Source organism: Silurus meridionalis, chromosome 29 (genome assembly GCF_014805685.1).
Source record: "Silurus meridionalis isolate SWU-2019-XX chromosome 29, ASM1480568v1, whole genome shotgun sequence".
NCBI classification, from domain to species: Eukaryota; Metazoa; Chordata; class Actinopteri; order Siluriformes; family Siluridae; genus Silurus; species Silurus meridionalis.
This window is the reverse complement of record NC_060912.1, coordinates 2,172,946-2,376,477: the sequence shown is the minus strand read 5'-3', so window position 1 is coordinate 2,376,477 and position 203,532 is coordinate 2,172,946. Positions and strand designations below refer to the sequence as shown.

The window sequence follows — 203,532 nt, the reverse complement described above, 5'->3', positions numbered from 1 at the left end:
CACTCCAACCCATACAACGCATATCTTGAAGGAGCTGGCCTTGCTGAAACAACTCTAAGTGAAGGGAACATTTCATACTACCAAAGATCCAAAGCTATCCTATACAATGTACCTCCCTTCCAAGATTGCGGTAACAAGGTGGAGAAATCAGGTGTCCCAATACTTTTGTTAATATATATGTATACATAACCTAAGTGAATGTCAAAACTGTGTCCAAAGTGTGAATATTTGTGAATACATGTCCTCAATAGGGTTCAGGTCTGGAGACATACTTGGCCACTCCATCATCTTCACCTTCAGCTTCCTCAGCAAGGCAGTTGTCATCCTGGTGGTGTGTTTGGGGTCGTTATTATGTTGGAAAAAAACACCGTTCAGCCCAGTTTCTCAAGGGAGGGCATCATGTTCTGCTTCAGAATGTCATAGCACATGTTGGAATCTATGTTTCCCTCAATGAACCACAGCTCCTCAGTACCAGCAGGATTTGTGCAGCCCCAGACCATGATGCTACCACCACCATGCTTGACTGTAGGCAAGACACAATTTTCTCGGTGCTCCTCCCCAGGGCATCACCACACATGCTGAGCCAAACAAGTTTAGTCTCATCTGACCACAGGACATGATTCTATTAATTCATGCTCTTGGACAGGTCGTCTTCAGCAAACTGTCTGCAGGCTTCCTTGTGACCAGCTTCAGAAGTGGCTTCTTCTGGGACAACGTTGATGCAAGCGGCATACGGTCTGAGCACTGACGAGCGAACCTTCCACTTCTGCAACTTCTAAAGTAATGCTGCAGCACTCACGCTTCTTCTGCCAGCTTCTGCACCTGACTCACAGCACGAGCATTCAACTGCTTTGATGGACCCTTGCGAGGTCTGTTCCGAGTGGAACCCGTCTTGGAAAACCTCTGTATGACCCTGACCACTGTACTGTAACTCAGTTTCAGGGTGATACTGATCTTCTTACAGCCTCGGCATCTTTGTGGAGAGCAACAATTCTAATTCTCACATCCTCAGTAGAGTCAGGAGATTCGGAGAGTCTTTACCACGAGGTGCCATGTTGAACATCCAGTGATCAGTATGAGAGAATTGTACAAAGATACACAAATTTGTATGAATCTGTGAAACATACAAAAACATGAACATGAAAAGGACATGTGGCTTTAGGGTTTAGCTAGTTAGCTACTAGCTTTCAAACAGAAATGGAGGAAAACCGTCCTGATTGGTCAGTCTTGCTTCTCACTATAGCGTTCAGACAGTCATCAAATATAAAGATTGTAAAAAAAATTACAAAAACCCAAGAAATTCATAAGTATAGTGTTCTTTTATCATCCAAATGCTGATTTCCTGTCAGATTTGAACGCTCCACCATATTCCCCTGAGTAGATATCCAAATATATTAACGATCAGTCAAAAAGAAAAAAAAAGTTGTTCAAATGTTTTATTGCACTTTTTACTCCAACGCCCGTCTGAACTCCAAATGCCAGTGGTTCAAAAATACCATTTCGGCGGCGTGACGCAGCGATCGCTGGGGTTCGTTTAGATGCCCTTTGTCAGCTTACATTAAAGCTAAGAGCCAGTTAATGTTGTGCTAAGATGCTATCATGCTGTGCTCACAACAATGTTGCAAATGCCAGAGTTTAATGCATTCAATATCTGTTCAACATCCCTCTCTCCCTCTCTCTCTCTCTCTCTCTCTCTCTCTCTCTCTCATTTCCTGTAACTAATGTACAGTCAACTTGTGCACACAGTAAACTTCTTTCATTAGTTGACGTAAATGGAAAAGGCAGCTTTATTCTGACAAAAAAACGAATTGATTTGGTCAATATGCAAATATATACATTAACATATACATACTGAGGCCGATGCGATTGGATTTTCGATTCATAGCAACTATACGCTACATTAAAGATGCAAATGAATCAAATACTGATGCGATGTGATGCGATTCACCCCAATACGATGCAGTGCGATCCCCTTTCACAAACAAAGAAAAAAGAAAACCAGACGTTCTTTTCTTGTTCTGGCTTTAGGAAGATGCAGCTCTACCTCTGCCATGTTAATCTGTATTAAGCAGATCTTTTCTGGTATCTGCAGTTACTTCTTGTTACTTCTCAGCTCGTTTGCAGCCCATCAGTCTGGATACATTTATTAGAGAACAAAATCGAAATTCTTTTGTATTAATATATTAATATAATGTGAGGCAGAGGTGGGAAGTAACGAGTACAAATACTCGTTACTGTACTTAAGTAGATTTTTCTGGTATCAGTATTTTACTCCACTATTTATTTTTCAGACAACTTTTTACTTTTACTCATTACATTTTTACACAAATATCTGTACTTTTTACTTCTTACATTTTCAAAACAGACTCGTTACTTTAGTTTTAATCCATTGATTTGGTGAAATATATTTTTTATTTTCACTGCGTGCCATTTTCAGCCGAACAACTGATTTCCTGTCATTGCGCATATGAATACGTGTGACAGGGAAAACACAGACAAACATGTACCAAACACCTTCACATACCAACAATAACCGACAAGGAGTGTGGATGAATGAGGGGTTTATATAGGAGCTGGGGATGAGTGAATAATGAGCCCCAGGTGTGCATTGTTGAACCCGGGGCTTCAGGGAAAGCGGAGGTTTTGACAGACGTGGCAGGTGGATTTCTGACAATAATACAGTAAAAAGTATAAATTAAAAAAATTTGCTCCACGTGGATCGGAGTGAAAAAAGGTCGATAAGCGGGCATTTGGTCGTTCAGCGGGCGCAAATTTCGGTCGAAAAACTGTTCGCTAAGCGAAAAGGTAAATGTCCGAGCCGGTCGATTAACGGGGTACCACTGTATTATGTATTGGCTAACAAAATTGTAAAAATTTTATTAACGTGCTATCAATTCAGCGCGCATTTCTGTTTCACCATTTTTCTAAAAAATGTAAATACATTAATAAATAACTAAATAAAAAAAAGGCGAAATTTAAACCTTTGGCAAAAAATACATTTATCTACGACGTCTAAACTTTTGTTTTATTTCTGCGCCAAGTCTCAAATCAAACACCAAAATCCGCCATGATTCACACCATTAACCCTCTCGGTGGCTTTTTGTGGGGTTTTCCCTCATAATGGCAACACAAAGTTAAATTACTGTCTTTATTGATCGTACAGATAGAAACAATACATCATTCAAATCTGTAAAATGTCTATAATTTTATATATATATAAGCTTCCTGACTTGACTTGAAGAGGGGCAGTCTCTCCGGTGTCACCTCATTAACTGTCCGTGTGGAAACATAGCAAAGGCTCTTAATGATGTCCACACGTCTCTGGACTGATATAGCCTTTATATATAATCACTGTACATATGCTTACATACATATCACATGCTGTAAATATGATACATGTTTAACACCTCCAAGCTGCCAGTTTTGGGCACCTGAGCAAGCACTTAACTCACTACTGCTCATTTAGTAAATGAAATCATTAAGAGTCGCTCGGGAGAAACACTTCCAACAGGAAGTGGCTATATCTCGCTATCTTTGTCTCTCTATTTTCTCTATCTAATTGTCTCTGTGTCTCTTTTAGTAAATGTCTCTGTCTCACTGTATATGTCTCTCTCTTGCTGTCTCTTTATTTGTTTCTCACTCTTTCTAAAGCTGTGTCTGTGTCTGTGTCTCTTTGTCTTTGTCTCTGTCTTTCTTGCTTATTTACATGTCTAACAAAGTTTTGAGTTTTGAAGTAATGCCATTAGCGATCTATGATGAAAGACTTCCCTGGTTCGATTCTTACCTCTAGTTTCATATTTAACATTATAAGAAGTTTTTAAAAACAGAATAATGAAAGGTCATTAAAATTGGTTGCTGGTAAATCATTGTATATCAGCGGTGCAGGTGTTGGAGATGTAGTTCTTGTACCTGAGTCACTTCTCATAGACTTCCGGTTACTGAGAGAATGTACAGGAAGGAGAAGTTTTGACCCTCTACCATCATGATCTAAGAGAAAACGCTGGTCTCCTAACTATAGAAAAGCCAAGAGTCCAATAAGCAAAGGTTTGTCTGCCTCTCCTGTGTTGGTGTAATGGTAAGTGAAGCGGTCGTTGCTATCTGACTCACCCGGTTCGATTCCTACTGCTTAGCTTTCCTTTAAATTGTTTAAAAAGTTTTAAAAAACAACCAAAAAAGGTCCTAAAAATCAGGTTCTTGTAGGAGATCCTGTGGCTCAATGGGAAGAGCTTTGCCTCTGGGTTGAGAGGTTGCCGGTTCAAACCCCGGCCAGGGCTCAAAGTTAAGAGTGTGGAAGGTTCCGGTGGCTGTAGTAAGGAAGGTGTCAGGAATGGCTGTGTGGAAGGTTGGATGTGGATGGTTTCGTAGGGCGTATCCTAAAGCAGGGGGGCAATATCCGGGCATCTGCCCCCCCAGTGTCTGAGAAGCTGAAAACAGGAGGTTATGAAGCAAAAACGTCCAAAAAAGTATCGACTTAGTTTTGCATATATAGGGAAAAATTCTGCCAAAAACCTATCACCCTCACTTTTTCTGAGACTGTGAAGCAGCAAGTCTGCACAGCTTCTGTTCACAGTCAACCACTCCATTGCTCACCACACACTACTTTCCACACATCTTACCCAGTGTGGGGACAAGCCAGATTCGAACCAGAAACCTCTGAGCTCAGAGGCAAGGCTTTTATCACAAAGCCATCAAGTCCCACAACACACCTTCTTTTTTTGGGGGGTTTATCCTTTGTTTCATGCTTCAAAGCAAGAAATTCAGACCAGCCAGAAACACAGAAAGCAGGATTCGAACCCGGAACCCCACCAACAGCGAAATACCAGTCTTAACCCACTGAACCATCCGGAAGGACCGGCTGCGATAACTGTTTAGAGCAGGTCTATCTTTTCTTTCAAACCATCAACACAAGAATATAATGCTAAAGACAGACGTAGGAAGCAAAGCCATATCGTGACTAGTGGGGACAAAGCAGGATTCGAACCCTGATTCACACCATTAGCGAGGCACCAGCATTAACCCACTGAACCATCAGGAAGGACAAGCTAGAAAGCTTGTTTAGAGCAGATCTTTTTTTTTGACCCATCAAAACAAGAATATGAAGATGTAGGAATCAGGAATTTAACCTACCTCATGACTAGCAGACAGAAAGCCAGGTTTGAACCCTGACCACCAACATTAGCAAAGTACCAGCCTTAACCCACTAAGCCATCAGAAAAAAGCAGGATGGGAAGCTTGATTAGAGCAGGTCTATCATTCTTTTTAAACCATCAACACAAGAATTTAACGATAAAGAAAGATGTAGGAAGCGAATACAGATGTAAGTAGCACAAGTTGAACCCACATTGTAAATAGCATGAAGAAAGCAGGATTCGAACCCTGATCCCCACCACCAGCGAGACACCAACGTCAACCCATTGAACCATCAGTGAGGACAGGTGCCAAAGCTTGTTTAGAGCAGGTCTATCTTTCTTTTCAACCCATTAAAAACTAAAATATATCGCTAAAGAAAGATGTAGGAAGTGAATCCTGATCGTGACTGGCAGGCAGAAAGTGGGATTCGAACCCTGATCCCCACCACCAGCGAGACACCAACGTTAACCCATTGAACCATCACAGAAGACAGGCCAGGAAGTTTGTTTAAAGCAGGTCTATCTACCTTTAAACCATCAACACAAGAATATAAATCTAAAGAAAGATTTAGGAAGCAGGAACATAACCTACATCGCAACTAGCAGGCTTCAAACCCTGATCCACAATATCAAGTCAAGTCAAGAGGCTTTTATTGTCATTTCTACTATACACAGTAGTACACAGTACACAGTAAAAACGAGACAGCGTTCCTCCGGAACCCTGGTGCTACACTAAACAACAACAAGCTACATAAAGTGCATCGAGTGCAACCTAGTGCAAACAGTGCAGACAAAAAACAATACAGACAGACAGTGCAGACAGAAAACACAAGACAACACAAGACAAGACACAAAACCTGAGATAGCGCCAACTAGTAAACCTACTGTATACTCTGAATATACAGTACCGGATGAGGAGAACTGTAAAAACTATACCCGGGACTGAATATAAACAGACACAATGTGGTGCAAAAGACAGCATGTAAACAGTGTAGTACAGTAGAGTATAAATAATAATAAATAAATGATGGTGGAATGGGCTGAGATGAGTAATGAGTTTGTGTCGAGTGTTAAGTCTAGAACTTCAGTGAGGCACCAGCCTTAACCCACTAAACCATGGAAGAGATCAGATTGGGAAGCATGTTTAGATGAGGCACAAGCCTTAAACCACTGAGCGACCACTGCTGAAAAGCATGTCTGCTTTTTTGGAGGGTTCATACTTTGTTTCATGCCAGCGCAGTAAGAAAGAAGGCATGTAGGACTGGCTTTGAAACCTTATCACCAACATGGACTATATTAGAGGGGACAAGGTCCAGAAGTTTTGTTTACCAACACAGAAACCACCAGCTCGACCAGGAATCAAACTCTCAAACTCATTCTCGTGGGGACCCTGACATTAACCCACTAGGCTATCTATCTATCTATCTATCTATCTATCTATCTATCTATCTATCTATCTATCTATCTATCTATCTATCTATCTATCTATCTATCTATCTATCTATCTATCTATCATCTATCTATCTATCTATCTATCTATCTATCTATCTATCTATCTATCTATCTATCTATCTATCTATCTTATATGATGTGGGGTCCAGTCAACAGCTAAAACAGGTGGAAGTAATAACTAATTTTTACTTAAGTACATGTCAGAGCCAAGACTTCTTTACTTTCACTTGAGTAAAAAAGTATAATCAGTACTTCAACTTTTACCCGAGTATTTTAAAACATGAGTATCTGTACTTCTACTTAAGTAAAGGATGTGTGTACTTTTGCCACCTCTGATGTGAGGTCCAGTTACCAGCGTGACACTAAAACAGGTAGCAGGAGTATCTGCACTTCTACTTAAGTGAAGGATGTGTGCACTTTGCCAATCTCTGAATGCTCGTAACAAATGATTGCTCACTTTCTAATTAATAAAAGTATAACGCATCTACTGATTATTAAATATATAAACAAATACATTTGTACCAGTGCAAATATGTTCAAAATGATGCCAAATGTGACACTTTTTAAATCGATGCATCACGTCGTTAACTTTGATAGCACCCTCGCATAACCTCAATCCATTACTACACTAACTCTATTTCTTCTGCTTTGTGCAACATCATACCTTCACCCAACCGTCACTGTGCTAAAATCTCACTTCCTGTCATCGTGTACACTTTTCCAGTCCAGCACTGCTATGCATTGCCTGTTAAATGCACAACAAATTTAGATTGCAGAAACCAGACACAAATTCCTTGTTCTTATCATTTTCTAAAAGCTGACTGTACACAGGAGGTGTTGATCTGACTCAGGAAAATGTGCACATCTCCCCAGCGCATTCAAAGTACCAATTGAACCGGAATGGTCTGGTATTAAATGGCTGCGGTGTTCTAGCGCTCCCCATGACCTGCCAAGGGTAAAAAATCTGTTTACTGTAAACTGCACCTTGTTCCCCTCTAACAACCATCTGCTGCCTTGAGGGCTGTTGTGGAGCTCCCACTAAAAATAGAGATTTGGATTGACTCCTGAGGAGAGTGTTTCCCAACATCAACAACTCACCTAAGGATAGAGAAAAAGGAGGGTTTAAAAAATTTGTCTGGTTTTGGCCAGGATGTGTCTCAAACATAAAACGAGTTGATGTGAATTCATTAAACAATGATGTAGTTCATTTCCGATACATCAGGGGTCTCCAACTTTTTGGACACGCACAGGCATGTCTGTAGACATTTCCCCCAGACTGTTTTAATATTTAAACTATTTTGGCCAGACACTCTTATCCAGAGATATTTGCAATTATCCCATTCATACAATTGAGGAGTTAAGGGTTAAGCGCATTGCTTAGGAGCCCAGCAGTGGCAGCTTAGCGGTGGTGACCAGGTGCAGGTCGAGACATGGCCTAGCCTCCCCAGGAGTCTTAAAAGATGGTGATCAGTATGGGGTAGTAGACTGTAATTTGTTCATAACTGAACAAATCACAGTACATCATTTAGCAAAACAGTGCACTTTATTGTAGCATAGTGTATAAACTTATACAGTATATATGTGGCAGCAAGCACTTGGCTGAGCTCCAGTTCGTGAGTAGAAGGCGGAGAAGGGTGCGCTCATGCTGACACCGATAAAAAGGAGAGAAACAAGAGCTAAAATTGGGCATTGAATCACCGAAAACTGAAGAAATACATGCTCTAACCACAGAGACAACTGAACTCTGTCGACCTCTGTCGAGATTAGGGCATCTCACGAGGCAGGAAATGTGTACATCCTGGCAGCATCCCTACATATCGTAACTTTTTACAATTTTGTCGTATCGCTATCATCATCGCAAGATCGGAAAATCGTCAGTCGAACCACCGTAACTTGGGGACTTCTCCAAGGTACCACTATAAACACATTCGGTCCTGTAACATTTGCCATTTTCCTCCCTCATGTCCTCAAAAAGCTGTGCCATCCAAATTTCTTGATCACAAGAAAAAGAAAATCGGCTTCTTCTTATGCAAAGATTTTGTGATCTTAACTTATGAGGCCACATTAAATCTTTAAACAAAAGAAGAAGAAGCATTCGAATGCCCTTCATGGCCGTAAAAGTTTTTGGGCTTCAGCTATTCTTGCTAGTTACAGTGTAAATGAACAATGTCTAGCTAGCGATTTTGCTAATTCTGCAAACTGATCCCAATATAAAACAATCTCTCAATATAAAATGAAAAGCTTTCTGTTAGTGCATGATGGGAAAAATGTTGCCTATTGTTGTTAAAATTAATGTCTATTAAGCAATTTTGTAAGGACGAAAACATTTCCGTACAAGACTAAAGAAATACAAGCTAGCGACTGGAAGGTGAATGCGGTGCCAATCAACAGTGAATTGGTTTTCCAACACACATACACACACTCATGATGACTGACAGCTGCCAGTCAGACGCAGGTCCCATTCTGCGAAATTACTCTGAACTGTTACCACCTTTACAGGCACCGCAATAAAGAAATTGTTCCTGGGTTGCCAGATTGACAGGTATTCCATTTATTTATTTATTTATTTTACACTCATACTGGGTTTAAATGACTTCAAACTGAAAAGAAAGATGGACGCCTATTGGATGGATGGTTGTGATTAAATCAGCGGTGTGAAATCTGATGTGTTCCGTGTTGTTGGGCTTTGTGTCAAAGGACAAATTCGACAAGACGTCAAATATTTTAATAGTGTTAAATGCTCTGTAGCTGTTGCATTTATGGGATTTTCGAGACGTCCTTATTCAGACCGACATACAAAAATGCCTTGAAATCTCCATCACTATATATAATAGGGATGTGCATCTCCATAGCCGAGGCCGACGAGATTTGCATCTCGGTGCATAGCCAACGTTAAAGAAACAGCTACCAATGTACGATTTTGTTCAGAAAAACTATTACGCTCTGCAATTCAATATGGTGCAGATAGTACATGTTAATTTCTTTGTTTGAGACAGACAGCAAATCGTAAATTTACTTAAGCGACTTCTAATGCAAACACGTCTTTGTTGTGCAAATAAAACCAGACGTTCTCTTCCTACTCTGTGTCCAGGAAGATGTTGCTCTACCTCTGCCATGTTAATCTGTATTGTATGTGACTCTCAGGACACACCTTTGTCCCCGTAGTGTTATGATACGCCGTATTCACGTAGCAGAGAGAGAATGCCTTCGAGAAGCAGTTTAGCGAATGATGGTCACAAACGATTGGTCATGTTCTAAATAGTAAAAATATAGCCGTCTATTAATAACTATATATAAATAAAATCGCGATCATAAATGCCAATTCGCACTTTTTAAAATCGTCAACATTTACGCCGATGCTAGGCTTTTCCCGGATATGGAACTTGATTTGAGGGACCAGGTGAGGTTCTCGGGTCTCCACAGGAGAGTCACTAATGAGAATCTCTGCATCTCCTCTACATTCCACAACCATCTCTTTTGTTCTCTCCACATTCAAAGACAGGTCTGCACTGGTCTGTTAGCAATTTAGTGTCTGGTTTTTAAGTTTGAAAAAAGGCCATTTTGGGACTGCTATCGTATTCTACGCCAATAAAGAAAATATTAAGGACAATGCGATAGTGTTTTTCTATGATTCACTAGATCTCTGTGTTCCACTAAAAGTGTCTACGAGACAGTTAGGTAGAAAAGGCAGCGTATAACTGTACCCATCCTTTACCCGTAAACAACCCACAGGACTAATACTGTTACCCTAAATGAGGTAGGCATGTGCATACTGACGAACCGGGAGCCAAAGAAAAAAACAGAGAGCCCCAAACTGGGCTGCCATAAGTCTTTCTGTGCTTTTCTCCCCCTGTCTCAGGCGGCTATGCGGACCAGCTGTGCATAATTGGCTCGCCATGCTCATTCACAGCTCTGTCAGTGTGATTTGCCAGTTTGCTGATGTGGAGAGACAGAGGTGCTGCTTCTGTGTCTCTTCGGGTTTGACTTTATGGGATCGGCAAAAGAGCTATACAAGGGCCGAGGTGCGGTGGAGGGAACGAAAAAAAAAAAAAAAGCTGGAGTCTGAGCGTGTCTCCTTTCACGTCCACAACCCGTTCAGGATTCATAGTCATCCTCGAGATTGTTGTATTCGCATCTGGCGTATTTATACCGTACGATATAAAACCCTTTTTTTTTCAAAATTGCCCATCACAAAGGTGCGAGAAGGTCGGCTGTAAAACCGAGCAAAGTGTGCATGAGGAAACGTTTAATGACGCCCGTTAGGACGAACAGGGAGACCGGCGCACAGCTATGTGAGACGTATCGATAGTATACGCATCGTAGATTGGGACGCCCCTCGTCCGTCTTCCACGTGACGCAAAACGAAATTTGTGTTAAGCGAGACGACAAGATAAAGCAGGGATGCGGGATTTGTCATCGTTTCCCACCCGGATGCCAGCCAGAGCTCCGGCATGCCACGTATTTAAAGGTCATCTGTGGTTTTACAAGAGCCGGTAATGGTGCGACTCGGTTTGGGCGAATTGGCTGATCTGTCACGGCAAGTGTTGTTTATGAGCGTACGCCGACTCTCTCTTGTCCAACCCGCGCACAGGGCTCATTCCAATGGCCGTAAAATCCACAATTGCTCCGATTCATCATGGAATTAGCAGCAAAGTGACAGCGGGAGGCTCTGAGAGGTTCGGTGCTGCTGCAGGTGCGGCGTCTGAAAGCCAGACGGAAGCAGATGGGGGAAAAAAAAGATGCTCGAATAAGCTGAAGGTGTCTGTGCAATTTTTTTTGTATACATTCAATTTACGACATTTGACACATTCATACAGAGTACGACATGTAGTCAAATAATTTTTCCGGCTGTCCAACATCTAGAATCTAAAGAAAATGTAAAAAATAAAAAAAAACAAGCGCCCAGAAGTGTCTGCTTGGTGTTTCCTGGGATTTGAACTCACAACCTCTCAATAAGAAGTCCAACATTTTAAACATGGAGATACAACTTCCCACTAAAACATGTTAAAGTCTAACAAGGATAGAAATATGACATATGGAAATGTGGGGACATTTGTTTGGTCCCCACAAGAAAAAAAAGAAGCGTACAGGTTTTACTACAATAGACAGTGGTAAAAAACTGTTACTACAAAATCAGAGTCGCACAATAGTATAGGACGGCTTTGGATGCACAAGCATTACATTTTTTTTCCTATAAACTAGGAGACCCAAACCTGCTCAAGCATGACAATGCTCCCATGCACAAAGCCAGATCCATGAAGATCTGGGATGGAATGGAAGATCTTCAGTGGCCTGTTGAACACATTTGGGATGAATTGAAACACTGACCTTATCAGTACCGGACATTACTATCTGCACAAGCACATTAAAATCTAGTGGAACATCTTCCCAGAAGGTTATTCTAACAGAAGATCTGGACTAGATGTAAAATGGGATGTTCAGAAAGCACATATATGGTCAGGTGTCTACAAATATTGTCTATACAGCGTCCGAAATCAAACAAAAAAAAAAAAAAAACGGTTGAATGCAGCTTAATGATCAGACCCTACATTCGAGTTGATCAAATGTTTCGTAGTTGTTTCTTCATTAGCAGCGTCTTGAAAGTCAGACTGTCTGATCTCTCACCAAAGGCTTTGACGTGGATCTGAAAGCTGAACCGATTGACTGCTTGGCATGCTGTTAAAGGCTGAGAAATGAAAGCCGTATCTTAGCACACACACACACACACACCCTATATACACCCTATATACACCCTATATACACCCTATATACACCCTACCTGCTCACATCTAATGTAAAAACTGATCTCCTACCATCCCCAGGCTGTGAAGTGTGTACCAGGAATTGGGGGGGTGGGGGGGTGGGGGGTTGGTGTGTGAAAGCGAGGAGTGAAGCCATGAGCATTAGGAGCCGCTGGAGTGCAATCAAACTGGCACCTGACCATAAGGGCAAAGCTGCTTGAGGCTGACTGGCATCACGCTCGCATCTGCACCGTCCACGATAACGCTTCATTACCATGCATTTATTTGCTCACATTGAAGAGGCCGATTGAAACAAAAGGGCGCGTGATGATTTCTCGGCTCGATCGCCGCAGCCGGCCTTGAAAAGAGCCCGCAGACAATAGGGAAGCCTGCCGACGTGCCAAGGCCGAGATGGCAGGCGTGCAGGCTCCTGGGACGGATGAAAGGATCCGGCGTGCCTGCTTAAATGCATTTCCATCCACCGGGCAGCTTCCTAATTATTTAACAATAACGGTTTTATCGATCGCCGGAACAATTGCCGGCGTTCCGGTGAAGATCCGCTTTCATTTCTGTCCGTCGGAGATGACGGGCCGAATTCTAAAACTGGCAGACCTCAAAACATATCAGTACCAAGATCCATCTCTCACTATCACTATCGTAAAACCACAGCATTTGTAGTCGTTACTCATCAGCGTGCCCTCGTGCCCTTCTGGAAAAAGACCACGCCCATCAGGATCAGACAGGAAGCCTTCTGATTCGCTGTGAATGGGAAATTTTTGTTTGGCGTCAACTTGCTGGCTCGGAAAATCGAGAATTCCAATTCCAGAATCACCAAGTTGTTACTGCAGGATCCCCGAATGTAACCCTGACCGGTAAAGAGATAATCATGAGTCGTTGTATTAAAAAAAAAAAACTTCCGCCAAATGTAAATCCAACAGATGAGCTCATGTAGCTCAAACTGCTGAAGAAGTTCATGCTGTTAATACTTAATAAGTGTTTTGTTGGTCATAATGTTCCGGTGTATTTGTCCATTATTTTAACTCGGATGATAATCCGACTACATGTTACAGTTTTTCCCAGTCGCTTTGGAGCGTTTCTCAGATCAGAAATGAAATTCTCAAAACGGCTTGTTCAACCTCCATCATTTTGTCACTTGTGCACATCATAAAAACTTTTCTTGTTGCTTTGAGCAAACTGCGAATGCGTGGGTACGTTCATTTTATCAATTTTGATTGTTGATGCAGAAGCGAACTATCCAATGTCCAATCAGTTACAGTAAAGGATGGATGGAAGGACTCGTATCACTGAGCGAAATCAGATACTATGATCATTAACCTCTCAAAGGAAACGATGTTTAATTTCATATGAACGATGTTGAAAGACAGGCTGCATGACTGATCTCAAAAAGAATAAGATGTTGTGAAGTTCACAGGAGAACATCCTCCCGAAAACAGAGTGGAATCTTGTGGTCAGGTGTCCACAAACTTTTGCTCATATAGCGTGTATATACAAATTCTTTTGTTTCTTTGCATAATTCGTCCAGATTATGCAATTTACCCAAGAAGAGTTTACACCCTCTAGTGGTCAAGGCAGGGATATTCAGTTATGTTTTCAATACCCAAAGAAGTGTTTGTTCTTTTCGAAATTCAATAAGTGCATGTAAATGTGAAATGTTGGCATTGAGAAAGGGTCTAGCTGTAGCCGACAAAATCAGCCAGGTAACTTGTTTCCTAAGTGGATTAACTGGTGTTGAATAGGACCCGGATGCGGGGGACAAAGCATGCAGGATTACACAAAGCTTTTTGCTCCTTAACATGAGGTTATTATTATTATTATTATTATTCATTATTTATTTATTTTTAAACCTTAGTGTCACCTTTTTTTATGTTTGCAGTTGTTAATCTGATTTATTAATGGTGAGGTTAAAATTAAAGCGTTGTGTGTATGATTTTTCTTCCCATCAAAACCGATTAAAGAATTAAAACACAGCCAAATGTGCATTAAATTAAAGTCATAAAAATGGTGGTTGTGTGGAGGAAACACAATTTTTACACAATGCCTATAGATCTGTGGTAGCATGAAATTGTGTGTGGAATGAGATGTTGAAAAAGCACAAAACTTACATTCGGGTGTCCACAAACTTTTGTCCATGTAGTGTGCTTTAAAATCGACATCGAATACCAGGATTTATATTATATATATTCTTCCATTTTTGTGTTCATATGAGTATCATTTAATGTCTTATGGATCTTGACTGCCATCTGGTGGACACAGTATTTTTTGTTGGGAAAAGAAATAAATATATATATTTTTAACATCAATTATAAAGGTTTATTCTTAAATATTAAATTAGTGTATCTAAACACACTTGTTTTGATTGGCCTAGACTTTTAATATTCACAATTAATTATTATAATATTATAATAGGTTATCCTTAAATCTTAAAGCTGCTGCTACGTGAAAATGACTCAGAATTCGAACAATCACTACCCCATAATGAAAACGTGAAAGAAGCGTGTTTGGAAAATGTATTAGTATTCAAAGCCTTTGCTCAAACCTTAGTTGAAGCATCATTGACATCAATTACAGCCTCAAGTCTTTATGAGTATGATGCTACAAGCTTGGCCACTTATTTTTCTACAGTTTCTCCAATTCTTCTTCATCAGAGATGTTCAATCGGGTTCCAGTCTGGGCCACTCAAGGACATTGACAGAGTCATACCATAGCCACCCCTTTGTTATCTTTTCTGTGTGCTGAGGGTCGTTGTCTTGTTAGAAGATGAAGCGTCGCCACAGTCTGAGCTCCAGAGCGCTCTGAAAAAGGTTTTCATCTTTCCCTCAATCCTGACCAATCTCAGGTCCTGCTGCTGAAAAACATCCCCACAGCATGATGCTGCCACCACCAGGCTTCACTGTCATGATGCTGCATTCAGGACAAAGAGTTCAATTTTTGTTTCTCATGGTGTGAGTCCACCTGGTACCTTTTGGTAAACTCCAGGTGGGCTGAAACGTGCCCTTAACTGAGGAGTGGCTTCCGTCTGGCCACTACCATACAGGCCTGATTGGAGGAGAGCTGCAGAGATGGTTGTTCTTCTGGAAGGTTCTCCCCTCTACACAGAGAAACGCTCGAGCTCTTTCAGAGTGACCATCGGGTTCTTGGTCAGCTACCTGACTAAGGTCCTCCTCCCCTGATCTGTGCCTCGGTACAATCCTGTCTCGGAGACAATTACTTTGACTTCATGGTTCGTGTTCTGGCATGCACTGTAACTGTGTAACCTCATATAGACAGGTGTGTGCCTTTCTAAATCATGTCCCAAAACATGTCCAATCAACTGATTTTACCACAGATGGACTCCAAGTTGTAAAAATACTTTAAGGATCATCTCAAGGATCAGTGGAAACTGAATGCACCTGAGCTCAATTTTTAATGTCATGACAAAGGCTGTGAATACTTATGAACATTTTTTTTTCTTTTTTCATTTTTTAAGATTTCAAACAAACGTTCACCTTGTCATTACTGGGTATCGTTTGTGGGCTGTAACATAAAATGTTCTATAAATCATTATTTGGTGTGACCACCCTCTTCACAATGCAGTTTGTAAATTGAATAAAAAAGAAACAATAAAAATATATATTTTTGAAAGCATTCTTACTTGACAGCATTTCTTTACACCTGGCTAAAGGATTTATATTGCACTGTTAATATTTTTATTTTTTATATCTTTATACACAAAGGAAAAAATAAATAAAACATTCAATATGAGCCATCAAAACATTTTAATTTGTCAAGACTAGATTAGCAATAGGGAAGAAAAATCGGAAATTAAACAATAATCATGAAAGTGGAATAAATAAGAAAATATCAAAATGATATAATAAATTATAAATAATCAATATAATATAGCGCCCTCTGTGCAACCTCTCATGTAAAAACAAACGTGGTGTCAGTGAGTCGCCTCTAGAGGGCGCTCTCTTAATGAGGATTTTTTTTCCGATAGCACTTCCAGCAATCGACTAGGAATCGGCTGACCTCTAGACAGAAGTGCGTCTCCTGAATGCTATACAGGACATCGAGCATGACAAGAAGTAATCACCTCAAAAAAAAAAAGAAAAAGAATAAAACAGGTGCAGTGAGGATAAAATACATTTCTTTATTATGTTTTTATTGAATCCAGCCATCGTAATATATAATTTTTCAATAAAAATAAAAAAAATCGGAAAAACAAAACAAAATGGAAGCAGACATTTAAGCGTGACATGTTCAGCTCCCCACATACGTGGATCATGATGATTAAATCTGAAGTGCAGCATTGGCTTTTGCTTCGCTCTGGTACTGAAAACTGACATGAATGTGGTCAGAAACTCCTCCATCATTAGTCACGTGGTCCAAACAGACATTAGCACCAGAAAACACTGAAGTTTTTTCCGCAGTGTCCGAGGAAAAGCGTGCGAGCTGTTGGCGTTTTAATGATATTCAGACTCGGACTCGCTGATGCAGGTGTACTCCATCTTCTGTTGTTAGTCCGGTTGTTTATATTGCTTTATGTATAAAAGATCAATGCAAGATCATTTTCATACGGAATCATTTTATGGATCAAGCTGCAGTTCTTCTTCTTGTTGGTCGAAATCCCGGATTATTCCTACTTCAACGAAAAAGTGCCTTAAAAGGGAAAACTTCGCCCTAAAACATTGACGATCACAGTATTTCTGAGAGTTTGGTGGTCACATTTTTCCATCGGAGACCTGATGTAAAAACAGTGGCTTTACAGTATACAGATTTACAGTGTGACTCTACGGATTTCTCCTTTAATGAATAGCGTAATGATGCTTATGTGAAAATCAAATATTCAAGATGTTCATGCACGAATTATCGCACGGAATGCGTAAACCCCCCCCCTCGCATTTAGACATAGAAATGAAACCAAGCCAAGCATCCAGTCCCATATAATGTGATCTTACAAGAGTGAAAGACATTGTATATACAGACGTAATGTCCTGTGTATAGTGGAAGCTAAAAACTGCCCCCAAAAAATAACAAATCCCTTATGAAGTGTGCGTTCCGGCAATAATCCGTGTTCACGATCGCGTTCATCGTCAACTTGAGGTTGTGTGTATGTTATTAAGGTCTGAGCGACCTTAAAAACCGACCACGTGAACACCACCGGCCGTCTGAAGCGCAGGATGCTGGCGAGAAACATTCATTTGGTCTCTGTACAGCCTGGAGCCGAGAGGTATGGTTTAAAACGAGAAGAACCCTGATGTCACAAAAAAATTTAAAAAATTATAACCAAAAAAAAAAAATATATCCTGCCCACTCTCAATCACTAAGAGAGCTCCTCATATACAGTAAAGAAAGAAAGAAAGAAAGAAAATAAGAAAGAAAGAAAGAAAGAAAGAGAGCGCGAGAGAAAGAAAAGTGCTCTGTTTGTACAATCAAATGTGGCATTGAGTGCTTCAAGGTGATACATACATACATCGGATATACATTTATTGATCGCGGGTACGGTCGAAAGCTCGTCACGAAATCAAAAACAATGATAGATCTGAACCCCGTTCTGCGTTCTTTGGTTATGGTTTCTCTATAGAACCCTTGTAGAACTTCTTACAATTCCCTGCTGAGTGAGAAGAAGGAGAGTAGCTGAAGCTACGGCTCAATCACAGTACCCTAAAATAACACGCCCTGCTGCTTAACATCCACAACAGCTGGAGAGAAAAAAAAAAAAAAAAGACAAAAACGCCTGAAACAGCAGCATTATCACATTAATTAAGGTACGTATGTCTTGACAGATTCTAAAGTCTCTCCTGGTCATTTTTATGCAGGTAGGTTAGTAAATCGGTGCATGCAAGTGGATTAAGTGCGTACGAGTAGGGAGCGTGTAACAGCTTGGCGATGGCGTGGAAATGAACGCACACGTGCAAGAACCTGCATGCAAACGAATTGTCGGCTATCAAGCATCTGAGGAAGAGAGGAACGCTGAGGAGTCGCTGTGTTTGATAGATAGATAGATAGATAGATAGATAGATAGATAGATAGATAGATAGATAGATAGATAGATAGATAGATAGATAGATAGATAGATAGATAGATAGATAGATAGAGATGATGCACTATTGGATCACATCATTTTAAAAAAAATGGCTATGTAAAACACAGGAGGTAGAAACTCTTCCTCTTGAGGTCGATCCTCTATTTCGTCTTCACTGCTGAAGGAATGTTCGATGAAGAGTATGGAAAAGTCTCCATTCTCTTTACAGTTATCACCGACCTACCCATTTTTCTTCATTTATTTTTAGCGCATGCTTTCACTTCCATGCATGAGAGCCGAGCGTCTGATTGGTCCCGGGAGCCGAGGCGCCACTCGTGGGCTGTCCGTGTCCCGGCGTGCGGTTCTGGCCGTAAAAGTTCATACCTGCCATGTGGTGAGACATCTGAAAACGCAAGTGCACAACACTGTAATGAGGAACGTATTCGACTAGAGATTGCTCCTAATCCCTTATGGATGATACGATCCTTTATACCGCGGTGCCGCTTAATTCTTGATTCTGATTGGTCAGATGGTGTTGATACATTAAAAATTTTAATCGTTAAGACGTAGCTGTGGTATACAAGGAATAAAACGAGCCTGCTTCGGGACATTATACACTGTATGTTTTAAATCATTACATTACTCGAATACTGGGGTTGCAAAATTCCAGAAAGACTGGTAACTTCCCAGGGGAATTAATAGAAAAGCCTAGAATAGGAAACTTAAATGTAGTTAATCAATTGTGCACCAAAATGATACTAACAATTTAATCAAAGTCAGAAATGTATTTTTTTTTTAATCTGTATTTGTTTGCATGCATGTCAGATTATGAGCAAACAAAATATTTATGTTTGTATGGTACAGTTTATATATTTCTAATTTATACGCATAAATTCTAATAAATTCCAACTTGGAATATTGACAATATTTCCCAGATGAGTTTCCACCCCTACTCAATACCAAGCTGCCTACGTCTGTCCGTTACACATACTGACCCTATAAAGCCCTCACCTGGTTGATGTTCCACTGAAGCTGCTGAGCCTGCTGCACTGTGTACGCATGCTGTGGCAGAACACCTCCCATCATGCCCCCCTGCACTCCCATCATGCCCCCTTGCACTCCCGCCATGTACGCAGATGGAGAGGCCATTCCTGCTGGAGCCATGACACCTGGCTGCCCAAGCATGTTCACCGGAGGGGCCATCATGGTTCCCATCATTGCTTGCTGTGTGGCCAGAGACTGGTAGTGCCCGTAGGCAGGTGCAGGGGCATATCCCATTTGAGCGGCCCCCATGTAAATGCCAGCTTCAAACAACACACAACAATTCCCAGAATAATGTATCATAGAGTTTGGTGTAAAGATCTTTACATCTCCTTTTGCGAATATGAATGAAATTATTTGCATATTAGTTCATTTCCATGAAATTCTTTTGAGCCACAAATGTCTTCTAAAAGAAACTATATGGACAAAACAATATTTGTGGACACCCAAGTGTCCATACTTTGAGTGAGGGGAATACATCGTGCTACCAAAGATCCAAAGACGTCCTATACGCCTGTGTCCCTCTGAATTTGGGGTAATAGTTTGGGAGGAAAACATATGGCTGAAACAGAAGTCAGGTGTCCCAATACTTTGGGCCATATAGTATATATAAGTTATACTTGCGTACGTTAACAAAATATATTGATAAGGAAATGTTTTACTGGATTTATAAAAGCACCGCCTGCAGTGGTGTTTTAAAAAAGAGAAAAAATCTTTTCATTACAATTAAAATTGTGTTTGGGCTTTAAGAGTAATTCTGAATCGTTTCCGTACCATTAGCAGCCATGTTGGTCTGAGGTGTTACACTGCTGTACAGTGACAGGATGGAGTCTTTGGACATCTTTTTGCTGCTTTCGTCGTTTTTGGTGGGCGGGTCCAGGAAGAGGCTCAGGTTCTCCGGGACTGATGCTGCGGCCCGGCCTTTAGGCATCGAGCCGGACACAGAACTGGAGCCGTGCTACAGTGGGACAAAAACCAAAGAAATCTCATCAGCTTGAGTTTATTTACTGACGCCGTCACAATCCTGTAATGCTGCTGTAAAGTGCTCCTTGATCGTGAACTCTCTCTCTCTCTCTCTCTCTCTCTCTCTCTCTCGTTAAAAATGCTCCTGTGTTCCCAGTAACCAGTGTTCCTGTCTCTTACACAGTTTCCATTAAAACAGTTCTCGTATCACTGAACAGTAAAACCCCAACAATAATGGATCTGTAATGAATGGACATTCAGTGCCACCCAGGTGAGGATGGGTTTCCTTTTGAGTCTGTTTTTTACCTCATACCATCTCAGGTTGAGTTTTCCATTTGACACAATCACCGCTGGCTCACTCAATAAGGATTATATAATTAATATAGGCATTAAACGTATACATTCCAACTTCATATTGAATTAAACTGAACTGAATTGTACGAATGCTGCACACGTTATTCTCCCAGGATACCATGCAGCAGCTTTAAAGATTATAAACATTCAAGACTCACATAAATAAGAGTTCTCTCTGGGCTTGAATTTCTTTTAGACCGAATGCTGACTGTCTAAAACGACGCACTGGTTATTAGGGCTGCAAAATTCCCTTTTTTTTTTAAGACTGGAAACTTTTTATGGGAATTAACAGGAATATATGCATATTAATGGTAATAAACTGGGAATTTACCAAATTGCCGGTTAGCCTATAACAGGGAACTGAAACGTGGTTAGAATATAAAAATCTTGCAAAATTACAAAAAAACCCCCACTGAGGTCACGCCCCCTAGTTTCCTTCAGAACGTAACAAATCAGTTCTGAAATCCTGCACACAAAATAAAGTAAAAAAAAAAAAAAAGGCTATTTGAGCAAGTATAAGTATTCCATACATTTATGTTTAAAACATACTTGTGCAGTTTTATAAATAATAAAAAAAAGTCCAGGTCGCCGTCATTTCCTGTTGTACTTGAAACCTCATCACATCTCCAAACTTGTATTCGAGATCTACGTTTACAAATAACGCAAAAATCAGCATTTTTGGAGTAACGCAGAAGTCTTACTGTGCTTCTGGCAGAATGCGAGGTGGCTGTAGGCAAGGAGCTGAACAGATCCTGTGCAAACCCTTTCTCGGGACTGGAGCTGCCGTTGGCTACAGGAGCTGCAGCGACAGGAGCGTCTGTAAAACATACAAAACACATACATGTAAGGATTTATTTATTTATTTATTTATTTTAGGTATTATACATATTAATTACGAATGCCAGGATGTTACCTAGTCCTAAAAGGTCATTTACTGACTGAGACTGCTTCTTTGGAGTACTGTTGTATTGCTGAGGCTCCTCCTTCTTCTGCAAGACAAAAGACAAATTATTCTCATTCTCATTCTCTCCAAAATGAAGAGCAACACACTGTTGAAATCAACAAACATGACTAACCGGCTTCATCTTTTCAAAAACAACAGGTGGCTCTTTTGTTACCGTCTCGCTCTTCTCTTTCTGTAAGAGACAAAAGGTTTAAATCATTAACGGGGCTAACTAGCTGGACGGACGTTTTCTAGTACGAATGATGAATCTGAGGCTTACTCGGAAGGTTTGGATGTCAATGCACTTGTCCAGGTATTTCTTTTTTTCGTACTTGTCCCGGATGAAGAGCTCTGCCGATCTAGATAAAGTGGGTTAAAGAAAACCGGATCGGTAAAAAAAAAAAAAAAAAAGTGTGATTCGATGCATGTGTATAATTATACACTGGAGGATTATTCAAGAAGGATACTGGTCTGTCTCTGGACGTTGGAAGATCTCAGGTAGGAAGGCTTCGTAGAGGCGGCGTGCTTTGGCATTCCCCATCTCCTGCATACACTAAATACAGACCAAAAAAATAAATAAAAAACGCTCACACACGATGCAAACCTTAAAACTAGTATGCTAGTCCTACGATTTTGCAAGACAAATCAAGACGCTTTATATGGCCATAAAGTTTATATCAATTTGTGACATAGAGATGAAACACAGACCAAAATCTGTTCCTGTGTCCATTGGTCCAGGTTAACAGATTTGACCCGGGATATATGAACACCGAGATTCCGGTGGATTCCTGCACAGCGAATACAGATGAAGATTCCCAAATTCCAGGAAGCCCATCTGGGACCTGTTTAAGGGATAAAAAAAAACAAGAAAAAGCAGGATGAATACTCCCACTTATGTGCTCTACATAACAATGACAGTCCATATACATTTATCCTGCAAAAAATATATATATTTATGTGTTTGAGGAAAGCAATTGGTCCTGACTAGGGTTGCAAAGGGGTGGAAAATTTCCGGTCTCCTTTCTATACACTCTCAGTTCTTGTAGGATCTCGGCTGAAGCTCAGCAAAACCGAACTGATTTATCTCCAGGCCAAGGCCTTGTGATCTCTATGGACAACTCTCAGATCTCACACCTCGTTTGCAAGTCGCACCTGAAAGACATTTAAACTCTGCAACTGATCCTGAATGCAGCCACGTGACTTGTTTCCAACCTTCCTAGGGTCCTCCACACCACTCCACTGACTTCCTGGTGCTGCACTCATCCACTCATCATGCTTGCCTACAAAGCCAAAATATGGACCAGCACCCCTTAACCTAACACCTCGATGCAGCATGCTCCCTCAGATCCTCAAACACTGGTCCCACCATCTCTCTGGGTACCAGGAAGACAGTAGCATCATGTGTTCAGTTTTATAATGCATCAGCCGAAACAAAATTAAATCTCACAGAAATCATTCCAGACAGCAGCATTGTGATGAATACGAGAACAACAGATACTTTCTTGCCTTCCTATATATATATATATATATATATATATATATATATATATATATATATATATATATAAAACTCTCCTTTTCATAAGCCACAGAGAAAAAAAGGCTTTAGAGAGAACTCTGAAGTTTATTGGGTAAGCTCCTCAAGAAAAAAAAAAGAAATAAAGAAGCCATTAGATGGCAGCACTGTGTTACAGAACGTACTACACTTGAGCGCTCTGCCTCATGATCGGTGATGTCATCAAGTCACAAACGAGTGCTGTGGCAACATTTATTCTTTGTCCATCTCTGTGGGTTGCAACAAGCATGTCACCACATGTGCCGCAGGTGTTTCACAATGTTTGGTAAATGTAGGAAATGCCTCATGGGTATGTTATTGGTCCCCAAGGTCCAATAAAGACTCCCTCCAGAGTTTTGCATTTACTCTCTAGTGGTTAGAGTAGCTGCTAACAATGGAGGCATTCAGCAAAATCTCTTTGATAATAAACAAGGATGTCCGTGTTGGCTTTGTTGCCATGCAAGATCTTAGATTACACTCATATAGGGCATGCTATCAACAAAGGACACAGACTGCTGGTATGGTCCAGCATGGGCTGTTGTGACATAGAGGAGGCTTGGTGCTATAGAATCACAGCCTTGTAGAATAATAGAAACACAGCACAGTAGTAAAATGTCAAATATGTCTTGGCCAAGTGATAGCCTTAGCATTGTTGTTGCTATGGAAACCACTGAGCGGATGGGAGAGATCAGTCATCTGATGTGTGAACATCAGTTAAATGTACGTCCATGTTTTCTGGCTTTTATGTCGTTCGTCTTAAAAGCCATTGAGAAGGATGAAATCCATCAGCACAAGCCTGGTCTGAAGTAATCTCATTGAGAAGCATTAACAAATAAAATTGGATGGACGCTAGTGGCATGAGAGCCAGTAGGAGTGTGTGTGTGTGTGTCTGCGTGAAGGATTACTTCGCCTGAAAGGAGATGTGTGGCCGTACATGTGCGCCTCGGATTTACTCCCACGTGGAGCAGACACCGGCGGATCAGATTCTTCTGAAACGCAGATCTGACTCAGATCTTCTGAAACAATACCCAGGACTCTGTTCTACTGAACACCGGAGCAGGAAGAAGCACGTTATCCTAATCGTTCACAAACGGATAGTAATCCAACACCACAAACACCGAATACAGATTGATCTTCTCTATCAATACCACAACATGGTATTTTATATTCAAGAATTAGTGGAAGACTGGGATATTTCCAGGCATAGGGACAGTCGGGCTTTTCAGGTTTTATCCAGGAACAGATGTGTTTGGCTGACTGTGCAATTCTCCAAAACATTGCTCAGGGTTCGCAGGTGTTGTGAAGTGTAGTATGAAATTGTTTTGCTTGTTTGCATATAAATTGTCATGTAGATCAGGGGGTCCTCACAGTACCGGACCGTACAGTAAGAATACCGATATTGGTGCTTGCAAATGACTGATTAATCAACCAATAGTGTTTAAAATGGATACTGGATTAAAAAACATTCAAATGTAAAATAATAGTGAACTTATTATAAGTATGATTATGGAAGACACGATTATGGAAGAAGTCAGGAAGTGCGTACAGTAACATCAACAACAGGTGAAAGAGATCAGACTGGATGATGGTTTCTTGAACATCCTGCAGGGACTTTCACAGCTGAGGAAACTCAGACAACTGGAGGTTTGGCAGATCACAAACAGATACACATTAGACTGAAGTGTAACATTTACATTGCGTTGTATTGGAACATTTAGAAAATATAAGCAAAGACTGCTGAATAAGCACTAATATTTGGCCAAAACATCCACGTTTACATGATATCAACAAAATCTTTAACACCTGATCCTCTTTTACTGAACATATACTTCTTAGATGCACAATAACACCAGAATTACATATCTACTTATTGCATTGTGTTCTTAAAACATTATTGAGCAATTTGTGGAGAAGATGGAACAGATTGTCGTTGTGCATTCAGCAAAAAAATACACCTAAAGGACACTTATTTACTGCAGCCTTGGGTTTGCTTCTGTAACAGTGGCTTGTACTAAAAAATATGCAGTCATGACGATTTTTTGCCTGTTTACAGCCTACGGGTAAATTCATTTACTATGTGGACAATGTGGTTCATATGTGGTTCTTCCCCAAGCTTGGAGATACACAATTGTAAAGAACGTCTTTGGGATGTGGGAGTATCACACTTTTCCTATAATTGAACTAGGAGACTCAAACGTGTGCATGACATTGCCCCTGTACATAAAGCCAGCTCAATGAAGATATGCTTTGCATAGGTTAGAGTGGAGGATCTCCTGCTCTAGAGTTTGGACCTCAACCCTACTGTAATAAACTGTAATCCTGAGTGCACCCCAGGCCTCCTCACCTTCTTACCTACATCAGCACCTGACCTCACCAACACCCTTGTACCTAAATGATCAAAAGTCTCCAAAAGCACACTCCAAAATATAGTGGAGCATCTTCGCAGAAGAGTGGAAATTATTGTAACAGCTAATGCGGACAATGTGTAGAATGGGATGTTCGAAAAGCACATACAAATCAGGTCAGGTGTCCACAAACTTTTGTCCATATACTGTAGTGTATATAGTTCCCATGTAGTCCGAGTGGTTTTCGAGGTGCGAAACATACCATACAAAAACACAAGCACATGAAAGAGGAGAGGGAAAGTGAATGAAAAAGAAAGCATACTAACACAACATGGACTTTAGTCATTTTTTCAGCCTTCACTTGCTGTGATTTGTGGAGAGGATGTGTACTGAACAAACAGTGACCGATACAGATATGCTCCCACACCAAAACACACACAGAACAGTGTTTATGGTCCTCTTAGCGAGTGACTCACTCACATAAGTGCAAAAAAAATTAAAATAACAAGACACGTGATCCAAAGGTTCATGAGGCCCCCCCAACAAACATACACACCTCCATGTCAATTAAATTAACCTACGTTATTAACACAGGCACGTGTAAAAGCCATGAGAGTGAAAATCCACATATTTCTACCGATCACCATACAAAGAATTCAAACCGAACACAACTGATTAAAACACAGCGTGCGTTTTATATATGAAGGAAAGTTTGTGGACACTTGAAAATAAGATTTGTATGTGATTTTTTTAACATCCCTTTCCACCATTAATCCCCCATTTGCTTCTTAAAATATCTGGGGAGATGTTCCACTAGATTATGGAGTGTGCTTGTGGAGATTTTGGCTCATTCAGCCACAAGTGTTAAAAAGGTCAGGACTGATGTAGTCCATTTCATCCCAAAGGTGTTTATTAGGGTTGGAGCTCTAAAGCAATAGATTTTCCACTTCAACTCATGTTTAACATATGTTCATGAAGCTGGCTTTGTGCACAAGGGCATAGTCATACTGAAAGTGGAAAATACAGGTGTCCCAATACCTTTGTAAATGACCGGTTATAAACGTTGTTTTCATTTGGATTTATTTGGAGTGGTTTTGATTAATCTGGCAACATCAAATAACACTTAAATTAATGACTTAATATGATGTAATATTTCAATCTGTTGCATTGCATCAGCAGTAATTTTGGCACTTATACCGTTTAAGGTGAACGTCACACCACTGACCGCACACCACTCATTACCTCGCTGACTCGTCCACGCCACCATGAATGGAGGTATCCATGACAACGGGAGAATGCAAATGAGCTGCTCGAGTTGTTTGTGGCAAGAAATGTCAACTGCGAAACTGTTTCCTTGTGTGGGTATCGTTTGTTTTCCTGATCAATGTTTCACTTCCATTTTTTTAATAATGGGCGTACACAGCCTTGAAGCTGAGAATCTGAGAAAGAGGAAGTTCATGCGTGAGAAATGCAAGGCGTTGAGGCAGGGAAAGGGTAATAATGCGGACACCTGACAATCATACCCATATTAAAAGATTTCAATTTCCATTCAACGCAACTAAAACAGCTGAACCTGAGCCAAGCTCCATGAAGACACGATGCATTACAGATGAGCCCTGAGTGAACCATGGACCCCCTCATCCAAAATCATTGATCAATTGATCTCACATTATGCTCTTGTAGCTGAATAAACACAAATCCCCATAGCCTCAACCGGAAAACAAGTATTGGATGAACAGAGCTTATTATAACAACAAAATCTAGAATAGGACATTTGGACATTCATTGCATGTGCTCTTGTGTGTCTAAAAGTCTGGCCTGACATTTCGCATTGCATCATCTCACATCTCTCTCTCTCTCACACAACCAACATGACACTTCTTACTAATGAGGTTAGGGGTGAGCAAAAAAAGAAGCACAGGAACAGAAATATATGAACCAAAACATGTTACTCTGCTTCTGCAGGAGCACAGCTGGGAACCAATCCTGAGATCCTACACTGAAGATCTTGTAAATCCAGATGCTGATTTCCATTCTACCATCTAACTTTGTTTTCCTTCTTCCCATATCATGCATAAACTATATGGACAAAAGTTTGTGGCACCTGAGCATAATTCCACATTTAGTCATCGCCATCTTCCTTATAATAACCTCCACTCTTCTGGGAAGATGTTCCAGCAGATTTTAGAATAAGGAGGCGAGGAGTGAGGAAGCGTAAGGAGAGGAAGAACAACTGATCGGTTCTTTTACAGTCCAATGTGTCGAGCACAATATACAAGTGTCTACAGAAAACTTGTAGACTGTGATATTGTATACGGCATCAATCCAGCGTGTCATCTCACTTTGCAACTTCGAAGGCATGTACACATTTCGGATTTTCTTACAGGACTGTTGCATTACGACGTGATGAAACGCGGCATTGCAAAAGAGTCCCCACACACACACACACACACACACACACACACACACACACACACTCCTCCAATCACCCCCTTTCCCCCAATACAAGACTAAGGTGACAAAAGGCAGTTGAGGGAACACAATGACATAATTAATGTAATTAAAGATGGTTAAAAAGCATGACATGTAGTCTATTTATTATGTAAGTAGTGAAATATTTAGCAAAAAAAATAAAACACTTGGATTGTTCAACGCACTGATGCTGCTGTGGATTATTTTCCTATAACCGCACACCCAATCGCACTTATTCACGTTTATGTCGAAAACTTTCTCCGAGTGAAGCTGAAGTGGTTAATATCTTGGACTTTTAATCCATGAGTCCAAATCCCAGCATCATTTAGATGCCACTGCTAGGTCCTTAGAAAACCCTTAACTCATGTAAGCAGTCAGTGTCAATGTAAAGTCTCACTCAGGTAGCAACAGTGTGAGAATTTTCAGGTTCCAGATAACTAGTCGAGCTCATGACAGAACCCAGATGAAAAACTTCTGATGCTGCACAGCAAAAGTACACACAACTCAAGTTATACAGCTGAGGCTTGTCAAAACTGTTTGCCTGACTGCAGCTGGCTGCCTGACTGTTCTCGGTGTAGCGTTTCTGTAGGACATATTCGCCTGGAACACTGTGTACAGCAGGAGCCGTGTGCTCAGCAGCTACTATTGTACAGGCGGTACTCTAGAGCGTAGTCAGCACGGGGGCACGGCTCTGCCGCAGGTCAGCAGAGGACTTTACCTGGGCTGGCTTTAGCAGATTACAGATATCAGCTCCTGAGTGTGTGAGGTGCTGCAGAACAATGCTTTTGAATGACAATAAACAGGATGCGGGCATGTGATGAGAAAGGGGGAAGCCAAAAAAAAAAAAACACCTAAAAACACTCACACATTTACTTTGTAAAGCACTTTAAATATTCAACTTCCTCGAGCATGAGATACGATCTGAAACTAAATGAACTTAATCTAATCTAATCTAATATAATATATATATATATATATATATATATATATATATATATATATATATATATATATATATATAAAATTTATTTATTTATTTATATTTAAATATATATAAAGAAATCCATATTAAGTCTATTCAGTATATAATATATACATTTTTTTTATATATACATATATTTTTTATATTGCTTGGTGCAAAAGAAATGTTTTTCAATGACAAACAGGATGTGGGCATGTGACCAAAACGGGGTTTTAAAAATAAAACAACTAAACACACGCACATTGACTTTGTAAAGCACTTTAAATATTCAACTCTCTTAAGCATTATATACGATCTGAAAATGAAAAAAAAAAAAGTATAATAAATATTATATATATATATATATATATATATATATTATAATAATAACAATAAAACAGAACTTTCGCTATGTTTCCACACGGACGGTTTTAATTGCCGGATGTGTGCGTCATGGAGGATTTTGTTGCTTTATTTGAGACTAAAATGTTTTTAAATATGAAAAAATAAAAATGATAAAAAAAAAAAAAAAAAACATTTTGGTGGAGTTTATTTAATTTTTGTAATCTGAGTAAAGAAAGGACGTCGTTAATATATACACACACACACTTCTCCCTAATTTTATTTAGTAAAACACCCTCTGAACCAAAACAAACTTTCCAAAAGTGGAGCTCACCATGTATACAGACAAACTCAGCATCTCGCCACTGAACCCTGGCAAAACCTTCCAAAATCACACAAATGATCAATTAATCCAACCAAGAAATGAAAGGATGAAGGAGTGTAAAGATGCACACTGCTGAGCTTCTACTGAAGACGGGACATGTGCATTTTACAGAGCATTTTGTTGGACAGACACAAAATAAGTAATTAGTCACCAGAATACGTTTTATTATTTTCTGGATAATATGTTGATAACGTTATTTGTGCAGTTTGTTCATAAAAGGTAAAATATGCCCAGATCTTGGACTTTAACATACTGGGTGCATTCGCATCTGTAAGCTAGCACGACAAGCTTCACAACGAATGACATCAGTAGGCTATAATCGATACCGAATCGCCCCATGGCCGTATCCTGATGCCTGGTAAAAACAATTAATTTCAACACCCCTACACTCCAAAGCCCAGCGCTACTAAGTTCCAGTCCGGTAAACACTGATCTACGAATTGGTATCATGGTTAGACGAGCGACTGTTTCATATATCAGGGTATGACCTTGTCAGATATTATGATATATACAAGAATACACACTAAAACCCGTCTGTATTGCAGCATTACTGCAGACACGAACTAAAGATTGTAACCGTGTCATATTCACAGCAGGGTTGAGAAAAAAAGACTCCTCCTGAAAGTCTATTGGGACGTGCAGCTCCATCCTGAGGATCAATACTAACATTATATCTAGAGGATCGATTCTCACCTTAAAATACCGACCTTACCTGGGAGGTCGATTTAATATCCACCGAACGTCAATAGGAACTATTTCATAAATCAATATCAATACTGATATGCGTATGATCCTGAAAGATCTGTATGATTCCCCCAAAAAATAAATATATCAATGTTATTGCTTCTTTCTGTAAGTCTAGTCTGAATGTAGCTGCTCCTGAAGCCCGCTTACGCGGTCTACGAAGCATCTGATTGGACAGACAGAAGTCCAGGATGAATCATCAAAGAAGGAAAGTTGATTATAAACATAAAATGTTTTGTCATATTGGAGGTCCAAACATGGATGGTTTAGTTAAATAACTTTTGGGGGTCAGCTTAGAAAATAAGGTGCCAGAAGTTGACCTTAAATGTGTCAAGTGAAGAGAGAGAGAGAGAGAGAGAGAGAGAGAGAGAGAGAGAGTGTGTGTGTGTGTGTGTGTGTGTGTGTGTGTGTGTGTGTGTGTGTGTGGGTTCATTCACCTTTAGCTCGACAGTCGGCGCAGAACTTGTTCTCCTCCAGGGCGAGCAGCGATGACAGGACCGCCTGATAACGGTCAACATCCTTCACCGATTTCCCCGTCATGTTCCTCACCTTTCCAGCCCTCTTTTTCTCCTCCTCACACTCGGTGTCTCTTGATTCCTAGACGCCCCAAAAAGCGACAGAAATGGACGAAAAAAAAAAAACGACAAAAATTTTACCTCAGAAAGAGACACCGCTTCTTCTGTAGACCGGCTAAGCGCGTGAACGCTAGCTGTGTGAACCTCCTCAACTTTCTCCTCAGTCGGTCTAAAAATATTGATTTATTATTCCGTCTCTTTCTCTCTTTCCTTTATTGTTCCTATTTATTTCTATCTTTTCTTTTCTCGCCACATTCACATCCCTGTTTATCCTCGGAGGCGCACCGTCAGCTACTCACTTCAGCGTTCCCTTCCTTCAACACCGACAAATCCCGCCTTCCGCGTTAAAGCTCCCTATTGGCCAACACGCCGTCGTCCTGCCCTGATTGATAGCCGTCCATCCAATCGGAGCGCAAGATATAAAACCTACTATCTAATACGAACAAAGACAAAGGGGTTTATCGGAAAGCAAATACAAAATATGGAGAAAAATCGAACCTGTTACTGCTCTGCTTCTCCTCTGTGCCCAAGAGCTGGACTTTACATTGTGTTTAACTTTTTAATGTCTTAGAAAATGTGTGAAATAATGAATAAAGTAAATTACAGTCGTCTTAGACTGTATTATAAAAAATGCGAAATTGCGACACCTAGTGGAATATTGTTGCGATGCAGATAGATAGATAGATAGATAGATAGATAGATAGATAGATAGATAGATAGATAGATAGATAGATAGATAGATAGATAGATAGATAGATCTGAATCTGTTGCAGTAGTACATTACGAATATATATATATATTTTAAAAAAAATCTTTTTTTTTTCAACTCAAATGCTGAAGGTTCAGCTTTAACCTTTAACCCTCTTTAAGGATTTATAAGAAATAAATCCTGGAAACAAGTCAAATGATCTGCCAGCGCAGTAAGATCATTACGCTTGTAAGATTTCTTGAAATAAGAAAACATATCTAAGTTTTAAAAAATAATTAATAAACACTTATTCCAAGCTGTTGGTTTAGTCGAATTAACTTAAAACTCACTTGTTACTTTTTTTGTTTGTTTGTTTTGTTTGCATTTCCTTATTTGTGTTAAATGCTCCCTTCTCCCATTAGAGGTCGCCACAGCTGATCATCTGTCTCAATACCCCACTGTCCTCTACATTTGCCTCTTTCCTCTTTCAAACCAACTACCTGCACTTCTTCCCTCATAACTTCCATAAATGTCCTCCTTGGCCTTCCTGGTGCCTCCATCCTCAGCATTCTCCTAGTGATATACCCCATGTCCCTCCTCTGCACATGTCCAAACCATCTCAATCTCACCTCCCTCACCTTGACATGCGCTGTCCCTCTAATAAACACTTTTCTAATCCTGTCCATCATCGTCACTCCCAACGAAAAACCTCAACATCTTCAGCTCTGCTACCTCCAGCTCCACCTCCTGTCTTTTACTCAATAAAACCAGAGCTACTAAACAAGAGAATTTAGGAATCATCGTTATATATTCTGTCTGGAATACTAAGCGTGTTTATTGTGCATTTTATTACTGGACAGTTTTTAAAGCTAAAATAAAGTCTCAAAAAATTCAAGGCCTCAAATGACGTCTCTGATGGTAATTAGGATAAATTTTTCCATGTAAAATAACTCACTTTATGCATTAAGGTAAGTAAGGAAAAAAAAACGTAAAACAATCATAATAATCGTACACAATCTGCGCTCGCATAGTGTTTTATTCTCAAAATAAGATTGATATCTATGGCTAGAAATACGATAAGTTTTGACCAGATGAGATCATCATGCTGGACCAAGTTTGTGAATTTTGTTTCAATTGCATGGAAAATCTCATGCTACCAAAAACACCCTCCACAATTGTGTTACCAACTTTGTGGCAACAGTTTAGGGAAGAACCACATATGTCTGGATTCCCAATACCTTCCATCTCACTCAATATTGCAACAGTTGCAGCTTGGTGGTGAAGAGAAACGTTCTCTTCTTTTACACACGTCCATCCAGCTTCCCTGGATCCCTCGAACTTATTTCATATTCATTAGAATGCTAATGAGGCAGAAGCTCCGCCCTCTGTGCTGAGTAAGATGACCCTGAGCTCTCACTTCTCACAGGGGCTGGCAGTACACTTCTTTTTTTTTTTTTTACATCCCCCCAACTCACTCTCACACACACACACACACACACACTCACGCACACACACACACACACACACAAACACACAGATCTTTCATGCACCTGGAACTTTACTTCTGGACTGAGCAGCCAGGAGAGGAAAGGAGAGGAGAGGAAAGGAGCGGCAGTCCTAGTGTTTCTGGAGGAGAGAGGCTCCTCTGAGACGATCTGAGATCTTTATCATGGCTCGGGACTTTAACATCCTCAGAATTGCCGTGCTCCTGCAGGTGCTGTGTCTGGCTCTGGCTCAAGTGGTGAGTGCATTTGTTCTTTAGGGGCTCTGAGATGCAAAAACAGGGGTCTTGATAAATCCTGGAAAGTTATTTATTTTGGGGGAAAATCATCTCATCTTTGAGATGTCCATGTCAAGATAGACATGCTGTAAGACTATCAACAACTCTGTACAATTCACAACTGACTCGATTTGAAGTTTGGATGTTGATGATGCACCTTCATGGGTCTTTTTTGGATATAAAAGCAAGATATTGTCTGAGACAGTGTAGAAATAATGATCAGAATGTCAGACTTGGGCCTGGACACAGAGGAATGTGGTGCTTGAGTGAGGAAAACACACACACACACACACACACACACACACACACACACACACACACACACACACACACACGCACACACCATGTACAAGGACTCCTTTCAGGCAGTGGTCCCAATTCAAGGTGCACTCAGCAGCTCCTGACACTTCCATGCTACATTTTCGAAAACCGAAATCGCACTGCACGACAAAAAGGTTTTTAAAACCTGAAGTATTTCCCTAAAACACACATTTATTTCTGTTTGACTGGAAGCAAAGACCCAGGACACATTTTCCTTACTCGTTGTGCATTTTCTTTAAGATTTCTCAATCCAGAGAATCTTAATCGAATTCCCAGCATTTGTCACACCAAAACAACAAAAAAGTCTCAAAAGATGCAAAACCGAAAAAGGTCATATTAGACCTAGGTTAATTTCAATTTTTTCCATAAAAATCATTAATTTTTTATCATTCACACAGTGACACAACACACTGTATAAGGATGTATTCATGCTCCCTATTTTTACGCTTTCTTCAAATCGCATTTCAGAGTGGTCCACCTGGATCTCAGGGCCCTCGCGGTCCCCCTGGACCTTCAGGAACCCCCGGGTCCGATGGCATCGATGTGAGTATCATGATCTCTAACTGGTGCCACAAGTCTAACCCTAGATCCAGTACAAAGATGTTCATTGTGTGCACAATTTTTTTTTCTTGCAGTTTCAAAGTTTTACCCATAGAGGGGGCATGAAATGTAAACAAGATGTCACACAATAACCTCCTGTTAATGCGGAGGACTGGGTAAATGTTCTCTCATCCTGTGAGAGAGGCCCCGGGTAATTTAATAGCGCTGAGACAGAGTGGCAGACGTTGTATAATCGGCTTTTAGCATGTAGAGGATCCAGTGCTGATGGGTATCTGCAGTGTGATCGTAATGTGGTTAGATTCCATTGTGTTCGGTTTAAGAATCTACTCAGATGTACTGTATAGTAAGGAAGATCTAATGAATCCATGATGATAATTATTAATATTATTAAAATCCATGCCCCACGTGTGAACTGTATACACCGTAACGCAGGGTATTGTAATTCATTTCAGATTAGACTTCGTACAATGGCAAATGGAACAAAAATGGATTAGTACAATCAGTTTAATGGTGTCAACGACATGTATTATGCGTTGGATTTAAACCTTAATTAACAACTTAACATTGGAGTTTTTCCCTCCAGGGTGTTGCATAATTATTCACCTCGTCCTTAAAGTTTCCTACATTCTGTAGTTACGATTTGGAATTGAAATGGGTTTAATCGGAAATATTTTAGCCTTGTCAAAAAAAATACGCATTTCTAGCTCAGTGGTTGAGGCTCTGGTTTAACGCTCAGAAGGTTGGGGTTTCGACAAACCAATATCGCCAAGCTGCCACCCTTGGGCCCTTAAACGAGGCCCTTAAGTCTCTGTCCTCCAGGGTTAGTGTATCGTGGCTGACCTAATCTATATTTCATACGAATTTCTTTAAAATCTAATTTTATATTTCACATACATGCAGAGTATGATAGTCATCAGAAGAAAGGATCTAAATTCTAAAATGAAAGAATAAAAATAAAAATGAAGGAATATTAGAGAAATGACAATTGAATCAAGTTGAATAGAATTGCGGTGAACTAAAATGATCATGTAGAATTTACAATAAAACTAGAATTATATAAAAAAATATGGATATGGAGCACTATTTTACATTCACATTCTGAGATTTTTTAATGATTATTACCTACAAAAGTGCAGTTAAATCCAGTATTTTAGTCCTTAGAGTTCTCCTAGTTAAAGGCTTAATTAAACTGCATACATATATATTAAATAAATAATGAATATATATATAAAATAAGTTGTGGCATGCTTTATGGGTCGTCATGTAGCACATAAAACGGTGTAATGTGTAGTGTTTGGAGGATAATAACTATAATTTCATTGCTTTGGGGATAAAAATTAAAAGTCGATTTGATATTGAACATAACAAGTAGACTATAAACACAGAAACTTTATCACCAAAGAACATGCAGAACTTCAATACAATTAAATTACGAAGTAACCACTACAAAATGTGCAAAATATTATATAAACAACAAAAAAACAAGTATGTGTGTGTGTGTGAGTGTATTTATACATATATAGAGTATCTTTACATACTTTACTTACTACTTACTTTACTAATTTATGTACATACACAGAATTTCATTTATATTAATTGTATTATTATAACAATTTTTTTTTATTAGATAGTATTTATGTAAGGAATAAAACACACACTTCCCTGATTGGATGGTGTAGCGCAAACATTTGCAATTTACCTAATATCTACAAAATCCATTGTTTTTAAGACATTCCTATTGTTGAAAATTGCTTAAATTTTTAGCATTAGCTCTGAAAGTTACCTGAATGTTGCTGATGAAAGCTGGAAGCTCCTTCCAAAAAAATTTCAAATTAATTAGTCCCTATATGTCCTGGAAAATTTCAATTAAATGTATGTCCTGGAATAAAAATCAAGCTTTCTAGTGTCTAGTGTCTAGTGGATAAGATGTTAAAATGGATCAGAAGGTTGAATTTCAGCACCATCAAGTTGTTGTTTGCTGGGCCCTTGAGCAAGGCCCTTAACCCTCAATAGCTCAGTAACTGACATTAATGTAAATGATTATAGATTGCACTATTGTTCGAACAGATATTATAGGGAATTAGGTCAGATTTGAAAATTCAGCAGTCTAGACGTATGTATCCTACCATATGTAAGTGTTTTATTTATAGTAGTTTTATATGTAGTAAAGAATAATAATCTTGTTATCTGTAGTCTGTATTATGATTAAAAAAATGTATGAAACCAACATATTAAATCTAAAATAATTATAATTATAATATAATGATCCATAATCAGATTAGATCTGATTAGTAGTATGACATTTTAATAACCACAATTCATCTCACCACTCAATGAAAATCATATTTTTCTGCATGACTTATCTATCTATGCAATCCAATATTTCTCAACTTTATCATTTCATTTTTTAGGGTGAAAAAGGACCTCCTGGGCCTCCTGGACCTCCTGTAAGTACTTCCAATGAGCAATGTCCTTGTGACCCATTGTGGCAGCTCTTGATAAAAGTCTTTTTGTATATAGACTTTATATAGACTTTATATATATATATTTTTTTTCAGAGTGTCCTTAATACAACCTTTTCAAACTGTAGGTTATTTCTGCACGATAGATTTAATTTTGTCTCTGTGATTCACTTTGCAGGGTCAGAAGGGAGAATCAGGCCAGCCGGGTCCAGCCGGTCCTCCTGGGGATGATGGAATTGATGTGAGTTTATCCGAAGCTCAGGGAAAGCCTGATCACATGTCTCATGAAATTTTTATCTTTGGGTTTTAATGAAAGAAAACAGCATTGGATTAAGTTTTGGGTGGTGATCAGGCTTGTGATGGTGAACTGCAGTGACACGATATAACAGATACAGGTGTAGGTCATCATTTAAATATTTATAGTTATATATAGTTAAATATAATCTAAATAAAGATTGTCTAGGTGTTTGGTTTTGTGAAAATTCTTCATCCATGGAACCTTTGCATTCCATTCTTTGTAAAAGAATTTAAAAATCTAAAATGCTGACCATTTATGATCTCATAAAGCAGTTCACTAAACGGGACTAAATACGATTGGATCAAAACTGATTGCAAAACAGATTAGTTAACACACATATAAGGTTCTTTGGGGAACCTAAAATGGTTTTCTGTAGCATTGCTGTGAACAAACCCTTATTGGTTCCCCCAGGCACCTTTATATAGTTTTATATATATATATATATATATATATATATATATATATATATATATATATATATATATACAGTCAAAGTTTGGAAACACCTAGTCCTTTATAGTTTTCAAGAGACGCATGTTCCTTTTGTTTCTATGCAACAAATTAGGCCATGTAACAGTATAAAGACTTTTCTCTAACTCTGGAACTTTGAATACTCGTGACCTTGATAGTTGGCGACTTTTTATTTGGAACCGGACGGAGAGTAACTCGAAAGATCTGATTGTAAGAAATTGTGAGTGGCTCAAAAGTTCGGAGTAACATTTCAAAACAGAGTTTGTACCGATAAATGACATACACATGTTTGAAAACCATTTTATTGTATTATTCATTTAAAGTAGTAATTCCCAATAATTGTTGAGTTTACAATACAGTGCATGTAAAATTCCCCTTGAAAAAGTAACCATTAAAACAGAGTCCAACATTCAGCTGAAATGTTTTTGCCTTGTTTTACCTCTTGCAACTTCTTGTGTTTTGATCCAGTTAATCCCAGTGTAGTTCAATAGGATTTAGGTGCAGTGACTGGGCAGACCTTTCCATGCTAGATATCACTCCAGACTAATGTTTTGTCTCTAAATAACATCGCTTGGGCGTACGCTTTGGCTCATTGTCTTGTTGTTCCACCGAGCTGCAGTCCAGGCGGATTTGCATGGTGTTGAAGGATGACAGAAGTTCCTACATAAGTTCTTCTGTTAAAGACAAAAATTTCCAATTTGTTCTCTTAATAACTTTCTTCCACTCATGTACTGCCCAATTCTTGTGTGTTTTTGCTTCTTAACTAGTTTGTCACATAGAAACAGAAGGAACATGTGTATGTCTTAAACATCATAAAAGTTATAGTCTTATACTAATATATACAAACTAATATATACTAATAAACTCACCTATAATATATGGGACCACATACTATTATAGCTGCACTGATAGCATTATATAGACATTTAATTTGATGTCTAGTGTCCAATTTCTTTAATGATAGCACATCATAGATGTTTTGGCACACATTCAAAGTACAGCTTAATAAAGATCCAAGGATTTGCTCAGATAATCCACATTGGAATGCTCGTTCCAAAAGTCTAAATTGTGCCTAAAGAAGCAAAAAAGTCTCGATACCATGTGGCCTGTATTTTCACTGTTTGGTTCATGAGTTTATTTTATTTTATATTATTAACAATTTAAACTAAAGATCAAGTTCTGTCATAGAGATGAATGTAGACAGATCATGACCAAACCGATGCTTATTAAAAATATTTCCTCTGCAGGGTTTGACTGGACCAAAAGGTGAAAGAGGTCCTGTTGGAAATCCTGGACCTAAGGTTAGTAAGATTTTATTCAGATTTTGTAAAAAAAAAAAAAAAAAATTAAAATTAAAAAATAAAAAGAAATCACCCCAAAGTCATTATTTCTCTAGGAGGATTATTTAAAATAATAATAATAATAATTCTTTCCCGCTGAATTGAATTGCAATTAAATATTCCTTTATGTTACATCATATTACATTTGTACATACTATAAATATATTGTGTAACAAATTTTAGAGCATTTTCTTTATATTTAGACTAGATTTTTATCACAATAACATCGTTTGTTTATTTCCACAGGGTCTACAAGGTCCTACTGGTCGAGCAGGACCACCTGTAAGTAAAATATGAATAACTTTCAGGAATCTATATCATTTTAAAAGATGTAAAACCTGCAAAAAAGAACAAAATAAGGAAAACAACAGTGCATTTATGTGTAGTAGCCAATGTTTTATTGATGCTCTTTTATTATTAGCCTTCATAGTTGCCTCCTTGTGCATCTTTTTGTGGCTGTAATTGTGTTACCTTTGACTTGCGTTCTGTAATATGAATAGGAATTTGCATTTTTATCCCAAAAAAGTGTAGACAAAATATCTTTGTTTGGAAATTTGTCCACATTTTAATCTTCACACTGCAATTCTGTAAGTTATCTAATAATAATAATAATAATAATAATAATAATAATAATAATAATAATAAATTCTAAACTAAATCACACATTTTTATTTGCATCTCTATCATTTATTTCTGCAGTTGTAGTTTTTCCCAGTCGCTTTGGAGTGTTTCTCAGATCAGAAATGAAATTCTCAAAACTACTTGTTCAACCTCCATCATTTAGTCACTTGTGCACATCATAAAAACATTTTCTCATTGCTTAGATCAAATTGCGAACGCTTTGGTGCATTTATTTTACTGATTCTGTACAAGTGTCTACTGTTTCCTACATTATCAGTTGTTTATGTTGATCAAAATATATCATACTGGTTTTACCTGAATAGCTTTAACACCCGAAACATCTGGGCATCGGTTCATTGCATCGGTTCATTGCACAAGTCAGGGTTCATTGCAAATGTCACCAATGAAGTCGAGTGCACGGCATCGGACCAACCAATAATTAATTAGTTAATACAGTAGAAATTTTCAATATTCTAATCCAAAATGTAGTTTATATCAGGTTTGCCAAAATGTTTAGTCAAACAAGCTCGTCAAAATGTTTAGTCATGTTGTTTTTGACAAAAGGACTTGTTATTTTGATGGCAGTGAGATGTTCATTGACGCAAATACTTACTTTTAAGAGATGAAGTAAGGATTTTGAGAACAGTACAGGCTTTGGCAATCAATTCAATGTGAAATTTAATTTTGAGAATGTACTTACTGGTTTGCGAATATTAAGGATGATTCGAGAAATGCTCCAAAGCAACTGAGAAAATCTGTAATGCTGTTAGATTTCATATCACCAAATTTCAGTCTCACACTGTATTGACAAAAGTTTCTGGAGACCTGAATACTTATTTAGAACCTCCAATCTTATGTAAAGATGTTCCACTAGATCTTATAATATAGTGTAGCTGTGGGGATTTGTGCTCATTCAGCCACAAAGGCATCAGTAAAGTCAAGTACTCCAAGTCACCTGGAAGAGGTTCAATAGGGTTTTAAAACTCGATAGCAGGCCACTTCAGATTCTCCACTTCAAACCATGCAAACCATATTTTCATAGAACTGCATAATATCATGCTGGAACAGGTCCTTCTTGTTCACGTGAAAGGTAAATTTTCATATGGCAGGAAAAGTCAGGTTTCCCAATACAATATCAATATCAAAATTGTATCTAAGTAGATAAACATCATTATCAGGCCAATTTGGCCAATTATTTAAACCTAGCTTCAACTCTTATTTGGAAATTATCTCATAAATTACTAAAATGTAACTTTTTTTGTGCTTTTGTGTAAGAATAATTGTAGCCATAAAAAAGTTTAAACTTTTTTAAAAATGTAAAAAAGTTTTAATTTAATTCTCATAATTATTCCAATTCAATTCTCATAATTCCAATTCAATTCTCATAATTCCAATTTAATTCTCATAATTACGCCAAATTCCAATTTAATTCTCATAATTACGCCAGTGAGTTCAAGTCTAAATTTGGATAACTACCTTTGTGTACAGTATCTATAGATATCTTCTGATCATTTAAAAAAATATATATATTCTTCTAGAAAGATGTTTTTTGTCTTATTGTTTGAGGCCAATAATCCAATTTTTCATCAGAAGAGCATCCATACAGCAAAATCTAGGTATCTACAAAAAATCTGGGCATTTTTTAACAATTGTTTTATCAATTTCTCTACTTGTTTTCTATTTTTCCGCAGGGACCCGGACTTCCTGGACTTCCTGTAAGTATAAACTAGTGCAGTCTGTTTCTATGAAAATCATCAGGTTGCTACTTAGCTGGGTTTAATTGACACGTTTTATATGAAACAGACAGACAGACAGACAGACAGACAGACAGACAGACAGACAGACAGACAGACAGATAGATAGATAGATAGATAGATAGATAGATAGATAGATAGATAGATAGATAGATAGATAGATAGATAGATAGATAGATCCCAGAGAAAAGTATTATTACAGCAAGGATAATAAAGTAATTTACATTAAAGGACAAAAACAGATATTGTGTGTAAAAGATGCACTGAGTGTGTGTGTGTGTGTGTGTGTGTGTGTGTGTGTGTGTGTGTGTGTGTGTGTGTGTGTGTGTGAACATTACTAATACACCAGCAGACTTGTGGTAATCTAAAGTGGACATTGTAAGCAGTGTAAGATAAAAGTGAATGGCACTATGTGTGGTTGTAAACAGTGGAGGTTAGTCAAGTTCAAATACTGCTCACACAGACATGTCTGTTTGTTCTTCAGGGACCAGCAGGTTCAATTGGGCTTCCTGGGGAAATTGGACTCACTGGACCCAAGGTTGGTCAATTTTTTTTTACATCCCACTGAATAGCAGATATCATATGTCACTGTACGGCTGAATCGACTAGGGTTTAAAAATATGAAACACATTTAGTTGGTCACATGACATTTATCTATAATCTATGATTTGTACAATTCTTTTCATTAAACATAATGAACATTGGATAGCCTACAGACAGGTGAAAAAATGAATGGGGAAAAAAAGCATTTTTTTCATCAAGGCTCTATACAGTAGGACTAAAATGGACTGAACACTATTTTGCCAGTTACAGGCTGTGTATTTCAACACCGAGGCCTCCAGTGGTGTCCTGCCTGAATCACTCCACCTCTTAATACCATCATTAAAAACCCTACAACTACAAAACCATCACTATTAAAGAGAAACGCAAAATAACAGAGCGCTGCATCAAAGACAGGAATCTCATACATGGAGAATAAATGCCATAAAGCAAGAAACCGAATGAACACAATTCAACAAGTCTATTTTCACTGTAGCAACAGCTGCCTGTGTACATCATCTCTATCAGAAGCATCGAAATTAAACCATGCATTTTTGTGCATTTTTATCTATGCATTACATGCATTTTCCTGGGAAATGTAAAGTGTAAGAAAACGCAAAAGTGTAAATTGTTCAGGAAAAAGCTCAACAACTACTGTGAACTGTTTTTGCTGACCTTTGCATATGATGTTCAGCTTTCAAATTTCTGCGTAAAAATGCCCTTCTTAGTGTTTTTGCAAATCCATTTCTTCTCCATCTTCTCAAAATGAGGAAAAAGCTATTAAATCCACATGAATGTATGCTTTGCTACAGATGCGGTTTGCGAGCTCTGACTAGTGCACTCTCTGATCCTGCTAGATGGCCCTGGTGTGGCCAAATCAAAATCTGATTGGTTAAAGCAACAGAATTGTTGCTTGTATTGTAGGCTACAGGAGACCACACTGCTAAATCCGCAGATTTCTTTGACTTTGGCAACACATGATGGCTAAAATATAAATAGATAGAACTGCTAATATGAACATACACTACAAGAAACAGCACAACTGAGAGAAAAGCTATAAAATGAACAGACTATTGGATGGATTAAGCCATCTTAGAGGCCACTTCTATCAGTAGGGAAATGGTGTATAGATCAGTCAGAGGAAGTTCCTATTAATTTTCCGTGACTCCTCTGTCTATGGGAACCTGACCTGGAAGTCTGATCACGTACCCCCACGGACATTTTCAGTCACCGGACCAACAGTTGCTCTTGTGTATTTCTTTACACATTATATGTGTATTGAAAAACAACCAGTCTTTTGTGAATAAACCCCTCACATCCACACTTATTAATAACGAATCCTGCTGTCGTCTTGATCCAAATTCAAGGACAACGGGCCTCTGCAGCTACTTCGTCGTTTTGCAGAGTGCAATACAACAACATGAAGCACAATACCACAAAATCATAATGTGTCCAAGTTCAGTAGGAACAAAATAAACTGTAAATTGACAAACAGAATACGAGGGCTCAATAAACTCGACTTGATGCATATTGTTGACGTTATATCTTGTGGCTTTTGTATTCTTACCCATTCACAGGGGGCTACTGGACTTCCCGGACCTCCAGGTTTACCAGGACCTTCAGGGAAACCTGTAAGTTTTTCATCTGGATCAAATTAAAATGTATTAAAGTGAATATACCGAAGCTGTTAGTGTATTCAAGTATTCCCAAGGGTATATGTGGAAACACATCATGATGATCTTGGATGGATAAATGGAGAGATGGATGGATGGATGGATGGATGGATGGATGGATGGATGGATGGATGGATGGATGGATGGATGAATGGATGGATAGACAGATATAGAAATTGGATGTGTGAAAGTCTGCAAAATATCCATTGTAACATTTATTTCATTCTGTAAATGTATTGTGTGCCTCAGTACCAACAACCATTATTATTTTATTATTCGTTCCATGAATCTTTTTTCCTTCTCTCACAATTTCATTATCTCTCCACCACGCTCAGGGGCCACCTGGGAAGTTCTTGGGTTTAGAAGAAGGCAGTGCTGATTTCCAGGTGAGATTATTCTAGATAAACTAAACTGCCAATGCTTTCCTGACTGTACAAATTTATCACAAAGCGTAATTATGTGCCAAGGGTATATAGGTTACATTTATTTATATGTCACTATGTGGTAAGCCTAACCCCTACAACAAATGCTTTTGTTACCTACACTTTTAGATTTTTTTTCAACAACGATGTTCAGAAAAACAAGCAAAGCACGTTAGGTCAGTAACATGGGCTAAAACAGAGCAGGTGAAAGGTCAATGATAAAAATAGACAGAATGAATAAGGCTCATTAATGCACATTAATACAATGGAACAGACGCCTCGCAGGAAATCTGGTGCACGGAGGTCAAGAACGTGACTGGCTGAAACAACCACCCGGCTGATATATCTATCTATCTAGCAAATACTTATTCTGTATTTTTATAGTGCTTTTGTGAGAGTCTTGAATGATTCTATAGAGTTTTTACAACTGACACATTTCATATGGCACTATATAAATCTTGGCCAACAAACTGTAGAGATGCTCAGACCATACAGAGATCCAGATATTTGATTTTTTTTATACCGCAGCTGTAATTTGCTAATTAATGACATGAATTTGAACTTTATAGCAGCATTTTATGCTCACGTCACTTCACCGTATCTGTCATGGGAAGAATGATAATCAAGAGTTACTCGGTTGACAGAGTAGATTAGAGCAACCGAGATCATAAACCAGTGAAGAAAGTGTTTAACTGTGTGGTTTTTCTGAATGAAGGTCCTTTAATATGTGTGAATGTTTGTGAGTCTGTGTGTGTGTCTAAATGTGTGTTATAGTGTGTTATAAAAGGGAGAGTCAGAATGAGAACGTGTTTTGGGAGTTGAAGTGCAGGGCGGCCATATTGGAAGGCTGTGGGATCTTGGGAAGGATCAAGTTCTAATCTATTAGTGATCTTAAAGTGTTACATGATACCACCTACAAACAATCATACCTTCACAAGCCTTCCGTTTTTTTTCTTGTCCTGACAATGACAATCAGTCCAAAGATGCTAAATGTTTTCGATTAAATAAAAATCATCCACACATTTCATAGTTGTTACTATATAATTGATAACTACATGTAATATAAGCAGACATCTTTATTATGTTAGATGCTGTTATAGAAAATTTTAATCCTCATCCTCTGCCCAATCAGAATCAAGTATTCTTTACTTATTAAAATGCAAAGCTGGGATTAAGTGCAAAGCTGGTTCAGGGTTACTGAAACTGGAAGGGTCTTTGAGCAAAGCCCTTTACCTTGTGTTTTAAAGGGGTGTTATATCAAGGCTGACCCTGAGCTCTGAATCCAGATTCCTAATATTGCTGGGATTTACAAGCAAAAAGCTTCTTTACCTAATCGGACTTTGTTTCGATTTAAATCACATGACCTCACAACAACTTGAAATTATCAATAGATATCATTAATATAAAACATCATTTTATATAGAAAGAATAGCCGAATCTTCTGACATTCTTCTGAGAGCTTTATGAAGCGTTAGTAAGCATGAAATTAAATGGTATTTCGGAACACTGGGAAAATCGTAACTGCCAAACAAACAAGTGTTGAAGATGAGTGTTTTCTGGGTATCTATTCAATTATACTGACACGGCTCTCACTGGGATGCTGCCGGGTTTTGCTGTGGCTGTTCATCCCAGGACGATGACACACTCCAGAATCGGATCTTGTAATAAATCTTGTTTTATATTTATTTGAAAGCATTGAAGGAGATTGAAGTTTCTTCCGAATTTGATTAAACTGATGCCTGTGTGACTTTTGTACAGCTTTAAATTCCACTAAAATAAAACCCTCATATATAAAACAGCTTCACAGAACAGACCTGAAAATGACTAGCTTGATATTTTGAATGAAAGCAACAATGCTTTCAGCTCCGTCTATTGTTTTCCACATACATGAGCTCACAGGTGCCTGTGATATTCCAGAAAATAATGGCATCCTTCCCATCCAGGAGAGCATATATGTTTGTGTAACAGCTCTGATATGTATTAAATGTCGATGAATGAGTGAGTGAACGTAACCATGAGCTGTAATGTAATCCTATTCTGGCTGCTATACGTCTTTTAATGATCTCAGATGCATTCAAATGCCTGCACTCATTAGCAACCCCTTGGATTATATTTTATGAAGGACAAAAAAATACTTGTTTGTATAAATGATTGGTGCAATTAATGCTCAACTTGTAAACCTGTATGTCTGAATTTCTCTTATAGTGTCCAACTAACTGTCCTCCTGGACCAAAAGGTCCTCAAGGCCTGCATGGCATGAAGGTGAGTCAGGGTGCACACTTTCATTAAAAATTGTTTTAGCCTATGATGATGTGGATAATGAGGTTTTCTTTAAATCGATTGATTGATTCGATTTTTCTTCGCTCATTTAGGGTCACAAAGGACATGCTGGAATGCTGGGAGCTCCAGGGAACATTGGAAAGATGGTAATAAATGTCTTTATTTTATATACTCCACTCTTCTGGGAAGATGTTCCACTATATTTTACAGTGTGGAAATTCAGGTACAGATGAAGGTGAGGTGAGAAGGTTTGGGGTGAAACATTACAATTCATCCCAAAGGTGTTCAATATGGTTAAGGTCAGAGCTCTATAGCAGGAGATCTTCCATTCTAATTGAATAATTAATAATTGAATGCTACATCATCCAGAGAAATCATATACAAATGTGTGCCTCCAACTTTGTGGTAACACTTTGGGAAGAATCACATATTCAGGTGTTTCAATACCTTGGTCCATAAAGTGTACGTCAATGCAGTGTGACTAAAATGCCACGAATTCCTCGCTCAGCAAATGCTACGCTTTGATCAGATTGTTGGATAGCTGCATGCTTTAGCAAAGTGGACATAAGCCAGAAAAGTTCAGTTTGTAATCAGATACCGGCTGTCCAAATGTCTGTAACGTTCCTGTGCTTCGGTCTGAATGGGATCATTATATGTACCCCCACAAGTCCACTTTTCGAAACTTTTAGAAACTTCACAGGTGATTCAGAGCCAAGTGAAATATTCCAGTTGAAGAAAAATTTCAAAATGTCCGCCATTTAAAAGGTTTTCTCCACCTGCCATGCAGTTCCTGTAACCATATGTTAAAGGCTAACAAAGTAGTTAATATAATAGACATATAATGACGATTTACACAAAAAGAGCACGCAGCCTTTTCACTCAGAGCGCTTTATCAAACCGATGTTATCTGTAATTATGTTTAGCCTGGCAGCCTCGTAAACTTGATTGGATTGGCAGTCAAGCAGGAACAGACAAACAGTTTGCAATTTGCTTGATGATGCAATGAAAGCAAAAAAACAAATCTATTTCTCTACTGAACACAGACATGCACTGACAGATGCATCCAAACACGATTAGGGTTGCCAAATCATAGCAAAAATATCCATCCCATCTACAATTATATTTGTGAAATTTGGTAGATGCTCTTATCAAAAGCGATTTACGATAAGCTAATAACCGATACAGCTGAGCAAATAAGGGCCTTGATCATGGCCCCAGCTTGGTTGTGTTAAGATTTGACCTCACAACCTTGTGATCAGATTTCTAATGGCTTAGCAAATGAGCTACCACCTCTAAAAATATAGGGCTTTATTTTTAAATATTAATACAACATTTAGAACTAGTCTTTTGCCTAAACCAGGCCTACAAAACTACAGACTAGTGCTAAAATGCACTCTTTTGAATACATCGGTGTCTGTTTGATGGATTGCTTGTTAAAGGTGTAGCCGAATCCATTTACATCAGACACCTTTGCATTTCCTTCAACAGAATATTTCAGGCAAATTTAATTAAACCGCCCTGTAGAGGAATTCCAGGAGTCTGCGTTTAGATAATATATGGATTGCATTCCAAGCAAACAAACAAATGGTTCTAACAAAATACCGTACACCCACTCATTCATTCAGTGGATTAGGCCTAATGAAGCCCTCAGAGGCACACTGGCAGCATTAATCTGTGTGGAGTGTAAGCAGTCAGGACTGACTCAGTCGAAAAAAGGCATGGGAGGATGTCAGGTATTACAGGAGGGAAGAGGAGCTCCAGCGTATTAATCGTATTTAATGAGCACCCCGCAGACAGCAGGGCCGCCTCAAGGGACGCGCCGGTTTTACTCTCGCATTGCACTACATAGCCATATCTGAAACCGAGCTTAAAATGAAAATATCCAGACTTTCCATTTTTTGGGGGAGAAAATTCATGCAACTGGAAGGAGATGAGCAATTTGTTGTGTATTTTTTCTTTTTTGTGTCACTGCAAAGCAATGACTAATAAGCAAATCAATATAGAGATTACAATGATAGGGGTCGGGTTCGCCAGAGCGTTGTAGCTCAAATTAAATGCAAATGAAGCTTGGGCTTTGAGTGAAGAATAAACATCGTTTTTAATCAAGCAGCGTTCCCCTTGTTCATTTTTTTCTGTATGTGTGGGGGCCAGGAACATTTCATTTGTCAATCGCTTTACTAACTAGAATAGTTAAAAAACCATGGCACATATACAGGAAGTAATTCATTTTCCTATCTGTTTCATAGGGCACAAAGGGAGACGTGGGGCTCTCCGGTGAGCAAGGAATACCAGGCCCTCCGGTAATGCATTCCTTTATGTTCGATTGTAATATAGAAATTAAAAACACATTGAATTTTGCAGTCTATGAAAATCATGTTGTTGTTCCTTGCTGTGTATTTCAGGGTCCACAGGGGCTGAGAGGCTATCCAGGCATGGTTGGGCGCAAAGGAGAGACGGTGAGTCATATACCACTTACAACTGCTGCTAAAGTGAAACACTGGGTTTTTCTGCATAATGAGCACACTGCTATGTGGGAGCTTGTTTTTCATTGATGTAAAATGTTGAACCTGAAAAGCAACGAATCGTATAAATAAAGAAAATTAAATCGGAGAAGAATGTACAGTATGGAAACACCTAGTCTTTTATGTTTTTTGAGACACACTTTATACCGTCTGTTTCCATGCAACAATCTTGGTCATGTTACAATAAGATTTCCTTTAACTATTTAAATATATAAATGTACAGACTTTATTTTCATTGAACAATGTGCTTTACACACTTTCAGCACCCGGACAGTTCCTTTCTCCAAACATTCAGCTCAAATACTTTTGAGATTTCTTTGTTGCGACCCAGTTGCTGTGACTGGGTAGGTGATAGATAACACTCCAGAAGAGAGTACGCTTAGACGTACTCGCTATTGTCTTGGTGTATGGTGAAGTCGGTTCTAATGAGCCGCAATCCAGACGGAAATGCATTGTGAGAGTTGAAGTATGGAATGGTAGCCATGTTGGATCAGGATTCCTTTCACCATTTAACCTACATGAATATAATGAGTTAGCATGGGTTGAGGTCAGCGCTCTATAGATTTTCCACTCCAACCAATGCAAAGCATTTCTTTATTGTGCTTTTTTTGGGTATAGAGACATTGCCATGGACCAGGTTTAGGTCTCCTAGTTCAAGTGAAGGGAAAATTTCAAAAAACATTATGCATCTCCAAATTTGTGTTAACAATTTTGGTGGAGAACAACATATGGCTGGAAAAGGCTAGTCATCTTCCATATAGTATATTAATAAAATCCTCCCTGACTATTTTATGCCCCACCAGCAAACCAACCGAGCATAATACAGTATGCTACTGTGTATTACCAAAATCGTAGTACGTCCATTGAGACTGCTTTTACAATTACAAACACCACTTCAATTTCCAAGCCATCTCTGAGGAAAGCTGTTTTAATTCAAATCCAACAGATTCATGTTGCATTTCGTCCCATGCTTTCATAAATCACCTTGTTTATAATGTCTCGCAGGGCCCTCAAGGTTACAAAGGTATTACTGGACCCATTGGACTCCCTGGAATCCCTGTAAGTTCAATGCTGTTAAATTCTTTCTCAATTCTCAATTGCACAAATCACATAAAGCATAAAATCTACTTTCTCTAATACAGGGGAAAGAGGGAGTTCGAGGTCCTCCAGGGGACGCTGGGGAGAAGGGTGATAAGGTAAGAACCGTTTATCTGAACTGACAAAAAGTTTTACATTTCAACATTTTAATTACTACTCATTTTTTTATAGGGTGACCAAGGCATTAGAGGACTACAGGGAGCAGTTGGGAAGAAGGGAGAAAATGTAAGAGACATTTCTGAAATCTACCCTGTGGTGGATTTTCTAATGCATTTCTTTGAAAAAGAATCCTTTTTGTTATTTAGGGTCTCCCAGGGATTGATGGGAAAGATGGTAACCCTGGCATCCCAGGAATAAAGGTATGGATATAAATAATGCAAAGTTTTTGTTATGCTTAAACAATTATCATCAAAACTACTCTCTCATGAAAATACGCTTGTTTTCTTGCATAGGGTGCTCAAGGCCAGAATGGAAGACCTGGTCCACCTGGCCACCAGGGGGCAGCAGTAAGTAGATTGTCAAAAAGTCTTTTTATACCCCAATTTTTTTTTTTCGTGTTCATGTTAAAAAAAAGATTTTAAATCTAGAATTAGGAGATAAACGGGATTTACGAGTGATATTTTGGAATAAAAAGTCAAAATTAATGAGAGTAAAGTAGTATCATTCACATCCATTGTATAGAAAACAGTGAAAGTTTCTCACAATTCTGTGATTTTTTTTTCCACAAAATATTCCCACTTTATTTTCACATTGCTACTATTTGATTTCCAAAATATTTTGACTTCTTCTATTGCTCCGACTTAGAATTAGAGGCATAATTTATTATTATTATTTTTTATTAAGTGACTCCCATATATGCTATGTAGGTGATTAAAGGATTAACGGAATGAAATTAACTAAATGACAAGTCTTTAATGTGACTCAGAAGAATGATTCGTCTCAAAGAGTGATTCATTCATTATTTAAAAGCATCATGAAATTTCTGTAGGTTATGTACAGGAAACAGAATTGAGCAGTTTACCTCTCGACCCCTTTTTGTCCGAGTCGTTTGTTCTTTTCTCACGTGTCTCCCTTAGACGCTATGAAGGTGCTTAAAGGATTAAAGGAACGAAATGAACTAAACGACTCACGAAAAAGATTCGTTCATTTTGATATACGAGATTCACTAAAAAGATACGAAATTCGAGTCTCCGAGGACAATCGATGCAGCTTACGGATAAAAAACGTCTCCGTGTTGTGACGCAGATTTGCAATTGTGCATCAGAGTTATAAATCAGCTCTATGTCCACATACCATCATCTCCTCCAACACTTACTCCTCTGCGACGGGGGCAGGATCGGTCAGCACATGCCCGAGGACAGGAATTTTTACTCAGCTCACGTCGTCGCAAAGTCATTGTGTTTTTTCCTTCCCCTCTTAGCAACAATAACAAAAGCCAAAAAAAAAAAAAAAAAGGAAATAATTACGCTAAAGTGAAGGCCTGTTTTCTGTACACTGATCCAGATTGACCCCAGTTGCCTGATTACTTTCGAATTTATACCACCTTGAAATTGCTTTCTCTCTCTTTCTGGGCAAACAATTCATCATCATCAAAAGTGACTCTTTTTTTCCTGTGACTGGGAGTAATGGAGCATGCTGGGTATTATCCAGACCATCACTGAGCTGAGCACCAGGCGTAATGGAGGAGCCTTCTGACGAAGCACAAGTTATCACTCTCTCTCTCTCTCTCTCTCTCTCTCTCTCTCTCTCTCTCTCTCTCTCTCTCAGGCAATTGCGTCATGTATAATCCTCACTGAATCTCAGCTCTCACCTCTCTGACCTTTCCTTTTTTGTATGATTTTTTTTTTAGGGTTTGCCTGGAAGCCCTGGCACCAAAGGCGGTCCGGGGGTTAAGGTGACACTTTGCTACTCAATTTGTTCATTGGAGCATTTCAGCCACAATTATTCTACACATACTGCTAATGAGAACTTTGTTTTTATCTCTAGGGTGAAGCAGGACCTAGAGGTTTAATGGGAACGGCCGGAGCTCCAGGGCCTCAGGTATACATTTGTGTTTATCTTCATCATTCTATTTGTCACTTATTGATTTCTCTCCTCCTGACCCATATATTTCTTTCCAAGGGTGAACCAGGGCCACCAGGTGAAGCTGGGATGGTCGGAGTTCCTGGGCCAAAGGTTACAAGTATCTCCAACCTGTTCAGACTCGAGCATAAATACTGTTTCAATAAAATGAAATGATGACCGACAAAATAGTACTAAAAATACTAATCAGTCTGATTCTACAATTTATCTTCTTCCTCAGGGTGACAGGGGTGAGAGAGGACCTGTTGGGCCTCAGGGAATTATTGGCAAGCCTGTGAGTATTTACTGAGTATTTACATTTTATACATATATTAGGTGATATCAAAAAGATTCGAAACTCGCTCTATTTACATGAAAGTTTTTTATGGATCTACATATCCACACCTTTAAGTGCCAGCGTTCCTGCCACTTCTGGATTTTTTTTCCTCGAAGTGAGTCTGGGATTCACGCTGGATCTCAGTAGTGGCAGCTACCTATGAGCTGGATCTTCATTTAAGGGTAGAGGGTAAAGTGCGCAAAATCCAAACCTAGCGAGTAGGGTGGGTGCAATGTAAAATCATGTTGTTTGCAGAGAGAAACTCAAGTGTAAAAAGAGCTCAAAGTGATAACGCACGTGGTCAAATTTATAGAGGTCGGTGCTCCTGGTGACTTTGCATGCAGCCTTGTGCTGCCATCTGCTGGCATGTTACAAAATAAGCTTTGAAACTTTTGATACGATCTCGTATATACAGTATATATACATATTAACTAAACATGGTCCTGGCAAAAAGACCTCAATTGTTTTTTTTTTTATCTTGTTTTTTTTTTCTATAAGGGAAATAAAGGAGAAAGAGGACCTAATGGTGTCCCAGGACCTCAAGGCCTTACTGGCACCAAAGGCGATAAGGTGAGTCGAGTGAGGTTGAATAAAATCTGATGTTGCAGTTAAATGTTATAGCCATGCAGTGGCACTATTAGCCCATGCACTCAAAAAAAGAGCCGTGCCCTGCCTATTTTTTCTTCCACTAGAAAATGGTTCCCTAGCTCCTGCGTTATTTATGTGCTGGTTCGTCAAATTATTTGCTTTCTCAAAGATGAAATATCTGCCTATGGACACTTTAATGCTTGTTGTCCTTTTATCTGTAATATACTGGCCATTTAATGCAAGCTATTGGGCATTGGCACTGATTATTTAGAGTGGTATCCGGTTAAACAAAGACATTGTGCACAATAAAAAGCTTCTCCCTGAGCCATTACAGCTTGTGATGGATGTCCATTTCTGTACTTCTTTCTGTAGGGATTCCAAGGCAAAGTGGGACCAAAGGGAGACTTTGTGAGTAAATGTTCAAATAAATAGATGATCCCGGTTATGCCATGTAATAACAATCCTGTGTTGTAAAATGCATTACAACACAAAGTGAATGGAATTCATCAGTTTTTTTGTTTTTGTGATATAGGGTGATCCAGGGGTGGAGGGACTGGCTGGAGAAAAAGGAGAAAAGGTAATAAAGCATTCTATAGATTTTAAATTGAGATTAAGACATTTATATATTAATTTGTAATACACCAATGATCGCCTTTCTTAACAGGGTCTGTCTGGTGAACCTGGTCCTAAAGGACAGGTAAGCAAAAATGCACCTTGAGAATCATCAGTAAATACTTATGACCTTTTAACTTCCTTTGTATTCATTTAGAAGTAATTTTTAAGTTTGATTCTTAGTATCTTAGTAATCTTTTTATCCTTTAGTAAACTTTTGTCCTTTATCTGGACAAAAGTTTGTGGACACCTGATCATAAGATTCATATGTCCTACGTCGAAGTTAGAGCCCATTTGATTTGAGGTTATAATAACCCGGATACTATATATACGCTTTTATTATATAATATTGAGCTTTCAAATTGAGTAAATGTTCTACTGGATTATTGAGATTTGTGGGTGTCAGCATTCGTATTCACCCCAAAGGTGTTCGATAGGGTTATAGAGCTTTATAGCAGGAGATCCCTTGTAAAGTATCTTCATGGATCTGAAGACTGGAAAAGTCAGGCGTCCCAATACTTTTGCCGTATAGTGTATGTCTACAGTGAGTTGTATAAAACCATATAAAAAGTTGTATCAAAGGTTTCAATCGAATTATAAGTACATGCACCACAAATCAATAAATTCCCACGACAAGTGCACTTAGGATACAATACATTACGGGCAACATCAAAGCAAATTGTACTTGTGTAATTGTACATAATTACATTAAAAGCAATATATGAGTGCTGGCGCAAATTGATTTGGGGATACAACACATGCAGTTATAAAGAAAATAATCAACCCTGAAGCGATGTGATCGCATTGTTACCACTTTAATCCCCAAATGTTTGTTCGCCTTCTACTATAATAATGTCTACTGTTATGTTACAGTTTGTAAGAGCACTTGTAAACAGTCAATCCATCACTTACTTGCTTCTTTGCGCCGCCTTGAAGGTAATTAGCTAACCAAATACAGCTTACTATAAAGCACTGAAACCAGAGACTCCTTCCAAGACTTCGCCCTCAAGTCACAAACCACGCCCCCCTCTGCCATATTCGGTTCTTTCGACAATTTACGTGAGACAGTTGCTACAAGTGCACAAAATTTAGATCCGAGAATTCGATTTGCGATTCATGCTATAGATCTGATATCAATCCCTAGAGATAGACAAGAACAATCTAGAAGATCTTTCCTTGCATGCAATCTTTCTCTTGTTCTTTCGCTGACAGCAAGGAGTGAGGGGTGATCAAGGACACAACGGGCCTACAGGCGATCCCGGAAAACCGGGAGACCAGGGTCCTCCAGGTCTTCCTGGACCTCGAGGCCTCCATGGAGTGAGAGGTGCGCCGGGTATGCCAGGAATACAGGGACCAGCTGTGAGTATCCGTCACCCATCACAGTGTAATTTGGCATCGCAGAGAGATTTGATTTCAGCCCGAGTAAATAGGACTGCACAATCACAATATGATGAGAAATACAATTTCCTTATATATACTGTGTGTCTATATATATATTTGCAGTTAGAATAACCGTGCTTTGAGAAGACAAACCGGTGTGTATTTTATGGTAAAAGAGCACAATATACATTGGCATTTTGACACCAAACATGGAGCTGAATATTACCCTTATATACCCTAGAATGCTAAATATATCCTTATCAAATTGTCAAAAAATTAAAAGGCAGACTGCAATTGCAGCAGGTAAGGTTTACTACAAAATGAGGATGGGTTCCCCTTTTGAGTCTGGTTCCTCTCAAGGTTTCTTCCTCATAACATCTAAGGGAGTTTTTCCTTGCCACAGTCACCATGGCTGCTCATCAGGGATAAATACACACCATTCACCTTAACTGTTGATTTCTGTAAAGCTGCTTTGAGACAATGTCTGTTATGTAAAGCGCTATAGAAATAAACTTGACTTGACTTGACTTGACTTGTCTTGACTACTACAGCTTCAGCCAAAAATGGTAAATCTTAATAAACAATTTGGCCCTCAACCCCTGACCTAAAGCAATGAAAAAAAAATTTATTTATATCATTATAAAGAATACAATAGCTGATTTCAGCCAAAGCAACATCATGCATGCTTTCCCAGACTGCCGGATGTATTTCGCAATACACAGTGTTAATTCCTGATCTCTAACACCAATATGGACTCAAACTGTAGAGTCCATTATATGCTATAATATGCAAACCAAAGTATTTGGACACACTGCTCCAGCACTGCCTTTTTGTCACTATGGGCCCTTGAGCAAGGCCCTTAAACCTCAACTGCTTAGTTATGAGTCACTCTGAATAAAGGCATATGTACAAAATTTAAATGATTTTCATATGTATTTAATACTCTGTGTGTTAATTTCATTTATTTTTTTTAATAACAATAATTCAGACTTTTGCATTCATTGCCATCATTGAATTCCATGAAAATTTCGACAGACCCAAGCAACTTCCTACATTAACTATACTTAGGCTCTGCATATATCCCTCTTAACCTCGCTTCCTCTTCCTAGGGTCGTGATACCTCTGATCAGCACATCATCGAAGTGGTCTTGAAGATGCTGCAGGGTGAGTACCATAGTTAAAAAAAAAAAAAAAAAAAACACGCCACATGTAACACCACTGCGATCTGGACGGATAAAAGACAACAGCTGGAACGTGTGTTGCTAAATCCATGCTTCGTATCCATAGAAATAAACTAACGCGAAAAACCCATCACTCCCGAGGGACATCTCGGCTGCCGAACAGCATGAATAGTGCCGACCGCAGCTATTTTTTTCCGCCTTTATTTAGGTTTGATGCCTTTTTCCCCCTGCTTCATTCCTCCCTTGTTCCCTCCTTCTCAGTTTACCCAGCATTTGTATGCTTGTCCTATTTTGTTCGAGATGACCATGGCTGACTCATGATAACTCTTGTGTTAGCCCTTATCATTTCAAAAGTAATCCTGCCTTTGGCTTGCCATCCCACACACACACACACAATTTTGAGGCAGAACAACAAACAGCTTGTGAAAAGGAGAAGATGCCATCTTTCCTGCAGTGAGGATGATTAGATTTGGCCACTGAGACCTTTTGGCAGAGTGTGTGTGCTGTAACACCTGGTCAGCTTAACATTATCTTAACACTACTGCATTGGCCAAAATAACCAATTTGCATTTATTTTTAAACAATAATAAAGAAAATACAAGATTATATTTATGCCCAATTTGCTTTTTTAATAGCCTTCACTCTTCTGGGAAGATGTTCTACTAGATTCTGGAGAATTATGCTCTTTCGGCTGTTAATACTCCATATATATTTATATACTACCCCAATTCTGAAGAAGTTGGCAGTGTAAAAACAGAATGCAATGATTTGCAAATCTCATTAACCCATATTTTATTACCAATAGAACATAGAAAACAAATCAAATGTTAAAAACATTAAATAAAAAAAAAGCTCATTTTGACTTTGATGGCTGCACCAAGTCTCAAAAAAGTTTGGACAATTAAAAATTGTATCCTAGCAGGGCAGAGTCTCTTTGATAGAAAAAATGGGTGGAGCTTCACCAATCTACAAAAGACTGTGAAAAAAAAAAAAAAAAAAAAATTTGCAAAAAAAAAAAAAAACCAACAGTTTAAAAAGCTTATCATTTACAGTAAATCTTCTTCTTCCAGCTGCTCCCTTCAGAGGGCACCACAGCAGATCATCCGTCTCCATACTACTCTGTGCTCTACATCTGTTTCTTTCAAACCAACCACCTCCAAGTCTTCCTCCACCACATCCATAAACCTCCTCTTTTGTCTTCCGCTTTTTCTCCATCATCCTCCTACTGATATACCCCATGTCCCTCCTCTGCACATGTCCAAACCATCTCAATCTCACCTCCCTCACCTTGTCTCCAAAACGTCCTACATGTGCTGTTCCTCTAATTAACTAATTTCTAATCCTGTCCATCGTCGTCACTCCCAACAAACATCTCAACATCTTCAGCTCTTCTACCTCCAGCTACACCTCCTGTCTTTTACTCAATGCCACTGTCATTAAACCATACAACATCTCAGGTCTCACCACAGTCCTATAAACTTTCTATCACAAATCACTCCTGCTATCACTCTTCTCCACCCACTCCACCCTGCCTGCACTCTTTTCTTCACTTCTCAAACATTTACAGTAAAAAATATCATCAAAACTTTAAAAGAATCTGGAGAAATCCAGATGGCGAAAGTCGTTATCATTGAATCAATTATGTCATGATTCTGTAATGAAAGTCATCACATGGGCTTTTTAACACCTCAAGAACACATTGTCTGTGAACACATTTTGCCATGTCATCTGCAAATGCAGGCTAAATCTCTAGCATGCAAAGATGAAGGTATGCGTGAACATGATCCAGAAACCTTTTCCACTTTGCCTTAGCAGATTTTAAACAAGCTTTTTCCCAGAGAGGATGGCGCCATTTCTGGATCATGTTCTGCAATTTGACAATCTAAACTAATCTAATCTAATCTTAAAATCAGACCATAGGACCATGAGGTGACTATACAGAGATCACATATACTATTATTACACAGTATTGTGAAAAGAGGCAAGGCAAAAGACCAGGGGTCGAATGTGGACGGGGCATTAATGAGCCCAAATCTCCACTAGCACACTCCCAAATCTAGAGGAACATCTTTCCAGAAGAGTGGAGGTGATGAGAAGAGCAAATGGGATTAAATGTGGAATAGAATGCTTGAAAAGCACTTTCCGATCTTATGGTTAGGTGTCCACAAGTGTTATTTATCAAGAAACCTATAATTATCTTGATAGTGATGATAAACGGATTATACAGTGATGGATTTCGCAGCAATTATTGCTCAGGAGTGCTTGTTAGTTTTATATACTGCAAGTCGTTGCACTAAATGCATGTATAAGCCACTGACCTCACTGTCCACTCTGTTATTCCTCCCAGAAAGGTTAGCTGCTCTGGCAGTGAGCGCTAAAAGGGGAGCGTTAGGAGGAGCCGGAGTAATGGGACCCCCAGGCCCTCCAGGACCTCCCGGACCTCCAGGTCCTCAGGGAGCCCATGGCATTACTGGTGCCCGAGGCATTCCTGGCATAATTGGAGCTGCAGGCCAAATTGGAAACACCGGCTTTAAAGGTAAAGACTTTTTTTAAGACTAATGTTGTGAGTAGCTTTTGGAAATCATGTTGAGGAACAACTGTAAGATTTATGAATTGGCGAACCATAAATTGGAATCGGATTATAATAAATATAAACAGTCCGCTACAGTAGCGCAGGACTAAATGCCACAAATTCTGCAGTTGAAGTGCTCAAGTGTTCATCGAACGAGTAATAAAATATTCTACTGTTACTTCAGTGAAATTTTACATGGGTTCCCAATGAGTGTGTTTCCTCTCAAGTTTTTTTTACCTCATACTATTTGCTGCTATACAAATAAAATGAATTTGAATGAATAGTATGTTTGTTATAAATGTATAAAGGAGGACATCCCAATGCTGAGATCATGGTGGAACACATTCTCATTCTCATGTATGTTCTGTATCTTTTAGGAAAGATAGGTGCAAAGGGAGAAAGAGGAGACCCTGGTCGCCCTCATCCTGGTCCAGCAGGGCCACCTGGCCTTCCAGGTACATTTTATGAAGGGAGAAAGATTCATTTTTTAAGCATTACTGGGGGAAATGGAGCCGCCAAACACCTTTATGTCACATATGCATGCTTTCTATTAGATCATTCCAAATTTCCATAATGCATGAAAAAGTGCTGTTTTCAGAACAAGGCTCAGGTTTATATATTAAGTCGACTGAATGTCCTGTTCTCCAACAGGTCCTCCTGGTTTGGATGGAATTGCACGTGATGGCAAGCCAGGAGAAAGAGGGCCACAGGGTGCAGCGGGTCAACCAGGCTATCCCGGAAAAGCAGGCCCTCCAGGCCTCCCTGGCTTCTGTGAAATGGCAGCATGCCTGGCAGCCTCGGCTTACACTTCCCCACGACTCCAGGAAGCCGGCACAGTCAAGGGACCGTCCACTTAACGCCTTCGAATCATCAGAGAGACACGCAGCCCTTCCTTTCATGGGACATCAGCATGTTGGAATGATCCTGATTGACTGACTTTGCAGTTTAGTCTGACATTTTGCCCAGTGTGTGTGTGTGTGTGTGTGCGATTGTGTGTGCATAAACGAGTGGTGACTAGGATCCATCAAAACAGTAATCTAGGCTCGGCGGCGTCCCACCACGAGTGCAACGAGATGTGAAAATGTCATCATTAGGGACATCCGGATGACGACTTCTTCTCAGTGACTGAAATCCAATCCAAAGCTGATGTTTGTTTTTGGTAGTAGAATTTAAAGATTTTTTCTGTGATTTGATAAAACAGAGCAAAGAATTTAAAAGGGTTGACCGATAATAATGATGATGATAATAATAATAATCATAAAACCCATAAGAATAGCATTTTGTAACTTATTGTTAATTACCTCATGGAAAAGCCTTCAAGCTCGTAGTTGCTATGTACATTACGCCCCCACTGTATTAGCCTAGAAATAAAACAACCTATTCCACACTTTACTCATCCAACCAGTACTGTAAATTCTTTGTAAATGATAATGCAATTGTTTTTTTTTCTTTTGTACTAATACCAAAAACGAGTGGGTTTGCAATATGGACAAATTATAATCTATAGACGAAGCATTCAGAAGATCTGGTTATTTATCTGTAAACTCTTTTTATGGTCCGTTTCGAAACAATAAAGAGGAACCTTTTGTAAGACTGAATGTTCTTCCGCATCTTGTGAAAGTCTGAACGCAGAAAGAACACAAAGGGCATGGCCTCAGCTGCATTTCTTTTCCCTTTGCGCTTCAAAAAAAAAAAAAAAAAGGAAATTCTTTCTGGAGAGAGAAAAAAAAATAAACAAAATGCATTCATTTAGACGTGCAGCCTTATTTCATGGTGGAAAACAACCGACTTTAATCGTATTAAAGTGCCTGGTGCTTCGGGGAGTGAATGTGTGTGTGTGTGTGGGGGTGATTGGGGGGGTATGGGGCTTGGGGGTTATGATGAGTCTTGGTGCATGCAGACAATCTAAATAAAAAAAAAAAAGCAAATGTGTGTGTATAATATATATAGTAAGTGGCTTTTGTGTCCTATTACTGATAATCAACGCACATGTCATGGACCAGTCCAGAGGCCATTAATCAAGATGGCAGACAACAGTTTTAGTGTGAGCATGGAACAGCCTGTGGTGCTGAAGTTTTTTCGCGAATGAAGGCATTGAACTTGTGGAGCTCCAAAGAAGACTCAAAGAGACGCTCAGCAGTAAAACATTCGAATGGTGTTTTGAAGATCCCGGTTGTGGTGGTGTGGTGGTTCCCTGGTGATGAACGAAGCTGGATGTTTAGGATGGTTCAGGTGTACTGAGAAAACTTTTTATGCCAAAGCTTTCCAGGATTGAGATGTATATATATATATATATATATATATATATATATATATATATATGAGATGTATATATATATCCACACCTGTGCACAAAGAGAGCTCCATGAATATAAGCTTTGCATGGGTTGGAGTGGAAGATCTTGAGTGGCCTGGTATTGAGCTTTGATCTCAACCCTATTTAAACACCTTATTGAATGAATTAGATGCTCACTCCAAAATCTTGTGGAACACCATTTTTTTAGAAGAATGCCGTTATTATAAGAGAAAACGAAGACTAAATGTAAAATTGGGTTGTCAAAAAGAAGCACATACCAATCTTAGGATCAAAGTTTTTCCATTGAGTGCACGTTTATATCTGGAATTCATTAGAAATTGATGTCAAATATAATAGATATTTATATATTATAAAGAATAATTCAACTATTAGTGAAAAAAAATTAATTTTTATGTGTCGGAAAGGGAAGCATCGTTTTCTCTTTTCCCTACCTTCTTAAGCGCTTCACCTTTCAAGCCGGAGAGGGAACTTCTCCAGAACTTTCTCCAAACCCCCCCCTGCACTGATCAATAAACATTACTGCTTGAATGGCGACTGTTGGCATTTCAATGAACAAATCCATAGCAATCTGCTTTAAAAAAAGAACTTTATTGCTTTTCCTAGTTTTCTTTAAAAAGAAAAAAAAGTTGCACACAAACACATGAACGACACAAATGGATCTATATGTAATGGTGGCAATTTTTTCCCATTAAATTGCTTCTTTTTTTTTATATTATAAAGCATATAACAAAAATAATAGGACAAACAGCCATTTACTGTCAATCAAAAGACGTACGGTCCTAATCATGTACTCCTGAATTTCTGTCAAATTCTCGTTTTTTTGACAGAATCGCGACGTCGCCGTTAGCACCGATGACGCAAAGGACGCGTTCATTAATGCACTGTGCGGGAATCTGTTTGGGAAGTTTGGAAGCGAACAACAAACAAAACGAACAAACAAAAAAAAGATTTGCTTTTTCGTTGAAGTTTGAAAGAAGCCGTAAAACTGTTCACACAAGCGGATTGTGTTTTGCATAAAGAGGAGGATGTGGTCGCTTAGTGGCTTCGAATCCCAGCCACACAAAGCTTACCACTTCTGGGCCCCTGAGCAAGGCCCTTAACCCCATAGCTGCTCAGCTGGATGGATGAGATAAATGTAAGTCGCTCTGGATAAGGGCGTCTCCCAAATGATGTAAATGTAGTGCATCTTTTAAGTCCCAGGTTTGAGAGAATCTGACAAACCATCCACAACACACACACACACACACACACACACATTCCAGAACCCTTGTATTTCTGTACTGACTCACACACGACATTTAGTTTTTTTTTAGTACTAAATCAAAAAACTAAACCGATTTTCTTTAGACATGTAACTACACACTTGATGACATCTGCCTATTCGATATACAGATTGAGAAACACACACACACACACACACACACACACACACACACACACACACACACACACACACACGTATTGCGAAGGTCTGACAGAAAGAATAAAGTGCTGATGGTGAAATTCTCTCATTGAAGCCTGGATGACACGTAAGTCATTAAGCAAACAAATCTTTATCCAGAAGAAAAAATTGACCTGGTTTTACCCCCAAAAAAGTGGTTGACTATGTCAAAAAAAAATTGATATATATATTTATTCAAGTTTGTAAAGAGTTCTAAAAAAGGCCGGAGGTCTGGAATGCCGATGTGCAAGGTCGTGGCGAGAGAGAGACATAAAACTCAAATAAATACGACCCTTTTTTTCTGCAATACGATCTTCAATTAATATAAATTCCACCAATTTACAAATAAACAAATTTTTTGCTAATTTTTGTGCAGTGCTATTAAAAAAAATAACACAATATCCGAGCTGTCAATCTGAGCGACCGGAATGCTGACGCCAATCTATTTAAAATGATCAATTAAAAAAACAAAAAACAGAAAAAAAAAAAAAAAATAAGCCATTACATATAAATATTAATATGTACAACACAAGGCCTCAAAGGAAACAGGAATAATTATATCTCAGGTTGTGCCTTTACATCAAGCTACATTATATAATCTTAGGAGAATGGAGGAACAAAAAAAAAAAAAACGATTCAAAACGATTCCTTTTTTTTAATTGTCGGAGGTGATGTAAAATTCAGCAGCTGCCATGAAAAACCCGACGGAAACCCGGCTTTACAAAAGGATTTTGCTATTGAAAAAAAAACTCGAGCTGGTTCCACATTGTGTGTTGGGTAAAATAGGTAATGGGTAGTGTTGCGACAAAACTGTTGGAAGCGAAAGCTCTCTGGAGAGAAGTAGAAAAGCTGTGAATTTTGTGTATTTTTTCCGGGCTGAACAGTGTGAAATCAGCTAAAAGGTTAAACCTACGGAGACAAACTCCATCATAACCAATGAACCGAGGGATCATGTGTTTAAAGAGGTAAAGTCCTGAAGTGAGAACTCTATTAGCTTAGTATTTTTTAGTCGTAAACTATCGGGTAAAGCGAAAGTTTGAAATCGGACACAGACACTTTTGCAAAGGGAAATCATTTTTGTGGGATTTAAAAACAGCTTAAAAACCAATCTGGTCCAGCCATGACTATATTAAACTCCATTAGAACTTTAGCTCAACTGGTTCCCCATAAACCATTTTCGATTTGGTTTTGTTGATCTTTGGCTCTTGTCTATTTGGTTATTTTTGTACCCTCCCCTTTTCCCTCCTCACTCACTTAAACTCTAGTACATGGGCCCTTTAAATTGCGGCCCCTTGGGGCTGTAATCAACAGGTCCACTCATGCAGTCGGATGGATGGCAACGCCCATCTTTGCCCTTTGCTCCACTGGGTCCTTGTGGTCCGGAATACCAGGGATGCCCTGTTGACCTACAGGGCCTGGTGCGCCAATTTTCCCATAACCAGGAGGTCCAGGAACACCTAAATCGAGAAAAACAAAGCGGGATTGAATCAAAGAGAAGCCCACAATTAAATAATTTGGCGGAAATTTGCTGAAATCAGCAGTTTCTTTGTAACATGACAAGCGTCAATAATTTTGTCTTATTAACAAAGTTCTGAACAGCTGTTACAAACTTATTGTTGAATAAGCAAAATTTTCATTATAAAAATTGGTCCTGACGTTTGCATACTGAAAATAAAAGATGATCAGGTTCTTACCTGGAGCACCAGGAGGTCCGACGTCTCCCATCTCTCCAACGCCTTTATCTCCTTTCTCTCCCTTGGTGCCCGGAGGACCTGCAGTTGCAACCAGAATGTCAATCAGGATTCAAACACATATGACAACTTCGAGAGAAGTCTGCTCAACCTGTAAAAAAAAAAAGTGTTGAATTTACCTTGAGGGCCTACAGGTCCTTGTCTCCCCTCTCGTCCAATCTGTCCCGGACGGCCTGGTAGCCCTGGGTTTCCAGCTCTTCCTGGAGTGCCGTCTTTGCCTGGGGGTCCAGGTCTGCCTGGAGGTGCTACCATTTCCACTGGCATCTGCATGCGTGACATGTAATAGGCCATTCGCTCTGGGGAGAACAGTGCAGATGAGTAAGCATTCGTCAACGACAAAATGACCTTAATGCACAAACGAAAGAAAATGCAAAACGCTGCAAGCCAAAGCGATGACATTGCCAGACTTACTACAGATCCCCCCCCCCATAACATTTTAACAGTCATTTCAAGGGGATCAGTATTACTGCCAATTTTTCGACAACAATTAAATTTGTATTTGTTAGAAATCTCTCATTTGACTGACAGTTTTGTTTCGAAGCGTTTCTCAGATCAGAAATGAAGTTCTCCAAAAAATCTCCAGCATCTACAAAGCTGCTGTCTGCTGTTTCCTACATCATCAATTGTTTATCATTTTAAACAAAATATATACTGGTTCTCACCTACTGGTTCAGTCTTAACTCCCAAAAATATCTAGGCAAGATGGTTAAACCAGTTGTCACAATCTAATTGTTTTAAATAGAGGTTGACCGATAGATACGTTGGATCGTATATGCAGATATCCGATTAATCAACCAGATTTCGAAATGGATACTGGATAAAAAAACAAACCTACCACCACATGGAAAACAGTACTCAGTCACGAGTTTGATAAAAATGAAATAAAAATGAATATGTTAATTATATGAATAAATATTGTGGAAAATAAAAGACATGCCTTCAAACCGAAACAAAAAGTAACACTTTAAATAAATAAAAAGAGTTTCATCCAAAAAAAAAAAAAGACACTTCAAACTAACAGCATGTGGCGTCAGTGATCTGCCTCTAGAGGCTGCTTTTGTACTGTATAACGCAACCCGGAAAAACTATCGGTATGGATTTTTGCCAGTAGCTGCAATCAATCAACTATCGGTGCTGATTAATCTGCAAAACTGATGAACTCTTCATTTGAGAAATGCACTTACTGGTTTGCAAATATTAACAATAAATCGAGAATTGCTCTGAAGCAACTGAGAAAACTGTAATTCTAACTAACCAGAAATTGGACTCACCATCAAAGACCTTGATAACCTGCTGCCTGATGAAAGACCTGATCTCATCATAGTTGACGACAGCCTGAAAAGAGGAAAAACAAAGCTAGTTGAAAAAAGCATGTCCTAAATTAAATCCTTATACATTTCACCTTTCACTAAGTAAGGCAAGATGTCTTACATCAGTTCCAGGTAATCCTGGTGTTCCAGGAGGTCCGGACTGCCCAGGTGTTCCAGGGCTACCCTTGTCTCCACGCGGACCTGCGGGTCCCATTAGTCCCATTCCAGAGTCTTTTGAGCTATATCCTCCTCCTCCAGGGGGCCCAGGACGTCCACGTTCTCCTGGAGGACCCCTCTGACCTGCGGATCCAGCCTCACCCTACAGGATGAAACAGATGACACACTCAGTATGCTACAATATGTTGGTCAATATAAAATAATAATTTTTACCATTTCCTGTGAGATCCTGTCGTTGGTTTGTTGCCTGATTTTGTTCACCTGTTTTGTGTTAGTTCTTGATTGGTCTTCTTTTTTATGTCGTTTTTCTGTGGCACAGCACAGCAGTAGTAATCCAAGCCATGATTTCTGCGGTTCCTAGTTTTGTGTTCTTGCCAATTTTTTTTTACATTTCGGAGTGATTTGCAGCTCTACCTCTGCAATGTTAATCTACATTCTATGTGACTTTTAGGCCATGCCTCCATAGCGTTGTAATACGTCATTTACGTCACTTTTTTAATCAATGCATCACATGATGATTTTATGCCGCTGCACTGATGCGAATTGGTGAATCTCACCATCCCTACTGTGTATCCCTACATACACAAACATATATACACACCTTCTGTCCTTGTTGACCAGGTTCTCCTGGAAGACCTGCTGCTCCCTTTCAGATTCAGACAGCAAACGAGAGAAAATCATTAGTCAGTTTGTACCTTTAGGATGCGTTGTAGACAAAAGCAGCTACTTCACAGAGAGTAGAAACAGATTAAAAGTATGACTTACATCTTTCCCCGCTGAACCATCACTGCCTGGTTCGCCCTAAAGTACAAAATAAATCGTCACGTTAATAAAACACGGTAAGAATAAGGAGTTATTTCCTAAATAACTTCAAGTACAAACCATTTGTCCTGGATGTCCAGGGGCCCCTGGAGACCCAGGCATGCCTGGTAACCCTCTCTCTCCAGCCTCTCCCTTATCACCTTTAATACCCTGCATGTCAACACAAGGAGAGTCAGTAGGATCTTTGTAGAACCGAGTATTAAATCGTTATCATGCGGGCCTATTATTAGCACGTTGGCCTGATCGCTCACCGTGCCAGGAGCTCCAGCTGGTCCTGGTGGACCTGGGGGGCCTGCGGAACCCTGCAGAGAGAATTAAACACACACTTAATAGCACATATGTTGACATTCATGCTTTTTTTGGCATCAAAAATAAAGCGAAGGAAGGCATTGTTTAAAAATTACCAGATGTCCTGGAGCACCAGGTGGTCCTTGTGGCCCTGGTGGACCAGGGTCACCCTGTGTGAATGGACCAAAGGTAAAATGAATACAAATCAGGCATATAAATCATTTAAAAAATGAAATAAAATCCTGAAACTGTTTATCAGAATTCGAAATTTAAAACCTAAATACAAGCTCACCATTGTGATTACAACCCTGGACATTTCTTCTTCGGTCCTTATTTTTTATCCCAAGATAAAAATCAAACGATTGATCAGCCGGACGATTTATCAGGACCGAATTTTGCAGTTTTTTATTAATCGGCATCGGCCGATTGTGCTGCAAATTAGCCCGATTATTAGACCGTGTGTAAACAATCTGCGCTTGTGTAAGAGAATAGAACTCTCCCATACCAGCAGGTGGCAGTAGTCTGTATTTGGCATCCAAACAGGGAAACGGGAAAAGAAAGCTAGAACTGTGAATCTATTTAACAAGCAGCGTTTACGCATCATAACGTAAACGCGTAACCGTGTAGCTTTTTTCCGTAAAGTTGCAAAAATCTAAGCAAGAATGACAACAAGTGTGTATACAACATACATACACACATGCAGATAGATAGATAGATAGATAGATAGATAGATAGATAGATAGATAGATAGATAGATAGATAGATAGATTCCAGATTTTATTTATCGAAAAGAAACTGGTCCAGGTTTGAGAGGCTTCTCATCTCGAAGTTTCTGAGAAAATTAGCGTCTCGATACCGTTGGCTTGTCAGACTGAAGTGCTGCTTCACTCGCATGGCCGATCCACGCCCATGAATAAATTCTGCCTTTTAACGACCATGCGTGCTTAAATTGCCCGTCATCGAGCGCTCAATTAAAACTATTATTTTAAACCTCGTAGTTAAGCTTGACAGACAGATAAATCTGAAAAACCTCAAGTCCTGGTCTTCCAATTGTTCCGGATGGGCCTTGAGGTCCAATGTCTCCCTGTAAAATACACATTTACAGAATAAATGACATAAAGTGGGATTTTGATACTGCTATATGTTGGATATTTAGCCAGTTTAGTTTGTGTGTAAAAAAAAAAAAAAGATGACAAAATGAATAAACTCTTTTTCTCACCTTTAGTCCTGGAAGGCCGGTATGTCCTTTTATGCCCTTGAAACCCTGCCATGAGGAAACGCACCAAATCATCAGCATGTAACATGGAGACACACACAGTGAGAACAAACCATCTGTCAAGTTCAAATCTAGTTTTTGAGAGAGTTTATGTCCAGCTGTGATGTTCTGATCATCTGATGCTGACATTAAAAGATTAAATGTACATGAACGAAGAGGAAGAACTTCACACGTACCGGGATTCCCCTGGGGCCGATAGGGCCAGGTATACCCGACTCACCCTGGATAGATAGATAGATAGATAGATAGATAGATAGATAGATAGATAGATAGATAGATAGATAGATAGATAGATAGATAGATAGATAGATAGATAGATAGTGTAATGGGCATACAGACAGACAAGCAGACAGACAGACAGACAGACAGACAGACAGATAGATAGATAGTGTAATGGGCATACAGACAGACAAGCAGATATACAGACAGACAGACAAACAGTGTAACGGACAGACAGACAGGCAGGCAGACAGACAGTAAGACAGACAGACAGACAGACAGATAGATAGTGTAATGGGCATACAGACAGACAAGCAGATAGACAGACAGACAGACAGACAGACAGACAAACAGACAGACAGTGTAACGGACAGACAGACAGGCAGACAGACAGACAGATAGATAGATAGATAGATAGATAGATAGATAGATAGATAGATAGATAGATAGATAGATAGATAGATAGATAGATATGTAAATATACAATTCCATTTATAAAAAGAAAAGACAAAAATAAAAATTCTGCAATTCTGACCCTAATCCCTGGTTTGCCATCTTTCCCATCAAGTCCATCCATCCCAGGTGCACCCTAGAAAAATGGAAAGCCAAACACACACACACACACACACACACACACACACACACACACACACACAAACAAGTGCAAACAAATGACAAATTCATATTTAGTTTACAGATTCCTCCCAGGCAGGGAAATAACGGACTGTACATCTTCACTAAATGCTTCCCTGAGGAGCACCGGATATTCTCTGGAGAACACATTGCCATGTCAGCTTTCCATAGTTAGAGTTTTAAAACATTACCCTGGCACCCTTACCTGCAATCCTGGAGCTCCAGGAGGTCCCGGAGGCCCCGTCGAGCCCTGTGCACCCTGAAGTCCTGGACTCCCCTGGAAAAACCCGAAATAACAAGTTATTTACACACGGAAAAGAAACAGCGAAGACAGCGAGATATGTGAGGACACTACTTTCTATAAATCTGATCTGTAACAGTCTGTGAGTCTATACACCTGGTTGCTTTTGGTCTATTGTTTACTGTGTATGTGGAAAAAATGCAAAACCTAAAATTGCTTTTCGTTTTTCATTTACGTTGTTTAATATTAAAACAATTTCAAATAAAATCCCTGTTTGGTTTAAAAAAAATTAAATATATAAATAGAAAAGAAAAGAAATCAAATTAACTTTATTGTTATATTGATTTAATAGGTGCAAATTAAGTTGATTAAATACAATGAAATAAATTATATAAATTTTTTTTATAGTTTGTTAGACCCATTTTGGGTAGTACAGATGTGTATACTGTATGTGTGTGTGTGTGTGTGTGTGTGTGTGTGTGTGTGTGTGTGTTTTTGCATTTAATTTTTAATTTTCTAAAGAGATGTTCTACTAATAACTGTTTTATTTATTTCACCATACTTAAGAAATGTCTGCATTTTAAAAACCCCAATTAGATATGAATTTATTTGTTCAATGTCTTCACATATATTCACAAATAAATTCATTCCTTCCATCTTTCATTCATTCATTCATTCATTCATTCATTCATTCCTTCATTCCTTGAAATGCTGAATTGTCAGGAATTTCTCCTTTTTTTAGAGACGCTGCAGAAAAACCCGAATCTGATGTAAAAACGTTATCGATGTCAGAAAATGGCAGCGATTTTGCTCAGTCGCAGAACAAAATCGTGTTTTAATACGTTCGTGACGGAACACGGATTTTAATATAAAAGTTGCGACTTGCCTGATCTGCTTTAGGTCCTGGAGGTCCGACGGGGCCGATTTTTCCTGGGCTTCCGGGAGGTCCCTAAACAAAAAAATTCCCTGTTAGACTTGGGGGGAAAAAACATAAATAGGCAATCCATGAAAAATAAAACACATTTGAGCAATGCATGTTTACTTGCTGTCCTGGAAATCCGGGTGGTCCTGGGAAACCCTATAAAACCGATACAAAACAATTGAAAACAACGATCCTGGGATTGTTTTTGAAGTGCTGATAATTGTGACTGAGAAATAGTTTTAGCAAACTTACCTGATCTCCCTTTGGTCCTATGGGTCCTGACATTCCTATTTCTCCTTTGGCACCCTGAAGCACACAAGCGTCTTTAAATGGAGCTTAAATAATTGCAGTATATATGAGCACATAAACCTGTACTGATGTGATACACCGTTTTCGGATAATGTTTTCTTACAGCTAAGCCTTGCGTTCCCTGATGACCCGGGAATCCTGGTGGTCCCTGAAAAGCAGAAAGACAAATGACCAGCGTATTCTCCAGTGAAGAATTCCACAGCAGCTCTGATACTGTCCATGTCCCTACACTATATGGACACGTTTTGTGATTCCGTATAGTTTCCTGGTATAATGATCTACACTATTCTGCAAAGACATTCCTGTAGATATTGGAGATATATAGTGATTCGATTAGCCACTTAGTAAAGTCAGGTAGGTGAGGTGAAGAGGCCAGGGGGGGTTCAAGAGAACATTCCAGAACATTATAACAGGTTAATGCAAACCATTTCAACATGGATCAACATAAAAAAACAGGTGTCTCAATACTTTTTAAATGAATATGAACTTCTACGTCATACATTCTAAGGTATTTTTTGATCAATGGAAGGAGTCTTCAGTTTCAGTGCTTCATAAATGCCAGAAAGTGTCTTCAGGCACCAAAAAAAAAGTATTTTTATGATTTTTATTCATTTTAATTAAAACTTCTGAACTCCTAAGTAATATAGTTATATTGTAGTCGAAATGTAACAACAAATAGATAAAAAATATGAATGCTGTGGGTGGATTAAGAGGAATAAACCTGCTCAGGAAGTGCCTTAATTAGTAATAAATAGATTTTCTGGTGATACCGCTATTAATCCAGCTACCAGTGGCTATTAAATGTTGTGGGATAACAAGTGATAAAGAAAAAAAAACGTTCTCACCGATTCTCCTTTCTGCCCCATGGTGCCTGGGTTGCCTCGTTCTCCTTTGAGTCCCTAAAGCAGTGTATGTATATAAGACCATGTTATTCAGCTTATCGAGCAGTTTGATTTAATGACAACTCCCTATAGTGATAAGTATTAAAGCCCGTTTCTATGGAAGCCATTTCCGCACTGCTAAAAAAAAAAAAAAAAAAAAGGTCATTGCGATTATTAAGGTTATTATGAGAACTGCGAGAAAAAAAATCTGATTCCCGAGGAAAAATTGCGAGATATGACACTTTCTGGAAAAGCACCATGCAGTAGGAAACCACGAGATTACGGGAGGTACCGTTTTATTGTAAACAGAAATTTGTATGCGATTTTCCTGATGATAAGGTGTGGTCAATTTACCTGTTTAGCATGATAATTCTTTACAATTTGCGTATGTTATAATAGACATGGCAACCTATTATGTGCTTTGCCAGAAAGTGTCGCAAACGAGTTACAAACGCGCTCGTATTCCACAATTCTGCCTTTTTTTCGCGATTCAGAATTATTTCTTTATATCGCACAATTCTGAGAAACAAATTTCAGAATTTCACTTTTATATCACACAATTGTGAAAATAACCTTTTTTTTTTCAGTGGTGGAAACGGGCTTCCATACTCTTCCTCCACATAAAAAACAAAAAAAAACTAAAGTTTGCCTGATTTTCTGGCAATTCCGACGTTATTTCTCACAAATCCGACGTTATTTCTCGAAAATCCGACTTTATTTATGCTAATTCCGACATCATTTCGATAAATTGCTCCTGTCTGCTATGTACTTGCGTTGCATAGCAACACTGAAGCTGGGGCAGAAGTGATACTGTCGCTCAAGCTTCCTCTTGGTTGTTAAAAATGAACTCTGAATCGGCAGAAAAAAAAGTCGGAATTGCGAAAAATGAAGTCGGAATTAGGCAAACTGGTATTTTTTTTTTTTTACGTGGCAGAAATGGGCTTTTTAATAAACAGAAAAATATGGACATCTGCAAATTATGGCATCTAGTAACATTTAGAGTCAGTTCTAAAGTAGATCTACACTTACTGAAAGACCGGGTGGTCCCATGCCGCCTGGGTATCCAGGATTTCCAGGTGGACCCTTAAAAAAAAAAAAAAAAAAATCATAATTAATTAAGAATATATATGTATCTAGAAAACAACCAAATTATGCAAAAAAACAAAAAATAAAAATAAAAAAAAAATTTAAAGAAATTAGACCTACCTGTTCTCCTTTCAGTCCAGGATGTCCCGGTTGTCCTCTCTCACCTTGCTGACCCTATAATTAATGAAAAATCATACGCAATCAAATATTAAGCAGAAATATGACAACATGAGGCTCGTAAGTGCTTATAATCAGCTCCGAATCAGCTCCGAACAGCAGCTGCGATTCTTCTGACATTTTACGGTTCGTCTAAAAGCAGTTGATGAGATCGTAGAAATCATAGTACTTTGCATTTGGAGACTTTTTACTCAAGTCAAAGTTTAAAGGAGTTTTTTTCTGAAGTAATATTTTATTGATAGTGTATCTCAACTTTAACCCAAGTACATGGTTTGTGTATTTCGTCCATCACTGGTCTTAAAACCCAAATCTCGGCTAAGATAAGGAGTTCGCTAGCTACCCCATTAGCGTCGTTTTTTTTCTCTTTTCCGGATGTTGAATACGGACACTGCAGGAAGTGAAAACTGAACAGTAATGAAAGCAAACAGCATTTTGGAGAGAGTAAAGAACACTTACAGGGAGTCCCGGGGGGCCTTGAGGACCAGGGAAACCAATATTACCCTATAAAAGGAGACAAAATTAGAAAGAAGAGTATAAAAAAACACACTGAATTAAAATAATGATAATAATAATTGAACGTGAAAACTGAGACCGGAATATCTCACACATTATGCCTTACTCAAGTGTCCATTCTTGTGTTCTTGGTACGTTGCAGTTTTAAATTGAAACACAAGAGGGCTCTGTAGCCTCACTGCAAAAACCCAATGGCTGTTTCTTTCGATTTTTTTTTTTTTATATATACTTCCCAATAGAAAAGAGGGAAAGTGAAACAAACTGGCCTGCGTAAACAAGCGGAGTGCGCTGGGACTAAATGTTAATGCCTAAATCGAGGCATGAAGAGCACTCCAGCGTCCGCTCCACTTCTAAAACGAGAATGTTTTCGCTCGGTTACGACACGCGTCCCCGCCATCTTGTCTTCGACGAGCGTGGAGAAGACGGAGGAATAGTCAATATTTTGAAAGCGAGAGAAAGACGAAGGTATAACAAGAAAAGAAACGAAATCACAGACTTACCGGGGATCCAGGAAGACCAGCGGGACCTCTTTCACCCCTGTCCCCCTGGAAGACAAGAAATTATCAAAAATATAAACAATACGTATACGATACAATCACTAGAGAAATCCAATACACCTGCCGCTAATGTTCACATGTAGCGGGATTAGGATTCAGAGCTGCCGAGAAAACAGTGGTCATGAATCGTAGAATAAGATTAGCTAAAAAGATTATACAAAAAGACTGGCTATGTCAGAGCGTAGGCTCAATCTTCCACTCCTCTTAACCTTCTGACTAGAAATCCTGTGGCTAAGCGAACCTAACACGGTTGAGTGGCCTCCCTCAATATAACGCTCACCATCCCTTTGTTGAGCTTGCTCTTAGCATGATGTTAGCCGAATCACTGCATTACCCCCACACCTTCGCGGTGTAAAAAAAGGGTAAACCTCTGGCTTTAAACCCTTATCTTAGCTAACAGCATTTGTTTGGCAGAATGCTAACAGCTCTGGGGCTGTTGTCGCTAAACACACTAAAGAAATAAAAAGCAAATTATCTGTACCATATTATATTGCAAAGAATAAAATTTTTTTTTTCAAAGCATTGTCCTGCATTGAATTGAAATCCGATCCCACTGCATAGTAACACGGGGTGAAATGCATTGAATCTTATTGGTAGCTGCTTCATATGTATCGTTAAGGCTTCAGTTTCTGAGTTAGCAATCTCTAGGGTTTCACAGCGCTCCAGACTCTACTAAACGCCCTATAGGAGGTTTTAGACTTAATTTTTTTACAATGCTGTGCCCAAGCTCTGTGGTTCATCCCATGTTGGATTACAAGCATCATGTCATTATGGAGCTTTCTTGAGGTCTTCTGACATTGTCTTGCATTAGCCATCTTTTTACTGGAACAATCACTCTGTGAAGCTGATATAAACTTCGGTCTTGTCAGCAAGAGACCGAAGCCAGGACACAGAGCTGCGCTCTGTCAATCTATTTTATGGTCATGCCAATTGTGGATGGCACACCCTCCATTGCCAGACACATGCAATTCAACCCATATGTGCTATAGTTGGTCTTTGAGCCTGTGGAATAACACAGGTCTCAAAAACAAGAAACCAGCACAGCCAAATGCACTGCCCCTCAGAATACCCTGAAGTTTAACACACTCCTCCAATAAGACAATCAACAGATGGTTCAGGACAAGGGTCCTGCTTATATTTTCTAGTTCAATAAAAGGACAATGGTTTTCACCACATTTGAGGGAACTCAGTTAAACACTGGACTAAGTGAATTGTTCCTACAATTGACTGTTCTATATTATTTCTGCCTTGCAACTGCACACCTGGTTCAGATCAGTTATCCTCCATAGTAGAGCCCATAATTTGCTTTCTGAGGTTTGCCCTCCAAATCCTACCCATCTGTAGGACATCGGTTAAGCAGGTCTGTCCGGAATCACATTATGCTGCTCTGTCTCCTACAAAAAAGCTGGTTGTACTGAAGCAGGCCATACAGTTTATCTGCAGAAATGCAGATTCATTGAGAAGACCTACCCGCCCTGTCCCTTCAAAGTGAGGACAGACATTATCATACTTGCCAGTACAATTCGGGCAGGCCACTATGTGCAATCCAACTCCTGCAGAATGGCATCTGCACCCAGAAGCGATGTCCCAGAAATGGGAAGTTTGGCAAGGCATATGTGGACCTCTTCCCAGATGCCAAATCGATTCACTATTGACTGTGTTTATCTCTGGCGCAGCTGAACAATCTGCCAGGTCAGGAGTCTCAACTGGCCTCTGTGAATCCTATATCCATTTTCTGCCGCTTCCACTCATTGAGCAAAGTTGTAGTCTGCTGAGTTGTCCTGGATGTGATCAAAACATGACCCGCAATACTTTGTTTTGTTTAACTAGTGGATAAGATGCCATGAGTACATCTGCTGTCTAAAATAGACCAAATGAATAGGCACCTTCGACCAAATTAACTGCCCCTTTTGGGAGTAAAGAGCAGGTAGATGATTGTGACCCTGAGTTCAAAGGGATATTTGCTGTTCTATCTGCAGGAACTGCTATAAAATGAATTGTCCAAAACTACATAAGAATTGTGGCCTTTTCAGCAAATAACAACACTATTAATGGTGTTTCGGTGTCACCATTGATGGTGGCGTCTCAAATAGTTCAACTACATACGTGAACAACTACTACTAATAGAGGGGTTCAACTACATACGTGAACGTGTTAACCAGTCAACATCAATGGCTAGAGGAGGAGCAAAAGTTCTTGCAAATCCTCCCTCATCATTTAAATCACATGTATGTTATTTGCTGTAAATTTTCTTGTAATAAATGGAAAGCAAATTATATTTGTCTCCTCCCCCTTTTTTGCTGATCCGAAAAATTATCCGAACCGTAAGATTTGTGATCAGTTGCACCACTAGAAATAGTTGTCAGAAAGGAGCAAGTCCTCATACAGGAATTTGAGACAATTCTATGTAAAATAATTTCACTTTGTTATTATTGGGCATATGCACAAGAAGGTATCCAGATGACTGTCTTTGCTTTTGCAAGCGATCCCTTTAAGATTTAAACTCTAATGCATTTTCTTGTTGTTGGGCTGAAAGAGACCAAATTGGAAATAAAAATAGAACATGGCCACATGTTTCGCTTTAATAGATGATGGGTTCAATTGAGTTGTTACTGAAACCATGCAGTGAAAACGTGCCAGAGGTAAAAAAAAAAAAAGGGAACTATTAAATTGTACATTATTGTAATTGAGTAGCTTTTTTTGTGTACTTCTTCTTTATAAAGTAGTTTTTAAAATCCATAATTTTTACTTTTACTAAGTAAGTTTTGTTTGAAGTATTGTACATAACTACATATAATAAAGATATCTGTTGATTAGTAAAAAAAAATTCAAAAACAAATAAAAGTTTGCAGATGCCGGAGATGGAGACCCAGCTTGAAGCGAAACGCAGACGAATCGAATGTTGTTCTGAGCATGTGCTCTCTGTCTGATTTCTAAATCTGCACTCGCAGTTTTTTCATTATAATAAACTATTTTATTTTTACTGCATATTTTACATTAATTTAAAACCAACTAGTTTGACATTTTTATCCCCTTGTCCTTTCCTACTGTTAATTAAAGTAACAGTAAAAGTACATTTTAAATGAGCTACTTTTTACTTTTACCTCAGTACATTTTAAAACCCGTAACTTTACTTGTACTTAAGTAAAATTTCATTGAAGCAAAAGTTAATTTTTTAAAAAATATTTTATTTCCAGCTATTTCTTTTGACTCGCAGTTGAAAATTCTCAGTGCCTTTTGTTTTTTTATTACACGGTAGTTGAAGAAATAAAACCAACCACTAGGTTATGATGTGTTAGCTAGGAGATAAAAACCATCCGACCCACCCGATCCGACAACTGTAAATAGCCATTGTAGAAAAAAAATAATAATTGGTGGTAGCAAATGTGGTTTCTAAAAATGGCAGATGTTCTTGTGTGGAAACGAATTAGACTTATAACATTTAAAACAAAGGCAAAATCTCCATGAAATCAGACTCCACCTATGATATATTATTAATAGATATTAGTAGATATACTACTAATAAAAATAAATTATATTAATTAAATAAATGTAGTCAATCATCTGTAAAATATATTAATGATTAAAAGTTCTCTCACCGGATCTCCTTTAATCCCGGGCTGCCCAGGGATCCCCGGTGATCCTGGAACACCTGGGCAAGGGCTGTTATTGATGTTCTAGAACAGAATACACAAACACAAGGTGGCATAAAGATGTACGGAAGCAAGCCTGATGAAAGATGATTCTTTTACTGTTTTAAGTGTTTGGGGTACACTTACAGGTCTCTGTGGTTCTTCTTCCTGATGCCTCTCAAGACACTGAATGAAAAAAATTGAATCAGGTAATACATTCCAAGCTCATTTGCATGGCATCCATAAATAAAACGAACCGGCACAACAGTACATCAAGGCCTGTGTGACTAGAAGCTAATATGAATGTTTACTTTGCAGTCAGTTGCCAATAAAATATTTTCATATTTTGATCTGTGGCTGTGATTACGCAGGATATTGCACCTTGGACGAATATAATGCCAGAACAAAATGTATCCCGTATAGTCTTTTAAGGACAAAAATTTTTGTATGTTTTATAAATCGACAAATACAGACTTCATGGGGTTTATAAGTCCATGAATGCAATAAAGCTGGGAAATGTTACGGAGCAGTGGCGAGAACAAAAGTGCAGTAAAAAAGCGACACGCTCACCTTCTCGCATCCGTCCGAAGAAATAACACCGGGTTTGCCGTGGTCTCTCTTGTCAGGTTTAGTGTCGGGAACACCGGGCACGCCTGGCAGGCCTTTGGAACAGTCGCTGCAGTCCGTCTAGGGCACAGCACACACATGACAGACACACGACTACAGATAGGTACTTTGCTCTTTTGAAACTTACAGCATAAAGAGGTATTTTGTGAAGAAAAAAAAAAAGGGTATAGTGTGGTGCCGTTGCCCAGCCCATGGGAGTATTTTATTCATTACACAGTTCAGCAAGCGTGAACAGAAAAACCAAATAAAACGCACCCATATATTAGCTTTGAGACCCAAAGAATCTCTAGTACCGCCGAGCGTGACGAATAGATCGAGCCGAAGTTTAAGATGTGCAAACATTATTGGCGTTAATGCACGAGTGACCGGTGACCCCGTGACATCCGATGAATAATTACTTTTGGTCACTGAAGTTTCCGCCTCTTGAGAGCAAAATGCAATTAAGCTACCAAAATGCTGAGCAAAAAAAAGCAACCCGTTTTTTTATGCATTTATTAGACCACAGATTTTCAAACGGGTTGCTCGGAATATGTTGATTAATCTCCTGTAGCGGCATGTCCGGGCTGAGAGTCCTGGCTGTATTTTCATTGACAGGTTTATTAATACTATAATACACTGTGTTATTGCAGCACCTGTTAAACAGCGAGTCTTTCATGTTTTTTGAAACGCATGCATTTTTCTTTTGGTTTTATGCAACAAACTCGGTAAAAGGCAAAAACCACACAAGACTGTGAATGAGTGGAAGAAAGTGCTGTTGAGTGATGAGATTATATTTGACATGTTTTTGCTCTAACTGAACAGCTTATATAAGACGGACAACAGGAGAGAAGATGTTAGCAGACTGCCTCAAAGCCACAGTCAAACATGGAGGTGGAAGATAAAAAGGTTTTTTTTTTTTTTTTTCCGGGGAGCAGGGAAGGTTGAAGACTTTTTCCGGAAAGTGAAAGAAACCAACATGGCAACCGTACTTTAACATCGTGCAATTCCATCTGCAATGAGAGCAAACAGTCCTCTGGAGTGTTACCTATCATAACTATATGTGATATCTATTATATCTATCATGCCCAGACACTGCACCTAAATCCTAATGAACCGCTAATGAACTGGATCGCAAGAAAGAAATCTCCAAATAGCAAAGAACACATTTGACAATAAGCCAGGCAACGTATTTCAGCTAAATGTTTTTGCAGAAATGAACTGTCCAGAGTGTTTAAATCTGGTATTCATGCTAAAGGAGAATTATTTAATAAAAATAGACTAACATATCTACATTTATCTTTGTTTGCTCAATCTTTATAACATTACATCACCTAGTCTGTTGCAAAGACACAAAAGAACCATGTATGTTTCTCTCAAAAATGATTAATGACTAGGTGTTTCAAGACATTTTCACTGGCACTGTATTTCTAGAGTAAGAGATCAGCACTGGACAGGGGCAGAGTTAAAGCTCTATATAATGTAATAGTAAATACATAAAAATAAATGTGACATTATTATTATATTATTTATTTTAATATAAGAATAATGTGACATTATTATTATATTATTTATTTTAATATAAGAGCAGAATGGAAATGAAATAATATAACATAAGTGATAATTTGCCATTCCAAAATGTCATTTAAATCTAAATTAAATATTTAACAAAATATATTTTTTAGAGCATTACAAAGATGAATTATTCATGTGCAAATGTGTTAAGAGGCTTGCTCAAGGGCCCGACAGTGGCAGCATGTTGGAGCTAGTATTTGAACCCATGACCTTCCGAAGTATCAAAATCAATCACTTGCCAATCAGTGCCAAAATTCTTCATTTTTATTTTAAATTCTTTATATAATCTACTGTACACTGGTACATATTAATAACCTTGCGACATCATCTTCTCTACTTACAAAGCCACATTCTTATCTCATTCCATTTATTCTAAAACAAAGCGGACAGCAATGCGAATGCATTTGCTTCCACTGAAATCCAAAAAGTAGTTTTTATCGTTGCATATTTACGCGGATAAAAAAGAACCCTTCATCGGCGTGCAGTTCACTCATCACTCATCACTCATCTCTACAATAGATACTCTGAAAGTTCAGCTTTTTCAGAACACAGAGTCCAAAGTGTTACAACGGCGAAGAGAAAAGAGTGGGCATGTGGACATACTGAAGGCTGAACTTTATGTCAGCGCTGAGAATGTTTGTGGGTACAGGAACTGACTTAAAAAAATGTAAATAAAAAAATTAAAAATATGTCCTTATAGCGATACTTACCTTTTTGTTATTGGGAGACTCAATATCGATCGGAATCTAGGAGATGGAGGAATCAAAAAAGAATATTCAGGAAAATATATTTGTGCTGTATTTCTATTAAGTGCAGTCCAAACTGTTACTGAACAATGACTGTTATTTCGGTTATGAAGCTCAATGAAGGTTCAATCATAATAAAAAAATGTTCAGTAGCGTTTCGGAGTGCACTTCATAAATGTATTGTAATTATCATTAAAATGCAAAACGAAGCATTATACATTATACACAAACCTTTGTTTCATAACACACACAGCAGTACAGGAGGTCATACATCTGCTTGAAGTTACATCATATTCGAAAGACTACAACACATCTGTATATTGTATAGTCCCATTTAAACAATAGATTTTTCTTAATTTTTTTTCACATTCACAGTGTTTCAAAGCGATTGCTTTTTGTTAAAAAAAATATAAGTAAAGATACTACTATTATTAATAATAATTGATTTTTTTTTATATCAAGCGCAGGTTCAATCATTTTTTAAAGCTTAAATTTTTAATATAGTAAAACTATTTTTTTCTATTAAAACTACATTAAAACATTTCTTTCCTGCTTCATAACATCGGAACGTGTTTGTTAGTTACATAGGAACAAAAATATCAGGACACCTGATTTTTCCAGCCATATGTGGTTCTTCTCCAATGTGTTACACCAAAAGGCCCACAACTGTATAGATGCCTTTCAGTATGGAAGATAGAAATTTTCCCTTCAATTGAACTACGAGAGCCAAACCCCGATCCAGAATGGCGTGAAGATACGGGTTCCACGGGGGGATTCGGGTTGTTTTAGAACTCCGTGAAAGGTCTTGAGTGGCCTACATCCGAATTGTTTGCGGATTTTTATCTCTTTATATTGTGTTCATTTCTTGGGCATTTCTTCAAGGGCATTTCTTGTATAATAAGAACAAAAACAGGTTGTCTGGTACACTTTTATTTTACTCTGAGACCTTTTTTTTTCTATTCACTTTGTCCGAAGCACTCAGATGTATAAAAACATGAGTAATTAAATTTTTTTCAAGAGCAGGAACGTCTTTAATCCGAACAATGAACCATTTTGATGCCTGCCATTCAGCACCTGAAATGGAGTTGAATCGCACCCCAGATCTCCCAACCTCACCTTCATCATTATCTGATTTCACTAACTAAACTGAATCATCTCAAATCTCCGCAGGCACCCTCCAGCTCCAGCTCTCCCCAGATGAGTGGGAGGGAATTATTGGAGCAAATGGGGACTCCATGTGGAATGAAATGTTAAACAAAAAGAGCTTTTGACCCAAATTGTTTGGAAATTTGTATCTCTTTATTTTGTGTTCATCGGTTAAATAAGATAATTCGAGGACATTTCATTTACATTGAGAACAAGAGATATAGTCTGATACCCTTTTTTTTTTTTTATTCACCTTGGTTGAATCACTGAGGTGTATGGAAACATAGGTAATTAAAGTCTTTTAAAGAGCAGAAGGTCTTTAGTCCAATCAATGATCTATTTTGATGCAAAAGTACAAGGCCATGAATGCACCTTTAAGCCTATGGGAAGTAAGTTAGACCCTACAGTATAATGACTATAATAGCAATCATTTAGAAGCAAAAATTGCTTTAAAACACTGTGTTCCATACAGAGAGGTGTTGCAATTCTTTTTTGTTTAATGAGCGTTCTATAAAAACGCATCAATTATCGTAAGCTTTTAACCTGCAGCCTCGACTCGGTGCGGTACAGCACCGGGAAGGATTTGGCACCGCAAGCCTACGGGTGTGAAAAATAAAGCAGGTGTCTGCAGTCACTAAGCAGATGTAAAGTTCATATTTCTCCTGTCACTACTGGGTGGTCTGAAACGCTGAACCCGACTCTTTGGAGTGCTTTACTCCCGAGCGCTTGGCGAACTTTGCACTCCCGCGATATCTATCCAACCGACTTGTTCTGCGCGAAACTGCTGTAATCAGCAGGGGTTGTAATTTGTGCTTCTGAAGCAATTTGCACTAACTTTTGATTATAACCGTGCGCAATTACAGGATCTTACAAAGACGTCATAATTACGACGTCTTCCGAAGGTTGTTCTACATATTCCGGTTACACTAGCGGGTTTGATATTTAGCTATTTATGGTGGGGTTTTATCATGATTTCGAGTGATTGTTCGTAGCAAACTCGGGGGTTTTAATTCGTATTTGTTTCTTCGGTGGTTAAATTAATATGTTATAATATTGATGTGATTGAACTATTAAGAGGATGGACATTTATGCAGTTTAATTGTTGACCTGGTGGTTTGAATCTGGAAATTTTAGAAATGGAGCAGGACTTAGAGGCAGGATTTCTGCCACCGACAGAATTATTTCATGGCAAATACTAGACAAGCAAAAGAAGTCCTATGGTCAGCTAAAATATAAAAAAAGACCAAGGCAAAAAGGACAGGTAGGTAGACACTAAAGTGGACGCTACAGTAAGTGCTGCACTAAATGAAATTTAATACCTTTTTTACTGCACATCAGTTACCCTAATAGCCACCCTCGCTGCAAGTCAACAACAACAACAAAAAATGGAGTTAATGCCGAAAGAACGAGGCCAACATCGGTTTTCCTAATGAATATGGCGCAGTTGAGACCGTTCAAGTTGTGCCGAGCTAAAACGCTCGCGATTGCTTACCATTTTCTTTTCGAAAAAAAAAAAAAAACCTATAAAAAAATATACGGTGCGATGTTATTGTCCTCGAGATGCTGCACTAGTGAACTCTGTCTCTCCACATCATTAATCCCACTAATAGCTCGTATAAAGCCAAGCCTGCTCCAGATCCAAAGCAACCCTGTGTTTCAAATTTTTAACACACTCTCAATGACTTCCCCTTGCCACTTCATAAAGGGGCGAAGAAAAAAAAAATTTAGCTTAAGAAGGGTTTAAATACTTTATTAGCTCAAGTGATTTAATTATTAGCTCAGGAGACTCGAGTCAACAACACCGCAAGAGTGGAAGAGAAGGACTCGCCCAGGAGGCGCTGAAATACTTTGAAATATACAACAGTTGGTTTTGTACCTTACAGATTTCAGTATTATTTAAGGAAACATCTCTAAGTGATTGGTAACATTGCAAAGCACGTTAGAGATCTAACAGTAGGTCCAATGGGGTTAAATAAAACTAGATCAAATTACAAAAATTCTCCACACCATGCCCTTTTGTGCTAAAATTCAAGGAAAAAGGAGGAAGAGGAAGATCATAAGGGTGTGATAAAAAAACAACGACTCCAGAATGGAACCCAAGGCAGATGTCAACCAACCAGATTCTTGAGAATTTATGTGAAAGTACTCCATGAGCTCCTCCCACTATTCAGTTACTCACTGGTTGGCCGGGCGGACCCGGTTTCCCTGGTAAGCCATCATTGCCAGGGTCACCCTGCAAAAAGGAACTGAGGTTGAATTTAGCCTTCAGCCAGGCTCTGGACACCTCCATCTCCAGCGTGGTATGGAAAATGTAGCCGAAAGATCCGGGACCTGGTTTGTGTTTCCAGTGCGTAGGCTACTGTTTAGGTTTAGCTTGCAATCTGACTTGCTTTAAGTTTTAGATCTTCTCAATCAAGCTTGGAAAATCAACACAACACCAAGTTAAAGACCAAGCTTTGCCCACAGTGAAGCCTTGCTCAGACACTTCTTTTTCCACAGTCTAATTTTTTTTTTATTTATTAAATAAATGATATAAAAATGCTACTTTAAAATCAAATTACCAAATTTATCAAATTTACAAGCAATTCTTCTTGGGAATGACTAAAGTCTATAGGTGGGGCACCCCAACAAAAGAATTCCAGAGTATTCCAGAACTTCACAGTGAGCTTGGCATGGTTTTTAAATAAAAAAATAAAAAAATATATACATATCAATACAAACATTACTTTTAATTGGATCAAGATTACTTTTAAACATTACTTATTTTAAATGAAAACTATTAAAATTCATATTTAAAAAATACATTTTACTTCTACTTTACATTACGGTTTAAGATATATCCGAGCCGACATTCCCAGGCCCCCTTCCAAGTGTTAGTGCAACTTCAACATATAGGCAGGGCAGTTTAACACGACTTTAAGGATTAATTCAGCAGCATTAACAAAAGCAGCTACATTAAAAGCTACATTAAACTTAATTATAATTTAATGAAGTATTTAATGAAGTATATTTACATTATTTGATTTGTCTAGTTTATAGAACAGTGGTTTAAATTTCACTTGGTTCATTATAAATATGAAATATTATTTTTTTTTTTTACTTTTGCCAAAGGCCACAGCTTCCCATGCACGCCGCCTTCCACCATAAAAAAAAGCCACATACTAAGACAATGCGAGACAGCAAAGACAGCAGAGGACACAGAAGCTCACAGAGACACAGGTTTGAATCCCATACCAAAGACCTCTGTTTCACAAGAGAAATCCACAACCACACTGGTAAGCACTAACCTGTGGTCCTGGGAACCCTGTAAATCCTTGGGGCCCTGGAGGTCCTGGTGGACCCGGAGGTCCTGGAGGCCCCTGGTGAAGCACATCCAATAGGAGCAGGGTTGAGATTAGCACAATATATTAATACAACAATATATACTATATTTTTTTTAACATAATTTGATGTTTTTAGGCCAACTGTGAGAAAGCTATCTTCTCTCTTAATTTTGCTTTGGTTCAATGTCTCCAACTAGTGGGGCATATTTGATTTACCTCCACTACATAAACTGTTGGAGTTCTTTAAACCATCAAGATGAGGAATCCCAGCAACTACAAGGAGGAACTTAATGTCTAACGCTGCTCTTATTCTTTTAGTCATAACCCACAGTTCCTGACCTCAAATAAAGATTAAGACAAGGAAGCCAAACAGAGATCCTTGTGGTCACATTCCAGTTCCATCCTAAAAAAAACCCGGATCTTCAACCCATAGTGCTGCACTGCAAAAATTGAGCATTAAAAGTAGGCCATGGAGCAATGGGAGAACATGGCCTGGTCTGATGAATCACATCAAGATAACACCAGGATGCACTATGGGAAAAAGGCAAGCTAGAGTGACGATTTGAACAATGTTCTGTGAGGAACCTTGGATATTGGTATTCACATGGATGCTACGTTGATACGTTCCACCTACCTGAACATTACTGCAGACCAAGAACCCCCACCCCATCCCACATCCCCCAATTGACAAAAAAAGGGGCAATGGTCTCTTTCAGCAGAACATCCTAGTATACTCTAGAATTTTAAAACACAACTTACAGAACCTCAAGTATCTGCTGCTAACATTTTGGTGCAAGATACAAAAAAAACCACACTTTCCTATTTTATGGCATAAGGAAGACATGCACAATGTTAGTTTTAATTCTATGATTGATCTTTGTATAAGCATGCTGCTCAAAAATAGCAGTTAGGAGTTTAATAACCAGTGCATTTATTAACTGAGATCTAAAGGGTCAAACCTGAGGACCAGGCTGCCACGAGTTCCCACCATGACCACCAGGGACACCCTGTGAAACAAAAACAACAGAATTCTGCATATCGATTTTTGTTTAGCTTGTTATCCTGAACATATTTTCACAAGATTTGTGCACGACTGACACCCTTACAATAGAGATTTGTTTTAAAAAGTAGAACACTAACGCATTTCCTGCCGAATCTTTTCGACATGTTCATTTTCTTATATTAATCTCTGGTCTTTAAATTTGACCACAGATGTTCGATAGGTTTTAAATCCGAAGCTTCTTTAAAATTATTTTTATTTTATTTTTTTATATCAGAGACAATAAGAACAAATTTTAGCACCTTACACCATTCGTGCTTTTCGTAATGGATAATCATTTATTGAGTCCTATTTCAACATTGCATTCCACCACCTAAAAAAGTTTTTTCAATTGTAAGGAGCAAAATGAATTATACTGTAAAGCTGGTTATAAATTTTGGAAAATAATCTATTTTAATGTAATAACAGAGCCCCACCACCTTGTCTTTATATTTGACTCTAACAGCATGACCCCTTGCAGACTGCTTTAAAGGGTCACAATAATTCTGTAGTTGAAGCTGCATAGAAAAACTTTCCTATCACAAGTCAATTAAAAAAAACAATGCTGTGATGGTACGTACAGGTTTTCCAGGTTGTGGAATCGAATAAGGAACACAGTTGCACTCTCCTGCTTCGCCCTACGAAACACATAACACACAGTAATGGTGAGATTGACAGATTCCCATTGGTGCATCGATAAACAATGTGACGCATCGATTATAGAAGTGTGCGTTAAAGCTGCCATTTGTATCACGATGCATCGTTTGGACCAAATTTGCTAAACAATTTATTTACATACTCATCATATACTTCGCTTCTTCAGAAATTGAGCATCATTTACAAACAACAATTTGGATGTAGATCGATTTCTCGTCGCTAAACCGTTTTTCGAGCGCGTCCTCTCAGGCTGCTACGTGAACGTGACGTATCGCAACACTACGAAGACCGAGGCGTAGAGCTGGCAGAGGTAGAGCTGCATCTTTCTGGAGACAGAACAGGAAAAGAATGTCTGGTTTTATTTAATCTTTATTTTTTTAAGTGCCATGTGTTAGAAGTCAGAAGGCACTTGAGAAAACTGAATCTTTAAACTGTGAATCGCATCTGCATCAGTTATGGTCAATTGATTGAAATATATTTAATCACGTGACAATCACTAATAATAAACATACATTTGCATAAAACAGTTTATTATTAGTGAAACAGAACTCACCATAGATCCTCAACATGTAGACTAAATGTTCTTGTGAATGTTTAATAGTAATGATGGTGTTTTAAATTACGTAACAATCATCAGGACTCAAAACTAAACTTTTGCTATGTTTCCACACGGACAGTTTTAGTTGCCGGATCGGTTTAGTTGTTTAGTTTTATTACGTCGGGAATGTTGCGGTAAAAGTTTTAACTTCCGGTTTAAAGTCCAGCTACAACCTCCATATCATGATCGGAACCTGAGAAAGATCCCAGACTGCTATCAATACGACATCTGTTTATTAGCATGGACAATACACACCCGAATTATGTCACAGAGTATCACATGATGTCAGGTAGTTTTTCTTTAACGGATAAATGAACACGCCAGTGGACCCGATGAGTCTCTCGTTTTACGGATTCGCTTCCACTGAAAGTTCTTTGTCACATTTCACAGCTGACACCTAATTAATAAACCCATTCCTGCTTCCAGTGGTGCTTGAATAATCAGTTTCTTCTAGATGGATCACATGTGCACCTTGACAGAAGATGAAGAAACACACACACACATTCACACACACAAACACAAACTGCTTTTGGTTTGAAGGACCTCAAAATCCCCTCCTCAGCCCACTGAGCCGGAGTCTTACCTTGTCACCCTTAGGTCCGATGGCTCCCTGAAAGACAGGACACACACACACACACACACACACACACACACACACACACACACACACACACACCTCAGTTTTAGTCTACTATTGTGTTTTAAAGCTCCTGGCCCTGTGAGATGAGTGCAGATAAGGAACGAGAGGGGACAGCTGATGAGATGAAAGCAGACAGCGCACTGATATGGATCCAGGCGGCGTTCGTGACAACCCCGCCCGTATCCCCCTAACCCCCCACCCCCCCCATCCATTCCTGCACTGCCTGGTAATTAACATCTGACGCCGTGAAAGCAGGCAGCATCGCCTTTGTTTCTTTAATGAGAAGCGCTTTGCCAAGACAATAAATTTCCCCCACATCCTTTTGTCCCCACAGCTGACAAGATCACATCCGATGCCAAGCGCATGCAGCGTAATTTTGATGAGCTTGTATGAGTTACAGGAGGCTCGAATATCAAGAGCAGTTTTAATTTCATCAGCTATAAAAAAAAGAAAAAAAACTGCCCCTCCGAGTTATTTGGCCTTTTGGCATTCCACAAGCCTTATTTAGCCGTTGTTTATGGGCACTGTCAGGACCCGTGCAATTCCTTTTACTCTGCTTCTCTCCGTGTAAGCATCTTGTTTAACAAAAAACTGAAATTGAGCTGCCAGATACAGCTTAGTCACTTGACCGTGAGTAAACTTCGACTATAAATTGACAAATAAAGCTCTGCGACGAAACCCTGACTACTTCCGAACGCTACAAGAGACACGCTGTTTAAAAAAATGTAAAAAGGCTGAAGTGGATAGAAAAGTTTGTGCAAAGAAATCACAAGAAAATCATCTTTCTGTGACCTTAAACATTAAAAAAGAGAATAATAATTTTTTTTTTTTATATTATTAATAAAATGCATTAACACACAACTTAATAACATTCAATTAATAACAACATCATCAATTACCGTGAATTACAATGACCTCATGCACACTATTAAGGACTTGAAGGTTACGTTCCAGGGCCCAGCAAATTGCACCTTTGGTGCTGCTGGGATTTGAACTCGCAACCTTCTGATTCGAAGCTCCAATTTCCCCAATATCAGCTCTTACTTTTTAAATTAGCATTAGTACATCGTCAGCTACTCGGTGTGGCACCCCTGGTAAATATGAGCGGAGGAAGCTGTGACATTTTTGTTCTCTGCTCTCATGGATACCACATGGTTTTAACATTTCAGTCAGCATTTCCAGTTGACTGGAACATTCGAATTATTTCCCTGAAGGTGAACATTTTTTAATGCTTTTGCTACTTATTTCCTTTTACCACTTCCACATTTTTTCTGAAGCTCAACAAGGTTTCCTCTATTTTGATGAATGACAAAAAGGAATTTAGCCTGTGTTTTACAGCATGTTATATTAATTCCCCTATATTTACCAAAAAAAAAAAAAAAAATTATATATATATATATATATTTTTTTTTTAAATAAAAATGCCTTAGTTAAATAATATACAAAATAATATTTTATAATATTTAACACACAATATAATCAACCAAATGAATGCAATGCACTTATCATATTGATTAAATTAGCAAAAATAAAATGTATTAAATTAAACTAAATAAATGGAAAATTCAAATCAATAGTTTACATTTGTTAGACCCCATTTGGGTAATACAGATGTGTATATAAATGTGTGTGTGTTTTACATTTAATATTGAAATTTTCTAAAGATATGTTCGACTTAACTGTTCTATTTATTTTAGCATTACATTAACAAATGTCCTCATTCCTTCCAGCCTTCATTCATTCAATCATTCATTCACTCCCTTGATATTGTCAGGATTTTCTCCTATTAATTCTTGAAAATGTAGGAACTCTAGTTTCTTTTTTTATACCCCTGGCATTGTTGTGTACATTTTCAAGTTTAACAATAATAATAATAATAACAACAACAATGACACTGTGCTCAAAGTGCGTATAGTATATATCAGGGGTCACCAACGTGGTGCCAACGGGGACCAGGTCGCCCGCAAGGACCACATGAGTAGCCCGCGGGCCTTTTCTAAAAATTGCTGTTTCCTACTTTGTTAAATGATTGTTGATAATTATTATGAGACATTAACATGATCAGTGTCTTCACATAGATGAATATCATTAATTATTAATAATAACATATAATAAAAGGTAAATTGAGCAAATTTGTTATTTCAGATCAAACTGAAAACTGTGTGTATCAAACTGGTGGCACTTCACATTAATCAATACCCAAGAAGTATCTCTCAGTTTCAAAAGGGTTGGTGACCCCTGGTATATATATATATATATTCTGTTTAAAACCCATAAGAGCAGAGCATTTTCATGAATAATTTAAAACAAATGACCAAAATGTTTTTTTAACATCCAACTTTGTCAAACTCACCAATATTAGTAGATATGCATGCGTTTGCAATAGCGTTTGCATTCAGAAGAAGAAGAAGTAAAGAAAGAGTGCAGGGAAGGCAGAAAACATGGGACTCACTGGTATGCCATCTGCTCCTGGGAGTCCTTGAGGGCCTGGGAAACCGTCTTTCCCCTAATACACAACAAGAACAACAACAAAAATCCCATTCATTTTTAATAATACACAATATGGATACAAGTTGGTGGACACCTGAGCATAAGATTCATATATAAAGCTTTATGAACACTAGATTTTAGAGATAATGTGCTTGTAAAGTAGAGGAGATGAAGAAGCATCCCAAACGTGTTTAATAGCATAGAAGGCCACTCAAGATCTTCCAATCCATCCAGTGTAAATCATATCACTATGGAGCCGGATTTACACACAGGGACATCGTCATGGACCAGATATGGGTCTCCTAGTTCACTTAAAGGGGGACGTTTCATGTAGCGCTTCCAAAGACATCTTATATAATAGTGTCCCTTCAGCTTTGTGGTAACAGTTTGGAGTAAATAACATTTTATACTTGTCCCATGTACATTATATAGTAAAATTGTTTCTTCACATATCCCTGGGGTCATATCGCAGGTTCGGCCGTGATACAGCACCCCTGGTGCGCAGAGGGTAAAAAAAACATTGCTCGAGAGCAGCAGAAGTGGCAGCATGGCGATACCAGGGCTTTGATTTTCCGACCTTCCGATCAGTAACAGCAGAGCATTAATGAGTTCCACTTTCGTTAGCTGGGTGTCCCAATACTTTTGGCCCAGACAGCCATAGTGTGACAGTATTTATTTTAATAATGTAAGATCGGAATATAATATAATTAATTATCATTCGCTACAATAATAATAATAATAATAATAATAATAATAATAATAATAATAATTTACCTTCCTGTGAACAGATATTTTTTTTCAAATAATTTTAAATTCAGTGTAATTTTATTTTGATCATTTTGATATTTACACCTTTTATATATTCGTAACTTGCTCTTACCGGAGGTCCCGTTATGCTGACGCCAGTCGGCCCCTGAGGACCCGCGGGCCCCGTTTCACCTTTCGGACCCTGGAGGGACCATAGTCAGTAGAGTTAGTCAGGAAAGTACACAAAAAATAAATTCTGGGTCTACTTTGTTACCTGTTGTCCAGTTGGTCCTGTAAGCCCAGAAGGTCCTTGAGGTCCAACAGGACCCTGTAGGGGGTGATTATACACGTCATGGCATGAAGTGTAGAAGTAACATCTACAAGTAAGATGTAAAGCGATACCTAATATGCAAATATTTTGCACTTACAGCGGGTCCAGAAGAACCTTTCGGGCCTTGGTCACCCTAAATAGAAGCAGAGTGAAGGAGGGGATTAAGTGAGGAGGAATAAATGAGAAGGATATGCTAATTTTTGGAATCACCAACACAACAGGTGCACAATTAAAACAAAATATATTTCATTAAAAATCTTATAAATAAGTCTGAAAGTCGAAGGTGCATCCAAGAAGCGTTAGCCAACCCCATGTGCGCTAATAAGATTAGCTTTTTATATTACCTCGTGGGTTGGATTGGCTACGCGTATTAGCGCGCTGGCTACCGAAATATATCGTGAATTAATCACGTTCCTGCTGATTGAAAAAAAAAAAAAAAAAGGCTACATGCTGCTTTTTTAAAGTCCCATGTTAAACTCAATAGATGCAAAAAAAAAAAAAGCAGAAAATTCACCTTTTTTCCGGCTTTCCCAACGCCGGGTTCGCCCGCGTCTCCTTTCTCTCCCTTGGGTCCAGGTAAGCCCACGACATCCCCGTTATCCACAGGAAGTGTCGGACAGCTGTCACAGGCGTCGCCCTGGCAACAGAGGCGAGAAAGAAAAAAAATGAAAAAAAAGACACAAGGGCCCCGAGGGCTCGGCGTTTAGCATAAGCAGCTTTGACGCCACTTCAGAAGCGCTGGCGCCTGCCACTTATGTGTAAATGGGATATGTAAATGCGATGTAAGTCATTTAGTTTCATTGCTGTCACCCTTTTTTTTTATTTTTATTATTACTTTTATTTATTGTCCCGGGCGAATTTGTTGCAGTCGTCCCTGTTTACACTTCTGAAAGCATTATCTGTCAGCATTTGCTGTTCAGGACCAGGCACATTTGAATATTTCATGAGCGTTTTACTTTTCGTGTCACGTTCTGTCTTTTTTTTTTTTTTTTTACAAGTCAGGCCTGTGTGAATAAGCAGCACGCGCCATGCATATTGCATGCTTTCCCACTGTTCACTCGCGCATTCGTCTGCTTTATACCCAGTAACAAAGCAATTATTGCTTTTAAAAGCTACAAGTGACCGTTATATTACTTCATTTTGGTTTCAAAAATACATTTAATAAACACTTTTTTTTAATCCCAATGTATTATATTTACTTAAAGTTTAAATCCTTTTTTTTTTTTTTTTTAAATAAATGTATTAAATTATTCCCAATAGTTCATTCTGTAAATTTCATAGCATTTCAGTATTTCCTTTCTTCTATTCTCGAGTGTGGTTTTACTCTGGAATTTCTATCCAATCAGAATTCACCACATATTGCAGTAAAACCAGCAGGAATTAAAAGCGAGATTCAACTCCATGTTTCTTGAAGCTGTTGCTTTAACCAATCAAATTCGCCCCCTGAGAGTCCCTCTAGCAGGCGCTCAGTAACCTGCATTTTATATAATATAGATTTATATAATAACTGTCCTTTTTTAAATTTTGTACCACAGCGGCTAACAGAGGGGAAGAAATCGATTGGGTCGCATTTACAAAACGTTTTCACGGACTTTTCAACAAAAGCTGAAAATCGTGAGCAAAGGTCGATTCAAAAAGCGTTTATATTTGAAAATGTACAGAAAAAATGCACCTCGGGGACATTAAATGAGGTTTAATATGGATGTTTCTGCTAGAGATGATGCATGTGGGCGGGGCTGCTGTGGTTCCAGTGAAACGAGAAGCACTGAATTGTGCTCATTGGGTTTCTTGCTTTATGACATACATTCTCTGTATTAAAACCTACTGCGTTTCTCTATAATATTGATGCTTTCTATAGACGTGGCGTCATAATGACAAGATCAAGAGGTGGATTGCCAAAAGTATTGGGACAGTGGACTTTTTCAGAGCGGGAAGAGCACACGGGGTCTACATGTGAAATGAAACGTTTAAAAAGAAGCCCGAGTCAGGTGTCCACAAACTTTTGGTCCATATAGATTTTGTGTCCTGACGTTTTTTTTTAGCTTATTTTCTGTGATCTGGGATTTTAAATGCAGTGGTTATCGTTTCGTTTCGATTCATTGTTCATTGTTTTGATTATCTGGTTTTCATTAGTTGTTGATGAACCTCATGAACATGGAGCTTCAACACTTGGTCGGGTCTTCATTCAAAATGATTTATAGGTTGCATGGAGGCATTTTATTTATGAGTTTCAAGTTTATTTGTCATAGGTTCAGATGTCAGTGACAGTTTGTATAATATATATATATATATATATATATATATATATATATATATATATATATATATATAATTATTTATATTTATTTACATATATGACGCATATTAGCATGATGTCATTTTTATTCAAATACGGAAGATGGAGGTGTACAAGGAGAAAATATATCTTACAGTAGTTGTGCAAAAACACACAAAAATATGCAAGTATACTATCATTTGGGTCTAAATTATTCGCCTGTATTGTTGATCATATACGTTGTAATGTACCTTCTGGCAACATTCAGTACATCTGACATTCTTTAGATGGAAAATGATTTCTCTGATACTAAACATACAAATAGCAATATCAATAGTTTCCTCAAAATGTGCCACGTATCGCTAGTAAAGAACGGTTCCAGATGTGTCAGCTGTGAGTACTGGAAAAGATTTGATGCGCAAATAAATAACACTCATCCCTGTTTACAAATCGAAACTCTGTTCATTGGACCGACTGAAGCGGCGAGTTATATTATGAGATAAACTTTCTTTCGGCTTCTCCCATTAGGGGGCGCCACAGCGGATCATCCGCATGTTTGATTTGGACGTTTTAACGCTGGATGCCCTTCCTAACGCAACCCTCCCCAATTATCCGGGCTTGGGACCGGCACTAAGAGTGCCATATACCATATTCCAAATAGCATTTCTCACAACACCATGAATTTCCATCTGGACTGTGGCTCATTGAAACCGACTTCACCATACATCAAGACATACGTCTGAGCTCTGGAAGCGCTATTTAGGGAGCAAACGGTCATCTGGATTTATCATGGAACAGCCTGCCCAGTCACCGGTGATGAACTGGATCATAAGGAACTGTCCAACTAGTGAAGAACAAAACTTCTATGCAAGTTTTAAAGAGTGTATAAAGCTGTTCTTCATGCTTAGGGAGGTAGTGGAACATCTGGACCCCTAAAACACAAGGTGTTCCCAAATTTTTGACGGACACTGTACATCCTATCACCAAAGGAATCAGTCTGTTTTTTTTTTTAGCTATGCCATGCTTTCATTGCATTGATAAACCTCCTATCTACTCTCTCTTCCTGCATAATATCTCCCCTGGAATTATTTTCAATCGAAAGATCCTGCTCACATCCTATTTTCGTGTGAAAAAAAAAAAAAAAGCTTTCCCTCTCCATTCCGACTCGCAGGACTTCATTTGAATTCATCTTCTGCCTGCAAGTTAAATTCACACGCACACACACACACACACACACACACACACACACACACACACTGATAGCAATGCACCATGACTTTAATCATCGGAAAGATGCGCTACAGCGCTGACAGATGGATCAGGAGTGCTTATTAGAAGAGAATTCCCAGAGTATTCCGCCACATGCCTGAGCTCCTTTCTTGGAACTTGTTTGTGTCAAAGAAGGGATGTAAAAAACCTCTCCTAGCAATCGCGATCTTTTGTTGAACAATAGCGACAAACAAATAGGGATAGCCAGGAGGGCAAAAAAATAACTACGATACATATCTCGGTGTTTTAAATCGGTTCTAAAAACGCTAAGGGAAGTGGATAGATGCGGCGATGCCTTTCTTTTTCTTTTTAAAAGGAATACGCTAGGAAATTTACCCGTAGGGAAAAAAATTATAAAACACAACCTGTGAGCAATTAACGAAAACATTCAGTCATTAATTGTATGGATGAAACGGCTTATCTTTACTTATGTGCACTTTTTCATCACCGTCCCACATGTAATCCCTATTTCCTGTTATAATAACCTTCACTCTTCTGGGAAGACGTTCCACTAGATTTTGGGAGGGTATTTATTCAGCTATAACGGTGTTCAAAAGGTGTTCAATAGGGTTTATAGCTCTGTGTGCTCTTTGTGCACAAGACCTCTTCATCCTATACAATTCTGTCTGGGGGACGATCCATATATGGCTGAAAAAATCAGGTGTCCCAATACTTTTGGGTTCATAAATGTTACAAAACTTTTTTCCCCGGATTAAATAAAACCTTCACCATACCCTTCGCTCTATGTAGGTTGTTCGTGATGTCATTTGCAGCCGTCCAACATCTTAATCAACATCCATCAATATAAATAAACAGTGCTCGAATCTAATTTTACCTTCTGTCCTTTGACGCCGTGTTTTCCTGGTTCTCCTGGTGATCCCGGGAATCCCGGCAATCCAGAGAGCCCTTGCTCTCCCTGTAAACCCTGATCGCCCTGCAGACATGAACACACACACACACACACACACACACACACACACACACACACGCAAACTCGTGACTATCTGACAACGTAACGATAACATGATGGCCAGAAGGTCATTCCTGGAATGCAGCTCTAATAACTTACTTTATCTCCTTTCAGTCCTTGAGGTCCCTGTCGAGATAGAGTGAGAGTGGGATTCATTTCAAAGGAATTCACTCGCTTATATCTCGATGAGATCCGATTAGATTCAATCAAAATCAGTGTTTTTATACCCAAGGAGTATTTTGACTCCTTACAATATTTATTTATTTTTGAATTTTGGATGCATGGATTTCTTCGATGATCCGAATTTGCATACATGCAAATGTAAGTATGAATACAATATGAATGTAAGTGAAAGATTGAGATCACCAACCTCGGACTCTCCTGGCACCTTGACTAAGATCTTGCCTCCTTTTGCTTCGGACGGAGAGGTTGAGCAAACACCACACGAGTCTCCCTGAAATACACAATGAAGGTAAAACACTGATATGCTCACAAACAATTGAAAATACGCCTCACAACTTCTAAACTCACCTTTTCGCCTTTGATCCCTTGTGAACCAGAATGTCCCGTATCTCCCTAAACATTCAAAGAAATTCACATTATCACAGTATATAAAACATTGTTTTGAGAACTTGGTAGAACTTTGCAGCCCAGAAATTAGCCATGTGGACCTACAATTAAGACCATAATATTCGTGTTTCTTGAACATCCCATTCCACAATTAGTCTCCATTTGCTGTTATATTATCTTCTAGTCTTCTGGAAAGATGTTCCACTAGTTGCTAGTACAGTCAGGTACTGATATAGAGTGAGATGTGGTGCAGTCAGCGCTCCAATTCATTCCAAAATAGTTCAATAGAGTTTAATGGCCACTCAAGATCTTCCACTCCAACCCACCAATCATCTTTTCATGAACCTGGATTTGTGCACAGGTTCCCTGTCATGCTAGAACAGGTTTGGATCTTCTAGTTTAAGCTTCGTCCAAAGACATCTTATAAAATGACACATATGACTGGACAAGTCAGGTGTCCCAATACTTTTGTCCATATAGTGTACAATAATCTCAATCGCAAATCTAGTGGAACATCTTTCCAAAAAGTACGAGGCTTACATTAACAGCAAATGAATTTGCCGATCAGGTGTCCACAAACTTTCGTCCAAACAGTTTATGTGTAAAAGAGCTCCATAAAATCAGGAGAATTTTGAGTTTTTAGTACTATCGAGGAAGTAAATGCTTAAATTCCACCAGTTGAAGGTTTTTCCCAGGCCACTGCGCATACTCTCATTTACAGTCTGTGCAACCAGGCGCATTAATTTACTGATCCACTGTGAAGTCAGGAGCCCAAGGTTGCATTTCTCCTCCAGAAATTTCACTCCGCAATGCAGCAAAACGTCCTCTATACCACAACAGTCCATCACCTTGTCTCCTTTTTGGCCATCCTTGCTGCTCGGACCTCTTAGACCAGGCTTGCCCTGAAAAGAAAAAAAAAAGGTTTTTACAATTATTGACTAGAGAATGATGTGGGTATTTATTTTAAATACTAATATTGATAGAAAGAAGGCTGAGAGACTTACAATTTTGCCCTCGCTGCCTTTGACTCCTGCATCGCCCTAAAAACCCCAAAATATAGATATAATACATATATAGTACATATATATACACACACACACACACACACACACACACACACACACACACACACACACACATATACACACACACATACATATCTAGATATTTATCAATAAATCTAAATAGTTTATATATTTTATAGACTGTATATATATATATATTGTTGTTGTGATCTAGACTGGACACGCAATTGCAGCGTGAGAAAATCAAAAAGTGAAAAAAAAAGTATGAAAGCGAATGATTCTGCCTCTAGAACGTTCCAAACTCACAGAAAAGATCACGAGAAAACAATGTTTGTCATGTCGAGATCACGAGAAAAAAAAAAGAAAATAGAATTTAATGCATGGCCTCTTATACGACTTCCATATACAGTACACACATATATATATATAATTTTTCTCTGATATATTAATACCATCCCCAAAGTAATACATAGCTTTCATTTGCAGTTATATAATATGAAGTTAATACGGAGCGGCTGGAATATTTCCACAGCGTGCAGTCACAATATAAATGATAGATGGAAGAGTCTATTTCGTTTGCGATGATAATATTCAGAATACATTGAATCCAATGATCCGGTAGAAAACACAGCCATAGTGTTATGTCTCATCCGGAGTGTCGAGTCACACTTCATTTAAGTCAATACTTATCGACTGCGCTTGTGTGGAAGTAAACACATGCGTGCATGCACCGGGAATACTCGGCAGCTTGGGATAAATCTTTATTTCATGGGTTAAATAGTGTGATAGTGTGAAGAAAAAAATAGTGAAGGCATAATTAATCAACGTTAATCAACTCTCTATTTGAAGACTATATGGACAACAGTATTGAGACGGCTGACTTGTCTAGACATATATGGTTCTTTATTAAACTCACCTCAACTGTACGTCAGTACCTAAGAGCCAGAATCTCCACACGCAGAATGGGATCTTATGATCAGGAGTCTGGATTTTTTTTGCTCGTGTTTTGGTTTACACAGTGCACTTATGCTACCAGAGGCATTCTATATAATTCTGGTTGGCAGATTTTGAACGAAATGCATTAACTATTTTATGCTCAAATGATATTTTTATGAGATTCGGTTAATAAAACGCTCCTGAGTTTTGGACAGAAGGACTGTTTGCAGTCTGATTCGCTTTGATTGCCTTCATTAATCAAGCAACATGTCCAGATCTCCAGTCTGCTCATTGAGACGACAATGTAATGCTAAGCTAATCAGTGGTGGATGAAGTACACAAACTATGTGGGTAAAAATAGAGATACACTAAATTCTCACTCTAGTAAAAGTGCGGCCTTTGAACTTTTACTTGGGGGAAAAATAGAAATGTACTGTATTTTGCCTTTAAATGTACTTAAGTATCCGAAGTACTATGATTTATTATGGCTATAATGTTCCCAGTAGCATTTTTTTCATACGACTTTTTGCTTTATCAACTTAGTTTATGTCAAAAGAATTGAATGTTACTATCAGCACAACAATCAAATAATAGAATACTGTTAATAAGTCAACCACTGATTAATTTCAATTACAATGATCATGAGCCCAAAAACCTTGGTGTTGTGACGAGTTCAGGAGTTTCTTCTATCTTTTGAAAATGTAGTTGTAAAAAGTCAAAACAAGACATAAAAAAACTACATTCACTCCTCACTGTCCACCACTGCTTATAATACATCACGTGCTATCGGAGTTTTACCAGTTTTAGCAATGATGCCTCCAAAGTAATAATAATTAAGATCACTGCTATATTTCTATGTATTTCCTTACAGCTTTTGTATGTAAAAAAAGTAAAGTAAAGCTAACCTTCGGCCCTTGGCGTCCAGTCAGGCCAACTTCCCCTGGTTCTCCCTAAAAAAATGACAAAGAAGGACAAAAAGATCAATAAAAAATATATAACAAAAGTTACGTATAAAGAAAGGATGAAGGGAAAAAATTGTATATTGGAAATACACAGCTTAATAACACACCTGCATAATTCAGTATACCTATATAGACTGTAGTCTAGTCTATGTAGACTCTAGCTGAACATCTGAACATCTTATCTGACCTTTTCTGTTAAAATACAGTCCACTCTTTGGTCAGAGCTGTACAGAAAGAGATCTTTCATTCCAAATGATTTAAAGCATATCTTCATAGAGCTGGCTTTGTGCTTTGTGGGCAAAAGTTGGGCATCCCAATACTTTTGTCTATATATTTTTTTATTAAAAATCTTAAAACAAACTACTCAGGAGCACCATAACTCACCTTGTCTCCCTTCTGTCCAGTCCCTGGCTCGCCTTTCTCTCCTTTCGTCTCCAGTTTCTGAGAGAGAATACCGGCATTCGAGGGGCACATTGCACACGACTCACCCTGACAAGGACAGAACAAGACAGATGAGTTTGGGAATCTAGCCTGAGCATTTCTGTCCGAAATGCAGAGAGAAAGAGAGAGAGTCTTTTTGTTCTTTCTTTCAAGCTGTAATTTAGCTAAAAAAATTTCCAAACTCACCTTCTCGCCTTTGGCCCCCTCTAGGCCTCGTTCTCCCTGTGAAACAAACAGTAATGAAACATTCAGCACTTCACAGCTAAAAGCAGGAAAAATAAATATGGAGGACACAAAGGACATGCACGGCTTGTCAGAACACACTTGCTGCATTGTCAAGTAAGTGCTAGTTTCCTGATAAATGATTTAATAACTGTAGTTTCTTGGAGGTGAACTTAAGACTTCTAGACCCTGATTCATAGATGCTTGATTCTTCTGGGGACAGATGGAATAATTATTCGGTCTATCACAATACAAGACCAGAACTGGAAAAGCATATCACAGTTGATACACTATATGGATGAATGTTTTTGGACATGTGCTTGTGCTTCACATTGAGTCTCTATTTGCAGTTATAATAACCTAAACTCTTCTGGGATGATTTTGGAGTGGAAATTTCTGATCATTCAGCCAGTTAGTACAGTCAGGTCTTGATGTAGGTGAGATGAGGAGCCCTGATGTGCAGTCAGCGATCCAGTTCATCCCACTAGGATTAAAGAGGTCTATAGCAGGCCAATCAAGATCTTCCATTCCAACCCATACCCTTTCATAAATATGGCTTTATTCACAAGGACATTGTCATGCTGGAACAGATTACGGTCTCCTAGTTCAAGAAAGAAAAATGGCTGGAAAAATTCCTGAAGACAAATCGATTTCATGGATGTTTCAGTGTTTCAGTAACCGCTGATCTTCACACGAAAACCTGTACAGCTGACTCAGCATGGTGCGGAAAACAAAAAACAAGCAAGTTGTATTGTGTATTCTTCTTTCCTCATTTTTATATTTCTCATCAGATCTCTCATCAGCAAAGTGTTTTAGCCCACAGATCTCTCAGGGTGTTTTTTTTGTTTGTTTTTCCCACAATGCTGTGTAAATTCTAGAGACTTCTCCAAGAAGATCAGCAGGTTCTAAAATACTCGAGGCAGCCTATCCATCACTACCATGTCATAGAGATCAAATTTTTTCCTCAAGATGATGGTTGAAGTCAAATTTTTGTTTGGCTTTTTTTTATGTGCTATGCTGCTGCGCTTCGATTGGCTGATTAGATATGCGCATGAATATGCATGTCATTATGAAATAAAGGTGTCGACAATCATCACTGTCTAGATGTCTAGACATATAACCATTTTAATACTCTACAAATGTCCTGGGACAAAAATAAGCTCCGCCCCCTAATAGACTTGTTAATTTGTACCACCACTTGACCCAGAACTACTCCACAGTTCCACCTTTTAACATGTAAGTTAAAGGAAAGTTGTGGGTCAGTGGTTAAGACTCCAGGTCAGAGGTTTAAGACTCAGTATCGCCAATCTCCCACTTTTGGGCCCTTGTGCAAGGCCCCTAACCCTCTCTGCGCCAGGGGTGCTGTATCCTGTCAAACCCCAAGTTCTAACTAATAAATTTGTGACAAGTAAAAAATGACTTTACGAACCTTTCCTTTAATAAGTGACAATAGGAACAAGAAACCGTACAAACCTTTTCTCCTGCTTTTCCATCTTTCCCTGACTCGCCCTAGAGGTAAAAAAAAAAACAACAACAATAAACTTGACGTTAAATGATGCTTTCATACTCAAAGATGCTGTAACACTTTACCTACTTGACATAGGTATTCATTCTCGCATACACTCCATACGTCTCTCCATTAATCTCTCAATCTTGCCCCTTTTTTGCTCTCACTTTCTCCCACGTCTGAGGAATCGACTCCGACCTTATTGCAAATTGTTACAGCGAAACGCACACTATAGTCGTATAACCGCGTGGACTCTTATTTGGCAGATCGTATCCTCCTCACACAGTGGAACAGACAGCAAGACCAAACAGGTAAAAGAGAAAAAAAGAAAAGCACACATTGCGCTGTGAAGATTTCATCTCTGCCCCCTCGAGCGCAATGAAAAGTAAGGTGAAAAAAAAAACCCCAAACAAAAAAACCCTGCTGCTGTTGACAATGGAATGGGGGTTTTGTTTAGTGAAAAATCACCAGGCCTCAACAGATGAGTTATAAAACCGCTCCCAGTGGCTATAATTATGTGAGATAGAATATGATTATGTGGCTTGGTTGGTGGCGAACGGAATAAGAGCATCGTTACTCATTGGATATAAACCCAGCAGGCTTGAAGCTTCGTTCCATCGGTTTCCGAAAGTAAAAGCATGAGAGAGAGGGAGAGGGAAAAAAAAAGGTGAGGATTGCCTAGCACAAGGTAACCTAGCTAAAAAAAAAAAACAGGGATGCGAAAGAGAAGCATGCCGAGGCAAGATAATGTATTGACTTTCTGCAGCACAAAAAAGTCCTGGAATCCAGACATCATGAGTTTATGGCCTTTTTTTGAAAAATATTTTAATAAAATGAACCGAGTGCTCATGAGACCGTAGGATTGACTTTAATTCACACTTCAGTGGCGTGTCGGTGTAACAGGTTTTATCATGTCGGTGTGAATCCATAGGACTTTGATGGAGAGATTTAAAATAGACATTCTGTACATTTTAAAATATTATAAATTTTTTTAGGGAAAACTTACATTCAAACCTGGTTCTCCTTTGCCTGGTTCTCCGGGTTCTCCTTTAGGACCTGGCTTCCCTTGAACGATCGTGGCTCCGGTTAAATCCTTCGGCAGCACCGGACAAACTTCGCAGGCTTCACCCTTGATTAAATTGGTGATAAATTATATTCAATAACTATACAAAAAATAAAAATAAAAAACATGCATAGAACTATCGCAGTTTTTGACACGGATTTTGTCTACGTTTGATTTTTTTTACTTGGAAAAAGCTTGGGGTCAGACAGAGGGGAAGCAAACAGGAGACATGGAAACGGAGAACAGTGCAGATATCAGAATCAAAGCCAGATGTTGCTTGCATGTGATTTTTTTAATCATTTTTTTCCTTTTCTACTGTAAATAGTCTGAACTTTCATGAAGTTTGGATTTTAATGAGAGCCAGGCCATGTTTCTGCTGCTTCTGCTCTACAGCGCTTCTATCACCGCCAAACGCTTTGCAGTCGCGTGACACATTTTCACATGAACTAATATATTTTTAAACTCATGTTCCAGTGGTGATGAGACGTCACTCCGAGCGTCCATCAAACTTGACTATAACTGAAGCAGAACCAAACATACACCCTTGTTTTTAAAAAGCATTTCCATTCCTTTTTTTCTACTTTGAAGAGCAATTAGATTAGATTGGACCAATGAAAATGAAGCCGTCTAACCAGAAGTGCATCTAGCAATGTGGCTAAATAAATCTCACTATACAGATATACAATAAACGTAATGAGACGCCATGGCAGCTTTAACACGTCCTTGCATTTCACATCAGAAAGACATCATCTTGCGCCCAGATGCTACGAGGCAGCTCCGTCTCCTGCAGTTGGTTTAGTAGATTAGACGTTATTAAAACACAATCAATCACCGAATGCTTCTTTATTCAGGGCGAAGGTTTAAATAAAGGAATCTGGATCAACCATCATTTCCAGGATCAGCATTTGCATGAACGTTATGAGGAAAAAATCATGACGATTATTATATAAATATCATTTGATTACAGTTTAAAATCCAGACAACAACGGCGAGAAATGCTAATCCGTGTAGACGGTCTGATCCAGGAGTCAGACACTGGCGCAGGTTAATTAAGTGACGTGAGGGAAAGGTGAGAATGTACATCATTTTGAATCATGAAGCTTGTGTTTTTTTTATTCAGAAATGCTTTTCAGGTAAAGATACACTCTATGGAGAAACGTTTATAGACACCTGACCCGAAGATTCATCTTCTGAACATCCCATACCGCAGCTAGTCCCAATTTTCTGTTATAATAACCTTCAATCTCCTGGGAAAAACGCTCCACTAGATTTGAGGAGATTTGTGCTCATTCAGCCGGTTACTAAATTCAGGTACTGATGTAGGTGAAGGTGAGGAGGCCTGGGGTGCATTCAGCCTTCCAGTTCATCTTAGAAGGTGTTTAATAGGGTGGAGATCTCATCTATATAGATGGCCACTCAAGATCTTCTAGTCCATGTACAGCATCGGTTCGTGGAGTTGCCAGAGGGTACATTTTAACGCTACCCCCTTTCCGAAGGCATCAAATACAATTGTATGGTAACAGTTTGGGGAAGAACTATATATGGTTGGAAAAGTCAGGTGTCCAAATACTTTTGCCTTATATAGTGTGTGCATCTTGAAGATGGTCAAATTTAACAGTGTGACGTTTTAAAATAAATAAATAAATTAATTAATTAATAATAATAAAATAATTATATATATATATATATATATATATATATATATATATATATATATATATATATATCATAAAATTATTATAATATATTATAAATTTTTTTTTAATTATAATATACACATTATAATAATAATAATGAAAAAAAAAATGTCTCCTCGTTTTGTGTCTACTCACCTTTTCACCTTTGGAGCCAGCCGGACCTCTCGGACCCTGAAATCACGCAAAGCACATCGTCAAAGTAAAGCGTGGGAGTTCATCAGCTTTTCCGCTTCCACTTTAAATGTACTTGCAGATTATAATTAGCGAGATAATGGCAAGCATTGATGTGGCATTGATGATGGTGCTGCGCAGACGGCGCACTCTTTCGTTCGGTCCCGTCTGAATAATAACGAGTTTGAAAAAAAAAAAAAGAAGAAGAAGAAGCGCCTTTACATGAAAGGATCATCACACTTACAGGATCGCCTGTCATCCCGTCCTTCCCAGGTATCCCAGAATCCCCCTGGAACAGTGAATTACTTTGATCAGGCACGTTTTTTTTTTTCTTTGAAATGCCTCATGATAGAGTCATGAGGAGAGGGTGCTGAAGAGAAACAATTGTACTTTCTTAACAAATTCGTAACAATAATCAGTCGAATGCGGTTGCACTCACTTTGTCTCCGTTTAATCCTGGCAAGCCTGGGCTTCCCTGAGGGAGAAAAGAAAATATATAAAGAAAAGGATGACAAACGGTTCATCAGCCTGGATTGCTATAATAAAGAAAAATGCGTTTAAGTGTCATAAATCATTATACACAAAGGGCTCTTTTACCTTAATCGCTCATTGGAAATAAACGCGTCGTAAATGAAAGGAAGGATCGCGAGATTAATGCTAATTCTGAGGAAATGACATGCGACGGTGAAGCAGAATGAAGTCCAAATCAGATTTAGGTTGTTAAAGTTGTTATTGTTTCAGAATAATGTTGTACTTCAAACTGACAGAAAGGCTCTAGTAACTAATATAACTGCTTGTTGCCAACGGGAGTGAACAGAAAAGCATCTCAAAATCGGCTAACCAGAAAACCAGATCAGGTTCTAAACTTATTGGTCACCACAAGAATCTAAGGCTATACTGGGCACCAACTTTTGGGACATTTGAACATCAAAAATGGACTTCAATAGCATGAGTAAAAAGACCATATAGCAATAGTACTAATAGAACAATCCAGGCTGGTGGTGGTAGTGTAGTGCTGTGAGGATGTTTTTTTCTGGATCTCTCAGCATTATCAGGGTTCCTGAACACATGCAACCCCTTCCGGCTCTTACCAGCTACTAGATTATGAACCACTTGAATGTTACAAAGTCATCTTTAGCTGGTTCCATTAACAAATTAAAGTTCAGTAAAGGCATTTCTAGACACAAGACAGCTAATCCAATGGTGCTCTTTCGAGGGTGTGGTAGAACAGGAGGTTCACATCATGAATGTGCAGCAAGCTATTTGACCAGGTGAACATGATATTTCCAGCATCTTGTCGAATGTCAAACTGAAGCTCTTGGATGGAGTTCCTCAAATCTGAGTACATATTTATGCTAGCTAAGTACTTACAGATTTTCCTGGTTTGCCAATGCCTGGAGGTCCGGGAGGTCCTGGTAGGCCTGGTTCTCCTGCAAGCCCCTCTGGACCAACAGGCCCTGTGTTTCCCTTTTTAAAAAAAATAAAGCATTTATAGGCTGAATTGTAAAACACAAAATGTAAAACCAGTTGCTACATGTTCAAATCGATTCCGAAGGATTTGTCAAGGTTTACCTTCTGGCCTTTAGGACCCATAACGCAAATAGATCCAGCGCGGCCCTAGAACAAGGCAGAGAACGAGGTTACGCCGCCGGTTCGCATGAAGACAGCAATGACATACACCGCTAATACGCTGCTAAAGCGATTCTTCTCAATCTAAAACAATCAGGGTCATCAGTGAAGGTTGGTTTATCCAGATAAATTAAAACAAATTAAAACTGTAAACACGCGCTAAGCAGAGGGAATCTGTTAGCGTAACTCGTATACCGAAAAAAAAAAAAAAAAAAAGATTAGGGTGTTTAAATCTTGCTTAATGCGCTCCGACTCTCCATTTAAAAGAATCGATGAAAGAGAATTGATTTACGGGCCTTTGTTGGTCTAAGGTAATCTATGAGGCATTAAGGAGATTTAAGTTCTAAAGAGATCTCGGGTGAAGAAGGAACGCGCGGCAGAGGAGAGCTCAACGGCGGCGTAATTCGCTTTAAAAATAAGCGCCGTACTATAAATGTACTGCAAACGTATGGATTTTGAAGGCCGTCGAGGAATCGCTTGGGTACATACTGCAGGCTTTAATGGTAGCAAGGTCCATGGGGGACAATTACACTTGATGGACATTTGAAATGAAGGTGTATTCGTGTAGATTCTGGACCTACATCTTTGCCTGGATTTCCAGTCACACCTGGGGATCCGATTTCACCCTTCTCGCCTTTGTTACCCTAAAGAAGTGTAAGCGAAATGAATGAGTGAGTGAAAGAAAAGAAAAAAAATGTGCAAAAAAATTTTATTGTTTTATTTTTTACCTTAATTCCTACAGCCGCTTCCCAATTTCCAGACAGACCCTTGAACATAAGAAAATAAGGATACGAAAGATCAAGATATATCCCCAGGCTTTAAACAGAACCTCTAGAACAATCCATCGAACTCGCCCGAACTCACCGATTCTCCTTTCTCTCCTTTTTCCCCTTTCGTTCCTTCTGGACACTGCGGAAAAAAAAAGACAAGCACAAACATCTCATCAGTCACAGCGTCCTTTATTCGATAACAATCGATAGTGAAATTGAAACGAAAGCTGTGGGCAAAGGTGAGGAACTCACTCGTCCGGGAACTCCTCCTCCGGTGCAGTCCAGACCCTGCAGATGGACCAAAAGAAAAGCATTCTTTTCAGATCGGAATCGTGCATGGCGCTATAATATAATATTATATAATCCTCTTAAAAGGTATTCTAATGATTGGAACCGAGAGGAGCACAGTTTAATATCCTCTCATGATCCTCTCATAGCCTCGCATTAAGGAGATGGGTTTTGCTATTAATGTATCAGTAGACAATGCCAAAAATAATGAAAGCCCGGAAAAGTCAGTCTATTCAAGAGACGCTTTGGCAAAGAAAAAAAAGAGGCGCAGTCTCTAATGAGCCAGAGCTTAATGACGCCAAAACAAATGAAGCTCCGCGTGCACTCGCTGACTCCGCTGACTCGCTCGTCTAATCTCGGCAGGTCCGGGCCCTGAATGACAGCTGTGCTTTTTTTTGCGCGTTGCCAAATGCAAGCCGTTGATAGCGAACAAACAGCTAATTCTTACCCGCTCTCCTTTTTCTCCTTTCAGGCCACGTTGACCCGCGTCCCCTTCCTGGACGAGCTGCAACACAGCAGAGAACCTGTTCTAACACAACCGTACAAAACACCCCAGTGTGGCCTTGTGTACGTATCTATGCATATACTGTATCTATGTATGAATATAAATATATACACTGTATTTATAAGGCGTGCTCATACAAGCCGTGTGGAAATGCATCATGCAGGGTGACGCTTTTTTTTTTTCCCACATCTCAACCCTCTTACATCATTTTTCTTACTCCTAAACATCTTACATCGGACAGAATATAAAAAACTATCGGAGATGTGGAATATCCAAGGTATGCATACGCATGCATATGGTGCGAGACACATGCTCGATATGTGGTACCCACATTTTGATCCTCAGTGATCAACACACAGCCTGCACACTAGGAGAGAAAGTAAAAAAAAAAAAAGAAAAAAAAAGAAAAAAATGCCAAATCATGTCACAGGAATTTCACACGTCGGACTGAGGATGGCAGTAAAGCACAGTTTAAAAACGAAGGACACGCCAAAAAAACAAACAAAAAAAAACAACGCACATAAGGAGGAGGGGAGGTGGGGTTGGGGTGGGGTGGGGTTGATATAGGTAGATAGAGAGGGGAGGTGTTGGTGGTGGTGGACGTGGGGAGGGGGCGCCACTGGTGCATCTCTTTAGCGCGGCCTATCTTTCTCGCGGGAGATAAAGATCAGTAAGAACAGCAGGATCCCTACGGCAGCGCTGGCACACGCCAGCTGGAGAGCAACACGGCCAGGAGGTGTTGGGGGGATGTGAACTAAAGCAAGTCATAAATAGCCGACACTTACAGCAAGAGGCCGTAATTAAAACAAAATCTACCACCCGTCGCGCCTGATTCGAGACCGGGCTGTTAATGTATACTGACTGAAGCGGGCGGAAAAAAGCAAGGAGAGACGTGAGAGCAGGATAAAACTGGCCTTGTCTTGCCCTCCTGGCACGAAGAGTGCACTTACTCATCCTTTCCAATCATGGGGGGGGAAGGGGGGAGCGGAAACATAAAATATATCATCGTCGAGATTTAACTCTTCAGTGGCGTCACGGACAAAAAAAAAAACGCCATTATTTAAAGTTTCATGGAGCTGTTTGAATTCATTAGGACATGTTCGCTTTTTATGTTTAATTCATCTGAAACCAGGTAAAAAAAAATCTTTTAAAAACGCTTTCCCTCGCTGAGCCATAAGTGATTGCGAGTTGACGCAACTGAAGTGCGAAATAGACTGACAGGAGATGTTTAGTATGCTAATTTGAAGCACTACTCGGTTATTGCACACGAGCGACAAAAACAGGCAGGAAACCAGCGAGCCCCTGAAGATCGCTGCTGCATAATAACATACAAATCATTCCGCTGTCAGCGTATTATCTCAATTTTCAATCTCGGATGGTGTTCAAATTTCGATCTCCGCTGCGCCGCCTTCGTATTCGGCTTACCGTTTATTCTGAATTACAGAGGAGGCCAAAAGGTCTGGCGGTGTGTAAGGATGAGCTTCCAGACACCAGCTCCAGCGAACGGAGCACATGTGGCAGATTCTTTGCTAAAGATAGGATTAAATATTGTTTCTAGTGGCTTGGGTTGCGAGACTTACTTTTTCCGCTAAGTCTTTGGATCCATGGATTGGCTGCAAAAAAATGAGAGATGAAAGTTTTTTAGAATTCTTTGAACAAATGTGAACCATATATAAATTTATATATAACACATTATATGGACAAGTAATGTCTCGGACACCTGACTTTTCCACTCATATGTTGTTCTTCCTCAAACAGTTCCCACAGAGATGGAGGTACATTGTATAGAATGTCTTTGTAACATAAAAAAATTTGGGTTCGACTGGATTTTATCGATACTGATAACTAGGTTGGATCGTACTTGCCGATAACCAATCAATCAACCGATGGATAAAAAATGGATACTGGATTAAAAAAACAAGCATAACACTATATATGATAAAAATTCTATTAATATCAAGTCTTCAAATAAATAAAAACAGATACACTAAATAAACAGCACGTAGTGCCAGTGATTCGCCTCTAGTAGCCGCTCTGGTACTGTATAACGCAACCCGGAAAAACTACTGGTATGAATTTTTGCCAATAGCCGATAGTTCAAGCAAACAACGTTAAAACATTTACCTTCACTTGAACTAGGAGACCCACACCAAACCTGTTCAAGCATGTACATGAAGCCAGCTCCATGAAGATATTCTTTACATGGTTTGGAGGGGAAGATCTTAAATAATGCCATAAATGTTGCACTCGTCATTTGAATTAAATCAGCAACACTTGCATTTAAAGTACATTTATACAGATTTATCATCAGCTCAAAAAAGATATGGAAATTAATGTCCATTTTTAAAGTAGGAGCAAAAGGCTGAGCCGCAAAAAGAAACTAGAATGTGTTAAAAGCTAGCTTCCCTAACTAGCTATCTAGCTATCTAGCTAGCTACAGTAACCCTAACCCTAAATCCTCTTTGTTATGAAGTGACGGGAAGAAGATTCGATTCAGTGACTGAATGAGTGAATGAATCTTTTTCGAGTCATTTAGTTCATTTCATTCCTTTTATTCTTGAATCACTTTCTATTGGAGTCACGACAAAAGAACAAACGACTCGGACTAGAAGAGTCGAGAGGTAAACTTCTTTATTCCGTTTCCTGTACACAACCTACAGAGATTTTGCAATGATTTGCTCATGTAGTAGAAACTAAACGAATCACTCTTTGAGACGACTCGTTCATCTGAGTCTCAAAAGTTTCAAATTTATTTCTATAGCTCTTTTTGCATTGGACATTGTCTCAAAGCAGCTTTATAGAATTTCAAGAATTATAGAACAAAAATGTTTTACATAAGTGAAATATGTGTATTTATTCCCAAGCTGGGGCGACTGTGGCAAGGAAAAACTCCCTTAGATAGTATAAGCAATAAACCTTGAGAGAAACAAGATTTAAAAGGGGAACCTCATCTTCATTTGGGTGATATCGAGAGTGCGATTATAAAATCATAAAAAACAATACACCAGAGAGAGAGAAATACCATGAGCACTGGAGTGTGTGATTAAAATGGACGAAGCGTTCGTGACTGACCCATCACAAGTGTTAACACTGGCTGCATTTTTTCACTTGAACTCGGAGACCCCAACCTGTTCCAGCACGACAATGCCCCTGTGCATAAAGCTAGCTCCTTAAAGATATGCTTTTCCATTGGTTGGAGTGGAAGATCTGGAGCGGCCTGCTATAGAGCTTTCGACCTCAACTCTATTTGGGATGAATTGGAAGGCAACCCAGGCCTCTTCACCTCACCTACATCAGTACATAACTTTACTAACACCCTGGTCAGGTATTCATACAATATATATATATATATATATATATATATATATATATATATATATATATATATATATATATATATATATACCACTGATTTACCAGTTTATTGAAAAAATCTTAAATTTTGCCCAATATTGTGGCAGAAGTATGTGCTAGGGAATCGCTAGATAAGCCGATATGCTCTGGATAGGAAGATTTGTTGAAAATGTTGCTTAAAACTGTGTGCAGAGATTTTGATTTCCCTTCATATAATGTGTTAAAAGTCATGCAAACACAATGACAAATGGAGCCGAGCACCTAATCTCCAGTTCTGCCTGCAGGACCAAGCAACATATTAAGATCCAAGTGAAGCATCACACTAACACACACACACACACACAGACACACACACACACCCACGAGCACATTCTGCAGCAGAAGGTAAACAGTCCGCACAGCTCCGGGCATGCACAAGACCGAAAAGCATAACAGTGACGTGTTGTGAACACGCAAGCATGGAATGCGGGCATTAATAATGCATGGCGCTTTGTTGGAGTCGGCCGCGATGATCTCGCTCGAGCCGTGCCGGCGTGGCAGCGCGCGAGGCGATTAATGCGATGATGCTGGGAATACATCAGTCACCAAGCCGCCGCCTGCATCTCATTAGCCACAGACACGCATACTTTGTGTGTGTGTGGTGTGTATGTGTGTACACAGACTCCATGTGCAATGCCACATTATTGCTCTCGGGTCAGCAGCAACAGCGAGCATGTGTGCGCACGCATCCAGTGCAGAGGCGGCCAACAAATCCATGCGCGCCAAATCCATTCCTTTTCATAAATTGCCGGCGTATAAAAGTCACTTGCAGCAGGAGTCGAATTAACACTAATATCCAACAGCGATGACTGAAAAAAAAGGGTTGCACACACACACAAGAGAGAAGCCAAAACAAGCACAAACATGCACACACACACAAAGTGTACGCCACCATAAAACAGCTTCCTCCTTTTATTTTGTTTGGGCATTCTCTTCAATTCAGGGCTCAGCAGTTCATGTCCTACAGTCTTGCAAAGTTTTTTTTTTCTAGTCGCCCAAGAAAGTTCAATCATTGGTCTTTAAACAAGAATAAAAATAACCAAACTTTGCTAGATCCCCCTCCAGGACTATTTTTGAATCCCATTATAAAAAGCCAGTAAGCGCAAAGGTGTTTAAAAAAGGATATTAAAGGCACAGGTGAGAGCATCTTCAAAACCTGAGGCCAAAAATGGTCGAAGAACCAACAACCGGTGAACTCATCAAAAGTGAAGACCGCCCAAGGTCTAAAAAATGAATGCTGGCTCTGATATGTGACATCTTTAGAACCCAGCTAGAAGAAACTGGTCTGGAATCATGGAAGAGGAGACGGTGTGATGTTCCACTGGGAAACTTTGGATTCCTGGCATTAATGCGGATTTGAAATTGACACACACCCCCTGATCAAGGCTTGAACCTCGTTGAAGACCAAGTTACACCCCTTTATGGCAACAGTATTCCCTAATGGTAGTGGCCTAGAGGTTGCAGGATAAAGCCCACTGCATTTTCACACAAAATAGACTGAGGAACACTGACAAAAAGTTGTCAAGGTGTTGCCTCAGCCTTCGAATTCCCCAGATCTAAAGATGTTAGACTTGGATAAGAAGTCTGATCCATCAAGGGCCCATCTCACAACTAGCAAGACTCAAAGAATCTGATGATGGTTTGGTGTCAGATATGGCTCAGATCTGTTTTGGTGGGACAAAAGGGGACCTACACAATATTAGGCAGCTGGTTGCGAGTTTGAGTCAGGATTTTCTTCCATCATTTATTCCTCTCTAAATGGTCTGCTTGCATGCTAAAGCTGATCATCATGCTAAGTAGATACCATCAAGCGGGAATCAGAACAAATTCAAAGCTAAGATTTGATTGGCGGCTTGCTGCGTGTTCGAGCAGTTACGTTTTTATCTGCTCGTAAATAAAAATTAACGACCGATTCCGCAAAATGTGGTCGAGTAAAAAGATATTTCACTTTGAAATGTAGTGAAGTTAAAGTCTCCCCAAATGGAGCTACTTCATTAAAGTACAGATCCACAAAAATGCAACTTGTAAGCAACAAGGAATTACATTTACCTTATTACTGTCCACCACTGCTGTACTGAATAAAATATACAACATATGTATATGTGGAAGCTATTTTGTTGTATCAGCATTGATCTATTGATCAGCGCTATAGATCGTAAGTAACTCTAGGACAAGCAATAATCTCAGAACCTGTGTGTTCCCTTGCATGTTGGCCTCTACGTCAGGTCTTAGAGATGTTCTAGGACTCCATTGATCGCGGATGCTCACCTGGTTCAGCACATTTAGGTCTAATTAAGTATTTCATTACGTGTTTGGAACATATTGGCACTAGACCGCCATGCTAATGTTAGCACAAATGAATGTCAGCTCAGATCCCAGAAAGCAAAATCAAGACGGAACAAAACAAGCAGATGACACCAAAATAGGAGATATTTCAAGTCACACAAGATACGCTCAGCAACAGAACTGTACACTTTTGTTCAACCGATGTTTGCTGGGTAACAGAAGGAAAATAAAAAGCTTTTCTGCGGCAGGGTTTTAATGCATTCTGAAGACACTGTGCACAAGCTGAAAACCAGCACAAGCTTTGTCGATGCTAGTTTTCCTAAATAAGCAGAAATAAACTAGTAAGGTTCTTGCAAACCAATTTTAACAACATTATCCTGTTGAATCCTGCTCATGCTAAAATTATACTATAGGAGGGTAAATAGGGCAACATATACTGTACAGTACAAGCAATAAAAGCTTTGCAGTGACCTTTCTCTCTCCCGCTTTACATCCTACCTTCTGTTTGCTGATTACAGGTGCTGTTTTTATATATTGTTTGGTTCAGGAAAAATTGTTGCACCAATCCTAACATTGCAAGAAAGGCGTGGCTTCCAGCAACGCTACAACAACCAAAATGGTGAAGTGTTTTGTCATTATCGTTGTGAGCCCTACGATTTTTGCTAGTTACTAAATTCTCTTTTGAGGGGCTTTTTGCTTGTCACAAGTACTTTAAAGCAATTTTTTCTTTGCACAACCAGAGGTTATTAGGAAGTTCAAGTCAGAACACAAGGTCAACCATGATACACCAAACCTGGAGCACAGAGGGTCAAGGACCTTACTCCAAAGCCCAAAAGTGGCAAAATTGGGCCTTGAACCTCTGACCTTCTAATCATTAACCCAGAGCCTTAACCACTGGGCAACTAATTACCTGTTTATAGAGTATGCCTCAGCACCATACACCACTGCCATTACCCTGCTGGTCCTAAACCTGCTGTGTGGACAGGTAGCTTGGGCGTGTCTCTACATTACCTCCCATAGTGTTACTCTGTATAGACACACTAGGTTAAAGGTGAAGGCAAGAAAGTTGTTCATTTCTTTTTTAGATGCTGCTCTGTCATGGAGTCCACCTTCGCTATTCACCTCAGTACAGGTTGCATTCCATCAATCCTAGTTGGTGATTGTTTAAATTTTTCCCAATTGTTTCTTAATTTTTTATAATTTATATAAAGTGAAAGTAAATGGAAAATAAAGGAATTTCTGGGTCTCATGCATGTCCATTCCATCCATCATAAATTCACCTCATGTTTCTCCCCTTTTATTCAAGACCTTTAAAGGGGCAGGAACAACGATGTACCTCTTTCCAGATCATATTTAGACCAGTTTTTGTTGCAGAGGAGAACAAACCCCATGTAAATACTTGTGTTTGGGAGCGAATTAGTGCTCTGGAAATGATTATGGCACACGTGTGTGTGTGTGTGTGTGTGTGTGTGTGTGTGTGTGTGTGTTAGTGACAGAGAAAAACAACAAATAGCAGATGTAAAAGAGCAGTTGAGGGCAGGAGACAGTTAAAATGTAAAAAGTGGGAAAGATAAATCTCTCAGGAACACACATCCTTATTAGATGACCCACACTGGTTGCTGCCATATGCACACAAAAAGCATACGCTTATACCATGAGTAACCTCCAGCTAATAATCAAATTGCTCTGTTTTTCGCTACTGCACTTTGTTCAAAATCTTCAAGAGCAGGGACCAAATAGTTCACAAAGCATTTGGGGGAAAAATAGACTAATTAAAACGGACCTTGTGTTATAAACTTACATTAATTAGCCACAGAAGCATAGGGTCAATGAATAATAAATAGTTTGCTAGTACTAGAGAAAGAAATATAATGATAGAATTTTTGTTCTTTAGGATGTTGAGATTTTTACTGGGAGTGACGACGATGGACAGGATTAGAAATTAGCTTATTAGAGGGACCGTGCATGTAAGACGTTTTTGGGAACAAAGTGAAAGAGGCCCGATTGAGATGGTTTGGACATGTGTAGAAGAGGGACATGAGGTTTATCGGTAGGAGAATGCTGAGGATGGAGCCACCAGGAAGGAGGAAAAGAGGAAGACCAAGGAGGAGGTTTATGGATGTGGTGAGGGAAAACATGCAGTTAGTTGGTTTGAAAGAGACAGATGTAGAGGACAGGGGGGTATGGAGACAGATGATCCGCTGTGGCGCCCCCTGATGGGAGAAGCAAAAAGAATTGTAATAATAATAATAATAGTTATAATATCTGTTGTCTTTTTTAAGTTTTAAATTATTAATGATATTAAAAATGGTCAATTTGGTCTCAGACAGCACTTAATGTTTTAGTTAATGTCCACTTAAGGTTTTATTATTTACATTAATTCAATTTGAGTCAGCTCGATTCAATACAATTCGATTCAGTTTTATTTGTAGAACCCTTTTAACAATGGACATTGTCCTAAAACAGCTTTATAGAGATTAAGAGTCTATGAAACGTATTAATGTGTAAATTTTGTGCCTATAAATTTGTACTTTCTAAGTTTATCCCTATTGAGCAAGCCAGTGGCAACTATGGCAAAGAAAAATTTCCTGAGATGGCATGAGGAAGACACCTAATGGTCTTGGTGGCGAACGTTCATTCATCACAGTTCTATCACTGTTGAGGGACACTGTTTGGTAATGGACGCTTAAATGCAGAACCGTTCGTGCAAACTGTGGCGCTGAGCCAGTGTATCAGACTGTTGGTATTAAATACAATCCAAATCCATACATAGTTCTTGACAGTAACTTTATAGGATGTTCTTGTAGAAGCTTCCTCAGCTGCACAGAGTGGTCTCCAGCTGAAGAGAACTCCATTCAGAAGAAGGAAGTCAGGATGAATCAGACAGAGAACCTAAAATCTTTACTAAACAAATAAATGTAGCTAGTCATAGTCAGTGAGATTTATAATCTAGTTGCATTTAGAATAAACAAACAAAACAACAGTATAGAACAGGATCAGCTAGGTAGTAAAGTAGGGGAAAAACAAGCATTTGATGAAGCTGCACTGCTCTTCGGGAATTTTTTATGGATACTAATAAGGACGAATTCAATTAGCACTCGGAACACGTATACAACGAAATTAATTCCGAGTTCAACTTGATTGTTTTTCCCCTTATCCCTTTACAAGGTATTTCCCTCTACCCAGTAGCCAGGGATTTTTTTTTTCTATTTTTTTCCCGCCCAGTTCTCGATTTTCAGCCTGCGCTTGGTCATGCTTATTTTCCTAGGCAACAACAGCGCATTAAACCCATTACTGCTTTCTCATGGGAACAAACATCTATCACACGATTATACCTTTTCGGCAGCTCAAAAAAAAAAAAAAAAAAAAAAAAAGCCTCAGAAAAAAGTTATACAATTCCAAAAGCGAGACGTCCTCCAGTGGTGTGTTTTTGATGCTTCGAGAATTCAAAGTAGAGTAATAAGTGTTACAAGTTGCGACGTTTGGTTTCCAACGTCTTTGTTGGCAGATGAATAGGTTCCGGCAAGAAACAACATAAAAAACAGAAAAAAAGTTTGTCTATTTGGATTGGCCTTGAAATAAAAAACAAAACAAAACTAAAAAGTCTCAAGGAGGGTGGAAGAGATGGAAAAAGAGACAGAGAGATAGACCGTGATGGACAGAGATAAAGAGCGCAAGACTTTCGAAACTTAAGTTCAGTGGGTTTACATATGCTAATAACTGCTGAGCTGAACCTCTGGTTGGTAAAAGGCATGTTAGGAGCAGCTTTATTTGCAGTGCAAGCTATGTCATCAGAGAACAAATAGATTGCAGCTGGGAACAGGGCACACACTCAAGTCATTAACAGAAGGGGAGATGAGCAAAGTGCAACAATTCACTCTGAATGCAAAATAGACAAAGGCTGGGAGTGATAAAGAGAATGAGAAGGCCAAAGAATTGCAGGAAAAAGAAAGAGAAAAGGAATCGGGGAAAAAAAAACAAAAGGCATATGAGAACTATAATCTGGGCTACGCATCACCGGTAAAGCAAATCGTTCACCTGCCAGAAATGCGCTCCTGTAAGTCTGATAATAATCCTCACTCAGATCCAGTAAGCGCATTACCCTGCTCAGGGCTGTGATGGATCACGTCATGGAGGACGGCGTTAATATTGCTAACTGCAGCATAGCTTTCTGTGTTTGTCTCTCGTTTTTTTGCAGATGACCCACTGAAGCACTTACATCTGCACAGCAGCTAATGCATGCTAGCTTTCTTTTATGGCGAGTTTGCAAAATTTAAACATTGGATTCATTCAATTTTGGACTAAAGACAATTTTAAAAGGTTTAATATTTCTTTTTGTTAGTGACAATACATCAACGTTTTATATATACCCTATATTTACATACACACAAGGGTATTGGGTTTGAGTCTCCTAGTTAAGTGAAGGAAAGTGTAAGAAAAAACACATATGTCTGGAAAAGTCGTGTCCACATACATCTTATGCAAAATATTCTTTTGATTATTAGCATATTTATCAGATTTGGAATAATAGATTTTATTAGCAGGCTAGTCAAGATGTTCTGCTCCAAACCATGTAAAGCACATCTTCATGTAGCTTGCTTTGTGCTCAGTGGACATGGACAAATATTGGGAGTTGGTAGCTCAACTGTTAAAGTGCTGGGCTACTGATCGGAAGGTTTGGAGTTTAAGCCGCGGTATCGTCGACCTGCCACTCTTGGGCCCTTAAACAAGGCTTTAAACCCTCTTTGTATATGTGACAAATAAAGTCTATTCTCTTCAATATTCTTCTATATGGTGAATTATGCAAATGTATTATTTGTGAAACTGAACTCAACATGGAGCATGGAGACAAAATATTCTTGGAAATGTTTTAAGTAATTACAGTGTTTTGAATGACGTAAATCAGGACACCAAACGGAAGTATTGCTATGTTTCCACACGGATGGATTTGATCGCCGGATGTGTGCATCATGGCGGATTTTTGGTGCTCGATTGGAGCAATACAAGGGTTCAGTGATTACAAAAAAAATTTGGTGGAGTTTTTTTTATGTATCCGAGTAAAGAAAGGGCGTCATGAATAAAAGGTGAAAGAGACATGGGAACTGCATTAATCGCATATATAATAGAGAGAGAGAGAGAGAGAGAGAGAGAGAGAGAGAGAGAGAGAGATTGAGAGAGAGAGAGCTGGCAATCATACCAAAGAAAACCATCTGAATCAAGATACGATGATTGAACTAAAAAAAGGAAATTCTAATGGCTCCTGTGTTTTTTTTTTAACTTCAGTCACACCTACCTGGCTAAAAATGTTGGGCAGAATCTCCACCAGGTTCTCCGCTGCTCGCCGACTCTTTGGGGCATCTGGAGGGCACTGGAAAGCAAACAAAAGAAACAAATGATGCTGCTGATTGTTTCCATTTCCAACTCTAAAATTTCGCAAACTTGCCAAGAAGTCTCACTAGTTAGCTCCTATACAAAAAAAAAATAATAATCCCACCACCTGGCTCTGATGATAGTTCAAAACACATTTCGAAACTGTCTGTAACCCTCTTACCATGTGACACAGACACTGCTTTCTTCCCTTTATAAAACTTGGCAAGGCAAACTGTTGACAGTTTTTTTTTTTCCTCCTGAAGTTTGTTTAGGGGCATCTGTTGCCCTTGTTTCCATTTTAAACTCTGCTCTCAGGGAGCCCTGAGCATATGCCCCAGCAGAACGGCACACGCTGAAGATCTAGGGCTCATTAAAAAGCCTCATTAAAATGTCTGACTGGGAGTAGTTTAGCGTCACGCTTACAATGAACTCGCCTGCCTTCCCGAATAATGCATGGAGATCCATGAATCTGTTGAATTGTTATATTTTTTTTTTGTTACACCACAGTGGCGCTGAATTTCTGAAAATAGAAACGTGCGGATTCGCTTTCTTTCAACATAAATGTTAGATGCATGGTAATACGCTAGTTATTTTCCATTACTGTTTCTATAGTAACAACCCGAACACAGAGACTTGGCTGAAGCTCAGCGTAATGTAGTGCTTTTATAAAATAAGTTTTTTTTTAAAGAGCGTGAAGCGTTTCCTTAAGGAGAAAGTGCTGAAGAAATGATATACAGTGGCGTGGGGAATTTTGTGCACCCCTGGTCTTTGTCAACAGCAAGTGGAAGATAAAATGATCTCCAAAAGGCATAAAGGTAAACATGTAACACTCTTTTGCAATATTTTAAGCAATATCAATGTATCGTTTTTGTTTTCTACAATATTAGGGTGAAAAAACAGGAAAAGCAGCACCCTACAAAAGAATGGGACCAAGGTATCGTTCCAGGTGATGCTAATTTCAAAGCTTTATAAATACCCAGACTTCTCTAACCTTGTCCCAACAATCAGAAGCCATGGGTTCCTCTAAACAGTTGCCTGGCACTTTAAAAATTAAAATGATTGATGGCCACAAAGCAGGAGAAGGCTGTAAGAAGATAGCAAAGTGTTTTCATGTACCGATTTCCTCAGTTTTGAATACAATTCGGAAATGGCAGTTAACAGGAACAGTGGAGGTCAAGATAAGTCTGGAAGACCAAGAAAAATATCGTAGGATTGCTGGAAAAGCAAATCAGAACCCCGTTTGACTGGAAAGGTTCTCCAGGACGATTTGTGGAGTGGTACACTGGTACAGAGATTGCCTTCATTCTACTGTGTCTCACCAGAAAATTGATAGTCTGAAAAGTCCTGTGGTTAAAATAAAACTTTTTCGCCGCAATGAGCAATGGTATGTTTGGAGAACAAAGGGCACAGAATCTTATGAAAAGAACACCAGTCCAACTGAAAATCTGTGGCTAGACCTCAAAAAGCAGCGTGTGCAAGACGGCCTAGGAATCTCACAGAACTGGAGGACTGTTTTAAGGAAGAATGGGGAAAATCCCTTAAAGAACCGAAAGACTCTTGACTGGCTACAATAAAACGTTTACACCTAACCATAAAAATTGTATGGCAGTTTTTTGAACATCCCATTCCAGATTGAGTCCCCATTTTCCTTTATTGGAACCTCCATTCTTCTGGGAAGATGGTCCACTAGATTTTGGAGTTTTCTAAGCGAGGTGAGGAGGCATGAGGTGCAATCAGTGTTTCAAAAGTGTTCAATAGTATTGAGGTCTAATCTTGATAGCAGAAGATCTTTCCATCCAACCCAAATAAACCACATCCCCATGAAGCTGGCTTTGTGACCACTAGCACTGGAATGCCTAAACAGTTTTTGGTCACCTTATTCGAGGAGGTGGTAGCTCAGTGGTTGAGGCATTGGGCTTTGGGTCAGAAGATCACAGGTTCAAATCCCACCATCACCAAGCTGCCACTGCTGGGCCCTTGAGCAAAGCCCTAAAACCCTCCCCTGCTCAGTTGTAAGTCGCTCTGGATAAGGGCTTCTGCCAAATGCCGCAAATGTAAATGTATTCAAATGAAGCGAAGTTTTTACCTTTTATATCCAAAGCTATTCTACATAATAGAGTGGTTTCAGAATTTAAGGAGGAACCAAAAAATGGATGGAAAAATCAGGGGTTACATTACCTTTGTTCATCTAGTGTATCTTCTGATCTGATTGTACGCTCTCTTCCTTTTCCTGTCATACAGGTAGCGTTTCCTGAGCTCTTTATTTGGACAATTTCTAGTCTTTATTCAGGAGGTTGGGTGCTGTTTTTTTTTCTGGCAAGAGCTCCACAGGAGCGAAACGTTTCTCTGAACCGTAACAATTCAGCAAGCTGAACCCTGTCAGAGCTCTGATCAATTTAGAGGTTGGGGGTGTTGGGGAGGGGTCCACCACATGCTAGTCCCTGGAAAAAAAGTGAGTAAAGGAAAAAAAAAAACTATTCTTTCACATGGATGACTTAAGTTTAGTTCTGACCCTCAGGACCTCCTTATGTAAGTTGATGCCATGATGCAATACTGCTCGAGCCTTTGTCTAAAACCATAAGACTGGTATATATTTGACATTAGCGGTGTAACAGTATATGTATTCACACCGAACCGTTACAGTACAGGACTTTCGGTACAAATATGTACCGAATGCAATCCTTGTTTTATGTGCAGAACATAGTTAAAAAAGTTTCGAAGTTCCCTCAGGAACATATTAAGTGGCGGACGGCAAGTTTGTTTAGTCTCCGCTTCGTGTCATTGTAATTTCATTGTACTGTTAATTCTACTGGTTGCTTGGGACATTTATAATAAAGTATGTACAAATATGTGTTTTTTTTTACTTACTTTCTATGCATATATAAGATAAATAAACATCAATATATTGTATAACACATTCATGATATTAATATATTATCATATGATATGAATATGTTGAAGTTTTAAACAATTACTTTAAGTACTGCATTATGTTTAGCTGTTATTTATTTATTTATTTATGTATTTATTTATTTTACTCTAAACGCAATTGCAAACCAACAATAAATGTTTTAAAATATATATAAATAAATTGTATTTAATTGAATCAAATTAATTTGTGCCTATTTTATCTATGACTCAATTTAATTAATATAATAAAAAGTGTATTGTATTTGTTTGATTTATTCTACTTTATTATTGTATTTTTATTTAAACCAAGCAGGTATTTTATAAAAAAAAAATAAATAAATAATAAAAAAAAAATTTAACTGTTGTTCACAAATGGTAATAATAATAAATGATGTTAATTAAAAAACGACTAGCAATTTTATGTTTATTAACCGCAGATTTTGTTTACCGTTACACCCCTATTTTAAGTTTTTCTTTTCTTTTATCACTTCCAAGACACTAAGTACTCTTTACATACTTCCGTCATTGTGTCAATTGATTCCGCCAAAAAATCCCACTATCACATACCAACAAAAGATCCCATTGATCTAAAAAAAAAAAAAAAAAAACAGACTTCATTTTTCCCTACATGCAGCCATGCTAGTATTCTCATCTTAATGCATAATTCAGCAGAAATATTGTGCATGTCCATTTCCTAATGAGACTCATTTCTCTCCTGAAGACAATCTCACTTTTTCTCGAACTCTTAACCAAAAACTTTGGCTGCTGTGTGCTCGAGCGAAACCATCAATATATCGGGGTAATTTGCCAACGCGCTCTGACTAAGCTTCGAAAATGAAGTTTAAATGACACATTAGCCACATTTTGGTCCATTTATCAAATAAATTCCATGCTAACCTTTTTTTTTTGCCATAAATAAAGAGGACTATACATTACAGGTATTACAGAGGAGAAAATAAAATACACTGCATGAAAAGAAATGTGTGCAACCATTCGTTTGTGAATGTTTCGGAATCTCTCATTCCACATTTAGTCCTTGTTTTGCTGTTGTAATAACTTTTACTTTTTTTGGGGAAGATCTTCCACTAGATTGTGGAGTCCTTCTTGTGGAGATTTGTGGTCATTGAGCCATAAAGACGATGCCCAAAGGTGTTCAATGTGTTGGGTTGAGGTCAGAGCTCTAAAGCTGGCCATGGAAACCATATCTTTATGAAGCTTTGTGCATGGGGGCATCGTGGAACAAGTTTGATGTCCAAAGACGTCGTATTCAAATAGGTGTTTCAAGGTGTTGGGTGTCCCAATAATTTTTTTCCACATAGTATATCTGTTCACACACACACACAGAACCCCAGTATATACATACATACACTAATGCAATGCAAAGCTCAATTTCCTGTGGTAATCAAATCTATCAAAAATTCGAACAACAACTAGGAAATGATCATCAAGGTGTCGGATGTTGTTCTACACCAATGCATTATTCTAAATAATTAGATTGTGATGGAAACAAAACCACAGGCTGACTAATGACAGATCATTTGTTCCGCAAATGTTCATCGTGCCGTAAAAAAACATATTAGGTTCCAAATATGTGTAAATCGGTTCCAAATATGTAACACCTCGCAACCACAGTAGCTGTAGATTCTCCTGCTTATACCATTGGCTTTTGCCAGCATTGCCAAGCTAAAGCTGTCATTGATGTGTGCAGCACCAAACTACCGAATGGATAGAAATAATGGCGGATTTTCATTAGCTACATGTATATGAAAGTGAACAGCGTTTATTTTATTAGGTTTAGGATTATTGACTGAAGGCGGGCAGTTAGCACTTATGTGCTATTTTGGTACATTACTGCAATTAAATTCCGCTTGGGCATTTCCTCAGAATGGAAGAAAACATGGACGGAGGAAGATATTGTGGAAGAAAACCTGTTTCAGTCAGAAGAAATCTTTTTTTTTCTTTGCAGGACAATAATCCCAAGCACAAGGTCAAAGCAGCACTAAAATAACTTAAGAACAACATGATAAATGTTCTACAGTGCCTCAGTTAACTCCTGATCTCAATTCTTTTGAAAGTCCGTGACACCTTTTGAGAATCGCTGTCCATATGCGTCATCCAACCAACCTGAACATCCTCGAGCAAGTCTACCAAGAAGAATGGGCCAATGGTTGATTTACATTTACAGCATTTGGCAGACACCCTTATCCAGAGCAACTTACAACCAAGCAGTTAAGGGTTAAGGGCTTTGCTGAAGGGCCCAGCTGTGGTGCTGCTCGGATTTGAACTTCCAAGTTTCTGATACAGAGTCCAAAACCATAACTCAGGGAAGATACCACCTAATCCTCGCATACAGTATACACCAACCAGGCATAACTTTATAGTCACCTATCATGGCCACCTGCCTAATATTGTGTTGGTCTTCTTTTGCTGCCAAAACTGTTGTAACCTGTCGATCATTAACAGCGTGAACTTCTTCAGCAGTTTGAGCTACAGGAGCTCGAATGTTGGATCGGACAACACGGACCGGCCTTCGCTTCACCAATGAGCCTCGGGTTCACCACTGTTCAGAGCTGCAGTTTTGGAGACGCTCTGACCCAGTCGTCTAGACGTCACAATTTGTCAAACTCGCTCAAATGCTTACGCTCGCCCATTTTTCCTGCTTCGAACACATCGACTTTGTGGTCAAAATGTTTACATGCTGCCTAATAAGTAAATTACGAAGATAATCAGTGTTATTCACTTCACCGCTCATATTGTTATAATGTCATGTCCCACCGTTGTATATAAACGCACTGTACAGGGACATTTTTAGGTTGAATTTGTCTGTTCTTCACAACGACCTCCAGGTTTAAAATGTATAAGTCGTTAAAGGCTTCAGACTCCTTATTAAAAGGCCAGAAGTTCAAATACAAACCTGCCAAGCCTGTATTTAATCCTCATCTACTCAGTTGTACTTCGTCCAAATGCTAACTTTTTTTATTTTTCTTCAGATAAACCCATCAAACCAACGTGTATTTTTAATAAAAATCTTTAATCTTACCCGAGCTCCCGGAATTTCACAGCAAGCTTCCTGGATGGCCAAAGATGGATCGCAATACACCACCGCCTGCTGAATGTCCATCTGACGGGTAAATAAAAACAACAGTTACATTTTTGTGGGTATGAATTAACCTGAAATAATAAACAAAATCACATGAACCAGCTCTAGATTGTAATTTGATGTAGAACGTAGAACAATGTCGGGCAAGAAAAGCGCTCCTACTGTACAGACTTCCTCACCGTGACACGGGTAGGCGTGAACGTCTTACTTTTCATTTATGCAAGCTTATTAGCAGGTTAAAAAGATTCCGACAGCTTGCATAAGCAAAGCAGCGCTACGTCCCTGAAGCCGTGCCGTGTCAAAAGCTTCGACGCTGAGGCATTTTTTTTTCCCTGCCTCATGCGGCAATTCAAGAAAAGTAAAAGAGTTTCAAGAAAGTTATTTGAAGTAAAACATTGCTTTGCAACCGTGTGGTAATAGATAATGACAATACACTTCAATGCAATCCATAAAGAGCTGAATTCATTAAATTATAGATACACTACTGGAACAAAAGTAGTAATAACAAATGTAAACAAATAGCATATAGCTATATAATATATCTGTTTTCTTGTCCAAAGTGGTACTAATCTGGCCTACTTATTAAGAAATACTATCATATATTTCATATATGCCAATAAAAGAGTATTACCATACATGGGTATTGGGACGCCTGACTTTTCCAGCCATATGTGGTTCTTCCTCAAACTGTTACCACAAACTTGGAGGTACTCAATTGTATAGGACGTCTTTGAACGAGGGCATGAAATTTTCCTTCACTAGGAGATCCAGTTCCAGCATGATAATGTCCTTGTGCAAACAGCCAGCTCCATATGGATTAAGGAAGAAACCCTGAGAGGTACCGGACTCAAACATGGACTCATCCTCATCTGGTTGGCACCTAATGTCCATTCAATATAGTTTCATCACTGCTTAAGCGTAGACTATAATTATTAATCAATATAGAAAATCTATTCTCAGGGTTCTTGAGTTGCTCAGTAACTTTATGGATCTATAGGGATCTCCACTGTTTACATGGGTTGAAGTGGAAGATCTTTATTGGCCTGCTAAAAAGATGAGACAACAACCCTAATGAACAACTTCGAGTACTTCAAGTACAAGACTATAATAAGTTGAATGAAAGACTCTCTACAAGCCAAAATCTAGTGGAACATCTTCCCAAAAAAGTAGTGGCTAGATGTTCTGTGCCTGGAGATTGCCTGGAGGTTGGAAGTTGTGTGAAAAAAACCACATCTGGCTGGTGTACTTTGGAAAATGCAGTACATTAGAGTGTATATACAGTCAATTTGAGTAAAAAATCGAACCTTAGCAACTCATTTTCCTCTTACAGAACATCTGATCTGACCAGCTAATTGACATTCAGCTGGGTGTGTGTCTTGACTTGATTTGGTTAAGAAGTAGGAACTGATTAATAAATCATGGCTGATGGGTGCTGCTTGTTAAATCTCTTCAGGGTCCAGTTTCATCATGCTTTTTCAGAGCTGAGTAACATAAAACCCAGTAGACCAGAGCCGGTGGTTATGCTTCCACAGACTTTTCCTTAGATAACCTCCTGGAAAACACACACATACATATCCCAAAGCCCAGGGCTGAGCCTGCAGGTAGCCAGTGCACAGGAAGCAACATTTCTACACCATTAGCAATGTTCTGCACGATTAGTAGGGGGAACAGGAAGTCAGCTGCTCCTGATTTCGTTTTCTATTACACAAGGTTACACATGAAATTCATCTCCATGTTAACTGGTTTAAGTATTTAGATAACATTTTTAAATTAATTTTTTAATTACATTGATTCATATAACAAAATTTACATATTGAAACCTGATACCTTCATATCAAAACGTTTTAAATTGATGTTTGTGTTGTGCTTCGAAGAATGAACATCGTCTCAAAGCAGATTTACTCAGATAATGTGGTAATAATAAATTTATATGTTCTTTATAAGTGTAAGTTTGTCCCTGGTGGCAACTGTGGCAAAGAAAAACTCCCCGAGACGGCATAAGAGAGAAACCTGAAGAGGAACCAGGCTCAAGAGGGAAATCCGTCCTTATCTGGGTTGCACCAAATGTCCATTTATTACAGATAAACAATGTTGTATCAGGATAATTCCCGATAGTTCGTTTCTCCAAACGTTGAAATACTTTGACATGCCTCTTGAAAAAGTTCCCAAAGCTGATTTCCAGTAGATGGAGAATTCTTTATGATCATCCCAGAGCAGTGGGGGTGCAGCGCAGTGACTGACCAGGCCATTCCAGACGACTGTTACAGAACTTGAACGTACACGGGTCAGATGGAATTGCATGGCATGAGTTAAAGTATGGAATGGTAGCCATGTTGGTTCAGGATTCCTTTCACTTTCCAGAGTCTCCAACCTCCAAAATAACTCCAAACCACCTCCATGTTTGACCGTGGGGGTGAGGCAGTCTGCTAACATCTCTTCTGGTTTCCATCTTACACATGTTCTATTAGAGGAACTAATAGAGAACTTTTTTCCTTCAGTCACTGTCCATTTCTTGTGTTTTCCACTCTTACTGAGTTCATTGAATCGAAATGGAAAAAGCATGTGTCTCTCAAAAACCATAAAAGACCACTAAAGGTACATTTATTGTTAAATTAATGAAATTACCTAATGTTGTATAGAAACTAAAAGGAACATTAATGTGTCTTTCAAAAACAATAAAAAATGTTTAACTTTTTCGTTAAAAGAACTTTTCGGAGAGAACTTCAGAGATGTTTTCTAATTATTTTTTAAAGGTCATTATCTACATTGTGAAAAGAGAACATCTTTTTAAAAATAAAAAAAGAACATGCAATGTCAAAATATAGTAGATTTAAAAACTGCAGTTTGTGTTTTGTTTTGAATCATTTCGCTTTTTCTTTCTAAAGCAACTGAATTCTAAACATCGCCGCACTTCCAGGGACCTTGAACGTATTTTAAAACATTGTACCAAATAAATTCAACTAGAAAAAAAAGGGACTTTGCGACATAATGAAGACAACGGTACCTCGACGGGAGCGGCATTGCTGGCTTTCATGAACATCAGCGTGTGTCCGGTAATCGGGACCCGGCCCCGAGGTTCCAGTGGCTTCGTCTCGATCGAGCTGCAATCTACGTGAAGCGATGCGGCGTTCTGCTGCACGCTCAGAGCTACTTTGTGCCAGCGCTGGTCCTTCAGAGACTCCACTCCTTCTCCGCTGAACACACACCCTGTTGTGGAGGCATCCTGACCTGCAGAGGATGTCCGCAGTGCCAAAGTGCCCTCTGGCCCGTTCAGGTCCAGCGAGAGCTACGTAAAAAGAAGGGGACATAAAAAATATAATAATAAAACACCTCCATTTCACGTTCAGACTGAATAACAGTTAAGGAGAAGTTCTAGCTCATTAGCATCGGAGGTCTTTAAGCTTTAATTATCAGCGAGGCGATAAATGGGCACCTGTTGTTTTACTTCACACGACAAGGTTTAATGAAAGGCCTGTCTGGGAATTAATGGCGAATGCTGATGCGAAAGATAGAGCAGGAACCAGCAACCTGGATCCGAGTCATAGAGAAGGCACGTTGTGATGAATTGTCACCCACAGAAGCTGAAGGTAACGATTTGTCTCGGCCGTTGATTTAACGCCATTTTTTAAAGTGAAAGTATTTACAATAATGCATACGGGGCCATATCTCAACAACGAATACGTACATAAATACAATAGGTGACTGGTACGGGATTTATTTCAAACAGTTTTGTGCTTCGTCCCTCAGTGGGCTTCATTCGTGCAGCTGAGAACCCTCAGGGCAATTGCACTCAGAGTTGGTGGGGTGGTCCCCGTCTGGTCCCATGTGAACTCTAGAATAGTGGCACGAGTTCTGAGAGAAAGTGTTTTGACCCTCAATTGACTCTGACTGCATGAAGTGAACCAAGTGTTTTGTGAGTGTGGTTTTTGGAGATTTAAACCACGAGGTTCAACCTGAGCTACAGCTGTGGAGACTGAGAACAAAAAAAAGGAACACTAGATTTGATAGACTACTGTATATGGACAAGTTTGTGGATTAAACATCCGACTTCCCATTTTCTGATGAATGTGATGTTCCACTAGATATTGGTTGAAGATTTTTACTTTTTCAGGGCTTTAAAGATAAGTGGGCTTTTTACTTTGGGATACTTTCTTTAAATATATCTGGAATGTAAGGAATCCGGGGTCATTGTTCAGGGTCAGCCATGATACAGCACCCCTGGAGCACACAGGACTAAGTGCTTTGCTCAAGGGCCCAAGAGTGGCAGTTTGGCGATACTGCGGCTTGAACCACCAACCTTCCAATCAGAGCCTTGAACACTGAACTACCACTTCTCCTGTCTGAATTAGTGTTTAATCAAGATCTTCCATTCTAGCCCATGTAAACCATAGAGCTGGATTTGTGCACAAGACCATTCCAATGCTGGAACAAGATTAAGTTTCCTAGTTTGGGTTAGGGTTAGGGTTAGGGTTAGTATTCAAAAATTGAATACTAACGCATCCAAAGACACTCTATACAAGTGTGTACCTTCAACTTGTATAGATATACATCAAATATATGTTATTTATATAAAGTATATAGTTATTTCTTTAGCACAAAATAGTTATTTTCTATATTTCCGAAACTTTCCATGGGAAATTTAGCTGGGGAATCCAAGTTGGATATTTTCCAGGAATTTATGGGAATTCATTAACAGTTTGGAGAAACTATATTTTGTTTGGTAATTTTTTTTAGAATGACATTTTTTTTTTTACTTTTATTTGGTATCATTTTGTTTCACAACAGCTTCCACACAGCACAAGGAAGTTTTAAACATAAATGTATTGAATATTTATGTAATTTACATGAATATTCTGCAAAATGTAATTTTTTTTTTACATTTATTTTGTGTAGGATTCAAGAAATGATCTGTTATGTTATGGAGGAATGTACAGTGCATGTGGGGGGTCGGCCTCAGTGGCCATGTGATTGAATGTACAGGGTAGAAATTGTTGTTCGAAATCTGGTTGTTTGAACTAAAATGATCCTGCAACTTTTTAACTACATTTCTGTTTATTCCAATAAATTCCAGTTAATTTGCATATTTTCCTGTTTATTCCTATGAAAAGTTACCTAGAAATTCCTAGAATTTTGCAACCCTAGTCCTGAGGTTTTTTTTATATGTCTGCACACAATTGGAGTACATGCTACAGCAACTATAACATCATCCTCTTTCCTGAAGACCTTCTTGTAGTGGAAAACATACCATTATAAAGCACTTTAAAGTGGAAACTCCTTACATAAATGGAAACAAAGATTCATAAGGATTTGCTTCCCTTTTGTGCCTTTTGTGATCTTATATTTGAATCATTTATCCGGATTATTATGGTGATCACATCACAATCTTCTGGGAAACAATATAAAGAAAATTATCCTATTAAAACATAATTACAAGCATTCGTACGATCATCGAGAATGAATGTTTACTGATTACACAAATTTATGGTGGCTCCGACTCCGGAATCGACCAACCAGGATCACGTCTGATGAGGTTAAATAATTGATGTAACCCATCATCTTGCGATTTATATGCAAACTGTGCCCGGAGTCTTCTTCAAAAAAAAGATTGAAGAAATAGGATTCTGTACCTGTGGGTACCCTTGGCCGTCAGATATTTGGAAAAGGTAGACGTTATCCTTCAGAGCCTTGGCCTTCAGCAGCAGGGTGAAGACCAGCGTGAACTCCTCAGGCAGCCCATGTGGAAACACTTGACTGTGGAGAGATTGGATGGAAAGCGATTACACTCATACGGCTACAGAATTGCATCAGAGGGGTTTTTTTTTTTTTTAGTTTTTTTTTTTTTTTCCTTCTTCCTCCAGTGTTTGGCTGCTCAAAAGAGGGTGACCTCTGACCCTGGTTTTCATAAGAAACACAAGTTTGGTCCACCTCGTGTCTATTCCTATTGCTGTATGCGACTTTACAGGTCATGCCTAGCTACATTGTGAGAATGTGTTTGCTGTAGCAAACACACTTTTTCTTGCAATCACAGTAAACTCGAGCTCAGTACATGGGTCACGGGGTGAGGGAATGCATAAATAAGTGCGCGCACACACACACACACACACACACACACACACACACACACACACACACACACACAGTGGGTAACCAGAACACACAGGCAAGTACCGTCACATGGAAGTCAGGCAGCTGGTTCATGTCTTTACAGCAGACAAGTATGACAGTGATTTACAACACACTGAAGGAATCCAAGGAAATAACAGAGTAGCTGCCAACCGAGGTCTCTTTTTTTTTCTTTTTTTTTTTAAAACACACACAGAAAGAAACGGTGTGATTTTTCATTTTCCCAAACTTTTGTTTGTTGACACTATTATTCCTTTATGACCCCTTTCAGACTTCCTTTTGTGCTCAGATGTACAGACAAACAAATATATTTTTCTCTATCCATCTGTGTCTCTCTGTTCTTTTTTTCTCAAACACACACACACACACACACACACACACACACACATACACACAACTCAAGAATTAAACGAGTGAAAGGCAAGGAAAAATGACACGAAAGGGTAGCACCTTTATGACAGTCTGGGATAACGAAAAAAAGAAAAAAAGTAGTCACGCACAAAAGGGGTTTTGAAGGCCAAAATTCAAGTGAACCACTTGTTTATAATCAGCCTGAAAGTCCAAAGAAAAAGAAAAAGAAAAAAAAAAGAAAAGAGTGGGTGGTGGGGGGGAAGAAAGTCAAACGGCGGTAAATTAATGCAGGCTGTATCCTGTGTAAGGTAAACACGTCTGACAGTATGAATTGTGAACACAAGCTCTCCAAGGCCCTGTCTAGAAGACAAGGTGGATTTTGAGTGTGTGTGTGTGTGTGTGTGTGTGCATGAGTGTTAAGAGAGAGAGAAAGCGAGAGAGAAAGCGAGAGGTCAGCTTTCAAATGGGAAAGACATCTAAGGCTGTGAAAAATCCATCCTGATTGAGAGACAGCCTAATAGCTAAAAGAGTGTGTGAGTGTGTGCAAGTGTGTGTGTGTGTGTGTGTATATGTGTACGTCTACCTGTCAAGCGTCCGTCTGCAGCTAGGGATTTCATATAGTGTCAAACGTCAGCCTACTTGAGTTTTGTGTAAATTTCCCCGCAGCTTTCGCACACCCCTCAACCCTCGGCGTTCTGTAGCCTCGCTGTAAAAGATGGCATCTTGATAAAGCACTCTGTCGTCCAACGACGTTAAGGGCACACAAGGACCAAACGCTCGCTTTGACAATCTGTGTGAAAAACATACTTTCTGCCTTCAAGGGAAAACAGCAACCCGAACGCACTTTCGCCGTTATTGTGAAGAAAGTCCAAATCGCAGCAGACAGGTAACGAATCGCAATTTCGCGTAGGATGTGGTACTCCGTGTGACCATGTGACCCGGTTGTATATAAATGGAAATGGAAAAACGCAGTCATATTTGTAGAAGGTGCACTAGGGAAAGTGGGTAGATCACTGTTTAAGACATTGGACTTGGATCAGAAACTTATGAGTTTAAATCGCAACCAATACCAATCTTCCATTGCTGGGCCCTTGAGCAAGGCCCCTCAACCCCCCCTTCATATGCTCAATTGTAAGTCTCTCTGGATAAGGGTGTCTCCTAAATGCCATAAATGTAAGTCATGGGTATGGTCTGAAATGTTTGACTTCATTACCTATACCTGTTTATATTTTATTCAGGGAAAAAAAAAAACGTGTCACGACGATGGTAGCTATACGGAAAAAATTTGTATTGTATGATTTACAGCGTTTTTACATTTTCGAACGATACGTTGGGCCGATGTATAGGATGTACACATCTCCCACCTGGCACGACACCAGCGCTTGACAGAGTTCAGTTGTTTTGGTTTTGAAGCGTGTATTTTTTGAGTGTTATTGGTGTTTCAAATCCCAATTTTCCACATGCCCGCACCGGCACATGCGTATATATATACTGTATAGTTTATACATTATACATAGTTTAATAAGCTCTGTTTTGCTAAATAATATACTGTAATATGTTGAATTATTAACAAAATTACAGTATTCTATTCCAGACTCATCTACCATTCTTTAAGAATCCAGGGTAGGCTAGGACATATTTCGACTTCGAGTTTTCGTCGGAACACGTGTTTCGTCGAAACACATCTCCATCGTGAGTACCTGTATTGCTAATCTTGTCGTGAATTACATTTCTAAAATGGGATTAGAATTTGCTGACTATATACAGTAGTTTGTATCAGTATACATCTATCGTCCTATACACAGCATCTATTCAGTCTAAAAACGCCAATGTAATGATCCATTTATAACTGACTAGGCCGGCCATGCCAGCTAACATAATTCAAGTGGGTATAGCATGCTAGTTTGTTTGTTAGGTTGCAAATCTGCAGCTATAGTTTGACCCAGGAGGGTGAACAACAATTAACCTTTGAGTCACAATAACAAATGGCTAAAAAAAGTCCAGATTGTTGCAGCTTTAACTGTGAAAAGTTCAAGGGGGTAAATACTTACGTAAGGGACTTCAAGACATTGAGACAGCATTGATTAATGATGTGTGCTAGTGCTCTACTTGTATACTCGTTTTATCCAAACTAACTTACAAGAACGATAGAAGACCAATCACAAGTCTTTCACTCAACCGGTCTCTCGGGGGTCCTGAATTTGAACTCACGACTTTACGGTCGCTCGTGCAGGTCGTCAACAGACAAAAAAGGTGGGCGCTGAGGGTTAACTGGTGAGTGGGCTGTAGAAAATTGTAGTATAATTGGTTCTTCAAAGCTATGCTTCAAACCCTATGAGTTCATATGTAATACTGAATAAATACCACGCTCTGATCGATCGCACCAATGACTTACCATCATGGAATAAGTTACAAATATTGCAATATATAATATTATCTTCAGGATATTTTATTTGTGGTTAATGAATCAGCAAACTGCTTAGCATTAGTCATACATATTGGAACAAACGTATGCCGAACATTGACAAATTTTTTTGCAAACTGAGAGAAGAACAATAAAGAATATGGCTTAGGTCATGGCTAAGGAAAGGAGACCAACTTGGGAGGCTAATTTTGCTAAATATAGCTTAAAGGAAGCACTTATTAGCATAGGGCTAGCCAAAGAGTAAGTCTAGACAAAATACTGGTATTCCGTTTAGCTCTTTTTGCCTACATTGTATTCAATGTTTTTAGCTCCAATTCACGATAAATTATTTCATGTAGCATTATTATTAGCTCGTCAGTAGACATACGTAGGTCAACAGCCATCTTTAAAATTCTCCCACCATACAACGTTTATCATATTTTACCCCAGGTAGCCAAAAATCGTACACAGACGCGAGGACATTACACAGACGGAATGATGTTTCCAGGCAGAAATGTCTCCGTTATATAAGTATATTTACATAAAAACATGTCATTACTGCAACTTTTATATTCTGGTCCTCCATATATTTACAAGTCGCACAATTGAGTCTCAATGCTTCTTCCACCACTTCGGACCATTAGGCAACAGGTTGTTATTTAATAGTGGACCTGGCTGATGTTACATATGTTATAATTTTCAGCGATATGTTGTTCCTTGTTAGCTTTATAACAAAAAATTCAATTAGGACACAATCCAAGCCAATGGTTGTTTCCTGAATCGGTAATCCTGTCCACCGAAACCAGAAAGCCCCCTCAAGCCACTAAATCCTGATGATTATTTTTAATGATGTCGAGTGCCTGAACATAGCCGAGAATGTGTGGATTTTTCGTACAACTTGTCCTGCTGAAACACTGTACCATATGTAATGATGTGCTATACCATTAGTGTGCATTTATCTTCATAAAACCATGGAGAAAAACTTGATTTCGGCAGTGACCATATGAGGACATCTCATCAACATTTACATTTATAGCAGACATTCTTATCCAGAGCCACTCACAAATGAGCAGTTAAGGGTAAAGGGCCTTGCACAAGGGCCCAGCAGTACAGATTGGTGGTGACCACTGTAAACACTGCAAGATCACGTGACCTAATAATATGTCAATGATCATTAACAATTGGATCACAATGTCTTATATAAATCTCACCTTTCCCAGCACTTGTCTTTTCACGTTTTTGGAATTGGTTAATGCTCCTCATCATCATCAAGGTTTCCCCGATGCTTTGTGTTTTATTTCTTTGTTTTGTGTTTTTGCATACTACTAGAATTATAGTAGACACCTAAAGTGGACCATAAGATTCGTATGTGATCCTTTTTATCCACATTTAGTCCCGATTATTTGCTCTTATAGTGACTTTTACTCATCTGGGACGATGTTCCATCAGATTCTGGAGGTGATTTGAGATTTCAGCTACAGCTACAAGGATGTTAGTAAAGTCAGGCCACTAAAGATCTTCGCAGCTCAGAAAAATTCGCAGGTTCTCATTTGAAACATAACTAACATTATTCACAAAGGTTCCCTAGTGGTCTAGTGGTTAGGATGCGGTCAGGGAACCAACCCCAGCCACTTTCAGTGCCGGTCCCAAGCCCGGATAAATAAGGAGGGTTGCGTTAGGAAGGGCATTCAGTGTAAAAACATGTGCCAAATCAAACGTGTGGAGGATCCGCTGTAGCGACCCCTAACGGGAGAAGCCGAAAAAAGTTATTTACAAAGGTACCATATAGACTGCAGGGGTGCATCCAAAATTTGCGGATTTTCAGAATTTGCTGGGGGGTCTCGGAACATAGGCTCTGTGACTTCCGGGACCACTGTAGTTGCGTTTACCAAGCCAAATTTTAAATACATATCCCAAGGCCTGCTGTGTTGCACTTCGCTTGGCCTATTTGGTGCATCTCGAAATTGCCAGATTCGTTCAAACTCATTAAATAAAAACGGTACTTGACCGCGATTGTCGGTATACTTATCCATGAGAACTTGAGCAGATCGCTTTAGAATTCGACATCTGACTCAATACCATAGCCGAGGTAATAAACATTCACTTCCACACTCTCTTTCTCTCTCATCTCCATATTTATTTATGACTGCCTGAAAGCTTTCTCACAAAAGTCAGCCAAGGGCTAGTCGTCATCATACCCCAATAAACTGTCAGATCGCACGCTCTGATATCCACCGACCAAAACGGGAAAAAAGAAGGCAGGAGGGAAGTTTCCAGCTGAAACTCTGTGTCCTCAAAACATCTTCACCTTCCAGCGATAGCGCTTTCCTGGAATTCTAACAGCATGAGATATACATGACAGATTGAAGGTGATGATGCGTCTAAAAGAGCATGACAGCGTTTCATCTGTGGCCAATGTTTTAAGCTCCTTTTATTGTTTTGTCTCAAAATGACGTTTAAAACAAAAACGATTACGTGCATTATGGGAGATTTAACGCTGTCGTCTGGATCTGCAGCAATGACTTTTCCTGTGTTATAATTACGCACTATATTGGCAAAGGTTTGTGGACACCTGACCATAAAATGTCCTTTTTAATCCCATTCTACATTCAGGATGGTTAAAATCAGGATTACCTGAAATCAGGTAAATCAGCTTCCAAAATTCATCCCAATTGGGTTGAGGTTAAAGCTCTAGAGTTAGGAGATCTTCCCCTCCAACCCATGTATCTTCATGGAGTTGGTTTTGTGCATGGGGCATTATCATTCTGGAACAGGTTTGAGTCTCCTCGGTCAAGTGAAGTAAAAATATCATGCTACAACAACCTGAAGACAATTGTGTGCCCCCAAGTTTTTGGTAACAGTTTGGAGAAGAACCACATATGGTTGGAAAATGTAGGAATGTACATCCCTGGAAATAGGTGGTAGTATCAAAAAGTACTATATTCATCTATGTTTACACACTATCACCTGCAAAATAGTTTTCTTTGCTGAGCAACCCAGTGTTCTTATGGAATGTGTTCCGGATCTACGCAATGGCGTCAAAACAGCGACTTTTCAGCTGAATCTTAAAGGAGAGAGCGAAGACAGGAGGAGCCAAATCTGGAAGTAGGAAGGGTGCGAAAGTGAGACCATGCAGATTGTTTTCTGATGATCATTATGCACGAGTTTCCAAATGGTGGAATCAACATTTTGGGGGAGGGTTGAGCTCGTTAATCTTCCGGTGATGTCCTTCTGCTCTTGAAGCCACTCGAAACACCTCGATCAACTCGTTGCGGTTAGCACAGTTAGTCTCGAAGTGTGCATGGAAGACTTTCTTTTTACATTTTAACCATCCCTTGGTGGCCCTGGACCTTTCAGCTACTAAAGATGATACTATACATTCTACAAGCAGTAGTGTAAATTTATTTTAATAAATCAGGACATTCAAGCTTTGAACCTATAATCACAAACAAATACACAATGTTTTATCTTTATTCAAAGTAACATATTCTCGTATAGTTACATCCCCAAAGTGTCCTCTCAGTCATCAAACATAAGCTAAATGGTTTTTAGGTCTTTCTTTATGCCAATTCAAGTGCACGCATGGTTCAAAAAAGCTGCAGCCCATAAAACGTATTAAATTGTACCGTGGTTTATGGTCACACCAAAAAAGAAAAAATGATGGCTCTTTAATATTATTGTTAATAAAACATTTTACCACCCTGGGCTGTGGAGAGAGCTAAGTGAGCATGCCAGTCTGATTTCCAGAAGTACAATATTGGAAGGAGTGCAGCTGAGTCAATCTCCAGATGGTTGTCCCAGTGCTTGAATATTTTTTCCATGCTTTAGGGCCAAAGTTCTTAATCAACATCTAGCTGTCATGGCCAGGTTTAAAACTCAGACAGGCTTGTGCTGGCGTGTTTTATTACTGTGGAAGTTATGAACATGTACAGCTGTGCTCGCAATTGATAAGTGAAAGAGAGAAGAAAAGCGAATGACGAAAACAGACAAACGCAAATGCTGCCCTTTTGGGAATGCATCGACTGATGTTACAGCAGTTGCTTTTATTGGCTAGTGAATGCTAACTCCTAGAAACTAGCAAAGGAATCTCATAATGTTTTATGGAGAGAAAGAGAGAGAGATAGAAAGACAAAGAGACAGAGATAGAGAGATTAAAGGCTTACTCAGTGGGCTGGATGAGCCGAACTTTTCCCAGGCGTAGGATGACAGGCCCCCGCGGGTTACGTATCTTCTTCACATCACTGTTCTTCATCAGGGAAAAGCGCCGCACCAGATTGAAACCTGCGAATCAATTGATCAATTCATTAAACATCCAGCAGGCTAATCAATCAGCAGGCTGCCGCACGACAGCCACCATGCAGAGTGTCACTGACGGAGTTCAAGTGGAGCAGAAAAGCCTTTAATGTAGGGATTTTGTCTTTAGGTGATCTTGCCCTGATCTCTTCGTGAGTTAATGACTCTCTCTCTCTTCAGAAATTCTCCACAAGAGAACAAAATGTACATTTTCAAATGCATCACATGACGTTTGTAGGTTCTCAGACAGTCAAAGTGCTTGAAGAAGTACTAAGAGTGCCAAAACTTTCTTTCTTTTCTTTCTTTCTAATTCATTATAAACCCTATCACAATAGTGATAGGAAACACTGTCTATAGTCAGCTACATCATTCAAACTTATATTTTACTTTTCCCTAATTTCTTTATTTTCTAATAACATTTTGTTTATTCTAATATTCCTTCAAATATGACCAAAATAAATACATATTAAATAAAATATATGTAATAGGGCTGTCAATCGATCAAAACATTTCATTGTGATTTATCCCAACTTAATTGCACATTTGTATCTGTTCTAAATGTACCTTAAATTAATACTTTTGACGTTTTAAATTCTCTAATCAACATGGACATGAACGAATATTGATGCTTTATGCAAATGTATGTTTATTATTCATGAAACCGAACTCAACATTGAGCATGAATACAAAATATTCTTGTAAATGTTTTAAAGTAATTACGGTGATTAAATGATGTAAATCATCAGGAGGCCAAACGCAGCTTTCGAGCTATGTTTCCACACGGACGGTTTTAATCGCCGTATGTGTGCGTCATGGCGGGTTTTGGTGCTCGATTTCAGACTTGGCGGATCAGTAAAACAAATGTTTAGTGATTAAGAATAATTTTCTGGTGGAGTTTATTATCAAAGTAAAGAAAGAACGTCGTTAATAAAGGTTTTGCGTTTAAGCATGTATATATAAAACTGTCAAATCTGACAAAAACTGTTGACAGATTGACATCTCTTGATTTGAGTCAGACTGAGACAAGGAGAGAAGATGTTAGCAGACTGCCTCACCCCCCACACTCAAACATGGAGGTGAAAGCTTAATGATTTTAGTTTTTTGGAGCAGGAAAGGTTAAAGTCTTAGTCCAAGTGAATGGAACCAACATGGTAACCATTTCATAATTTAACACCATGTAATTCTGTCTGAAGACGATGAGTCGAAAGTGTACATCCAAAGTCTGTGTTATTTAGAGAGAAAATAGTCGTCAATTAAATTAAAATCTACTGGAGGAACGAACCATCCAGATGCCGAGAGTGTGTAAAGCTGTTATTCATGCTAAGGCAGGATTTTTCAATTAAATTAAAGTTTTTATATTGTTGCATATAAGCAAAAGGAAGTGTCTCTCAAAAATGATAAAACTATTGGTGGTCTAGTGGTTAGGATGCGGCGCTCTCACCGCTGCGGCCCGGGTTTGATCCCCGGTCAGGGAACCAACCCCAGCCACTCTTAGTGCCGGTCCCAAGCCTGGATAAATGGGGAGGGTTGCGTTAGGAAGGGCATCCAGCATAAAAACGTGCCAAATCAAACATGCGGATGATCCGCTGTGGCGACCCCTAACGGGAGAAGCCGAAAGAAAGATTGATGGGCATTGTATTTGAACAAATTTGCCCATTGTTTGTACAGCAAGCTTTATATCACCTATAGTTTGAGCCGTTATGAGCAAAAACATCATAGTAATGTAGTTAAATAGTAATTGAATACATTACCAACTTAATACTGCAAGCAATAATATAAAGGCAGAAAAAACTCACTAAAGATTAATACAATTACTCGAGGCTAAGACGTAAATTATAAATTGTATATTGGGTGAACAAAAATGTAATAATAATAATAAATAAATAAATAAACTATGTGTATAAGCGTACTTCAGATTCCTTAAAAGCTGTGTCTGGATTGTATTCTGCTGGTTGTAAACTGTATAAAAAAGTAGTAGGCCATTGTGAAATATATTCACTGTTGACTAAGCTAGCTTTCCTAGCTCTGAGCATTTCAATAGCCTTTTTTTAATGTCAAAATGCAACAGAAAAATACAGGCAATGAAAACAAAATTTAGGAGCTAATAAATAATCTCACAATTTGTACATTTCCAAAATATCCTGTTTAACCTGATTGTAAAAGGTTGCTTCACTCCAGTCTTTACCCTCGACTATTTTGCTGCTAATATATTTCAGTAATTTTATCATCACAGAGAGGCCCTGCAGGCTGAAATTTATGTTTCCAACTTCAATTAGAGAGAAATACAATATATTTAAGCCTTGTCTGGAGTTTAAAAAGCCAGAATCGCATTTCATTAGTATTCATTAACACCAAAGCCATTGCTAATTAGCTGAAAACTGCAGGTTGTGAGTTACAACATCATTTACACCAAGCCATCATGTGTAAAGGGCTAAGCTACATTATGCTCATCAAATACAGTTAGCAGCCTAAAAAGACTAACAGAATATTATGCTAATATTATAAAGTGTCAATGGGAGATTTTAAATTATGCAGGATATTATGTATAATAAACCAAAATCTATGCTAAGAAACCATTCATGCTAAGTCATATACTGTACTAGAACACTTTTTAGACATAACTATTGGGAAATTTGAAATTTCTTCCCCAAACTGTTACAACAAACTATGGAGGCACCCAGTTGTATAGAACGACTTTGGATGTTGGAGCATAAAATTATTCCTTTAAATTCATAGACCCAGAAGCTCCAGCTCCATGAAATTATGGTTTACTTGGGTTGGAGTGAAAGATCTCCCGCTATAGAGCTCTGACTTTAACCCTATTGAACCTGAATGGGATGAATGTGAATGCTGACCGCACCCCTGGTCTCCTCAGCGTAAAAAACATCACAGATCTCCACTTGAAAATCTGGTGGAACTGGGATCTCAGTATAATATAACAGCAACTGTGGACTAAATGCGAAATGGGATGTTTAAAAAGACACGTATATTATTATGGCCAAACTTTTGTCCATAATGTGTCAGCAAAAATCAGCATCGTAACCCTGCTTTAAATGAAACTCCATAACCTGGCCCACCGTACAGTACCTGTGATGTTGTGTCTGGCTGTCTGAGAAAACCTCCAGTCTTCAACCTGCATAGATGGACACTGCACACCTATTGAAATAAAACAGACATAAAATGAGACAGACAAAAAAAAAAAGAACAGACAGACAGACACCCGTGCAATGTCCTGAACTTTCTATGATAAAAGTTTTCCTGTGGAAGTTGAGTATCTAGCTAAGGACACCTCTGTCAAATGTTAGACCTGAGCAAAGGGCAAAAATGTGTTGCAGCGATCAAAGTTTGTGCCGGGAAGACAGATAACGTCTCAGATACGAAGCTGAAAATAAATTCTTGCTGTCTGAAAGAATCACTCCATAATCCGAAGACAAGGCCTCTGACAGCTGGCTTGACACTCCATCGATGGGTGGACGGTACATGATTGATCTACTCGTACTGACACACACCGTCGTGGGCCAAAGTGCTGTCTGTCATACAGCTAGTAAAGGCGCAAAGGGATTCGGCGGTAGAACCGCACGACGAAAACCCGGAAATATACATCTAAAGACTTTAAACCAGGGTAGATTTACATTACAACGCCACCTAGGGATTACAGTTAGGTCAACACATACCATGATAGGCTCAAAAAATTGTTCATCTCGCTACGTGCCTCCATGCTAGCTCAGTGTGGCTCTGAGTGCCGCTGTCAATTAGACGTTTATAGATGAGAAGCGTGTCAAACGCCGGAGCTGTAACCGAGAGAGCCAGCAACTCGGTGAGGGTTTTTTAAGGGAGGTGAGAGGAGGAATAATGAGAGAGCTGGAGCTCCAACCTGGTTCTCCTTGTCAAGATCTATAAATCTCTTTCTCAAACTTGAGACATCTGAAATCCCTCTTCTGCTAACACAGCAACCTGAGGGTTTGGGAGGAAAATATCTTGCTCAGGAAAACTGACAGACAAAGAGATCATTTTGCATCGTTGTCAAATTTTCGGCTTTTTTATTTTGAAGTCAACCAGGACACTACTCTATAAAGTTACCTCTCACCTCTTTTTGCTTTCAAGAAGATGAATTCCTTAATTATGAGATTACCAAAAAAGGCCTGAAGGATGATCAGCTGCAGAAGAAACTATAAATAAAATTAAGCTAAAACATTTGACCTATGAAGGAAACAAGCGACATATTATTTATTTGACATATTTAAATATTCATCAAATATTCATCGGTACTCATTAATCATTCCTGAAATCTGAACAAACCAGAGGCAACAGTGGCAATAAGAAACCTTGCTAACGGCGCTAAATAGGAAGACACCAGCACAGTACAGCTAACAATGTGAATCAAACCATATTTTTGTCAGGTAGTCTAGGAATTTTAATCAAGATAGAGGTTAAGAGCAAGCAATAGAGATTCTAATTTATTAGGAATGTAATTAACTATGAATCCATTATCTAAATGCAATAGATAATGTGTTTCTAACCAACTCAGATATGATTAATATGAGTTCTAAGAGTTTTCATAGGTGGATTCGGGGGCACCGGTGGAGTTAGCGGGACTGATGCTACAGCCATGCTCTGGGATGTATGATATTCCTTCTGTTCTGTGTCAATCACAGCGATGTAACTTTTTGGCCACCGAGCAGGCATAATATTATGACCACCTGTTGGTCCCCCTTTCGCTGCCAAAACAGTCGTGACTCGTCGAACATCAACAGCATGAATTTCTTCAGCAATTTGAGCTACAGGAGCTCGTCTGTTGGATCGGACCACACGGACCAGCGTTCGCTCCTCACATGCATCAATGTCGTCTAGACATCGTCTAGACCCAGTCGTCTAGACATAACAATCTGTCAAATCCTTACGCTCACCCATTTTAAAGACAAAATGTTCACCTGTTGCCTAATAAATCCCACCCATAAGTGCCATGATAAAGAGATAATCAGTGTTATTTAATCACTGGGCTTAATGTTATGATGTCATAATGCTATGCCTGATCTGTTTATGTGGAAGAGGGCAGATAACACTATTCCTCCAAATGTGTTCAAGCTGTGATGCAGCCTAAAATTCAGTTAGGAAAAGGATGCACTTGGCTGCGTTTAGATGAATTTCTAGCGTTTACTCTTTACATACATAGGGAGTGTCACTGAGGTACCTAGAACATGTAGAACATTTTGGTCCATACAAAACAAATATTCCAGAGATATGACAGCGACCTGTTTGACATGCTAGGAAGACTCTATTCCTTAGCGTGATTATCGAAGTCAGCAGGTATCCATCTAGCCCTGATGTTACAGAAAATTTCAGCGAAAATATCTCTCCACTGCTCTCTGAAGTGCAGATATCACCAACGACTCTCAGACTGAATGAGTGTAAAGACAGTCTGAAGCCAGCTGATGGGTTATACCTCTAAGCTTCAAAGAAATGGATGAACTCATAGCTTCTATCTTCCATCACAAAACGAGGTATGATTCCAGTTTCAGAAGAAACAAAAACAGCCCTGAAAAAAAGGTGATCAAACAGAAATAGGGAGTGACATACTGGAGATATGAATATGGAATTAATATACAATATGCGTATATTTGATTATTGTCATTTAACTAGTAATAATTCTAATATACAACCCCAGATAAAAAAAAAATTGGGACACTGTGTAAAATGTAAATAAAAACAGAATGCAATGATTTGCAAATCTTATTAACCCGTATTTTATGCACAATAGAACATCTAAAAAAATATCCAATGTTTAAACCCTAAATTTACCATTTGAAATTTATATTTGATGAACTGATCCACAAAATGTCTTTTTTTCAGAGCAAGACAACTGCATACTGCATCTATTACAATAGCATGACTTTGTAGTAGAAGAATACAGGGGCTGAACTGGCCTGCCTGCTGTCTAGACGTTTTACCATTTGAAAACATTTGGCACATCAAGAAACGAAAAACACAACAAAGGACACCCGGAACTGTTGAGCAGCTTAAAATCAGATGTTTACGGACAGAAGACGTGATGCTACACAGTGGTAAACATGGTCCTGTCTTAACTTTTTTTGCAGCCATCAAATTCAAAATGGTGTACATTCTCAGTTTAAACATTTGCCATGGTTTATTGTTTGTTCGTTTTGTTTTATTGTGAATAAAATATGGATTTATGAGATTTGCATTCTGTTTTAAATTTACAGTTGACATAGTGTAACAACTTTTTTTAGAAACAGAGTTGTATCTAGCCATACATACGTGGCAGATGTGCATATTGAATATATGAACCCTGGCCTTGACACCCATATATATGCCTTTTGCCACACATTACTGTAAGAGGCACATGATTGTCTATGTACTAAGTCTCAACCAAGTTCTAGCATGATAACTCTCTCCAAAAGTTGGAAATTACCAAAAAATGTATCAATCTATTTGAAAATCTGTTAGCTAGTAAAAGTCTAGTATTACAGTGCTAAAAATATTAATATAATGTAATTATTGTATGGTATGAATTCATACACATCCTGTTTGGGCCCTTAACAACAAGTCAGTTGGCTTAGTACTATAGCTATACGCTATTATAGTTATTAGCAACACACGCAATTACCATACTTGGAAAAATATGCACCAATAAACATTAGCGTAGTAACAGAACTCCTTTTAAATGTGCATTTACAGCAGAACGACTCACAATGATCTCTGAGCAATTGAACGTTAAGGGCCCAGTAGCGGCAGCTTGGTGGCGCTAAATTTAAAACTCGCAACCTTCTGTTATAATCTTCCAGGCCGCCATGTTTGTTCAACGTCTGACTGCAGTATATTAAATTGTGGGCTGTTCTTAAGTCAGTAAAGAAACCGTTGTGTTTAAAAACCCGTGTATCAGCGGCGTCCTCACGCTTGGCCCGAATAGCAAGTGTCAGTGCGACTGCTGTGCTGAAAATGATTCACCGCCGAAATAATATCAGGTCCTGAGTGGACCCATTGTGTAAACGACCACCAAGTCACTTTGCTACTCCTTCGTTCTATTGATCGGTTTACGGCTGAAGGCTTGATGATATGTTGCAGTGGTCTCGGGAGGTCAGTGGACAGTCTCATAAATTTCTCTCATCCTCTCTCTCTTTCTAAAGTTAAGGACTTCTGTTCAGTGCCTTTTAAGGTGAACGTGTCCATGTAGCGTATGGGTGTTAACTTGTTCAAAAAAAAATAATAAAAAAAAAAACAGACTTAAATGCTAAAACACACACTCTTTATGGGCAGAAGTATTGGGACACCTGACTTTTCCAGCTATATGTGGTTCTTCTACAGACTGTTCCCACAATTGTATAGGGAATATAATATTGTGTAATATTGTATAGGAAAAAAATTAGGGAGATCTATCTATCTATCTATCTATCTATCTATCTATCTATCTATCTATCTATCTATCTATCTATCTATCTATCTATCTATCTATCTATCTATCCATCCATCCATCCATCCATCCATCCATCCATCCATCCATCCATCCATCCATCCATCCATAAAGATTTACCAGAAACATGGGGCACATGGTTGCATAAGATGAAATTTTCCAATTATTTCAACTAGGAGACCAAAACCTGTTCCAACATGACAATGCTCCTATGCACAAACACAGCTCCATTGAGATATGCTTTACATGGTTTTAGAAGATCTTGCATGGCCTGCTATAGAGCACCAGTATCTATACAAGAACACTCCAAAATCTATTGGAACATCTTCCCAGAATAGTGAACATAATTATAACAGCAAATTGGGAATAAAAGTGGAATGGGACATGCACATATGGTATATATGGTAAGGTGTCCACAAACTTTTGTTCACAACAGCAACACCAGGTTTATTGTTTGATATTAATAAAAAAATTCCCAGTAGCCTTAAAAGATACAGTATACTGTGATATGCACATACATTTTGGATTAGTATTTGAATTTATTTACAGTATTGCATAACATTTTACAACGTATAAAGGGGATTGCAACCTTGTGTGATTGTTTTTTCCTGGACAAAGTGTTCAAAAAATATAGCCTTAATTAAGTTCTGTCTGAATTTTGCTTAAACTCGGTCGATACCCTGCGCCCGCTAGGGATAAGAATTGAGTATCGTTGCTTTTTTATTTCCCTGAGTACATGCTGTTTACTTCCAGAATTGTCTGAAAAGACTCATTATAGAGAAGGCCGATGGTTGCTCAGCGCAGCGGGGGGGAGTGAAAAGGAGCTTCAGAAGTGTCTGATCAGCTTTATCGGTACAACATAAAGCTTAACAGTTTGATAGGTCTGCAGAAACGGTAGAGAGGCGTGTTTGCAAACGATATTGGAATCCCGACTGGCGATTCTAGCTTGTGCTGTAACAGCAAGATGCATTTTACCAAGACCGATCATGAGTTCAAAGGAGAAGGTTCGGGTAGCCAAACGAAAGGAAGAGGTCAGGCATGTTCACATTGCATTTAATGAGATTTCCAGTATCTGAAGGATGCATTGAACAGCCCAATGAAAAAAAAACTAAACCAAGCCCCTTTGTTACTATCAGTACTAAAATGTTTTGTTTTTTTCGAGTAAAATATAACGTCAGAAAATACCGACCTTCTCAATCCAACCCCTCGAGCGAACATTTCTTAGTTTAACCTCTACACCTCATAATGGGGGGTAGGCTAAAGTTATTAGTGTCTGATACACAAGCATGTAGAGGTGCAGTCTAACAGCTTGAGGCATGTCTCCCTCTGTTTCTCGGCCAAAGAAAAGGCGTATGCAGTTTGAGATAAGCCTGATAAATTTAAAGCAACAGCCCGAGCTCGTCTTCCTGACTCTATCTTACGTCTTCGAGTGAATCCCGAGATCAGAGAGACCTCATTTATCAACATTGTACATACGTTTCTATGCACTGAATGGACCAACTTTTGCTTATGCATATCAATACTATCGATATATACACTATTTGGAGGTTTGTGGACACCTAAGCTAAAAATTAGTTTTGTTCTTTTTGAGGTCTTCAGAAGGGTTGAAGTCAGGGCTCAATAACAGGCCACTCAAGATCTTCCACTTCGACCCATGTAAAGCATATCTTTATGGAGCTGGAACAAGCTTGGAACTTTTTAGGAAAGATCTACATAACTGAAAAAGTTAGCCGTCTCTAATAGTTTTGTTTATACAGCATATATATATATATATATATATATATATATATATATATATATATATATATATATATATATATATGCAATCAAAATTAATCACATGATAGTCCTGAGTTACTAATCGCACATTTTTACCTGTTCTAAATGTACTTTTCAAGTTTTTAATACTCTAATCGACATGGCCATGTACAAATATAAAAGCTTTACGCAAATGTATGTTTATTATTAGTGAAACCGAACTGAACGTAGAGCATTACCACAAAATATACTTGTTTGAAAGTGATTATGGTGTTTTTAAATGACGTAAATCGTCAGAACACGAAACGGAACATTTGTTTTGTTTCCACACGGACGATTTTAATCGCCGGATGTGTGAGTGTTTTGGTGCTTGATTTGAGAGTTGGCGTAAAACAAATGTTTAGTGATTAAACATGATATTTTTGGTTTAGTTAATTATAATTTTTTATATCTGAGTAAAGAAAGGATGTCGTCAATAAATTGATTTATTTATATTTTTTATAAAAATGGTCAAAAGAAAATGCTGCATTAATTGTGTGTTAATGAAATTAGTTCCGTTGAACACTTATACTTTGTTTTGTATACACAACCAATATATATTACAAAATGTATTAATTATGTGATTTGATTTCTACATAGAAAAACAAAAGCAATAACCATAAAGGTAGTTCCAAATATCACTAAATCCTTCATATCATTATCTCCACGTCATTTTGCACGTTCGCCCCCACCGTGACCCATTAAAGATCTCAGCGGCATACTGAACCCAAAAATGGCGTCATTCTCCAAAAAGAAAAAAAATCCCTAGCTATAAAGTACAGACTGTGCAGAGACTTGATTATGCCAAGCAGCATGACACCAGAACGATCTGTACTAAGAAGTGCTAAGAAAAAGGTTAGCCTTTTACAAGCCCTCTTTCTTGCTAGCCTCCGTCTGTGTTCCACCTCATGCATCTCTGGAGAAACAGAATTCTTGGGAAAAGAAAGGTCGAGAGGTGACTATCGACGAGAGGTGGCACTGCAAGTTTAGTCAGTAGTGCTAGTTTCAGCTCGGAGAGTGGCTCTCCTGAGGCACTTAGCCCAGAGCTCATGCTTTAACAGAATAATTTCCCACAGGAACTAATCCTCTGGTGCGAAGAAGTCTCATTATTACGTGTATAAAATAGATAAATAAATAAATAAACAGCAGTGAATGTAACCTGCAGAAAAGGATTTCAATCCGCAAATCCAAACTGTACTCGAAATATAGCAGGCAATTAGCATGCTTGCTAGCAATAAGCATGTATGAAATAGAAGAGACATGTAAGCAGTATTATCATGTCTGCGTCATAGACTATGGGGACAAAAATCGTGGGACACCTGTTACCACAAAGTTGGTCCAAACCGGTTCCAGGATGTCAATGCTCCTGTTCACGAAGCACCATAAGTTTGTGGACACCTGATGATAAGCTTTTTGAACATCCTGTTCCACATTTGCTGCTATAATACTGTTCCTGTACTTTCAGATTTAGGATTTTGGAGATTTAAGCTCATTCAGCCACAAGAACTTTGGTACTGATGTACAGTAGGTGATGTAAGGAGACCTGGGGGTGCAGTCCGTGTTCCAGTTCATCTCATAGGGTTGAAGTCAGAGCTCTATTGCAGAACACTCAAGATCCAACCATGTAAAATGGCATTGTACACAGGGGCATTAAGATGCTGGAGCAGGTTTGGGTCTGGTAGTTCAAGTGAAGAAAAAAAACGTCATGCTACTGTATTTGAAGACGTTCTTTACAGTCGTGTGCCCCTTATTTTGTGGTAACAGGGGAAAAGTTGGTGCATCGGTTTTCCATACAGGAAACTTCACCGCATCAATGTTTTTATTCCGTCTTTCTAACAACACTTCGCGAGCAAGTTTCGTTTCAAGAATTCGACAACCCCATGCTATAAAGTGATTTAATGAACGCTTTGCATATGTTGCAGCTTCTTACCTTCAGCCGTCTCCAGCCGAACTCCACGACCTGACCAGATGGTCAGCAGCACAACGAAGCACAAGATGATCCTCATGGCTCCCTCCTTTAACTCCTACCTAAAAAAATGGAAGGAGAAAAAAATTTACTTTGCCAAATTATGAAAATGGAAAATGGAATCTGTCTGGAAAAAAAAATTAACCCTGAAAACTCTGTGTTTGGTACATTATATAAGTTTGTGGACACCTGACCTTAAGATTTTTTATTTTAAGTTCCAAATCCACAATAAGTATCTCTTTGCTATTATAATAAGGTCCAATCATCTGGCAAGATGTTCCTCTAGATTTCACAGTCACATGGGAGTTAGTGAAATCAGGTACTGATGTAGGTGAAGTAAAGAGGCCTGGGTTTCAGTTTATCCCAATAGGGAATATCTTCCACTCCAACCCATGTAAACTTCATGGATCTTGATTTTGCCTCTTACTTTTGGGTAACAGTTTGGAGAAGAACCACTTAGGGTTAAAATAATCTCAGGTGTCCCAAAACCTTTGCTTATATCGTGTATATGGTTATTTTTAACTAAGAGGAAAGAAGTCATTAGGAATAATTGAAGCAGTCAAGCAAGAAAAGAAAGTGAAAGATAAAAGTTGATAGCACACTGAAAATACTCCCACGGTAAAGGACATAAATATCGAAGAAGAAGTAGCTTTGGGGGTGGGGTGTTAATGAAGGTGGCTTTAAGGTTAGCCCAGCACTTGGAAATGTGTAAACTGGCCTAATGGACCATAATGGTTCCTATAAAGCTTTGTCACCCATGTGCTTTAAGGATTGCCATTATAATGCCCATCTGTGCCACTTTTAGTGTCTCAGTATGAACACCTGACACAGATTATTTTTTTATCGAACGATCGCTTAAAAAGCTCGCATGACACCCCTAATGTAACGACTCGAATATTACAGTATGTTTTTTCACACTGATTAGGTTTCCATAGCGATGCCATTTATATACGCCATACATGAATTACACCTGCATTCGAATTACACCTTTTGTGCTTCTGCAGAAACTAATTTTTACCATCAAAGGTATGTGGTAAGGATTTGTAGACATTTAAGACATTTGCCCCAAGGCATGACATTACACTTTTGATGTATGGCGTGACGTTTTTAGATTCTTAAAAATGCTAAAAATGGAAAAAAAAAAAAAAAAAAGAAAAATATATATATTTATATATATATATATATATATATATATATATATATATATATATATATATATGCACTTCATTCCCTAGTCTGCATTTCTTCCTGTCAAAGTGACCCGGAATGACATGCCTCATGTCGCAACACAGACCTGACAGAATGAAGGATGGCCTTGGAACAAGACTTCATCGCTATCCTGTATATTACAGGCGGGATGTCACAAGAAGGTAATCTGCATCCCCCTGACTGAAACTTGAAAACCTTGGGGAAATCACATGCTACCCCTGACTCGATGGAAAAAAAAACTATTTGTCTTGAACGTTTTGACCTTGGCACAAAGTGATACATATGGCGGAGACCCAACGCTGCATATTTTTCCTGAGAAAATCACCCATACCACATAGCATGTTGGTGGTAGCCTCATGTTCCCCTTGGGGCTCTCCGTTGCTTCTCTGGTCATTGACGTTCAACAGAGTTGTGGTTGTGCCAAAGTTTTGTTCAAAATAATGTCTTCTATAAAACCAGTCAATGTTACAAAATGATACCTACACCAGAAACCCACTATCTTGCAGAAAATACCATCCATACAACGAACCATGCTGGTGGTATTACCATGTTTAGCATTTACCCTTGGTTGCTTCTCTGACCATACCCTTCTTCCCTGGTCACTAACTTTTAAATGTGGTCATACCATATCACCCTGAGAACATCCTTCTTTCAATAAACCATGGTGGTGGCGCAACCTTGAGTAAAACCTTTGACCTTTTCTTTGACCAGAGTCATAGCCGTGCCATTTCTTTCCCCTCCATGTGATAATAATCAACTTAATAAGGTGGACATGTCTCAAAGATCTGCATATGGTGGCAATCCAACCGCTCATCACACTAAGAACACGCACCTTAAAAAAGAAGCATGGTGGTGGTTGTAGCATGACATTAAGCAATACCTCTGGCCCCTTGTTTGACTCATTTCTTTACTTGCTCGCTGATCTTTAGCAAAATCACGATTGTGCCAAACTTGTTTCATGTTTGATCTCACATACCTGTCAGAAATGAAAAAACTACCAACTATTCTGCATAATACCATTCGGATACCATAGAAAAAATGAGCCTCCATTGGTATCCCTCGCATCCCCATATAAGGCCTAGGGGAAATTTTATACTGTGTAATTACTTCCCATTCCTAAGTCAAAGTGCTGAACGCTTCCCTTTCTGACGTCCTGTCCAGAGCTGCGAATTTCACCTCGACGCTGTCAACGCCGGTCTTTGTAAACACCACAACATCCATTAGGAGCGGGAGGCGGCTATATTGCAGCCTCTCGGTGTGTCAGAGGCATCTCTTCATTTTTAGTTTGATTTCATGGGGATACAATGGAAGCGTGCAGCTGCTTTGTTATCCTTTAATTTGTTTTCAATGTAAGAACTGAAAAAAGGAGGATCCATCTGGCCCGTGCAGATAAGTGTCTCTCACACTCTTGGCTCTCTGCCTGGCGTGGTCAAAATTCGAAATCGCGACGGCTACAGCGCCAGCGGGCGTAAGACATGGATCAGATATCTGCTGTGATCCACCACCATTAGCTGTCAAGCCCATAGTTAAAAATCGATCACTTCGGCATCGAGAGTACCTCAAAAAAAAAAAAAAAAAGCCAAGGATTCAGCAAGTTCAAAAGGAAAAGACAAAGCCCAACAATCAATAAACAAGTAGTAAAATGTAATGAGCTGCCAAGCTCAGCATGTGGGGATTTTGTTTTTCAGCGATGGAGGGCTGTCACACACCATGCTGTTTTCATGTCACTGCCTAAGCATTGCTTGTTGTGCTCTTGACTCGCTGCCAAATGATGAATGCTACCGCAAAAGCACTTTTTTTTTTTTTTTTTTTGAACGGATGCACACCGCCTCTCTGTAATTTTGATAGGTTTCGTTGCAAAATAAATTGGATGTCTACCTCGTCGCTCCTGAGAAAACAAGTGGAATAATAAATCCAAAACACTGAAGGGAAAAAAAAAATAAGTATACTAGTTTCAAATGTCCTGATGTGGATGATTAGGAGGGGAAAAAATGTATTTGCACAATCTGACCCAGATATGGCCCATTCCCAAATGCAGGATTTATTTCACATGTGACTCACTATCCAAAAAGATCTAGTGTAGCTAGCAAAGCCTAGGGCCTCGAGAGGTGCTCATGAATGCAAAAAAAGAGAGAGAGCAAGACCATTTGCTATTATAATAACTAAATAACTAGAGGTCAACCAGTGACCACTAGAGGTGACGTTTACCGATACCGATAGCTAGGCTGCCAATAACTAATTAATCAACCGAAGTAGTTTTTCAAATGGATACTGGATAAAAAAAAACATAACACTGTATGTAAAATAGTACTTAACTTTATTACAAAAATAAAAATAGTACTGAATCATAAAAATTTACTAAATGAAATGTTATAATAATTTGAAAAAAAAAAAAAAAAAAAAATATATATATATATATATATATATATATATATATATATATATATATATATATACAAAAATACACTTAAAAACACAGCACGTAGCATCAGTGATTCACCTATAAAGGCCGTTCTCATACTGTATAACGCAACCCGGAAAAACTATCTGTATGGATTATTGCGTATAATTCCAGCAAACAACTATCGGTGCCGATTAATTGGCAAAACTGATGAATCGGTCGACCTCTAATAATAACCGCCACTCTTTCTGGAAGATTTACTAGAAGTAGCCAGTTAGTACAGTCAGGTGCTTATGTAGGTAAGAAGGTGAGGAGGTCTGTGGTGCATTCAGCATTCCAATTCAATCCCAAGAGATTGGGATTCAGTAGGATTGAAGTCCGAGCTCTATAGCAAGCCACTGAAGATCTTTCACTTCAACCCATGTGAACCATATGTTGGACAGGTTTGAGGATATTTAGGGAGATATTAATGCTACATTGTATGTTATTCACTTCTAAATTTATATATAGTTTTACAAGGCTATTGCTCTGGGATCGATATAGTATAAAATATTTCTGAGCTGTTTAATTCAGATGAAGACTTGCTTGTGGTATCATTGAAATATAAGCGCTAGTCCCAAACGTGTATGCTAACCCATGCACTAAAATGCAAGATTGATTCAACAGTGAGTTAAAAAAGAAAAGGTTTCGAATTCAGACATAAATAAAAGATTATTTACTTTCATATTGACTTTAACGAGGTCTCTCAGGAACGTAGGGGTGTGTAGAACGTACAAAAAAAGGGCTTTACACGGCTTACAGTCATTCTCAAATGAGAGGGTACAGTGTTATTGTTTTAGTTCAAACTAAACAGAGAGGACCAAGAATGAAAATGACAGTGTTGGACACTAAATAATAATACATTATACTGTTTTGGAGGGTGGGAATAATGGGATCATATTTCACGATTGATTACTAAATGGAAATCTGTGGTATTGGGACTTTTCCATCTATATGTGTTTCACCAAACGGTTAATATAGAGGTGGAGTTACATAATTGAACACGACGTCTTTGGATGAGGTAGCCTGAAATTTTCCCATTACTTGAACCAGGAAACCAAAACTTGTTCCAGCATGACAATTCTGTGCACAAAGCTTCAACCCTATTAAACGCATTCGGAATAAATGTGAATGCTGAATGAACTCCTCCTCATCTCACCTACATCAGTATATAACTAATGCTACTAATGCTAATACTAATTAATTATAACAAGCAAATGGGAACTAAATGTTGAATGAGATGTTCAAAAGGGATCACCTACAAATCTTATGGTCAGGTGTCAACAAACTTTAGGACTTTTCCATTATTCAGCATTTGAGAATGAACATGAATAAGGGAATGATGTGAAAAAATTGACCGAATGTCCAGGTAGTTAGCAGCTAGTTTTAAATTCTTTTAACAAACAATTCACATTATTCATAAAACACAACACATACACACACAATACACAACGGAAAAAACCTGATGAATTTCCGTCGTAATTATTGCCGCATTCGTGTTCGAATCAAATTTAATCCGAGCACATCTGCCTTCACACCTGCACAGAACGCACTGCTAATTAATCTCCAGCTGCGCGAGTCACGGCGAAAAATCGTATATGATGAAAGAAACGAAAGACTTTTAATAAGTCCGCAAGAACAAGAAATGTTTTTAATTGCTGTTATTACTGTTACTGATGAACTCTGCTTCACCCAGATGAGACGCCGCTGCACGTCCACGCTCGGATAAACATGGGATTTGAAATGATTTGCTCTTTCGATTTCATAGTGTTTATGAAAAACGGAATTCCGCTAGCCCACATGCCTTGCTTGCTAGCAATTAAATTGCAAAATTTGAAATAAAATCTATTGAACACACAAGAAAGTCAAATATATGTTAATTGCAATATAAATAACACAGACAGACAGACAGACAGACAGACAGACATACAGGCAGATGGATGTTATTTATATAGCAAGTAGCATATTTTTGACTTTGTTGCGTGTGTTAAAACAACGCATTTACAATTTTCTGTTACAAACAATTTTACAATCCATTTTATTCTGATGTAAAAGAACCAGATCCTACTTACATAAACCATATCCCAAAGTGTATTCAGCAGTTTGGTAGATCTGGGATTTAAACTTGTGAGTCCAATGCATTTCCAACTGAGCTATCATGCTATATTTGTAATAATCATCATATTGGAATCATCATAATTCCTTCATGTACATAAATGTCCCATTAACAAGTCATATAACTGAAACCTAACTGAGTATCCCATTAATGAATAGTCACTTGCTGTTATAAACTAATTCCTTAATTAATTAGAAGAAGCTACTGAGGCTGAACCTACTGGTGGGTTTTAATATTTATGCACCATGAACTGAATGAAGTAAATGACATTCATAAACATGCTGTTATTTATATAATGTAAACGAATACAAAAATCTTGATAATAATGCCATAAACAATGGTTATTCAATGCATATTTCAACTCTTGCAGATGTTGGAAATACATGACTCACAAGACCTGGTTAAATTCTGATAAGCAAAAGGAAAGTACAAGATAAACTTGATAAAACTAGAGAAAAAAACTAATAGACCTAATTAGAACCTGATAAGCCTGAGGAGAGGGGTGTTATATATGTTATAACATGATATTCCAACAGTAATAAACCTGGTAGACCTGGTTAGAACCTCAAAAACCTGTGGTTACATCCTGATCGACAAGAAGGCAAAGACTACCTGCAGAGATCAACCTCATAGACTTGGTTTGAACCTGACATGCATGGAGAAAGTAAACTGATACACCTGTGGTAACAACCTAATAGACCTTCAGCTGAGAAAATGAGTGAAACCAGAGAAGAGCCTCATAGACTAGTAAGCATAATTTGAGATACCAGTAGAGAAGAACCTGATTTACCTAGTGGGAACCTGGTAGACCTGAAGAGAAGAACCTCAAAGACCTTTGGTTGCAACCTGATAGACCTGGAGAAAATAGGCTTTTCGCCAAGACATTGTTAAAAACGACAAACCTGTATAGAAAAACCTGATCGACCTAGATCGAATCTGACAAGAAGAACCTCATAGACCTTATACAAAATGATCGACCTTAAGAGATAAAATTGATAGAACTGAATGGAACCTGGAGGAGGGGACACTTGATTAGAACCTGAGAAGAACTTCACAGACTTGTGTTTACAATCTAATAGACAGGAAGCGAACAGTCTCATAAACATTGCCATAACTTGAGACAGCTGAGAATAAGAACCTTATTTCCCAAGTAGGAACCTGATAGACCCGAAGAGTAGAAACCTCAAAGACCTTTGATTATGACCTGAAGAAAATGGTCTCATTGACGTTGTTATACCGTGACAAACCTGTAGAGAAGAACTTAGACCTAGTTAGAACTACCTTATAGACCTGTGCTTACAAAATGATTGATCTGTAGGGTTGAAATTAATAGACCTGACCCTGGAACCTGGAGTGGAGAAACTGGCAAACTGGATTAGAAACCTGAATACCTCCTCAGTACCTGATTGAGTTAAACACAAGAACCTAACAGACACTCTGTAAGTTCTGCCCCATTCGTTTCAATCACATTTACTCTGGATCCAAATGTTTTAACAGTTCCTGCCTGAAACAGATGACAACTTTCCATCTGGAGCATCTGGAGCAAAAAAAAACAAAGAAAAAACTTTGAAGCACATAACAACCGTCTCTGCACCTTGTTTACTAAAGTGTGGAGAATTCCGCAGGGGCAGTGGATGTTCTACTCGTTCCATCGCTCACTCACATGAAAGGAAAGACATATATCATTTAACGCACCAGAAAAAACACATTCACCTTGAGTCATATGCTGTAGCATACTGGAAAAAAGAATGGTTTAGCCAGGAGGCGAAGGGCATAAGCAAAGTCTAGATTATCTTTCAAAGAGCCAGCCATGTTGTTTTATTTCTATAAAAAAAATAAACCTAACCAACTTATCAAACAGGCACTAAGAAGGATATGATGCCACACAAAGCTATCTTTCCAGTGCAACAGCAATGTAGCCATGAGCTACGTAACAAATCGTGACTAAAACCTATGCATATAGTAGGGGGAAGATTTTTCTGGAAGTAAATCTGGTAGTAACTAGTGGTCCACACAATTTCCTAGCAAGAACAAATCCTATCCAGGTGTACGTCTGGTATGTCTGTATGTCCTCCTTATAAACCAAATATGTGTTTTTAAGTAAATGTTTTTAAGTAATTAATGACGTAAATCATCAGGACACCAAACAAAACTTTTTGCTGTGTTTCCACACGGACGGTTTTAATCGCCGGATGTGTGCATCATGGCAGATTCAGGTGCTCAATTTTCGTGAATGAATGTGTGTTGCGTTGAAGGTTTTGATTTCGCCTGATTTATATTTATTTATTCATCATAAATAAATATAAATCAGGCGAAATCAAAACCTTCATAATGCACATATCCGGCGATTAAAACCGTCCGTGCGGAAACATAGCAAAAATCAATTCATTAGGAGAACATTTTATTTTATTTTTTTTACATATAAATGGTCAAACAGAAATGTGCGGTTCATTAATCACGCTTTAATAAAATTTGTGCCATTGAAATTAATGTGCATTAATGCGTTCATTTTGACAGCCCTACTATATATATATATATATATATATATATATATATATATATATATATATATATATATATATATATATATATATATATCATGATATAGACATTTTACCCAGAACCTCCTTGTGACCCAGCAGCAACCCTTCGACAGCCAGGTACCAGTTCTTGACCCATCTGATGTTAAAGCACCAGCTCTTACTTACATAAACCATATCACAAAGTGTATTTTTGGATATTTAATTTATAGCCTATTCACTTGTATCGTCCCTCTGCCATTGTTCCTACAATAATAATAACAATAACTGCATTAATACACACATCTGCATTGACCTTTTGACATATTTGATGTCCAAAAAAATTAACGATCTTGTGCTACAAGTGTAATAATCGGTGCTAGAATCATATCGGAATCGTCGTAAACACTTCACGTACATAAATGTCATAATAATAGGTCTCATAACTGAACCATATGAGGGATTTCCATTCATGAATAGTCTGCTGTTGTAATAAAAACGAATTCCTTAATCAATATATTTGTTGTAATGAATCAGCAGAAGCTACTAGTGGGTTCCAATATTTATGCATATTAAATAAAAACCTGAACGTCAATCACATGGGAAGACAATTATCAAAAAAAACAAAAAAAACCAAACACATTTTATTGAGGAAAAACGTTTACAGGAAATATGGACATGTAATTATATGGCAAATGAGCAAACCAGAGACAATCAGCTAACAGGAAGAGCATAGTGAACAAACCAGGCTCTAATGGAGAAGCTGTTAAACAGTACGAAATGTGTTGAAAGGTTAAGTATAATTGTCCTGGGATGATTATAGGAGGCTCATTATGAGCACAGCAGCTACAAAGATAAACAGATGTTTGATGTCTGGATATTGATATTAAAATGCAGGTACTATATAATACATAAAAAAAAAGATGCTACTTCAGAATTGGCTCATAGTAAGAACTAAGCGAAATATTTGCACAAAAACGTCATTAATAAAAATGCTAATGCTGTTACTTTAAAGTCCCAGAAATGTATGTATCGGATCCGGTTTTGCAGATTCAGCAAAATCCGATCGTGGCCAGCCAGTAGAGAACAGCGACAACGTGTGGGATCGCAGTTAATGTGGCGAGCTGAATCGCACAATCGCACGTCTGGTGCGAAATGGAAATGTGTTCTCCAGCTGGCCACGTGTATAGTAGTCTGTTCAAGTCTCAAGTCAAGTAGCGCGAACCAAGTCTGCATCTGAGACACGTGTGATGAAAAAAGAAAAAAAAAATAGCTTGAGAGAACGAGTGAAGTTTTTCTTTTCTAAATACTTGTGTCATTTGGGAGTCAATTTTGTTCAATTTGTCAATTCCATTTGAACAATTTCTGTTCATTTTAAAGCCAAATTTACTAAAATTCCAAACATTTTCCAAGAAATTGCTTCCAAATATCATTCATTTAAATACTAATCCTTTGTCAATCGCACCAAAATGACCAATGAATCACTGATAGGATCATATTATTCCCATCTAAAAGGCTAGATTGGCTGTCAATATAGTTTTTTTTGCAAATTGCAAATCTAAAATTCTACTCACCAATGAAAACTGACAAACATTTGAAAGTGGTTGAACAATACGATTTGCTGAATCAACGAAACTCATGGTTTAACAAAGCGCTGTTGAGCTACATGGTTAAAGAGTACCAGAAAAGTCACCTGATATATACCTAGGAAGTTATATTAGCGATCGAATGATACATCTCAGCAACATGGCATGCTTATGGACCATACAAGGCATCTCCAAATTAGCTTCCATCTGGCTGAGTACAAACAGGGAACAAATGAGTCTGGACTCAATAACCTTTGACTCAGTCACCAAACCATGCCAACTTGGAATTACTGAGATTCAAATGCATGTCCTTTTTATTCACCAATAGCTGACAAGACAAGGCCTGGCTCCAAAGATATTATTACTAAAGCATATAATTTAAGATAATAATTATAACCAAACTTAAAAAAATAATAAAAAATTTGGCACAACGCTGAGTCCAACCACCAGGGGGAGCAACGTGTCAAAGTTTTTACACCTACCTGTATCAAAGTAACTTTTTTTTTTTTTTTTTTGAGAGGATCGCCAATCATGTGTACATGCGCACTAAGATTCGGATTAAATTCTTACCTAAAAATAGAGCAATCAATTCATTAGGAGAATTTTTTTTTTTCTTTTTTTTGTGCATGTATTTTTTTTGCGCTTGATAAAATAATTGAAGTTCAAATTTGTGCAAATAAACAAACAAATAGGAAAAAAAATAAGACATTTTAAATAAAAGGAAAGAAAAGAAAAAAGAAAGAAAGAAAGAAAGAAAGAAAGAAAGAAAGAAAGAAAGAAAGAAAGAAAGAAACTTCTGTCTTTACTGAGATGGACACAGAAAAGGAAACTCCAGCCAATGCAGTGAAAGGAAAAAAAAAAGAGAAGTTTGTCCATACCTATAAGCAATCGATAAATCCACTAAATAAAAGCATTAATCCAGAGAAAAACCGAATGCGTCCTAAATTTAAAACCGTTTTTTGCTTTCTTTTTCTTTTCTCTTCTTTCTTTTTTTTTTAAGTTGGTGCAATCCACTTTTTTGCTCTTCAAAACTTTCCCCTTAGTCCTGTGAAACGGGGGAAGGGGAAAGTTAGAGCCCTGGAATCCTTCTTGTCCAACTTCTAGCGTCTCCCCTCCCCTCACTGTGGTTAAAAAAGAAAAGAAAAAAGTTTTCCTTCTCTACCTCCTGCGCTCTGCTGGAAGACGCGCCTGTTATGGAACGCCAAAAGGGCCCGCTAACTCTGTCCAGAGGGAAAAAAAGAAACCCCTCCAAAAAAAGCAATGCTCATTAAGAATCATTTACTTACCAGTATTTATCACTTCCACTATTTCCTTATAAACAATTACTGACCTCTATTGTTTTCCATTCATCATGTAGTGACGTCATACATCGTTTCTTATATTCAGTTATGGGATACTCACATACTCAGCATGAACAATTGAAATATTCATAACTACACATTGTCCATCATAACTGTCACATTTGTACATAGAATCCAAATGGTCCATTTGTAAACTGTACACTTGTAAATAACATCTGTACATTTATTAAACTACTTTTTTATTATGATCACTTGGGTCTATTAGGAGACATGGGTAAGGAGGGGTTTCTTTTGATTGGTCTTTGGGAAGCAAATGTGATCAGTGATTGGTCCTTTGGAGACACTAAGAATTAGCGATTGGTCCTTGGGAAGCAGTGGTTATCTGTGATTGGTTCTTGGGAAACAACTGTAATGAATTATTGATCATTAGGAAATAATGGTGGTCCGTATTTGATAATGAGGAAAGAGTGGTGATCAGTGACTTGTCCTGTGAAACCAGCCATTTTTCTTCAATAGATTTTCTTCAATGATTATTAGGTAATATTAGTGATAAGAAATGGTTCATTTGGAAACAGTGATGATGAGTGATTGATTATTAGGAATCAGTAGTGGACGACTTTGTTTGCTCATTTGGAAACGGGTGATTAGAGATTAATTATATGAAATAGTTAAGATCAGTGATTAATTATTAGTAAGCAGAAGTAATCAGTAATTGGTTATTATAATTCAGAAGCACTTGATTGGTCTTTGGGAAGCATTGGTGATTAATGATTGATCTTTGGAAAAATCTTCTGATCAATGATTGGCCCTTGGGAAGCAATTGGGATTAGTGATTGGTCCTTGGAGAGCATTGGGTGTCAGCGATTGGTCCTTGGGAAACAGTAAGCATTAGTGATTGACTATCAGAAAACGAAGGTGATCAATAATTGATTAATAATTGATTGGTAAACAGTGATTGGCATGTGGGGAAACATTGGTGATCAGTGATTGGGCTTTGGGAAACTGTTCTGATCATTGATTGGCCCTTGGAGAGCATTGGGTGTCAGCGATTAGTCCTTGGGAAACAGTAAGCATTAGTAATTGACTATCAGAAAACAATGGTGATCAATAATTGATTGATAATTGATTCATGAATAGTGATTGGCCTGTGGGGAAACAGTGGTGATCAGTGATTGGTCTGTGGAGAAACAGCACTGATCAGTGATTGGTTTGTGGGGAAACAGTGGTGATCAGTGGTGATCAGTGATTGGTCCAGAGGTGATTACTGATTTGTTCTTGAAAAACAATGGTGATTAGTGATTGATTATTTGTAAAAAGTGGCGATAAAAGCGGTGGCCACTAATTGGTCCTTGGAAAACAATAGTGATCATTGATTGGTTGCAATTCACTAAAGGTGACAGACTTATAAGCAAAATATCACTGTGGCATATTTCTGCTGAAAAATCCAGCTTGGGTCAAATTGGCTACAAACTTCATAACAGCATCCTGAGCATCGCAGACTAGTAGATCAGGGCTTATTAACTGCCGGACCGCAGTTCAACGTCATACCCAACAAAAAATTTTAGTGGATTGAGGAATGGAGAAAAAAAAAGAATATTGCGGAGCAAGAAGCAACAAAAATGCGCTAGCTCAGCAACTCAAGCTTTCCAAACATGGAACCAGCTCGGCTTATCCAGTGATGTGCAAATGATTGAACTAGAGACATGGAGACGTCAAGCAAGAAAGTGAAGAGCTTTCATGGATATTTCATTTTATTTACCCTCGTTTTTGTCTGATTATTGAAATGCTGACTTGTTTATATACATCTAAAAAAAACTAAGCTAGCTCTGAAACTAAGAATGACCTCTCTCTTTCTCACTCCAAATAGATGCAGAGGCTCTGTGGTGTTTGTCAAGAACGGAGAGGAAACGCTGAGGATCTTTTTTATAGCCATAAACTGATCAAAACGGATCTACAAATTTTATTCGAATGGCCCCGGGGTGCTTTTTTTTTTTTTGCCAGATGGTCAGTGCTGTTAGGCAAAAACAGGTTTTCATATTACTGCTGCTAAAGCTAGACATATTTAAAAATAAAATCACACAAAAGTAAGGCAATTACATAATCCCATATATTTTGTCGATTTGATCAAGCTGAAAAATAGTTCACATGAAAGCTCATGAGTCGTGGATGTTATTAAGACAATTTGCTTTTTGGATAATTAGCTGTAAATTCAAAGCACATGTAGCTTAATCTTCTGTTCCTCACCTCTCACCTCCACACCAAGACAAGCACAACTGGAAAGGGAGGGAGGGCTTCACATCTGCAGCTCTCTGCCTGCCTGTGATGTGCCCATCAATATGAGTCGGAGTCTCGGCATTTCCCGACTCTACATGATTTTTATTTGTTTGACAGGGAAAGCTGTGCACAAACAGAAACACAAAATGCACACATATATACATTTATTATAAAAAAAAAAACTCTCTAGAAAAAAAGGCCACTTCTTTCGAAGAAGAAAAAGGGCAGGTGTTTAATCCATCCATATGTGTTGTCTATGTGCCGGGATAGATGGTCCTAGCTAGCCTGCTTGCTGTTTTTTCCAGCCATGTGGAAAATGTTTTCCACAATATTTGGCACAAAGCCAACTCCATGAAGATATGATTTACATGGGTTGAAATGGAAGATCTTCACTGGCCAGATATCGAGCTTCGACTTCATACCCTATTGAAAACTTTTGGGATGAATGTAAACCCTGACTGCCCACTTTATCTCACCTACCATCACTACCTGTAAGAGCTTTAATCTCCCTCTAAAATCTAATGAAGCATCTTCCCAGAAGAGTGGACCTTCTTCTAACAGCAATCGAGGGCTGAATGTGGAATGGGATATTCAAAAAAACTGTCGTATATTTTTGTATCATATCCTTAGTGTGAACAAGTCTCACAGTCTTGAAATGTGATCCAGTGGAGCGCTGACATGGCTGGTTTACCCCGTGATCTCTGACTGTCCCGTGTTATCCAATTTTAAAATCCAGCGTAGCCGTCGAAAGAGGTAGGCTCCTTTTTTTTTTTGCTTTCTCCCATCTCCTAATGCTTTTGCTGATCCCTGTGTCCCCCATCTCTCATCCTCTTAAGAGTGCAAAACTGCATGGAATGAAAATAAAGGGGCCAATAAAAAGCCTGCCAGACTCTCTCAAGCTGGAACAGACAAACCGAGAGAAGGGAGAGAGAGAGAGAGAGAGAGAGAGAGAGAGAGAGAGAGAGAGAGGAAAGCCTGAGCCAGAGACTCACTTCCTTTCTGACTCAGTCCCCATAATATGCAATATATCCACAATCTGTTTCAATATATTCTGGTTGCATATGGTAATATATCGTCAACATAGTTTCACATGGCTACTATCTTCAGAATTGATCAACCCACTCCTTCCTGCTCGAGATCCTTTGTCAAAAGTGCAGAGAAACTTTCCAGAATTTTCTCATCAGACATGCAGTTTTGGAAGACTGAAGCTTTTTAACTATCTAATTAAATATATCAGTCATAAGAAATATCATAAACGATTGGGGATTCGATTCGACTTAACCTAAGGGTGATTTGGAATGACAAGAAATTCATTTGCAGATCCCTACTGAAAAAGGATCCCCCCTGCGAAATCCCACCCACCGTATTCTCGGCTAATGGCATGATGCCTGGAGATAATGTCAGAGCTTTGGCAGGGGAAAAAAAACACTTCATAATCTTGGTGGAATATGGAGGCTTGTGCAACTTTGTCTCCTTAATCTTTCATTCCTCAGAGCCATCGACGGGATGACTGACGAGGATGCCAATACCGAAAGTTAAAAATATTCTTTTGCAACTTCGGAATGATTGCGGTGACCGGACCAAGATTTTGCCAGACGGTTTATATAAGTGGTGTTATATAAACTATTATTATACCATACATGTAGATTTACTTAATTGTCGCTGGGAATGCTGTTTATTTTAAGCCCATTGTAGAACCAGAGGTGTATGCTGAACAGGCATTAGATGGATATGGCAACCTTTCTATCAAAACCAGCATTAACTTCTTAAGCAATTTAAGCTAAAGTACCTCGTCTGTTGGATCGGACCACACAGCATATCAACACCCAGATGGGAAAATCCACATTTGGTTGATGCACCATTATGTCCCTATAATCACACAATAATAACTGAAAAAGTGCAAACATTTCTGCAATCCGTCTGGCTTTTGTTAGGTTTCTGTAGCTAGGACAGGTCACTGCATGCTAGCAGAGAAAAGACAATGCTGCAGCTCACTGAGCTGAGTTATTGCATCAATAGACGATGCGATTCTCGCAAAGGCTCGGTTCCAAGAAGTCCAAAAACTCAACAACCCCAACAACATGTCCTCCAGTGCACACTGCGAAAAATAAGCACCCAAATAGAAAAAATTCAAATTTCTTGAAATAATAAAACTAGGCTTTAGAAAAGTACAAAAATGTCTTAAAATTAGCACCAAAGCATGTCTTTCAATGCCACCGATTTAGTCAAACGATCTTCAATTCTGGTTTTAATAGATCTTAAAACCAGGGCTACAAAACAAGAGAATCCCTCATTTAAGAATCATCATTATTTTTAATATACTGTATATTCGGTTTTTAAATGAGAGAAAGCATTCTAAAAAACAAGATTACTTTTAAAAATCAACCTCGCGCCTACATGCGTAGTCAACGATTATTTATTCGGATGAAGACTGTCTTGTAACGCAGTCGTTAGGACGCAAAAATGACGTGAGATCTTTTACTAAATGATCGCAGCATAAAACGTTATTGAATGAAGAAAATAAGTCATAGAAATAAGTCTTAACTAAAGTCTAACTACTTTTTGCAGTGCACTACATAATGAAACTGGATTCTACACAGTCTAGAAAATAAGAGGAAAGGATAAAGAACAAGGAAACATGAAGTAAAGAGCAAGTCTTCATTCCTTATTGAAGCTGCATAAGCTCCAGCCAGAGCCGAGAATCATGGGATTAACAGCACATGGCAGAGTGACGAACATTCAAACTGGATTTTTCCATCTGTCCACGAGTAGCATTAAAACAGAAAAGGGGCTGGAATATGCTGAGTTTGCAGAAACGCTCTGGATGAAGAGGGCTTACAGGAGCTGTGAGTCATCCACAGCTATAACCGAGCATATTACAGATTGTGCTGAATATTGCTGATTGTGCAATTAGAATTCCGTGAATTTAAAATTGACGCTTTCGTGTGCAGTGCGTAAGAAGGACCTCTGTGTTAATGAGGACCGGAGGTGGAAAGAGTACTAAAAAATTCTACTCAAGTAAAAGTACTTAAGTTCAAGTCAAGATACCGTCTATAGTCTAAAAAAGCTACTCAAGTGAAAGTTGTTTTTAATTGAACAAACACCTTTACAGATAAAAATGCAATAAAAAAACAAACAAACAAATAACGCAATACAGTTAATGAGTCTAATGTGTGTTTTGCCACCATCTTTCTTTCATGTGAGAACACGTTTATTCTCCACCCACCGATCAATACGTTTCTGGGCACGTTTTTTTTTTTTTAAGTTACAATATTTTAAATAATAAAACTTCCTTTCGGCTTCTCCCATTAGGGGGCACCACAGCGGACCATCCGCATGTTTGATTTGGCACGTTTTTACGCTGGATGCCCTTCCTAACACAACCCTCCCCATTTATCCGGGGTTTGGGACCGGCACTAAAGCTTGTGCAACCCTAATGGCTGGGGTTGGTTCCCTGACCGGGGATGTCGGTTCCCTGACCGGGGCTCGAACCCGAACCGCAGCGGTGAGAGCGCCGCATCCTAACCACTAGACCACCAGGGAATATTTTAAATAATGAACTCATTTATTTTATATATTCGGATATGATTACAAATGTAGTTAAGTTTAATACTTCGAATAAATCCTTCTGAAGTAAAATTAAAAGTAGAAGTACACAAAAAAAACTCAATTACAGTAATGCGAGTAAATGTTATTCGTCCCAGGAATCCCAGGACTCTTCCTGAAGGTCATGCTTCCGATGAAGAACTTTATAGTACAGTAATCCCCCGTTTATCGTGGTTACGTTCCAAAACCGCCCGGAAAAACGCGATAAATGACCCCAAAAAATGCAATTTTATGCATACGTTACTGTACTGTATTAACATTTTACTTCGTTTTATAATTACTACTTATAATTTTATTCAGACATTTTATTATTTCGACGTAAAATTCCATTAAAACAATTCCCTATACGTTTTTTGGTCTATGGATCTATCCGCGAGAGACCGGGAAAACCAGCCAAACAAATTCAAACAGCGGTAAAGCAGCTGTAAATACAGCTGTAAAAACGTATAATCAAACTGTCTGGTGTGAATGTGATTCTCATGGTTGCTTCTTGATATCAACATTTCAGGGAAGATGTTTCCCTTCTTACCCTCATCACTCTCTCCGTCGTTCTCAAGAAGGTTAATCAAAAATTTCTTTACCGACAATATCTGCAGTTTAAAGCATTTCACCATATGGGCTCCAGAAAATAAAGTACAGATGCAAGGCAACAAAACACATGACTAGTAGAGGAAAAGAAAAAAACCTCACAGGCACTCTGGGAATTCTTTCCTCGGTCTAATTTCTCCATTTTCCACCGAGCGCTCCAAACACGCAACGCGATGACGTTCCGAACATGAAGCCCCACTACTCCAGGCTAAGTGCGTTTTTTTTTTTTCCAGCCCGCTTGCCTTACAAACAATCTTTCCCCGCCATGACTTTCTTACACGCGTCCCACCTGAATACATTTTTCCGAAAAAAGAAGGCCAGTTATTTTCCAATTTCAGCACCAGCCACACAAACGTGTTCGTACGCACTTCGAAGGAGGTACGATACGGCTGTTGTGCCGAAGCAGACCTGTTTCCATCGTAGGTTTGTGCGCCTCAGGAAAATAAATAGAGAAATAGAGTGAATGCTGAGAGCCGCACATCGACGTGGAATGTTCCCTTGATAAAAAAGCAAGAGACACAAAGACAAGGGGAAAAAACGGTATCGGAAACTTTCCGATGAAGAGTTGGAAAGAAGCTGAGAAGCTCATATTTAGCTTTTGATTTATCCTGCTAGACTCTACATGAGCTACTTTACTTGTTGCCCCCTGTACCCCACTGTAGGGGTACAAAATAAAATGGGATTCAAAAAAGGGTCTGGAAAAAGTGTCAGGCCGCAAGGTTTTACGGAAAATCAGTTTTGACTCGCAAAAATGGTGCTTTTAAAGAAAAGGTGTTTTTTCCGCTCGTCTTTTTTTATCAGACGAATAAAAGCCATTTGCATAAACAACAAAACAAAAACAAAACAGGATATATTAAAGAATTCTGCTGTACACCTAAACATAAAACATTGGACTTTGCATCTGAAGGTCATGAGTTTAAATCCCACCAAGCTGCCACTCCTCAATGAGATAAACGTAAAACGCTCTTCAGATCTAAAGGTCATGAGTTCAAATTGACTGGACTTGGCGTCCGGGGCTCGCTCTAATCCACACTCCTGCTAATTACTGCTTACAAGTACACATGGACGGAGAGAGAGAGAGAGAGAGAGAGAGAGAGAGAGAGAAAGGTGAGGAAAAAGCACAGAGTTCACTCTTTTTCTCTTGACATAAAGAAAAAGGAGTGATTAAATACTCTTTCTTTCTCTCTCCTCCTTCTCTCTGCATATGTCTGTCCTTATATCTCTCTTTCTGATCCCCTCCATTCTCTCTTTCCCTCTCTCTTACTCTAAATTTCTTGCCTCTTCAATTGTATGTCTGTCTACATATCTCTGTTTCTGATTCCCTCCCACCCTCTCCTTCTCTCTCCTCCTCTCTCTGTCTTTAGATCTCTCTTCCTGGTTCCTTCCTCCCTCTCTCTCCTTCTCTTTCTTTCCTTCCCACTCCCTCCCTCCATCCCTTTATCCCACTCTTTTCTCTCCTCTCTCTCTCTCTCTCTCGCTCTCTCCCTCTCATCTTTTCTATGTATGTCCGTCTTTATATTTCTCTTTCTGATCCTCCCTCCTCTCTCTGTCATTATATCTCTCTTTCCTCTCGTCCCTCCCTCTCTATCTATTCCCCTCCTCCTCTCTCTCTCTGTCCTTATATCTCTTTCTAACCCTCCTCCTTCTCCCTCTCTTCTCCTCCCTCCCTCCCTCCCTCCTCCCTCCCTCTCTCTCTCTCTCTCTCTCTCTCTCTCTCTCTCTCTGACACACAGAAGGGAAAAGAAAACTCATCGCTCTCGTACATGCACAGGAAGTCGAGTCTAAAAGAGAGAGTGGGAGACACATGGATTCCCTTATGACCTAAACACAGCTGCTCTCGCTCCACCTTTCTTTTCCCAATCTCTTCCTTACACACACACACACACACACACACACACACACACACACACACACACACGAATAGGAATAAGGAGTGAAACTGTATGTGCTCTCATAAATACATGTACTTTTTCTTCTCTTTCTCACACATGAAGAAAGAGAAAGAAAGCATACTTTTTTTGCAACACATTTTCTCTCTATTACTCTTTCTTTCTCTCTCATTTTCTGTCTCTCTATCTACATTTCACTCACACAGAAGTATAAAGAAAGAAAAAGAAAGAAAGAAAGAAAGAAAGAAAGAAAGAAAGCATGCTCTCGAAGAGGAGTAAAAAAGGTGTAACACACTCATGTCTCTCACTCTCTCTCTCTCTCTCTCACTTACCCTCAAGCATAAAAAGAGAAAGAAAGCATGCTCTGTCTCTCAGAGCAGTAAAAAAGAAATAGGGAAAAACACACTGGTCCTTCCTTCTTTTTTTCTTTCTTTCTTTCTTTCTTTCTTTCTTTCTTTCTTTCTTTCTTTCTTTCTTTCTTTCTTTCTTTCTTTCTTTCTTTCTTGCTTTCTTTCTTTTTCTTTTCTCTCTCACACAAGAAGAAAAAGGAAGAAAACCAGCTTAATTGGAAGCACATCACCCCCGCCCCATCTCTATCTGTCTTTCTCTCTCTCTCTTCTCTCCTTCAATCTTTCTAATTTCTGTCTCTCACTATCTCTCACTCACACACACGTAGAGAGAAAAAAAAAAACATGATCTTAAAGATTGAAAAAGAAAGAACACAGTCTTGTTTGTTCTTTCTTTTTTTTTATTTTCTCTTATTTTTTCTCACACAAGAAGAAAAAGAAAGAAAGCATACTCCCTTTGGAAACTCTCTTTCTCGAAACACTTTCTTCTCATGCCCCCCCTCTATCTCTCTTTCTTTCTTTCTTTCTTTCTTTCTCTTACTCACTTTTCTCTCTCACACACAAGGAAAAAAGAAATGAAGCATACTTTGCCAGTCACAGTATTCTCTCTCTCTCTCTCTCTCTCTCTCTCTCTTGCACACACAAACACACACACAGTAGAAAAAGAGGTTCTCCATCTTGCCCAAACAGACCCACAGAACCAAATGAAGCAATAGATTAACGGGTGTAATAAAACGCTACCAAAAGCGAAAGACAAAAGGCAATCTTCTCCTCTGACCGGCGCCATCCATCCCTGTCTAATGGCCAATAAAGCATAGAGTCTGTGGTGTAATCAAATCAATATGTGTACACAGCAGTTAGCCTTACGCTAGCATGAAGGTTTTGTCCCTTTTTCTTCCTCTTTCTTTTGTCCAGCTCTCTCAGGCCTGGCAGTAACAGTACGCTCTCAGTACACCGAACATTTTTCTGATAAGCAGTCAAAACACGGCGCACAAAAAAAAAAAAAAACCCTGACTCTAATGGCAGACGCTGCAGGATGTCATTCTGAAGTCGAGCACAAACCTATTGTTGCCTTTAATACCAGAGTAGCTTTCAGTTAAAGTTTGCTTTTCTCAAATCCATGGTACAGATAGTTTGTGAATCATACATTTATTTAAGTGCCTTCTGACCTCTAACGCATGACCCTTTCACAAACAGGCCTGTCTCCAGGAAGATGCAGCTCTACCTCTGCCATGTTAATCTGCATTCTATGTGAATCTCAGGACACGCCTCCGCCTCCGTAGTGTTGCGATACGTCGTATTCGTACGCTCGAGAAACGAAGAGAAATCGATCTACACATTAAACATTGGTCATTTTCTAAATAATAAAAGTAAAGCTACTATCTACTAATAATTATAAAATAATCATTTATTTTAAATTAATAAAAACATTTAAATTGATTAAATGAATTAATTTAATTATAAAATAATAAATTTTATTTCTAATTAATTAATTTTATTTCAAATTAATTAATTTTATTTTGAATTAATTTTAAATTAATACAAAAAATGATATATGTTTTCAATGCAAATGTGTTAAAAACGATGCATTGTGATACAAATGGCAACTTTATCCAACGCGCTTTTTTACATCGTTAACTTTTATGCAGAACCATCCATATTAAAGACTGTTCATTTTGTGCTATCAAAAAGAAAAAAGTCCAAAATAAAAATAAAAAATAAAAAACAGACCTTCATTTGCCTTTTCACCCCACACTGCAATATCTAAATTCTTTAATTTATGGTATTTGGCAGACCCCTTTATTCACAGCTTTTTTTTTAGAAGTCAAACATCTTAACCACTGAGCTACCACTTCCCATGAAATTTAATTATGTCTGACAAAAAAACCCCAAAAAATTCCAGTCAGAAATACAATCATGGACATTCATGGATACGTTATTGGCAGACATTTTTTTTTAGTTAGTAGACTTGAGGAAGGCGTCTAGAAGGAGAAAAAGAATTACATTTTTCAATTCATTTTTTTATTTAAAAAACTAAGGAAATTCTCTCAAATGGCTTTACAGAGATAAAAAGGTTATAAAGTTGTATAAATAATGTATAAGCTCAGTGCCTGTAAGTTTGTTCCAGTGGCAACTGTGGCCCCGTAAGATGGCACAAACAAGAAACCTTAATCTGAACCAGACTCACAGTGGAACTCGTCCTCATCTTCGGCATCAAATGTCCGTTCACACCAGTTCCATCATTGTTGATGAGTACTGTCCAGTGATGGGCGCTGTTCATGCAACCTGTGGTCCTGAACCGTTGTATGAGACTGTTGATATTATTTACAGTCCAAATCCATTCTCAATTTTCTTGTGACTAAGTAACTTCATTGTTTGTGTTTCTAACCATCCCCAGCTGCACAAAGTGGCCTCCTGATGAAGTGCAATCGGCCATCCAGCAGACATGACTCAACTAATCCTAAAATATGAAATACATTGATAAATAAATGGCAGCTATTTGAAAAAAAATCGCATTTTGTGTCTTTAGGGAAGAAAATGCTCCATCAAAATGAGATAAAGAAGACGTCATGGAGGACAGAATGTTCCAGAATAACCGAGGCTACAGGAAGATCTTTAGGGACTCGTGTCATTTTATATGTGCAGTATATTTACACCTTATCCCTTTACCAGGCCCCGGTGGAGATTATTCGAGGTCACTGTATCGGCAAGAAGAAGTCACCTTCCGCTAGACCCCTTATTTTTGAATGCCTGAGTCGCTAATGGAGTCCAAATCCTCTGAGTACAGGCATAGATTGAGCCTATTGATCATGTGACCATGGGTCCTGGCTGCTTGGGTGGGTACTAAGCAAGCCCTGATTTAAGCTCAACGATTAGCCGCAATGCTGTCACAGCATCCCTTTCGACGGCGTAGCGTTTCTAAGAACACGTGAACATTTTAGAAAGAAGATTTTTTTTTCCCGAGGGTTATAAAGACTCGTCTTCCTTACTTTCATGGTCAATTCAATACTATGATTTTCATGCCATACTGCAAATGAGGCCTGGGATGTGCAAAAAAGCACATACGGATCTTATGGTGTCCATACTGATTTATCACTAGATTTGTGCCGAAATTAACTTTTTAAAAAATATTTCTACTACGGCTACTAATAATAGCAATCGGGATCATCATCAAAACAAAATTTTGCAAGCTGAGTGAAAAAGTTTTGTTCGAAAACTTCCAGAGGAGTCCCCCTCCATAAGAGGACCCTTGCTGTGACTTAGCAGCAAGAAAGCTCCATGTCGTCTTGGCCCACGAGCTGAGAAACTAAACCAGCCCATATTAGCCCTCTGTCCAAACATTCCCTAGAAGAATTCTCCAAAGGATTGCCAAACTCGTTATAAAAATAAGTCATGCTCTGTCATAACATATTTATGTCATTCTTAAATAAGCAGGACAGATACCCACTTCTGTGCTTTACATGATTCGGGATTAAGCCTTCCCACGTCGTCTCTAAAATAGAGTCTCTGTTCCAGGAGGAACCCTACACAGTAATCCTAAACACTTGGGCTTGCAGGAACAGGACTAATAATATTTGGCAGCTTGTTTTTTTTTCGGTGGCCTGAAAAATCACGGATTCGTCGAAATTCTTTGAAGCTCGTCCCACACTGTACTATCGGAGCGCATTTGTAAACAAAATTTGGCCGTCGACGCTTTTCAGAAACAGACGGCGCCCCCGATGCATTGCTCAATTAACTGCCTGAAACAATCTCTTCGACAATTCACATTTTGAACGGTGATCAATCTGTCCTGTATTTCCTCAGATTTTCTGATAAGATTTGATCTCAAGTTCAACCATTGAGTACGCGTTATGTAAATGAAGCACCAGAAACCATGCTGCGGCAACAAAATACCCGGTAAGTCAAGAGACAAATCTGCCTTTCTACCCTCAAATGAGAGTGGATAATGGTGTCACTTGGGTGATGGGTACTTGGTGCTTATTCGCATGCGTTAATCAGGTCTGAAAGGAGAAAATTTTTCTATCTGCTGACAATTTTATACAATGGATTCTGCATGTTGCAAATGCAACATGGCAGGTGCACAAATGGTCTATCCCCTGTTCCTTCTGCCCTCGAACTATATGTCTTCCTTTTGCTTGTGTGTATAATTTATATGGACTTTAGAGCAAAGATATAGCCTGGAGTCAGTCTGAGTCTGGGGACATGACCCTGGTGGTGCCACTTCAGCAGCCATTGTAATGCAGTAACATTTTCCATTTTTTATTTACTTCAGCAACTGGAGGGTGGAAATATATATATATATATACAGTATATATATATATATATATATATATATATATATATATATATATATATATATATATATATACACACACATACAGTATCTTCTAGAGGGACAATACTATAGAAATAAGACGTCAATACATTTTAGAGTAGTCAACGTAGCAGTACAGATTTACTGTCCTCTGAAAAGAACTTAACAAAAGTGAGTACACCCTTAGTGATAAGAGCTGTATGATGTACCATGCAAAGCCACATGTCCTATTCATCATGTTTATGTTTTTGTCTGGTTGACAGGACCATCCAAGTATGTGTATCTTGTATTCGAGCAGTTCAAATGTGGTGCTTTGAGTACAATTCTCTCATACTGACCACTGGATGTTCAACTTGGCACCTCATGTTAAAGACTTCCTGAGGATGTGAGAATTAGAATTGTTGCTCTCCACAAAGATGTCTAAGGCTATAAGATGATCAGTATCACCCTGAAATTGAGTACAGTGGTCAGGGTCATACAGAGGTTTTCCAGGACGGGTTCCGCTCGGAACAGACCTCGCAAGGGTCCATCAAAGCGGTTGAGTCCTCGTGCTGTGAGTCAGGTGCTTGAAAAAACAGACGCATGAGTGCTGCAGCGTTGCTTTAGAGGTTGCAGGAGATCCGCTCGTCAGTGCTCAGATGTACGCCGCACACCACAAGTCGGTTTGCGTGAACGTCTTCCCAGAAGGAAGCCTTTTCTGAAGCTGGATCACAAGAAAACCCACAAACTGTTTTCTGAAGAAGACCTGTCCAAGAGCATTAATTGCTGGAAACATTTCCTGTGTTTTTTGTCGCAGCAGCTTAGAGTTGTAATTAGTAAACGGACAACGCACTGTAGAAAACAGAAGATAAAATCAGACAGACTTTGAGGAAATTGCTAATTGTGTGCAGTGTGAAATGCACCCAGTTGTCGACACCAAGGATTCGAAGAGGAGATGTTTCTAAAGTGACTGTCAGGAAGATAGGAGTTTAACAGCGGCGCGTGACTTTTTTCCTCAACATATTAATAATAATAAGTAGTATCTAAAATATAATACAATTCAAACCAACATTTTCAAATTGAGGCTTCATTCTCGTTGACTATTCTGCAGACTTTACGTTGACTACTTGCTGAACAGTGGACCAGTAGGATTTCAGATTCTAGTAGAGCATTACCTGAACAGACTGATGCAGCAGGGCTTTAATGATTAATTCCATTCCGCTCGTTCAATCTGTACTACTCAAACATTCTGTTTTAGATATTATAACTGTTATAGATTGGCAACAAGCTGAGCCAAGTTAAGCAACGTTTGCTCTACATTCTCTTTGTGAATTCTTTATTATTAGTCGGCTGCATTGTCAGAACGATCACACAAAAAAAGGAATTGTTGTACTGTGAAACCCTCATCTGAATTAGCATAGAGTGTATTGCAGGTCTTTTACTTCATACACACTCTGCTTGCAAAAAAAGTGCATTTGACAGGTCATTCTGACGCAAGTTCATTTTAATTCCCTGCCTTTTACCAAAACAAATGTGCTAAAGTAAGAGCTCCCCCTTGTGGAGAATCCTTCACTTGCGAAACGTGTTTCAATGAGTGTGTTGGAACTCAGGTCTACAATGTCCTTCAAATCTAACATGAAGTAAGTAAGTCATAAAACAAACTATAACTGAAGCAAAGATACAATGATGATGCAATCCTTGAAGAAAGGATGTATTGAGCAAGGATATTGAGTCTACATATAGAAAAGAATGGAATGGATGATGGGATGAGGGACGAGGTCTGTGATGCAAGACGCATTGAGGACATACATTCCTTCATTCATTCACAACTAGTGGAGGGATGCTTTAGCATTTTTTGAAACAGGACAGTGGGTGAACACCGGAAGATTGAGAGAAAACCTATGGGAACATATGGAGAACATGAACAGATAGACATAGAAGGTAACTTGAGCTCAAGATCAAACCAGGAACCCAGGAGGTATTTCGCGAAAAAGTATTAATGCGTGTATCGCCATCTTTGTTTCTTCTTCAGTGTTCCCAAAAGTTCCTGTAAAGCTATTATATCATTATTTATCCCTAATTAGCAAAGCATAGGTTAGGGTGTAAAGGAAAGACTTCATGAGGAAGCAACCTCGAGAGAAACCAGGAAACCCATCCTCCTCTGGGTGATACCAGATTTTCATTCCTCATAATTCCATCATTGCTCTTTAATGATGGACACTTGAGTGCAAGCACTCAACATTTCTTGTTCATTTCCTACAAATATTTCCTTCAAGCCGGATCTTCATTGATCATCATGCACAAGCTGCCGAATAGTTTCGACGTTTTCAAGGTCTTTCTGATTTCTCATGGTCTTCCAGTGACGTTCTCCTGCTCTCAAAGCCACATTTAAAACACCTCGATCTCGGCCAATTCACGTACAAATTCACTAGCACTTGCTGTCAGTGATGAAATCGCAGACGTGGTAAGGCATGTGGTCAAAATGGCTATTTGATGCCACCTCATACAGACAATGTCATATGATTTTAAGTCTCACTCAGGTCAACCATCATCTGCTTCTTGGGGTCACTCTGGGGTCTTAAAATATAGGATGTTTCTATGTCACAATTTTCTGTCCACAGACTTTCTACTTTCTTCCATGTGTTTTTTTTAGAATCATCAAAGAGAATATCTACTAATCGGACATGTATTTGTCAGATGGTGATGGATTTCCAAATAAACGTCATTGATAGTAATAGGACTGTCTCAGCTAAAATTCTTAGATCAGATCTTACACCTTGCTAGATCTTTATGTTAAAAGGTTAATGGAACCAATGCAAACACTGTATGTTCCTCAAGTTTGGCTCCAAGATGCTCTGTGGGATGATATGAACAAATGGAGTGATGATTGATGTCATGTTCACAGGCTTTTATGCAATAACAGTGTATCAGTCACGGCTCGACGCAATCAAAGAACCAATTATCCAATAAACCCTCGAGGAACCCTTGAGGAACCTTTTTGTCGCGGGTGTGAAACGGCGTTCACAACGGCACACAAATGAAAAGTCGATCAACTAATCAAAGAATTTCAAGCAATGCATACACAAAGTAAACTCTTTAATAGAAACACTGATTGAGAGGGTTTTAAATAATCAATCTGGTACACAGATAAATGCATACACGTGTAGGAACGTGACTTCGAAAAACATATGTATATCATATGTGCTGTTTTGTTTCTTGGAAAACGATGCATTCTTTGGATGAACAAAACACAAGAATGCGGAGGGAGGTTTTTTTTTGGAGGATTTAAGCAGAAATAAATCTTTTCAGTTTATAGATTTGCTGAAGAACATACGAAAGACATCAGGGTATTTATCATGTTGTCATTGCTGCCCTTTAATAAAACATTTTGTTAAGTTTTGAGGTAAAAAAAGAATTCAAATAGCAGAAGAAAATAGTTCCTCATGTTGGTTTGCTTGCATTGAATGAAATCTTGATGCCGTGGCCATCAAAACATTTGGAAGGTCTTCACCTGTTGTTTGAAGATAACCAGTGACTCAGCTGTTTGGACATTTAAGGGAAGTTCATTCCACCACCTCGGTGCCAGAACAGAGAAGGGTCTTGATGTAAAACACTTAACGCGAAGTGTCCGAGTTTGTCTGGAAGACTACCCCAGTTTCAAGCGTGTGAGCAAATGATCGAATGTTAATTTCAGTTTAATTAGACCATCTCGAGTGTAAATAAACCCAGGACATGAATCAGACACAACATTGATTGCGAGCAGCTGCAGACATTGGTGGAGGTTTTCGGTGCATGTTTATCCTTGTGCCAGGAGACGCCGCTTGGCAGCTCACGCCGAGCCGTCCAAAAGAACGTCATTAAACGAACGAGAGTGAAGGACGAGTAGCAATCGGAGCCTTGGCGTGCACAGAGCAGGTGAGACAACGTCGGGTCTCGTGTCTAAATTAGTCTCGACATCGGAAATGCAGCCAAGTGCGGATGAAATCGTGCAAATGAGGAAGGAAAGGAAAGATCCTGGATTCTCCAAATAACCCACATTGATAATTGTTGATTCTTCTTGGATGCACCACTGGTTTTTGGCGTCCCACTGCCCCCCTTCCCCACGCTCTTACTCAAATGGTATAAGAAACCTAGAGAAGAACCAGACTCAAAACTCATCCTCATCTGGATGCAACCGAATGTCCATTCATTACAACTTATTAAATCAGCTCATTAGCATTCTCCGCATCGCTCCACATTCTTATGATTGTCCTTTTGGTTTTGCTGAAGACAGCAGCTCAGGGTTCAAGCCCAGAGATAAAGAGATCGGTGGGGATTCGAGCAGAGGGGGTTGACTCAGCAGATTAGTATAGGGTCAAACAAGTGTGTCTTTAGATTTTCTTACAGTCGTAAAAAGGAACCCTTCAAATCAGAAGAAAGTGAAACGACCATACAATATATATATATACATTACGGTACAACACAAAGACAGCATTATGAAGATATGCTTTACGTGGCTTGGAGTGAAAGATCTTGAGTGGCCTTGCTATAGCGCTCTGACTCCAAAATCTAGAGTGAACAAACTTTTGTGCATAAAGTATTTAATTAAATTAAAATTGGTTTCTAGTTTGTTTCTTCTTAAATCATTCAATTCAATTAATTTTTTTTGTATTGCGCTTTGAACAATGAACATTGTTTCAAAGCAGCTTTACTCAGATAACTTGGTGATAAAGAATAAATATGTTCTTTATGTGTAAGTTTGTCCCTGATAAACAAGCCGGTGGTGACTGTGGAGAAGGAAAACCTCCCCGAGACAGCATAAGGAAGAAACCTTGAGAGGAACCAGACTCAAGAGAGAAACCCGTCCTCATCTGGGTTGCACTGAATGTTATTACAGATAAACGATGTTGCAGGGTACAGTAATGCTGATCAAGTGCAATCTGTAGTCCTGAGTCAATGTAGCAGACTGTTGACATTAACTACAGTCTAAATCCAAATCCTCAAGGCTCCTGTTCTTACTCTGTAATTTCATGGATCTCCAGGCCGTTGATGAGAAACCGTCCCCAGCTGCAAAGAGTGGCCACCAATCAAAAAGAACACATCTAGAGGCAGGCAAAATCATGCATTTCTTTCATATGTAGCCAGTAGAACACTTTATTACATTATTTCCTCCTATGTCAGAGCACCTTAGATGTCATTTTATGAAATGTTATCTACCAGAGGATCTTGCCACCCTGGAGGTATAGGTGAATGGGGAAATAGTGTGGGTCGGATCCTCTTACACAGATATGGATTGTCATTTGATTTTGCCTTATGAGCCCCAAACCATTTCTATATAAAGTTGGCAAATGCTACATGTCACATGACCTGCACACATAACTGTGCACCAATGGTAATTTTGGTGTGAACAAACAAACAAAAAAATTAATACAAGGACTTCCATCTATGCTGGCTACGCTGTAGGAGAGACTTTTGCAGATTCGGATTATATTTCATAATTGCGGAATTAAGTTCCGAGCTAATGACTCTTGGCCTGTAGCTTAGTCTCTGATCCGATGAGTTGCCTTCAGCGAAGCATTTCCATAAAAGCATGGCATTGGTTAAACCGTAACAGGCGCAAATTCTCTCCCGAAGCTGAGCTCGCTTCACGTTCCATGCTTTTGAACTGTTTGATTAATGCTTCATATTGTATTTAGGTCATTTTTTTATCGTAAATGCTCGATCTGTTTCTCGGGAACACCTCTGTATCCACACCTTGACTTCGGTCAGCCGTTGGATGAGCCCTCGCCTACATTTTTTAAGTTCACCATCTGAACTTTTGATTGCACTATATTATATGCCAAAAGGTTTTTTCTCGATTTTTCCAACCATATGTGGTTCTTCTGCAAAGTGTTACCACAAACTTGGAGACACGCGATCATATTACAGGGTTTCTTAAAGTTTCACAAAGTCAAATTTAAGACTTTTTGAGAATTGAATACCTACATCACAACATCAAAAACACACTAATACATTGTTAGCAACTGACCTTAAACAAAACTTTTTTAAAGCTAAGTATAGCTAAACTAAAAGAACTGCATCATCATGGAAAACAAACAAACAAAAACACAGACATTGGAAAATTAAAACCTGTTTAAAATAATTTAAGACCCAGAACACCAAACCTTTTAAGGCCGAAAATGTTTATTTTTTATATTTTTGACACCTCAGAAACCCTGGTATAGAACGTCTTTATATGTAAAAGCATAACATTTTCATTTTGCTTGAACTAGGAGCCCAAAACCTGTTCCAGCATGTGCATAATTTCAGCTCCATGAAAATCTGCTTTTCCTATATACTGTTCTACCCACTATATGGACAACATTCTGTGGACACCTTGTGGACCATAACTAGGAGACCTGAACCTGTTCCAGCATGACATGGTATGCCCCTGAAAGCAAGCTCCATGAAGATATTGTTTGAAGTGGAAGATCTCCTGTTATAAAGCTAAACATGGAATCAGTGCACCCCAGACCTCCTTTTTCTTCTCACCTACATCAGTATCTGGTTGAGTAAATCTTCAGAAGCACATTTTAAAATCTAGTGACATATCTTCAAAGAACTATGGAGGATATTATAACAGGAAATGGGGAATATATGTGGAATGGGGTGTTCACAAAGATTCCTGATCAAAAGGTTGGAGGTTTAAACTCCAGTATAACTAAGCTGCCACTATTGGGCCCTTTAACAAGGCCCTTAGCTCTCTCTGCTCCAGGGGCGCTGTCTCTTAGCTCACTCTGCGCTCTGACCCCATCTTCTGAAGATGCAAAAGCACAGCGGGATAGATTTTATGTTCCGTCAATCTTTTTGCTACTCTTTGCTGCAAGTTCTTACGATGGTCCATCAGTCCGGTTTTGTGAATGTATAATTGTGTGTGTGTGAGTGTGTGAGTGTGTATATATATATATATATATATATATTTATTATTATTTTTTTTTTGTATATAATAACAGGCCACCGCTCAAGTTCGAAGATCAAGAGGTCAAAAGAAGATGGAATCCAGGCAAGATGGACTATGCTACAGATAAATCGAAGGTCAACCAGGCGGAGAAGATAAAAAAATATATGAAAACGAAATACAAATGAGGCTTCCTCCTCGGAGACGTACAGACTGTTCGCGTTGAATATCAAGTATCCTCTCCGACAAGGCTACGAGCAGCTTTTGATTGCGCTGCGTGATTAAAAGCGATATTAAAAATGATGTCGTCGTCTCAAGTGGCTTTACGTAACACCAGAAGCGGATTTTTTTAGTATATTAAAGGTGAGTCTGGTCATATTATAAAGACGAGTATGTGGTTTAGGAGAAGAAATGTTGCACCATTCACTCTTAGTTTAGCAAACAAAATGTAGCAAAGGAACATTGCTAATATTACACTGGTATACGATGTGGACAAAAGTATGACTTTTTCAGCCATATATGTTTCTTCTTCAAACTGTTACTACAAACTTGGAGGCACATAATTGTATAGGAGGAGACCCGAACCTGTTCTAGCATGACAATGCCTTTGTGTACAAAGCTAGCTCCATGAAGATCTTCAGTGTCCTGCTATAGAACCCTGAACTTAACCCCTAATGAACACCTTTGAAATGATCTAGAACACTGACTGCACAACACTTCCTCACCTCACTTACACTACTTTGGCAAAAGTTTGTGGACACCTGATCATAAGTATGGTATCACATTCCACATTTAGCTCCAATTTGCTCTTAAAATTCCTCCTACTCCTCAGGGAAGATGTTCCACTAGATTTTGGAGTGTGCTTGTGGACATTTGTGGTCATTCAGACACAAAAGTGAAGTGCTGATGTAATATTGTTGAGAAGGTAAAAAGGCCTGGGGTGCAGTCAGTGTTCTGGATCATCCCAAAGGTGTTCATTAAGGGTAGAGGTTGGGGTTCTATGGCTGGGAAAGTCAAGTTTCCCAAAAACTTTTGTCCATACAGTGTACATCAGTACCTGTCTTTTCTAACTTCTTGAAATAAACCAAAATCTCCATACTTTACAGGTTATCATGGGAGCAAATATGGACTCATTGTGGAATTGGATGTTTAAAAAGATCCACATGTGTAATACAGTCTGGTTTCCAAAAAACTTTGTGCCTAAAGTGAATGTAAGTCAAGGTTTGAAGATGGACATCGCATTATGAAAGTGCGGCATCTAATTTCAGGCCGCGTCAACTTAATTTCGAATTCATGAATTTCCAGTCACAGCTGCGCACCCTGACAATGTTTATATTAGATTTAAAATATTAATGGATTGGGTATGACGGTATAACAGTTTTATAGAGATTATAGAAATAAATATAGAGCTATATATATATAGTTAAAAAAGTATGCCTATATATTTTAGACTTTTTAGTTATACATTTATACATTTCTACTTTATATATTTTTTTTTATTTTATTTTTATATTCTATTTGTATTTACATGATCTATCTATCTATCTATCTATCTATCTATCTATCTATCTATCTATCTATCTATCTATCTATCTATCTATCTATCTATCTATCTATCTATCTATCTATCTATCTAATTAATACCATAGATAGTCAAATTCTTTTTGTGAAATGCAAAATTTCCAAAATACAAAATTTTCCGGAAAAGGACATTTATTTATGCAAATGAAGCTTTGCTCAATTAACTATGCATAGATTTTCACACTATAAAAAAAAGAAACAAATTAAAATGTCTATTCCACTGTGAACAGACTCTCAAGTGAAAAAAACACCGAAAGAAAAAATGGCTTGCTGCAAAATCACTTTTTTAATTGTTCAATTAAAAAAATCAAATGTAAGTTAAAATACAATACTTTTCATTCTAATATAATTATCACAGTAATGTAACGTATTAATAGCTATTTGGGGAATGATTTTCTCTGCAATTTTGGAAAGATTATTTAATTAATTGGTAATTAGAATATTATTAATGTGATAATTAGAAATGCATTAGTTTGAGGTACTTAAAGGTTTGAGGGTTATAAAGGAAATGTCATGAATATTATAAAAAGTTTTTCTGCTAGATGGACAAAAGCTGGTGGACATCTCACCATACGATGTCCTCCACTTTTCTGGGAAGATGTTCCATTAGATTTTGGAGTGTGCTTGTGGAGATTTGTGCTCAGTAAACATCAGAGATGAGAAGCAATGAAGTACAAACGCTTTATCCTTCAGTACTTAAGTAGATTTTTCTGGTATCAGTTCTTTACTATTTAGTTTTCGGACAACTTTTTACTTTTACTTATTATATTTTTACTTTAGTTTTAATCTATTTGTTGACATGATCAATGTCAGTTTCCTTTTTTGTTTTGTGTCTAAATCAAATGAGTCCAAATAATTTAGGATTAAATCAATCTTGGATCAAACCCTTTTTTTTTCAAACGTGGCCTGATTGCTCAACCCTCGTCGTGCTACACAATATCAATATACAGCGCGAGTCTACAAACAGGGAAGTCTCTTAAATGACTGTGGTGCTCCCTTATGGGCTTTGAGATGGATCTGGGACGCTCTGCTGCATCAAGATGCAACAGTGGCCTAGTTCTGAGAGCCACACACACACACACACACACACACACACACACACACACACACACACACACACACACACACACCTACATGAGCCCAGACCCGGGTGCTACACCTGTCAGGTTCTGATCAAAGACCAAAGGAAAAGGAGGTGACAAAAGCGAGAGCGGTTGCAGGAGAACGGGCCGTTTCATCAGGACCATGGAGAAGACCATGGAGACGGAGACGGGAAAACCTGGAATTTATGCGTTTCCTGTATTTCTTATTGTTTTGAACGATATGAACTCGCGTTTCATTACGCGCCACTTTGCTGCAGAGTGTCGCAAAACACTTAATAATTCACACGTGGAACTATTTACAGCAAACACACACACACACACACACACACACTGGCACCCAGGCGCTAAAAACACATCGCTGTCTTGATCACTGCTGTAAGAGCGTCTGATTTACGATGCTGTTATTTCCGCCGAGTTTACTGCAACGCCGCAGGTTTCAGAAGTGAACAGATTTACTCGCTTTATCTCGCCGCAAGTTCCACAGGATCAAGGCATCGTTGATTTTCTCCCAGCTATCGATCGCATCGAGTGGACAGTTAAGCAGCTCTCCCTGGGTTTTGGCTCAAGCTAATTAAAGGCCACTGGGGATGCACACGTTCTACTATGCTAAATGGGCAATGGGTTAATGATAAATGCTAATTAAATAAGTGCAATGCTGCAATCGGAACGTCAAAATGTAAACTAGCTTCGCGCTGATAACACATAAAACGATCAATGGCGTGCGCTTTAAATGCAAATGAGATCACATAGAGATCATGACATTGCATGAGTTGAATTGAATTAGTAATATTTGGGTTTCTGCATGTTCACTATACAAATAAATGTCTCGGCTCGACAACGCGGCTAAAGAAAGCATCAACATTATAGAGAAATATACGGATTTCTTACATGTTAAAAAGGAGAAACCGTCACAAGCTAGACGTCAAGACAAGTCAAGTCAAATTTATTTCTATAGCACTTTTTACAACAGACATTGTCCCAAAGCAGCTTTACAGAAATCAACAGTTAAGGTGAATGGTGTGCATTTATCCCTGATGAGCAGCCATGGTGACTGTGACCAGGAAAAACTCTCTTAGATGTTATGAGGAAGAAACCTTGAGAGGAACCAGACTCAAAAGTGGAACCTCATTGTTATTTGGTTGACATCAAGAGTGTGATTATAGTCTTTAACCAATACACAACACTGGAGAGTGAGAACTAACATGAGCACTGGAATGTAAGATTATAAGTAATGTTCTTTCTACAGTCTTATACAGTCATTGTGGTTATAAAACTAGGAGCTACTGAGCAACTCATAAAATAGCTCAACATTTCAATCATCACAGATCCAACACCAGCTTCCCCATGCCAGAGACTTTAGACACTCCAGGAGGTCCAATGTTAAAACTCCACACATAAAGTGGGATCCAATTGGCACTGCTACATCTCTAGATGGTACGGGATGATTGCGGAGTCAGCAACTACTTCTTTAAAGGTCCATAATGTTCATGAGGTGGGACGTGACTGGGGCTGGAGCAACCTCAGGATGCCTTGGGATGGGGAGTGAAAGGACATGTGACAAGACTCCTAGCAATGTAAGAAGAAATGGACAATGGATTGTAAACGGTTCCCCAAAGTTGTGTCCGTTAATCAAAGGCGCGATCAGAGAATTATTGATAGAGATTACATGATCTTGACATAGAGATGACAGCAGGCCAGTTTTGCTAGGTTTAAGCTTCAGTAGATGAGTTGCCAGCAACAATGAAGTATTTGCGTGACTTACTGAGAGTGTCTGTAAAAAAGGAGAGAATTATTGAGGTCTTTATTTCATTCAACACCTTTTCTTTGCAATGCATCTGGTTTGCAAATGTTAAGCGAAAGCTGAACATCACACTCGTACACAGAAAACTTCTGCATTCACGCTTCGTTCCAGCGCTGGGGGCTTTTTCTGAAGACTTCAAGCAACTTGATCTCAGCCTGTTTATTAAACAAGCTAAAGATCCGTGGGTTGTGTTTTGTGTGAGAGTGTGTGTGTGGAGAGGAATAAATTACGAGAACATGGTTATGTAAATACGAAGTGAGTGTAAATACTACATCGCACTCTAACCTCTCAGCAAAAACTACGTAAATAGCTCAAGGAGGAGCGGGAAATGTAATAAAAGGGAAATTTTCAGATACGTAGATCTTGATTTCAATGAATTTGAAGGACTTCCTGAGAAGATCTTAAGATTTATGCGGCTAAATATACAGAAATTATAACAGCTGGGAAATGAGAGGAACCCCCTTCCTCCACCTCTTCCTCACTGCTCCCTTTATCCTTTACCCATCAGTTACCCTTTCAGCCCTTACCATTGCCTCACTGATCCCTCCATCCTCTACCACTGCCCCACTGCTCCCTCTATCCTTTACCCTTTCAGCCATTACCACTGCTCCACTGCACCCCATTCCTCTATCTCTGCCCCGCTGCTCCCTCCATCAGTTACCTTTTTAGCCATTACCATTGCCTTACTGATCCCTCTATCCTCTATCACTGCCCCACTGCTCCCTCCATCCTTCACCCTTTCAGCCATTGCCACTGCACCACTGTCATCTCCATCCTTTGCGCTTCCATCTATCAACTCTGCCCCACTGCTCCCTCCATCCTCTACCACTGCCCCAATGTTCCATAGATCATTTACCCTTCCATCCATTACTACAATTTCTTTTTTGAGACTTTTCTTTTCAATTCAGCCATTTCTGTCCACAGAAAGTCACACAGGTGCTTGTTCAGTCCCTCACCATCTCAAGGGTGGACTATTACAACTGACTCCTTGCAGTTCAGCCTCATAAAGACCTCTGCAAATGGTCCAGAATGCAGCCTTGTGACTGTTTGCAACCTTCCTTGGTTCCTCAATCTCTGGTCACAACATTTCTCACTCATTTCAGACACTCAATAAAGACTTTTCTTCTTAAATTGCTAATCTAACACACTGTTGTGAATTTCGCCGTTACAAAATCAGCAGGACCCACCCTTTTCTGTCCACAAATGGCCTCTCAGGTGCTTGTTCAGTCTCTCAACATCGCAAGACTGGACTACTGCAAATCATTTCTGCCAACTCCGCCTCTGGTCCAGAATGCAGCCCAGTCACTTTTCTTCAACACTCCTAGGTTCCTTGAATGGCTCCAACATTTTCCAGGGTACAAATAGGTCCTTTCACCTCACTCTTTCATTCTATTTATTGAAAGTCTGCAAATATATATATTTTTTAACTTATAGCCAATAATATACCAATTTTTAAAGGCCTTCTTTGATAGGTTGCACCGAACAGTTGAACAGCGTTCTGGCACGTTCTAGCATGTTCAGCTTGGTGGCGCAAAACCATCTGTTTAACTTCAATCCCATCACTGTTTTTTTATTTTTAAAACCATTTTAGTCTCGGAGATTGTCCATCATACTCATACAGAGCAGATTGCAGTGGCGTATTGGGATAAAGTCCCTCAGAGACCCATGCAGCGTTTTTTTTGGTCTCTCAGCAGCTGCTACATTAACAAGTCAGCTGAGATTCCTCCCTTCAATTTTTCATGATGTTTACCCAGCTCTTTGTCCTTTAGGGAAAGATCAAGGCAATGCGCTCTGACGGAGGCTGGAAATATTTATTACTCTCCTTTTCTTTTTTCTTCCCAGAGATGGGTTGGGTTGTTATCCGGAAAAAAAACAGTTTAACGGTAAACGAAAGCGGTTGATACGTTCGTATATTACTCGGACGTTAATAAGTCAGAACCCTAGGGGTGGGTCTGAATTTCCTCAACAAAAGCAATACACATTGTTAGCAATTTATAGGAGGTAAACTTTTCCTATATTCTTTTTCTTTGTTGCCAAAGAAAAAGTTTACAGAGCAGTTAGAGGTGCACATTAGAACTCAGATCCTGTGGGACACACTGGGTTTTTTTTGTAGGATAAAATGAAAAACAACTGCGATCCATGAGATGTATTTGAGGACGAGAACTGCCAAAGCCGAAATCCACACATCACGCTGACAGGAATGGAATTTTTACCTCAGACTTTTTTTTCTGTTCCTATAGGTAGTGTGGTAGGTTTCAGAATCTAGAACAAGAACCAGCCACTTTCGGACACACATATAAACAATATAGACAAAAGTATTGGACACCTGACTTTTCCAGCCATACTGTATTTGGTTTCTCTTTGGTTCTTCCTCTCGAGAAACACACCTGTACAGGACATCGTTTGAAGTGAGAGCATGAAATTAAAACTAGAAGATTCTTGAAATAGGAGATCCAAACCTGCTCCAGCGTGAAAATATACCTCTACACAAAGGAAGCGCAATGAAATTATGCTTTACATGGGTTGGAGTGGAAGATTTTGATTGTGGCCTGTTGAGATCTTAAGATCCTGTTGAGAATTGAGATCTTAATTCTCAATTACTATTGAACACCTTCAGGATGAATTAGAATATTAACTAAAACCCCAGGCTTCATCACCTCACCTACATCAGTACCTGAATTTACTAACTGTTGAAGGAGCACAAATCTGCACAAGCACATTCCAAAAGTTTGCAAAACATCTTTCCAGGTGAGAGGAGGGAACAGAAAATGGGAACTAGATTTAGAATGGGATTTGGCGGCCCATATTCGATCCCCGGTCAGGGAACCAACTCCAGCCACCCGGATAAATGGGAAGAATTGCGTTAGGAAGGGCAACCAGCGTAAAAAAACATGTGCCACATCAAACATGTGGATGATCCGCTGTGGCAACCCCTAATGGAAGAAGCCGAAAGATTTGGAATGGGATCCAAATATTATGGTATCTTTTTTTTTTCTGGAGACATCTCATCTGATTCAAAGCATGCTTTTTCTCCTATCAGGCAAATTATCTCTGGTTCCACATGATTATGTCTTCTTCTTTTTTTTTTAAGCTAGTATCATTCTTTCTGTAAAGGACCTAATCGAAAGGTTGTGGTTGTGAAGATTCTTCAACCTTCTACATCTATACGTCCGATTGCAGTTCAAAATGTCAGCGTTCTTTCTTCTATTACTGAATAATGAAAAAAAAAAAATTCGATTTGCATTAGTATTCAGTATAGAAACCCCCCCTCACGTCCTCAGTCCTCTTTCTCCACTGCACCTCTCTGTTCTTGATAATTGACATTTGCAGACAATATCAGCGCTGAACGAGGACGAATGAAAAGAAAGCGTTTGAGCTGCAGCCTATTTACCCCGCGCCTGTTGTTCCTCTGGTAATTGCGGCGGGTGTGAAAGAGATCGTATCGGATGCGCTTCGTATCATATCAAACGGAACTTTAGGGAGCGGTCTGAGTGTCTCTGCTGCTAATCTGAAACGAATAATTATCGGTTCGTTTGCTATTCTTATCCTCGCTCTTGTTTTTTTTTAGCTCTCCGGCCAGTTACCGCCGCCATCGTCCTTTTACTTCCGCTCACTACACATGTTTCTCTCATCGTCATAACATGGTTCTTAGCTATATGCAATGTGCGTATTAATTCATTCCGCTTCAGAAAATAGCCATCGAAGACAAATAATACTGTAAATCTGTATAGTTCTTCAAAACTTTGTGTCTTTTTTTTTTACTTGAGTGGGGGTAGCTATAATTAACCCTACCACTATGCCCCAATAAATGATATAGAAAAACACGGATCAGTTCCTCATTCATAGAACATACACTATATGAATAAACATATTGATACACCCGACTTTCCCAGCCATATGTGGTTTTTACCACAAAGTTAAAGGCACACAATTATATAGGAGGTCTTTGCATGTGCTAGCATAAAATTTTTCATTCACTTGAACTAGGAGACCCAAAACCTGTTCCGGCATGACAATGCTCCCTGTGCACAAAGTGAGCTCCATTAAGATCTGGTTTACATGCTTTGCAAAGAAAATCTTGAGTGATCTCAACCCTACTGAACACCTTTGGGATGAATTAGAACACTGACTGCACCCCAGGCGTCCTCACCTTCTCACCTACATCAATTCCTGACTTTACTTACACCCTTGTGGCTAAAAACACAATTGTCCACAATCACAATTCAAAATGTAGTGGAACATCTTTCCAGAAGAGTGTAGTGCACATACCGTACTTAAAACCAGGTGTCCACATATTTTTGGCGATATAGTGTATGTGGATAAAAGCGGTTCTTGGGTTCCTGATAAGGACTTCCAATTCTAACCTAAGCGAAATCGTGCACATAGGACATTTAAGGTTATTTATTGACTGTAAGATAAAAAAAATGAATAGAAACCCTGGTATGTCTGGGTGCTTGTTGGACATGTTACTACAGAGTACGTGTCAAAACGATTCACACCGAGCAGGCTGATTAGATGCTAGCGCTCGCTCTGCAGTTCTCACCTGCTCCACTCGGAGGTGACATTTCCATAGCGAAACACGCATGTGGCGCTCGGGACCACACGCCTAGCGCGAGCTCCGAGTTTTTTTTTCATGAAGCCACGCGGCGCCGTCAGCCACCTTTTAAATCAGGCCTGATAAAAACAGATGCTGGATTGAAATGTCACGGGCGTATCTCAAACTGCCAGCACATTAACCTCCTCACCTACCATGCCTCGCTCCCCTGGGGCCTCCACTGAACTCTATTGATTAAAAACACTAGTGGGTTGCTGGAGATCTGGGAGTTGCGGAGGAGGAAAAGAATATATATATAAAAAGAAAAAAGTCTGAGTAAGCAAACAGCTACTGATACAAGCAAGAGGTAAGAGGCAGAGACAGGTAGGAGGTTTCACAGGGAGCAAAAAAAAAAAAGCATGACAAATCCATGACTTTGCTTCACTTACTGTATGAGGTTGGAAAAGGCATGATTTGTGAAGATCATGGAGAAAAGCATGGCTGCATTCCATCCGTCATAAATCATGCTTTGCTTGCACAGTTCTCTTGCCTTGACATGCCCCGGAGCTGTTCTTTCAGAACCCCAGGCTTTTTGGAGTAATTAAAGCCTTTTAAAAGACAAAGCCATTAGAAAGATTGCCAGTTTCGACTGTCCATACACTACCACAATAAGTCACAAAATATTTCGATGAAATGTTCCTTATTGTAGGTCAAATAAAAGGGCGGGATTGAATAATGGGGTGTGTGTTGATTTATTCCTGAGCCCTGCTCACATGACAGCTTAATGGCTTAATGGGAGTTTAGTCAATGCTTATGGTTCACCTAGTTAAAAACTCTAACCTTTAATGAAATAGAAACACTTGAGGATTTGCTGTTGTGTGTGTGTGTGTGTGTGTGTGTGTGTGTGTGTGTGTGTGTGTGTGTTTAAGAGGAAGGTGTTATAGGTTATTATGTTATATCTAGAGTTCGTAACAGATTTTCAAAGCAACCATGACAAGGCCGTGGCCTGCAAATTCGGAGCCAGTGGGAAGGAGACTGGACGAGGAAACATCCCAAGCCGGAGGCCATGGTTTCATGCTGTGGGAATGAAAGAACAGATTTGGAGAAAAAGAGACAGCTGATGGCTGGTGCCCACTGTCAGATGCTGGCTGGTCAATGGAGCATGGGATCTGCCACTGTGTGCTCAGTACTAGCCATTACTACTCAGTGTGCAAGTCTTAGCTGAGCCTGACAGCTATATTACACCACGCCACAACTGATGAAAAGGGATCGGAAGGCAAATGACGCTGTGCTTGAGGTTTTTATGGTACTATTTTTAAAAGAACTCTTTTTTTTGGTACTTATTTTAGTCATTCCAGTGCTGCCTTATACCTGGTTTAATCTTAGACTGAAAATACTTCTCATCCAGTCAAGACTAGTTTAATTTTTAGAATAAAATAAAATTATCTTATTTTAAGAATAAAATACTATGCTAGAGCAGATTGTCTAAAATTATTACGAATGTTTTAAGATTGTTTTTTTTCTTTTTTTTACTGTTAGTAAAGCTTATAATTGTAGTTACTTATAGTTACTTATATCATTATGCTTCTACCTTGTGACAGACTTTAAACAGATGAGCCATGTATATCTTGTATACACTATATGGATCCATATCGAGGCACTTGACTGTTCCAGTCTTATGTGGTATTTTCCTCAAATGATTACCACAAAATTGGAGGCACACAATTGTATAGGATTTCCAAAATGGTTGGAAATGGAGTGGAAGATCTTGAGTCACCTGCTATAGAGCGTTAAACCCTATTGAACCCTATTAAACACATTTGGGATAAACTGGACTGCTGAGAGCATCCTGGACCTCCTTAACGTCTTCCCTTCATCAGTACAAGCCCTTGTTGGTGAATGAGCACAAATCTCTTAAATCTAGTGGAACACCTTCCCTGAAAAGCAAAAGGCGACAAAATGTTGAATGGGATGTTCAAAATGCACATGTTGAGGTGTAAACAGACATTTGTCCTCAGACCTTGAGTTTGGACTTTGTCTTAATACATATTGAGTCACATGACTACGCAATCGAATTTTCTTAAACACAGGTTTGAGTCAAGGTACTTCAAAAAAAATAAACTGCTACCTATTTTTGTGTCTAATTTCTCTAAGTAAACTTTTGAGAGCTACTGTACAGAATGACTCCATTTCCACCAAAGGAACACAAAGAGTGAGCAATGATCCTTCCTGTTTTTTTTTTTTTGCAGTGCATTGTGGGATGTGTAAATGAGTGAACGTTCTACCGCACTGGAGATATTCTGATTGATACCTTTCTTTAAATGGCCAACTTCCTAATCAGTGCCCTGACTGTTGAACTAGCGAGTTGATTGAGATGTACGGTGAGAAAGCTTTCTGACCTATCTAGACTATGGGCCAATTAGATGCCTTGGGCTAAATCATTTACATAAACGCAGGCTTGCTGCCGGAGCTGAACTGGTTCATGTTTTAGCAAAACGAGAGTCACTGAACTACAGCCAGGGTGTATTTATTCATTTTTTCTCCCTATGTATTTATCAGCTTTGCCACTCTACTTGGTCAGATAGTCTATGTATATCAATGAACCATGGCTTTTTAGCTGAATATGTCTATTATGTCTAATTTTCCAGAGGTACCGGACAGCTAATGCAGATTTGAGCCAACGTTTATTCCTGTGCCCAGGCTCGCCTGGAAAACTGTGCGTATACATTCTTTTTACGGCTTAATTTACGTCACATTTCTTGGAATGATTAGACAATAAACTTTCATGGCCACATGTGTTACATCAGGCAGCCAACTCTTTTTTCTCTTTCAAACTCCAATTCTTTACCCTTCACCATATAACGTAGGAGGAGAAAAAATCCTGTGTTGTGTTTATTATCTTTACCTGTTACAGCTCGACTCGAAATCACAAAAAAGCCCCTCAAAACACATTTTTCTCAACATCTGGTTCACATCTGATGATGTGAATACGAACTAAAAGGGCATGATCCAGAGGCTTGAGTTTGCCACGCCGCGTAGCGGGCTAATGCACAGTGATGGCGTCATTCAGGAATACCTATTCGTGGCAGCTAATTCATCAACGCGCTGATGGCTTACATACGAGCAGCATAATTTGCACCAACCGTAAAATAGGGCTCATTGGCAAGTGATTTATGACTGTGTCGCTACTCCGAAAAAAAAAAGAAAAGCAAATCGGGTGAAGGTATGCTAGCTTGTGACCTGCATTCAGTGCATAACATTCTGATATATCCGTGTACCCTGGTAATCATTATACTTTTTTAAATTTGCACCTGCAATTTGACCACCTACTTAATCTTATTCTGTTGGCTGTGAAGTAATAGATCAGAATATATATGCAAAACAGCACAAAAGTACACCAGAAACACTACTACCACTCAACCGTCGCTTTCTTGCTTCGATGTTGTTCCGAATTCAAAGAATTTACCTTCCATAGTATGGTTTGACCTATAGAAATCCAAGCATGCTGGTGTTCTAAAGCTGATAGATCCAAAGTGTAATCCAGGTCATACTGGGAGTAAGGTTCACAGCCAGTTCATCACAATGAGAACCAGAGAACCCAGTGGAACCCAGTGGAACCCAGTGGAAACCAATGCATATAAAGGAAGAAGATGTGGAAGAACAATGGGGAACCTGCTTAAATTGCTGATGAAGATAATGCTGGTAATATTTGATAGATCAGGACTGTATTGGCCAGAAGAGGGGGACCAACACAATATTAGGGCGGTCGTCATAACGTTATGCCTGATCGGTGTGTATATATATAAGATTGCCTTCCTGAAAATGTGCTTGAAAGACATAATCTCACCACAAACTGTTCCATGTTGTAGTTGCTAATGGGCTGTTGGTCTGGCCAATGTGAAACCCTCGTAAACATTTCTGTTTAGGTTCTGGTAGAGGTATTGATGATGATATACCTAGCCACACCCCCAACATATACACTCTTACTTCATAGCTACCTAGTCACATGTAAGTAATGGAAGATATTTCTCCTGTTTGGATGATGAAATCTTTAATCTCCTGTTTATAGAGGCTGTTGGACCTAAAATGTCCAAAATTCTAGTATTTAGAGATCTTTTTTCCATACAGATACAGGACCACATGGATTCAATACAGGACCATGTGTCTCCTGTGGTAGCTTCTAAGGGTAAATAATGTTTATTTTTTTATTTTTTAATGCACAACGATGATCATCCCCTTTTTTTTGCTAAAAGATGAAAAACAAAGAAAAGGAAAGCTGCAGTCAGCTGGTCAGTCAATAGAGCCAAATGATGCAGTAAATTTCGGCAAAAAAGCCCCTGGAGTATTTAACAGAGACAGGAAATCATTCACTATCCAGCAGCTGTATTGAGCATCAACAGGCGGTCGTGAGGGAAATGAGCGGAGGGGGAGAAAAAAAAAGAAAAAGAGAGGAAAAGAGCAGAAAACAATAACAGACTCGGAGGAACAATCCATCCATCACTGGTCATTAACAGCTGTATGGATACCCATCAATGGCTGTCAACCAAGCAAGCAGCAGATATGGCTCTGATGTTATTTGGCCATTGCTAACTATGAGTGATGATCGTATTACTTGCACTCGGTCTTATTTCCAGTGTGTCCCAAATCCAACGCTGGTCTACCGGGGGGACAAAAGACTGGATGTTATCTCGCTGTACTATAAGTAGAAACCCAGCGCTATGGGTGAAACTCATTAAATTTACATGATCCTGCTGTAGGATCGACCTGATCAACCGGTGACCAATTAGGGATTAGGCATGGTATAATGAAGTCAAATCCTTCCAGAACACAATGAACATTTTAATCAGGCCATGCTCCAGACATTAGAAGAACAAGCTATAGGGAACAGTTCATTAGCAATAATTAACCACAGATCCCAAGGCAGTCTGCACAATGTCAAGTCACAAGGAGAATGGACTGGCCTCAAGTCTTGGAGAAAATATATAAATTGTCGCCACACACCACACGAAGAAACCCACTGGAATAGTGCACTCACATACGCTCGCTTTATTAGGAGACTCGGGAGGTCATTGAAGTACACAGCAAACTCTCTGCCATGTTCAAGGAAGCTGTTAGAGGCCACTTGTGACATCATTAGCAGGTTGAAAGAAGGCATTATTGGGTGTTTAAGGTTTTGGATCTGAAGGTCGCGAGGCCGAATCCCAGCCACACCAATATGCCACTCCTTTCAACTGCCAAAAATGTAAATGCATTATAAAATGGATCCGTTGTCCTAATTATGTGTGAGCACCAATACTTGATTGAGCTGTAGTAAAGGGCTGCCTTGGGATCCCGCAGGACCAAATGCAAATCTCACGAGGTCTGGCGGTTATACCTTTTGCTGCAGATGGGAGTCGCCGATCAAACAAAAATAGCGCCCCACCATCCCGCTAGTTGTAATGTTTTGTTTTTAAAAGCTAAGGTTTTGTTTTTGAAACTAATAAAAAGGGATGGTAATGGTCAGAAACTTGAATGCACTAAGGGTAACAAGAAAACATTCAATTACGGCATGAACATTCGTCATCTAGGATTGACATCAGCTTTTAGATTCCTGTTCTCATTCATTTCTGCCGTGATCGCTTGCTGTTGCAGGCCAACAACTTCAAAGTTGCACACTCTGACATGCTTTAATGTTCAGCACAGCTGTAAAGAATGGTTAGCCTTCTCAACAGCTTGTCTTGTCGTTCCCCTCTGTATGACCAAGTGACTCCAAAATCTCTGCCATTATCCTGCAACATCTATTGTGGCTCTGTGTAATTGCGTCCTCTACGTGTGAGTCTCTATTATGTGAATTATGTGTTTAAAGGGTTTTTTTTGGTAATGGACTGTAAAAGGTCATCATGAATGACTGTTATGATAGTATTTAGGTCTATTATGAACTGGTCCATAAATAAACCTGATTTGATGTACTATACAATTAGCTCACTGAATCCCTGCTTGCACATGGTCCACAATGCAGATCATTTGGAAGCACAGCAGGTTAATAGCGTACCTAATAATCTGCTCTCTCTGTGTCAAGCTCTACATGCACTCATGCTGCTGGATGTGATGCTGTCAGCTCATGACACATTTCTACTGCTGTGTCTTGTCTTACGCTCCAGATCCACTGGATTCATCCTGATGCTCATGCTTCTGCCCAAGCTTTTACACTTGGGACTCTCCTTCAGGCTCTGGGTTGCTGATCAGCAGATTGGGGGTTCAAACCCCATTTGGCCAAGGTTACGCTCTTGGGCCTTTGAGCAAGGGTCTCAACCCTTCGGGAAGTGGTAGCTCACGGGTTAAGGCATTTGCCTCTCGACCAGAAGATCACAAGTTCAAATCCCAATACTACTAAACCAGGCTGCTGGGGGAGGTGGTAGTTCAATGTTTAAGGCTCTGGGTTACAAATTAGAAGGAGATTCAAGATTCAAAGAACTAAGTCACTGAAATGATTAGATCGTCCCATCACTAAAATGTCCCCATTAGACTCTGGCTTGTGCTCAAGATTACTTCCTATTGTCATATCACATCTGACTAATAGATCTGAACCTATACCTAGATTTAAAAGAGCAAAACACCAACAGCTCCTACACATCCTTGAATCCAGGATGTTAGCATATCTATAAGCAAATCCAGCATATTTCTGAAAGGCTAATGGAGACCAATTTTTCAGACAAACAATAAAAAGCCGGTATCTTCCAGATGCCATGACACAGCTCTGGTGCCTGTATAATTATTGCTATACTTTCTGGATCGAAATGCCCCATGCTGTCACAGCGAGGCGATCTGCGCTCTACGACTAATACGGTTCATCGCCTGATTTATTGTGAAACGTTTGAGAGATAATGGACAATTATTTGCTTATTAGCATTTTAAAAGGGTTTCCATGACGTTAGTATACAAATGATTGAAGTTCTCCATTCATTCATTCATTCATCTTCTGCTTTGGCTTAGAGGAGCGGTCTGGTTTATTTGATGCATCCGTTTATTAAATTGTTTCAAAGCACTTGTGTCTATTGTCAGGTTCATGTCATAGATTGGAAACAATACCGGACATTGTCAAAGACGGAACATTTTCCATCCAACGATGTCCATAAACTTGTTGGGTTGCATTAGATTTGACAAATTGTCTTTTTCATCGACACTTTCGCGACTTTAACTTCCCCCCAAAAAAATAAAGAATTGCTTGTCGCTTCCATATTTGCCCTCTAGCGTATGTAAAGCGAGTGTCTTTCATGGATCTGAGTGAACCTTAGATCTGTATTTTTTTTTTTATATCATTAGCGTCGCGTCAGAACAAAAGAGTCAGCCAGGAGTGGAAAGAAGAAAAGACCAATTTTCTCCGGGCTAATTAAAGTGAAGCAAGACAAGATGAAGGCCAGCACCTCATGGAGCGCCACACACACTCTGGAGGGCCCTCAAAGGCTGCTCTTTCATGGTCCTGAAAATTGGCCGAGCATTTTTTTTTATTAATGCTCCTCCAAAGAGAGACCGAGCAACAGCGTAAAAGTGAGAGAGAACGAAAGAGCAGAATGCTAGTGTAGCTCTGTATATTTTAAAGCTGTGAGATAAAGGATAACCGTGATCAGCCGGACGAACTTTGTATTGATTTGCAGTGACCCTTTTGTAAGGCAATAAGTGGACTCATGTCATCTAAATACCACCAACTGAAGCCGATTGTTGCTTTGTCGCTAATCTGTTGTTGTCAGTATTCAGGATAATGTTAGCGTCAGCTCTTTGTAATTACTTCAGCCTATTTTCTCACTGCTGTATATTAGAATGCTGATGTGGTCAGCGTTCCAGTTGATCCCAAAGGTCTTCAGTATGCAGATATGCGGATATAACATCTGAAATAATGATTTTAAAATCCAACTATAGCAAACATTATGCTACACTCACTGATGTATGTCAAAGTGAGAATCTCTGATGTTTTCAATGGGTTTAGTTGCACAGTCGGGGGCGCTATAACGTCATGGCAACTGCTGCCTCACAACTAATCACAGCTGTGGAGATCCAGTCTAGAGCCGATCTATTGGCAGCACTGAGAATCTGCTCCTAACAGCAAAAACACTTTTAGTCCATGTTTACATTAATATGTTTTAGTTTGAAAATGCATACTCTCTGTTTCGGCTCTTTGAGCAACACTGAGACGGCATTTTCAGTCAACGAGAACGTCGGTTTTTGCAAAATCCATCCATCACAACATGGACTGCATGCGGAAACGGAGGCATTCGAAAACGAGGGCGCATTTTTAGTCATCGCCGCGACGTTTTTTTAACGAACCAGATAGTAAATAAACAGCAGGTGAAAATAACACGGGTCGAAGCATCTTATATTTTGCGTTCAGACCTTTCAGTGTGGATGAGCAAATTTGGGGAAATGATCGAAAACCAAAGTGTGAACGTGGAGCGTGTTTAAACGAAAGTGTGAAATCCGGATTAGCGTAGTATTAACCTTAGTTTTATAAAAAAATGTTTTAACAAATGCTTCATTTTATATTGAAAAAAGCAAGGTTTTTCAACACAGTGTTCTCCCCCCACCCCCAATAATAATTAAGACTTAGAAATCACTCACATTAAATTCTGTACTTTTTCATACTTTTCTAAAATGCGTATAAACTCTGATATCTTCACACTTGCATTTAGTGTAATTTAAGGAACAAATGTCTAAAAAATAGGGGTAAATTTAAGAATACACCCCATGTACCCCTCTTTTTTTGGGAAGAGGGTCACCAACCATGATCTTGCATACCCCTCAGCACATACCCCCTGCTGACTGGTTGTGAAAGAAAATCAGGTTCATAGAAAAATTATTGGTCATGAGCAGAGCAAAGTAATCCAAAGGCAGATGGAAAGAAAGCGCTTTTTCTTTCCCCTTTTTAGAATATATACGAGGCAACAAAGTGCACAATACATTTATATAAAAAACATTGTATGTTTTCTTTTTTCCATGATAGCTCTGCCAAAAACTGAGCACCCATGTTGTTTCGATTACACCGTGACGCGATGATTCACTGCCTTGCTCGGCTGCTCCATAATTCATTGAAGTTCTCAACCCAGGCTCAGCCCAGAGGCCACCTGTCACTCAACTGCGGTCTTGCTTTAATTAATTGTAGGTGGAGATGCAGAAATCCCAGACACTGCCTCTTTCTGTTCCTCTGTCTCCCTGGGGTTAGTCTTTCTTGAGATCTCTTGCTTATGTCAGCTACTTCCTGCTGCTTTGAGTTGCCTCTGTGGGTGAGTGTGTGAGTTTGAGTGAGCTGAATTCTGTCAGAGAGTTTACATGCTACCAGAGGTATTTAAACCTGATAAATGTTAATTCTCGCCCAAATTAACATGCATGCCGAAGACTCCTGTGCGTGTCTCTGATTATCAGGGCCTTGTTACTTGTCTTGCTTCATGAAACCATATGTAGCGGCGAGTACTTACAGGGCGTTTGGACTCGTTTGAACTTTGGCACTTTTTATAGCGTTACAACCTGCGGGTTTAATTGCGATTATGAACTCGAGTAGGAAATCTTGTACTCCTGGACAGCTGAGCAATACTGTAATTAGCCAGTCATGCTCAAATTTAGCTCCAAAACTGGAGATCCAAGACATATCTCTTTATCCAGGCATACACATAACACATACATCACATCATAACCTTGTACTCCATTAGATCTTGTGCTGATCTTGTGCTGTTTAATATTATGAACAGTAGCTACACTAATTCCTCTCCACTGCTTCTATTTTTCTACCCAGCGCAAGGCATCTAGAGGTTGAGATTTCGGACCTTCAAAAAGACCCCGTAATCATCCCGAGCGATCTACAGAGGATTTCCATTCAATTTTGAGGATAAACAAGCATTTAATCAATCCTTAAACTTCTACATATACTGTTTCTCCATCATCTATTGAGTCTGGTTCCTCTCATGGTTCTATCTAAACATCTGAAAGATTTTTCCTTGCCACATTTGCCCCAAGCTTTTATAAAATATCTGTAAAGAATTAATGTGGTCTAATGTGGTGCAGTACAAGGATTGATGAGGTCTGAGGTAAGAAGTGCTGGTCCATTTTTGGCCTTGTAGGCAAGTATCAGTGTTTTGAATGTGATGCGTGCAGCTACTGGAAGCCAGGGGAGGAAGTGTAGCAGTGGGTTGGTGTGGGAGAACTTGGGCAGGTTGAAGACAAGTATCAGAGGTAAACCTGCCAGCAGAGATCTGCAATAGTCCAGTCTCGAAATGACAAGAGACTGAACAAGCACCTGAGCTGAGCAGCCTGTGTGGATGGAAATGGTTGATTCCTTCTGGTGTTGTAGAGAAGGAACCGAGAAGAACGAGTCACATTAGCACTTGATGCTAAGGATGTTTCCACGTGAACATCCTGAAAGTACACAAGACTACTACATCTAATGAAAAAAGGGTTTGCGGCTGACTAGTTCAATCTGGCAGGAAAACTCTAGTGTATTGCCTCAAATACACTCTTTATACACACGAGCAGCAGAAAAACATCTCAAAGCTCGGTGGTAGATGGACTACAGCAGGAGTAGACCCAAATCTTGTTCCTCTCAGCCAAGAACTTATGAGGCATCTTGTCTATTTCTGACAAGAATTTTATCCTGGAACAGTTTAAACTTTAAGGTCATGCTGTAACATCCCAAGAAAAAGTGTATTTAAAGTATAGTGAGGTCACATGACTTCTAATGGCAATAGGTTGCTTTAGATACTAAATTAGGGCTATCACAATAGTAATGGGTGGGGGGTGACATCATCCTCGTTCTAGGTTGGAACTGAAAGCACAAAATTGCAAATCCAGTGCATATGTATGTATGTATGTATGAATGTATGTATGAATGTATGGCTGAAAATAAATATGCACTTGACTCGAAACCATACTCGTGCACCTTCTTTGACGAGAAAATAAATAAATAAAAGCAAGAATGTAGAAATTCAAATAAAAGGGTACAGAAGAGCTCTTTCGGATTGCCGGGCAAGAGCTAATGACAGACTCTGTGAACTCCGATTGCTCCATTAGACCATTTGAACGTCTTGGCTCAAATCAAAGAGGCTCAATCAGGAGCCTTGTGATTTGTCTGATCAGCCAGTCATTAGCCGGCCAATCAGCTCCTATGCCTCTGTTCCCATGGTAGCCCTACTTTTTCTAGCTTTAGACTGAATGAAATAAAGGAAGCAGTGGGGAAAAAGAGCAGGGCAAATAACATGACTGTTGAATTGTAGTTTATTTTGGATTAATCCTACTTCCTACATGTTTAAACGGATATATACATCTAGTAGTACCTGTGGATAGAATGCTCCTTCCCAAATGCTTTCCTCCAGGCTAGACCCTCTTTCTGTTTTTTCTTTCCTTCAGCCCTCAGGTGATGCATGACTTCTGTCAGTGCCGGAATCAATGAAACGGTGGTTGTTTTAATTTAGCACAGCTCAGAGAGGACACCGATGCTCCAAATCATAGGAAAGAGGGATCACTGTGGCCTTTCGCCATCTGTTTTTTACTCTACTATCACAGTCTGGTCATTGATCAGAGCTCAACTGAGTAACACACCAGGAGCCATACCCTAATGAATAGAGGGTCTACAACTGAAATAAATAATTCTAAAAATAGCTACATCACTCCATCTCCAATAATTCAATTCAATTAATTCCTTATGAGATTTTCTACATATCTACATATAGTTCCCATTCATTGTTATTAGAACCGCCACTCTTCTGGGAAAATCTTCCACTAGATTTTGTAGATTCAGCCACAAGGGAAATAGTAAAGTCAGGTATTGATATAGGTGAATTGAGGAGACCTAGGGTCCAAAACAAATATGTTCCTTATGCTTATAGAGCTCTATAGCCACTCAAGAACTTTCACTCCATCACATAATAAACCATATTTTCATGAAACTTGCTTTGTGCACAGAGACATCATCATGCTTGAACAGATCTGGATCTCCTACTAGATGTGAAGCATCCAGATACATCCTGCGTGTCTCCAAGTCAGAGTTTGACGAGGAACCAGATATAGCTGGAAAAGTCCTTTTTCCAAATAGTTCTAGTTTATGATCTAGCATGTGCCACAATGTTTCTTAGCGTAGATTTTGGTTTATTATGCATAATATCATGCATCATTTGAAATCCCTTACAAATATATACACATACCCGTCCAATCATATCTTCATAAAACTTGTTGTCATGTTAGAACAAGTCTAGATCTCCTAGTTTAAGTATAGGAAAAATGTCATGCACTACATCAAAAGACATTGTATGCAATTTTGAGCCTCAAAGTGGTTTGGTTTGGCGAAGAATCAAATAAGGCTGGAAAAGTCAGGGGTCCCAAAACTGCGCTGCAGCTTACAATAGGCTTAATGTTCATGACATTACATCTAAATCATCCTCACTCCTTGGTAAAGCCTGGTTAAATAAATTAGTTCGCTACTTATTAGGGTCTTTTATTGGACAATATTCGTAATAAGTGCAGCTCCTGAAGCAGCCAGCTTGACTTTCAGTGCTAATGGCAGCCTTACTGTCAATGTTAATTCAGTGGACTTCAGTTAAGGACTTGAGAGTTAGATTTTAAACAATGATTAAACCTTAATCAAGCGTATTTGCTCTGACAGCTTCTCTACTTTTACTGTCGACTATCATTTCACCTATCATCATTACCTTTGGCACCGGCATGAGTAATATTCTCATTTATCTCTATATTTTGTGCCTGGTGCAGACTCAAATGTAGGTAGTAGAAAGAGTTCAATGGGAAATGACAGCAGGAGGACAGAGATGAGATGGCTAGAGTAGCATTTATACAGCATATATCAGGACCACACACGGATTCCTCTGACCTCAGAAACATATATATATTGGTATAAATGGAGTATAATGTCATCAATTGGAACAATGTCACCTTTCCAATCTTTAGCTCTCCAGTTTGAGTGAGTCCATGCCCTCTGTAGTCTCAATTTCCAGTTTAAATAAATGGAACTAGGAGTTGAGTGGAACTAGATGTTGGTCTTTGGCTGTTGGAGCTCACCCACCACAAACTTAGGAATGATACAATACATGAAGAGGTTCTTTTTGGAACCAATTCAATAGTTCTCACCTTCTATTAATAACTCTATAATCGCCTTATCTCCTCAGGGTGTTGAGGAGTCTGGGTGTTGTCCTTGCTCCATCTTGCTCCACCCTAATCCTCCATCTTCCGAACATCACCCGTCTTTGTCCGTTCCTCACATCCAATTCCACAGCTGTTTTGTCATGCACTAGTTACCTCATGCATTGACTATTGCAACTCTCCTCTGTTTGGGTTACCTCACAAACCCCTTCATAAACGTCAATTGGTCCAGAAATCAGCTTCCCGTATAACTTCTAGAACCTTCTCTATCGAGCAAATCTCCCCTGTTCTTTATCATCTTCCCTGGCGTTCTGTCAAATTCCGAATAGAGTACAAGATTTTGCTTCTCACTTTCAAAGCATTCCATAATCATGCACTCTCATACATCTCTGGCTTACTTCATACCTACACCCCAAAGCGCACTTTCAAATCTTCCTCATCTATTTTCCTCACTGTACCTTCTTCCTGTTTATTCACTATAGGTTTTTTAGGGGATTTAGCTGGTCTGCTTCTTATCTAAGGAATTCCCTTCCACAATCAATATGAGATTGTGACTGTCTGACCACTTTTAAATCATGCCTCAAAACACATCTGGTCAGATGAGCTTTTTCTGATTCGTTTTAACAGTTAAATAGCTGTTTGTTGTTTGATTTTAGAATTCCAATCTACTGTATTATTATTAAAGACCCATATGAAGCAGCTACCGATGCGATGCGAGCCGATTTACCCTTATTACCTCAGCTATCCATGTGTCTATGAAGAAGTTCATGGTCCAAAGCTGGAATAATTGGAATGTAAGAAATGGAAATGACACGGAAGTGTCTCCGCACTCCATTTTTCCGAACTCTGCCTTTTTTCGCGGTACGCCAGCGGCAAGAGAAAGTGAAGCCGTAATCTGCGAGCCAATCGCCAGAGCTCTTACTCATGACTTACAATGACACGAAAGTCTGGACTGGAGACGGACAGACAGCGAGGCGGCTGCACAAGGCGTTTCACACGTTTAATTTTACAGTGTAACCACTCCGAGGATCAACAGAACTCTCATGGGTGCCTACTTGATAATTATCCCATCGTCCACCTGCCAAGGAGTTGTTTCACATGACTCATCCCTTATAAAAAAAAAAAAGCCCAGTGCAGCCTTTGGACATGACAAGTTTTGTGTCACATCCAGAGCTTTCAAGACGCTGGGTTTATTTTAAAATTCGCAATAACAGCCTGTCCAAACCTCTCGAGCCAGGTCTTGACAATGGAATTGCATACTTTTCCACTGAGTTAATCATGAGTCAAAGTTAATTGAGCTTTAGATAAAGATTCAACCCTGTCAGCAGGGTGGAACCACAGCAATAAATGACCACGATCATCCCATATGACAGCATCTGTAGCGAGACATGGCCAGTGGATTCGGCTTATTTTCCCAGACTACGATACAAAACTGTTGAGAAGAAAAAACAACAGCAACAACAAATTCTCACGTTTTTGGGTAAGTAAATCCTTCCCTAAAGATTGACCTTACCGGGCCATGATCGCAGCATGTATAATTAGGCTGGGACATTTCTTTCT

At 39.0% G+C, this 203,532-nt stretch overlaps 3 protein-coding genes across 3 annotated transcripts; 1 reads left to right on the top strand and 2 right to left on the bottom strand.

Moving 5' to 3' along the window:
• Positions 1-17,247: 17,247 nt before the first annotated feature.
• Positions 17,248-31,356, bottom strand: smap2 (small ArfGAP2). Its single transcript, XM_046844381.1, has 10 exons — positions 30,890-31,356; positions 22,357-22,490; positions 22,116-22,201; positions 21,929-22,007; positions 21,782-21,841; positions 21,619-21,694; positions 21,407-21,522; positions 20,163-20,346; positions 19,359-19,651; positions 17,248-18,750 (listed from the first exon to the last, which is right to left on the bottom strand). The coding sequence occupies exons 1-10, from the start codon at positions 30,990-30,992 to the stop codon at positions 18,625-18,627; spliced, it is 1,257 nt and encodes a 418-aa protein (XP_046700337.1). The 5' UTR covers positions 30,993-31,356; the 3' UTR covers positions 17,248-18,624.
• Positions 31,357-33,193: 1,837 nt separating this feature from the next.
• col9a2 (procollagen, type IX, alpha 2) lies at positions 33,194-60,187 on the top strand. Its single transcript, XM_046843724.1, has 32 exons — positions 33,194-33,456; positions 34,285-34,359; positions 36,789-36,824; positions 37,018-37,080; positions 38,856-38,909; positions 39,195-39,230; positions 41,261-41,284; positions 41,808-41,861; positions 43,441-43,494; positions 43,872-43,922; positions 46,164-46,220; positions 46,331-46,384; positions 48,485-48,538; positions 48,641-48,694; positions 49,766-49,819; positions 49,903-49,956; positions 50,030-50,083; positions 50,164-50,217; positions 50,311-50,364; positions 51,708-51,752; positions 51,845-51,898; positions 51,980-52,033; positions 52,161-52,214; positions 52,755-52,826; positions 53,217-53,252; positions 53,377-53,421; positions 53,509-53,541; positions 54,669-54,815; positions 55,946-56,000; positions 58,365-58,553; positions 58,967-59,044; positions 59,241-60,187. Exons 1-32 carry the CDS (start codon positions 33,385-33,387, stop codon positions 59,444-59,446), a joined length of 2,076 nt encoding a protein of 691 aa, XP_046699680.1. The 5' UTR covers positions 33,194-33,384; the 3' UTR covers positions 59,447-60,187.
• A 1,286-nt stretch (positions 60,188-61,473) lies between these two features.
• On the bottom strand, positions 61,474-159,767 carry col16a1 (collagen, type XVI, alpha 1). Its single transcript, XM_046843798.1, is given in 70 exon segments — positions 61,474-63,727; positions 63,730-63,804; positions 64,042-64,119; positions 64,218-64,394; positions 65,370-65,433; positions 65,530-65,727; positions 66,187-66,231; positions 66,351-66,386; positions 66,468-66,557; positions 66,659-66,709; positions 66,812-66,865; positions 67,726-67,779; positions 67,915-67,959; positions 68,148-68,192; positions 68,726-68,779; positions 69,029-69,100; positions 69,951-70,013; positions 70,107-70,142; positions 70,239-70,292; positions 70,399-70,443; positions 71,141-71,194; positions 72,206-72,259; positions 72,383-72,436; positions 72,896-72,940; positions 73,453-73,497; positions 77,109-77,186; positions 77,289-77,327; positions 77,712-77,828; positions 80,030-80,065; positions 83,391-83,444; positions 84,499-84,570; positions 85,494-85,541; positions 86,155-86,211; positions 87,412-87,438; positions 89,921-89,974; positions 90,839-90,907; positions 90,980-91,033; positions 91,134-91,169; positions 91,551-91,673; positions 95,416-95,514; positions 95,650-95,676; positions 95,921-96,004; positions 96,082-96,126; positions 96,969-97,022; positions 97,125-97,160; positions 98,987-99,031; positions 99,428-99,532; positions 99,671-99,706; positions 101,180-101,215; positions 102,220-102,342; positions 104,109-104,144; positions 104,389-104,433; positions 104,584-104,619; positions 105,516-105,611; positions 105,717-105,761; positions 106,355-106,417; positions 106,502-106,540; positions 106,638-106,682; positions 106,796-106,831; positions 107,280-107,336; positions 107,668-107,703; positions 108,917-108,949; positions 118,309-118,383; positions 124,336-124,416; positions 127,400-127,681; positions 130,023-130,146; positions 137,437-137,554; positions 140,654-140,722; positions 148,723-148,820; positions 159,507-159,767. Coding segments are annotated over 69 exon segments (4,653 nt in total). The 5' UTR covers positions 148,799-148,820; positions 159,507-159,767; the 3' UTR covers positions 61,474-63,608.
• Between the last annotated feature and the right edge of the window lie 43,765 nt (positions 159,768-203,532).

Excerpts from the sequence above, each read along its gene's own strand:
- smap2 (XM_046844381.1), bottom strand. The coding sequence starts at position 30,992 with ATGACGGGGAAATCGGTGAAGGATGTTGACCGTTATCAGGCGGTCCTG. Across the intron at positions 22,491-30,889 it reads CGCCGACTGTCGAGCTAAAG|GTCCCAGATGGGCTTCCTGG; the intron begins GTGAATGAACCC and ends TCCCTTAAACAG. Across the intron at positions 21,695-21,781 it reads TTTTTGAAAAGATGAAGCCG|AAGAAGGAGGAGCCTCAGCA; the intron begins GTTAGTCATGTT and ends TTTGTCTTGCAG.
- col9a2 (XM_046843724.1), top strand. The coding sequence starts at position 33,385 with ATGGCTCGGGACTTTAACATCCTCAGAATTGCCGTGCTCCTGCAGGTG. Across the intron at positions 33,457-34,284 it reads GTCTGGCTCTGGCTCAAGTG|AGTGGTCCACCTGGATCTCA; the intron begins GTGAGTGCATTT and ends ATCGCATTTCAG. Across the intron at positions 43,923-46,163 it reads AAGGCAGTGCTGATTTCCAG|TGTCCAACTAACTGTCCTCC; the intron begins GTGAGATTATTC and ends TTTCTCTTATAG.